Source organism: Ranitomeya imitator, chromosome 2 (genome assembly GCF_032444005.1).
Source record: "Ranitomeya imitator isolate aRanImi1 chromosome 2, aRanImi1.pri, whole genome shotgun sequence".
NCBI lineage: Eukaryota > Metazoa > Chordata > Amphibia > Anura > Dendrobatidae > Ranitomeya > Ranitomeya imitator.
In genome coordinates, this window is record NC_091283.1 from 469,690,759 (window position 1) to 469,963,338 (window position 272,580).

General features: G+C 44.8%; 3 protein-coding genes across 7 annotated transcripts; 2 read left to right on the forward strand and 1 right to left on the reverse strand.

The window, feature by feature from the left end:
* The first annotated feature begins 34,503 nt into the window (after positions 1-34,503).
* On the forward strand, positions 34,504-110,527 carry ADA (adenosine deaminase). Of its 2 annotated transcripts, none has more exons than XM_069751246.1 (11): positions 34,504-34,999; positions 75,761-75,822; positions 77,527-77,649; positions 81,385-81,528; positions 82,697-82,812; positions 92,390-92,514; positions 103,944-104,015; positions 104,310-104,411; positions 106,172-106,239; positions 109,230-109,359; positions 109,679-110,527. In XM_069751246.1, the coding sequence occupies exons 1-11, from the start codon at positions 34,964-34,966 to the stop codon at positions 109,781-109,783; spliced, it is 1,083 nt and encodes a 360-aa protein (XP_069607347.1). In that variant the 5' UTR covers positions 34,504-34,963; the 3' UTR covers positions 109,784-110,527. The 2 variants fall into 2 exon arrangements, with proteins under 2 accessions (XP_069607347.1, XP_069607348.1); XM_069751247.1 differs by lacking the exon at positions 34,504-34,999 and adding an exon at positions 48,512-48,604.
* Positions 110,528-117,954: 7,427 nt separating this feature from the next.
* Positions 117,955-208,666, reverse strand: PKIG (cAMP-dependent protein kinase inhibitor gamma). 4 transcript variants are annotated; one of them, XM_069751250.1, is made up of 5 exons: positions 208,524-208,666; positions 187,188-187,272; positions 171,526-171,573; positions 119,252-119,429; positions 117,955-118,768 (listed from the first exon to the last, which is right to left on the reverse strand). In XM_069751250.1, exons 4-5 carry the CDS (start codon positions 119,397-119,399, stop codon positions 118,689-118,691), a joined length of 228 nt encoding a protein of 75 aa, XP_069607351.1. In that variant the 5' UTR covers positions 119,400-119,429; positions 171,526-171,573; positions 187,188-187,272; positions 208,524-208,666; the 3' UTR covers positions 117,955-118,688. The 4 variants fall into 4 exon arrangements, with proteins under 4 accessions (XP_069607351.1, XP_069607353.1, XP_069607352.1 ...); XM_069751252.1 differs by lacking the exon at positions 171,526-171,573; XM_069751251.1 differs by lacking the exon at positions 187,188-187,272 and having other exon boundaries at positions 208,524-208,652.
* A 32,125-nt stretch (positions 208,667-240,791) lies between these two features.
* SERINC3 (serine incorporator 3) lies at positions 240,792-267,849 on the forward strand. The gene is made up of 10 exons (XM_069751248.1): positions 240,792-240,944; positions 243,334-243,495; positions 250,699-250,892; positions 256,622-256,701; positions 260,788-260,925; positions 261,005-261,174; positions 261,768-261,858; positions 264,815-264,998; positions 266,140-266,361; positions 266,674-267,849. Exons 1-10 carry the CDS (start codon positions 240,906-240,908, stop codon positions 266,810-266,812), a joined length of 1,419 nt encoding a protein of 472 aa, XP_069607349.1. The 5' UTR covers positions 240,792-240,905; the 3' UTR covers positions 266,813-267,849.
* The last annotated feature ends 4,731 nt before the right edge of the window (positions 267,850-272,580 follow it).

Consider the following 272,580-nt stretch of genomic DNA (forward strand, 5'->3'; position numbering starts at 1 on the left):
CAAGAAGTGGGTAAAAATGGCTCCATAATTTGTCCCATAATTTCTACTGAATATAGCAATACCCCATATGTGGCTGTACAGCATTGCTTAGCCATACGGAGAGACTAGGGAGGGATGGAACGCTATTTGTCTCCTGTAGCGCAGATTTTCCTAGAAAAAGTTTGCGGACTCCATTTACAGAGAGCCTAAGTGCCAGAAGAGCAGAATCCCTCCCTCACATTACCCCATTTTGGAAATTATACCTCTTTGTGAATTTATCTAGAGGTGTAGTTTTCCAGAAACAAGCAGAAGGATGTTGGTGAGTGAAAATTGCAAACTGTTTATGCCCAGCTCAAGCTTCTAATGCATCCGTAAATTAGACTGGCTTTTATCGCTACAGAAATGCCAAACATATGGACGCATTGTGGTTTAGGCACACTGGGGCTCAGAAGAGAGGGGGGGCATTTGGATTTGGGAGCGCAGAATTTGCTGAATTTCTTTTGGAGGGTGAGGAGCCATTTTGCTTTTCCAGAGCCTTTGTACTACCAGTTACGTGGAAGCCCCCTATATTTCTGTTAACAGATGACAGACCTGAGTCGGGGCTTGCTTTTTTGTTTTTTTACATACCATTGGGATCACATTTATCCTGCACTCTATAATGAGCACTTACATTGGGGTTTCCATCTAAATCTCTGAGTGACGTGATTCAGATGAAATCTCCGAGGGATCCATTCACTATAATGAGGCAGCAGTGTTACTCTGGACTCTCTCTGGCCTCTGTTCAGCTGTGTCTTTCTTTTCAGAAGTGCACCAGACTGTAGCCAAGCACAGTTTTATGCACACCTAAAAAGACCATCATCGCTGGATCATAGGAGGCCAGACAGTGTCCACAGTGCCTCCATCTGCCTTGTTATAGGTAATCTTCCATTGCGGGTTCTGTCTGAATCACATATTTCAGAGATTTACATGGAAACCTTGGTATAAGATCTCAGTGTAGAGCGCAGGATAAATGTGCGCCGAGCCTTACTCCGATCTTTGGGAAGCAGAATGAACAAATCAACAGCAGGTGAAGAATTGGTTTTATTTATTTTTTACGCCATTCCGTGTGCACTATAAGTGATTAGACGACTTTATTCTTTGGGTCCGTGCAATTACGGTGATACCAGATTTACATTGAGTTTTTATGTTTGGCTGGAGTCACACACTAAAAAGAAGATTTCTTTTTGCAAAAACTAGTTTTTGAATCACCATATTTAGACAGCTATATTTTTTCGATATTTCAGGCAACAGAGTCATGTGAGGGCTTGTGTTTTTTTTGCAGGACGAGTTGACGTTTTTATTGGTACCATTTTCGGGCGCATAACATTTTTTGTTCGCTTTCTATTTTGATTTTTGGGAGACAAAATGCTTTATTCTTCAGGTCAGTAGGATTACAGCTATAGCAGATTTATATAGTTTTTTTTTTGTTTTGGCGCTTTTACAGAATAAAAACTATTTTATAGAAAAAATAATTCTTTTTTAATCGCTTTATTCTGAGAGCTGTAGCTACTTTTTACTTTTTCCGCTGATGGAGTTGTATGGTGGCTAGTTTGTTGTTGGACAAGATGACGTTTTCGGCGGTACCATTTTTTAAATTTTTTTATTGTGCTTTATTCCACTTTTTTTCGGCCGTGTGATTATTAAGCATTGTTTTTGCCTTGTTTTTATTTTTTACTGTGTTCACTAAAGGGGGTTAACTAGTGGGACAGTTTTATAGGTCGGGTCGTTCCAGGCGCAGCTACACCAAATACGTGTACTTTTATTGCTTATATATTTTTTTCATAAAAATATTTATTTATGGGTACAATATATATATATTTGGTTTTTTTTTAAACTTTTTTTCACTTTTTTTTTTTACTACCACTATGTGACTTTCATTTTTTGCAGGCTGATCGCTCCTGCATCCCTATGTTATGCAAACTATCAGCACTGCACTGACAGGCAAACTTGCTCTGTGTGCATGATCTGGCAACTTTGCTAGCTCTGATGACCCAGATGTCGTTATGACAATATCAGGTCAACATGGTAATGATCAGGACCCAGCAATGATGTCACGGGGCCTCCGGACGTATCCTCTCGTTCACAGTCAGTAAGTACCTGGACGTATGGATACGTCTAAGGTCGGAAAGTGGTTAAAGCGTAGAGATGAGTGAACATCGTCGGCTCCCTCCTTATTCGGCAAGCTATACCTTATTGAATAAACTGCAGTGGGAACCTGGTTTCCTGGAGTGCTCCCGCTAATCAGCTGTTCAACTCTGTAGCTGCATGTGTCTGACAGGTTAGAATAGAATAGAGAAAATAAATGTCTACCCATAGGATAGGTATATCTATATAAATGTCAGGGAGACACACACACACACTAACTATATATATATATATATATATATATATATATATATATATATATACAGTACAGACCAAAAGTTTGGACACAACTTCTCATTTAAAGATTTTTCTGTATTTTCATGACTATGAAAATTGTACATTCACACTGAAGACATCAAAACTATGAATTAACACATGTGGAATTATATACTTAACAAAAAATTGTGAAACAACTGAAATTATGTTTTATATTCTAGGTTCCTCAAAGTGGCCACCTTTTGCTTTGATGACTGCTTTGCACACTCTTGGCATTCTCTTGATGAGCTTCAAGAGGTAGTCACCAGGAATGGTTTTCACTTCACAGGTGTGTCCTGTCAGATTTAATAAGTGGGGTTTCTTGCCTTATAAATTGTGTTGGGACCATCAGTTGTGTTGTGCAGAAGTCTGGTGGATACACAGCTGATAGTCCTACTGAATAGACTGTTAGAATTTGTATTATGGCAAGAAAAAAGCAGCTAAGGAAAGAAAAACGAGTGGCCATCATTACTTTAAGAAATGAAGGTCAGTCAATCCGAAAAATTGGGCAAACTTTGAAAGTGTTCCCAAGTGCAGTGGCAAAAACCATCAAGTGCTACAAAGAAACTGGCTCACATGAGGACCACCCCAGGAAAGGAAGACAAAGAGTCACATCTGCTTCTGAGGATAAGTTTATCCGAGTCACCAGCCTCAGAAATTACAGGTTAACAGCAGATCAGATTAGAGACCAGGTCAGTGCCACACAGAGTTCTAGCAGCAGACTCATCTCTACAACAACTGTTAAGAGGAGACTTTGTGCAGCAGGCCTTCATGATAAAATAGCTGCTGAGAAACCACTGCTAAGGACAGGTAACAAGCAGAAGAGACTTGTTTGGGCTAAAGAACACAAGGAATGGACATTAGACCAGTGGAAATCTGTGCTTTGGTCTGATGAGCCAAAATTTGAGGTCTTTGGTCCAACCACCGTGTCTTTGCGCAACGCAGAAAAGGTGAACGGATGGACTCTACATGCCTGGTTCCCACCATGAAGTATGGAGGAGGAGGTGTGATGGTGTGGGGGCAGGGCTGCCACTGGAAATTTTGGGGCCCCATACTGGCAAAATTTTCGGGGCCCCCTTGAGACTCCGCCCAGGCTCCACCCCAGCCCCGCCTCCAGGCTCCACCCCTCGAACTGCCCACAGTCCCACCGCTCTCTCTTGGAAAATCTCCACTTCTCACCTATCACACATTGACAGTTCCCATCACCAGATCACACATATAGCCGGCAGCTTTTGTTTTGGCCAAAAGATTTTTTAAGCCGCCACCATAACACAGTAGACACTTTTGACCGGGCCCTACTCTGCTGTAACCTATTAAATATTTGTTAAAATATGCAATACAATTTAGGAATATTTTTATCTATTTTTCAATTTTTTAAATGACCTATAATATCACATACAAGGAACAAATACCACAGCACCATGACCAGACACCATATCACCACAGTGACCTATAATACTATCTACAAGGAACAAATACCACCGCACTATGACCAGACCGCATATTACCACCACAGTGATCGAATAATATAAAATACAAGGAACAAATACCACCGCATCATGACCAGACCACATATTACCACCACATAGTGACTGAATACTACAATACTGATCAGTAATAAAAAAAAAAAACCACAATACTATCACCATCAGTGCCATTATACACAGGAGATCTGTAATTAGTAAGCAGTGTCTACAGGTAATACAGTGATCACCGGTGACATTACACACAGGGGCTCTGTATATAATGTATAGGTAATACAGTGATCACCGGTGACATTGTACACAGGACCTCTGTATATAGTATACAGTGTATAGTGTCAGTGTATAGGTAACACTGACTCACCAGTGACGTCTCTAGGTGAAGTCCTTCATCTTTCATCCAGCACAGACCGCCATCACTTCATCCAGCCAGGGCTCGTCTCTGCAGGAAATAACACAGTTATCTCGATTTCCGCTTGTAGAACACATTACTTAATTTTCCCAGCCTCTACATTACACCACATGAAGAAGGCGACATAGTATCACTCTACACAGTAACAGGACCGCCCCCCATTTAAAACAGTATACTCAAAAAATAAAATGAATACATCACTGCAGTAATATCCCTTAATTAGCCCCTATGGTAATAATATTCCCCATCCTGGCCCCCGTGTGTCTCATTCCAGGCTCCAGCCATATATTCTCCCATCCTGCCCTCATGAGTATCCATTCTGCCCCATATGATCTCCCCATCCTGCCCCATCTGTCTCCATCGTATCCATCCTGCCCCATCTGTCTCCAATCCTGCCCCATCTGTCTCCATTCTGCCCCATCTGTGTCCAGCACTCTGCCCCATCTGTTTCCAATCCTGCCCCATCTGTGTCCAGCACTCTGCCCCATCTGTTTCCAATCCTGCCCCATCTGTGTCCAGCACTTTGCCCCATCTGTGTCCAATCCTGCCCCATCTGTGTCCAGCACTCTGCCCCATCTGTTTCCAATCCTGCCCCATCTGTGTCCAGGACTCTGCCCCATCTGTGTCCAATCCTGCCCCATCTGTGTCCAGCACTCTGCCCCATCTGTTTCCAATCCTGCCCCATCTGTGTCCAGCACTCTGCCCCAATCTGTGTCCAGCACTCTGCCCCCATCTGTGTCTAGCACTCTGCCCCATCTGTTTCCAATCCTGCCCCATCTGTGTCCAGCACTCTGCCCCATCTCTGTCCAGCACTCTGCCCCATCTCTGTCCAGCACTCTGCCCCATCTCTGTCCAGCACTCTGCCCCATCTCTGTCCAGCACTCTGCCCCATCTCTGTCCAGCACTCTGCCCCATCTCTGTCCAGCTTTTTGCCTCTGTGTCCAGCGTTCTTCCCTGGGCCCCCCGGATTGCCGCTCTCAAGAAAAAAAAAAAAAAAAGAAGTTCTTCTTACCTGGCCGCGCTCCTGCGGCGGGCGAAGTCTCCACGCAGCTGCAGCGTGCACTCGCCGGCGACTGACAATGACGTCAGATGCCGGCGACATGCACGCACGCTGCGGCTGATGTCAGCTGCCAGCCTCAGATTGGCTGGCGGCTGTTAACTATTGACGTGCGGGCCCGCGCCCGCACGTCAATAGCTTTAAACAGCTGCAGCGTTGGCGCTAAGGGCCCGGTTAGCCTGCGGCTGCCGGTAGGGGCCCCCTCTGCCCACCGGGCCCCATACACCAGTCACGGCCGTCATGCCCTGATGGCGGCCCTGTGTGGGGGTGCTTTGCTGGTGACACTGTTGGGGATTTATTCAAAATTGAAGGCATACTGAACCAGCATGGCTACCACAGCATCTTGCAGCGGCATGCTATTCCATCCGGTTTGCGTTTAGTTGGACCATCATTTATTTTTCAACAGGACAATGACCCCAAACACATCTCCAGGCTGTATAAGAGCTATTTAACCAAGAGGGAGAGTGATGGGGTGCTACGCCAGATGACCTGGCTTCCACAGTCACCAGACCTGAACTCAATCGAGATGGTTTGGGGTGAGCTGGACCGCAGAGTGAAGGCAAAAGGGCCAACAAGTGCTAAGCATCTCTGGGAACTCCTTCAAGATTGTTGGAAGACCATTCCCGGTGATTACCTCTTGAAGCTCATCAAGAGAATGCCAAGAGTGTGCAAAGCAGTCATCAAAGCAAAAGGTGGCTACTTTGAAGAACCTAAAATACAACCCATAATTTCAGTTGTTTCACACGCTTTTGTCAAGTATATAATTCCACCTGTGTTAATTCATAGCTTTGATGCCTTCAGTGTGAATGTACAATCTTCATAGTCATGAAAATACAGAAAAATCTTTAAATGAGAAGGTGTGTCCAAACTGTTGGCCTGTACTGTGTATATATATATATATATATATATATATATATATATATATATATATATATATATATATATATATATATATATATATATATTATATATATATATACATACACAGTCATGGCCAAAAGTATTGACACCCCTGAAATTCTGTCAGATAATACTCAGTTTCTTCTTGAAAATGATTGCAAACACAAATTCTTTGTTATTATTATCTTCATTTAATTTGTCTTAAATGAAAAAAACACAAAAAGAATTGTCCTAAAGCCAAATTGGATATAATTCCACACCAAACATAAAAAAGGGGGTGGACAAAAGTATTGGCACTGTTCGAAAAATCATGTGATGCTTCTCTAATTTGTGTAATTAACAGCACCTGTAACTTACCTTTAGCACCTAACAGGTGTTGGCAATAACTAAGTCACACTTGCAGCCAGTTGACATGGATTAAAGTTGACCTGTGGAGAGATCTAAAAATGGCAGTTTGGAGAAGGCGCCCTTCAAATATCAGGGACCTGAAGCAGTTTGCCAAAGAAGAATGGTCTACAATTCCAGCAGCATTGTAAGAAACTCATTGATGGTTACCGGAAGCGGTTGGTCGCAGTTATTTTGGCTAAAGGTTGTGCAACCAAGTATTAGGCTGAGGGTGCCAATACGTTTGTCTGGACCATTTTTGGAGTTTTGTGTGAAATGATCAATGTTTTGCTTTTTGCTTCATTCTCTTTTGTGTTTTTTCATTTAAGACTGTGAAGAGCAGAACAAAAATGATTACCTCAATGAACAAAAATAAAAAAAAGAATTTGTGATAAATATTGACCTGTCCATTCAAGGACATTTTAGCTATAGTATGAAATCCTGTTTTTCTTGTCTGTGGAATTGCCTTTGTACTGTTTGTTGTGAAACTGCCGCCCACGAAACTGTTTTCTTTTCTTTTCTTTCTTTCCTGTTTTGTCTCTTTGTTTAAACATGCAAAACTTGTATAACCACTAAACAACTATATAAAGAAGGGGTAGCACCTTGAAGGCAGGCGTGCTTCAGAGACTTCCCAGTGATACACTATACAAGACGTGTCTTGTGTATTATTTCTGGTGAATCCCCACTTCCAAAGGCTGCTCCGACTGAGTGTGATCCCGACATTTCCTGGCGCCTGAACAGGGACCCGAGGTCTGTGTATTCCTTCAAGAACACCGGCAGAATACGAACGAAAAGAGAATCTGGGATAATGGACGGCAGATGAACAAAAACCTGCCAGGTAAGAGACACTGTTAGATCTCTTATATCTGCCCTGCACTGTCCGTAAGATTTTCTGTGTCGTGTTCTTTAGCGGGTAGTTCTAGTAGAGGAGGATACCTATAGCTCGGGTTCTTGAACTATTTAGGAATTGATCACCTCATGGAGTACGGCATTGAATGAGAGTGAATGTGAATAGAAGGTGTGTGGAAGTTGGGAATAGCCCTATAAGCCGCCCAGGGGGTTGAAACAGAAGAAGTGACTGTCCCACTGGGCAACGTGGTTGCGTCCTTTCGGGGAGACCTCCGCGCCTATGTTCAATCTCTGATCCTGTCTTTGACAAAAACCTGGTGACGGATAAGTGTATGATAGTATGAGCCCAGGACAGATAAATTAGCCTGGGACAAGAATACGTTGTATGTGATAGTATAAGCCCAGGACAGATAAATTAGCCTGGGACAAGATACGTTGTATGTTCTTTTTCTTTTTCTGTCTGGTTGCATTTGTGTTGTTTGCTATAGGTGTAGGAATCAGGATTTTCTTACATCAACACAGTTTAAACATCCTAGCTCCTTAGGAAGAAGGTAACGAGGTATTCTCATACCCAAACGCCACCTAGGGCAAGAAAAAAAGACATCCTAGCTCCTTAGGAAGAAGGTAACGAGGTATTCTCATACCCAAACGCCACCTAGGGCAAGAAAGCTCAGGATAAGAAAATGGGGAATAAGCAAACAAAGTCGGAACCAGAAGAATTAGATATCTATACTATCATAAAGGAGAGAAGTGGTGAAGATGCCACTAAGGGGCTGAAAAAGATTTTTAGTAAGTTTGGAGTTACTAGGGCAGAAGCTTTTAGTAGAAAACTATGGGAAGGAATTCAGGAAAGGAAAAAAGGCATAATCAGAGACAAGAAATGGATAGATCAGATCCAAGCATTGATTGATGTCTCTAGGGTAGCAGAAAATGAGGGATGGACATATAATCAACAGAGTAAAAAGTGGTGTATTAGACCCACAGGCTGTGGAGAAAAACAAAATGTGGAATCTAAAAATACCCCACCCCCATACCTTAACCCACATGCCCCATCTTTTCTCCAAACACCACCTCAAAGTTTAGCCGGACCAGGAGGATGGGTATGTCCGCACTGTGGACAACAAAATCCAGACTGGAGAAATGATTGCCTAGCCTGTGGTACACCTAGACATGGCGCTGTACTTGCCCCTGTTAGGGTAGTACCAAGACCCTTTAGGGAACCTGGTGCTGACGGAGTAATGGGAACTAGATATCACCAAACTCGACAATATTTCCCTTGGTCCCCCGCTGAAGGCATGTCTCTCTTGCATAACGCACCAGATCCCACCCAGTGTCCAGTTAGATTTGCACAATATATACAGCAAATTATGCAGACTCACGCTGGAGTTTGGGCAGATGGAGAAGAATTATGTAGAATGAAAATGACTCCTGGACTCTTTGGACTCTTCCAGGAGCTATTAGCAAATCTACAGGTACATAGGCCCCAAGCAGGAGATGGTGCCTTACAAACGATAGAATCAGGTACACAATTTGTAGATCACTTAATGGTTTTCATGAGGGAGAGACAGAGGCAGAGAGGAACAACGGGAGTGGTGGCTCAGAAATCTGGACAATCAGTAGACGAATATTATCTAAGTGTAGAAAATAATTTCAGAGATGAAGGCATGGATCTAACCGCTCCAGGAATGATGAGGTTAGTTACAAAAACCTTTATAGATGGATTGTCTCCAAAAGTGAAGGAAAAGCTTAAGGCCGCAACCCCTGATTGGAGAACCTTGGAAGACCCACACCTGGCTAGACAGAAAGCTGTAGGGATAGAAATGGACTTAAGAGAAAATTCTAAGCCAGTAAGAATTGCACAGGCTAATACTGGCTCTGCTAATCAAAAGTTTACTTGTCATTACTGTAAGAAGCCAGGACATTTCCAAAGGGAATGTAGGAAGAGAAAAGCAGATATAGATTCAGGAACCTTTGTACCCAAAAATAGGATAAATAACCCAGTGCCTGATCAAACAGACAGCTCAGAATGACTGAAAGTTATGCAGGTCTCTCTTCCTTCTAGAAGACCAATAATACAAGTTGAAGTTGAGGGTAAAAATGTACCTTTTCTGATAGATACGGGAGCAACATCCTCCATTTTAAATCAGGACTTTTTACCATATCCTGACAATATATCCTCAAAGGTTACATATGCAGAAGGGTATGATGGTAAAATTCAGGCGTTGCCCTTTACAAAACCTTTAAATGTGAGCTTTGGCCCTAAAACTTTTGTATCCAAATTTTTATTTGCTAAAGGTGCACCTACCTGCTTGTTGGGTACTGATGTCTTAAGTAAAATGCATGCAAACATCCATTTTAGAGAAGATGGCACAGTTATGCTGACCATCCCTGAAGATGCAGAAACTCTGGAACCATGTGTTAGAATACAGGCAATGGAGGATTTTCCCGAAATTTACACTCAACAAGCAAAAATTGACTTGTCTCGGGTTCCTGACAGCCTATGGGCAAAAGGAGACACTGATGTAGGATTTTTATCAGTAGCTCCTATACTGTTAGAAACTGCCCCGGGAACCATATTACCTCAGCTTAGGCAATACCCCATCAGCGCCCAGCAAGAACAGGCGATTTCTCAACAAATTCAGGATTATGTGTTACAAGGTGTTTTGGTAGAAATCAGGTCACCCGCCAATACACCCTTATATCCTGTTAAAAAGAAAGTGTCCTCCAAAGAAACTATGGTGAAATATCGCATGGTGCACGACTTACGGGAAATCAATAAGGTTTTGGCACCGGTCACCCCTGTGGTACCGAATCCTCATACCTTACTGTCTCAAATTCCCAGCACTGCTGCATATTTTACGGTAATTGACTTATCAAACGCATTTTTTTCTGTGCCACTACATAAGAACTGTTGGCATTTGTTTGCCTTTACATTCAAGGGTAAACAATTAGCATGGACAAGATTGCCACAAGGTATGGTACACTCACCAACTTTGTACTCTGAAGCAATGCAGACCGTGCTAAAAAATTTCATCCCAGAACCAGGAGTAGTCATTCTACAGTATGTAGATGACTTACTTATTTGTTGCCCTGATGAGCAGACGGCAGTTACCTCAACTGTTAATTTCTTAATTTTCCTAGCGCAAGAAGGCTGTAAAGTAAATAGACAGAAACTCCAGGCTTGTCAACAAACAGTCGTGTTTTTAGGTCACTGCATATCACAGGGCATCAGACACCTCACACCTCAACGTACGGAAGCCATACGTAACATGCTTGAACCCAGGAATCACAAACAGCTGCGTGCTTTCCTAGGTATTGTTTCACACTGTAGACAGTGGATCATACATGCAAGTCAACTCATGCAGCCTTTATATGACTGTATTGCCAACACACCATATTCACTCAGTGAAGAGGCTAAACAGTCATTTTCCTCTTTGAAAACAGCACTGGTATCAGCTCCGGCTTTGGGACTCCCAGACTACACTAAACCTTTTCAATTGATGGCAGCTGAGATATCCTCACATGCTACAGGGGTGCTCACACAAAAACACAAAAACATGGAAACAAACAGAGACCTGTGGCATACATATCAGCTCATCTGGACCCTGTAGCTAGAGCCGCACCTTCTTGTGTAAGAGTAGTAGCCGCAATTTCACTGTTATTAGATAAAGCTTCTGAGATTGTTCTTGATCACACACTTCTAGTTCAGACCACTCATGATGTACATGGCATTCTTAACCAGGTCCAACCTAAACATATTTCAATGGCCAGACACCTCCGTCTCCAATGTTCCCTACTACTGCCGCCCAACATTTCCTTTGCCAGGATTCAGACTCTTAATCTCGCGTCTTTGCTCCCTTTAGAGTCTGAGGGGGGTACCATACCTGAGGAAACTGCACTCTCCAACTCCTTTGAAACTGCACTCTCCAACTCCTTTGACCCATCAAAGTCAATGCATGATTGTGTACAATTAATGGAACAAGAGACTCAGGGCTTATGTAATGTACGTGACAGAGTGGCTCTGTAATGCTACATTTGAACTTTTCATAGATGGCAGTAGATATGCAGATATGAATGGACAATTTCATACAGGTTATGCGGTAGTAACTCAGCATGAAGTGCTGAAAGCAGAACCTCTCACTGCTAATCAGTCTGCACAAGAAGCAGAACTTACGGCATTAGTTGAAGCTCTAAAAATAGCCAAAGATCAGACAGCAAACATATACACTGATTCTAGATATGCACATGGCATTATTTTCGATTTTGGCGTAATATGGAGAGCCAGAGGTTATATGACTGCTTCAGGCCAACCTGTTAAACATGCCTCCCTCATTAGACAGATTCTGGAGGCAGCACAAGAAACTAAAGAAATAGCGGTGATAAAGGTAGCTGCACATGTGAGACTCGACACCGAGGAAGCCAGGGGTAACGATAAAGCCGATAAGGCAGCAAAACAGGCAGCACGTAAACCCTTACATCATGCCCACACACTAGATAGCTCTGAAGATGATGAGGAAAGATTGAAGGAAGCTCAGAAACAGGTAGACGACGAAGAACGAGGGCAGTGGCAGAAAAAAGGGGCAGAAGATCAGCAAGGATTATGGAAAAAAGGAACTTTGTTGTGTTTACCCAGAGCCTGGTACCCCGCAGTGGCAAGTGACCTCCACCTACCCACGCATGTGTCAGCAAATGGTATGACGCTCAAGGTAAAAGAAAGGTGGTTGGCTCCAGGCTTTGGTAATTTTGCTCGGAACATGTGTGCTGCATGCGCTATATGCCTGGCACACAATCCAGGTCAGGCCATTAAAACCCCAACCAAGCATCATGTAAGACCACTGTATCCCTTTCAAAGACTCCAGATCGACTACATCCAACTTCCTAGGTACAATGGATACGAATATGTGCTTGTGTGTGTGGACATGTTCTCAGGGTGGCCAGAGGCTTATCCAGTTCGTAAAGCCTCAGCAAAAACTACTGCCATTAAAATAGCACATGAACTGATACCCCGTTACGGCATGCCTGAGGTGATCGAGTCAGATAGGGGTACCCATTTTACTGGGGAAATATTCCAGAATGTTATGAAAATGTTGGGAGTAGAAAACCAGTTTCACACTCCATATCATCCACAGAGTTCAGGTAAAGTGGAAAGATTAAATGGGACAATAAAATTAAAAATCCAGAAGGCCATGGCAGAAACAGGAAAGCCTTGGACCGAGTGTCTACCACTTGCCCTGTATTCCATCCGAAACACCCCAAGGGGGAAGGCTAAGCTGTCACCACGAGATTCTTTTTGGTAGAGCAGCAAATTTGGGTTGTTATTTTCCACAACAACTGATGTTGAATACTGAGACTTTAACTGCTTATGTACAAGAATTACAAAAACGCTTAACTAAAATGCATTCGCAAGTTTTTGCTTCCCTTCCAGATCCAGAAAATCTCGAAGGAGGCCACAAGTTGGAACCTGGTGATCAAGTCTACGTGAAAAGACACACCAGAAAGACTCTGGAACCGAGATTTGACGGACCTTTCCAAGTCCTGTTAACAACTCCAACAGCAGTCAAGCTTGAAGGAAAGGCATCATGGATACATGCAAGCCATTGCAAAAAAGCAGTATAAGACTCATGATATTGATGTTAATAATGTTAACCTCAACGGAGGCATGGGAAAGACTGAATTCTCTAGCCCCTATGAACAATAGATTCGTACAACATCATAGAAAATTAGTGCATGACTTGTTAAATAATACGCAACCCCTGGCAGATTGTTGGATCTGTACCCATTCACCAGTATCAGCCACAAGTATACCTTTTCTAGCAGTTCCCATGTCAGCTGAAGAAATATTCGCTTGGCCTAATTGTTCAGACAACCTGGCCAACAACCAACCTGGCAATACTAGACTATGGAATACTACAATCGCCATACCAATTGTGGGATGGGTAGAATTTCCTTGGTGGCAGGGCAATCTTACAGGAAAAATAGTACTATGAGTATGAGATTTAAATTAAAAGACGTACAACGACTCAGGGATCAGTATGACAAAGACAATGACCAAAATAAGGATAGCTGGTGGTCAGATACCTTTTCTTTTCTTAACCCGGCCAATTGGTTCAGAGGGATCGGTGGGTGGGTTACCGGGATTATGCAAAGCCTAATACATACAGTTATGGTTATTGTAATTATATATGTATTATTCAAGGTTGTACTCAAGGGTATCTCGGTATGCACAAATAAATTTTGTGTAATGGATGCGAGAATATAAAGTTTTTTTTTGTAATATCACAAAAAGAATGACTAAAATGATCGACAAGGTTTTGAATGGAATATGTCAAAGGGGGGATTGTGAAGAGCAGAACAAAAATGATTACCTCAATGAACAAAAATAAAAAAAAGAATTTGTGATAAATATTGACCTGTCCATTCAAGGACATTTTAGCTATAGTATGAAATCCTGTTTTTCTTGTCTGTGGAATTGCCTTTGTACTGTTTGTTGTGAAACTGCCGCCCACGAAACTGTTTTCTTTTCTTTCTTTCCTGTTTTGTCTCTTTGTTTAAACATGCAAAACTTGTATAACCACTAAACAACTATATAAAGAAGGGGTAGCACCTTGAAGGCAGGCGTGCTTCAGAGACTTCCCAGTGATACACTATACAAGACGTGTCTTGTGTATTATTTCTGGTGAATCCCCAATTCCAAAGGCTGCTCCGACTGAGTGTGATCCCGACATAAGACAAATTAAATGAAGATAATAATACCAAATAATTTGTGTTTGCAATCATTTTAGAAAATGAGTATTATCTGACAGAATTGCAGAGGTGTCAATACTTTTGGCCATGACTGAATATATACTAGATGGTGGCCCGATTCTAACGCATCGGGTATTCTAGAATATGCATGTCCACGTAGTATATTGCCCAGCCATGCAGTATATTGCCCAGTTACGTACTATATTGCCCAGTCATGTAGTATATTGCCCAGTCACGTAGTATATTGCCCAGCCACGTAGTATATTGCCCAGCCACGTAGTATATTGCCCAGTCATGTACTATATTATATAGCACAGCCCATGTAGTATATTTCAAAGCCCATGTAGTATATTTCCCAGCCCACGTAGTATATAGTAATGTGGGCATCATATTCCTGTAAAAAAAAAAGAATTAAAATAAAAAATAGTTATATACTCACCTTCCGGAGCCCCCGGATCCAAGCGAAGTGGTTACTGACGCTCGTCGCGCGCTCAGGTCTCAAGAGTGCATTGCGGTCTCGTGAGATGATGACGTAGCGGTCTCGCGAGACTGCTACGTCATCTCGCGAGATCACAGCATGGACCGGTTACCGGAGCGTCACAAGCGGGAAAGGCCTGTTGTGGATCCGTGGGGCTGACGGACGGTGAGTATATCATGATTTTTTATTTTTTTAAATTATTTTTAACATTAGATCTTTTTACTATTGATGCCGCATAGGCAGCATCAATAGTAAAACGTTGGTCACACAGGATTAATAGCAGCGTTAACCGAGTGCGTTACACCGCGGCATAGCGCGGTCGGTTAACGCTGCCATTAACCCTGTGTGAGCGCTGACTGGAGGGGAGTACGGAGCAGGCACTGACTGCAGGGAGGAAGGAGCAGCCATGTTGCCACCGGATTGCGCCCGTCGCTGATTGGTCGTGGCAATGGTCGTGGGCGTTTTGCCACAACCAATCAGCGACTTGGATTCCATGACAGACAGAGGCCGCAACCAATGAATATCCGTGACAGACAGAAGGTCAGACAGAAAGACTGAAGTGACCCTTAGACAATTATATAGTAGATATATATACAGTGGGGCAAAAAAGTATTTAGTCAGTCAGCAATAGTGCAAGTTCCACCACTTAAAAAGATGAGAGGCGTCTGTAATTTACATCATAGGTAGACCTCAACTATGGGAGACAAACTGAGAAAAAAAAATCCAGAAATTCACATTGTCTGTTTTTTTAACATTTTATTTGCATATTATGGTGGAAAATAAGTATTTGGTCAGAAACAAAATTTAATCTCAATACTTTGTAATATATCCTTTGTTGGCAATGACAGAGGTCAAACGTTTTCTGTAAGTCTTCACAAGGTTGCCACACACTGTTGTTGGTATGTTGGCCCATTCCTCCATGCAGATCTCCTCTAGAGCAGTGACGTTTTTGGCTTTTCGCTTGGCAACACGGACTTTCAACTCCCTCCAAAGGTTTTCTATAGGGTTGAGATCTGGAGACTGGCTAGGCCACTCCAGGACCTTGAAATGCTTCTTACGAAGCCACTCCTTCGTTGCCCTGGCGGTGTGCTTTGGATCATTGTCATGTTGAAAGACCCAGCCACGTTTCATCTTCAATGCCCTTGCTGATGGAAGGAGGTTTGCACTCAAAATCTCACGATACATGGCCCCATTCATTCTTTCATGTACCCGGATCAGTCGTCCTGGCCCCTTTGCAGAGAAACAGCCCCAAAGCATGATGTTTCCACCACCATGCTTTACAGTAGGTATGGTGTTTGATGGATGCAACTCAGTATTCTTTTTCCTCCAAACACGACAAGTTGTGTTTCTACCAAACAGTTCCAATTTGGTTTCATCAGACCATAGGACATTCTCCCAAAACTCCTCTGGATCATCCAAATGCTCTCTAGCAAACTTCAGACGGGCCCGGACATGTACTGGCTTAAGCAGTGGGACACGTCTGGCACTGCAGGATCTGAGTCCATGGTGGCGTAGTGTGTTACTTATGGTAGGCCTTGTTACATTGGTCCCAGCTCTCTGCAGTTCATTCACTAGGTCCCCCCGCGTGGTTCTGGGATTTTTGCTCACCGTTCTTGTGATCATTCTGACCCCACGGGGTGGGATTTTGCGTGGAGCCCCAGATCGAGGGAGATTATCAGTGGTCTTGTATGTCTTCCATTTTCTAATTATTGCTCCCACTGTTGATTTCTTCACTCCAAGCTGGTTGGCTATTGCAGATTCAGTCTTCCCAGCCTGGTGCAGGGCTACAATTTTGTTTCTGGTGTCCTTTGACAGCTCTTTGGTCTTCACCATAGTGGAGTTTGGAGTCAGACTGTTTGAAGGTGTGCACAGGTGTCTTTTTATACTGATAACAAGTTTAAACAGGTGCCATTACTACAGGTAATGAGTGGAGGAAAGAGGAGACTCTTAAAGAAGAAGTTACAGGTCTGTGAGAGCCAGAAATCTTGATTGTTTGTTTCTGACCAAATACTTATTTTCCACCATAATATGCAAAAAAAATGATAAAAAAACAGACAATGTGATTTTCTGGATTTTTTTTTCTCAGTTTGTCTCCCATAGTTGAGGTCTACCTATGATGTAAATTACAGACGCCTCTCATCTTTTTAAGTGGTGGAACTTGCACTATTGCTGACTGACTAAATACTTTTTTGCCCCACTGTATATATATATATATATATATATATATATTTAATACATGACTAGATAGCATAAAAGCCGGTAATTCAATTGCCGGCTTTTGCCAACTCCTTACCAAACCTGACAGGATATGAGACATGGTTTACGTATAGTTAACCATTTCATATCCGTTATATGTTTACACATTCCTCTTTAATAACGTTAGTAGTTTGTGGTGTGTGCAAAATTTTGGAGCTCTAGGTGTTATCCCCTTCATCCCATTGGACGTACTATCCCCTCGAGGTGACCTGGGACTTAATTCCCAGTGACGGGATAGTACGTCCAGCGGTGCCAGGAGCGGTCATGGTTATTGCCCCCCCCCCCCCGGCTAAAAACATCTGCCCCCAGCCACCCCAGAAAGGTTGCATCTGTAACATTTGCCTACTCTGGCACTTGGCCTCTCTCTTAACCCTTTACTTTAACCTCTTAAGCCCCAAGGGTGGTTTGCACGTTAATGACATTGTTTTCTCGTGATCATTTTTTTCCGTGATTTAACCCTTTATTTTAACACCTAGAGCTCCAAAATTTTGCACACACAAACTACTAACATTATTAGTGAGGGATATGTAAAAATATAACGAATATGAAGTGGTTTACTGTATGTACACCATGTCTCATATCCTGTCGGGTTTGGTAAGGAGTTAGCAAAATCGGCAATTGAATAACCGGCTTTTGGCTTTTATGCCATCTAGGCCCTGTATCTACTATATAATTGTCTAAGGGTCACGTCCGTCTTTCTGTCTGTCTGTCTGTCTTTCTGTCACAGATATTCATTGATCGCGGCCCTGTCTGTCATGGAATCCAAGTCGCTGATTGGTCGTGGCAAAACGCCCACGACCATTGCCACGACCAATCAGCGACAGCCACAGTCCGGCAGCAATATGGCCGCTCTTTCCTCCGCGCAGTCAGTACCCGCTCCATACTCCCCTCCAGTCATCCAGTCAGCCCTCACACAGGGTTAATGCCAGCGTTACCGGAGCGCGGTGTAACGCACTCCGGTTACGCAGCTATTAACCCTGTGTGACCAACTTTTTACTATTGATGCTGCGTATGTTAAAAATAATAATAATAAAAAAATGAAACGTTATACTCACCCTCCGCCGTCGCGTCCTGTCCTGGCACTGCAAGCGACAGGTTCCGCTTCCAAGGATGCTATGGGAGAAGGACCTTCCATGATATCACGATCATATGATCGTGACATCACGGTCATGTGACCGCGACGTCATTACAGGTCCTGCGCTCATACCAATCCTGGGAACGGAAGCTGCCAGGTGCACCGCACACAAGCACCGGAACTACAACAGGCTCTTCGGAAGGTGAGTATATGTTTCTTTTTTATTTTTTAACCTGTTACATACGTGGCTGGGCAATATACTACATAGCTGGGCACTATACTACGTGTCTGTGCTGTATACTACATGACTGGGCAATATACTACGTGGCTCTGTGCTGTATACTACGTCACTGTGCAATATACTACGTGGCTGGGCAATATACTACGTCGCTGGGCAATATACTACGTGACTGGGCAATATACTACGTGGCTCTGTGCTGTATACTATGTGACTGGGCAATATACTACGTCGCTGGGCAATATACTACGTCGCTGGGCAATATACTACGTGACTGGGCAATATACTACGTGGCTCTGTGCTGTATACTACGTGACTGGGCAATATACCACGTGGCTCTGTGCTGTATACTACGTCGCTGTGCAATATACTACGTGGCTGGGCAATATACTACGTGACTGGGCAATATACTACGTGGCTCTGTGCTGTATACTACGTGACTGGGCAATATACTACGTGGCTCTGTGCTGTATACTACGTCGCTGTGCAATATACTACGTGACTGGGCAATATACTACGTGATTGGGCAATATACTACGTGACTGGCCAATATACTACGTGGCTGGGCAATATACTACGTGGCTGGGCAATATACTACGTGGCTGGGCAATATACTACGTGGCTGGGCAATATACTACGTGGCTGGCGAATATAGTACGTGGCTGGGCAATATAGTACATGGCTGGGCAATATACTACGTGGCTGGGCAATATACTACGTGGACATGCATATTCTAGAATACCCGATGCGTTAGAATCAGGCCACCATCTAGTTAAATATAAATGTGTATATATATATATATATATATATATATTATTATTATTTATATATGTGTCTCACTGACATTTATATATATATTCTATGTGTAGACATTTATTTTATCTATTCTATTCTAACCTGTTAGTGTGATTTTACTGCACACCGCACTAAATTACTGGCTTTTATGCTATCTAGCCCTGTACTAAATATATATATATATATATATATATATATATATATATAGACTGTATATATGTTTTCACGAATATTTGAGCACATGGATCCAATATATGTCCATTTTGCAAGCCGGCGGGAAAATCTCGCCATATGGATGCCATACGGATGCTATATGGGTGACACACCTATACTTTTTGGAGAGAAAAAAAAAAATCGCACCCTCGCAGTGAATACAGATCACTGTTCAAGAACTTTTCCGGAACTTTTCTGCATATCTCGGCCGTAAAAAACGAACCGTATTTTTATACGTTAGGTCTGACCCCGGCCTAATAGAAACCACTTTCCATTTTTTTTTACCCACTCCTGGTTTTGGCTTACAAATACCGATGTAAAAAACTCACCAAATACTGAACGTGTGCACGTGGCCTTAGAGGCATAGAACTTTATAAGCACCAACTGTCATCTCCTGTCTCAGTCGTGTGATAATCTGTGCTCACTGAAGACATGTTTTACCGTGATCTCAGAGTGTTGAGAAAGAATAATCAGATTAGGAGGAGAAAGAAGCAATTTTCTCTTAAAAAGGTATATTATATATATATTTTTTATTTTTACATGTACTATTAATTATGAAAAAATAAAATATATCAATGATTACTCATTTTTTAAATGCATGGGCTCTTTTCTGTAAAAGCAGGAAATATTGGATTAAACTGGGACATGCTATGGTTTTGTATCTCTGGACCGGCCCCATAGCCTAACATTGATCCATGTGAGCAGAACAGAGACATTTACCTTTAGCGGAATAGCTGTTTTTCTACGGCATTGTAGGCTTCATTTCAGAGACTAGAAATACTTGTGATTTATGGGAACTAATAAAACCTTCGCTGCAGCTGCTGAAATGTTATCTAGAAAGTTACTCATTGTAGAGAATTTATGGCGTGTTGCTATGATTAAAGGGGTATTAGTCCACCAGCTGGATGGTGTGCTTACATTCCCAAAATATTTCACATCTCTCTTTATCCTTTTCTCTAGAAAATGAAGACATATCTTGAGAAAGCTGCATCTCTGGCTTATCATTGGAATATGTTTCTTGGCATTGTGATTATGCTGGGGTAGTGCGAGGTTTTATAGGGCCAGTCCTCCTTAACCATATCGATATTAGCAAGGTCAGACTCCTGCTGAAGGGATACCTGGTGCCAAGACTTGTGATTGTATAGCACCAAGGGTGCTTGCCTCCTTAGGGTACTGTCACACTGAAACGACGCTGCAGCAATACGACAACGATGTCGATCTCTGCAGCGTTGCTGTTTGGTCGCTGGAGAGCTGTCACACAGACAGCTCTCCAGCGACCAACGATCCCGAAGTCCCCTGGTAACCAGGGTAAACATCGGGTTACTAAGCGCGGCCCTGCGCTTAGTAACCCGATGTTTACCCTGGTTACCAGTGAAGACATCGCTGAATCGGCGTCACACACACCGATCTAGCGATGACAGCGGGAGATCCAGCGACGAAAGAAAGTTTCAAACGATCTGCTACGACATACGATTCTCAGCGGGGTCCCTGATCGCAGTAGCGTGTCAGACACAGCGAGATCATAACGATATCGCTGGAACGTCACGGATCGTGCCGTCCTAGCGATCAAAGTGCCACTGTGTGACGGTACCCTTAGGCTTTGAAAATTGAGTTACTGTAGGTATTCACTGGTAGCAATTTTGCTTGCCTTCACTCACTACCACATTGTTTGCACTTTGTTTTAGTAGTATAGCCACCTACAGGCTGCATTGAGGTACTGCAGGGTATTTATTGCGTTGTGTCCTTTTCGAAGTAATTAGCAACATTCCTTTAGAAAAATACATTCAGATACGGTTTAGATAGCAAGTACAGAACTATTATGTTTCACATTGTGCGGCACCAGGCTCCAGTCAGCAGAAACAGAAGATAGAGGCTGTAACCTGCCAGTTGTTTCCTGCGTGCTGTCACTAGGCAGCCACATGATGTAGGCAGTTTATATGGGGCAGAATAGGTTTTGTGTTAGCATGTGCCCAGGACAAAGGCCTCTGAGTCGCTGCAGAGAGTCTGTGAGGGGTGACAACGGGACGTTTATCATATTCTGTCACACTGAACCCTTGCAGATACAAATGACCCCTTAAATATAGACACGTGTACATTTGACAGTATGGTGTCACATATAGGTCATACCAGGACCTGGAAAACTGACAGTGATGTACTGTATATAGGAACCCTCAGTTCTATATTAAACAGGCTGCTGATTACCCAATGAATGAGCAAAATGCACATTCATTGGGTGAAATTATTATTTATTTTTGGCAAAAAAAAAATTATCGTTCTTGGCAGCTCATCATCCTGTGTAAACAGCACCTGCGCTGCCGAGAACAATGGCCGCCTATGTGCACTGAAGGATATACAGTGGGTACGGAAAGTATTCATACTTCTTTACATTTTTTACTCTTTGTTTCATTTCAGCCATTTGGTAAATTCATTTTTTTTTCTCATTAATGTACACCCTGCACCCCATCTTGACTGAAAAAAACCCAGAAATGTAGAAATTTTTGCACATTTGTTAAAAAAGAAAAACTGAAATATCACATGGTCATAAGTGTTCAGACCCTTTGCTCAGCATTGAGTAGAAGCACCCTTTTGAGCTAGTACAGACATGAGTCTTCTTGGGAAAAATGCAACAAGTTTTTCACACCTGGATTTGGAGATCCTCTGCCATTCTTCCTTGCAGATCCTCTCCAGTTCCATCAGGTTAGATCGTGAACGTTGGTGGACAGCCATTTTCAGGTCTCTCCAGAGATGCTCAATTGGGTTTAAGTCAGGGCGCTGGCTGGGCCAGTCAAGAATGGTCACAGCGGTGTTCTGAAGCCACTCCTTTGTTATTTTAGCTGTTTGCTTAGTGTCATTGTCTTGTTGGAAGATGAACCTTCGGTTAAGTCTGAGGTCCAGAGCACTCTGGAAGAGGTTTTCATCCAGGATATCTCTGTACTTGGCCGCATTCATGTTTCCTTCAATGACAACCAGTCGTCCTGTCCCTGTAGCTGTAAAACACCCCCATAGCATGATGCTGCCACCACCATGTTTCACTGTTGGGATTGTATTGGGCAGGTGATGAGCAGTGCCTGGTTTTCTCCACACATACCACTTAGAATTAACACCAAAAAGGTCTATCTTCATCTCTTCCGACCAGAAAATCTTATTTCTCATAGTCTGGGAGTCCTTCGTGTGTTTTTTTTAGCAAACTCTATGCGGGCTTTCATATGTCTTGCACTGAGGAGAGGCTTTCGTCGGGCCACTCTGCCATAAAGGCCCAACTAGTGGAGGGCTGCAGTGATAGTTGACTTTGTGGAACTTTCTCCTATCTCATCTCCCTACTGTATCTCTGAAGCTCAGCCACAGTGATCTTGGGGTTCTTCTTTACCTCTCTTACCAAGGCTCTTCTTCTACGACTGCTCAGTTTGGCTGGACGGCGAGGTCTAGGAAGACTTCTGGTGGTCCCAAACTTCTTCCATTTAAGGAATATGGAGGACACTGTGTTCTTAGGAACCTTCAACACTGCAGAAATTATTTTGTAACCTTGGGCAGATCTGTGCCTTGCCACAATTCTGTCTCTGAGCTCCTTGGCCAGTTCCTTTGACCTTATGATTCTCATTTGGTCTGACATGCACTGTGTGCTGTGAGGTCTTATATAGACAGGTGTGTGCCTTTCCAAATCAAGTCCTATCAGTTTAATTAAACACATCTGGACTCCAATGAAGGAGTAGAACCATCTCAAGGAGGAGCACAAGGAAATGGACATGTGACTTAAATATGAGAGTCTGAGCAAAGGGTCTGAATACTTATGACCATGTGATTTTTCAGATTTTCTTTTTTATTAAATTTTCAAAAATTTCTACAGTTCTGTTTTTTTCAGTCAAGATGGGGTGCAGTGTGCATTCATGTGAAAAAATGAACTTTTTTAAATTTACCAAATGGCTGCAATGAAACAAAGAGTGAAAAATTTAAAGGGGTCTGAATACTTTCCGTACCCACTACATAAAAGATTGCAGGGTTGATCAACTTGTATTAGGGCTGCATGACAGCGACTGTCAGCAATATCACTGTCCAGATGACTGCTAAACCTGCAAGGCCAAGCACACAATATGCTTACATATCGGCTTCATATCCTCCCCCCTCCTAAAAGAAGGAAGCGAGAGGAACAAAGTCAGACTCTTATTCACATAAGGGGAAGTCTCGACTATTTATGTTAAATGTAGTAACTTCAGCTATGACAACTGTTTGAGAACAGATAATAGCAGTCTGATTGTATCTTATATCCATCTCTCTTGCTCTGTCACATCCATCGCTTTTCTTTCTCGCTCTTATATCAATCTCTTGACCTCTCACTTTCTCATATCCATCTCTCGCTCCCTCATATCCATCTCTCGCTCTCTCATATCCATCTCTTGCTCTTTCATATCCCTCTCTCGCTCCCTCATATCCATCTCACACTTTCTCATATTCATCTCTCGCTCTCATATCCATCTCACACTCCCTCATATCCATCTCTCGCTCTCTCATATCCATATCACACTTTCTCATATTCATCTCTCGCTCTCATATCCATCTCACACTCCCTCATATTCATCTCTCGCTCCCTCATATCCATCTCACGCTCCCTCATATCTGTCTCTCGCTCCCTCATATCCGTCTCCGGCTCCCTCATATCCATCTCTCGCTCTCTCATATCTATCTGTCTCTCTCATATCATCTCACACTCTCTGATATCCATCTCTCACTCTCTCATATCCATCTCTCGCTCTTTCATATCCATCTCTCACTCTCTCATCCATCTCTCACTTTCTCATATCTCTCACTCTCTCATATCCATCTCACGCTCTCACATATCCATCTCTCGCTCTCTCATATCCATCTCTCAATCTCTCATATCCATCTCTCAATCTCTCATATCCATCTCTCGCTCTCTCATATCCAACTCTCGCTCTCATATCCATCTCTCGCTTTCTCATATCCATCTCTCGCTCTCTCATGTCCATCTCTCACTCTCTCATATCGATCTCTCGCTGTCTCATATCCATCTCACACCCTCTCGTATCCATCTCTCGCTTTCTCATATCTATCTGTCGCTTTCTCATATGTCTCTCTCATATCCATCTCACGCTCTCTTATATCCATCTCACTCTCTCATATCCATCTCTCGCGCTCTCATATGCATCTCTCGCTCTCTCATGTCCATCTCTCACTCTCTCATATCCATCTCTCGCTGTCTCATATCCATCTCACACCCTCTTGTATCCATCTCTCACTCTCTCATATCCTCCATCTCTTGCTCTCTCATATCATCTCTAGCTTTCTCATATCAATCTCTCGCTCTCTCATATCCATCTCTCACTCTCTCATATCCGTCTCACACTGTCTCATATACGTCTCACACTCTCTCATATCCATCTCACACTCTCTCATATCCATCTCATGCTCGCTCATATCCGTCTCTCACTCTCTCATATCCATCTCACGCTCTCTCATATGCATCTCACGCTTTGTCATTTCCATCTCTCGATTTCTCATATCTGCTTCTCGCTCTCTCATATCCATCTCTCACATCCGTCTCTCGCTCTCTCGTATCATCTTACACTCTTCACATACCCATCTCTCACGCTCTCATATCCATCTCTCATATCCTTCTCTTCTATCCATCTCTAGCTGTCTCTTATAATTTCTCACTCTATTATATCCATCTCTCTCGCTCATATCCGTCTCTAACTCTCTCATATCCGTTTCTCGCTCCCTTGCTCCCTCATATCCATCTCTCGCTCTCTCATATCTGTCTCTTGCTCCTTCATATCTGTCTCTCGCTCTCTCATATCCGTCTCCCGCTCCCTCATATCCATCTCTCGCTCCCTCATATCCGTCTCCTGCTCCCTCATATCCATCTCTTGCTCTCTCATATCTGTCTCTCGCTCCTTCATATCTGTCTCTCGCTCTCTCATATGTCTCTCGCTCTCTCATATCCATCTCTCGCTCCCTCATATCGTCTCACGCTCTTTCATATCCATCTCACGCTCTCTCATATCCATCTCTCACGCTCTCATATCCATAACTATATGTTTGTGATATCCTTCTCTCTCAATCTCTTGTATCTATCATATTTTCTCTCGCTGTCTCATATCTATATCTGTGTATTTGTCATATCCATCTCTCTATGAAATCTTTTTTGCTCTCTCGTATTAATTTCTCTTATTGTGTCTCTGTCTCATATCCCTCTCTTGTTCTCTCATAATCCTCACTTATATCTCTTGCTCTCTAAGTCACATATCTATCTCTCTCTCTAATATTCATCTCCCTTGCTGTCTCATATCCATCTCTCACCCTTATTTAGATCTCTCTTGAACTCTCTCATTTCCTCACGTTCACACTCTCTAACATCCATCTCTCTCTCTCATATACACATATGTCCTTCCAGCGTCGGACTGGAGCACCTTGGGCCCACCAGAGAACATCATTCTTGGGGCCCACTATGTAGCTACATAGAAATAAATTCAAGACCATCAATTGTGCAGTAAAACACGCTAATATCAGGGTGTAATAATAATAAGGTCATACACATTTTAATTATGTAGCAGGGGTTGGGATAGCCCCCTCATAGAATATAAAGTAGCCCCCCTCATAGAATACAATGTAGCCTCCCTCATGGAATATAATGCAGCCCCCCTCATAGGATATAATACAGCACCACACAAAATATAATGCAACCCCCTCATAAGGTTTAATTCAGCCCCCCTATAGAATATAATGCAGCCCTCCTCATATAGTATAATGCAGCCCCTCTACAGAATATAATGTAGCCCCCTCAGAAAATAATGCAACCCCCTCATAAGGCAGCCCCCCTTAGAATATACAGTAGCCCCCTCATAGGGCATAATGCAGCTCCCCTCATATAGTATGATGTAGCCCCCTCAGAGAATAATGCATCCCCCCACATAATATAATACAGCCCCTCCACAGAATATATTGTAGCCCCCTCAGAGTATAATGCAATACCCTTATAAAGCAGTTCCCCATAGAATATACTGTAGCCCCCTCATAGGGCATAATGCAGCTCCCCTCATATAGTATGATGTAGCCCCCTGAGAGAATGAAGCCTCCCACAGAATTATAATGTAGCCTCCTCATAGGGTATAATGCAGCCCCCCTGAAAGGGTATAATGCAGCCCCCTCCACCACCATCATTATTCTCCCCCTCCACCCTCATCATTGTACTCATCACCACCTTCATCATTGCCTTTTCACCCACCACCTCTATCATTGCCTCCTCCCCCACCAGCACCATCTTTGTCCTTTACACCACAACCACCATTGCTTTTTCCCCCTCCACCCCATCATTGCCCATTCCAACACCTCCATCATTGCCTTCCCCATTACATCATCATTGTCCTTTCCACCACAGCCATCATTGCCTTCTCCTCACCATCCCATCATTGCCCATTCCACCATCACCATCATTGCCTCCCCCACCACCATCATTGCCTTCTTACCCACCACCCCATCATTGCCTCCCCACCACTATCATCATCATTGCCTTCCCCCACCACCATCATTGCCTCCCCCACCACCATCATTGCCTTCTCCCTGCCACCCTATCATTGCCTCTCCCACCACCATCATCATCATTGCCTCCCCCACCACCATCATCCTCATTGTCTCCCCCACCACCATCATTGCCTCCCCACCACCATCATCATCATCATTGCCTCCACCACCATCATCATTGCCTCCACCACCATCATCATTGTTTCCACCACCATCATCATTGCCTCCTCCACCACCATCATCGCCTCCCACACCACCCTCATCATCATTGCCTCCACCACCATCATTGCCTCCACCACCACCATCCTTGCCTCCCACACCACCCTCATCATCATTGCCTCCACCACCATCATCATTGCCTCCTCCACCACCCTCATCATCATTGCCTCCCCCACCACCATCATCATTGTCTCCTCCACCACCATCCTTGCCTCCCACACCACCCTCATCATCATTGCCTCCACCACCATCATCATTGCCTCCACCACCACCATCCTTGCCTCCCCACCCCCATCATTGCCCATTCCAACACCTCCATCATTGCATTCCCCACTAAATCATCATTGCCCTTTCCACCACAGCCATCATTGCCTTCTCCCCACCATCCCATCATTGCCCATTCCACCATAACCATCATTGCCTCCCCCACCACCATCATTGCCTTCTTACCCACCACCCCATCATTGCCTCCCCACCACTATCATTGCCTTCCCCCACCACCATCATTGCCTCCCCCACCACCATCATTGCCTCCCCCACCACCATTATTGCCTTCTCCCCGCCACCCTATCATTACCTCACCCACCAACATCATCATCATTGCCTCCCCCACCACCATCATCCTCATTGTCTCCCCCACCACCATCATTGCCTCCCCACCACCATCATCATCATCGCCTCCACCACCATCATCATTGCCTCCTCCACCACCATCATCGCCTCCCACACCACCCTTATCATCATTGCCTCCACCACCATCATCATTGCATCCACCACCACCATCCTTGCCTCCCCACCACCATCATTGCCTCCCCCACCACCATCATCATTGCCTCCTCCACCACCATCATCACCTCCCACATCACCCTCATCATCATTGCCTCCACCACCATCATCATTGCCTCCCCACCACCATCATTGCCTCCCCCACTACCATCATCATTGCCTCCCCACCACCATCATCATCATTATTGCCTCCCCCACCACCACCATTGCCTCCCCATCACCATCATCATCATCATTGCCTCCACCTTCATCATTGCCTCCACCACCATCATCATCACCTCCCACACCACCCTCATCATCATTGCCTCCACACCACTATCCTTGCCTCCACCACCATAATCATTGCCTCCCCCACCACCATCATCATCATTGCCTCCACCATCATCATTGCCTCCCCTACCACCATCATCATCGCCTCCACCACCATCATTGCCTCCACCACCATCATCATGGCCTCCATCACCATCATCATTGCCTCCCCCACCATCATCATCATCATTGCCTCCCCGCCATCATCGTCATCATTGCCTCCTCCACCACCATCATCATCGCCTCCTCCACCACAATCATCATCATTTCCTCTCCCACCACCATCATCATCATTGCCTCCACATCATCATTGCCCCCACCACCATAATCATTGCCTCTCCCACCACCATCATCATCATTGCCTCCCCCACCACCATCATTGCCTCCCCCACCACCATCATCATAATTGCCTCCACCACCATCATCATTGCCTCCACCACCCCCATCATTGCCAATCTCCAATACACACTCAACACCACTATCACACATACAGCACCACACACAGACAGCACCGCACCACTGTCTCTCACTCACACACACACACACACACACACACACAAAGCACCGCATTACATACACACACAGCTGTGCACACACACAGGCAGGCAGACACACACACAGCATCTACTCACCTCTCTGCACGTTCCCTGCAGCCGCAGCACATACCGGCAGCTTGAGCTTCCTTTCTGAAACAGCCGCGCTGAATGATGACGTCATCCAGCTGTGCTGAGTCAGACAAGAAGTGCCGGTCAGCGGGCAGGCAGGAGGCCGGCGCTGGATCACTGCAGCTCCGCTCTGGTCACAGGCTCCAGGGCCCCGATTCAGCAGCATCGAAAGGCAGTGTTAGCCTCAGCATGCGGCTAACGCTGCCCGCTAATAAAGTGAAATAGTATTCACTCCTCTCCACGCTCATGGGGGCGTGGGGATAGCGTGAATATATTCAATTCTCTTTAGCAGTGGGGACAGGCTCCTGTCTCCAGCTGCTACTCTCTGGCACCGGGAGGGCCCCCTTGACTCTGGGGCTCCATAGCAGCTGGATGTGCCTCTATTAGTGACTGGCTGGGGGCTCCTGGAGCAGTGGGGGGCTCTAGGCAGCTGCTGGTCACTATATCAGCAGGTGTCAGTGCCTGGGCCCACCGGAGAATCCTCCGGTTCTCCAGTGGGCCAGTCCAACCCGGTGTCCATCTCGCGCTCTCTCTATATCTATTTCTTGATTTTTCTTTGCTGTATCCATCCACTTTATCTACTCAGGTTAGCCACGGACAGAAGAGGGCCCTGTGCGAGAACAGATTATGGGCCCTTTGCAGCCCAATAAGTGAAACTGGCCCCTTAGCTCTTGGGACTTTGTGCGGCTGCACCAATTTCTCCAGTGGTATGGCCGCCTCTATGTGTGCTGTAACTACCTGCGTCATTTACCTCCCTGTTTTATTATATTGCCATTATACCTCTTATAACATAAATGCCCACCTGCGTTGCCGTCCAGCATGTCCGGGGATCAGTGACAGGTTGGGGACGCATCTACTTATGTGTAGTGTAACGTAATCACCATATAATGCTGCAGTGAGTCCTAGGCACAATGTTATTAATGATCAGCTCAGACAGGTCTCTGATTACCCCTATAAATACTGTGCCGCACACATTGATCTGGCAGGTTACTGCGCTGCGCCCTTTATCTCTACCCGGTGTAACAGGCCAGATTATACCCCCAGGCCAGACTATACCCGGGGTTAAAGTGGCCTAGGCTAGATTATACCCCGGGTATACTTTGGCCTAGGCCAAACTATACCCCGGGGTATAAAATAGCCTAGGCCAAAGTATACCCCTCCAGGCCAGATTATACCCCCCAGGGTAAGCTGAGGGAAAGCTGCTCATTCTTCTAGGTAACAGCTCCCCCTCCCATCGGGCACTGCTCCTTTTCAAGCTCCTCCACCTCTGGTGACGCCAGGGATCTCCCTTTCTAAGCCCCACCCCCTCCCTATAGTCACATGTGACATGAAATCTTCAGCCCTGCTCGGGCCAGCTCGTTGTCTTGGCGCCTTGGATATGCTTGGAAAAGGGCTTTGTATACCTAGGGGGCACTGACGAGCACTGAGGGGTGGGTGGGGAACCCCTTTACTGGTTGCTATGGGATATAGCATGATCACTCTATCCTAGCAACACCTTGGATACGCTTGGAAAAGGGGTTTATCTATCTTGGGGGCACCATTGCAGCACTGCGGGTGGGTGGGGAAACCTTTTACTGGTTGCTATGGGATTTTACATGACCAATTTATCCTAGCAACGCCTTGTATACGCTTGGAAAAGGGGTTAATCTACCTTGGGGGCACTCTCGCAGCACTTAAGGATAGGTGGTTAACCCCTTAGGTGGTTGCTATGGGATTTTACATGACCACTTTATCCTAGCAACGGCTTGTATACGCTTGGAAAAGGGGTTTATCTACCTTGGGGGCACCCTTGCAGCACTGCGGGTGGGTGGGGAAACCTTTTACTGGTTGCTATGGGATTTTACATGATCACTCTATCCTAGCAACGCCTTGAATACGCTTGAAAAAGGGGTTTATCTACCTTGGGGGCACTCTCGCAGCACTTAAGGATAGGTGGTTAACCCCTTAGGTGGTTGCTATGGGATTTTACATGACCACTTTATCCTAGCAACGGCTTGTATACGCTTGGAAAAGGGGTTTATCTACCTTGGGGGCACCCTTGCAGCACTGTGGGGAAGCCGGGGAACCCTTTTACTGAGGAAGGAAACAGCACAAAAATTCAAAAGCTGACTTAGGCCATAGTATACCCCCGGGGGATAAACTTTATACCAGGGGGTATAAAATAGTTTTTATAGTATTTCTCTAGGCCATAATGTTATCACTTCACTGTTTTTCTCACCCTATTGCTTATTTGTTGAAAAGTGTGCAGATCTGAACTGACAGTAGATGGCGCTGTCCTGTCAGTGCATAGTTAATGATAACTTGTTTTGTATGTTCTCTATGACACCTCTCTGCTCTCTATGACACCAAATCTTTTCCAATTTTGACAACCATGGAAGATCAATTGTATGACCAGCTTTTGAGATTCTACACTGCAACAGAACAAAGGTACCCTCAGTATACCTACGATCTACCTCCTGAGAAACGTGCAAATGCCAAGTCCCAGTTTAGACAAACAGCAAAGCCATATCGAACCCAAGGAGGAATTGTTTATCATAGGGAAAAGGAGGTTCTTACTAAAAGTCGACTGCCAAATATCCTGAAGGCCTGTCATGACAACCCAATATCTGGGGGCCATTTTGGCAGAGATAAAACTTTAGCCAAAATCTCTGACCGGTTTTACTGGAAGGGAATGAAAAATGACGTTCACCAGTATGTGAAAGCCTGTCAAAAATGTTTTGTTATAAATCCCAAAATCACAAAGGAAGCTCCACCACTCAACAGTATATCAGTGCCTGGAAAAGTATGGAGCTTAGTTGGGATTGATATGATTGGCCCTCTTCAGGAAACATCAAATGGCAACAAATATATAGTTGCTGCCACTGATCATTTCTCCAAATGGACTGAAGCAACAGCTGTCCCAGATAAGAGTGCCAAGTCAGTGGCAAATTTTTTGTACTCCGTTATCTGTCGCCTTGGCTGTATGGAGACTCTGATTAGCGACCAGGGACGAGAGTTTGTAAACTCGATCATTGACAACCTGATGGAACATTTTCAAACAGATCACCGTATTTCATCTGCATACCACCCACAAACAAATGGCCAGCGGGAACGTGATAATCGGACACTTAAAGAAGCTCTTAGTAAGCTTGTCAATGACCAAGGAAACAACTGGGATCAATTCATCCCTGGTGTTCTGTTTGCCTATCACACATCTGTGCATGCTTCAACCAAGGTTACTCCATTTGAGGTCATGTATGGACGGAAGGCCAAGCTTCCCATGGACCTTAATCCCTCAAAAGATGATACGGTGGATCCCATGCCCATTTCAGATCATGCCACCCCTGATGTGCTAAATACACTGTCAAGCATTCTTAAAAAGCTGCACTCAGACGTCAGTACCAACATCCACTCTGCTCAAGAACACCAGAAGTGTGCCTTTGATCGCCGACACAAAAGTAACAAAGAAATCACTGCTGGTACCATAGTTTATATCAAGAATCAGCGCCGTATTCAACGCATAGGTTCAAAGATGGAACCACGCTGGATTGGACCTTATTTAGTTGTGGAATCCTTGACCAAGGGACGAGTAAAACTTAAGAACAACAAAACTGGCAAGATATTAAGCAACACATACCACACCAGCAACCTAAAGATTTACCAGGATAAAGAGGCTTCTCCACCATCCGATGATGATTATTCCAGTGACTCTGCCACACAGAAAAATAAGCAAACTAAGGCTTTCAACCTACTACCAAGTTCAAGAAGGAAGTATCTTAGCACCACTCTTGGCCTTACGTTTAGTAAGGTTGTATACTGTGGATGCAGACGAGACCTTGAACAACCACGGCGTACATATAAAACCAAAGGTGATGGAAACTGCTTCTTCCGGGCCATCAGCTACATCTTGACAGGAACAGAGGACAACCATTCCCTTCTCAGAGATAAAGTCATCCACCATATGAAAACTGACTTGACAAAAAAACTACAGGACTACTTGAACCAAAATGTGAATGAATATGTGAACATCTCTGGAATCTCTCGTGATGGAGTCTGGGCAACTGATGCAGAGATCATGACCACGGCGAATCTGTTGAGTTGCGACATAATAATCTACACAAACGTCGGTGACTCCATGGATTGGTTGACATATCCTGCAAGCTTCAATCTGCAGTCAACAACTGAACATGCACTGTATCTTGAAAATAAGCACGATCATTTCAATGTTGTTATCAGTGTTTAGCTTTAAACATTAATTTGGTAGCAAGGACATGCTAGACTAAATGTCATAATACACAGAATGACTGTTGGGCGATTTGTTGCCCCAGATAATTGCATTGCATGATAAGTGACTTATAGCTAATGAGAAATTATTGCCCCCCCTCCCAAAAGTTTTGTATAGTGGGAGGTACTCTTTAAGAATTGTCAGTTTGGTTTCTCAATAAAATGTTGAAGCATTAAGTAATTCTTGTGTATATCACTCAATGCAAATGATTTCATTGGGGTATAATATGAGCTGAGAGGTATAAATTGGGCTAGGCAACTTTAACCCCAGATTAGTTACATAATCTGGCCTGGAGGGGTATAGTTTTTTTTCCAAGCGTATACAAGGCGTTGCTAGGATAAATTGGTCATGTAAAATCCCATAGCAACCAGTAAAAGGGTTCCCCGGCTTCCCCACAGTGCTGCAAGGGTGCCCCCAAGGTAGATAAACCCCTTTTCCAAGCGTATACAAGCCGTTGCTAGGATAAAGTGGTCATGTAAAATCCCATAGCAACCACCTAAGGGGTTAACCACCTATCCTTAAGTGCTGCGAGAGTGCCCCCAAGGTAGATAAACCCCTTTTTCAAGCGTATTCAAGGCGTTGCTAGGATAGAGTGATCATGTAAAATCCCATAGCAACCAGTAAAAGGTTTCCCCACCCACCCGCAGTGCTGCAAGGGTGCCCCCAAGGTAGATAAACCCCTTTTCCAAGCGTATACAAGCCGTTGCTAGGATAAAGTGGTCATGTAAAATCCCATAGCAACCACCTAAGGGGTTAACCACCTATCCTTAAGTGCTGCGAGAGTGCCCCCAAGGTAGATTAACCCCTTTTTCAAGCGTATTCAAGGCGTTGCTAGGATAGAGTGATCATGTAAAATCCCATAGCAACCAGTAAAAGGTTTCCCCACCCACCCGCAGTGCTGCAAGGGTGCCCCCAAGGTAGATAAACCCCTTTTCCAAGCGTATACAAGCCGTTGCTAGGATAAAGTGGTCATGTAAAATCCCATAGCAACCACCTAAGGGGTTAACCACCTATCCTTAAGTGCTGCGAGAGTGCCCCCAAGGTAGATTAACCCCTTTTCCAAGCGTATACAAGGCGTTGCTAGGATAAATTGGTCATGTAAAATCCCATAGCAACCAGTAAAAGGTTTCCCCACCCACCCGCAGTGCTGCAATGGTGCCCCCAAGATAGATAAACCCCTTTTCCAAGCGTATCCAAGGTGTTGCTAGGATAGAGTGATCATGCTATATCCCATAGCAACCAGTAAAGGGGTTCCCCACCCACCCCTCAGTGCTCGTCAGTGCCCCCTAGGTATACAAAGCCCTTTTCCAAGCATATCCAAGGCGCCAAGACAACGAGCTGGCCCGAGCAGGGCTGAAGATTTCATGTCACATGTGACTATAGGGAGGGGGTGGGGCTTAGAAAGGGAGATCCCTGGCGTCACCAGAGGTGGAGGAGCTTGAAAAGGAGCAGTGCCCGATGGGAGGGGGAGCTGTGACCTAGAAGAATGAGCAGCTTTCCCTCAGCTTACCCTGGGGGGTATAATCTGGCCTGGAGGGGTATACTTTGGCCTAGGCTATTTTACACCCCGGGGTATAGTTTGGCCTAGGCCATTTTATGCCCGGGTATAGTTTGGCCTAGGCCAGTTTATACCCCGGGGTATACTCTGGCCTAGGCCAAATTATACCCGGGGTTAATCTGGGACGGGGTTACTTTGGCCTGTTACACCGGGATGGACTGTGTTATATAGAGTCCATGCTCCATAGGCCCCACACTGGGGGCAGGCATGTCTAGCAAAGCCTACAAAGGGCTGGGCCAGCACTGGGGAGGGAGGGCTGGCGAAACCTGACAGTATTATCTGTCCTGCAGCAGCAGGCTGCACAAAGAGAAAACTCCACTAGCAGAATGGAAGGCAAGGCTTGCTACTTGAATAAACCCAAGGTAAATGCATGGCTACATTGTCTCTGCTTCGTGTTCTCGCTTTTACATAGGACTGCAGCCCGAGACCCTAATACTTGTACATAATGCAAACCTACTATCAGTGCAATGTGATACAGGATGCATGAATGAAACAGTCATTACCCCTGATGAGAGTGAACAGGACTGTATCACCACCACCGGTTACCCGCATGGTTGCCAAGATGGCTAGTGCTGGCCACATGGCAGATCGCACAATGATACCGAAAATATTATTAGCACCTAATATGGATTAATGTGCTGCTGAAATAATTGGGCATCGTTCATTAAATTGGTAACCTTTGCAAAGTTATAGCAACTTATAGGAGAATTGTTTAACCATTTCACTATTGGCTTGAGTTAAGGAATTTGGTATGCTGAAGTTGTACAAAGGACCGGAGGCACAACTACTTCATCATCTGGAAAGAAGTCTCCCGTCTTCTGTTTGTACCGAATTGATGGATGGAGGGGGGTCCTGATTTTGGCCCCACTCTGCTCTGAAAGATCAGTAACCATACGGGCAACATCTGCAGTGATGAGACATGCATCTGCATGTCTCATCTGCTTGCTTAGGGTATTTTTATATATTGATTGACTTTCTATGATACTGTCCCTTGCCCCTGCTGTGTCATGGATCGGGATTTTACACGGGCAGTAATTATAATTCTTGTGCGGCGCAGTGAAATCTCTCGTTAATAAGTGAAAGGAGGCAGAATGGACAGTCAGTGGTTTCAATGAATGTTGATCATGGAGCAACAGGACATCAACGAGATCAGCTTTAGGTTACATTTACTTGACATATGTATTTTTTATCTATTTTCTGTTCTAATTTCAATAACACTAAGGCTATGTGCACACGTTGTGGATTTTTTGCAGGTTTTCCGCTGCAAAAACGCTTACATTAAGTATCCTATCATTTTTAATGCATTCCGCAATTTTTGTGCACATGTTGCATTTTTTTTCCGTGATAAAAACGCATTGCGGAAAAAAACGCGGCATGGTCATTAATTTTGTGGATTTTTCGTGGATTTGCTGCTATATTATTGCATTGGGAAGCTCCAGAAAAATAAAATGACAAAAAAATCAGCAAAAAAAAAACCATGCAAAAAAACGCACAAAAAACACGAGAAAAAAAACCCGCAAAAAAAATACACTTGCGGATTTCCTGCAAAAGTAGTCCAGATTTGCTCAGGAAAATTCCGCACACTTTCCTGAATTTGGGCACATAGCCTTACATTGAAATGGAGCAATTTTGGAAAAAAAGTATCTTGTGCAAATTTACCATTACTGGAGATGACTTATATTTGTAAAAAGGATGTAACTCATCAGAGAGGTAACACAATCCTGCAAATAATGCAGCCAAGGCACTCATTTACTGATATTTCCAGTTACGAGAACAACGGACCGATTATTCTGATCAGACTTTGATTAGAGTGTGATCCGAATGTCATAATTTTTTCTTGTATGTGGAGAAACAAAAAATTTAAAAAAAAAGTACATTCTCCACCTTCTCCGTTCTGTCAGTCTATGAAAATAACACCACACTAGAATGTCATGGACCCATTAACTTATATTGCCAATTTTGATCCAACCATCAGATCAAAATCGGACATGTCTCCTCTCCGTCTGCAAAGAATCACGGACATGTGAGTGGCCCCATAGACTGTCACAGGAGCAAGTGATATTCTGTGAAAACCACTGATATCAGTCGTACGTGAAAATTAGACATTTGAATGAGCAGTAAGATTAAGTTCAGAGAAGCACTGAACTTTGTGGACCAGCAACGTCCATAGATTGCAGATGTGACTTGGTCGGTGTGCTCCTCTGTATATTGGACAGGTGCTGGACCTACATAATATTTACATGCACTTGTGGAACGTAGCTCATGTGTACTAGTACGTAGGCTAGCATAGGTTCGTTCTCTACTAGGATCGCACACGGAACAAAAATACGCTCATCTGAACTTAGCCTTAGGTCTTATACAGATGTCCGTGGATCTCATTCCAATCACGGACCACAATACACTGACTGGCCGTGGATTATTATTATTATTTATTTATATAGCACCATTAATTCCATGGCGCTGTACATGAGAAGGGGTTAAATCAAAATACAAATATCACAGTAAACAAAACTATCAATGACAGACTGGTACAGAGGGGCGAGGACCCTGCCCTTGCGGGCTTACATTCTATGGGATAATGGGGAAGAGACAGTAGGTCGAGGGTTGCGGTAGCTCCGATGGTGTTGAGGTGGTTGCGTGGTTATTACAGGTTGTAAGCTTTCTTGAAGAGGTGGGTTTTCAGGTTACGTTTGAAGGATCCAAATGTGGTGGATAACCGGACGTGTTGGGGCACAGAATTCCATGACCGCGGATCTCATGACCTAAGCATGACACCCGATGAATGAGTGTTTTGTTATTTCATCATGTGATCAGCAGCTTCCTTACTCTGGCAATTATAGGGAAAAGAAAGCTCCTTGGAACGCTCGTTCCCGATAAATGGCCAATGTAAATGCGTCCTCAGAGAGATGAAGGGTAACTGCTCTCTTCCAACCTCAGCGCCCCACCTTTCTGTGTGCTGAATCTAGTACTGCTTCTTAGTACCTTTAAAATTAATGGGGATGAGTTACTGTACCACACACAACCTGTGGAGATAGAACCAACATCCCGTGCGTACAGATTGCATCACAATTTGAAATAACTTTGTGGAGCAAATAATGTCAACTAACAAGTAAGTGTGATAAACTTAGACTAATCAGTCAAGACTCAAGATGCTTCAAATGTATCATTCAGCATTTTAACACTGCCTAATTTGCACTGTCCAAAAGTTAGATGGGTTTTGTAAATGAACTCCGCTGTATTTATGTGGCCAGGATTGCCAAGTCTAGTCGTAATGTGGCTGTAAATATGCAAATTTCATACTTGGGGACACACGACCACTCTCCCAACAGTGCACAATGCGTAATCTGTGAGGATTCAGAAGTCTGCAGTCACACTTTTTGCGGCAAAACAGCTCTGACTCATTTAGACATGAATGCCACAAGATCTCAGAACACGTACTAAGTATTTGGCACTAGGACATTAGTAGTAGATCTATTAACTCCTTCCGGTTATGTGACGTACATGTATGTCATATGACAGGTGTGGATGTAAGGAGTGAGCTCAGGAGATCAGCCCTTTCCATACAGTGCAGGTGGCAGCTGTTTTATACAGCTGCCATCTAGCTCGAACAGCCATGATTGGAGCTACAGGTGCTTCTCACAAAATTAGAATATCATCAAAAAGTTAATTTATTTCAGTTCTTCAATACAAAAAGTGAAACTCATATATTATATAGAGTCATTACAAACAGAGTGATCTATTTCAAGTGTTTGTTTCTGTTAATGTTGATTATTATGGCTTACAGACAATGGAAACCCAAAAGTTATTATAACAATAAATTAAAATACTTTATAACACCAGTTTGAAAAATGATTTCAAAATCCGAAAAGTTGGCCTACTGAAATGTATGTTCAGTAAATGTACTCAGTACTTGGTCGGGGCTCCTTTTGCATCAATTACTGCATCAATGCGGCGTGGCATGGAGGCGATCAGCCTGTGGCACTGCTGAGGTGTTATGGAAGCCCATGTTGCTTTGATAGCAGCCTTCAGCTCGTCTGCATTGTTGGGTCTGGTGTCTCTCATCTTCCTCTTGGCAATACCGCATAGATTCTCTATGGGGTTAAGGTCAGGCGAGTTAGCTGGCCAATCAAGCACAGTGATACTGTTGTTTTTAATGAAGGTACTGGTACTTTTGGCAATGTGGACAGGTGTCAAGTCCTGCTGGAGAATGAAATTTCCATCTCCAAAAAGCTTGTCAGCAGAGGGAAGCATGAAGTGCTCTAAAATTTCCTGGTAGATGGCTGCGCTGACTTTGGTCTTGATAAAACACAGTGGACCTACACCAGCAGATGACATGACTGCCCAAACCATCACTGATTGTGGAAACTTCACATTAGACCTCAAGCAGCTTGGATTGTGGTCTCTACACTCTTCCTCCAGGCCCTGGGACCTTGATTTAAAAATGAAATGCAAAATTTACTTTCCTTGGAGTGGGTCAATGACTGCCTTCTGGACAGCTGTCAAGTCAGCAGTCTTCTCCATGATTGTGGAACCTACTGAAACAGCCTAAGGGACCTTTTTAAATGCTTAAGAAGCCTTTGGAGGTGTTTTTTGTTAATTATTCTAATTTACTGAGATAATGACTTTTGGGTTTTCATGGTCTGTAAGCCATAATCATCAACATTAACATTAACAATTGAAATAGGCAGCACGGTGGCTCAGTGGTTAGCACCGCAGCCTTGCAACGCTGGAGTCCTGTGTTAAAATCCCACCAATGACAACATCTGCACGGAGTTTGTATGTTCTCCCTGTGTTTGCGTGGGTTTCCTCCCACATTCCAAAGACATACTGATAGGGAATTTAGATTGTGTGCCCCACTGGGGACAGCGATGATAATGTGTGCAAACTGTAAAGCGCTGCGGATTATGGTAGCGCTATATAAAAATAAAGATTATTATTTTATTATTATTACTTGAAATATATCACTGTTTATAATGACTCTATATAATATATGAGTTTAACTTTTTGTATTGAAGAACTGAATTAAATTAACTTTTTGATGATATTCTAATTTTGTGAGAAGCACCTGTATGTCTGATTGATGCTGTTGAACCTAGTAGATGTCGCTGTCAAACTCTTACACAGGCATTTAAGTGTCACTGGAAAGGTATTCCAGATCCAATCATCATGCCCCCCCCCCCCCACACACTCACACACAACGACATTGCAGGGTATTAATGGGTTGTGATGGCAGAAGATTCCTGTGTCCACATTTCTCGCTGTCACCACACATCTCCCAAAAATGCAATAAAAAGCGCTCAAAACATCTTCTGTACCCGAAAATGGTACCATTGAAAATAACAACTTGCCACACAAAAAACAAGACCTCACACAGGTCCGAGGATGAAAAAAATGGCTTATATGTCTCAGAAAATGATGATGCAAGCCAATTTTTTTTTTTTCAGAATATTTTTTATCCTTAATACAACTTGGCAAAGTGTGCTTCTTTGACCGTCCATGTGATGACAGGGACGGGCAAAGAATACAGCACCACACTGCTTCGCTTTGAAAAGTGTCTCCATTTCACAGGTATTTGCATACTTGGGATGCAGATATTGGTGTATACCCTGATGGAACAAGGACACCACTACCTTACGCCAACTGTGCCTCAGTACACTGCACAGACTGAAGCAGCGCTTCGGAGGAACGGGGTAAAGTGAATACGGTCACTGATTTATTTTTATTATTTATTTTTTTAGATTTTCAGAAACTGTGGGGACATCTTACTGCGTTGGAGGCTCTGTGGGGAAATCACGCTGAGTGTGAAGCTGTGTGGAGACATCATACTGCATAGGGGGCTGTTTGGGAACATGATGCAGCATGGGGGGCTGTGTGAGGACATTATATTGTATGGAGGGCTGTGTGGAAGGCTGTGTGGGGACATCATACTGCATAGGGGGCTGTTTGGGAACATGATGCTGCATGGGGGGCTGTGTGAGGACATTATATTGTATGGAGGGCTGTGTGGAAGGCTGTGTGGGGACATTATACTCTATGGGAACATCATACTGTTTGAGGGGCTATGTGGGGACATCAAACTCTGTGGGCGCATCATATTGCCTGGGGAGCTGTTGATCAAACTATAAGGACTGATAAAACAGGAGCACTATAACTTACTGATTTATATAAACTTTCTAAGGCCAGGGTCACACGAGCGATGATTCTCTCATGCGGGAGAATCTGATCAATTATTTAAACGACACACGGCTCAAACTCCGATCCAAGTTTGAGCCAAGTGCTAGTTTACGGTGATCCAATTCTCTTGGATGAGAGATTCATTTCACAGCTGCGAAGAAGACCATCATTTGTAATCACATGCTGTAATGTCTGTATTCTTCTCTCCTCTCTCCCTCTGCCCAGGAGATGTGATATGATCAGACCATGTCCCTGCACGGTCAGACACGGCCATTACACAGTACACAGCAGGGGCACATTTATAAGATTATCTCAGCACAGGAACATGTAATTTAAACACATCCAATTGTGGAAATTATTATTAGTCAAAGATCTATTGATTAAAATGAACTTTTGCTCCTGGGGAAACCCTTTATTTACTGCGGTGTTATGTTTCACAAGCGCCCATAGACTTGAATGGATGCACGTGGTCTGATTCGCTGAGCCACTTGCAGCATGCTGTGGTTTTTTCTCATGCTGGTTCAGAATGAGAAAAAAAAGATCTGCGTGGCCCCATAGTATAACATTGGGCCAAATGCTAAACGATAAAGCATCGTATAGCACTTGTCCGAGTAATATGCTCATGTGAGCGAGCCCTAAATAACAGTATATCGTTTTCATTAGTTGGTCCTAATGATAATACAAGTTACAGGAAGCTCTGTCATAACAAGTATTAGCAGTAGCAGCCAGTCACAAACTTAATTCTGCTCAGTATTGAGTCATAATAATTAATATACATCAATAATAATGAGCAGAATTAAGTTTGTACCACTGGTTCGTCCAGGTACGGACTGGGGCTGAAATTCAGCCCTGGCATTTGAAATCACACAGGCCCGTGCTCTCCCCGTCCACAAGCACCAGATGTACTAATATTTCCCTGCATGGAGGAAAGCAAGATTTACTACGAGACCAATATTTCTAATGATACCTCCGTCACAAATCTTAACAGTATGGGTGTCTTGAGAACACCGATTCTGTTAACGTAGCAGACAAGGTGGCGCACAACCAGACAGGCCCTTCTGGCATTTGCCAGAATTGCCAGATGGCCAGTCCATCCCTCCACAACATTCACCGACTCTCATGTGGCCTAATTGCCCGTCCCTGTTTGTAAAACATAAAAACTGTACAAGTTTGCTATCGCTGTAATCGTACTTATCCGTAGAATCATATTACCAGGTCATTTTTACCACAAAATTAATGACTTAAAAACAAAACCCAAAAAATCAATGGCAGATTTTCTATTTTTTTTTCCTTACCATTTCACCGCAACTACAACTCAACTTCAGCTAAAACTACAATGCATTGTGAAAATAAAAACAAGCCCCTGACTCTTTGAAGAAGGAGAGTACAAAACAAAAGTGAAAAAATGAATATTGGCCCTGGTGGGAAGGAGTTAAATGTAACCTTTTAGGATTTTTCACTAACAATCAACAAGTAATAACTGTTGCTGTGAAGGGTTGTACTTGGTCTGCTGCAGTATTCAGGTTTGTGATATGTGTCAAAGTGAGTGCCAGGACCTAAGGTTTCCTGGCAAAACATTGTCCAGAGTATCACACTGCCTCTGCCAGCTTGTCGCGTTCCCAGAGCTCATCTTGGTGCCATCACTCTCCCACGTTAGTGACGCACGCAACCATCCATCTGCATTAAAAAAAATGATCATCAGACGATTGCGGTGGTTTTGATGGTGTACAGGTGTCAACATGGGTCCTCTAAGTCCCAGGCTATCCCGGAGGTAACTTTTTCAGCAATTTGCGCTACAGTAGCTTCTCTGTGGGGTCAGTACAGATGGGCCATTACTAGATGTAAGTTAACCAGTCTCTGATTAACCAGTTGTCCTTTCTTGCATCACTTTTGGTGGGCACTACCCACTGAATGCCAGGAACAACCCACAAGGCCTGCCATTTGGAGATACCCTGACCCAGTGATCTAGCCATCACAATCTGGTGCATGCTTTTTTCCTTACACTTGCACATTTTTCTTGCTGTCTCTTCATGTGCTGGCTATTATATCCATCAATGACAGGTGCCATTGTGTGGGGATAATCTATGTGATTCACTTCACCTGTCAGTGGTTGTAATGGTGTAACTGACTGATATATAATGGCTTGTCACATTTCTGGAATACACCCAAGAATTAACTGAAGGCAGTGTTACGTAACATATGTACATTCATTCTAGATGTAAAGAAGGTTTCATCATCAGGCATGTATTCTCTACTGTACAAGCAGTGAGACTATGGAACTCTTTCCCACGCAAAGTCGTAATTGTCAATGCATTGACAAAACGCAGGGAGGGACTGGATGCCTTTCTTGAAAAATAAAATATTACAGGTTATGGTTACTAGATTGTACAATGGGATGTTCATCCAAGGAACTTGTCTGGGCGATTTATGAATCTTAAGTAATGATTGAGAGCCAATATTTATAGGGAGTCTGTCAGCCAAACTGACAGCATATACTAAGAATATAGCCCTTATAAAATTTTCACATTAGTGTGCTGATCTCTGCCTCCATTTCATATGCTTATTTTCATGCCTCCCTCACTGGTTAATGACAGTGCTAAATTACCACATGATTTACTGTTTTTTTATGAAGTTTATAACTCATATTCTCCTGTTATTCAGCCCTTGTATCTTGATCAATAGCTCCCCCATACAGCATGATGTAGAGATGTATGTGTAGACACTGGACCTTGGGCTCCTAACGTTGCCGAAATGTCCGCAAGAGATATTGGTACAGCCTCCCACTACCTCAAATGATTGGTACATGCTGGCCCTAGCAGCCCACTGCACTTGAACTTGACCTTGTCACTGTACTTCCTTATATGACAGCTACAAGGAAGTCAGTTCCTTTTGTATCCTCACTAATCCCTTTCCCACTGTGGGCTAGCCTAAAGCATTAACTAGAGTGGCATGTAAAAGTTTTCTGAACCCCTGGTCAAAATTACTGTTATTGGGAACAGTTAAGCAAGTTGAAGATGAAATGATCTCTAAAAGGCCTAAAGTTAAAAATGACACATTTCATTTGCATTATAGGCAAAAATATATATTTTCATCTTTTGTATTTTAAAAATTACAAAAAGGAAAATGGGCTGATGCAAAAGTATGGGGGTCATTTGAGATTTGTGTGTTAAGATAACTTTGACCAAGGTTTCAGACCTTAATTAGCCTGTTAGTGTTAGGGCTTGTTCACTATCATTGTTAGGAAAGGCCAGGTGATGCAAATTTCCCAGCTTTAAAATAACCCAGCCTCCTCTAACTTTGTGCCAAAAAAAAACAGCAGCAAAGGTGAAGAAAATGATGGAGACCTGCAAAGCAGGAGAAGGCTATAAGAAGGTAGCAAAGCGTTTTCAAGCTTCAAGTCCTTTCTTCAGTTCATTAAGAAATGGCCGTTAACAGTGGGGGTCAAGATAAGGTCTGGAAGACCAAGCAAAATGTCAGTGAGAGCTGCTTGTAGTACTGCTAGAGAAGCAAACAGACACTAGAGTTGTGGTACATTGTTCTACTGTTCAGAGACACCTGCTCAAATTTGGTCTTCATGGAAGAGTCATCAGAAGAAAACCTCTCCTATGTCCTCACTATAAAATTTAGCAACAGAAGTATGGAAAAGAACATCTAAACAAGCCTGATGCATTTTGGAAGCAAAGTCCTGTGGACTGATGAGGATAAAATAGAACTCTTTGGTCGCAATGTTCAAAGGTAGGTGGGAAGAAAAAAGGACACAGAATTTCAGGAAAAAAAAAACATCTCACCAATCATTAAGCATGGTGGTTGATCAATCATGCTTTAGGGTTGTGTTGCAGCCAATGGTACGGGGAACATTTAACGGGTAGAGCGAAGAATGGATTCAATAAAATTTCAACAAATTCTTGATGCAAACATAGCACCATCTGTAAAAAAACTGAAGTTTAAAAGAGGATGGCTTCTACAAATGGATAATGATCCTAAAGACACGTCAAATTTATTTAATCGTATGAACATATATTTAAACATCATATAAGAATAAATAAACGATAAACTGATTGAAAAGAACAAAGGAACAGAAATCAGAGTCAAAATCCACAATAGACAACCTCAAAAGGCGCAAGCTGAAAATCATTGAAAATATGTGGCTAGACCTCAAAATACCAGTGCATGCAAAACGACCAAGGAATCTCACAGAACTGGAAGAAGTTTACAAGGAAGAATGGATGAAAATCCCTTAAACAATTTAAAGACTCTTGGCTGGCTATAAAAAGCGTTTACAAGCTGAGATAATTTCAAAAGGGGGTGTTACTAGGTACTAATCATGCAAGATGCCCAAACCTTTGTATCAGCCCTTCTTGCAATTTTTAAATTGTATAAATATGGGAAAAAAATATTTATATATAATATATTACAAAGGAAATGTGTTGTCTTAAACTTTAGGCCTTTTAGAGATCATTTCATCTTCAACTTGCTTAACCATTCACAATAACAGTAATTTTGACCAGGCGTGCCCAATCTTTCACATGCCACTGTATATCTTATCCTATATCACCATATACTAAGCCTATTCTTAATCTATACAGTCCTATGCTTACCCTATGCACATCCTACATTACACACTACTTACAGTTAGGGCCAGAAATATTTGGACAGTGACACAATTTTCGCGAGTTGGGCTCTGCATGCCACCACATTGGATTTGAAATGAAACCTCTACAACAGAATTCAAGTGCAGATTGTAACGTTTAATTTGAAGGGTTGAACAAAAATATCTGATAGAAAATGTAGGAATTGTACACATTTCTTTACAAACACTCCACATTTTAGGAGGTCAAAAGTAATTGGACAAATAAACATAACCCAAACAAAATATTTTTATTTTCAATATTTTGTTGCAAATCCTTTGGAGGCAATCACTGCCTTAAGTCTGGAACCCATGGACATCACCAAACGCTGGGTTTCCTCCTTCTTAATGCTTTGCCAGGCCTTTACAGCCGCAGCCTTCAGGTCTTGCTTGTTTGTGGGTCTTTCCGTCTAAAGTCTGGATTTGAGCAAGTGAAATGCATGCTCAATTGGGTTTAGATCTGGAGATTGACTTGGCCATTGCAGAATGTTCCACTTTTTGGCACTCATAAACTCCTGGGTAGCTTTGGCTGTATGCTTGGGGTCATTGTCCATCTGTACTATGAAGCGCCGTCCAATCAACTTTGCAGCATTTGGCTGAATCTGGGCTGAAAGTATATCCCGGTACACTTCAGAATTCATCCGGCTACTCTTGTCTGCTCTTATGTCATCAATAAACACAAGTGACCCATTGCCATTGAAAGCCATGCATGCCCATGCCATCACGTTGCCTCCACCATGTTTTACAGAGGATGTGGTGTGCCTTGGATCATGTGCCATTCCCTTTCTTCTCCAAACTTTTTTCTTTCCATCATACTGGTACAGGTTGATCTTTGTCTCATCTGTCCATAGAATACTTTTCCAGAACTGAGCTGGCTTCTTGAGGTGTTTTTCTGCAAATTTAACTCTGGCCTGTCTATTTTTGGTATTGATGAATGGTTTGCATCTAGATGTGAACCCTTTGTATTTACTGTCATGGAGTCTTCTCTTTACTGTTGACTTAGAGACAGATACACCTACTTCACTGAGAGTGTTCTGGACTTCAGTTGATGTTGTGAACGGGTTCTTCTTCACCAAATTAAGTATGCGGCGATCATCCACCACTGTTGTCATCCGTGGACGCCCAGGCCTTTTTGAGTTCCCAAGCTCATCAGTCAATTCCTTTTTTCTCAGAATGTACCCAACTGTTGATTTTGCTACTCCAAGCATGTCTGCTATCTCTCTGATGGATTTTTTCCAGCCTCAGGATGTTCTGCTTCACCTCAATTGAGAGTTCCTTTGACCGCATGTTGTCTGCTCACAGCAACAGCTTCCAAATGCAAAACCACACACCTGGAATCCGCCCCTGACCTTTTAACTACTTCATTGATTACAGGTTAACGAGGGAGACGCCTTCAGAGTTAATTGCAGCCCTTAGAGTCCATTGTCCAATTACTTTTGGTCCCTTGAAAAAGAGGACGCTATGCATTACAGAGCTATGATTCCTAAACCCTTTCTCCGATTTGGATGTGGAAACTATCATATTGCAGCTGGGAGTGTGCACTTTCAGCCCATATTATATATATAATTGTATTTCTGAACATGTTTTTGTAAACAGCTAAAATAACAAAACTTGTGTCACTGTCCAAATATTTCTGGCCCTAACTGTATATTGTATGTTATCTCTTCACATTACTTAAGCACTGCACATTAACATAACTCAATAAATGTATGAAAACACATGACATTATACACACTACGCAATTGGCGTCTTCAGGGATAGGAACAGGGCAAGACAGTTCACACCCTTACCATTGCATGACTTGCCGAGATCTAAATCTCGCATTCGCGGCCTCCAGCATTTTCCAGAAGCTCACTGCTGGGAAATCAATGTATAGGGCAGGGACTCTGATGTGAGCAACGTATGTATTTGTGCTCAGTAGATCTCAAGGTGGCATCAGTATTACTTGATGCTAGGATATTGTTAATCATCCTCTTTAATAATAATAAGGCTTTCAGAATGGAAATACGTTTGGCTGTTGACCTTTCTGACGATTTTGTTTTATCTGTCTGTGCCACCAATATTACTGTAGATGCAAAATTTCTACAATGTAATTACTACAAAAACGATTTGTTGCTGTTGTACGAATGCCAGATTCCTCTGATGCTGTTGGGGGTCACTAAATTGTAGTATTTGCAGCTGCAAGTGTTTTCTAAAGCACATAGCTGGAATCCAGCTATAACTAGGTGGGTGGCTTACGGAGCATGTGCCCCAGCTATTTGGTGCTGAGGAGGAGCACACAACAAGCCATTGTGGCTTGTTGGCCAGGATATATAGTCACCACTGACAAACAAAGTAGGACCCCTGTGCAATAACAGTACATGGACCATTTGGAGACCCATAGCTCATTATAATGCACAACTCCACCTGCTTTGGAGGTAGAAGTGGCTCGCCTTCCACTTGGGCCCATGTGCGGTTGCATAGGTTGCACCAATGGTATGTCCACGGTGCAGCAGAGGGCTCGATGGTTCGCATGTAACATGCCTGCTAGAAACACTGGGTTGTATAGGTGAGAAAACCCCATCCAATGCAGATTGTATGGATCAGTACAGTTGATTTGGCTAGTAGAGTTTACTAACAGCAACTAATCATCGTGTGATTCTTAATGAATCTTGTGAAGTAAGGGAGGTTATATCATGGTGGATGTGTAACTAATATTGGGCAAGGTGGGGATACTCCAACTGAGGCTCACCCTATCTTTCAAATTTATCAGCCACTAAAACATGAAAACAATTGAAAAGAGGTGTATTGCTGGCACCTACTGATGTGATTATCTCAGCTGAAATTGAAATCTACCTGGGTGTAAGCTTGACACCAGACAACTGAGGGCATATGGGTGCAAACCAAAAAATTAAGGAATGACTTGTAGTCCAAAAACAGAGAAAAAAAAAGGTGGCACTCACTATCCGATAAAACATTCCTTTATTTAGTCCATGCATGGGTACAGTTAGAGAGGAGCTGATACCTTCTGTGGACAATGGCCGTTTCATGCTGACTGTTCTTCTCCTATCTATTAGGACCCGATGAAGTGCAGTCAGCGTGGAACGGCCATCGTCCACAGAAGGTGTCCGCTCCATTTCTGCTGTACCCGTGTCATGCAGTAAATAAAGGAATGTTTTATCGGATGGTGAGTGCCACCTTTTTTTTTTCTCCGTTTTTGGAAAATGTGAAAACAGTTGACCTCCCACCGTACAAGCAGAAGGCAATGGCCAAAGGTTAATGGATGGCACATTAGATACTGCATTATATATCTTGCCCCGGGTATGTGAGGTGTAATGACTTTGTCTGTAATGGCGTCTGACTTTTTGGTAATGGGTTCCCTTTACATTGTATAGTATGTGAGACGTCTCCATCTTGTGTCCATAGCTGGTGCAGGAACCTGTATGGTGAGACCTTGTGTTATTGTTCTCACCTGCCAAATGTCTCTGTATCACAAAAGCAAACAAGGGTTTATACCATGGACCTTGTTAAAGGTATATTATCACCCTGCTTTACATCACAGTACAAACCCTGTGAGAACACGGTTGCTCTTTGTACACTATACCTGTACAATCAGAGGCGTAGCTAGGGTTTTGGTTCAGTGGGGGCAAAGCTTCTGAGTGGGCCCCTAACCAGGTAACCTTCATTACAATTTGGTGACGCACCCTAATAGTGGAGGAGAACCTCAGCAGATGACCGCGCTATTACTGAAGATAATCTCTATATAAAGACCAACATGGATATTACCGCCATATGGTCAGTGGTAGATACCAGTCCCACAGGACATATAGAGATCAGCACAGTTACAGATAATGTCTTACCACTGACGTCCTTTCTGATGGAATCGTTCATTTTTCCCATCATTTCCATCTGACCCAGACCAAAAAGACAACTTCTTCCAGCCAGGACTCACCTGCAGAGAATAAAACAAAAAAAAAATGTCACTTCTCATATTCCAGCCCCATCACCATCTACCCCCAACCTGCACAAACTCCTCATCCTACTGATACCCCAATACTGAGCCGCTGCTGCCGTATGTGTCCCTATTACTGCACCTGCTGTGTGCTTCTCTGTGCCTTCTAAATTCTAAAGCACCCCTCTATAGAATAGTAATGCCGGGTGCAAGTGCCCTAGAAAACAGTGTCCACATTTTGCTACCTAGAAAGTAATATTGCCATGTGTGCCCCTTTGATAGTCACAGTAACCTGAGATCCCCTATAACAAGAAGTGCCCACTTTACATTTAATAATGTCCCGAGTCTACCCCCCTGTACAGCTCCCCTATACAGTATAATGCCCCCTCACTGTATAGTACCATCCACACAGTATACTGACCCCTTAGTAGCCCCCAAACTGTTTGGCTCCAACACTGTATGATGGCCCCTTCACTGTAATCTCCACACTAGATGGCCTCCATATAGTATAATGCACCAGATCATCCTAAATAGAGCATAATGCACTCCCCATAGGTCTCCATATAGTATAATGCACTCCCCATAGGACTCCATATAGTATAATGCACTCCCCATAGGACTCTATATAGTATAATGCACTCCCCATACGCTTACTCTATAGCACAAGGCAGCACCCATAGGCAGACTCTATAGCAGAAGACAGCACCCCATAGGTAGACCTTGTAGTATAAGGCAGCACCCCATAGGCAGATCCTGTAGTATAAGACAGCACCCCATAGGTAGACCCTGTAGTATAAGACAGCACCCCATAGGCAGACCCTGTAGTATAAGGCAGCACCCCATAGGTAGACCCTGTAGTATAAGGTAGCACCCCATAGGCAGACTCTAGTAAAAGGCAGCACACCATAGGCAGACCCTGTAGTATAAGACAGCACCCCATAGGCAGACCCTGTAGTAAAAGGCAGTACCCCCATAGGCAGATTCTGAAGTATAAGGCAGCCCCCCATAGGCAGATCCTGAAGTATAAGGCAGATCCTGAAGTATAAGGCAGCCCCCCTATATGCACATACTGAAGTATAAGACAGCCCCCCCTATAGGCAGATCCTGAAGTATAAGGCAGCCCCCTATAGGCAGATCCTGAAGTATAAAGCAGCCCCCTTATAGGCAGATCCTGAAGTATAAGGCAGCCCCCCTATAGGCAGATCCTGAAGTATAAGGCAGCCCCCCTATAGGCAGATCTTCTGACAGCAGGCGCCGGGTGGTGACGTCATCGCGCCCACTGTCATTGTCAGAGCGGGGGGCCTACTACCAGCACCCTCCCCCGGCCTGCTCAGGGGCCCCATAGTTGGCGGCAGAGCAGGGAGATCGATTCTCCCTGCTCTGCGGCAGAAGGTAACTGTGCCAATACAGTTACAGTAGCGTAGCTCTGGGTGGGCCCCCTCTGAGCACCAGCCCCAGGGCGATGGCCCCCTATGCCCCCCGGTAGCTACGCAGTGTACAATATAGCAATATATACGGTATTCTATGTTTGAGGGATTTGCTAAACTTTTAAACTTACTACATATTGGGATAGGATCTTGGAGATGGGAATAACCTTTTAATATCTGGGTCCAATTACTGTAAGGGCTTATTGTGTTACTTTTTTATACAGCAGTTTACTGTAATATATACTTAGTATAGATGCAAAATTCTGTACATAAATACCTAATAATAATTCCTAGTTGCGTGTATACACATTATTTACTGTTAGCTTTCTATACCTGAAAGTAGTGGGGAGATTTTGCTATGTGCACTGGTTTGGACAATCCCTTTTGCAGATTGTTGGGCCCCTATTTGTCAATCGCCTTTGCTAGTTTGAAGTATTGCAGGTCTCGCTGTGAAACAAATCTACTCCTGCTGTTTTCTGTAGACTCTTGCAAGTCTTCCCAGGCTGAGATCCATGCCAGATCCTCTACTTAAAGCAGTATTCTCAAATTTGAAAATTATCCTCTAGCCACTGCATAAAGGATAACTTCCTGATTGCTGGTGGTCCGACCACTGGGACCCTCACCAATCCCGAGAACTGGGACTCTCCAGTGTGAGTAAAGCTGTGGTCGATCATGCGAACTGCTGCTCCATTCATTCTAAAGAGAGCACTAAAAAGCAGGTGTGCAAAGTGTGGTCCCAATAAGAATGAATCGTGCGGCAGTGTGCATGATAGATCACTGCTCTATTCTCGGGATTGGTAGGGGCCCCAGCGGTTGGACCCCCAGCGATCGGGAAGTTATCCCCTTTAGTGGAACAATTCATTTTTATATATTCCCAGCACACTGAGAGTTGCAGTTTCTGAACAGCTGTAGAGAGCCTGCAGGTTGGAGACCACTACTTTGGAGAATTTGGATGTTTTACATCTGGAAATAGGGTCTACAGCTCTAGAAGCCTTGCCTGAATAAACACCATGCATTTCTACGTGTCTGCTGACAGCAATTGCCAAGGGATTTGTTTCATTGTGGTTGCCAGCTGTTATCCCCAGGGGAAGCAGTAGTTGGCTATATCTTTCCATTGCAGCAGCTATGATGATGGATATAGAGAATAATCCAGGCCACCAGAGCAATTGGTGTGATGTTGTGGTGGCTTATGGAGGTGGATCCTGAGTGGGAAGCGACACTCTATGACATAGGATTCAAACTCAAAGCACAGAGGCAGAATAAGCAGGCCGAATTAAACCAAACAAACCCTAATTAAACAAACCCTACTAACCAGAAACAGCTCTCTTATCCCTACTATCTAGGGACAGCTCTCCTTAGCCCTACTAAACAGGGACAGCTCTCATATCCCTACTACCCAGGAACAGCTCTCTAAGGCTAGGTTCACATTGCGTTAGTGGGTGTCAACTAACGGACTCCGTTACATGGCGCAATTGTCGCAATTAGCGCCATGTAACAGATCCGTTAGCGCACCCATTGACTGCAATGTGCTAACGGATCCCTAACGCATCGCAAACGTATGCCATTTTTGGCATGCGTCTGCGATGTGCCGTTAATTTCGGACGGACCTCGAACGCTGCTTGCAGCGCTCAGGGTCCGTTCCTCGCTAGCGCAGATCGGGCATCTGCGCTAGCGGGATTGCCGAACGCAATCCCTTTTTGGACATTGCGTTAGCGTAATCCATTAGCGTATCTGCTAAACGGATTGCACTAACGCAATGTGAACCTAGCCTTAGCCCTACTACCAAGGGACAGCTCTCTTGGCCCTACTCCCCAGGGACAGCTCTCGTATCCCTACTATCAAGGGACAGCGCTCTTATCCCTACTACCCAGGAACAGCTCTCTTTTCCCTACTAACCAGGAACAGCTCTCCTATCCCTACTACCCAGGAACAGCTCTCTTATCCCTACTACCCAGGAACAGCTATCTTATCACTACTACCCAGGAACAGCTCTCCTTTCCCTACTATCCAGGAACAGCTCTCCTATCCCTACTACCCAGGAACAGCTATCCTATCTCTACTACCCAGGAACAGCTCTCCTCTCCGTACTACCTGGGAACAGCTCTCTTATCCCTACTACCCAGGAACAGCTCTCTTATCCCTACTACCCAGAAACAACTCTCCTATCCCTACTACCCAGGAACAGCTCGCCTATCTCTACTACGCAGGAACAACTCTCCTATCCCTACTACCCGGGAACAGCTCTCTTATCCCTACTACCCAGGAACAACTATCTTATCCCTACTACCCATGAACTGCTGTCTTATCCCTACTACCCAGGAATAGCTCTCTTATCCTTGCTACCCAGGAACAGCTCTCTTATCCCTACTACCCAGGAACAGCTCTCTTATCCCTACTACCCAGGAATAGCTCTTTTATCCTTGCTACCCAGGAACAGCTCTCTCTTCCCTACTACCCAGGAACAGCTCTTCTAAGCCCTGCTAAACAGGGACAGCTCTGTTAGCACTACTAACCAGGAACAGCTCTCTTAGCCGTACTCCCCAGGAACAGTGCCCTTAGTCCTACTACTCAGGGACAGCACTTTTAGCCTCACTACCCAGGGACAGTACATATAGCCTTACTACCCAGAGACAGCTCTCTTATAGCACTACTATCCATGGACAGCTCTCTTATATCCCCTGGGCAGTCTGTGCATTGCAGTCCATTCTCGAATCATTTTTGCACGGACATCTATATGAGCCCTTAGGCTGGGTTCACACTTTGCGGTTTTTACCACGGAACCGCCGCAATTTTGATGCTGCGGGTCTGCAGCAGTTTCCATAGCGTTTCCATTTACATGTAAACCCTATGGAAACCGCAAACCGCTGTGCACATGCTGCGGTTTAAAACCCGCAGCATGTCACTTCTTTGTGCAGAATCGCTGCGATTCTGCACCCATAGGAATGCATTGAACCGCTTACGTCCCGCATGGGGCTGTGCCCACGTTGCAGGAAGTAAGCGGCTAATGTGCGGTTGCTACCCGGGGTGGAGGAGAGGAGACTCTCCTCCAGGCCCTGGGAACCATATTTGGGGTAAAAAAAAGAATAAAAACAAAAAAAATCATGTTATACTCACCTCTCAGTGCTGCACGCGGCCGTCCGGTCAGAGTTGCTGTGCGAACAGGACCTGCGGTGACGTCGCGGTCACATGACCGTGACGTCACGAAGGGTCCTTCTCGCATAGCATCTTTGGAACCGGACTGCCGGGTGCAGCGCCGAGGAGATCCGGACATCAGAGGGTGAGTATAACCAATTTTTATTATTTTTAACATTACTATTGATGCTGCATATGCAGCATCAATAGTATAGGCGGAAACCCGCAGCGGAAACCGCGGAACAAACCGCGATAAATCTGCAGGGAGAACCGCAGCGGTTTTGCCCTGCAGATTTATCAAATCCGCTGCGGGAGAACCCGCAGAGGGACGCCGCAAAGTGTGAACATGGCCTTACAATTACAAGTGGCCCTTTGAAGTCTACCATAATGCTGATGTGGCCCTCAATGAAAATGAGTTTGACACCTGTGCTCTGTGACATCTGTTTGCATATCCACCATGGTAAGCCCAATCATTAAATTGATTAAAGTATATGGACATATTTTTACTTTTTTTTGTAAAGGTACCTTCACACTCAGCGACGCTGCAGCGATACCGACAACGATGTCGATCGCTGCAGCGTCGCTGTTTGGTCGCTGGAGAGCTGTCACACAGACAGCTCTCCAGCGACCAACGATCCCGAGGTCCCCGGGTAACCAGGGTAAACATCGGGTTACTAAGCGCAGGGCCGCGCTTAGTAACCCGATGTTTACCCTGGTTACCAGTGTAAAAGTAAAAAAAAAAAACCACTACATTCTTACCTACCGCTGTCTGTCCCCGGCGCTGTGCTTCTCTGCACTCCTCCTGCACTGGCTGTGAGCACAGCGGCCGGAAAGCAGTGATGTCACCGCTCTGCTTTCCGGCTGACTGACGCTCACAGCCAGTGCAGGAGGAGTGCAGAGAAGCACAGCGCCGGGGACAGACAGCGGTAGGTAAGTATGTAGTGTTTGTTTTTTTTACTTTTACGCTGGTAACCAGGGTAAACATCGGGTTACTAAGCACGGCCCTGCGCTTAGTAACCCGATATTTACCCTGGTTACCAGTGAAGACATCGCTGGATCGGCGTCACACACGCCGATCCAGCGATGCCAGCGGGAAGTCCAGCGACGAAATAAAGTTCTGGACTTTCCTCAGCGACCAACGATCTCCCAGCAGGGGCCTGATCGTTGGTCGCTGTCACACAGAACGATTTCCTTAACGATATCGTTGCTACGTCACAAAAAGCAACGATATCGTTAACGATATCGTTATGTGTGAAGGTACCTTAAGACTTAAATATAGGTAAAGCATTTTTTCAGTTTGGTTATATTAGTAACATAACATAGTTAGTAAGGCCGAAAAAAAGACATTTGTCCATCCAGTTCAGCCTATATTCCATCATAATAAATCCCCAGATCTACGTCCTTCTACAGAACCTAATTGTATGATACAATATTGTTCTGCTCCAGGAAGACATCCAGGCCTCTCTTGAACCCCTCGACTGAGTTCGCCATCACCACCTCCTCAGGCAAGCAATTCCAGATTCTCACTGCCCTAACAGTAAAGAATCCTCTTCTATGTTGGTGGAAAAACCTTCTCTCCTCCAGACGCAAAGAATGCCCCCTTGTGCCCGTCACCTTCCTTGGTATAAACAGATCCTCAGCGAGATATTTGTATTGTCCCCTTATATACTTATACATGGTTATTAGATCGCCCCTCAGTCGTCTTTTTTCTAGACTAAATAATCCTAATTTCGCTAATCTATCTGGGTATTGTAGTTCTCCCATCCCCTTTATTAATTTTGTTGCCCTACTTTGTACTCTCTCTAGTTCCATTATATCCTTCCTGAGCATATTAAACTTCCTGCATATTAAACGTATGCAGCCACAGTGTATAGGACAAGTAATTCAGAGGCGGACATATTATTGGTGCAACCTGTGCAGTCGCCCAGGAAGGCAAAGGGGCCCTTTTCTATCTCCAAATCAAGTGGAATTGTGCATTTCCGGACTGTAAAGGGCCCATATACTGATCTTGCACAGGGACCCCTTCTGTCTGTGTCTGCCCTTGAATGAGTTAGGCTGCTGTCACACTAGCAGTATTTGGTCAGTATTTTACCTCAGTATTTGGTCAGTATTTGACCTCAGTATTTGGTCAGTATTTTACCTCAGTATTTGGTCAGTATTTTTCATCAGTATTTGTAAGCCAAAACCAGGAGTGGGTGATAAATACAGAAGTGGTGCATATGTTTCTATTATACTTTTCCTCTATTTGTTCCACTCCTGGTTTTGGCTTACAAATACTGAGGTAAAATACTGACCAAATACTGCTAGTGTGACGGCAGCTTTAACGTTGAAATCCATCAGTGAGCTAATTTTTTCTGCCTTGCTATGTAATGTGTAAATAGAGGCTGCAAAAGCCAAACGGTGCACAATGTCAAAGCTGTTGTGTACTTCTTGGGCAACCCCTTAAATGCCCAAATCTCCCAAGTAAAGTAAGAAACGCACACTCCAGCAATGTCTGCGTTGGAGCTCCCAAAGCTCATATAACATTGGTATGCCAACCAATGAACCCAGCAGCTAATTAACGGCCACTGATCGGCTGCTGCTCATCTATCTTCCGTCACAGCGGATATCCAATAAGTGGCTGTAACACAACAATGTGATGCAAACTCTGCAAATAAGCATAGGCTTTTCTTATTTTACTTGAGGGACTCCAGCATTTAATAAGGGGCTTATCCAAGTAGCGGGCAACTGCTTTAAAGAATACTCAAATGCTAACATGGTTTACAAACAAAAATACAGGCATTTAAGTAAAAATAATGATCCAAAGATGTTCATGTTGGCAGCGGATTAATCTCTGTACAGTCCAGCCCTTCAACAGTGAATATATAATTATTCAGGATCAAAGATAATACAGCTTACAACTGATATTCCTTATAGCTTAGGATCTTAGTATCTAGTATATCAGCTTGCAAAGTGAAAGTAAAAATGTGCTTCAGCTACACCCACAGTGAACAGGAACTTTCTGTTTGTGGGGATTTTTTTTAACAGTACTTCACTGGCAATATAACACTATTACTGGAGACAGAAACTCATGCACTATTAAACAGTAGTTGTTGCAATATATACAATAATAAGCATTATTCCAACAGTTCAGATGTGTTACTTTTGCAAGTTTTTCATCCATCTGTGTAGTTTGTTGAAACATAGTATCATTGTTCTCTAAACATTTTGAAAGTGATGACTAAGGTTATTTTTAAGGTTAAATATTGCAAAATATTTTCCTCTCTACTAGTTATTTCTCTGTTTAGTAAGCGGTATGTTGTGGTCTTGTGCACAAAAAGAAGAAGGTGTCCTTTTGCACAGTATGGCCGGCTGCATGCTGCAGTGATATGCTAGACGTCTCTTGACCTACACCCTTGAGCACCAGGGAATTGACATAATGCAATCAGATCAGTAGAGAATGGCCGCAGTACTACATCTGATACTGTACATAGCCCCTCTCAGAAGTGGAAGATTGACAGCACACCACTGTATCACCAGGGACTGGCATGCTACTCGGCATTGCTAGTGATGATGATCCAGGGCTGTAAACATGGCCGAAATATCTGCACTTCATTGAACTGTATCTGCAATACACAAGATATATACACTTAGTTTCTGTGGTAGAGCAGGGTGCCATAGGTTACCGTAGTGACATGGCTTACAAGATGTCAGTGTCAAGGCGCAATGGTGTCACCGCCTACTCCAGGCCCCGCTTTATACGAAAGGCGAAAGGACTGGTCGCTTTGATTAGAAGAATATAAACTTTTTTTTTGTAAGGAGTGGCACCAAGGAGGCATTATTACCTTTTGAAGAAGGCGCTCATAGAACATCATTACTATTGTAGGTGGAATTAATACTTTTTTTTTTAAAGGGGCACTCTAGGTGCAGTATTTTGTTTTGACACTCAGAGAGCATTATTACCAAGTTAGTGTTAGGCTCAGCTGGTGAAGTGGATCCTCTAAACCTCAGGTATGGGTGGGCAAGTGGACCCTGGGCGTTGATGAAGCAAGCAGGAAGGCACGTGGGCAGCAAGGACTTGACACATAAAAATCTCAGGAGCAGCAGGACGTATAAAGTGTTACCCAGCAGGGAGGAAAGCAGGTACAAACAGCACTAGAGTCTCAATCCCAAGACACACGTGTGTTTTATTGAGCATTAAATAGGTCTAGAGAGAAGATGTCATTGATCCACCCTGGGCAGCTAGAAAAAAACGACGTGGAGCTCAACAGAGGACAGCGGACTTAAAAGAAGGCAGAGGAGCCTGGCATACCCGGGACGGTTGTGTTACAGTTAGGAGGCATAACACTTGCCTTGCCCCAGGTACTGGCAACCCATGCTACGCAACAGACAGGATATATGAACAAATAATCTCTGAAAACAATACTCATAAACATATACTAATTCACTAAGGATTTAATACAATTACAACGGCAAGAATATGGGATGCCCACATATTATTATTATTATTTATATAGCACCATTAATTCCATGGTGCTGTAGATGAGAAAGGGATTATGTACAGAGTTATAGATATCATTTACAGTAAACAAATTTACAATGACAGACTGGTACAGAGGGGAGAGGACCCTGTCCTTGCGGACTTACATTCTACGGGATAATGGGGAAGAGACACATACTGCAAATACCACCTCTGGGTCACCAGGGCTTTAACAAAGGATGAGAACAGCACTACTCCATTGCAAGTGGATGGACATAGCATGTTTGGATTATAACAGTCACCAGATCATCTCCGACTACACCCACCACCAGTGAGTCAATTGGGAGAGGGCAATATGTTACCAGTGACTTTGGAGCTAGGATTCCAGAGAGTAAAGTTCATAAGTAAAAATGTATGAATGGGAATCTACTGTATGTGTAGCCGCTGTTTATAGAGGATATAGATAGAATATTAGAAGGATCTTTTGACAATTAGAAGGAAATAGACTGAAGAGATTTCTGCTTTTTCCTATCAAATGTTGTGTATGGGGCCTGCAATTCTACAATGTTACTGCAAGGAAGGCACGCTGAGAGGAACGAAGACACGTAGGTGATATTTACATAGCTGTCTCATTTCTGAAGGAGCTGACCCTGGCATTCTTGACAATTTGAGCTTTCAGTACACAAGATGGAGGTCTGGAAGAAGAATGTGCTGTTTATTGATTTTTACTTGTGAAGCTCTTGTGTGGGGGGCACGTGTGTAAAGCAGGAGACCGAATGCAATGCACAGGAGGCACGAGGCGGGAACAGTCAAGGAACTAATTATTTATTTCCGATATAACGGAAATTCACAGTGGTTAGGGAACAGTTAATAATTTGAAACAGTGTAAACGACAATAAACCATACATCAATAAACTTCCAGTGAATTTATAGTTGTGTCCTTCCTACAAAGGTTGTACACCCGTTCCTGGGAGCTACCGCATTGGCGTTTTCTGCAACAGTGGCCCTAGTGGGGGTCATCGGGTTTTCCCACTAGGCCGCAAACAAAGTCTATCAAGGAATGTTGCTCTTCCTGTGTTCCAACAGGCCACCACCCCACTTGTTGTCCTAATCCAGGCCAACCCCTGTATGTTATGGCTGGAAGTGACAGCCTGGTATAACTCGTGTTGTCCTTCTGTAACCGTAGGCATCCTCTTCTGGGCGACATCTCCTTGCAGATCTTCGGTGCTTGACCAATGGTGCGTGTCTCCTAGGCCTGGGGAAGAGAGGGCTGGGTCCCAATGTAGGGCTAATGTCCTAATCTTGACTGGCGAAGCCTGGACTCTGGGTCCTGCAGGTCTGTCTTCAACGGTTTTCATCTGGGCCTTGTCTAACAGTGTCCAGCACCCTGCAGGTGCACGTTCTCTGCTGTGGCCTGTCACACTGGCTTCAGCATCGGCACTGGCCCACGTTCACACCATTCCCCTCATTGGTGCCAAATCCCGCCACGCTTTGGCCCGCAGTACGTCTATTTCTGGGAACTCCATCATCCAAGGCACCTGACCGAGTCCTGCACATGAACTTGTTCCCCCTGCAACTTTTCTGGTGCCAGTTGGTGCCGCATGATTTTGTCCAGCCAGCAGATGGCAGTCTTTCCTCACTAATGCCACATCACCCAGGGGCTCTTCAGGGGTACCATCGCTTCCTCTTACACGTGCATGATTGGCAGGTTTAATACACCATTCCCAGTTATTAGGATAATTGTGTGATACTTGCAGATCACGTACGCATCTTGGTAGGTTCAGATGAAAACTCATCAGCATCATCTGCCTCCTGATACAGAAGTGAGTAGCCCTCAACAACTATTTCAGGTCCATATGAGCATGCTCTAAGTGGTAACTGTTACACGTGTCTCAGGTATCCCGGACTTCGCTTACTTCATCTTGGTCCGCTGCCCTTTGTTGTGCTCGACATCAGGTTTTGCAGGTTGGCCAGCGTGGCTCTATGACATCACCTCCCTAAACCTAATTGAAGGCTCATTGACACATACACCTGTGTCTTCGGATTGTGTTTCAAGACTCTTGTGTACTCCACCTCCCGTGAACACAGTGCTAACCAGCTGCTTTCCTTGCCGACTTCACTGAATCCGTCCAGTTTCTTCTTATATTCCTGAGCATACCACGTCCTCGCCGCACATGTGCTATCCTGCCAGCTGTACCAACGCCCATAGACTCTGCACCCACCCAGACCTTAGTGGTCTACATCACAAAGTGAGCCTGACAGTAACATTATTGCTCCCTGGAAGTTTTAAGGGATATATAGTGCCCACTTTCTTAGTCTAACTGGCACACTAGAGAATTTTCTTGGCATAAGGGTGTTGCAGAAATTTCTGCAACTGTACCATATATCTGAATTGGGACTACAGAAATCCATATATGTGCTGCCACATTTATACAGCTGGAAATCTATTTTACTGTATAGTGGGATGCTGGCATATTCTGCAGCATTTTACAGTTAGGCTACTTTCACACTGGCGTTTTTTGCCAGACGTCGCAATGCGTCGTTTATGGCAAAAAACGCATCCTGCAAAGTTGTTTGCAGGATGCGTTTTTGCCCCATAGATTAACATTAGCGACGCATTGCGACGCTTTGCCACACGTCGCAACCGTCGTGCGACGGTTGCGCTGGACCGCCGGGAGCAAAAAACTTTAAATGTAACGTTTTTTACTCCTGACGGACCGCTTTTTCCGACCGCACATGCGAGGCCAGAACTCCGCCCCCACCTCCCCGCACCTCACAATGGGGCAGTGGATGCGCCGGAGAAATGCATCCGCTGCACCCGTTGTGCAGTGCGTCAAACGCTAGCGTCGGAATCTCTGCCCGACGCATTGCGACGGGGAGATTCCGACGCTAGTGTGAAAGTAGCCTTACAGACAATAAAGACATTACAGAATAACAAGTCAGATTCCAAAAGGAGTGAGGGCCCTGCTCTCAAGCTTACAATCTATTAGTCTGATCTATTCCTTTGGATTTGCTTGGACTGAAGCTTGCCACGCGTTTCCACTACACGGGGTGAGCTGACAACCTTGCTTTTTCTATCTTTGGGTGCTGTATTCCAACTGTAAGGCTGCCATCACACTCGCAGTATTTGGTCAGTATTTTTACCTCAGTATTTGGCCAGTATTTTACATCAGTATTTGTAAGCCAAAACCAGGAGTGGGTGATAAATGCGGAAGTGGTGCATATGTTTCTATTATACTTTTCCTCTAATTGTTCCACTCCTGGTTTTGGCTTACAAATACTGATGTAAAATACTGACCAAATACTGCTAGTGTGACGGTAGCCTAATACTGTGAGGTTGTACTGAGCCGTAACATGGTAATTTGCATGTTGGCCTGGCGCACAGCACCCATAGGTCAAGCATATCCCTTACCTAGTATAACTTTGCAATTTGATGGAAAATCTCCAAGGACAATTTTGGTAACTGAATGTGAACTAAATATTCTCTGTGTGACTCTACGATATTACCGGTGTGACTAGTAAATGCATTTCAAGTAATTGATTAATTATCTTTTGATTCAGATGTTAAATATTATCTTCAGAATGTTAATATCGTCTTCTTGGCAGGAGATCACAGATGGAGTGTTCTAAAAATATAGGAACGTAATCTAGAAATCACCTGGTCTCCTGGCTTGTGACGCTCAAATTTAGGTTTCAATGGTAGGATGGTGTTGATTTTCTTTTCATTCCAGAAACAGCGCCGTGCTTGTCTATGGGCCGTTTTTGGTATTGCATCTTTTCCATGTGATACCAGTCATAGCCTGTGGAGAAAAGTTGGGAAAATGCAAACTCTTCCTAAGCCTGGACTACCCTTCAAGAGATTTAGACCTCTGACCTTGTACTATATTAAGAATCAATCTCTTATGTCAGTCACTTGATTCAATGTGCTTCATACGAGACCAACATGAGAGGTACAAACCTTGCCCCTACTTCAGACTCTTCAGATCTCTGAGTATTAATGGAAGAGGAACAAGAAAAAGGGGGAAAATACCTCAGGTTTAAAATGATAGAAATATTGGCCTGTGGCCGCTATCTAGTAGTAGATAGTAATTGCTTTCCCACCTATTCAATACATGACTGTAAATTCCTTACTCATTAGTGACCTTCTTATTTGTTATCATTACCCTTTGGTCTTAATCGTTAACTAATCATTTAAATGGCTTTTCTCTGTGATTCAGCAAACAATAATGTGTTTATTAAGTCAGCGAGGATCATAGTTCATGGGGGCAGGAGCCTGGCTAAGCAAAACTAGGGAGGTTTCTTACCTCACATGTTGGTGATTAGATATTGGAGACTAACGATATCTAATACCTGTTGCAGATTTCAGCTTTCAGCTGAATTATCAGCGCCCTGACATTGTTATTTGCTTTAAACACAAGTACACACTCTGTAAAGACTCTCCTGTATTGGCGGCGCGAACATGCTGCCACGTGATCACAGGTATGTGATTTGCATATTTACGTTCACGTACCGACTACACGTGCTCGACTAGAAGTGTGTTGAGAGAGGATGAGCACGTGTAGTCAGAATTTGAGCAGAAATATGCAAATTGCAGTTATATGATCACCCGCTCCCACCAGCAATTCTGCAGAATCATGACAGCGTGTGGACCACACTAATAGGATTCAGAATTATGCAGTCGCATCGAGTGACTGCAGACTTACGTATATTCCAAGCCTGGACAGCCCTTTTAACGATTAACATAGCGCCATATACTGTCTGATTAGCACAGCTCCCACATGAGCATAAGCCTGCAGCTGTTGCATAATCCGACAATACTATAAGGGTATGTGTCCACGTTCAGGATTGCATCAGGATTTGGTCAGGATTTTATGCAGGTAAAATCCTGACCAAATCTGCACCAGAGGTCACTGGCAGGTCACCTGTGCTGTCCTTGCGTTGTTTCTGCAATGTAAGGACATGCTGCGTTCCTAAAAGACGCGCCGCATGTGCGTTTTCGCAGGTATGCCACGTGAGTCTTTTAATGCATAGTGGAGACGGGATTTCATGAAATCCCCTCCACTATGCTGTAACATCTGGACGCTGCGTTTTTGAGTCAAAAACGCAGCATTTCCTGAACGTGGAAACATACGCTGAGGCTGTGTGCACACGTCGCTGTTTTTCACGTTTTTTTGGCGTTTTTCCCAATAGAAACATTATAAAACCGCAAAAAAACCCGCATACAATAAGCATCCCATCATTAGAATGAATTCCGCATGTTTTGTGCACATGATGCGTTTTTTTCCGCGAAAAAACGCATCGCGGTAAAAAACGCAGCATGTTCATTAATTTTGCAGGTTTTTTTGCGGATTTCTCACTACAAAATGCATTGGGAAATGTCCGGAAAAAAACACACCAAAAACGCGGCAAAAACGCATGCAGATTTCTTGCAGAAAATTTCAGGTTTTTCTCAGGAATTTTCTGCGAGAAATCCTGAACGTGTGCACATAGCCTTAGTGTTACTAATTGGGCTCCATAGTTGTGTATGAATTGCAATTACAGATAATCTAAAGCAACAGTATACATGAAAAAAAGGGAAACCCACGTTGGTGCCACCATACCCATCTATCCCAAGACTGGAGGGCTCACAATTCATCACTTGTGGAAGAAGAATGGCTGAATCCTTTGGCTGTTTTCCTGTTCAAAAAAATTGCTGTACCCTATGTAGGTCAATAATGTAGATGAGAACCTAAGTTTAGAACTGGTCACATCTTTGGTTCATCTGCTATCGAACCCTATTATCAAAAATTCACAGACATTTAATATTATGTACAGTGGCTTGAAAAAGTATTCATACCTTGTGAAATGAACCACATTTTTTCACATTACACCCACAAACAAATTAATTTTATTGGGATTTTTTGTGATATGCCAAAACAAAGTAGGATTTTTTGTGAAGCATAAGGAAATTATGCATGGTTTTCTGGTTATTTAACAAATATATGGTAAATCTGAAGTTGTGGCGTGCATTTGTATTAAGCCCCCCTTAGTCAATACTTTGTAGGACCACCTTTTCCTGCAATTATTGCAGTCTCTTGGGGTATGTTTCTACCAGCTTTGAACATCTACAGCAGGGATCCCCAACCGGTAGCTCGCGAGCCCCCTCCACACACCTGGGTCCCAGCACCAGCTTTCCAACGTTCCTGCGGTCCCAGGGTTGTGTCCAAATTGCTAATGTCACGTCAACGCATCAACGATCTAGTCAGCCAGTCCTTGGTAGAGGGTGACGGCACACGACACTGAGCTCAGAGACTGGCTGACTAGAGGGGTGACTTGCGCTGTTGACATGACATCACCCCTCCAGTCACAACACTAGGACTACAGCAGTGGTGGAAGCCGGCATTGCACTTTAGGGTGGACTCTTTGCACTTTACACACTTTGGGGACCATTTGAAAGTTGACAACCCCTTTAAAAATGGCCAAACTAAGAATTAGTGATTTGACGGGGGATACTATTTGTATGTCCCTTCTTAGGTGAAAAATTGTATAATTTAATTATATGTGCATCAGGCACAGGGGTGTAATTGATGCAATGTAATAATAATAATCTTTATATAGCGCTAACATATTCCGCAGCGCTTTACAGTTTTCACACATTATCATCGCTGTCCCCAATGGGGCTCACAATCTAAATTCCCTATCAGTATGTCTTTGGAATGTGGGAGGAAACCGGAGAACCCGGAGGAAACCCACGCAAACACGGGGAGAACATACAAACTCTTTGCAGATGTTGTCCTTAGTGGGGCTTGACCCCAGGACTCCAGCGCTGCAAGGCTGCTGTGCTATCCACTGCGCCACCATGCTGCCCAATGTAGTATCAGAGTTAGAGCTCCTGCACACGGCAGACTTTCTCGTATGAGTGCCATCTGTGGTTTTCACAGACAGCACTTGTACCTATGATATACTATGGGGCTGTGCACAGATCTGATTTTGATCTGAGTGTCATATCAAAATCAACAATGAAAGCCGATGGTCCATTAAGAAAAGTGGACTGCACTCGGATGACATCTGAGTGTGGTTTGATTTTCCATGTCTGACAGACTGGAGAAGGAGACATTTTTTTCCCCTTCCTGTCTGAGAAAAACTGATGCCACTCTGATCAGCCTGATCACAATAACCAAACCCAAAACAAAGAAAAAAATGGAGTGCACTCACCGGTCCAAAATGCAAACAGACCTTTAATCAAAACATGTGCAGGTACACTGGGAGAACGTAGAACAGAAGGACGACGGCCGTTTCACGCTACTGCGCTTCAACGGGTCCTAATCACAGTAGCGTGAAACGGCCGTCGTCCTTCTGTTCTACGTTCTCCCAGTGTACCTGCACATGTTTTGATTAAAGGTCTGTTTGCATTTTGGACCGGTGAGTGCACTCCATTTTTTTCTTTGTTTTGGATTATCATGGACTGACAGGCGTGCGCCCAAGTGTCCAGCAGCAGGCATATAGGCATAACAGCTTGGAATTTCTGTGGTGGTATTAGAAATATTTAGTAGCAGTGCCATGCATCACTTTTTTTCTCTCTATAGCTATAAAATACAATAACCAAACCATTTTTCTCAAATGTGGAGGAAACGGTCATTTGACCCTACCCTTCGGGTGAATTCAGATGTCCATGTATCACAGTCTGGGCACAAACGGCAAAGCACAGAGTGGACACCGTTAAGGATCCAGCTGGACTGTCCTGAATTTGGGGAGCTGTCTCACTTGAGGTTAAGGGTATGATCCAATTTCAGCTGTGTCTGTCTTCTCAGGACACAGATACTTCTGAGCCATCAGATCCTCCTCCACCATTGTCTATAGAGACTGGAGATCCTGCTAGGATTGTTGTCACCTGACATTCTCACCTGACCTAAAGGTCCTGGCAAGATATTCAGTCTCTGCACAGATTGAGCTATGGCGGAGACAGTCAGCAGAGACATGGAGCAGGGCACATGCAAGGTGTATATGTAGCAGAGCTGTGTGCATACTGTGGAGACATCACACTGTGTGGGGGGCATTGTGGAGACCATGAAAATATACTATGCTGTGAGGGAACACTCGCTGGCTTCACTAGGAGCAATATTTCAGTGTCCATACATATAGAGGAGGATGAGGTTAGGCTATGTTCACATATTGCATGTTTTTCAGCGTGTTTTTTTTTATGCTAATTTTCAGCTGCGTTTTACAGTACCAGCAAAGTCTGAGACTTCAGAGATCTCATGCACACAGCTTGGGTTATTTTGTCCTCACTATTTTGTCAGATACCTTGTTTTTTTGCCAAATGTAGGATGTCACTTCTTTCAGCGTTTTTCACCATTGGAAGCAATAGGTGGTGCAAAAATGCAGAAGAAATGCAGGTATGAGATTTTGCTGTATTTTTAATGCCAAAACCTGATGAAGTAGAGTCAGATTTTTTTTTTAATCTTTCTTACTGCCAAGAGAGCATTTTTTGCCTTAGGAAAAAAAAAAACTGCAAAAATACAACGTGTGAACAAAGTCTAAGGGTACTGATTAAGTGTAAAATAGAAATTGACACGCCATAAGCATTGGTGGATTTGTATATACCTATGAAGCTATCGAGTTTGGGAGACCCACGGTTACTCTACATCGCAGTCTGTGCTCGGAATGTGAAACACGGACAGATGAATTCAGCCTAAGGCCTTATTCACACATTCCTATATATCAAGGTCTGAAACTGCAATTTAATGACTGATCACTCGGTGCATAGTGAGCGGCGGCTGTAACAGCACCCCGACACTGACTGACAGGCGCTTTTGTACCGATGCACTGCAGAGCCGACAGTCAGTGTTGGGATGCGGATACAGCCGCCGCTCAGTGAGCGGTGACTGAAGCACCAGCCGTGTCTATAAGACTGAAAGCCTGAGGCTGCTAGGAAGAATAAAGTTAATTTCCTCCCAGTAGCTGGTTATCAGTGCAGCAGCCGCACAAAGTCAGAGCGCCATTAACCCCAGTGATAACTAGTTATCCATTATTGGTCGCAATATTGCTTTTATAATTTCTTCGCCCAAATTGTGGCTGGCAACCGTCTCTCAGAGCGCAATGTGGCTCTCAAGGTAAAAAATGTTGGGGGCCACTGATCTAGAGGCTGACATTTTTGCCCATTCTTCCTTGCACACTCGCTCTAGTACAGTGAGATTGCATGGAGACGTCCGTGAAGAGCAATTTTCAAGCGTTTCCACAGATTCTCAATTGGATTTAGGCCTGGACTGTGACTGGGCCATTCACACACATGAATATGTTTTAATCAAAACCACTCAATTGTAGCTCTGGCAGTGTGTTTAGGGTCGTTGCCCTGCTGGATGGTGAACCTACGACCCAGTGTAAAGTCCTTTGCGGTCTCTAAGGCTAGGTTCCCGCGATAAGCTTTCAGTGCGCTGCGTATTTTTGCTATATCAAAAACACAGCATCTTCCAGTTCCAGCAAAGTGGATGGGATTTATAGAAATGTCATGCCCACTGTTTTTTTTTTGTTGTTTGTTTTTAACGCAGCATAAACTGACTTGCGGTGAGTGTTTCAAATTTGCAGCATGTCAATTTCTCATACGGGTATGTGGTGAGCCAATTGTGAGGCCCAGATGTTGCAGAGGGGCCAGCTGGGAGATGTAGTTTCACTGGTAGCTGAAATGGGTCCCTGGACCTCTAAATACTTTCAACAACAATTGTGAATAGCGGGAGGTAGCACTTAAGGAGATGTATAGGACCCCCTGGGGGCCCTCCTGTAGTGGTGATGTCTGGGTGCTGGAGCGACCCTGTTGTTTGTGCAATTTCAAGCAGCCAGGCACAGGGGTGAACTTGTAAATGTAACACTTTACTAAGTGAGAAAACAGAGTACAGTCTCTCTCACTTAAAGGCAAAGTGATGATAGTTCACAGTATAGGTTACACTGCTTATTATGCGTGTGAAAGAAGGTGGCTTCTTCTTATGAAACAAGCAAATTTAGGGCCTCTCAGGGCTGCTGGAGCACGGTTCGTTTCACTTGCTATTTGAGGGAAATATTATGCACAGTGTATATATACTGCTACACTGATGGCGGGACCTTCACGAGTTGGCCCCCTGTGGTTACACAGTGATAGTATGGAGTTACTCACAGTTTTGGCCCTAGCAGGGGTTTGGTAGGACAAAATTTGTGGTGTTGAAGACATGACGGATAGAAGCACAGTAGACAGGAGGGCGCTTGCTCAGCCTTATCTCTCCTCCCTGTGTTAGGCCAGGATCTCACATACGCGAGATATGGCCGAGTCTCGCAGGTGAAAACCCAGCTCTGGCACTCTCCGGAACGAAGCGTGCGGCACCATTTATTGCTGTGCGGCTGCACGCTCCGCTCCGGAGTGCCGGCGCCAGAGCTGGGTTTTCACCTGCGAGACTCGGCCGAATCTCGCTTATGTGTGATCCCGGCTTTAGGCTTCACTTCTTTGTGGTGGTGATTATTTGGCCAATGGTGTCCCCTCACTGTGGACTGCAATGGATTCAGGGAGCAGTGGAGCTTCCTTCCTCTGTCTGCCTTGACTAGTTTGGCCTGGCTCACAGGAAGTGTGTGCACTGAGCTGGGAGGCTTCTCCCAGCCGTTTGCATGGCTGCTTGTTGTGAGATTAATCACCTAAGGCTACGTTCACATTAGCGTTGTGTGGGGCAGCGTCGGTGACACAACGCAACGCACAACGCATGCACAATGCAGTTTTTTGTGACGCATGCGTTTATTTTTGCATGATTTTTGGCGCAGAAAAAACTGCACCATGCAGCGTCCTCTGCGCCGACAGTTGCGCCAAAATGACGCATGCGTCACAAAACGCAAGACAACGCATGTCCATGCACCCCCCCATGTTAAATATAGGGGCGCATGATGCATGCGTCGCCGTGGCTGCGCCCGACGCTGCCCCGTACAACGCTAATGTGAACGTAGCCTTTATGAATCCTCAGTGTACCACATGCAATGTACTACATCTCCTAAATCACATGGACCAAAGTAGTTCTGGCACAATGGATCAAATCCACTGCCACTCAACAAATGTTTCACTGAGGAGCTGTAGATCAGGTACTGGGATAATACAGATACACTGAGTTTTCTGTATGAAATTTCCACATAGACTTGCATAAGGGGCAGAAATTCCGCACATTCCACAGTAAAAAAAAACGCACGTGTGTTTTAAGTGCGTTTCCGTGGCAGAAACACATAAAAAATGCAGGTAATCTTCATCTAAGTATATCAATAAAGTTTTGTCAAAGCTAAATGCCAGGAAGTATAAAAACAAAGCTTTATTTAAAGCATGACACATCAACAATAGACAAACTGCAGTGTTAAAAACATGCTAAAAACACACACAAAAATGCAATAACAAAATTCAAGTAACCTAATTTAAATAATTGGTGCAGAAATTCTGCTACATTAAAAGCTCAACAAAAGCACATCATGAGAATGCAGCCTAATAGGTTTCATCCTACATTTAACTCCATCTATCTTCCCATTATTCTGACCAGCTTCCCTGTCCCTGCTGAAGAAAAGCTTCCCAAAGCATGATTCTGCCACCACCATGTTTGACTTTGGGGATGATGTTTTCAGGATGATGTGCAGAATTAGTTTTCCCCACACATAAGAATTTGCATTTAGCTCAAAAAGCTCTACTTTGATTTAAATCTGACCAGAGCACTTCTTCCACATGCTAGCAATGTGCCCTACATGGCTGTTTACAAACTGCAAAAGAGACTCTTTATAGCTTGCTTTTAAAAAATGGCTTTGTTCTTGCCACTGTGCCACATAGGCCTGATTTGTGGAATATATGACTAAAGGTACCGTCACACTAAGCGACGCTGCAGCGATACCGACAACGATCCGGATCGCTGCAGCGTCGCTGTTTGGTCGCTGGAGAGCTGTCACACAGACAGCTCTCCAGCGACCAACGATCCCGAGGCCCCCGGTAACCAGGGTAAACATCGGGTTACTAAGCGCAGGGCCGCGCTTAGTAACCCGATGTTTACCCTGGTTACCATCCTAAAAGTAAAAAAACAAACGCTACATACTTACCTACCGCTGTCTGTCCTCGGCGCTGTGCTTCTCTGCTCTGGCTGTGAGCGCCGGGCAGCCGGAAAGCAGAGCGGTGACGTCACTGCTCTGCTTTCCGGCCGCTGTGCTTACAGCCAGAGCAGAGAAGCACAGCGCCGAGGACAGACAGCGGTAGGTAAGTATGTAGCGTTTGTTTTTTTTACTTTAACGATGGTAACCAGGGTAAACATCGGGTTACTAAACGCGGCCCTGCGCTTAGTAACCCGATGTTTACCCTGGTTACCAGCGAAGACATCGCTGAATCGGTGTCACACACGCCGATTCAGCGATGTCTGCGGGGAGTCCAGCAACGAAACAAAGTTCTGGACTTTCTTCCCCGACCAGCGACAGCACAGCAGGGGCCTGATCGCTGCTGCCTGTCACACTGGACGATATCGCTAGCGAGGACGCTGCAACGTCACGGATCGCTAGCGATATCGTCTAGTGTGACGGTACCTTTATACTTGTCCTGTGGACAAATTCTCCCAGCTCAGCTCTGGATCTCTTAGCCTCTTGGCTGCTTCTCTATTTAGTCCTCTACTTGCTTAGGACATCATATTATGTGGGGGACCATGTCTTAGTAGGTTTTCAGTTGAGCCATACTCCTTCCATTTTTGGATGATGGATTGAACAGTGCTCTGTGAGATATTTAGAGCTTGTTTTATTTTTTATAACCTAACCCTGCTTTACTCTTCTCCACAACTTTATCCCTGACCTGTCTGGTGTGTTCTTTGGTTTTCATGATGCTGTTTGATCCATAGTGTTTTTAAATAAACCACTGAGGCCTTCATAGAACAGCTTTCATTATACTGAGAATAAATATACAAATGCAAGTCACAATTTTCAAATTTATAGTTTTAAAATAATAAGAAAACCAAGTATCATTTCCTTTACACTTCACAAATACTTGATACTTAGTGTTGGAATATCACATAAAATCCCAATAAAATACATTTGTTTGTGGGTGTAACGTGAAAAAAATGTGCAAAAGTTCACAGGTTATGAACACTTTTTCAGGGCACTGTGTATCAAAAAATATGCCCTAATTTTGCCCCTTTACCTTTCCCCTTGACTCCAAACAGTTGTCCTCCCTCAAGAGAATGCAGGTTAGATTCTTCACATAGGACCGAACCACCAGATTCATCCTTCGTAATGTTATGTATATGAGACATTGTGAAGTTATGCCTCCTGGGATAGAGGAAGCCAGCTGTTTTTGTTAGTGGGAAAAGTAATATGACCTTAGGGTAAGCAGCAATTCTCATGATGGAAACTTTGGGCCTCCAAATGGATGGAGAAGTCAATTTCCTCTTTGGGATATAGTTATGATGGCAGAGCTGTATTCCCCAATGAGAAGGTGGAACCAGATCAAGCAATTGTAATTTGGCAGCCAGATGCTCACACAACATTTTAATATAGATCTTACAGGGAATAAATCTTAGTGAAATTCTTTTGGAGAAAATGTTATTTTGACAAAAACAGATTATTAAGGTCATACTTTATTCCTGGAGGTCATTCATCATAGTCATTACTCTATGCCCAGTTCTATCATGGAGATATTTAGGGAAATTGAGGCTAGGGACAACTGAATTATGAATTAAAGGGGCATTTTTTTTTACCTAAATGCATTTATTTTAGGCTAAAAAGCATTTTTGCAGAAAGAAAAATCTACACAAGACATGGCAGCATGTGACCAATGCTGATTCTCTGTGAGGTGTAGCAAAGCCAGGTAGGACTGGGTTAAATCCTAGCACTGCAGGTCTAGAGTAGATGCATCTAACTTGAATAAGACCCCTGGCCAGTGTTAACTCGGTTTGTGTCAGTCTGTTGGATTGAGCAGAATCGAGTGTGCTGAAGCTGGTGAGTGTCCAGCCAAAATGTAAGCTGTAGCTTGTAGAGAGACAAGCCAGAGTCTCTCTCTGATTGGAGACTACATGAAACAGCTAGGAAAGTTGAGCAGTCTGTGTGATAGAATTTGCTGGAGCTCGGGCTGAAGGGGATATCGAGGGGAATCGTACCTCTTCTGTGTATGAAGTTTGCTCTGTGAGAAAAGGGCTGTAATCTGTATATATGTGTCTGCAGCATGAACTGTTTATTTGTTGTGATACCTTTGTGACCAGAAGAAGCGGTTTTGGTTTTAAATCTCTTAGAGGTTAATGAAAGCAATAAAACTGCACCTGTTTGGACCAAACAGCATTGCCTGTATGAACGCTACCTAATGCCTACCTGAGAGAATGAATCCCTACAGAGGTAAAACATGTTTTTAAAAGGCAGGGAAATCTTTTGCCTTATAGAAAGCAGCAGCTGCGAACTCCATGGTGTCCTGTCTGTATACTCTTTTGCTTCCTTCCCTGCCCAGGAGCGGTGGCATGATGAGACCATGTCCCTGTACAGTCAAACACGGCCATTACACAGTACATAGCAGAGACACATTGACAAAATTATCTCAACGCAGTAACATGTTTTTTTTAAACAAATCTAATTGTGGAACGTATTATTATTCCAAGATCTCATGATTAAAATTTGGTCTTGGGACAACTTTAAGGTGCTCATACACATAAAATTAAAGTTAATGTAAATGGCCGACTTAGAATGTAGTGACCCATCAACAAACTCTCGTAATCTCTTGAAACATTAATTAATTGTTGGATTTTCTACTTGATCGGTACTGGCTGCATTGAATAGTGGAGCTTATCGGCCAATCTGACTTGTGTATGGGGCCATCACAGATTGAACAATTGTTCGTCAAACCATTTTAATCTAATGTGTACTGCCAGCTTTAGTGTCACTGGTCTTGATGACAATGCTTCCAAATGTCCTGTAATTTTCTTTTGTTTTCGGGCTTTTCAATGTCTGTCATTGTTTCCTTCATTAGCCTTTTTGCAGGTTATGCTTGTGTGGATATCCTCACCCGTTTTGTGGCACGTGGTGTCCAGTCATACTGTGCCAGTACAATCAGAAGAACCCTGCTTATTTAGGGATTGTGGCAGCTGTTCCTAGTGGCAGTTTGAAAATTAAAAGATATATATTTAAAAAATAAATAAATAATAATAAAAAAAATATATATATATACTATGTTACTAGATGGTGGCCCGATTCTAACGCATCGAGTATTCTAGAAAATGCATGTCTACGTAGTATATTGCACAGCCCACGTAGTATATTGCCCAGCCCATGTAGTATATTGCCCAGCCATGTAGTATATTGCCCAGCTACGTAGTATATTGCACAGCCATGTAGTATACAGCACAGAGCCACGTAGTATATTGCCCAGCTACGTAGTATATTGCCCAGCCACGTAGTATATTGCCCAGCTACGTAGTATATTGCCCAGTCACGTAGTATATTGCCCAGTCACGTAGTATACAGAACAGAGCCACGTAGTATATTGCAGTCACGTAGTATATTGCCAAGCGACGTAGTATATTGCATAGCAACGTAGTATACAGCACAGAGCCTCGTAGTATACAGCACAGCCACGTAGTATTCTGCCCAGTCACGTAGTATATTGGCCAGTCACGAAGTATATTGCCCAGCCACGTAGTATATTTCCCAGACATGTATGTAACAGGTTAAAAAAGAGTTAAAATAAAAAATAAACATACTCCCCTTCCAAGGGAGCCCTTGTAGTCCTGTCACCTGTGTGTGGTGCACGCGGCAGCTTCCGGTCCCAGGGTTGGATGAGCGCAAGACCTGTGATGACGTCGCGGTCACATGACCGTGACATCATGGAAGGTCCTTCTTGCATACCATCCTTGGCCCTGGAACCTGCTGCTTGCACTGCCGAGGAGAGCACGCGACGGCGGAGGGTGAGAATAACCTTTTTTTATTATTATTATTTGTAACATTAGATCTTTTTACTATTGATGCCGCATACGCATCATCAATAGTAAAAAGTTGGTCTCACAGGGTTAATAGCAGCGTTAATGGAGTGCGTTACACCTCGGTCCATTAACGCTGGCATTAACCCTGTGTGAGGGCTGACTGGAGAGGAGTACGGAGCGGGCACTGACTGCAGGGAGGAAGGAGCGGCCATTTTTCCGCTGGACCGTGCCGGTCGCTGATTGGTCGTGACTGTTTTGCCGCGACCAATCAGCGACTTGGATTTCCTTGACAGACAGAGGCCGCGACCAATGAATATCCGTGACAGAAAGACAGACAGACGGAAGTGACCCTTAGACAATTATATAGTAGATATATATATATAGTGAAAAGACTTGGAACAGCACCAGACAAAATACCTTTACAAAGTGCTGTGCTGTTTTCCCTTTTTTTTCTAATAAAAAAAAAAAAATATATATATATATATTCATAGTTTTGATGCCTTCAGTTTGAATTTACAATTTTCATAGACATGAAAATGCAGAGAAATCTTTATATGAGAAGGTGTGTCCAAACTTTTGGTCTGTAATAAATTATATATATATATATATATATATATATATATATATATATATATATATATATATATATATATATATATAACAAAAAGCAGCACCAAAAGAAGACAGAGGGTGCAAAAAATCCTTCCAGGTATATACCAAACCTCATGCTATTGTCCAGAAAGATGAAGGCAGCACTCCAGTAGAAAAATAAGAGTATTTTATTGGCCCATGTGCGACGTTTCAATCCAAAGTGTGGACCTTTCTCAAGCTTGAGAGAGGTCCACACTTTGGACTGAAACGTCGCCACATGGGCCAATAAAATACTCTTATTTTTCATCAAAGCAAAAGGTGGCTACTTTGAAGAACCTAGAATATGACATAATTTCAGTTGTTTCACACTTTTTTGTCAAGTATATAATTCCACACGTATTAATTCATAGTTTTGATGCCTTCAGTGTGAATGTACAATTTTCATAGTCATGGAAATGCAGAAAAATCTTTAAATGAGAAGGTGTGTCCAAACTTTTGGTCTATTCTGTATGTGTGTATATACATATATACATATATATATATATACACACACACATATATATATATATATATATATATATATATATATATATATATATATATATATATATATATTACCGTACTACAAATCTCAAAGCTCCAAAATATGTTTGTTCTAGCATCAGGTAGTCCAGGTTTCCCATTGGTCTAAATCTATAAAAGGTATCCATCGTGGGAGAAGGGTCCAATTTGAAGATTGTGATCCCATACTTATAATGCACAATGGTATTGTGTTTTCAACTATGGGAAGGGAGTCTCTGTGTGAAATTTCGAGTACAATTTGTTTTATTTATGAACTTTTTGACTTATGTTTGTTTATTTTTTTTTCTGTTTTCCTTTTCTTTAGGTTGAGCTTCATGTTCACCTGGATGGAAGCTTCAAACCAGAGACAATCATCCATTTTGCAAAGTAATAATCTAATCATGCTGTATATTGGTAATAGTTAATATTTTTATGTATTAAAGAACAACCACACACACCACCATATTAAAACATACAATCTGAAAGTAGTAATAATTTAGAAACTGAAAAGGAAAAAAAAATATAGAATTTATTTCAACTATAAAATGCTCTACACTTTATTAACCAAGTTACAGTTGTTAGTTTTTAGGTCATAGTAAAAAAAAAAGGTAGGTAGTTGCTAACAGAAGCAACTACCTACCTGTTCAACCCGGCACCAGCTCAGGGAGGTCACCGACTGCTCCTGCCGGTTATTCAGCTGCTCCATCTCAAAAGAGCCGATGTTCTTCCGGGCTACTATGTTAACGGCACGTGACTTCTGGCGTCATGCTGATTGACAGCCGAATTCCATCATTTAGGCAGTGGAGAGCCGGCTGTCAATCAGCATCACGTTGGCAGTCACGCCCCATAAACAGCAGAGTGGATGAGAAGCCGCTGCTCCAACATGATGTCAGCAGAAGCCGCAGAACCACCATGAGGAGCAGTCTGTGACCACTATTTGATGGCAGAGAATGGCGCCGGGCACAACAGGCAGGTAGTAGCAACTATCTGCCTGTTAGTTTTTTGGCCCATAGTGTAAAACATTTAATACTTCTGGATAGCCCCTTTAATGATGGGTATTGGGGAAGGAAATGCTTTTTAAATCAAGGGAACATTTACACAGGGCTGTCCTTCCTTAACTCACAGAACAGTCTTGTAATAATAAGTTGATTTTTCGCAGGTAGAAGTATGCAATAACCGGACTATCTTATTTCCTTCTCAGCTTTCCAGCTTCATTTTTACTTTTTGCTTCACAACTTATTAGAGGCTTGGTGGGTTACTATTGATAAATTGATTAAAAGCCACAGCTGTTTTATATGGTTGCCAGACAGCATGTCCCAGTCTCTCTCGGGTTGTTCTTTACCTGTAGACTAAATTGATACTGAGCTGAAGAATGGACTAGGATGTCCTGCATATGCCATAATTCTACCTGTTTTTTATTGATATTAATCCAATTTTTGTAAAGCTCCTCATGTCATACTCACAGCAGAGAGGAAGCTGAGCTAAATCATGTGTACTTTAAGTTCAGAAGCAGGCCATGCGACCACGATGGCGTCGATGGGTGAGGAGACATGTTCCTGGATTTTCCTTCTATTTTCTTATTCAACAGTGAGAACTCATCGAATCATAGAATGATAAAGTTGAAAGGGTTCTCCAGGGTGATCATGTCCGACCCCCTGCTCGATGCAGGATTCACTAAACCATCTCAGACAGATGTCTGTCCAGCCTCTGTTTGAAGACTTCCATTGAAGGAGAACTCGCCACCTCTTGTGGCAGCCTGTTCCGCTCATTGATCACCCTCACTATCAAAAAGGTTTTTTTCTAGAACTTGTGCAGGACTTCCCTCTCCACAGAAAGTATATATCTTGGCAAACAAAGGAGATAGGAATTGGCCCAGGAGTAATTTAAAAGGACATGGATTGGGAAAACGAATACCAAACTCTTTTGTACAGGGTAGCAAAACCAACATCTTAATGGAGGTCCATATTAATCTTTGGTATGGAGCTAAGATATGAGGTGCTGTCTGTGAGGATTCTCCTACTATAGAGCTGTTGTAGCTGTCCTTGTGTTTTTTATTATATTTCTAATAATGTGTAATTTACCTTCATGCAGGAGAAGGCAGATCAAAATCCCAGCGGACACGGTGGAAGGACTCCTTAAGGTCATATCATATGATGAACCTCTAAGTCTGACAGAATTTCTGGGCAAATTCAACCATTACATGCCTGCCATAGCGTGAGTCACTCGCAGGCCTCCGCCAGCTTCCTGTCATTACAATTTCTAATTTGTCTTCCCCCATGTGTAGCCATTTATATACCAGATGTTCCCAGATTGTGCAATGAACGCTGATCCCAATAGTCAGTGAAGAAAAGGCGTCCTCAGGCGAATTCTTCGTTTGTTTTTGTGTAATCTTCTGGGGTTATTGATATAAAGGAAAACACAGGAAAATTTAATAAGGTGAAGGCTCGGACAAGCTGGAGGCCCAACTGTGCTTGGGATGAGATACAGTAACAGTAGCCAATATGGCAGCCATAAGCAGGACTTTACTAGCTTTGTGGGCACATGGGAAAAAGCACTCGGATTCTTCAGATTAAAAGCTTTTAAGTTGTAAAATCCATCAGAAAGTAATGTACAGCTAACAGGTTTCCAAAAGACTGGCATTTTGTACACTGGTCTTAACGAGGGCCGCACTTGTCATTTAATGAATTTGGCGCATCTCATCAGTGGCATGTATCTTCATGCACCATGCCAGAAATATCACGTAAGTCAGGGACTGGAGTAACATTTCTGGCGATTGATTAACATGACGGGCAGGCATAGCCACGTACTGTCCCACCCCAGCTTTGTCCTGCTCTGCCCATTTTTGCAGAGCTGCTTGAAACTGGCTTGAAAACACCATAAGTTGCAAAAGTTTTCAGTGTTTTCCTCAAGCTTTCTGGAAAAAACACTTTGATGAATTTCCCATTATGAGTCCTTAGTCACGACCGGAGTACTGAACCCTTTTTCTTTTTTTTTTTTCTTTTTTTACAGGAGGTGAGGTGAGGTGACAAAAAAACAGCAATTCTGGCATTTTTATTTTTCTTCTACATGATGGTTACCGCATGACTTAAGTAATTTTATATTTTGATAGATTGGACTTTGCGCAATTGGTGATATCACATTTTTTCCCCTTTATTTTTGTATGGGGATTCAAACTTTCTTATTTAATTTACATTTTTGTCCATATTTTAAGCCTGAATTTGCATTTTTTTTTTATTGTTTGTACTATATACTACAACACCACAGTATTGCAACCTTCATATCATTTAACGATCTCGTAGGAAGGCCAACCTGTGACAGGTATGACAGCGAAAGGGGCCTTCCATATTTTTTATTTATTTTTTTTACTCGCTTATAGAGCGCCATTAATTTCCACAGCACTATACAGACACCATCATGACTGCTCTGCTAGTACCAGCACATGCTCATTATAGGACTTGCAGGGTAGAGCAATGTGTGGCTGTATAGACCTGTGCTTCAACTGCAGAGGTGTGAGATTTCTAGCTCTGTAGGAATGATGTAGGATGGATCATCCACGTGAATTGAGGCAGGAGGCACAAAAGTGGGGATAAAGGAGGCGACAGGCAAAGACAAACAATGCCCATCGGACTAGACTGGACCACGTTCAATAGCCTACTGCCTGGGAGAATGATACAAGGTGTTTTTTTTGGATATGCAGGAGGAGTTGGGGGATTAAATACACATTGCTGGACTGTGGTACAGGAGGAGTTAAGGGTGGTTGGCTTTAGTGTATATTGGGAAAACCTGCTTATAGGTTCTTTTTAGTGGTAATACAGCAGTGATTGCAGGTAGCTCTGGTGGCTGCTGAAAGAGGCAGGTGCTATCTCTATAACACAGCTAGCACCCGGTATGTATGTGCAGCGCCCCAGAGACCTGGTCATTGCAGTAGTATCACTCTGCCACTAAGGGGAGTGATGGTATGTCTGATGGCACTAAAGGAGTTCATCTGACCAGGTATCACCAGCACACATTACACTTCACACTCCGGCCACTAGGGGGAGCAAAAGGTTTTATTTATTAGGCCACTCCTCACACTGGTAAAACTAGGGGTTGGATAGGAAGTTAGTCAGAAGCTGACACTGGGTTTTGTTCAGGCAACATCCCGTGGCAGGGAGTGTTGCGGGGGGGAAGATTCAGGGGGGTCCCTGTCAGGCGTGGGAACCTGGCAGGTACCTAGCGACAAGGCAGAACGTTACGGAACCGCGCCTGCACTACCTTGCGGCGGTATCCTAAGAAAGGACACGAAGCGAAGGATATTGTGGACAGTGAGAAACGAGATCAAAGCACAAAGGAGAGCCAGTAGGAGTCGTGCCCGGAGAACGGCAACATAATACTGAGGCGCGTAGCCGGTGCCCGGAACACCAAGGAAGTAACTGACTTTATGCCTTACTTCAAATACCGCAGGACAGTTAATTATAGGTTGGCTGTCTACCTTACATCACCTAAGCAGACATAGGGGGCAACGTGTGGAGAGGGGCATCTCTAGGGTCCCGGAAGAGCTCCGAGCCTTCACGTCATACGGGTGCGTCCTAGCCATAACAAACCTGGGGGACGGAGAATAGAAAGAATGAAAACAGAAGTTGTGAGGACTATCCCGAATGCTCAGCAGGGAAGCACTACAACACACAGGCGCTAGTGGTAGGCAACGATTTCCACCTGCAAAGGGAACTCTGGATGTGCCTTCGGACCGGCCGGTCTCAGACAGCCCTGTTAACTGTGCTCTGGATTGAGGATCCCGAAGTCATCAGTAAAGAGGCTGCAACCCTGTGTCCTCGTTATTGTCTGCACCATCACTATCCACCTTACTGGGAAGCCCTGGGGACATACTTCACCTGTGGGAAGGTATACCATCTAGCTGCCATCACCTCACCCCAGTGGGCCCCAAGCAGTGTCGGTTACCCTGACCGAATACCACAGGTGGCGTCACGAAACCTTGACAGACTCGTATCACCTTTCATTGGACGCCCCTTAGCAGGGTCACGGACCGGGTCCAGCCACCGTGACAACCCCAGAACTGAGACAGAGGACCGGTACCGAGTAACCTGTGGCCCTGTGTCTGGGGGCGCTTCAACTGATGCAGGCTCAACTCCTGATTGTGCTCAATACATGCACATCCCACACCTGACATACATGTAAGGTGTACGCTATCTGTAATATCGATCATGTTATTTATAAAAAATTACATGAACCAAATGGAGGCAGCACTCCAAAGTTTTATGATGAAAAATTGGATTTTAGTTGGCTCACGCAGGAAATTAAAAATATATTTTTTAGAACATCAGGTTTGGCTCATGATTCTTCATCACAAGCCGATTATCGTTGATGACTGGGCCTCCATCATGCGATGTGAAAATAGGCTATTTCCCTTGAGAATGAGAAACCCCCAAACAATGACACAATACGATCTGACTTCTCCAGACCTCTTGATGAGCCTCATAAGGAATGTTTGTAGATGTCTCAGTAATTAGTACATTCCTCATTGGGGTGTGTTCACACTGAGCCTTTTTGCTGAGTTTTTAAAGGGGAACTGAGCAGAAACTAAGTTTTTGAGGGGGACTTCAAGAGATTCCGTTTGGTTTTCATTCTAAAAACTCAGCAAAAAGAATGAGTGTGAACAAATCCTTTGGGTATGTCCACACATAGAGCCTGATTCATGAAAGCTTTTATGCCAGTATTCTGGTGTCAAACACTTTGAAAAGTCGCATAATTTTGATGAAAATCGAGGCTTCGCTAAAATTTTGCAGCTTTTGCCATTCTCATGTTATTTTCACCCATCTGAGACAAAGAGCAAGCGGCGGCGGCAACTGAGCTGTAATGTCAGATACAACTTGTGTTTTGTCTTTCCATATATAATCCCTATAAAATATGTTTCACTGTGATGATGAATGATCGATTTGTTTCTTCTTGTAGAGGTGACAGAGATGCCATTAAGAGGGTCGCTTATGAATTTGTCGAAATGAAAGCAAAGGAAGGGGTGGTGTATGTGGAGGTCAGATACAGCCCTCATCTTATGGCCAATTCCAAAGTGGACCCAATCCCATGGGGACAGAAGGAGTAAGTGATGTTTTTTTTAGATTGCAGGGTCCATAGCTCACCTAATGGGGAAGAGAGCCATCACCGCATTATAGACATATCCTAAAGATTCATGATGATATGTTCACCATCTTCTAAAATTTCCCAGATTCCCTTTAAATTTTAGACATTATAGCTGGCGGCCTATAGTTTCCTATCACATTGCTTCTGCGTATTAGTTCTCCTTGTGATCCATCTGCGGTAGGAAATCTTTACATTGTATAGTGACAGCTGCTAGTCAGTGCTGGGCATGAGGTTGGACTAGGAGGAAAAAGGTCAGTTGTCATGTAGTGACAATCTCCTGCTGATAAAACACTGATTCTATTGAAACAGCAAAATACAGCCCAGTAAGTGATACATCACAGAATTCAGGAACTCTGCTCCTACATTATGGTGCCATCGGATTACATAGCAAAATAGGGTGACAGATTCTCTTTAAATATGAATATTAGCTCATCATAAGGAATAAAACTGTCTCTGTAGTGTCATCTATAGGTAGCTACCTGTAAGTCTAGTTCAGACCTATAAAACACCCTTGAAAGATGTTATAAAAGTATCACTTCATGCAGAGGGAAAGGGTACCTGGGTGGCATTATTCTGCTATATTCAAATTTTTTCCCTAGTTATATAACTATTGGTCTACAATACAAATCCCTGTATCTAAGGCCGGTTTCACATCAGCGTTTGCATGAGCTGCGGAGGGCTGCGGACTTCCTCCGTGAAGCCCCGCCTTCGGCCGCACCTCCGCCGCTAGCTCCGCCTAATTCTGCATGCAGCCGGCATGCAGCCTGCGTACCTATCTTTAACATTAGGTACGCAGGTCGTGCGGCTGTATGCAGATGCTTCCGCATGCGTCGTTTTGACGATGCGGCGACCAGCGTAGAACGCAGCTTGTAGCAATTTTTTTTCCCCGCATCGTCAAAACAACGCATGCGGAAGCATCCGCATACAGCCGCACGACCTGCGTACCTAATGTTAAAGATAGGTACGCAGGCCGCATGCCGGCCGCTAATGGGAAACTAGCCTAACAGAGGCAGTGAAGACCAACATCCACAGCGCCACCTAGTGTCTACCATTACCATAGACTTTCCCACTAGCCGGACTGCATTAATAACAAGTTATTGTCCTTGTACCACTCTTGTCTCCACAGAGGGAACATCACACCGGATGATGTAGTTAACCTTGTTAATCAAGGATTACGGGAAGGAGAAAAAGCCTTCAACATCAAAGCCAGGTCTATTCTATGCTGCATGCGGCACATGCCAAGTAATGTATTCCAGCCCCCGTTGCTCTCTTTTATCTTCTATACTGGCATAGATTGTATTGTAGATAACAGTGCATGAGCAGGACACTGTCTGTCCTGTATGAAGTATTGGGCACATGTTATGTAAAGCATTAGCCAGCCTGCGTTGACTCATATGTCAGTGCGCACTGCCTAGGACATACGCTATATAGGTTGACAAAATAACGATATGTGATAGGAAGATAGAGGGCCTGATTCATAAATTGCATTTTTTTTAAGTTGCCTTTTTATATATTTTGGTGTTTGCAAATTTTTTTTTTTGCTCCAAATTCATCAAAATGGTTCAAACTGTTCATATATACAGTTATGGATGAAAGTGTTACCATCTGTGACATTAAATTGTTCCATAAAATGAAAATTGTTGCTACCTTTCCAAAGTTGTGGGTAAACAACTTTGTTTCAAGCATGTGATGCTCGTTCAAACTTACCTGTGGCAAGTAACAGGTGTGGACAATATGACAATCATACCTGAAACCAGGTAAAAAGGGGAGAATTTGACTCTCAATCTTTGCATTGTGTGTCTGTGTGCGCCACACTAAGCATGGAAAATAGAGCAAGGAAAAGAAAACTTTGGACTTGAGAACCAATATTGTTGAAAAATATCAACATTCTCAAGGTTACAAGTCCATTTCCAGAGATCTTGTGGGTGTAATGTGAAAAAATGTTGAAAAGTTCACTGGGTATGAATATTTTTTTCGGTCAATTGCATAAAATATAAAACTTATTAGAACTGAGCTTAGGGACAAAGCCATTCGCACAGCCTCTATGGGGTGATATACGGAGACCCTAGCATTCTAAGTTATGGATATGTAAGGGAGGGATCTGGTCGACATCACTTTCCACATCCCTAAACATTCTGCTACGGTGCCCCTGAGTGTGCATGTGCTTTATTGGAATTTGTTACCCTTTTTAGGCCACGAGCGTTATGATGGAATGGGGACCTTACCTTCATGCGATGAATCAAGGAGACCAACAACTGTTTTAAAAAGTTTAAAAACCACTTTACTTGAGTTCTTGATAACATTCTCCAACATCTGATAATCAGCATGCATTTTTTTAGCCATTTCATCTGCATAAGGCAGAGGCTCAATTCTTGGTTTCTTTACAAACGGAACAACAATGACATTCAGTACAGTTGCAGAGTAACAGAGTTCCGTTGCCCACTGCTAATATCCCACACTACAATGCAGTACACAGTGTTCCTTCCTGATCTGACAAAGATTCACTTAGTCCTCCAGGACCAGTTTGACATGTTGTCAGTAGCCCACTCCACACTAGCCAGCTACAGGAATCACAGGATGCCCCTTATGAGATAGCAATTGCCTCCTAAAGACAATGTTGGTAGGAGAGTTGGCCTCAATATCACAGCACAATGCACTGGTGCATGGAAATTGGCACTGGGTTGAGCTTGATGTATGAGATTGGGAATTCTAGTGGTTGGCTAGTGCTAAAAACGAAGACCAGCAAAAACAAAATGCATATTCAAAGTCAAAAGGTTTCTCTCTGTGTAAAGATGTATTCAATTGATTGCCTGTGCCAGTAGGTAAGAGAATAGAATTGTCCCCTACAATTGTAGACCAGAACATTACAGTGAGCTGTACTTGTATGGGCACGAGACGGCAACTATGACTATCCCATAAGAAGATCTTGTGTAACCTGTAGATTCTCTTCCATGAAAACTGTAAATCCACATGATTGTTACATCTTGGCCAACTATGGCTAACCCTTGGGTGCCTAACCAATATTCCTACTATCCCAGCACACAGTGATGACATAAATCATACATGCATCACCATGGACATTGGGAAAACTCTATACTATATAAGAAATTGTGCAGCTTCCAGAGTAATGACCAAGTCCATATTTTGCCAGATTATCTGACAGGGTCAAAAATCAAATTAGTTCCTCTAATGTTTCTTTCAATATCAAATATGGGTCTCATTCAGATGATTCAGTTCCCTGTAGTTATCCCTCTAGTCTAGTCTGTCCGGTTCATCTACTGTTTGTTTGTGATACAACTTCAGGTAATGAGTGAATGGCTTGTGTACTCGTACTTGTACCGTACTGCAGGAAGGTGTTGACATAGGTAGCTATAGCTGCATGACTGAAGAAGGGGAAAGGCCATAAACAAGGTAGAGTTCATTGGTTTTCATTAACTTTCTTACCTTGTAAAAAAATGGCTACCGGTATTCTTTCCCTTTTTAAACTTTTACACACTTCAACTATAAGCAGAATCCTCAGACTTTGTGGGGGAATGAACTTTTTAACTTCGAACATTATTATTATTATTTATTGTTATAGCGCCATTTATTCCATGGCGCTTTACATGTAAAGAGGGGTATACATAATAAAAACAAGTACAATAATCTTAAACAATACAAGTCATAACTGGTACAGGAGGAGAGAGGACCCTGCCCGCGAAGGCTCACAATCTACAAGGGAAGGGTGAGAATACAGTAGGCGAGGGTAGAGCTGGTCATGCAGCGGTTTGGTCGATCGGTGGTTACAACATGCATTCACTACACAGAACATGTAATATGCATTCACTACACAGAGGATTACTAGAAAGTACAGTCACAGGCAGATCACTTATAAGTCATACAGTAAAGTCTAAACTGAAGACATTAACAAATGACACAGCAACATCTAATGCTTGGTCAACACAGTCCCCACTACATAAGCCTGCAGCTGTTGTATACTTCAGAAATGATGTGACTCTTCCCAATGGGCTGTACCTGGTATTGCATTCACTTAAATGCAATAAGAGACACAGCCTGTTGTGGCGTCGTTTATGGTGAAAAATAGTAATCCTTTTTATGATCTGAAACAAATTGTCATCGATGACACCAAAAACTAATACTATTACAGCTGGCTCAGCATTACATGGCAGGGGTGCCCTTGGGACCCCTCAGGCAGCAGGACCTGAGAGCAGCTACTACCTTAGCACCTGATGAGGAATTACTACCTGGACTACCACCTATCGGAATTTTTTTTAATTTCTAGTGAAGATCTCAATAACAGAAGTTGTCGAAAGTTGTATCTTCAGGAGCACACCACTCACCAGCTTCCTGATTTTGCCGCGAACGGTGCGCTCCTGAAGATTGACAGTTTAGCATAATTGCACGTCTTGTAAAAACTGTGCTTTCTCCCACTCTGCTCACAGAGGTGCCTAGCATGGAAGTAGTACAGTGGTGAAATTAGTGTTGCTTGCAAGCAGTGAAGCATAGAGCCTGCAAGCTACACACACTCCTTACCTTACCTGCAAGCTGCACATGCTCCTTACCTAGTTAACCCTGCAAGCTGCACATGCTCTTTACCTTATTAACCCTGCAAGCTGCACATGCTCCTTACCTTATTAACCCTGCAAGCTGCACATGCTCCTTACCTTATTAACCCTGCAAGCTGCACATGCTCCTTACCTTACCTGCAAGCTGCACATGCTCCTTACCTAGTTAACCCTGCAAGCTGCACATGCTCCTTACCTTATTAACCCTGCAAGCTGCACATGCTCCTTACCTTATTAACCCTGCAAGCTGCACATGCTCCTTACCTAGTTAACCCTGCAAGCTGCACATGCTCCTTACTTTGTTAACCCTGCAAGCTGCACGTTCTCCGTAGCTAGGATTAAACTGCAAGCTACAAGTGCTCCTTACCTAGGTAACCCTGCAAGATGCTCACGCTCCTTACGTAGGTAACTCTGCAAGCTGCACGCACTCTTTACCAAGTAACTCTGCAGGCTCTCCTTACTTAGGTATCCCTGCAAGCTGCACATGCTCCTTACCCAGTTAACCATGCAAGCTGCACGTGCAACGTAGCTAGGTAAATCTGCAAGCTACACATGCTCTTTACCTTGGTAACCTTGCAAGCCACTTGTGCTCCTTACTTGGGTAACCCTACAAGCTGCATGCGCTCTTCAGCTAGGTAAGCTAGATGACCTAGGTAAAGAGTGTGTGTAGCTTGCAGGCATTATGCAATACTGAAATACCGCTCTGATAACTTTACGGTAGCTACTTTCACACTGGCGTTATTTTGCCAGACGTCGCAATGCGTCTTTTATGGCAAAAAACGCATCCTACAAAGTTGTTTGCAGGATGCGTTTTTGCCCCATAGATTAACATTGGTGATGCATTGCGACGCTTTGCCACACGTCGCAACCGTCGTGCGACGGTTGCGCCATGTTGTGGCGGACCGCCGGGAGCAAAAAACGTTAAATGTAATGTTTTTTGCTCCTGACGGACCTCTTTTTCCGACCATGCATGCGCGGCCGGAACTCCGCCCCCACCTCTCCGCACCTCACAATGGGGCAGCGGATGCGCCGGAGAAATGCATCCTCTGCACCCGTTGTGCAGTGCGTCAAACGCTAGCGTCGGAATCTCTGCCCAACGCATTGCGACGGGGAGATTCCGACGCTAGTGTGAAAGTAGCCTAAGGAGCCATGCACCATCACATTATGTGGCCACATTTTCAAACACTACTTGCTTGCTGGAATTGAAACCTTTATCGTTTACTTCCAGGTGTCTCATAATTCAAAAGATAGAACATATCTCTGGTATAAGTTGCATCACCTTTTTTGTCAAACCATGAATTAATGATCTTATGAGGATAAAACAGGCCTATGATTTCATTGGTAGCGATCTTGTTTAATCCACAAATCCACCACTCATCTAGTCGCGGAAACTGATGCTTCACTGATTCATCCGCTCCACCTTGGGGTATAGAAGACAAAGATACAAAGAAATAATAAGATGATGTCATCAGTTGTTCTGTGTCATCGATACTCCTTGTCAGCAGCTATTCTTTGCTTAATACCAGTAATTCCCTAAGAAATAACAACATTAAGTCATTTATATTGTGAAGCCTGAATTCAAGAGCATCAAGTTCAGTTCTCACATTACACTGGAGAATTTTAAAGATTTTGCTATTTAAGTTGTCGATAAAAAAAAAGGTGCAGGTTGTCAGAGTTCCTCCCCAATCAGAATACCACACTAACAAAACCTGAAGCCACAAATGAGGATTGACATTGACATTCCTTGCCCCTAGTGGTTGGCTGAGCCCCTGCAATTGAAATTTTGCCTTCACCCAAATGGGAACCTGTGGGCTGCACTGAGAACAGGAGAAAGTACCACCCACATTTAAGAGAAATGTTTGCTCCATGGGAGTAAAATTATAATATTTAGCAAAAGTTCCTATTATTAGATCCTCCTTATTTTAATTGGTAATATTTCAGTGGTGACTGTGTAATCTATGGTTTCATGCATAAAATGTGCTGTATTTTGTACTTTTCAGCTACATATATATTTGGACAAAGACAACATTTTTGTAATTTTGGTTATAGACATTACCACAATGAATTTTAAACAAAACAATTCAGATACAGCTGAAGTTCAGACTTTCATCTTTCATTTGAGGGTATCCACATTAAAATTGGATGAAGGGTTTAGGAGTTTCAGCTCCTTAACATGTGCCACCTTGTTTTTAAAGGGACCAAAAGTAATTGGACAATTGACTCCAAGGCAATTTCATGGACAGGTGTGGGCAATCCCTTCGTTATGTCATTCTCAATAAGGCCAGGATCACACACAGCGAGATACGGCCGAGTCTCGCAGGTTAAAACCAAGCTCTGGCACCGGCACTCCAGAGAGGAGCATGCAGCCGCACAGCAATACATGGAGCTGCACGCTCCGCTCCAGAGTGCCGGTGCCAGAGCTTTGTTTTAACCTCCGAGACTCGCCCGTATCTCGCTGTAGTGTGACTCCAGCCTTAAGCAGATAAAGGCCTGGTGCTGATTTGAGGTGTGGTGCTTGCATTTGGAAGGTCAAAGGAGCTCTCCATACAGGTGAAACAAGCCATCCTTAGGCTATGTGCACACGTAGGAAGGGGGCTGCGGGTTCTCCCGCGGGTTTTTCCCCAGCGGATTTGATAAATCTACAGGGCAAACCCGCTGCGATTATACCTGCAGATTTATCGCGGTTTGTGTTGCGGGTTCCGCTGCGGGTTTAATCCTGCACTTGTTTTACTATTGATGCTGCATATGCAGCATCAATAGTAATGTTAAAAATAATGATATACTCACCCTCTGACGTCCCGATCTCCTCGGCGCTGCAGGCGGCGGTCCGGTTCCAAAGATGCTGTGCGAGAAGGACCTTCGTGACATCACGGTCATGTGACCGTGACGTCACAGTCATGTGACCGCGACATCACCGCAGGTCCTGCTCGCATAGCAAACCTGAGACCGGACGGCCGCGTGCAGCGCTGAGAGGTGAGTATATCATTATTTTTTATTTTAATTCTTTTTTTTTTTACACAAATATGGTTCCCGGGGCCTGGAGGAGAGTCTCCTCTCCTCCACCCCGGGTACCGCCCGCACATTATCCGCTTACTTCCCGCATGGTGGGCACAGCCCCATGCGGGAAGTAAGCGGATCAATGCATTCCTATGGATGCAGAACCGCCGCGATTCTGCACAAAGAAGTGACATGCTGCGGGTTGTAAACCGCTGCGTTCCCGCGCGGTTTTTCCCGCAGCATGTGAACAGCGGTTTCCACAGGGTTTACATGTTACTGTAAACGCAATGGAAACTGCGGCGGACCCGCAGCGGCAAAATCGCTGCGGTTCCGCGGTAAAAACCGCAATGTGTGAACATGGCCTTAAACTGCGAAAACAGAAAAAACCCATCCGAGAAATTGCTACAATATTAGGAGTGGCAAAATCTACAGTTTGATACATCCTGAGAAAGAAAGAAAGCATCGGTGAACTCATCAATGCAAAAAGACCTGGGCACCCACAGAAGACAACAGTGGTGGATGATCGCAGAATAATCTCCATGGTGAAGAGAAACCCCTTCACAACAGCCAACCAAGTGAACAACACTCTCCAGGAGGTCGGCGTATCAATATCCAAATCTACCATAAAGAGAAGACTGCATGAAAGTAAATACAGAGGGTTCACTGCACGGTACAAGCCACTCATAAGCATCAAGAATAAAAAGGCTAGACTGAACTTTGCTAAAAAAACATCTAAAAAAGCCAGCACAGTTCTGGAAGAACATTCTTTGGACAGATGAAACCATGATCAACCTCTACCAGAATGATGGAAAGAGAAAAGTATGGCGAAGGCGTGGTACAGCTCATGATCCAAAGCATAGCACCTCATCTGTAAAACACGGCGGAGGCAGTGTGATGGCTTGGGCATGCATGGCTGCCAGTGGCACTGGGTCACTAGTGTTTATTGATGACTAGATGGTGGCCCGATTCTAATGCATTGGATATTCTAGAAAATGTATGTATGTATGTATGTATGTATCTATATAGCAGCCACATAGTATATAGCACAGGCCACGTAGTATATAGGAACCACGTAGTATATAGCAGCCGCGCAGTATATAACATAGCCATATGGTATATAACACAGCCCACGTAATGAACAGCACAGGCCATGCAGTATATAACATAGGCCACGCAGTATATAACATAGGCCACGCAGTATATAACTCAGCCCACGCAGTATATAACACAGCCCAGACAGTACATATCACAGCCCACGCAGTATATAGCACAGCCCACGCAGTATATAGCACAGCCCGCACAGTATATAACACAGGACACGCAATATATAACACAGTCCACGCAGTATATAACACAGCCCACGCAGTATATAACACAGGGCATGCAGTATATAACAGTGGCCACGTAGTATATAACAGTGGCCACGTAGTATATAACAGTGGCCACGCAGTATATAACAGTGGCCACGTAGTATATAACATTGCTCACGTAGTATATAGCAGCCACGTAGTATATAGCACAGCCCACGTAATATAGCCCACGAATGAATTCTGAGGTATTCAGGGCCATACTGTGTGCTCAGATCCAGCCAAATGCAGCCAAACAGATTGGTCGTCGTTTCATACTACAGATGGACAATGACCCAAAACATAAAGCCAAAGCAACCCAGGAGTTTATTAAAGCAAAGAAGTGGAGTATTCTTGAATGGCCAAGTCAGTCATCTGATCTCAACCCAATTGAGCATGCATTTCACTTGTTAAAGACAGACAGAAAGGCCCACAAACAAACAGCAACTGAAAACCACCGTAGTGAAGGCCTGGCTGAGCATCAACAAGGAGGAAACCCAGCGTCTGGTGATGTCCATGAGTTCTAGACTTCAGGCAGTCATTGCCAACAAAGGGTTTTCAACCAAGTACTAAAAATGAATATTTAAAATTATTGAATCTGTCCAATTACTTTTGGTCCCTTTAAAAACAGGGTGGCACATGTTAAAGAGCTGAAACTCCTAAACCCTTCATCCAATTTTAATGTGGATACCTTCAAATGAAAGCTGAAACTGAAAGTCTGAACTTCAACTGCATCTGAATTGTTTTGTTTAAAATTCATTGTGGCAATGTCTATAACCAAAATTAGAAAAATGTTGTCTCTGTCCAAATATATATGGACCTAACTGTATAATATCACAAGGTTTACTTTGTCAAATTCCTGTACGGGCAAATTGTAGAGGTTATCCTCAACTTCATTCACTCTCACCACAAAAGGTTAATGGATGACCCTGTGATTGGATGCCCAGCGGGCATAACTTGAAGCTTGCATCTCCAACATGCATGTCTAACTGCCACAGGTCTTTAAACAGTAAGTAAACTTTTGGGAAATATTTTATATATTTAGGCCCTTTCATTCTGAGTAGATAGCTTGGCGCCCAAGTCCCCACCAATTGCTCAACAGTTTGAAGTGTTCAGCTCAGGAGACAAGAGTGCAGAGCAGAGAACGGATGCAGTAGAATGGCATGAGCTTACTACTAAGGCTACTTAGGCTACTAAGGCGTCGTTTTGGAAAAACAAAGCATCCTGTGCCCGCAGGATGCATTTTTTTCTCCATAAACTTGCATTAGCGACACATTGCGACGTATGGCCACACGTCGCATCCGTCATGCGACGGATGCGTCGTGTTTTGGCGGACCCTCGGCACAAAAAAGTTACATGCAACTTTTTTTTGTGCGCCAAGTCCACCATTTTGCGCGGCCAAAACTCCGCCCCCTCCTCCCCAGACATTACAATGGGGCAGCGGATGCGTTGAAAAACTGCATCCGCTGCCCCCATTGTTCATTTCTTTCACAACGTGTGTCGGTACGTCGGGCCGACACTAGTGTGAAAGTAGCCTATGCCGTACACCGATGTGTGTGCATGCTCAGACAGGAACTCTGTCCTTCTGTCTTCTGAGCTGCGCACTTCTAGTAGGATAGGATTGAATTGGGTTCTCATGACACTGATCCCCATCTATCTGCTCAGTATTAAAGGGCTTAAAAAATATTAACAATTTCCCAAAAGTTTACTTACTTTTTAATAGTATTGGTCGTCTCGTGTGGGCCAAAGGTATCTTTTGTGCGCCTTAGAGGTCTAAGGATGCCCAGGTGCTATAGTAACCCCTGCACCCACTATAGTTATGCCCCTAGTGACACAACGTTACATTAAGCCTCAGTGATAGAGGTGTGATTCATACCTATGCATTGAATGTTTTCTTCTGATCTCCTTTAGACTGGTCCTTAGAGGTGGTGGAACTTTGCAAGAAGTATCAGAATGACACCGTAGTAGCAATCGATCTGGCTGGTGACGAATCTCTGAACCTCGAGGCGGCTCCAGGGCACAGGGAGGCATATGAGGTGACCTTCATACAGTGACGTTACTATGTACAATATGTTAGTTGTAAAACATTAGCCAAGGGGGCATAAGGTGAAGGGTGAACATAGTAGGTTTCTTGTAGAAGACAACCCAAAAAATAGCCTCCCAGAGAAGTCCATAACATGCCCACCACCCCTGGGAAAAAATGCAGACCAACACCAGCATAGCAAGTATAATGGCTGATATTCATGGATTCCGGGAACACACTTTAGAGTGGAGGTCTGTAGCTGACGGCTGTCAGGGCACGCTGGGAGTTGTGTTTTCACAACCTCTGGAGAAGTATAGGTTGGATAACGCTGCTGTGAATGGCATAAATGTTTACTGGCGGTGCTGTCTATTTTAGGTACCGTATGTCAGCTCGGTGGCCGAGGTTTGTGGATAATTCTCTACCTCTCTCTTGTGGCAATTTTATGTTTGTGTAAGAAGCCAGTGGATGGAACAGTGGAGCTCTGTGCTCTCACAGCCCCGCTTCTTGTTCCTCTTCTGCCACTGACCTTGTGTAGCTTCATATTTATAATCAGTTCATTGTAGAAAGGAATATTTTTAATCTGGCACATGAATGAGTGGCTACACACTGAGTCCCGACTTATTGATGTATCTTTACTAATATCCTTCTGATGACAATCTTACATCTTACAGTTTAACATTATATACAGTGATTGTTAATTAAGGGGTTCTTCACAACCCCACTATTGTACCTATGACTTGACATTTTCAAACTAGACATGGTTAATGGGGTTGTCCTATCAATAGACTGGACTGACAGTTGATAACATTGAGGAAAGCTACAAGCGATGACATATTGGTATCTATAAATATTATATGACATATATTATTGGCAGTCATATACCCCATAGTCTTAACAGGTTGTCTAGAATGCTTTTTATGTTCAATGTAATTTTTTTATACTTCTTTTTACATTTTTCCTTTTAAATTAATTTTTCATTTTCTGTAATGAAAAAGAAATGCAATTTTCACACTGGCAACTAGGCCAAACATTGGATTCCTACTGCCTGTTGGACACATGGACATCTGCAGAAATAGATCCTATGCTGTCTGCTACATATTGAGTGACACCTGTCATCGTAATTATGTCTGTGATGATAATGAGACTTGAAAAGTCATCTGTAGAGATGGGCAAACCTGAACAGTAGAGTTCAGCGTCTGTACTGAACACCTACTGTTCGAGCACGGACACCAAACATGGACTTCACCAGGACGTACGTGTTACTGTTTGGGTTTGGCTTGATTTTTGTTCATTCTGTCTCCCAAGAATCAGAATAGAAAGCGATCAAAAAATGTAATGTGCCCAAAAATGGTACCAATAAAAATGTCAGCTCATCCCGCAAAAAGCAAGCTATCACATGACTCTGACGGACGAAATATGAAAAATGACAGCTCTCAAAATATGGTGATGCAAAAACTAGTTTTCGCAATAAAGAGTCTTTTAGTGTGTGACGGCAGCCAAACATAAAAACTCAATTTTAAATCTGGTATCGCTGTAAGCGCACCGACCAGAAGAATAAAGTCACCTAATCACTTATACCGTATGAGGAACTGCATAAAAAATAAATAAAACCAATTCTTCACATGCTGTTGGTTTTTTTTTTCATTCTGCCTCCCAAAGATCGCAGTAAGGCTTGGTGCACATTTATCCTGCGCTCTACGCTGAGCGCTTACACCGGGGTTTCCATGTAAATCTCTGAATTACGTGATTCAGATGGAACCTCTGGCAGAAGATTCCCTATAATGAAGCAGATGGAGGCACTGTGGACGCCATAGGACCTGTGATCTGGCAGTGTCCGTATTTTTAAAATTGCACAGTTTTGTGCTCTTCTGAAAAGAAGGACACTGCTGAACAGAGAGACGGAGTCCAGAGTAACTGCTGCAGCATCATTATAGTGAATGGATCCATTGGGGGTTTCAACTGATTGCGTGATTGTAGCCTTAGTTTAAACCTTTAGCAACCGTCGATACTCATTAAGCTAAGTGTACTTATTTCCTCATCGCCGTTTTAAAACAGCAGTCAGGAACAAGGCTGTAGTGCCCCCCAGAGTTGGAAAATCTCAGGGGTCTCGGCTACCAGGGGTGGCCGAGACCCCAGAGAACATGATCAGGGCCGGATTTTCCACTCTCTGATCATGTGATTGCCGTTATTGCATGCCAAGATCTGCCAGCCAGTACCCGGCAACAATAGGAACCTTTTTCCTATTGTTTCCTTTGATCACGATTAGAGAGCACCCGATGCAAACTGGAGGAGAGGTGGCATTTTTTTTTACTATTATCGTTTTCCTATAAATAACATTCTAAATATATTAATTGTTCATTGTGCATATAAAAATGCCAGGTATCTTTTTAAAAGGTGCATGTGTTTTGGCATTTTGTTGTGGCGCTTTTTAATGTCTGTCTATAACTAACAATATCACATGTACACACACATTCACATAAATGCAATGCAGACATACACACTGTACTTCTCTCTCATGTATATGTGATTTGTGTATACACCCTATACACACACACACAGAAATAAGATAGGATTTTGGGCAGCAAGTGCCACGAAGAAGATGGGGGCCCCCTGTCACCATCACAGGGGAGCAGTGGGGGAAGGTAAAGCGATATGCACAACTAGAAGGCAGAAAGTGTAGAGGGGGCAGGGAGAGTGCAGCTTTTCTTGGGATGGAGGACAGGAGAGGGTCAGGACAGAGACATAAACAGGAAGCTCCGGTACTCCCTTCAGGCCACTGTGTTCCTCTGGAGCCTCCCCTCCCCCTCCTGACCGTGCCGACAACAGAGCTAAGCCTTGGCTTGGAGCAGTGCAGGAGGACACCACTGCCAGTAGCACTTTCTTCACTGCTAGCAGTAGCTTCAGCAGTGACTGCACAGCCCTCCTGGCCACATGCTGCAGCAGTGTCGCCCATCATGCTGGTTGGCGGGGCTTACTGCTGTCGGGCTCCAGGAGCAGTATAATGAGTGCAGTGAAATGTCTGTGCTGAGCCTCCCTCCAGTAGCTAGACACTCCGGGGAGGGAAGAGATCCAGCCCGCACCTATGCTGCAGTCTGAGCCAATGATCCCCACCATTATACCAGGCAATGCAGCAGGGGCTCAGCTTTTCTCTCTTCTTCTGAAGGGCGGGGAGAGGCGGAGCTTAAATCGAGCATGCAGAGATGCTCAGAAGAGAGACTGTTTAAGTCAGGGGCCCACCGGGGGATCCACCGATTCCCCGGTGGGCCAGTCCATAATGCACCTCATCGCCTCCTCTCCCTAATAACTTTTTTAAGTCCCTGATAGCATCATAATGAATTGTGTGATGGGTAGGACGCTATCGGGGACTTAGCACCCTCCTCCACATCCCAATTCATTTTACATCTATATCTGACATCCTCCTTCCCCTACCAGTCCCCCTGTTCATAAGTCCATTATAAGTCCCCTTTCTTCCCATCCCAATCCCCCACATCCTTCATTGTCCTCTCCCTTACCCCCATTATTGTCATCTCCCCTCCTGCACCCCATCATTGTCCTCTCAGCCACCTCCATCATTGAGCTCTCCATCTCCATCATTGCCCTCTCCCCGCCTCAATCTTTGTCCTTCCCCCACCTCAATCATTGCCCTCTCCCTCACCTACATCATTGTTCTCTCCCACCACCTCCATCATTGAGCTCTCCATCTTCATCATTGCCCTCTCCCCGCCTCAATCTTTGTCCTTCCCCACCTCAATCATTGCCCTCTCCCTCACCTACATCATTGTTCTCTCCCACCACCTCCATCATTGAGCTCTCCATCTCCGTCATTGCCTTCTCCCCCACTTCCATCATTGTCTTCCTTCATTGTTCTCCCCAACCAACCTTATAATTGTCCTCTCCCCCACCGCCATCATTGTCATCTAACCTGCACCCATCATTCTCCTGGACCTCTCCCCAGTGTATTGTTAAAAAAACCAAACACAACTACTACTCACCTCTCTGCCTGTTCCCCTGCAACCTTCTCTCTGACACAGGCGCGCCGGATTCCTGTAGTTCTTCTGCCATTTTCTCTTGAAGTCAGCGCAGCTGCAGGGATCGCTCCCTGCTCGCCACACATGAGAGCTATCTGGTCATGGCTTGGAGAAACAAGCCAGATTGCCCTATTAGCTGTCCTGCAAGGGCCCTCTTCTACCTCCAGGGTTCAGTGCAGCTGCATCGGTGGTATGTCCGCCCCGTATCCCAGTGCCAGATTTTGGTCGGGGAAGCAGATTCTGATGCAATTGGCTGCATTTGTAAATATTATTTGCCTTGCTTAGGTGTTTGTTTGCTTCATAATAAAGATTTATATAGTTAAAATTCAGGAAGTGTAAATGATAACATATACATGCCTCAACAGGTGGCTCTTGCTAATGTGAGCAGCCTGTGTGGCCCAAATGTGCCACCATGGCCTGCAGTGTCTCTGGACTTTCCCTTGGAGAACATCTGGGACTTTATTCGTCGGCAATTACAAATTTCAATGCACTTAGTAGGTTATTATTCTGAGTATATGAATTGTCTGGCATTGAAAGATTCACTTGAATGGAGCTGGGTTGCAGTAGCAAACACAGCCTATGGACAAGAGTGGCGCTGTTTCTGATCATAAGCAGACCCTATTTTCCTGGTTTTGTATACTCCTTCGGAAGCAAATACTGTACTGAGACGTTATCACTGTGCCATGGTGCCAACCATGGTAGTAATCATCAATATCTCAAGACTCTATATCTGGTGACTGCACAAATTTCAGTATTTTATAAAAGGGCAGTAAATTCCTCATCCACTGCAGTTAAGTCCTGGTATTTTACAATCGGAGTAAACAACTGATGATATAATAAGGATATAATAATATAATACATAGCGAATTGTAAGTGATTCAAAGGTTATCATAGGCCGAGTGCAGGAATCACCATATTGTGCCCAAATACAATGAAATGACATGGATTTCTGGGTCACATACAATTGTATGATAGTGTTTGCCCCCTTCCTGATTTCCTATTCTTTTTCAAATTTAAATACTAGACAAAGATAACACAAGTAAACAAAATTCAGGTTTTAAATGAAAATCTTTATTACTAAGGTAAAAAGAAATCCAAACGGTGGCCCTGTGTAAAAAAGTGATTGCCCCCTAAACCTATTAACTGGTTGGTCCACCCTTAGCAGAAACAACTGCAATCAAGCATTTGCGATAACTGGCAGTGAGTCTTTTACAGCACTCTGGTGGAATTTTAGCCCACTCATCTTCGCAGAATTGTTGTAATTCAACCACATTAGAGAGTGCATGAACAGCCTTTTTAAGATCACAGCATCTCAATCAAATTAAGGTCAGCACTTTGAGTAGGCCTCTTCAAAGTCTTAATTTTGTTTTACTTAACCCCTTTCTGACATTAGACGTACTATCCCGTCGAGGTGGGGTGGGCCCCTATGACCACCGACGGGATAGTACGTCATATGCGATCGGCAGCGCTCACGGGGGGAGCGTGGCCGGGTTTCAGCTGCCTATCGCAGCTGACATCCGGCACTATGTGCCAGGAGCGGTCACGGACCACCCCCGACACATTAACCCCGGCACACCGCGATCAAACATGATCGCGGTGTGCCGGCGGTATAGGGAAGCATCGCGCAGGGAGGGGGCTCCCTGCGGGCTTCCCTGAGCCCCCCGCAGCAACGCGATGTGATCGCGTTGCTGCGAGGGTCTCCCTACCTCCCTCCCTGTAGCAGGCCCGGATCCAAAATGGCCACGGCATCCGGGTCCTGCAGGGAGGGAGGTGGCTTCACAGCGCCTGCTTAGAGCAGGCACTGTGAAGCCTGCAGCACTGTAAGTCAGATCGGTGATCTGACAGAGTGCTATGCAAACTGTCAGATCATCGATCTGTGATGTCTCCCCCTGGGACAAAGTAAAAAAGTAAAAAAAATGTTTCCAAATGTGTAAAAAAAAAAAAAAATTTTTTAAAAAATCCTAAATAATGAAAAAAACAATATTATTCCCATAAATACATTTATTTATCTAAATAAAAAAAAAATAAAATAAACGTACACATATTTAATATCGCCGCATCTGTAACGACCCGAACTATAAAACTGGCCCACTAGTTAACCCCTTCAGTAAACACCGTAAGAAAAAAAAAAACGAGGCAAAAAACAACGCTTTATTATCATACCGCCGAACAAAAAGTGGAATAACACGTGATCAAAAAGACGGATATAAATAACCATGGTACCGCTAAAAAACGTCATCTTGTCCCGCAAAAAACGAGCCGCCATACAGCATCATCAGCAAAAAAAATAAAAAAGTTATAGTCCTGAGAATAAAGCGATGCAAAAATAATTATTTTTTCTATAAAATAGTTTTTATCGTATAAAAGCGCCAAAACTTAAAAAAATGATATAAATGAGGTATTGCTGTAATCGTACTGACCCGAAGAATAAAACTGCTTTATCAAATTTACCAAACGTGGAATGGTATAAACGCCTCCCCCAAAAGAAATTCATGAATAGCTGGTTTTTGGTCATCCTGCCTCACAAAAATCAAAATAAAAAGCGATCAAAAAATGTCACATGGCCGAAAATGTTACCAATAAAAACGTCAACTCGCCCGCAAAATACAAGACCTCACATGACTCTGTGGAGCAAAATATGGAAAAATTATAGCTCTCAAAATGTGGTAACGCAAAAAATATTTTTTGCAATAAAAAGCGTCTTTCAGTGTGTGACGGCTGCCGATCATAAAAATCCGCTAAAAAAAACGCTATAAAAGTAAATCAAACCCCCCTTCATCACCCCCTTAGTTAGGGAAAAATTAAAAAAATGTATTTATTTCCATTTTCCCATTAGGGTTAGGGCTAGGGCTAGGGCTAGGGTTAGGGCTAGGGTTGAGGCTAAAGTTAGGGTTAGGGTTTAGATTACATTTATGGTTGGGAATAGGGTTGGGATTAGGGTTAGGGGTGTGTCAGGGTTAGAGGTGTGGTTAGGGTTACTTTTGGGATTAGGGTTAGGGGTGTGTTTGGATTAGGGTTTCAGTTATAATTTGGGGGTTTCCACTGTTGGGCACATCAGGGGCTCTCCAAACGCGACATGGCGTCCGATCTCAATTCCAGCCAATTCTGCGTTGAAAAAGTAAAACAGTGCTCCTTCCCTTCAGAGCTCTCCCGTGTGCCCAGATAGGGGATTACCCCAACATATGGGGTATCAGCGTACTCAGGACAAATAGGACAACAATTATTGGGGTCCAATTTCTCCTGTTACCCTTGGGAAAATACAAAACTGGGGGCTAAAAAATAATTTTTGTGGAAAAAAAAGGATTTTTTTATTTTCACGGCTCTGCGTTATAAACTGTAGTGAAACACTTGGGGGCTCAAAGTTCTCATAACACATCTAGATAAGTTCCTTGGGGGGTCTAGTTTCCAATATGGGGTCACTTGTGGCAAGTTTCTACTGTTTAGGTACATTAGGGGCTCTGCAAACGCAATGTGACGCCAGCAGACCATAACATCTAAGTCTGCATTCCAAATGGCGCTCCTTCCCTTCCGAGCCCTCCCATGCGCCCAAACGGTGGTTCCCCCCCCACATATGGGGTATCACCATACTCAGGACAAATTGGACAACAACTTTTGGGGTTGAGTTTCTCCTCTTACCCTCGGGAAAATACAAAACTGGGGGCTAAAAAATAATTTTTGTGGGAAAAAATTTTTGTTTTATTTTTACGGCTCTGCATTATAAACTTCTGTGAAGCCCTTGGTGGGTCAAAGCGCTCAACACACATCTAGATAAGTTCCTTAGGGGGTCTACTTTCCAAAATGGTGTCACTTGTGGGGGGTTTCAATGTTTAGGCATATCAGTGGCTCTCCAAACGCAACATGGCGTCCCATCTCAATTCCTGTCAATTTTGCATTGAAAAGTCAAACGGCTCTCCTTCCCTTCCGAGCTCTCCCATCTGCCCAAACAGTGTTTTACCCCCACATATGGGGTATCAGCGTACTCAGGACAAATTGTACAACAACTTTTGGGGTCCAATTTCTTCTCTTACTCTTGGGAAAATAAAAAATTGGTGATGAAAAGATAATTTTTGTGAAAAAATATGATTTTTTATTTTTACGGTTCTGCATTATAAACTTCTGTAAAGAACTTGGTGGGTCAAAGTGCTCACCACACATCTAGATAAGTTCCTTAGGGGGTCTACTTTCCAAAATGGTGTCACTTGTGGGGGGTTTCAATGTTTAGGCACATCAGGGGCTCTCCAAACGCAACATGGTGTCCCATCTCAATTCCAGTCAATTTTGCATTGAAAAGTCAAATGGCGCTCCTTCGCTTCCCAGCTCTGTCATGCGCCCAAACAGTGGTTTACCCCCACATATAGGGTATCGGTGTACTCAGGACAAATTGTACAACAACTTTTGGGGTCCATTTTCTCCTGTTACCCTTGGTAAAATAAAACAAATTGGAGCTGAAGTAAATTTTTTGTGAAAAAAAGTTAAATGTTAATTTTTTTTTTAACCATAACATTTTTTATTTTATTGAACATTGTAGAACAAAACAGGGTCTTACAAGTATCTAATTTCTGTATAGAATGCATGAACAATAAACGATATTAACGATATAGACGATATAAGGCTATCAATGACCTTAATTCTACAAAGACGTAAATGACAAAGACAAGTCAAGACAGTAAGGGGTAGAGGGAAGGGAGGAAAGAGAGAAGAAAAAAAAAGGGTAAAACCTCAGTTAAATCGATTAATCAAATCCGAACTCAGTCGCACTACAGGTTGGATCCCGCTGCATAATAATCCCACGGGGACCATATAGCCTGGAAGCGCACCACCGAGTCATAAATGTTCATTTTTATTTAAACATTCCAAAATTTCCTGTGAAGCACAAGAAGGGTTAATAAACTTCTCGAATATGGTTTTGAGCACCTTGAGAGGTGCAGTTTTTAGAATGGTGTCACACTTGGGCATTTTCTATCATATAGACCCCTCAAAATGACTTCAAATGAGATGTGGTCCCTAAAAAAAAATGGTGTTGTAAAAATGAGAAATTGCTGGTCAACTTTTAACCCTTATAACTCCCTAACAAAAAAAATTTTGGTTCCAAAATTGTGCTGATGTAAAGTAGACATGTGGGAAATGTTACTTATTAAGTATTTTGTGTGACATATCTCTGTGATTTAACCCCTTCACCCCCGGAGCTTTTTCCGCTTTTTCATTTTCGTTTTTTGCTCCCTTCCTTCCCAGAGCCATAACTTTTTTGTTTTTCCATCAATATGGCCATGTGAGGGCTTATTTTTTGCGGGACGAGATGTACTTTTGAACGATACCATTGATTTTACCATGCCATGTAACAGAAAATGGGAAAAAATTCCAAGTGTGATGAAATTGCAAAAAAAGTGCAATCTCACACTTGTTTTTTGTTTGGCTTTTTTGCTAGGTTCACTAAATGCTAAAACTAACCTGCCAATATGATTCTCCAGGTCATTGAGTTCATAGACACCAAATATGTCTAGGTTATTTTTTATCTAAGTGATGAAAAAAAATTCCAAATTTTGCTAAAAAAAAAAAAAATGCGCGATTTTCCGATACCCATAGCGTCTCCAATTTTCGGGGTCAGGTGAGGGCTTATTTTTTGCGTGCCGAGCTGGCGTTTTTAATGATACCATTTTGGTGTAGATACGTTCTTTTGATCGCCCGTTATTGCATTTTAATGCAATGTCGCGGCGACCAAAAAAACGTAATTTTGGCGTTTTGATTTTTTTTCTCGCTACGTCATTTAGCGGTCAGGTTAATCCTTTGTTTTTATTGATAGATCGGGCGATTCTGAACGCGGCGATACCAAATATGTTTATGTTTGATTTTTTTTTTATTGTTTTATTTTGATTGGGGCGAAAGGGGGGTGATTTGAACTTTTATATAATTTTATTTTTTTTATATTTTTAATCACTTTTTTTTTTTAATTTTGGCATGCTTCAATAGCCTCCGTGGGAGGCTAGAAGCATGCATAACTCGATCGGCTCTGCTACATAGAGGTGAAGTACAGATCACTTCTATGTAGCAGAAATGCAGGGTTGCTTTGAACGCCGACCACAGGGTGGCGCTCAAAGCAATCGGCCATCAACAACCATAGAGGTCTCAAGGAGACCTCTGGTTGTTATGGCGATGCACTGCTGACCCCCGATCATGTGACGGGGGTCCGCAGTGCGAGCATTTCCGGCCGCGCGGCCGGGAGCGCTAGTTAAATGCCGCTGTCAGCGCTTGACGGCGGCATTTAACTAGTTAATGGGCGCGGGCGGATCGCGATTCCGCTCGCGCTCATTGCGCGCACATGTCAGCTGTACAAAACAGCTGACATGTCGCGGCTTTGAGGTGGGCTCACCGCCGGAGCCCACCTCAAAGCAGGGGATCTGCCAGCTGACATACTATTCCGTCAGCTGGCAGAAAGGGGTTAAGGGCATAAAAATTCAAAGTTGGAAAATTGCAAAATTTTCAAAATTTTTGCCAAATTTCTGTTTTTTTCACATATAAACGCAGGTAATATCAAAGAAATTTTACCACTATCATGAAGTACAATATGTCACGAGAAAACAATGTCAGAATCACTGGGATCCGTTGAAGCGTTCCAGAGTTATAACCTCATAAAGGGACAGTGGTCAGAATTGTAAAAATTGGCCCAGTCATTAACGTGCAAACCACCCTTGGGGGTAAAGGGGTTAAGCCATTCAGAGGTGGACTTGCTGGTGTGTTTTGGATCATTGTCCTGCTGCATAACTCAACTGCGTTTCAGCTTGACGTCACGAACAGATGGCCGGATATTCTACTTCAGAATTTTTTGGTAGATAGCAGAATTCATTGCCGTGGTTCCATTTAACACGGCTAGTCTTCTATGTCCAGAAGCAGCAAAACATCCCCAGACCATCACACTACCACCACCATTTTTACTGTATGATATTCCTTTTCTGAAATGCTGTGTTACTTCTCTCTACAACCTTTTCCAGACTGATAGATTTGAATTGCTTTGTTTCTCATTTGTTCTAGAATTTGTTTGAATCTCCGCATGATGTCTAGCTTTTGAGGATCTTTTGGTCTACTTCACTTTGTCACGTCGGTCCTATTTAAGTGATTTCTTGATTGAGAACAGGTGTGGCAGTAATCAGTCCTGCGTGTGGCTAGGGAATTTGAACTCCGCTTCCCAAATTTGTGATAGACCACAGATTTATGTTGGGGGGGGGGGGGGGCAATAACTTTTTCACACAGGGCCCTGTAGGTTTGGATTTTTCCTTTCCTTAATAATAAGTACTTTAATGTAAAATCTGCTTTTTGTGTTTACTTGTGTTATCGTTGTCTAATATTTAAATTTGTTTGTTGATCTGAAACATTATGTATTTGTGTTGGAAAATGTCCCCTCTCTTTTCCTCGACTACAGGATGCTGTAAGATGTGGAATTCACAGGACGGTCCATGCAGGAGAAGTCGGGCCCCCAAGTGTTGTCAAGGAGGTAAGAAATTATAGGAAAGTGGGCCCCCAGGACAGTGTGTGGTTGGATGAGACACATTAGAGCTGCTCATGCTGGGAGGTCATTGTGATCTACTGAAGAGGTGTCAAACTGCATTCCTCGAGGGCCGCAAACAGGTCATGTTTTCAGGATTTCCTTGTATTGCACAAGGTGCTGGAATCATTCTGTGCAGGTGATTAAATTATCACCTGTGCAATACATTGAAATCCTGAAAACATGACCTGTTTGCGTCCCTCGAAGAATGCAGTTTGACACCTCTGATCTACTGTATTCCAGGCTGTGGAGGTGCTAAAAGCAGAAAGGATTGGCCATGGATACCACACCATAGAAGATCCACACTTATACAAGGAGCTCCTGAATAAGAAGATGCATTTTGAGGTTTGAACTGCCCTAAATATCACCAGTACATAATAGTAGAAGTTCATTGACAGATCAGAGATAAGCAGCATTATTAGGCGCTGCATTAGGCGCTGCTCATCTCTTCCGACAGGAGCAGATTATCACAGAAGTTCCTTCTCCTCTATCACAGAATCACTGACAAGTAGTCCTCACGTCTATATGAATCCATTCTTTAGCGACTGGATAGTGTACTATACTTGTTTGTGCCCCAGCTCCTGCAGAACCTCAAAACATGCAGCTCAGTTGCTGCAAGTCAGTTTGGAAAGGGTGAGGTCCCTATAAAAAACACTGCTAAAGAGCCTCATGTCAATTGAGAAGAGATAAGCAGTGCCATACCACAGACACTGCTTATCTCTGTGTAACAGACTGTACTTACAGACACGTCATTAGGAGATGTGCACTGACATGTATGTAGTAACACTATATATATAATTTTATTCTTTATTCATTACATAGTGGAATGCAATAAATCATACAAATGATCAATAAAAATCAAAATTAATATCACCTGGAGGTCTGGATTTGGAATGATACTCAAAATCAAATTACAGGCTGATCCAACTTCAGAGAAAATGCCTCAAGATAAGGAAATGATGCTCAGTAGTGTATGTGGCCTCCACATACCTGTATGAGCTCCCTACAATGTCTGAGCATGCTGCTGATGAGGCGGCGTATGTTCTTCTGAGGGATCACCTCCCAAACCTTGATTAAAGCAGCAGTCAACTCTTGGACAATCTGTGGTGTCTAGATAGAACGATACATGATGTCCCAGATGTGCTCGATTGGGTCAAGTCTGGGGAAGGCAGGCCAGTCTACAGCATCAATGCCTTCATCATGCAGGAACTGCTGACACACTTCAGCTACATGAGGTTTAGCATTGTCATGCATCAGACGAAACCCAGGGCCCACTGCACCTGCATATGGTCTCACAAACAATCTGAGGGTCTAATCCTGGTACCTAATGGCAGTCAGGGTACCTCTGGCTAGCACATGGAGGGCTGTGCAGCCCTCCAAAGAAATGCCTCCCTACACCATTACTGACCCACAGCCAAACAGGTCATGCTGGAGGATGTTACAGGTAGCAAAACATTTTCCAATGCATCTCCCTATTTTGTCACATGTCAGTGTGAGCCTGCTCTCATACGTGAAGAGCACAGGGTGCCAGTGTCGAATCTGCCAATTTTGGTGCTCTCTGGCAAATGCCAATTGCCCTGCATGGTGTTGGGCTGTAAGCTACCCTTCTTGCCACAGCTCGCATTGATGTGCCATCCTGGATGAGCTGTACTACCTGAGCAACTTCTGTGGATTGTAGAGCAATGACAAAATGCAAGTGACCAAAACGGATGAGATCAGAGAAATGGTCTGTGGTCACCCCCTGCATAACCACTCCTTTATAGGGGCTGTCTTGATAATTGCCTATCATTTCTACCTGTTGTCGGTTCCATTTGCACAACAGCAGGAGAAATTGATCCACAATCCGTGTTGCTTCATAACTGGCCAGGATGATGTCACAGAAGTTTGATTGACTTGGAGTTACATTGTGCTGTGTAAGTGCTCCCTTTATTTTTTGAGCAATATATATAATATAGCTAGTGCAGCATACCATACAGTAGTCACACCTTGTGCAATGACAGTATTATAATGGTGCAGTAATATTATATTGCTCTGTGATCCTCTCCACCTGTTTCTCTCTAGAAGCTTCTTGGTTCATCCATTTACCTTGTGTTTCTACTTTATAGACTTGTCCGTGGTCCAGTTACCTTACTGGCGCCTGTGATCCAGACTTTACCAAACATCCTGTGAAACAGTAAGTCATATAGGCTCATGGCCAGCGGCTGCCAAAATGTTCCCAACAATATAGCCATACTCGTCTGTCTAATGCCACATCTCCTGGTGTATTGGCACAGTTAGCGGCAGCCCTACCTGGCCACAGATGGCTGCGCTACATAGCAGGTTGTCAGAAGCATCACCTGCAGAACTAGTAAGTGCAGTCTCCATCCTCCGCCTGTCCGCACCCGTGGTCTGTAGACTTGTGTGTACAGTGCAATCCTGTCACATACCTAAGTAACGTCAGCATGGACCTCACATCACTGTGACAATCTGCTATGGTTACAACTCTCCAAGGCAAGGTGGGCTACCGCACTGTGTTTTATGCATAGATTACAGGGGTTCACTACAGCATTGGCATTTTAATGTGGTTCTCCACGTTTTTGTTTTTTTTTTACTTAAAGGGCCACTGTCACCCCCCCCCCCCCCAGGCGTTTGTAACTAAAAGAGCCACCTTGTGCAGCACTAATGCTGCATTCTAACAAGGTGGCTCTTTTAGTTCGGGTCCCTGGCACTGCTGCAATAATCGCTTTTTAAATTTGTCCCTCATACCTGTGAAATCGCCAGTGGGGCAGGTCATTCCCCCCTAATCCAGACGCCTCACAGCAGTCACTCAGGGCGCCGCCTTCTCTTCATTCAGTAGCGTCCCTAGCGCCTGCGCTGTTATTGTTTTGGGGGGGCATATGCAGTTGCTCTGCCCTTCAAACTTACAGCGCCGGGGACGCTACTGAAGGAAGAGGAGGCAGCGCCCGGCGCGCAGAGGCCATGAGTGACTGCTGTGAGGTGTCTAGATTAGGGGGGAGAGACCTGCCCCCCTGGTGATTTCACGGTACGAGGGAAAAACTTCTAAAACGATTATTACAGCAGTGCCAGCGACCCGAACTAAAAGAGCCACCTTGTCAGAATGCAGCTTTAGTGTAACACAAGGTGGCTCTTTTATTTACAAATGCCTGGGGGGGGGGGGTTTGACAGGTTCCCTTTAAATGCATGTATTTGGGGCTAAAAATTAGTTTTAAAATTGGGTTGAATTATACATGCTGCACAGTTTGGGTTTTAAAGGGGCTTTGGGTCCCTGTACATTTAACCTGATGTGGTCTAAGGTCATAAATTAGTTGAGAGCAGTTGGAAAAAAAGAAAGACAGAGCAATGTCTCATGGTCCAATGTCTAAAAGATTCTCAAGTAACTCATTCTACAGCCAGCAATAATAGACACCATCCTTGTCTATGGCTGTGTTTGTTAGCTGCAATTCCAAACACAGCCGTTGTACAGGAGGGGCGCTGTTGGATAAAGAAATTTGTTGGACACAGAGGGTGTAGAAAGCAAAATGGTAGATGTGTCCTAATGAAACCAAACATGATTTTTTTGCCCCAAATTCATACATTTAAGTAAACAAAATAAATTGTCCCCAGAAATGAACAACTCTTCTGGTGGAAGTTATATGACGCTGAACTGGGAACATTTCAATGAGCTCTGACTAGATTATCAGTGTTGGAGCTCACTTCATGTTGCCAGAAGCAAGAATGAAATGTTAGGCCACATTCACACATTCAGTATTTGGTGAGTGTTTTACCTCAGTATTTGTAATCCAAAACCAGGAGTGGGTGATAAATACAGAAGTGGTGATTAGGGATGAGCGAGTGTGCTCATTACTCAGGTTTTCCGAGCATGCTCGGGTGTTCTCCGAGTATCTTGGGCGTGCTTGTATATTATGTTTGAGTCCCCGCAGCTGCATGATTTGCTGCTGCTAGACAGCCTGAATACATGTGGGGATTCCCTAACAAACAGGCAATCCGTGGATGTGTTCAGGTTGTTTACCAGCCGCAAATCATGCAGCTGCGGGGACACAAACATAATCTACGAGCACGCCCAAAATACTCATGCATGCTCGGAAAAATTGAGTAACGAGTACACTCGCTAATCACTAGTGGTGACGTGTTTCTATTATGCTTTTCCTCTGATTGTTCCGCTCCTGATTTTGGCTTACAGATAAGGTACCGTCACACTGAACGATATCGCTAGCGATCCGTGACGTTGCAGCGTCCTGGATAGCGATATTGTTCAGTTTGACAGGCAGCAGCGATCTGGATCCTGCTGTGCCATCGTTGGTTGGAGCAGAAAGTCCAGCACTTTATTTCGTCGCTGGATCTCCCGCAGACATCGCTGAATCGGCGTCTGTGACGCCGATTCAGCGATGTCTTCACTGGTGTACTGGTGTACCAGGGTAAACATCGGGTTACTAAGCGCAGGGCCGCGCTTAGTAACCCGATGTTTATCCTGGTTACCAGCGTAAACGTAAAAAAAAAAAAAACACTACATACTTACATTCCGGGGGCTGTCCCCCGGCGCTGTGCTTTCCTGCACTGGCTGTGAGCGCCGGCCAGCCGTAAAGCACAGCGGTGATGTCACCGCTCTGCTCTACGGCTGGCCGGCGCTGACAGTGCAGGAAAGCAGAGCGCCGGAGGACAGACACCGGAATGTAAGTATGTAGTGTTTGTTTTTTTAACGTTTACGCTGGTAACCAGGGTAAACATCGGGTTACTAAATGCGGCCCTGCGCTTAGTAACCTGATGTTTACCCTGGTTACCAGGGGACCGGCATCGTTGGTCGCTGGAGAGCTGTCTGTGTGACAGCTCTCCAGCGACCACACAGCGACGCTGCAGCGATCTGGATCATTGTCTAGATCGCTGCAGCGTCGCTTAATGTGACGGTACCTATACTGAGGTAAAATACTGAACGTGTGAACACGGCCTGCCATAAAGTACCCAAATAACAAAACAATACAAACCCTAAATAGTACCTTAAAAGGCCTGACTCCTGAGCACATGACCCAGACAATGGCCGGTGGGAGACAGAGACTATTCACCACAGCATGTTAGACGAGTATTTTAGAGGATTATGTATCATTTAGTGGCGCACGTATGAGCCTTTATTACTGCTCATGTGACCAGCTTCTACCTTTTCTTCGGCAGATTTATGAAAGACAAAGCAAACTACTCCCTGAACACGGACGACCCGCTGATCTTCAGATCGACATTGGATGTGGATTATAACATCGCCGCTAAACACATGGAGTTTACAGACGATGAATTTAAGCGAGTGGTAAGGGGGATCCTAAAAATAACGCCCTCCCCCAACCCCCATATAGAAATCTTTGTCGCCATCATCTGTCATTTTGTAAAAAAAAATCCAATTCCCGCTTTGTCTCAGCTATACCTGGGGACAGCCATTACATTCCTAGTCCCCCTCTATCAATCAGTAGTTGTCGCAGGCTGGAAGAAATGCCAGGTAAAGATATAAGTTGCCAGTAGGGAGCGACTCAAGGTCTGAATTTACTGACCATTTTTAGTATTTCGTGACAAAAAAAGCTCTCTACTTACGAGACCGCCATTGTAACGCTCACTGTTCTCTCTAATTTCAGAACATTAACGCAGCAATGTCCAGCTTCCTACCCGAGAAGGAAAAGAACGAACTTGTCTATAAATTATATGAAGCGTATGACATGGTGCTGACCACAGGCTTTTGAGCATAACGCGCTGCAGGACTGTGGAAGTTGTCATCTTTCCCGATTGCTCTGCCTCCCAACAGAACACACTTTACAGGAGGGGATATCTGTATAACAGGCCGCTTTGTATTAATTAGTAAAAAGGGTATACTTTTCCATAGGAAACAGCGCCACTCCTGTCCGAAAGCAGTGTCTGGTATTGCAGCTAACTTAAAACAAAGCCATAGACGAGAGGGGCAGTGTTTCCGATCTCTAAAAAAAATAGACAGACCCTTTATTCTAATGGTCTAACCCTATACAATGTGAAGTTGCAAGTGGGCAGGGATGGATAGTGCCTGACTGAGGATATAGGACTCTTGTCAGAGCAGTTACTATGCCAGTATTTAGAGTTATCTTCACTTCTCACCCGTGGCCACTAAATATTCTTGCCAAAAATCTATACTGGATTATAATCCCCCACCCCGCTAGGGGTCTATATAATCATGTGAAAGATATAGGAAGTTTCTGCTGCCACCTGCTGGAGGGGAGGAGTTCTCACCATTTGTAAAGCTATAGGACCAGCAACGTATACTCAGGATAGTGTGCAGAGCAGGTAATGGAGCTGACGGTCAACCAATACCTGACGAACAGCAGCGCTCATACCGGAGACGAGCATCAGTCTGGAGAAATATCCAAATGGGAACATCACCTCTGTAATTATATGCATGGCAATATTCGTTACGCAAAAAACTTATAATACATGATTTTCTGACAATTTTCCAACCAGTGTTCTTGTATTTCTTGACGTAGTAATTAATTTTTGTTTAAAAGTAGAATCTTGCATACACAGATACTTTTTTTTTTTTTACTCCAACAAAAGGTATACTTTAAGGAGGGCCTCTCACCAGGTCAAAAGTGGCGAGTTTTTGCTCTTATTGTATTGCCGCTGCTCACTTGATTATTCTGTGTTTTTGTTTTTTTTTTAATCCACTTTACGGTTCCAGAGATTGGGCATTTTTTTATTTGGGGATAATTTTTTTGATCTTTACAAGGGAGCGTGGCTCGGAGGGTAATAAGAGGAGACTAAGAACACGCCCCCAGGAAATCCTGTGAGCCACGTCCCCTTCGCAAGGACTATAGATGTGCACTAAGGAGGCACATATCTCTGGAACCGTAAGGCAGATTTATGAAAAATAAACAATGGATTATTCAGGGGAGCAACAGGAAGAAAATATAACAAAAAATAGAATTAGACTTACTGGTAATTCAGTTTCTAGGAACCTTCCATGACGGCATACGGAGGTAGCCTCTTTGCCCTGATGGGGAACAGGAAACACAGAGGTTAAAAGGCCCTCCCACTCGCAGTGACTTATGACTGAAAACCATAGCACTGGTTTACCTTCTGAATCCCAGATTTTTATCCAGGAATATAGGGAGGGAATTAGCGCCATCGTGGAAGGTTCCTAGAAACCGAATTACCGGTAAGTCTAATTCTATTTTCTCTAGTCACCTTCCACGACGGCATACAGAGGAATACCAACTAATTTGGCGCTAGGGTGGGACAACGGCCTGGAGTACTTTCCGGCCAAAGACTAGATCTTTATTGGACAATATGTCCAATCTATAATGCTTGGAGAAAGTATGAAGTGAAGACCATGTTCGCAGCCATGCAGATCTGGTCTGCGGATGCGCCTGCTCTTTCTGCCCAGGAGACTGATGTGGATCTGGTTGAGTGGGCCTTGATTTATTTTGAGCGAGATATGATTCTGCTATAGCTCTTTTTATACAATCAGAGATAGTGCTTTTTGCCACCTTTTTCCCCTTATGTTGACCAGACAGATGGACAAACAGATTCTGATCAATTCTGCCAGAGCTGGTTTGCTCTAAGTATTGTAGAACAATACGTCGGACATCGAGAGTGTGGAATTTTTCCTCTTTCCAGTTTGCTGGATTTTGGCAAAAGGATGGTAGGACGATTTTCTAGGAATGGTGAAATTCAGTGACTACCTTTGGAAGAAAAGAAGGTTTGAGACGAAGGACTATGGAGTCATCTCTAATTGACAAATAGGGCTCCCTCGTTGATAGGGCTTGTAGGGTTTTGAGGAGAACAGAAAGACAAAGGCTCAAACAGTGGACCTGTGAGCCCTTGTAGCACTAAGTTAAGATCCCATGAGGGAACCACCAACTGTCTTTTAGGGTTCATTCTGAGGGCCGATGTCATGAACCTCTTGATCCAGCGATGACCTGCTAGATCCTGGTCAAAAACAGAACTGACAGCGGAGGCCTGGACCTTCAGGGTGCTAGGTCTAATCCGATCTCTAAGCCCTTTTGTAGAAAATCTAAGATTTTTGACATATTTGGGCTAAGAGGATCTGGTAGATTAGGGAGGCAGAAGGATGAAAACTTCTTCCAGACCTTATTGTAGATAGCGTTGGTTACTGTCTTTCTGGACCTTTGTGTAGTAGTAATTACTGAGTCCGATAACCTTTGGCTCTGAGCACCTGGGCCTCTAACTAGGTTCCACTTCTGAGGATCCAAGTGATGAATGGGCCCCTGTAGGAGGAGGTAGTTTTCTACTGGAAACTAGACCGGGCCGTCTACTTGCAGATCGATAATCAGGTTGAACCAACTTCTTTTGGGCCATAACGGGGCTACCAAGATAGTTGGGGTTCGTTCTTCTCGGATTTTCCGTAAAACCTTTGCCAAAATCGGAATTGGTGGGAACGCATAGGCCAAGTGAAAGTCCCACTTCTGGACTAGAGCATCTACTCCCCTGGAATTGTGGAAACAGGAACCAAATACCCTGTTTTTTACATCTTTTACCAGCACTTGCGGAGCACTGCGATTTTTTTCAAACTGAGTGTTTTTGGTTTTACTATTCTCTTTTATGTCTTCAGGTTTCTTGGTGGTGTGTGAACGTGTTCCTACAGACTTGTTCACTGTGCAAGTAGCCCATGTGTTCCTGTTTCCATAATTGTTCTCTTGTGTCTACAAGACTGGGGAGTTATCCACCACTCCTCTTGGGCTATCTGCACAAAAGCTGTTCTACTCTGTATGCACACATGGATTTTTCCTCTCTGAACCCTGTTCACACAGGTAATATACAGATGATCAGGTTTTTAAATACATCAGATAGGGATTGCATACATTAGTTAGGACTGCTCTGATATGGGTATACCGTGAAGTTTGGTAGAGCAGCTTAGTATACATTTTTTGCAAAAAACGTATCAACCAAATACCCTGTTTTTTACATCTTTTACTAGCACTTGCGGATTACTGCAATTTTTTTCAAACTGAGTGTTTACTATTCTCTTTTGTGTCTTCAGGTCCCCTGGAATTGTCCCTGGGGTTTAGGGAGAAGAAGGCTTCGACCTGTGTTTTTTGGCGAGATGCAAAAAGATCGATTTCTGGTAGACCCCACCTGTCTAACAGTATTTTGAAGCTCCGACTGTTCAAGCTCCATTCCCCCAGCTGCATGTCTTGGCGACTCAGTCTGCCTGAGTGTTGGAAGAGCCTTTCAAATGGACTGCTGTCAGCGACAGTAGGTGTTTCTCAGCCCAGGAGAATATTCGAGCGGAGATACTTTTTAGGTTGTTGAACCTTGTACTGCCTTGATGCTTGATATAAGCAACTGCAGTCATGTTGTCCGAATACATTCGGATGTGTTGTCCAGTGATCTTGTGACTTGCTGCCAGAAGGGCTTCCTTTACAGCTTTTAACTCTTTGAAATTGAACGACTTCCCGCTCATTGTCTGGTCTCAGAGTCCTTGGAACAGGATATTGTTTATTATGGCTCCCCAGCGCCTCTGTGTGTAGCCTTCTGTTTAGAGCATGGAGATGGCCGTTCCAGTTCCCTAAAATATGAGCTTGGAGGACTCTGGAGTTGGCCTGAGCCCACGGTACCGATTGGATTCAGGCTGTCATGGAGCCCAAGACTGACATGCCTTCTAGGAGTGTAGGGGACCTCATGTCTCCCAACCTCTTGACCTTTGTTATTAAGGTTAGACGGTGGTCTTCTGGAAGGAAATACATTTGTTTCGCAGAGTTCATGAGTACTCCCAGGAATTTCCTGGTTTTGGAGGGCCGTAGCTGAGACTTTTTCAGGTTTGGGATCCACCCCAGAGATGTTAAAATATCAAGAGTCTTTGATACATGAGATTCTAGGACCGTCTTGGTGGAGGCAACTATCAGCAAGTCGTCCAGGTAAGGCAGGATACAGATACCTTGACTCCAGATAAAGGACACTACTTCTACCATTATCTTGGAGAAGACTCTTAGCGCTGAGTAAATGCCAAATGGAAGAACGTTGAACTCAGTGTTCCACCTGCCGAACTCCCTGTACCACAAACCTGAGATATTTTCTGTGCCTCGGGTGGATTGGAATATAGAAGTAGGCGTGTTAAGATGATGGTCGACATAAAGAAGTGAGGCCCGATCAAAAGAATGGCTGATCTTACAGATTCCATCTTGAATCTGTGGTATCTTACATGTTGGTTCAATCCTCTCAGATTTATAATGATACGGGCCTCGTCTGAGGGTTTGGCTACCAGAAACAGTCGAGAGTAATGGCCCAGACCACATTCCAACTCTGGAACTTGGGAGATCACGTTTGATCTTGCCAGGTCTCTGAGACCTACTAACAGCGCTGTTTGATCTCTTGAGGTTGGAAGGGAGGTGACTTTCAGACCCCGTGGAGGGGAGGAAATGAACTCTATTAGGCCCTCATTGATGACATTGAGGACCCAGTGACAATTGGTGATATTCTGCCACTGATGTACATATTTTGAGTCTACGAAGTCGCCATTTCTCTGGTTGGGACTGCTCTTATTGGGGGGATGAGAATATTCCTCCCTCCACCTTTTGCATAGCTTCACCTCCCGGTCTTGGCCTTGCCCCTATGGGAGGTTTGAGGCTTTGAGGCACGAACAAAAACGTTTTTTAGAGGGTTTTTGTTACGGGAGGGCTTTTTTCTTATCTGTGGCCTTTTCTAGGATCTCGTCTAGGAAAGGCCCAAAGACATATTCTTCTTTAAAGGGTATGGCATATAACTTGGCTTTGGAGGTGATGTCACCAGACCACAACTTGAGCCAGAGAGCTCTCCTAGCAGAGTTGGATTGCACAAGTGACCTGGCGGCAACTCTGATGGATTCCATGGAGGTGTACTCTAAAAACCCAGTAGCCCTGAGAAGGCTAGGCAGTGTGTCTAGCAGTTCACCCCTGGGATATGAGTTTCTATTTCCTCTAACCAGCGGGAGAGGGCTCGAGCTACAGACGTAGGGCATGGATTGCCTTCCATACAAAAAGATACTCTTACCTCTGTGGCAACTTCAGGCAGGTTTTACGGCGGTCAGTAGCCAGCCCCTGCTCCCCAGCGTAGATAGTTTTCCCCCTCCCCGTGCTGGGTCCATATGTAGGTGGTGCGGCGTCCACGAGCACCAGGGGCTGCCAGCGGAAGTTCAGATGCGTTCCACTGGAACGCAAAGTCCCGGAAGTGACACACGCTGACACCACCCCAACGCTGGCCGCGAGCATGGAGGGGAAGAAAGACCGGGGAGCTCCGGGAGGCCCCCGGTCGGGACCACTGGCCTTCTTTGCCCTTTAGGGGGCGCAGGAAGGCCAGGAAGGGGTCCCGAGGTCACCATAGCGGGGGACAACGGGAGCAGCCAGGAGGAGGCAAAGAGCATACACATGCTGCCCGGCAATACAGGCTCTGCCTGTCATAAGGCAACTGCAGCCGCCGGCCACCACAGCACACGGAACCTCTCCCTGCCCCATGGGGAACAGGAAAGACACTGGAGAGCGGGAGGGCCTTTTAACCTCTCTGTTTCCTGTTCCTCATTAGGGCAAAGAGGCTACCTCCATATGCCGTCGTGGAAGGTGACTAGAGAAATAGTCCCTTTTGACTATGGAGACAGGTTCTCTTTAAGACCTTCTCCCTCCTTACACGTCTGTAATAATTGGTTTTGCCCATAAGATAATATTTGAGGGGTTTTTTTTTTTGCTCCCCCCTAAAACTCTGCAATGGGCTGTTCCTCAGTAATCCCCTTGGAAAGTTATTAGTGAGTTTCTAATTTATTTAGTTATCACTGCATATTTAAATCAGTATTGATAATATGGTGTGAAGACGCACCCCATTGACAAGCGCAATGGTACTGTCCACATTATCAATTTATTTATACATTTCCAGGAGGAACAACAGAGGAAAAGCATAATGCAGAGTTCTAAAATAAGATGATCCAGTATTAACTTTTTTCCCGAATGAAGAACGCAGGCATTTACTAAAACCAATGCATCAGAAATGTGGAGGGGGCATCTTTTAGGTACTGCACAAAAGGAGGTCCTCATAGGATGTATTACTGATGGGCTAGCAATAGTATTGGCCATTAATGTTGGAGAGTTTTAGGAGACAGGCTGGACCTCTGACTCCCCTTCCAATCATTACATTACAAGAGCCACATCCTGCACTGTCCCTGCTTTTAGGGGGGTCTTGGACATCAGACCCCAACCTCTTCAATGATTGTACATGATCAAATGCCATACAGAATATGGTGTTGGCGTACATAATACTCTCCTCCCTCCAATATATTTTATTTAGTGTAATGCATCATTTTCCCCAGAGGGGGCACTGCAGGAAAACTAAACAGACGATCATTGGAGATTTCAGCAGCAAAATAAAAAGATTTATCAGGGATCCATCTGCCGAAAAGGTTATCTAAACTGGACAACCCCTTTAACTTTTGCTCGTGACAAAGAAAGCATTATTGTCTCGTTACTCTGCATAAACCTGAACCAGTTCCTTATTATGGATATGGCACCTGACCCAAGCAGTCACCACAATATGGCTGCCGAGGTGTTAGGTGTTGGTCAGTGAGTAAAACAATAAACTAATGACTCAGCGTTGAGTCAGCAGCATCGGCACTGCCGTCCATTAGGAATTTGGGAGACACAGTGCTATTACGGCTCCACTTACCACCTGATTGTTACAGGCAATCCACTTACAATAATTGTGTTCTGATGACAGAAAATCAATAGCCCATTATGAGCTGCAGTCTCAGCTCCACATCCGGCTGCCAAGTCTCCTTCCCCCTCTCCAATAAGTGTCTGCACTGTGAATTACACATAAGCGGCCAAAAGAGCCAGAAATGGAGTCCACTTTCTAATAAGCAAGACTCCATTTATTGACAGACTCTGCTTATTACTACTTGTCACACTACAACGTGTTTTCTGCGGGTTTTCGCTAGGACTGCAGGAAAACCTCATACATTTGGCCATACAAGTATGAGCACACGTCTTTTCAAGGGAACCTGTCATGTCCCCCAAATGCTATGAACCTGCAGCACTGGGGTTAATAGTCTACTAAAGTCCTGCGGCTGCCACAGTGGAAGGCTGGCCACCGGGAGGGAGATTACCTTTATTCTTCCCGGCAGCCGCCAGCTTTCAGTTATAGAGGCGTGTCCAGCGCAGCTTCAGTTACTGCATACTGCAAAGTGAGTGGTGGTTGTAACCACACACCGGCACTGACTGACAGCCAGCTCTACTGAGGCGCTGCTGAGCTGTCAGTCAGTGCTAAGTCCTGATAACAGCATCGGCGGCATTTCTTTGACAGGTAGCCAGAGGTTGCTGGGAGGACTAAAGATACTTTCCTCCCGGTAGTCAGGCTTTCAGTCCGACGGTTGCACAACTTTAAAACGTCCAGACCATATGAACAGCAATTTGCTTTTACATAAAATGCTTGGGTCCATTCTTTTCAGCGTCTTCTGATAAGTTTATTAAGCAATTTCCATGATAGAACCTGCCTGAAAAACCCTAAAGGTTTCCGTTTACTGATGGTCATGTGGAGAGATTTCCCCGCAAAGAAATGTGGCAGAACAGAAAGTACAGGAAAATATATATATCTTTGTTCTGTGTTAGGCGGTATAGAGAAAAATATGACAATCTGAGAGTCCTCAGTGGTTGATACTTTTTAATGGCCAACTGGGTAGGAGAAAAAAATGGTCACATGGGTAAAAGACTGATCAAGGGCATAGAAGAAAAAAAATGGACGTCTGAATGAGGCCTTAGAGTTGACAAGAATCGGATTGAGCACTATGGGCAGTCACTGCTGAGACTAGTAGTCCAAGAACAGAGGATGGCCGGGCTCAGCTGCTCTGGGACATGTGGTTCCACCATACATAAATGTACTCAACTCTATAAGAGCAATGAGAAGACTCTGGTGTCTTAATGGTGTTTATTAGATTATTCAGTCACACTAAATCATATTTTGGGGGAGGGGGGAACAAATATTTTTGTTTTTCTAAAGGAAGAAAAAAAGTTTATAAAAAAAACAACAACAAAAAAAAAACCACACCATTAATTTCCTGTGCAAACTAAATATCCAATCTTTTCAGAATTTCATGTCAATCTGAAATATAGCACTTAAAAATATGGACTAAATAAAAGAAAAAAAAAAAGTTGGCAGTCTGGATTATACACGAGCCATGGGCGCCTGGCTTCAGTATGGAGATAGGTTTGGTCCACTTAGTTATAAGGCAGTGCTTTGTCATTACGTTGGTCTCCGGTCCCGTGTGACCCAGGTCTCCTAGGGCAAAAAGATTCTCTATGGACAATAAATAAACCTTTACATTTACAGAAGGGGGAGTGGGCAGTACCATCCGCAAAATGTCACCCCCAAAGGAATATTGCATATGATTCTTCTATAAACGAAAAAAAGAAAAAAATATGCTAAGGCAAGTTTAGGTCACGTGGAGTTTGAGAAGATGCTATGACCATACTGTGCCACCAGGTGGCGTGTGGAGTCCTGCATTGCGAGTCCAAGCATGTCACCATCACTGGATTTTTGGATTCCACTTCACTCCGAAGCTCCGTGTGAACAGTCTCATAGATCTGCTGTCTCTTTTTGTACAAAAAAAAAGTCAATCAGCATTGATGTCTGCAAGACATACGAAAATTACGACGGCGAGCTGCCATCTTGTGCTTCGGGGGTCTGTTCTTGTCCGCTATTGGACGCTGTGGCTTCTGCTTGTCCTTCTAGAAAAAAAAAAGAATAAAAAAAAAAAATGATCAATCCAAATGTTGAAGGTTTTATCAGACATTACATGTCTCACACTTATAACACCCCCTTTTAATTCGATCTCCCTGAGAATCTGCCTCCAGAGATTTTATGTCCAGCCCATAGATCTTAACAGCTCATTTACAGATTGAGAAAAATGTGAATTTCTCAGGAATAAGACATTGGATTGAAGATATCGAGGAAGCATTCTATTCAGCTTCCTATGGCCTGCATGCCCATATAGAGGGACCATGAATAGAGATTAAGAATTAGGAGAGAGTTAATCAGTGTGGTAGGATGTGTCAGCACATCGTTCCATATAGGCGCATCGGATCATTGGGGGACAAGTGTTATACAGCCATACGACTACTTCCATAGGTAATAACTGGCTGACAGGTTCTGTTCAGTAGCAATGTTCTCAGGAAGACTATAGAGAATCCAGTCCGCCAGCGAGTGACTACCTGCTCCTTGGATAGACAGGTCTCCCATGTTTTCGGACAGTTCCCTCACGCCCGTAGAGCTTCCTTCTCCTTTGATGTCCGGGACTGCATTCCGCCTGCCGGTTCTGTCGCAGGTTATAAATTCAGTGTATGCAGACTCCACGTCCATAACGTCGCTCTCATATCAAATGCATGAGCTCTGGAAGGAAAAAGAAAGCATGAAACAGGGCCTGTGACCACCATAAAATAGCCATTACCCGAGACCCCCACCGAGTCCACAACCAATATACATTCTATGCGCAGACGGGATCATCCAGCTTTCCTAAGAGCAGGACGAACCCAAGCAGAATAACACTAGATCACAATGTGGCTGAGTTGCAGTACCAGTCTAATATCGAGTCAGGTGTGGCAGTATACACAGAAAAAACATTCATCCACTGTCCTACATTAGCGCTATAGTCCGCCACTATTAGTAAGTTATAACAGATAACATATCGTACACCACAGTGAGAGAAATTCTATGCTCAGCTCTGCTACAAGATAAATGGACCAAGATGCATGGCGGGTCTCACAGCTGACACTGTAGAACATTATTGGTCTTTTCATTCAGGCCATTGTCCAGCAGGTGGCAGCAGTGTAGCAGTCCTGTCCTCCCTGTCTTATCATTCAGATATCCAGCGGATGGCAGCAGTGTAGCAGTCCTGTCTTTTCATTCATTCAGATATCCAGCGGATGGCAGCAGTGTAGCAGTCCAGTCTTTTCATTCATTCATTTATCCAGCAGATGGCAGCAGTGTAGCAGTCCTGTCTTTTCATTCATTCATTCATTTATCCAACAGATGGCAGCAGTGTAGCAGTCCTGTCTTTTCATTCATTCATTCATTTATCCAGCAGATGGCAGCAGTGTAGCAGTCCTGTCTTTTCATTCATTCATTCATTTATCCAGCAGATGGCAGCAGTGTAGCAGTCCTGTCTTTTCATTCATTCAGTTATCCAGCAGATGGCAGCAGTGTAGCAGTCCAGTCTTTTCATTCATTCAGTTATCCAGCAGATGGCAGCAGTGTAGCAGTCCTGTCTTTTCATTCATTCAGTTATCCAGCAGATGGCAGCAGTGTAGCAGTCCTGTCTTTTCATTCATTCAGTTATCCAGCAGATGGCAGCAGTGTAGCAGTCCAGTCTTTTCATTCATTCAGTTATCCAGCAGATGGCAGCAGTGTAGCAGTCCAGTCTTTTCATTCATTCAGTTATCCAGCGGATGGCAGCAGTGTAGCAATCCTGTCCATATATTGTGCTGATGGATTGGATGAATATGTGCATAAACTAATGGGTAATATATCTTTAAATGTGCTGATACTATTTACAGGGCAAAATGGATTTACCGCACAAATCAGCCGCCCCTAATGCTTTCAGCAGATACATTATGTATCACCAGTGACTAGAAGGAGATGGCTCATGTGATGTGCAGTATGAGTACATGTTCTGTCTATAGGGCGCTGTGCACACTGTGCTCTCAGAGTTTCCACTGCACTCAGCCGCCTGTCCACATTTGTCTGCACCAATAACATAACGATGGCGCTTCCAGGTACTATGGCATCTGTAATGTAGTTGTGCTAAAAAGCTAGTCATGTTCACACAGCGACAGGCTTGTATCAGGCAAGTGCTATTACCTGAATTCCCAGAGAGGAGGGAGAGATGTGCAGCTGCCGTGTGCAAATCAGCGCTGTGAAAACCGTTATTGGTATCAATCACTACCTACACCCAAGGTTGGGAGAAGGTGTTTTGGCTCTTGGGGCTGTACAACATTTGCAATGGTTATTCTAAATCCCCACAACATAAAGGAGACACATTGGACAGCCGCTTAAAGGGGCTGCCTGCCTTTGAGAACCTTTATTTGGGTAGACAGAAAAGGGCCCCTGTGCAATAACAGTACATGGGCCCCCTGCAGTCCAATAGTTCTGGTGTGTCAGAAGCTCCTTGCTGCTTTCGAGGGTGGTAATGGGCCCCCTTATCTCTTGGGACCTTGAGCGGCTGCACTAATGACATGTCCGCCCCTGTATTTGGGATTAAAAAAAACAGTTTTGCAATTTAATATGGTCTAGAAGGTTTGAAGTAAAAAAAAAAAAAAGATGAAAAACTGTGAAACTTTCCGATTGGACTATCAGAAGGACCTTGTTGATGGGTCATAATTTTTTTTTCATGAAATTCAATTACTAAAATACTTTTCAGCCAAAAATACCAGAATTGAAGTAAGAAAAAATAATGCCCAAAACGTGGCAACCCCTTTAACAACTGCCATATAATGTATATAGTGCTACTGACGTTACGAGAGCACTTCAGCAGCCACATGTCGTCAGAGCCATGGCTGCACACATTAACCGTGCACAGCACAGGAGAGGCTACAATCTGTGCCCGCTGCAGCAGCATGGTGACACAGGCAGTGTGCAAACGCCGCCCTACTGCAGGAAGGGGCAGATCTGATTGGTAGAGACAGCCTCCCGTCACCTGCAGGGATCAGTAACAGCTGGCGGTGACATCGGACGTCAGGTCCAATGATTAGAACAGACAGTCTCAATCGCCTCTTCCCTTTAACTCTTGTGCAGTGTTAGATTGTAAGCTCTTCTTGCTGCGGGAGTCATGTGACCACATCAATCCTCCAGATTTTACCACCCGGCACACATATAAAAGGCCAATACTAATATTTGAGTCAGTCGATATAAACAAGTCCAGAAATAAAACTTCCTCCAGCTGAAGCGGCAGACGATGGAACGAGTCTTGGCGCTGGCTTCAAAGTCCAGCCATGTCCTTCTATTACTGGGAAATGGAGCTTTGAAGCTGGCTGACGAGAGGCCGCCGTGGGGCCGGTGCCACTGACTATTACTACAGGGAGTTTTACAGTTATATGAAAAAGTTTGGGCACCCCTATTAATCTTAAGCTTAATGTTTTATAAAAATTGTTTTTTTTTTGCAACAGCTATTTCCATTTCATATATCGAATATCTGTTGGACACAGTACTGTTTCTGCCTTGAAATGAGGTTTATTGTTCTAATAGAAAATGTGCAATCTGCATTCAAACTAAATTTGACAGGTGCATAAGTATGGGCACCCCACCAGAAAAGTGACATTAATATTTAGTAGATCCTCCTTTTGCAAAAATAACAGCCTCTAGTCGCTTCCTGTAGCTTTTAATGAGTTCCTGGATCCTGGATGAAGGTATTTTTGACCATTCCTCTTTACAAAACAATTCCAGTTTAGTTAAGTTTGATGGTTGCCGAGCATGGACAGCCCTCTTCAAATGATCCCACAGATGTTCAATGATATTCAGGTCTGGGGACTGGGATGGCCATTCCAGAACAGTGTAATTGTTCCTCTGCATGAATGCCTGAGTAGATTTGGAGCGGTGTTTTGGATCATTGTCTTGCTGAAAGATCCATCCCCTGCGTAACTTCAACTTTGTCACTGATTCATGAACATTATTGTCAAGAATCTGCTGATACTGAGAGGAATCCATGCGTCCCTCAACTTTAACAAGATTCCCGGTGCCGGCATTGGCCACACAGCCCCAAAGCATGATGGAACCTCCACCAAATTTTACTGTAGGTAGTAAGTGTTTTTCTTGGAATGCTGTGCTTTTTGGCAGCCATGCATAACGCCTTTTTGTATGACCAAACAACTCAATCTTGGTTTCATCAGTCCACAGGACCTTCTTCCAAAAAGAAATTGACTTCTCCAAATGTGCTTTTGCATACCTCAGCCGACTCTGTTTGTGGCGTGCTTGCAGAAACGGCTTCTTTCGCATCACTCTCCCATACAGCTTCTCCTTGTGCAAAGTGCGTTGTATAGTTGACCGATGCACAGTGACACCATCTGCAGCAAGTTGATGCTGCAGCTCTCTGGAGGTGGTCTGACGATTGTCCTTGACTGATCTCACCATTCTTCTTCTCTGCCTTTCTGATGTTTTTCTTGGCCTGCCACTTCTGGCCTTAACAAGAACTGTACCTGTGTTCTTCCATTTCCTTACTATGTTCCTCACAGTGGAAATTGACAGGTTAAATCTCTGAGACAGCTTTTTGTATCCTTCCCCTGAACAACTATGTTAAATAATCTTTGTTTTCAGATCATTAGACAGTTGTTTTGAGGAGCCCATGATGCCACTCTTCAGAGGAGATTCAAACAGGAGAACAACTTGCAAGTGGCCACTTTAAGTAGCTTTTCTCATGATTGCTTACACCTGGCTATGAAGTTCAAAGCTCAATGTGGCTAGAAAACCAAAAAAAGTGCTTTAGTAAGTCAGTAAAAAGTAGGTAGGAGTATTTAAAACAAGAAAATGATAAGGGTGCCCATACTTGTGCACCTGTCAAATTTTGTTTGAATGCAGATTGCACATTTTCTGTTAGTACAATAAACCTCATTTCAAGGCAGAAACATTACTGTGTCCAACAGTTATTAGATATATGAAACTGAAATAGCTGTTGCAAAAAAAACAATTTTTATAAAACATTAAGCTTAAGATTAATAGGGGTGCCCAAACTTTTTCATGTAACTGTATCTATAGGTCTGTTCGGATCAAAACCTGGGACCTGCCCACCCGACACATCTGTGTGACCGAAGAATCACAGAATTGTACTTCCAGATCTTTATGGAGTCTATTGTGCACGGTGGTCTGACATGTCCACTCAGACACAACACTCTGCTTCTTCTTATATACCATTACAGGCAAAGGCTCCTCATCAACTTTCCAGATCCTAAATTACATTTTGTATTATCCTTCAGAGCTGCAATCAAAATTCTGCGCCAAAGTTCATGCCCACCTCTCTTACAGAACAGCTGAGCCTGGTGCACGGTGATGGGGTTAGTTCTTCCTACTTCTAGTACTTACTTTATGCAAAGAACACACATCCGGCAATAAACAGATATAAAAAGGGAGCAGCAAGTTTATGAATCCTGAGAAGGTAAAGCAGAATTGTGAATGCAGCTGCAGAATAAGAAGAAACGTTCACGCTTTTGCATGTGGTACATTGTGCACAGGATCATCATCCGCACTACCTGCCACTACACGTGACAGCCATGGGCAGCGGTACAGTAAACTGTCATCAACCATCATGGAAACCAAACAGCAGAAAACAATGAGGCCGCTGAGGGACTGATCCTCGGCCCTTTGTATGCGGGTCCTTGTGGCAGGATCAGGTGCCCGCGCTGGGCATACACACAGAACAATTGGGCCATTAGACGTCTGTAGTCAGGAGCGAATTAAGGGGCAATGTGGAGCCCGGCACTGTCCACAGTCACATAAGTGCTCACACAGGCACAACAGAACGGTCCGATTTTTCTGATCAGAGTGGCATCAGTTTTTCTCAGAGGCGAAGAGAAAAAAAAAACGAACACCAAAAGTTTCTTTAGTCCATCAGTCCGTAAAAATCAGACTGCATTCAGATGTCATCCGAGTGCGGTCTGATGTTTTCACAAACCCATAGGCTTGCATTGCCGATTTTGATCCTGAACGGTCACAAAAAAAAAAAAAAAAAAAATGGGACACGTGCACAGCCCCATAAAATATCATGGGTACGAGTGCGGTCTGTAACAACCAAGGAGAGCGCTTGTCTAATATAATTGGTTGTGTGCATGAGCCCCAAAAAGAATTTCTGCCTCTGTATACCTGGACATAGCTGACCCCCATACGCATGCATGCCCGGCTGAGCATACGCGTGTCCTCAGAAGAAGAGGGAAGTAAGCCACTGCCAGGCATCTCTGGTCGTGACTTTTCTTCCCCAACAATAGAAGGATCTGGAGTTAAGATTCAACATGTCCGACACATCATTCCCCCCAATATCATCCATCGGGGACGGGTTGCAGGACCCCCATACAAATGAAAGGGATGGTCGTTCCCGCTCACTCAGCATAAGGGTCAGAACTTGTCAGCTGACGTTTCTCCAGCCCCGTGTGGGGCACCATGGGAGCGGAGGGTGTAGTAATCCACAAGTGGATTTGGCATGCAGATAACCATTGTCGGAGCTAGAATGGTCAGCCCAAATCGGGGGTCTCCCAGATCTTACAGAACAAAGAATTGAGAGATTGTCTGTTACAACTTCTCTTCTAGTTGGGGCAACACCAAGGTAGCTTAGTCATACATTGTCAGGAGGAACAACAGAGGAACCGATTACTGCAGTGCCAAAAGAAAATATTCCCCAGAATTGTTCTAGAAGAGAAGGGAGCGGAGAGATATTTTGACCGGGGAATGGACACACCGTGAATGTTGATTTTCTGCGGAATTAAAGATTTTTCCTCCGCACAGTCCTCTGGATAGATAAATGAAGCCGTACTGGAAATGTGGAGATTAATAGAGGCGCAGCGGAGCAGTGAGGAGGGGAATGGCAATTGTCCTCGTACATCACTCGGTTGGCACGCATGGCTGCCCCCTTTGTTCGGATTGGGCCACTATGAGGCGCCTTGCTGTGGGCAGCCTATCCATGGTGCCTGCACGGCTGAGGTGATCAATACCAAAGAATTAGCATTCTGATAACCGTCTCCTGCTCCCCTGGACTATGAGCTGCGGTCAGCAGGAGCCAGGGACATCACCAAGGTGTGGGCAGACGTCCCCACCCTGCACCACACCGCACTTCCTTCTGGATCACGGATTTTATTTTAGCAATGTCTTCCAATCATCCGGTGACCACGATTATAATACGCAGTGATAGATGATATATCGCAGGCGACAAGCTGCCAGCCTAGCATTCCCCTCGGGATGCAAGACAACGTCCCATAGAAAAAAGACTCCCTGAAGGGTACGTCCACGTTTGATATTATTTGGGGCAACAAAACATAATTAACCTGTGCTACAAAAATCTCACACTGTTTTGTTTCTACAGCCCCCAATGCAGTGCTATGCGTTTCCATGGTTACAAGCTGCAAACAAACCCTGCAGCCTGACCCTTCAATCACATTATTCCCCCTCCTCTATATTCGCAAAATACAGATTATATATTCGCCATATAAAAAACCCTGCATACAAATGTGAAGAGTAAGCCAGTGTTTTTGGCAGTTTGTGATCCTGGAGACTCAAAAATGGTTATGGATCAGATGAATAAATATCAGAAATCTCTGCACCCCCATAAGTATCATTGAGAAGGCGATGAGCACGTTAGCTAGGCGTGGACCTTCTACAGGAAGACCAAACATTTATCTAAAAGTAATAGCGGCCTGAACGTCTCCACCCCACGCCGGGGACAGCTACAATCACCATGCAATATTTTATTGCCGGCTCTAGAATAATCACATTTCAAAACAATCTACAGATATTTCCGTGACCGGGGAACATTATTGCTCCGGTGGTTTCAAGTACCAGGATTGTTGGCCTTGGAAATCCACAGATATGTTATACGAACCTAAATTATAGATATGTCATGGCCACATTAGGTGTGTCCAGGAAGGTAAAGATATGCTCGGAAACACTGCGGTCATATTATTCCACTAAGTTTCTCATGGGAAAATATGACAAATTAGAATGATATCCGGCAGCCATCTTTACTTGCATATAGCTAGCCATCCTCATCTCACCCGACTACTCTCATACAGAAACACCATGCGTCAGACCCAAGAGACACAACCAGCATTGTTGATCTGTCCTTTCCAGGGCTGTGGAGTCGGAGTCGTGGAGCCGGAGCCCATTTTGGTGGAGTCGGAGTCATGGAAATTGATGAGTCGGAGGTTTGGCTTACCGACTCCATAGCCCTGGTCCTAACTGCAGCAGTTCTCTATAGAACCTTTCACCAATCCAATTAGTCAATCCTTTTGTTTTATATGGTTTTTGTGTTTGTTCTCTTTATTCTTTGTGCATTTTGTGAGAATTGTACCTTTCGTATATAAGACTTGCTGCCCTATATTTGCCCACAATCTCAAAGAGCTAAAGCATAGCCTGGTTGTGTTACTAGTTTGTACCAGTGTGCTATAAGTGTACCCATGCGGTGCTGAAAAGCTGGGTATGCACTCGTGTGTTACCCAATGGCCTAGCAAACGGCTAGCAGTGGCAGCAAGAAGCATGTGGTGCATATGTGGACCAGCTGGGGGTATGCCTATCTCCCCTTTAGCCTACTGTGATAGGCGGGTGGACGGGTGAGTGTGAGAAGTGGAGTACCCAGTTATACCCCCACCTGCAGCGAGAGGGTGATTTTGGTGACAAGTATGCATAGGAGCAGTATACACAAAAGTGTAGCTTTTTAGTTTTTTTTTTTTTTTTTTACCAAGGTTATTTAGCGAAATACTTGAAGCAACTTTTCACTTTTTTTTTTTTTAATCAATGGCCCATCAATATCAGATTATGGGGGTGCAAAACCAAGTACCGCTGCTGATCATCTGTTAAAGGCGCAGGCTGGAAGTTCTCAAATGCTGCTGGGACACTGCAACTTTGTCAAAATTATAGTAACCGTGGCAGAGTACTGCAGATGCCCCCCATTTTAAATAGGGGGTGGACTTGCAGTATCCGGCCGTGACCACTAGAAAAATAACTGCTGCTGTATTCCGCCAGCATCTGAGAACTTCTGGCTGCAGCCGCCAGTAACAGCTGATTGGCGGGGATGCCGGGTGTCGCACCCACACTGAAGAGGTATTGATTGTCTATAGTAAGGGTGGGCTATCACTGAAAAAAAAGTAGTGGCCAAATCCTCCAATTCCTTTTTTTATGTAGATGCATTGTGGCAATAAAAATGGCTGCAACATTCAATGGATGCTGAGAGTTTCATATTTTTCAACAGTTAGGGAACCACGGGGTGGAGATCACACAAAGCTTACCGACGTCTTAAAGCTGGGGCGGGGAACCTTATTTCTGCCAAGGGCCATTTGGATATTTATACCACCCTTCGGGGGCCGCACAAACTCCGCCCACAAAGTATGTCCTGGCGCTGGCACTATAAGAGAGATGCCTTAACGTGGCTACGAGGTACACATAAAATTGGCCATTTTTGTGCGCTAAAAGCTCTCATTTTTCATATTTCTAGTGCAGTAATGCAGTTCAAATTTCGTTTTTTCAAGTTTGCATGTTTTGGCGCTGCAGTGTGCTGCCCTATTTATTTAACTATATACGAGTTGGCGACTCTGGGTTCAGCACCTGTTCACACTCAGTCTATGTTTGGATGTGCAGGTCAGGTTTTTGAAAAAAAGGCACTGGGGTCAGGACATAATCATTCATTGCAGGTGCCTCAATGTTCAGTAATGAACACTGGCTGCACATGATCACAGAGCAATAAAAAAAAAGTAACGGGTCAGCAGCCGTCATCATACGGCTGCCAGCCATAGCACTGCGGTCCCTGCCCTGGGGCCAGATAATAGGTCATCGAGGGCAGGGGCCTGATGTCCCCACCCCTGGCTTAAAAGGTCCAAAACTAGATTAATACAATAAATGGTTGAGGGCAGGGCCCAGTAACAGATTTCGCATCAGTCAGGGGTCACATCACTAAGCTCTACCTCTGTTTCTCTCCATTCCAGTTCAATCCCAGTAAGAAGAAAGAAAATCAAAATAATGTGAGGCGTTCTCCCTGGACGTACATCTTCATTACTACGCTTACTTCTCTTTGCTGCAGTTCAGAATTTAATAATCTGTTTCCGGATTTCATCTGCACTTTTATAATAAGAGACTTCCTTGTATCCACCAAGTTTAATCCTCCGAGGACATTATAAGCCGGTAAAGGTTTCCTACTAGGACCATCCTCCCTGCATGGAGCAGTGCTGTCCAACCTGAGGCCCTCGTAAGGAGTAGACAGCAGGGGAGCCACATATTGTATGAAGAATCAGGACACTAATTGTAGATTGCAACCAATACTATTTGCGGGTTTACTTTATAGGTTGCATGTCCTTAAGGCTGTGTGCCCACGTTGTGGTTTTTTATTTTTTGCTGCAGCGGAAACGCTTAAAAGACGCATTCCCATGCAATCCTATGGGATTCCGCAGTTGCTGCGGATATTCATGCTGCGGATATTCCCGCTGCGGAATCGTATAGTGGTAAAATGTGCAGCATGTTCATTATATCTGCGGAATCGCTGCGATTCCGCAGCCATAGGATTGCATGGACACGCTCACTTTATGCATGTGGCTATGCCCACTATGTGTAAAGTGAGCGCTTCATGTGTGGATGGTACCCAGGGTTTGGAGGAGAGAAGACTCTCCTTCCCTGGGTACAATATTCCTGTAAAAAAAAACAAAAAAACAAAAGATTTAAAATAAAAAAATAGGGATATACTTACCTTCTGATGGCCCCGCAGTCCTCCCGCCTCTCAGCGGTGCACGCGGCGGCTTCCGTTCCCAGGGATGAATTGCGCGAATCACCTGGGATGACGTCGCGGTCACGCGACCGTGACGTCACAAAAGTCCTTCGCGCAAAGCATCCCTGGAAACGGAACATATCGGGAGCGCTGCTAAGGAGATCAGGTGCTGTCGGAAGGTGAGAATAACCATTTTTTTTTTTTTCATTATTTTTAACATTCTATCTTTTACTATTAATGCTGCATAGGCAGCATGAATAGTAAAAAGTTGGTCACACTTGTCAAGCACTATGCGTGACAAGTGTGACCAACCTGTCAATCACTTTTCCAAGCGATGCTTCAAATCGCTTGGAAAATGCAAGGATTCTGCAAGCTAAAAACGCTTGCAAAACGCTTGTGTTTTGCGGGAAAACGCATGCAAATTCCGCATGCGTTTTACACGCACCAGGGAGTTGCAGAATTGCTGCGGACATTTCCGCAGCATTTTTGCAACGTGGGCACATAGCCTAAAGGGAATCTGCCACCAGATTTTTGCTACCTCATCTGAGAGTAGCGTATTATAGGAAAAGAAACCCTGAATCAAACAATGTATCACTTAGTTTACCTGGTTTAGAAGTGGTGATTGTAAGTTTTTAGATGCAGCATGCAGCAGAGCTCAGAAAGCTGCCCCTGCCCACAACACAGCTTTCTGTGTACACTGTGTACTGACAGTGAGCTGCTGGTCAGTGCTGGGGGAGTGGTCGGACCAGTGCTCACATGGCCACCAGTCCAGGCAGTGATAAAACTCTTGCTGATGAAAGCTTCATTATATGAAAACAACAGCACACAGCCTAATAAGTGACATATCCCTGGAATCTGTCTCAATCCCTACCTCATGCTACCCTCAGATTACATAGCAAAAACCTACTGACAGATTCCCTTTAACCTTCCACATAGCTGCATGGCCATGGTTGGTATTCCCAGATGCTTAGACTTCCTAAGAACAAATTGCTGTGATATAAATCAAAGGATCAGACAGGGTGAAATACAAAACAGGGCTATGTGAAGATGCTGTCTTTTTGCTGAATGTTTGGAGCAGAAACACAAAAGATTTTGATGAGGATTTGGAGAGTTTCTTTTCTGACCTGTTGGTGTCTCTCAAGGACCGGAGTTGGGGAACACTGATATAGATCTAGCATAAAGGGAAATTTTTAATTAACAGTATAACCCTTTAACTGTATTGCCCTAAGCATATGCCTATTTTATTGTAGTACCACATTTGTCCTCTAGGGGAACCAAAGAGTTAAATCGCAGCCGATTAATTAAAATATCCCTTTAAATGTCTACAGTTAGGTCCATATATATTTGGACAGAGACAACATTTTTCTAATTTTGGTTATAGACATTACCACTATGAATTTTAAACAAAACAATTCAGATGCAGTTGAAGTTCAGACTTTCAGCTTTCATTTGAGAGTATCCACATTAAAATTGGATGAAGGGTTTAGGAGTTTCAGCTCCTTAACATGTGCCACCCTGTTTTTAAAGGGACCAAAAGTAATTGGACAATTGACTCCACGGCTATTTCATGGACAGGTGTGGGCAATCCCTTCGTTATATCATTCTCAATTAAGCAGATAAAAGGCCTGGAGTTGATTTGAGGTGTGGTGCTTGCATTTGGAAGGTTTTGCTGTGAAGTAAACATGTGGTCAAAGGAGCTCTCCATGCAAGTGAAACAAGCCACCCTTAAGCTGCGAAAACAGAAAAAACCATCCGAGAAATTGCTACAATATTAGGAGTGGCAAAATCTACAGTTTGGTACATCCTGAGAAAGAAAGAAAGCACTGGTGAACTAATCAATGCAAAAAGACCTGGGCGCCCACGGAGGACAACAGTGGTGGATGATCGCAGAATAATCTCCATGGTGAAGAGAAACCCCTTCACAACAGCCAACCAAGTGAACAACACTCTCCAGGAGGTCGGCGTATCAATATCCAAATCTACCATAAAGAGAAAACTGCATGAAAGTAAATACAGAGGGTTCACTGCACGGTGCAAGCCACTCATAAGCATCAAGAATAAAAAGGCTAGACTGGACTTTGCTAAAAAACCATCTAAAAAAGCCAACACAGTTCTGGAAGAACATTCTTTGGACAGATGAAACCAAGATCAACCTCTACCAGAATGATGGAAAGAGAAAAGTATGGTGAAGGCGTGGTACAGCTCATGGTCCAAAGCATACCACATCATCTGTAATACACGGCGGAGGCAGTGTGATGGCCTGGGCATGCATGGCTGCCAGTGGCACTGGGTCACTCGTGTTTATTGATGATGTGACACAGGACAGAAACAGCCGAATGAATTCTGAGGTATTCAGAGACATACTGTGTGCTCATATTCAGCCTAATGCAGCAAAACTGATTGGTCGTCGTTTCATACTACAGATGGACAATGACCCAAAACATAAAGACAAAGCAACCCAGGAGTTTATTAAAGCAAAGAAGTGGAATATTCTTGAATGGCCAAGTCAGTCACCTGATCTCAACCCAATTGAGCATGCATTTCACTTGTTAAAGTCTAAACTTCAGACAGAAAGGCCCAAAAACAAACAGCAACTGAAAACCACCGAGTGAAGGCCTGGCAGAGCATCAAAAAGGAGGAAACACAGCGTCTGGTGATGTCCATGAGTTCAAGACTTCAGGCAGTCATTGCCAACAAAGGGTTTTCAACCCAAGTACTAAAAATGAACGATTTAAAATTATTGAATCTGTCCAATTACTTTTGGTCCCTTTAAAAACAGGATGGCACATGTTAAGGAGCTGAAACTCCTAAACCCAATTTTAATGTGGAGACACTCAAATGAAAGCTGAAAGTCTGAACTTCAACTGCATCTGAATTGTTTTGTTTAGAATTCATTGTGGTAATGTCTATAAATAAAATTAGAAAAATGTTGTCTCTGTCCAAATATATATGGACCTAACTGTATTTGGCTATTCATAATCTAGTTTATTATTAACTGTCCAACTATTCTACAGGGCAATATAAAAGCTGGCATGAAGTGGTTAATAGGGACTGTAATAACCCGAGGTCTCTGCCACCAGTCTGGAGTGGGAATTAGATTTGTTTTGTGCAGAGAAATCCTCCTCCTCTCCCCGAAAACGCTTCTCATTACCATCCGGCTCCCGCCTATAAGAAATGACCGCTATCTCAGGAGCGCAGCGTCTTCGCAGCCATTCTAAATTTAGGATTTCCCTAATGGGTCAATATCCATAACAACAGGCAAATTAACCCAACCGTGACCTCCCCAGCTTCGCAAATATTCGAATTATGTGCCGCGTTTACTTTATACGGCCTCGGCAGCGCACAGACTGCAGAGCGGGGATTTAGGAAATATTTTAGCACAACACCACCCTTGTGCTACAAAAACAGATGGCTCCATTTTCCATCAGATGCCATTATCCATCTTCCTGCAGGACTGCGTGTACTTTGCCTACAAAGATTATTTTCGCAAACCTTACACTGAAACCCCTATAGCAGTGATTATATTCCTTATTGCCAGATATACTATGGTTTTATTCTAGCGGGGGCAGAAGGTAGCCATTTTATCCATCAGTGAGGTCACCACTGGGAACACCACTGAGAACACCTCCTGAGGACCCCACTGAGGACACCCTCTGAGGACAACACTGTGGACACCCCTGAGGACACCACTGTGGACAGCCCTGTGGACACCCACTGTGGACACCACTGTGGACACCCCCTGAGGACACCACTGTGTACAGCCCTGTGGACACCCACTGTGGACACCCCCTGAGGACACCACTGTGGACAGCCCTGTGGACACCGACTGTGGACACCACTGTGGACACCCCCTGAGGACACCACTGTGTACAGCCCTGTGGACACCCACTGTGGACACCCCCTGAGGACACCACTGTGGACACCCCCTGAGGACACCACTGTGGACACCCCCTGAGGACACCACTGTGGACACCCCCTGAGGACACCACTGTGGACACCCCCTGAGGACACCACTGTGGACACCCCCTGAGGACACCACTGTGGACACCCCCTGAGGACACCACTGTGGACACCCCCTGAGGACACCACTGTGGACACCACTGTGGACACCCCCTGTGGACACCCCCTGAGGACACCACTGTGGACACCCACTGAGGACACCCACTGAGGACACCCACTGAGGACACGCTTCCCAGCATTTCCTAACTTCAAACCAACACAATACATCCCATAGCTTCTAATCGAAGGCTATGTGGTGTAAAGGGGGCCATACACAGAGAGGGTAAAGGACCACTCTTATCTAATGATCCAGCCATATTTAATGCTGATGCTCCATCATGGGAACAGTGCAGAATTAATAGCAGTGCCAGACCCCTTACATGCCAGACACTATGGAGGGCCAAAAGTGCCTATTAGGAGGCATCAGTTCCCGTCATGGAGCCATACATTTTAACAAAAGGAGCACAGAATGCAGTGCTGTTCTGTATAATATTTTAGGCTAGATCTGAGACTAAGGTGTGAACAAAGACTTATAGGTATCCAACCGGACAAATCTGTTATGGATCAGTCATGTTGAATTTCAATGCACGAACATTTTGTTCTCAGGCAGGAAAAGCAGTCGCCAGAAACGTCCTCCCCTCCTCCCATTACAAACACATGCACACTCAGTTAAACCGAGCGTACAGGTCTATTGGAGGTCAGGGGGAATAACTCAGATATCGCTCTGCCGACAGTTATATTAGGTGTATGGGCTGCTTAATACACTACTGATGTACAGATGGACGGTGACCAGAAAAATGCCCAAAAGAACAATGCCCACAGCCATGAATTGTTATAGAAAAGTTGCCGGCACAGAAAATTGCCCACATAGATAAAATAACACAAGTTATCACCACCCCTGACCTGCAATATGTTATATAGGTATGGAGCCTGTGTACAATGTGACCCCGGCTGTACCGATATAATGTTATTATCATCTCCTGGATCTGTAATAAGTTATATCCCACCAGTGCCTGCGTATAGTGAGACGCCAGCTGTACCAATATAATGTTATTATCACCTCCCCTGACCTGTAATATGTTATATCGCTCCAGAGCCTGTGTATAATGTGACACCAGCTGTACCGATATAACATTATCACCTCCCCTGACCTGTAATACGTTATATCGCTCCAGAGCCTGTGTATAATGTGACACCAGCTGTACCGATATAACATTATCACCTCCCCTGACCTGTAATATGGTATATCACTCCAGAGCCTGTGTATAATGTGACACCAGCTGTACCGATATAACATTATCACCTCCCCTGACCTGTAATATGGTATATCACTCCAGAGCCTGTGTATAATGTGACACCAGCTGTACCGATATAACATTATCACCTCCCCTGACCTGTAATATGGTATATCACTCCAGAGCCTGTGTATAATGTGACACCAGCTGTACCGATATAACATTATCACCTCCCCTGACCTGTAATATGTTATATCGCTCCAGAGCCTGTGTATAATGTGACACCAGCTGTACCGATATAACATTATCACCTCCCCTGACCTGTAATACGTTATATCGCTCCAGAGCCTGTGTATAATGTGACACCAGCTGTACCGATATAATGTTATTATCATCTCCCCTGACCTGTAATATGTTATATCGCTCCAGAGCCTGTGTATAATGTGACACCAGCTGTACCGATATAATGTTATTATCATCTCCCCTGACCTGTAATATGTTATATCGCTCCAGAGCCTGTGTATAATGTGACACCAGCTGTACCGATATAACATTATCACCTCCCTTGACCTGTAATATGTTATATCGCTCCAGAGCCTGTGTATAATGTGACACCAGCTGTACCAATATAATGTTATTATCATCTCCCCTGACCTGTAATATGTTATATCGCTCCAGAGCCTGTGTACAGTGCGACATAATGATATCACCTATCCCAACCTATAATATATCATATAGCTCCGGAGTCTGTGCACAGTGTGACCCCGGCTGTACCGGCATGTGCCCAGTTTTCCGTGTGTGACTACAGCCTTTTATCTCTTGAATAAATGGTTTGAATAGAAGGCTATTTTGTCCATGTGGGCAATTTTCTGTGCAGGCAATTTACCTGGGGGCATTTTTCATGGAACAGTCTTGTTGCAGTGTACATTTGGGGGGTGGCAATTTCCTCCATATTGGCTGCATGCTTCTCCCTTTTTAAAGATTGTTTTAAATTTAGATTATTCACCCCCTGCTCTTTCATTTTGTAGTCCTAGGCCCAAGAGAGGCAAGTCCATTAGTATAGGTTCCCATCCGGTTGCTTTGTGGCTGGGTGATGGGCTCACACGACTTGATCAAAATGTGAGCCAGATACCTCCAATGTACAAAGTTGTATAGTCTACAGTAATATATTATATATATATATATATATATATACATATATATCTCCTTACACCCAATGCCCACATACACCTTTATCAGGGGGTTACTGTATATGTTGCTAACCAGGGATAGTGGAAACAGGTTGGAGGATCTTTGGTAATCAAGTGAAAAATGCAACGACTGCTAATGTAAATGCAGGAGAAAAGGTGTTGTCTGGTAACACGGCATCACCTATCCACAGGGTAGGCGGTAACATAGCATCCCTGTTATAATGGAGCAGTAGTGAGCATGCCCGTCTGCCCATCCATTCATTCATTCCCTACGGGGCTACCAAGCACTCTGCTTGGATAAGTGAAAACTTCATTTCCTCACCAACCCCTATAACAGCGGAGAGTACATGGGAAATACTAGATGTGCTACAGAGTTAAGTTTTCATGGTTTTTCATGGCACCCAATAAGTTTCATTGGCCACTAAAAAAACAAAAAAAACGAAATAAATAAATGATAACTTTGCACCCATCATTGTCTAAAGTTAATGAGGGCTGCAAACCGCAATTAATTCAACACTGTAATGTCAAGTAATCGATTGATACTAAAATCACTACGAACCACTAAGTACAGAAAGTGATTCTGGAGCACCGCCACTTCACGTTCCACCGAGGCCCAAATGTTAACCATTTGGCCTCCATCTGGGAGGTGTTAATACCACAAAAACATATGGAATACTATAGTATTCAGTTTATGGGAATCTGTCAGGATGTCCCTACAATGTAATCTGAGAGCAGCAGGATATAAGGGCAGAAACCCTGATTCTAGTGATGTACCACTTACCAGGCTGCTTAGTGTGGTATTGATAAAAATTACCGTTTTAAACAGCAGGAGATGAGATGACTAGTAAATCTACTGCCAGGTAGTCCTAAATATTCATGGGCTCTTTATAACCCCTCCCAAAGATTGGCAGCTTTCTGTGTACATTGTGCATAGGCAGAAAGCAGCCAATCAGTGGTGTGGGTGGGGTTACACAGAGCTCAGTGTTCGCAGAACTGGGAGATCTGTGGCAGAAAATACGGTGCTTGTATAAAAAATTAGAGCAAGCAGCTCAGTAAGTAATACATAGGAGACATCAGGGTTTCTGCCCCTACATCATGCTGCTGTCAGATTATATTGCCAAACCTACTGACATATCCTTAAAAAAAGAATTATATATATATATATATATATATATATATATATATATATATATATATATATATATATATATATATATATATACTGTATATATATTACTGTATATACGCGAGTATAAGCCAACCTGAGTATAAGCCAGGGCACCTAATTTTGCCACGGAAAACTGGCTAAGCTTATTGACTCGGGTATGCATTGTCCCTGGTATGTGTGGCTTCCCCTGTTGCGTGCATGGCTCCTACGTCCTTCCCCCTGTTGCATGTATGGCTCCTCTGTCCTTCCCCTGTTGTGTGCATGGCTCCTCCGTCCTCCCCCGGTTGTGTGCATGGCTCCTCCGTCCTCCCCCCTGTTGCATGCATGGCTCCTCCGTCCTCCCCCTGCTGAGTGCATGGCCCCTCCGTCCTCCCCCTGCTGAGTGCATGGCCCCTCTGTCCTCCCCCTGTTGCGTGCATGGCTCCTCCGTCCTCCCCCCTGTTGCATGCATGGCTCCTCTGTCCTCCCCCTGCTGAGTGCATGGCCCCTCCGTCCTCCCCCTGCTGAGTGCATGGCCCCTCTGTCCTCCCCCTGTTGCGTGCATGGCTCCTCCGTCCTCCCCCTGCTGAGTGCATGGCCCCTCTGTCCTCCCCCTGTTGTGTGCATGGCTCCACTCAGCTCCCCCCATCCTCCTCCATCCTCCTCATGCATGTCCCTGCATCTCTCTGTTGTCCCGGGACCGGCAGCTTGTTCCTGTGTTCAGCAGTCACGTGGTAGTGCTCATTAAAGTAATGAATATGCGCTCCATGCCTATGGGAGTGGAGACGCGTCCATATTCATTACTTTAATGAGCGGTACCACGTGACCGCTGAACACAGGAAGAAGCTGCCTTGCCGGGACAGAGTGATGCAGGGAGGTGCAGCGATGGCGCGAGGAGCAGGTGAGAATGATGTGACAGCCGCCACTCCCCCTCCCCCACTGACCCTATGGGACAATGACTCGTGTATAAGCCGAGGGGGGCATTTTCAGCACAAAAAAAAATGTGCTGAAAATCTCTGCTTATACACGAGTATATATGGTATTTATTTTTACACTGGAACACTATAGGTGATGGACTACGTTGTAGGTATTTAATGTATGGGGGCCATAAGCATGATGTGAACCAGACTAACCCTATTAATTGATAAAGCCTACCGTTTTCCTGAAACAGTGCCACTATTGCCCATGGGCTGTTCTTGGTATTGCAGCTCAGCACAATTAAAAAAAAGCGCAATACTAGACACAGCCTATGAGCAAACGTGGCAGGGTTTCAGGGAGAAAATAAAAACAAAACAAAAAAAAACCCAAACAGACCTTTCCTAATCTCGTACAACCCAATAGGACACGGTCTACGTTGCAGCAGCATGGCGTCAGATGTCACCATGTAGTCCTGGTAGCCAAAAGCACATCTTCACTTATTAGCTATGAATCAGGGATGCTCCTCTGCGGTTCATACAGACTGACTCAACGAAAGAGGAGAACAATAAGGAACAGCCTAATTACACATGGAATCCATAATTAGCGCATCCTTACAAGGAGATGGCAAATCCTGCAGACACCAAAATGAGACAAAGGAGTCTTCACGTGTCACAGGCACCCATACTAGTTTCTGTATCACCCCCAGCTGTCTACATTAGTGGAACAGTTTTGCTTCAACGCAGAATCAAACATTTCTCCTATTAATGGTGGGAGTACAACTGTAACTTAACTCTTGCAAATCTTTCAATCACTACAATCACTGACCTTTTTGTCATGGCAGTTGTCAATCGACTAGTAATACTGAGTAAGAACAGTGACTTTACAGCAGGCTGTACAGCAAGAGGTTTCCGATTTCAGGAGTGATCTTTAGTGCTGACATCTAGTGGAGAGTCAGAAAACTGCAACTTTTTCCCTGTAACTATTAATTCAGCTAAGAAAAATTGGAACTATTGTGGTTGGGATTTAGCTTCAGTGCAAAGTCCAGATTAGCAGAGAATCTCTGTAGAAGGCGCAGTGCTCTGTATCTGTGATATTGTGCTATGCCAAGTATTTGTTGTCTAGGGACTTGGGAGGAATGTGTACTATGTGCTGTACAAACACTCAGTATACAGTATATCACAGAGAAAAAGTATGTGACAAAGGCTGAAGGTTCTGCAAACACAAAAGCTGCTAATCTGGAAATAGAAATAATCTCAATGCTAGAAGAAGGCAAACACTAATTAAACTCTTAAAGTGTGATCTTGGCACAGGAGGAAACTTTTTTAAATGGTTGGTCTGGAGTTACCCTTTAAGGCCCAACGCAGAAAATATAGAAGGAAAAAAAATAAGCCTATGTATAAAAACCATCTAAACAACTCACCAGTCCTTCGGCTTGTCCACGTCTACAATGGCGGAGCGGAGGACTCCTATATAAGCATCTTCAAGAATGAATGAGACCAGAAAGAATGAGGCAGTGCTGTCACACGCATGTCATATACATACCTCACACAAATACCTGTGATTTTTGGGGGACTGAACTTGTGTCAATTTCCTTAAGATCGGACTTTCCATCAATCACGTAACCAGGAAGCGAAAATTGAAAATCATTTGCTTTTCCTGGTGAGTGGCCGCAGAAACCTGTATAGCCTGTAGTCAATGCACGGTGTGAGTCATAGGAGCAAGGATGAAACAATGTCTCGTCCTCAGTCACCGGCACATGTTCAGGAAAAGCGGCTTATAAAAAATACATCTAATATCCCGATGTGCGAGCAGAAGACCGGTCCTAGGAAAGCACACAGGATAGTGTCCTTAACAGACTGAACGAGTCAATCCCATCACATCCGCAAAAACCCTCGCTCATTTAATAAGCCCCAATAGGTTAATCATGATGCTGGGATCTTCGGCGATCAAAAGGAAAGGTTAGGCTAAATACTTTGGCTAAAAAGGTAAGATATATTCAAAAGTCCCTTCCCCCAATTCTGAAGCCCATAGGAAACCCTTTATTTTTGTAGGATCACAGGAAGTCTTCCCAATAGGCGCCCCCAGATAAAACCATGACGAGCTCATACAGATCAGTCATGACTTTACTAATGAGATTTCAGGGCTAGAAATACAATCTCCTGTAAACCATAACACTAATTAAGTAGCGAAGATCTTTGAGACTGACAGACGTTACATGTGCCCGCCTCTTACCCTCTGCTCAGCCGGTTGCCAGCGGTACTGGCAGTTCCACGTATCTTTGCTGCCAAAACAGTTACTAAAGTCTCTTTGGAACAGCAGGATAATCTTCTTTTATACACTTCTGGGCAACAGAGCGCTGGAAAACCCAAAGAATGGAAAAAATGTTCTTAAAAAAATTAATATCGCTGCTTGGAAACAATTTAGAATGTGCGTGCTCTTATATAAGGCTCATATAGTGAGGGATGTGTGCGCTGTCCAGGAGGGAAACTCAGGGTTGTGTTACGGCTGCAGCTCATTGGGAAGAAGTAATCCTGCACTGCCTAAGGCCTCATTCACACGTCCAGATTTAAGCACGTACGTGAAAAGAGCGCACTGGTGTCATCAGTGTGTCATCCGTGTGTCCGTTGTTACCATCAGTGTGTCCATTGTTACCATCAGTGTGTCATCCGTGTCCGTTGTTACCATCAGTGTCATCCGTGTGTCCATTGTTACTAGTGTGTCATCCATGTGTCTGTGTTTACCATCCGTGTGTCCATTGTTACCATCTGTGCTTCATCTGTGTGTCCATTGTTACCATCCGTGTGTCTGTGTTTACCATCTGTGTGTCCATTGTTACCATCAGTGTGTCCATTGTTACCATCCGTGTGTCATCCGTGTGTCTGTGTTTACCATCAGTGTGTCCATTGTTACCATCAGTGTGTCCATTGTTACCATCAGTGTGTCATCTGTGTGTCCATTGTTACCATCCGTGTGTCCGTTGTTACCATCCGTGTGTCCGTTTTTACCATCAGTCTTTTTCACAGCTAGATAAATAAATGACAAAGCTTCTCTTATACTTTGCAATGTTAATTACGTACAGCCCATGGTTGGTATACTGATGCCATCCGTGTTCTGTACGTGTTTTTCACAGACCCATAGACTTTTGTTGGCACTTTTAATCTGCGAGACCGATAAAAAACGGACATGTATATAAATAAGACCATAAATTATAATGGGTGCGTATTGTATCTGTGAAAAAAAAAAAACGGATGCAAAACTGACGTCTGAATGATGTCCATACATTGGATGAAACAGGCAGCAGAGTGCTCCTGTGCTCTTTATGAGAGAGGCCCACAAGAACAGAAGACTGTCGGCTGAGCACGCCAATATTGAAGGCTTTGGCCAAGGTTACAATATTGTGAATGGCAACCTTAAAGGAAATTTGTCAGAAATTTTTTGCTATGTTACCTGAGTACAGCATGATGTAGGGGCAGACAGCCGATTCCAGCGATATGTCACTTATTCGGCTGCTTGATGCAGTTTTGATAGAATTCCTATTTTCTCTGCTACAGATCGACCAGTTCTCTGAATGCTGAGCTCTGTATAGCCCCGCCCATACCACTGACTGGCAGCTTTCTGTATACACTGTGCATAGGCAGAAAGCTGCTATTCTGTGGTGGGGAAGTGGTTACACAGATTAACCTGACTGGTCTGTACCTGACACCTAGTCCTGCAGTGAATGTCCTGATGATAAAACAATGATTGTATTGAAACTAAAACACACAACTTAATAAAAGTGACATCCCTGGAATCAGAGTCTCGTTGTATATTATGCTACTCTCGGATTACATAGCAAAAACCTGCTAACAGGTTCAAGAGCCAAACCTTCAAGAACCAAATTGGTGCCAATAAAATAGATTTTTGGAATTTTTGTATGAGGGGCCATCATATAGTAGGCCTAGCTGTTTCTACTCCAGAGACAGCGCCACTCTTGTGCAAGGGCTGCAATTGGTATTACAGCTCAACTGAACACTTCATTACACCTTAAGAAAAATTAAAAAAAGAAAAAAAACAGGTGATGCAGTTGATTTTCCGTGTCCTTATTTCCACTGTACTTTGACAAGTTTGTGGGTCGCAGGCTGCGATCATATATCATTTTACTTATAGCATCTGGAAACCATGCAAACCAGGTGCAACCCTTTCACAGCCAGAAATCCCATGATAAAAGCAGTCCCCTAAGGGTTAACCTGTTTTCCTGGGCAGACAATGAAGGTTGTCGCAGTTATTGATGGTGACTCAAAAACCGCCATCATCTGCACAGGGAGGAAACCCCATAATCCTCCATATACGTCAGCTCCAAAACGATACATTATAGCTTCGTGGAGCGTCAGCCGTGGGTAGCGGTGCCAGCTCACATCACCTACAAGCGCCAGTCCACTCTATTACGCTGTGCGGCTGCAGCCAAAGGAAGCGCCGCATAGCCAAAAAGGATCAAAGTCTAGTTCTGTTAACCCCACCTGTCCTGAAGGGTCACCGATTTTTTTTTTTTTAAATTTATAGCTCATTCATATGAGAAGAACATAAAAGGGCAACGAACCAACCAGACACTGTGGACCGGTATGTCTGCTATAAAACAAGGGCCAAAATAGGTATGGAATATCAATTTTATTAGTATGTACTGTATGCTTTTCTTTTGCTCCTCGAGCCTTTTAATATGAAATATTACCAGCGCAGGTTATTAGGACTATGTGGATACCAAATATTTAGATTTTATTATTTTGCGTGATTTAATTGTGCCTTTTTGCTTTATTTTATACATTACATAGTACCGTACTTCTATTATTATTATTATTATTATTTCTATCCATAACTCGGACAACCCCTTTAAATCTTCAGCGCTGGGAATACACAAATCTACTTGTTCTTTAGATTGCCAGGTAGACTGTCATGAGAAAAGCGTTATCTGAGTGGATGATCAGACCACAAGGATGTGCCGGCTGATGTCTGGGGAACCGACAGGTGCCAAGAAGGAGCAGAGTCTCCTGAGACGGAGCGATCAGCATTCTGCACACATGCTCAATGTCAAATGGTGACAGGTTACCTAACCGGGAAAGGCTCCCACTATCTGCTGCCTGTTCTGCTGGATATAGAGGCCAAAATAGTCACTTTCACACTGCGTTAAAAGATAACCTATCACACTGATCCACGTTACAGAGGCGCTTTAAAAGCTCATTTCGACAGGCTGGTGATTGGGAAAGAGTCAGCAATTGCTGAGCACAAATAAAAACACACGTTCGTCGGGTGAAAGGATTTTCAAGCAAGCTTATAAAATATTGTTCACATCCCTTTGTGTAAACAGGAGGTGCTGACGATGATGTTCTATGTGCACAGAACGCATTAAGATAAGGCTACTTTCACACTAGCGTTGTTTGACGTACGTCGCAATGCGTCGTTTTGGAGAAAAAACACATCCTGCAAATGTGTCCGCAGGATGTGTTTTTTTCTCCATAGACTTGCATTAGCGACGTATGGCCACACGTCGCATCCGTCGTGCGACGGCTGTGTCGTGTTTTGGCGGACCCTCGGCACAAAAAAAGTTACATGTAACTTTTTTGTGTGTCGAGTCCGCCATTTTTGACCGCGCATGCGCGGCCGAAACTCCGCCCCCTCCTCCCCGGACATGACAATGGGGCAGCGGATGCGATGAAAAACTGCATCCGCTGCCCCCGTTGTTCATTTCTTTCACAACGTGCGTCGGTACATTGGGCCGCCGCATGGCGAAGGCCCCGTACCGACGCTAGTGTGAAAGTAGCCCAACAGTTGTTCTGTGCGTACAGATGAGCTGTTAGGCAACCGCCAAATAACTTTCATGTAGCCGATCAGCGATTGTTTAACATCCACGGTCAGCCTGTCGAAAATCATGGTGAGAACATATAAACTCCTTGCAGATGTTGTCCTGATGGTTGGATTTCACCCCAGGAACCCAGGGCTGCAAAGCTGCAGTGCTAACCACTAAGCCACCGTGATGGCCTAGCGTTTTTTTTGTCAGCTCTATGTGCAATCCACCTGAAGAAGACTGTGTGCAAATATACCCTTAAAGAGACACAGATATGTAGTAAACCTGCATGACTGTAGCTCTGTACAGAAATATCTGTAACACATCTGTCATGTGTGAATATACCCTTGAAGGGTTATTCCCATCTCAGGTTTTCTTGGCCACTAGAGGTAAAGCTGCAGGAATAGATGAGAGTGCCTGATCTACACTGTGACTTGGGAGCAAAGACAATTTTCTAACTTTCATCAGTGTAACCCAGAGTGGCGCAGAAGTGACCGTCTCCTTCTTGACAGTCTTTTCCTGTAAGAGCAGGAGACCGGAATAAAATGGGGACCATCTTGAAACTATTACTTTGCAATTATCATGACGTTGTTGCACATGATTAACAGCTCACTTTTTCAAAGATATTCCCCTCCCACAAATCCGCCGAGGACATTAACCTCAATAATATTTTGCCATCTGATTTTGATCATGGGAGACCTCAACAAAATATTTCGTGAAGAGCTGAAGAAGGTTTTGAGACCACCCAAATATAAACATGCTTTGGAAAATATTACGTAAGTAACCTTAAAAATAATTCTTAAAATTGCTCAAGACTCATATCCTGTTGTTGTATAGCCCATTATATAATGAAATAAAACCATATAAAATTACTGCTTTAAAGCCACCTTACAGGATGATGTGAAGAAGGTCATCCAGCATCAAAAAGACCAGCAAAGTTTTCAGTGTTGCAATAGTGAAACCTAAAGATGGGTAGTGTGGAGTAATGAAGGGAGTTCAGTACTGGCCAAAAAGCAAAAACAGAATACGCACCTCTATATAAGGAATCTTTCAGGAACAGTGCGCTATTGTATAGAACTGAGAAGTATTGTATACAATCTATTATATGATTGGTCATATCAAGCTAAACAGCGGGTTACTGTGCAGAGTATAATAATTTTGCACCTGTATAGTTGGAACTGCCATGGGTCCAACATTCACCCCTAATAATGCAAAAATTTATTTTAATCTTATAAAACTCAGCAGCCAGGGTATCAATGATCTAAACTAGAAGTTAACATAGTGGATGTTGGGTGAAAGGGATAAAATAGGAAATATTTGACCCACAGCAGTATATCCACCATACTGGATAGTATGGTGTGGTAGCAGAAAAGGATTGTGAACTGCATTTGAGCTATTTGTACATAATATGCTATACAAAAATAAATGGGTAATAAATAACTCAAATGTATGGCACTTGCCATAAGAAATGTCATTGATTTTTCTGTTTAGGAGTAGTCTCCATCCACCCATTAGTGTTATGGGATGTAACTTATTGATTGATGAGGCACAAGCTCATAACCAGGAACATATAAAACACTTTTATTAGCATTTCTATGAACCTTAAGAGACGTAGGCCGGGATGACCATAAAAAACATATATAAACGATTCACAGGAAATGAACAGGGCAATAAGCCTGTCAAGATCCCTTATAAACAACTAGGCAAAACGTGATATTATTTGTGGAAGCAACGTATCGACGCAGATCATTAAAGGGACACTGTCACCTGAATTTGGAGGGAACAATTTTCAGCCATAGGGGCGGGGTTTTCGGGTGTTTGATTCACCCTTTCCTTACCCGCTGGCTGCATGCTGGCTGCAATATTGGATTGAAGTTCATTCTCTGTCCTCCATAGTACACGCCTGCGCAAGGCAAGATTGCCGAAAACCCTGCCCCTATGGCTGAAAATTGTTCCCTCCAAATTCAGGCGACAGAGGCCCTTTAAAGGCCCTATGCAAATGGTCTCCAACTTGTGGGTCTATAGCTGTTATAGTATATCAGGGCATGCTAGACATAATTGGTTTGCAGGGGAAGAAACTTAAAAAAACGCTGCTAAATAAGCCATATTAAAAAAAATGAGGTAAGTAACTGGAGTATACGATGATTTTAAAATTAAATTTGTCCATATAAAATCACTTAAAATGGGACTGAGTGTCAATGACAGAGAAAGACACACATACAATTCTTGATGGGGCACTGTGGCCCCCCTAATAAGCAAAGATCCAGAGGGTGAGGCCCCCCCAATGCTCAAACACGGATAACACATACTAAGGAAAGCCCCTTTAAGAGTACAAGATAATCTGTTAGCAATATGGGACTTGTATCGCTATAGTACATTTGCCATTGAGGGGCCTTAGGCAGTTGTCAACTGTTTGTCCAAAGAGGACGAACGACCAGGGCCGAGACAGTACATTTAAAAAGGTATAAAAGGCTCCCACACTGCAATGAAGGCGCTGCGGCCATTTTGTACACCAACAATAAGCTAAAAACCAGGGTGCTATTGACCATAACTACCAATCAGTTTGTAGCTTTCATTTTCCTAAAGAAAGTAGTCCCCAGACTGGTTGTAATGTACATTTCCCCCTGTTTTGTTGGGACTAGATTTTATCATTCTGACCCAGTGTCAATTTTTGGACAGTGACCTTTTGGTTAAAAAAAAATGGCTGCCCCCAGTGTGACGGACATAACACACAGCCTATAACACAACCATTAAATTCTGATAGATCAGTGGAAGTAACTTTCAGCTGTTCACCTCCTGGTTAATGCTGTAAGCGCCTGTGACAATTGTGGTGAAAACATCTGCTGGCGGGAGTTATGGTAATTTGATAAAATGTAACCTCCCATCATGCTTTGCTACAGCAGCTGTTCATCTTCAGAGCAGCTGGTCTACGGTTAACCCCTTCATAACCAAGCTGCAAACTACGCTGCCGCTATAAAAACAGGAGAGAAATTACCGTATGATAATTTGCTTTGCAAAACTTAATTTTTCTATTTTTATTTTCTGCTATTTCTATGTGTTTTTTTATGCATTATTAATTAATTTTAATACAGAATGTATGAACATAGGGTAGAGAAAGATAAACCCACTCACACCAGGCTCTGTATGTACATGGTCTATACACAAAACCACAGGCAGAAAATTAATGGTTAAATACCCTGCTTTAAATAAACAGCATAGTGCATGAAAATGATACTCAGTTATCAGGGTTTTTCTTTTTCCTTTTATCGGAATTATTATTTGCAGCACACGTGTGTGGCGATGGGTGCCAAGTTTTCACCATCTTTAGCCAATTTGGTCATTTGGGAATGTCATTTTTTGTACACTATTTCCAATAAATTTATGCCCTTTATTTCATGGTACGGGAGATATATTGACGACACGCTTATCATCTGGAAGGGTGATGTGTCAGTCACACAGGAGTTTGTCAATTACATTAACAATAATGAATATAATATTACATTTACTTTTGTACATGAAGTTTCAAAAATCGCCTTCTTAGATTTAGAACTTATGGAAGTAGCTAATCAATTAAATTGCTACCCGGACCTTTTCCAAACCATTGGCAGGGAATACCATTCTTCACGCAAATAGCAGTCACCCAAAACACACCGTACAGTCAATTCCGGCAGGAAAATTCATAAGATTGAAGCATAACTGCAATGATGAGACTGCGCTTCAACAAGATTTGGCCAAATCATGCACCAAATTTAAACAACGCGGTTACCCTAATTGGATGCTGAATCGGGCTCTGAATATTGTGTCCAAGAAAAAAACATAAAGATTTAATTAAACCATCTCCTAGTAACAAGGTTCCAGCTAAAACTAACAATAGGCAGTATGGAGAAAAACCTTTTGTATGTTTACAATACAGCCCGCAATTTAACACCATTAAAAATAGAATTCAAAAATCCTTACCGATTTTATATGAGGATCCGATTCTTGCTAGAATCCTACATAATGGCTGTAACATTGTTGCACCTACCCTAGGGAATATCCTTTCACCCAGTATTTTCATTTCAGATAAACCGCAATCTACATGGTTAAAGTGCAAAGGCAGCTTCAAATGCAATACAACAAATTGTTCCACATGCAAACATTTGGTCACTACTACACTGTGTTCCAAATTATTATGCACAAAGAGTTTCAGAGTGGTAAGGTTAGAATTTGTTTGCTTGTCATTTAAACTCATTGATGGTGATGTGTGTCAGGGCTCTTTATATCGCTGAAAGCAATTGCAGATACCTGTGCAAATTAGTTTGGCAGGTGTGTCCAAATAAAGGCAAGACTACTTAAGAAGGCTGTTCCACATTATTATGCAGTCTACATTTTTGGCTAAAATGGGAAAGAAAAAGGATGTTTCGTAGGCGGAGAAGCAACAAATAGTGGAGTATTTAGGTCAAGGCATGCCTACAAATCAACATTGCCAAGACACTTCATTGTGATCATCGCACAATCAAGAAGTATGTAGCTGATTCCCAGCACACACGTGTGCGTGCTGATAAGGAAAAATTGAGGACTCTTTCCAACAGGCAATTGCGTAAGGTTAAAAGAGCAGCTGCAAAAATGCCTGGTCATAGCAGCAGACAAGTTTTTGAAGCTGCTGGTGCCTCCAAAGTCCCCAGAACAACAAGATGCAGGGTCCTTCAGAGGTTTGCAGCTGTGCGTAAGCATCCTGTCGACCTCCTCTATCCACTGCACACAAGCAGAAACTGCTCCAGTGGGCCAAACGATACATGAAGACTGACTTCCAAACTGTTTTGTTCACCGAAGAGTGCAGTGCAATGCTCGATGGTCCAGATGGATGGAGTGGAGGATGGCTGGTTGATGGACACCCCATGAAAACACGGCTAAGGCGCCAACAAGGAGGAGGTGGAGTAATGTTTTGGGCTGGAATCATGGGGAGAGAGTTTGTCGGCCCCTTTATGATCCCTGAAGGGGTAAAGATGAACTCCATAATCTATGTGGAGTTTCTAAAACAACACTTCCTGCCATGGTTCAAGAGGAAGAACCGTGCTTTCCGCAGCAAGATCATTTTCATGCATGATAATGCACCATCTCATGCTGCAAAAAACACATCTGCATCTCTGGCTGCTATGGGCATAAAAGAGGACAAACTTATGGTATGGCCACCATCTTCCCCTGACCTGAACCCCATTGAGAACCTCTGGAGCGTCATCAAAAGGAGTGTCTATGATGGCGGGAGGCAGTTCACATCTAAGCAACAGCTCTGGGAGGGTATTCTGTCCACATGCAAAACAATTGAAGCAGAAACCATCCAAAAACTGACAAATTCAATGGACGAGAGAGTTCAGAAGCTTCATTCAAACAAGGGGTCCCATGTGCAAATGTAACATCACCTAGAATAAAGTTTTCACTAGAAAACTGTTTAATTTCATTTTGTAATAAGCCGATAATGCTTATAACTTCACAATTGACCATTTTTTTGTTCAAAATTAAATAAAAAAGGTTGAAAACTCTGCTGTGCATAATAATTTGGAACATGCATTTCGAGTGTTTTTTTTAAATTTTTTTAAAGATACTGTTTTCATAGGCAGTTTGTTCCAAAACATTGCAATTATACTAGAATAGTAGGTGACTGGAAAATAACAATGACTGCAATTCACATAGGTAATTTAGAGAAAATATGAGGAAATATTATTTGCATAATAATTTGGAACACAGTGTAAGTCCTTTCACAATTATAACCATACTAATCATTTTCATATACAGGACTTTATTAATTGCAACAATCAGAGTGTTGTATACAAAATCTTACATAGGTTGCACTGTTCGTAAATTAAAAAACCGCATTACGGAACATTTATATGACATCTCTAATGTAAAAAATACAAATCGTAATATTTCATCTGCTGCCAAGCACTTTATTGATTATCATGCACGGGACACTTCATCTTTCCGTGTAATGGGTCTGGAAAAAGTAAAAAAACCTCATCGGGGTGGAGATATCCATAGACTCTTACTAACACGGGAAGCTTATTGGATTTTTGTTCTGGGCACACGTTTTCCTGACGGCCTAAACCGAAAAAATGAGATAATGTTCCATTATTAACGTCTGTCTAATAACAGCAAGTAACATAATTATGTTTAGTATATTCAGTTTTTCTTTTTAGTTTATATTATTTCCATTTTATATGTTCTTTTGTATGTGATTGCCTTTACTTTTTTAGGACCTTTGGATCATGTGATTTGTTCACTTTCCTTGATTGGTGTATGGCACCTTATATGCTGGTGTGCGCTTTAGGATAGATTAGCTTGGATAAAGACTGTGCCAGCAGTCGAAACGCATCGCTCTCCTCCCAGGGCTGTTGTGAGATCCGTGGAGTATGCACCTTTTAATATTTTTTCAATAAAAATTTGCATTTTATTCGTTTGAAGCTGGAACATTTGCTTTTTTCCTATGGATCTGTAGCATCAGCGGATCAATGCATTCCTATGTGTGCGGAATTCCTGCGATTCCGCGCAAAGAATGAACATGCTGCGTTTTTTTTCCGGAATGCGATTCCGCCGCAGAAAAAAACGCAGCATGTGCACAAAAAAATGTGGAATGCATTAAAAATGATGGGATGCTTATGCGTTTTTTTGGCGGAAAAAAAACGCTAAAAATCCTGAACGTGTGCACATAGCCTAAATATTAAAAATTTTACCGTTTGTCAAATGAGACCACATCAATATAATTCCCAGCTCAAAGGAAAAGTAGGTCACACCTTTATATGAACATGATGCAAACAGAGTGAAAAAAAACGATAAGGTTTTTAATATTAGAGTTAGGACTGTCCCAGGTACGGTCACCGTGGAGTGGTTGGATGGCTTTCCCAGTTTTTATTTTTTTTTAAATAAAAAAATATGTTAACTAAAGTACCGTATATTATTTTCATGCACTATGCTGTTTATATATTTACTGCAGGATTTTTAATAATTATTTTTCCATCCAGTTGCCACGCTGCATGCACACCAATTTATATCCCAGTTCATGGTCTATAGACAGCAAGCTGCCTATCACAGGAGGGGGCATTGCCGGACTAATGTAGTCAGGCAATGTTAATCTCTTGATGATAAATCCCTCACAGTTAGTAAACCACGCATTTTGACAATTGACACATCCCTGAATTCTGTTTCAGCCTCTATCTCTTGCGGTCTCCAAATTACATCGCAAACACTGACACAATTCGCTGTAATAGATACCTGTAGGAAAGAAATCCGCATCCTGTTTCTCCTTTAATGCACCTTACAAGTTTTGACGCATCATGCTATGCTCTTCATGCATTAGGCGGGACTGTGGGTAGGGTTTTCGCCTCTGCGTTTGTACAAGACCCTTGCTGCTGGCAGCACTTGCACACATTCATCTCCCATTGGTCTTCAGCAAAATGGCGCCGGTGACGGCGCATGTTCAGATTGACATCTGGATGTCTTCAGCAAAATGGTGCATGCGCAGATTGAGATCTCACAAAGTCATTGAGCCAAGGTCAGAATCTGCCCATGCGCCGCCACGCCACCTGTGCCATTTTTGCTGAAGACCACTGGGAGACCAGCAGAAAGGGTGGAGCTAGTGCGAAATTTAAAAACGGAGGCTTGTACAAATGCAGAAGGTTACGGCAGAGCCCAAAACCCTACCTACAGTCCCGCCCCGATGCACGAAGATGATATTAAATAGTCATTACATCCAGATATAAAAGTGATGCCACACTGGCACAGCTGATGGCAGACAGCTTTACTCCTGCCAAAGACAAGATGGGTTTCACTGCCGTGTTGTTGTCCCCATCTGCGGCACGTTATACATTTCCTCTTCTATAGGGTTGTATAACTGACCAATGATTGTATGGTTTACTTAGTTATCACAGATGTGTTATAAATCAGCACTAGTTACAAGCGCACGGTGTCGTACTGGGCATCAGTCAGGGCATACTTCTATTTAACGGCATTATTATCCTTAGGGACATTATAACCGGTTTTAATTAATAACAGTGCACTTTTACTGCAGTTATTATAATAGTATATTGTTCTGTTAGAATTTTGCAATGCTTCAAGATGCAAGTCCAACATTGAAGAGAGAATTAAAATCACATGTCTGTCTTCAGTCCAAAAGCGCGCCATCACTGTCTCCAGCTGGGGTTTGGTATAGCAGCTCAGCCCCATTGAAGTGTTTACATTGTTTACTTTCACACATTGGTAGGGCATGAAGTTCGTTAGGCATGGTTTACTTCCACACACTGATAGGGAATTGAGTTGGTCAGGCATTGTTTACTTTCACACATTGGTAGGGCATGAAGTTGGTCAGGCATTGTTTACTTCCACACACTGGTAGGGAATTGAGTTGGTCAGGCATTGTTTACTTTCACACATTGGTAGGGCATGAAGTTGGTCAGGCATTGTTTACTTCCACACACTGGTAGGGAATTGAGTTGGTCAGGCATTGTTTACTTTCACACATTGGTAGGGCATGAAGTTGGTCAGGCATTGTTTACTTCCACACACTGGTAGGGAATTGAGTTGGTCAGGCATTGTTTACTTTCACACACTGGTAGGGAATTGAGTTGGTCAGGCATTGTTTACTTTCACACACTGGTAGGGCATGAAGTTGGTCAGGCATTGTTTACTTCCACACATTGGTAGGGCATGGAAGTTGGTCAGGCATGGTTTACTTTTACACATATGGGGCAGCACGGTGGCTCAGTGGTTAGCACTCCAGCCTTGTGGCTGGAGTCCTGGACTATAATCCCACCAAGAACAACATCTGCAAGGAGTCTGTATGTTCTCTCCGTGTTTGTGTGGGTTTCCTCTGGGTTCTCCGGTTTCCTCCCACATTCCATAGACATACAGATTGGGGCTCACAATCAAAATCCCCTATGAGGACAGCGATAATAATGTGTGCAACCTGTAAAGTGCTGTGGAATATGTTAGCACTATATAAAAATAAAAGATTATTATTATATGGCTAATTTTATTAAACTGTACTAATACAGTTAATAATAATAGTACATCTAAAACTCAATGTGTGAACATAGCCTAAGACTGCCAGAGTGGAGCCAAGAAAATTACCTCGTACCTGAGGGAGTATCTGTGGGGGTGAATAGACGACATGGTGCGACGTCATCGTTGCGGTGTGATGCACATGTGACTTTGCACCGCCCTGGCAAAATCAAAGAAAAGCTGCTGGCAGGTACAGTAGGTGGCGCTTCGCTGCCACAGTTTACTGATACCGCTGCTGGATTAGTCCATCTATTACTGTATATCTTTTGTGATCACATTTTTGGGCCCGGTGGGAGGTTTGCTGGTGATCGTTATCCTCTGCGTATAGACTTGTTACATGGTTTACATTGTGATACATTTGATCATTCGCAGGGCGGTGGACACTATTTTAGGCCTGTTATCAGGGTTGACATTATTATGTACAAGCATTTTTATGCTTTTTAGATGCTTTTTTTTTTATTGCGACGGAATAAAGATTAGTACTTTTTTATCTACATAACAGGGGAACCTTAATTTTACTCCAACAAGTGAAAGGCCTCAATCGGGTCACTACCAGAATACTGATAGACCCTGGGTCACGTGCCATCAAAACGGGCATATTACCTACTGCTGGGTACTAAGGATATCACTGATATAATGCATGTTAATGGGGTCATCAGCTGACATGATTGTAAAATATTATTTGTATAATCCCTGGCGACGAGTGGTGCAACAGAGGCGCCGCTCAGATCTCTGAGAGACAAATCTATCACTGGTCACTTGTGTGGGATCTTCCTTGGCACGTGTCACCTGCTGAGTGACATCTAGTAATGACATCATATGGCCGACATACAATAATTCAAGTCATAGCTATGCCACAAGCATACACCCCTGATGTAAGCTAGATCACTGCCCTCTGCCACACCGCCTGTCATCATCCCGTGTGCCATACATCAATCCGCCAATCCGTATGACCACACACCTGAAGAGACTTCATTAGGAGTAGAAACGAAGCCATTCCCTCAATTTTTTAATGGTTTTGTTCTAATATCCATACATCCGCTAAAAATTCAGGTATTTAATCATATCATTATGTCAAGAAATAAATTGCACGTGTCCTCTTGGAAACAACTGTACGGTGGAGTCCAAGAGTCTCCTTGGCAAGAGCTAGAAACCGTTTGTAAGGTTGAATTATATAAATATGATGGATGATAATTATGTATTAGAATGTACATCAATCAGGGCAAAAAAAAAAATGGCACAAGACCGATAATACAGCGGATCTAAACTATGGGGGCACTTATACTATAGTGCGGGGGTGCACAATTAAATTTTCCCGATGGGTCACATGACAACCCCTAACTTTTGCGGAGGCCGGAACCAATAAGCAGAAATGAATTCTGCTGAACACTAACATATTAGTTCTAATACGGTAATTATTTTATATTCATATTAATTGTATCACTTAATATTGATCTGCAGTATGATGACACCCTGTTATATACTGTAATATATACCCCCACACAGCCTTCTACATATAGTATTAGAACCCACATAGCCCTCTATGTACATTATGAACCCCCAGTCTCCCTAAATACAGTATAAGCCTCCCATATAGCCTCCTCTATACAGTGTAAGCCCCCACATAGCCTCCTATAGCCAGTATAAGCCCTCAAATAGCCTCCCTATATACAGTATGAGCCCTCACACAGTACCCCTATATACAGTACAAGCCCTCGATATAGTGAGACCCCACATAATCCACCTACATACAGTATGAGATATCTATAGCAGTGATATCTGGATGCAGGCGAGGGAGGGCATGGTGCAGCCCACGGGCCACTGTTTTCATCAGTGGTCTCTGTCTGTGGGCCAGATTGGAACAGCCAGTGGGCCAGATGTGGCCCGTGGGCAGAATTTGTCCTATACTCTATAGCAGACCTGAGCACAGTGTATCCGAACTAAGCATTATATAAAAAGCTCCTACTTACACATAGCTGAATGAAGCTCAACCATAGAGCCCAAGTGCAAACACCCTCCTTCAATATTGTACATTCATTTAAACTGACCGCTGTGGAGGTCTGGTCTGACCCAAAATTAATAACCTCTTCCTACTTTCTATAGCTGATCATGAATGGTGAGGGCCCATCGGGAAAACATTTATGGCGAAGAAAGGGTTTGGAAAGGGTAAGCAGTTCCAATTTTTGGATAGGGAAAAAAAAAACATTAAAGTATTACTCCTATTTACATAGATGGATATTCTTTGCAAAAACAAACTTTTGATATTTACTGCTTATTAAAATTTGCAACCATTCTGGATATATTAACACTTTACTTTTCCCTTTTGTTAATAGTTTGCTGCTTAGGAGACCGACCACTGCTGCTCTCAAACTTGCACGCTGCATGTTTTGCTTTATAGCAGCAGTGGTCGGTCTCTAAGGCAAAAAACTAAAAGAAAGAAATAAGTTTTAAAATACCTAAAGAAGGGCTAAAAATGTTAATATGCAGTAAACTGCAACATTGCTTGTATGCACAAGCAGTATCCAACAATACCCATTCATGAAGATTGGAGGGACCCCCTGTAAGGGTAATATTCCCCAATTTATTATACTTTATTCTGTTTAATTATAATGACCTCAGTGTGTACAACTCAAAGTGCAGCTACAGTGCCAACATAATTATGCCTAAAGTGAATAATGGTGCCACATAGTACCCAGATAATACCACCGTTGACACCTTGATGAGCTGCAGAAGGAGTTTAGTAGTAGACTAAATAAGATCATGGAGGTCCCTGGGTAATTGCCCCTTTTGCCCATGCAATAACCTGGCCTTGTTGGTCGCAGTTCACTTTAAAAATGTTTTAAAATTGCAGCCTTAAAGTGAAAAAGTCTATTTCCGCCCCTTGCCAAGGTCAGGGTAAATATTATGAGACGTAGCTACATAATTAATGTGGCAGAAGTTAATATACAAACTCAATTTAATGTGACAATAGTTATAAAACTGAATCATATAATTACTGTCTCGTCATCACATAACGTCCAAAGACATAATTAAAAAAAACAATACTAGCTAGTCACATGTGTCCAGCGAGCAAAAAAAAACAGCAAACACGCCAATGGCAACAGCGGAATAATAAAATGTCTGCCAAAAGAGAAATCCAGACCATATGCCAACTGGAAATGACCCTGGGATAGCAGGGAACCAGTCATGTTGTGGCTGTAATCACCCCACAAAAAAGACGTTGGGGTGATGTTACCCAAAGCCACCTGGCATCTAAGTAATAGTCCTGGGTGATGGCACCAGAGTTGCCCATACAGTCAGTATATGGCTATTAGCACTTAAAGCTCATACCTAGCGGTGACTCCAGAAATGCCCACGTCATGCGAAACCTTGTGACTCTGCCCAACCGGCAGATCTCTGCTGACAGCAGCTTATGTGAAGAAGAAAATACTCGCATGTTGGTTGCCCTCCAGACTTTGTGACTTGAAGAAAAAAAAGAAAAGTTAATCTCCCAGTTATCCACAAAACCAAAAATGAATTAATTCATGAACCCAGAGAGCCAATGCACCAATCCAAGGGCCCAGAGAGCCAATGCACCAATCCAAGGGCCCAGAGAGGCAATGCACCAATCCAAGGGCCCAGAGAGGCAATGCACCAATCCAAGGGCCCAGAGAGCCAATGCACCATTCCAAGGGCCCAGAGAGGCAATGCACCAATCCAAGAACCCAGAGAGCCAATGCACCAATCCAAGAACCCAGCGAGCCAATGCACCAATCCAAGGGCCCAGAGAGCCAATGCACCAATCCAAGGGCCCAGAGAGCCAATGCACCAATCCAAGAACCCAGAGAGCCAATGCACCAATCCAAGGGCCCAGAGAGCCAATGCACCAATCCAAGAACCCAGAGAGCCAATGCACCAATCCAAGAACCCAGAGAGGCAATGCACCAATCCAAGAACCCAGAGAGCCAATGCACCAATCCAAGGGCCCAGAGAGCCAATGCACCAATCCAAGAACCCAGAGAGCCAATGCACCAATCCAAGGGCCCAGAGAGCCAATGCACCAATCCAAGGGCCCAGAGAGGCAATGCACCAATCCAAGAACCCAGAGAGCCAATGTACCAATCCAAGGGCCCAGAGAGCCAATGCACCAATCCAAGGGCCCAGAGAGGCAATGCACCAATCCAAGGGCCCAGAGAGCCAATGCACCATTCCAAGGGCCCAGAGAGCCAATGCACCAATCCAAGAACCCAGAGAGCCAAATGTACCAATCCAAGGGCCCAGAGAGCCAAATGTACCAATCCAAGAACCCAGAGAGCCAATGCACCAATCCAAGAACCCAGAGAGGCAATGCACCAATCCAAGAACCCAGAGAGCCAATGCACCAATCCAAGGGCCCAGAGAGCCAATGCACCAATCCAAGGGCCCAGAGAGCCAATGCGCCAATCCAAGGGCCCAGAGAGCCAATGCACCAATCCAAGGGCCCAGAGAGCCAATGCACCAATCCAAGAACCCAGAGAGCCAATGCACCAATCCAAGGGCCCAGAGAGCCAATGCACCAATCCAAGGGCCCAGAGAGGCAATGCACCAATCCAAGAACCCAGAGAGCCAATGTACCAATCCAAGGGCCCAGAGAGCCAATGCACCAATCCAAGAACCCAGAGAGGCAATGCACCAATCCAAGAACCCAGAGAGCCAATGCACCAATCCAAGGGCCCAGAGAGCCAATGCACCAATCCAAGGGCCCAGAGAGCCAATGCGCCAATCCAAGGGCCCAGAGAGCCAATGCACCAATCCAAGGGCCCAGAGAGCCAATGCACCAATCCAAGAACCCAGAGAGCCAATGCACCAATCCAAGGGCCCAGAGAGCCAATGCACCAATCCAAGGGCCCAGAGAGGCAATGCACCAATCCAAGAACCCAGAGAGCCAATGTACCAATCCAAGGGCCCAGAGAGCCAATGCACCAATCCAAGGGCCCAGAGAGGCAATGCACCAATCCAAGGGCCCAGAGAGCCAATGCACCATTCCAAGGGCCCAGAGAGCCAATGCACCAATCCAAGAACCCAGAGAGCCAAATGTACCAATCCAAGGGCCCAGAGAGCCAAATGTACCAATCCAAGAACCCAGAGAGCCAATGCACCAATCCAAGAACCCAGAGAGGCAATGCACCAATCCAAGAACCCAGAGAGCCAATGCACCAATCCAAGGGCCCAGAGAGCCAATGCACCAATCCAAGGGCCCAGAGAGCCAATGCGCCAATCCAAGGGCCCAGAGAGCCAATGCACCAATCCAAGGGCCCAGAGAGCCAATGCACCAATCCAAGAACCCAGAGAGCCAATGCACCAATCCAAGGGCCCAGAGAGCCAATGCACCAATCCAAGAACCCAGAAAGCCAATGCACCAAGAACAGGCACCGAAGCACAAGCCGAAAAGTGAAACAAGAGAAACACCATACCCCAGAGAGGTTTGGTGGAAGCCCAAAGAAGACACGGTGGATGTATCTTGTACTCTTGTGAAGGGAGGATGACTGATAAATAATGCCCAGAAGATGTCACTTTCTGCAACCAATCAAATGTATTCTTCTTCAAGGGAAAAGTGAAAAATAAAAATAGAACAAAAGACTAGACTAATAAACAACCACACCATATCTGGCTAGCAACAGGAGAGAACAGAATTTTCCCATTAAATAATTTTAAGGATTTCCTATTATTTATGCCACACACTTTTCTAGACAGGTTGTAGGGCACCGTTTATCTGGACACAATAAACAGGGTTTATCAGGATGGCATGTGAAATTATTTCTGGGCCCTACAGCCAGTAATGGAATTAGTGAGGAAAAAAGTGAAGAGTGAATATAGCCGAATACTAATGGAACTTTGGCTCTCACTATTGCATGGGAGCCGATACCGTATGGCAACTTTAGATGGGTACTATGGGAGCGGGCGGCACTTTTTGGGCATTTAAATGTGCCAAGTACCATTTTTATAAGAGATGGAAATAATAATAATGGGTTGTCAGTAACACCCAGAACTTGAGAAAATGCCTTGTTTGCCCCCTTCAGCTACCCCCTTGCCCTACATAATAATTCCAAACAGTAAGCAAATAATGGCGCCACATAGTACCCAAATAATACCACCGATAACACCGATGAGCTCCAGGTGTTTGAAAGTGGACTGAATAAGGCAATGGGAGTGCAGTTACATCAGGTTGAGATTCTTTGCGATCCAGAAATGATCTTTGTATGGCCACATTCACACATTCAGTTTTTGGTCAGTATTTTACCTCAGTATGTGGAAGCCAAAATCAGGAGCGGAACAAATCAGAGGAAAAGTATAATAGAAGCACATCACTACTTCTCCTGGTTTTGGCTTACAAATACTGAGGTAAAATACTGACCAATTACTGAGGTAAAATACTGACCCAATACTGCGGTAAAATACTGAGCAAATACTGAGGTAAAATACTGACCTAATAGGAGCATGTGAACATGGACTAATAGTAACTCATGTGTGACATGGCAAGCCCCAAGCCGCAGCTCTCCAACAGGTGGCCTCCTGTGAACCATAAAATTAGAGGGGGGTTCTAGTATGTGTCCTATAATCCGGTAGTATATGTTTAGCCAAAGGGGGGGTGCTCCAACAATGGCAACTTTCCTCAGTAAGTAAAAGTGACACTCATCTAATAAAAGACTACAACTTCAGCCACTGTTCGAAGAGCCACACAGATCATCTCATTCATGTGGCATCGCCCAGGGCATTTGCATATTTGATAAATGTGACATTTTTACCACTGTCCGCGCCAGTCCCAGCACTGGCATACTCAGCATAAACTTAACAGATGCCCCTGGCTGCCAAAAGGTCACAAAGCAGAATTAAATGTAGACTTGAAATGTGACATTTAGTCCTGGGAGACGCTGCCAAAAACTGCGGAAACCACAAGAGCCATAATACTTCCCTACATACACATGTAGCAGAGCTGAATTTGTCAGGGTTGCATCCACATCGCTTCCTAAGGTCATGTAGGTACAGTCCCAGACTGCGCGTTCTGATATGACCAGAAGTTGCGCTACTACAAGACAAACTCGCCTCAGCTGCATCTGAATAAAACATGGAGGTTGCTTCATGAACACTTGTAACGTTAATAATAAATGACGCGTCTCGAACTCCTTCTGGATCCACGGAGATGCCACATGCAGTCACGTACGTGGACACAGGGACAATCTGTGGCTCCATAATGCCAGGGGGCTCTGACAACCAAAACCAAGATACAGGTCACTTGCGAGGGTTGAGCCCTAGAATATATTAAGAATGCAATTAACACCTTAGCTGTCAGCTAAATAAGATGGCCAGTGAAGAACTGGAACAGATGATGCGTAAGAAGCGTACAATATGATGGATGCAGTGGAACTAGAAGTTTCAGCAGGCCCTGCCAAACGGTTCCAGAATGGCCTCGACTATATAAAGCAGCGGCATAAAGGATCGATCAATTATTAACCTCTTAGTTACCAGCTGGGTATAAAATAAATGCACAAGTGATTGCAAAGCGTATCAAGTATTTAAAGGGAAACAGGGCTCCATGCCCCCCGGCTGGGGCACTTAGCTCCCCCTGGCTCCTATGTACTATGGCATGGTACTTACAGAGAGCTGGATCTCCCCCAGGCAGAGTGAACTTGGATGGATCAGTAGGGAAGAGCCCAGGGTGCCAGCGTCCAGGCAGTCCGCCTCATACTGCTGGATACTAGGGCTGCAGTGGGTGGTTCCCGTGTCTGCTGTAATCCAATACTAGACTCAGTGATGTCACCCATCCACTTACTCAGCCATCCATCCACACAAAAGATCCCTCCTGCGTGTACAAACTGCTTTGTATTGTCACTGCACTTCATCGCTGCATTTCCAGGAACCTCTCCATTGTGCCTTTTATGATTGGGATTTGGGGATTAAATGGATCCTGTGCAGTTTGTATAGGGAGGGGTGGACTCTGCTGTGTGTGACTGTCACTAGTGGGTAGAATAGTCGCTAGTCTGAATTCTGCCACACACCATCAGCCACGAAGAGCATTAATCAATTGTGTCCCTTCCATAAGAGGTCATGTTCACTGCTGCTCGTATAGCGCCACCATATCCTTCAGCTCAGTATAAAGACATGTCTGCCTTGGGCAATCCATAATGGCTAGAAGGCAGGCTCGGACTGGCCCATAAGACAACCGGGGAATCTCACGGTGGGCCCCTGTGCATACTCGGGGCCCCCAATCCCACTATATGGGCAGTACTTGGCATAATTCACTCTGTATAGAAGAATGCAGCATCTCATCATTCATTTACCATACTACCCAGTTTATTACTATATAGAGATATAGGTAAATTTGTGAAAGAAGCTAGTGTGATATTTTCATGCAGGTGAAAAGTTGGCCCCTAAAGTCAATGTTACGGTTGGGCCTTTGGCAACCCAGTCCAACACTACTAGAAGGGTCCCATCATAGGACGCTGATCACAAAGTGTATGAAGCCACAGAAATCAGTTAGGAGGCCTGGCAGTAAGCATTTAATTTCCCTGCAGCGCCTCCGCAGGAGAAATGAGGAATTACACAGTACTCATTGAAATCAACAGGCTGTCTGTATAATGCAGGACATGACGGACGGGTCCTCCAGGGCGGGAGACACTCTTTGTAGCTCTCCATTCACAAGACGGGTAAATCAAAATGGGTTTACGAAACTGGAGAGCTACTTAAAGAGACGTCCACAGAGAACGTATCTGGTGTGAAAATTGTTTCGTGCACACACATTTGCACCATTTTCATAGGCAACCTATTAATGTGGTAAGGGAGAGGAAAGGAGTGGGCACACAAGGGTCAAACATGCAGCAGATTTTCTGTATTACATAATGGGTAAAATGTAACAAAAATCATCAACACGTTACGGAAAAAAAATCCACAGCAGAAATTCATCGTGGCTGCAGATTTTAAATCCCCAGTTTCTCAATGCATGCTGTGTATTTCACCCTTTCCATTGCAATGGTTGACGTGTGACAAATTCGCAGTATTTCCTCTACAGGTCTTTTGTGGATATACAGTTGTGACCAGAAGTTTACATACACTATATGAAAAGACACCTATGCATGCTTATCTCAATATCTGACATGAAATCAGTATACATCTTTCCCGTTTTAGAGAGAGAGAGAGAGAGAGAGAGAGAGAGAGAGAGAGAGAGAGAGAGAAATGTTTTAAGGCATTTTTATTACTTACTGCAAAGTCAAAAGTTTACATACACACAAGATTACTATTCCTTTAAACAATTCTGGACTGCCCATATGATGATGTCATGTGTTTGGAAGCTTCTTGGCAACATTTGAGTGAATTAGAGACACACCTGTGGATGTATTTTAATGCACACCTGAAACACACTGCTTCTTTGTGTAGTATCATGCGAAAGTCAAGAATCAGCCAAGGTATCTGGAATAGAATTGTGTACTTGCACAAGTCTGGCTCATCCTTGGGTACAATTTCAAAATATCTGAAGGTGCTTCGTTCATCAGTACAAACAATTATACGCAAGTACAAACAAGATGGAAATATCCAGTTCTCATACTGCTCAGGAAGGAGACTGGTTCTGTGTCCCAGAGATGAACATGCTTTGGTCTGTCATGGCATATTAACCTAAGGACAAAAACAAAAAACCTTATGAAGATGATGGTGGAAGCTGGTAAGATTGTGTCAATATTCACAGTGAGACAAGTACTGTGTCAACATGGGCTGTGTCAACTCTGCCAGGAAGAAGCCATTAGTCCAAAAGAAACATAAAAAAGCCAGATTAATGTTTGCAAATGCACACAGGAACAAAGACCTGAATTTTTGGAGACATATCCTGTGGTCTGATGAAACTAACATTGAGTTTTTTGGGCATAATGACCATCGTTTGAAGGAAAAAGGGAGACGTTTGGAAGCCTAAGAACACCACCCCAACTGTGAAACACGGGGGTGGCAGCATCATAGTGTGGGGTTTTACTGCAGGAGGGACTGGTGCACTTCACAAAATAGATGACATCATGAGAAAAGAAGATTATGTGGTAATACTGAAGCAACATCTCAAGACATCAGCCTGGAAGTTAAAGCCTGGGCAGAAATGGGTCTTCCAAATGGACAATGACCCGAAGCATACTGCCAAAACAGTAATGAAGGATAACAAAGTCAATGTTTTGGAGAGGCCATCACAAAGCCCTGATCTCAATCCTATTGAAAATTTTTGGGCAAAGCTGAAAAGGCAGTTGCGAGCAAGGCGACCTACAAACTTGGACCAGTTACACCAGTTCTGTCAGGAGGAATGGGCCCAAATTCCCATCAACTATTGTGAGACGCTTGGGAAGGATATCCCAAATGTTTAACCCACCAAAGTCATTCAGTTTAAGGACAATGGTATCAAACACTAACGAAATATATGTAAATCTTTGACTTAGCAGTCAGTAATAAAAATTCCTTAAACCATTCACTCTCTCATTATTCTGGCATTTGGCAAATAATAATTATGGTAATCCTAATTGACCTAAAATGGGAATGGTTTATTCTGATTTCATGTCACATACTGAGAAAAACATGCATATGTGTCTTTTTATATAGTGTATGTAAACTTCTGGTTTCAACTGTAATTGTAAAGGTTATGGAGCCCAAAAATACAAAAAAAAAGCAGCAATGAGCAAGTGAAGCCATGCACCCTGTGTATACCAGGCACAGTGCGAGGGGCTTGCATACCTTCCCATTTCCAAACACTGGATAATATCCAATAGGGGTCTAATAAATATATTGAAGCAGCAGTGCCCAGATTGCCATACTTGGCAGAGCCAAGCCAGTCTCACCTAGCTGACCAGTCTGTCAACAAAATGATTTGCTTTGATTTCCACAATCCGGATAGTTCTTGTAGGGGTTAGTACATTTGCAAGCTGAAATTAGTGAACCCTTTGGGGTCCGTATAATGCCTCCTACTTGTCATTTTAAGCATTAGCAGTGCGGATTCACAGGGGGATGAATGTTACATAATGCGGGATGATAGGACAATGCCCTATTGAAAAAGGAAGGATATTCATTTCATGCCCCTTTAAATAACTAGCGCTAACCTCTATCCTGTGTATGGGTTGCAGTAAAATGAGTCAGTGTTAATCCACCTGCTTCCCACACCCGCGCCTAAGAGGAAGCAAGTGAGCAGCATACGACAGCTGGGAGATTTCCCCAGGGAGGGACAAACGACCTATCAGTAGCCTCAGCTACGTAAGAAAAGAGATCAAGTTCAACGAAGCAAAGGGTTAAACACAACAGCGTGCCATACTGAGAGGTTTCCGGAACAGAAACTTCAGCGACATGTTCTATCCCAAATATTACTTTGGCTAGGTTTTTAAAAAAACAAAATGGGGCAGATTTCTTCCAAAAACAGTGCCACTCCTGTACACAGGTTGTGTGTGGTACTGCAGCACAGTGACCGTTCAATAGAATTGAGCTCCAATACCAAACACAACCTATGGATAGACACGGTCTTTGGAAGAAGGCAGCCATATGATCTACTCTGAAACATCTTCATATCTTAGATTTATGGAACATTTTATCTATATACACTTTTCTCAATATACAATAGAATATTTTCAAGATCACCGATTGAGGTCACGCCCATATAGAAGCAATCCGTCTCACCGCTGTCAGTTTGCTACAATTGTAGTGTCTAGACAATGCTCTGCGAGCTAAATATATGAGAGCAACAAATCTCTCCCTTGTCCTTGTAGTTGCTACAGTGATTGATCACAGGTGAAAAGTATCAGGAGCGGAGTCCACAGAGGATTGTCTAGACTGCATGCAATACTAGCAGTGTTCCCAGAGAAGAGGAGTCTGATGCTTTTTGGAGTAATAGCAACAGCTGCAGACTTATACTGTGAGCGGGGCTGTGTAGACAACTACACTTTGTTAGGTATTGTATACAGTTCATACACTGTACTGTATGACGTCTCTCCATTTTGATTGTCAGTTTCCAGGTGTAATCCTCCACATTATCAATGATGTAGATCAAGGCTCTCCAACATGCAACCCCCTAAGCAATTCTTGCAGCTCACAGCCATGGATGGGCTGGGTCCTGGTGGCAGAGAGGCAGCTGGCACCTTGTCTTTTAATGTGCCAAGTGCCATTGAAGCGATGGCCGGGGGACCACCACGGTGCAGGAAGACTACCGTACACAAGATGAGGTGCAAACAACAAAGGGTAGATTTATTGGAAGACAAGGAATGAAGTGGACGAGGAAGATGCAGACAGGGGTATGCAATGGCAAAAGATAATTTACAAGAGTTATATTCTTTAGCTTGTCCGTAAAATAGCATGGTGCTCCAACTGTTTCAGACTCAATATGTCGCACAAGTAAATGCAAACAATAAAAAAAAAGAATGATGCTACTCTATGTATAACCTCCCTGGCCTTTACTAAGCAGGCTTCACGGCTCCCGTGCACTGACTATTGAAGCCTACACTAGGCCCTAACAGGTGCACCAAACAGGAACAAACTTACGGTGATGTTGGGGACTCAGATCCAGTCCCGGGGGCCCCCTACAGTCTAGTATGGTGGTGCGCATGGCTTTCCGTGAAAAGTGGTCTTTTCCTTTCTTCGGGGTCCTGGAGGTGCTCCTGGAAACTTTAAATCCCTTTCTCGGTATCTTCGTGGCTCCTCGAACTAACACAGGACAGCCACCCTCGCTGCACCCGGAAAAGTCTGTGAAATCTCACAAGTCCACTCCGTTACAAGCTGGGGGTCCTCTCTTGCAGCTATATCAGGACACAGTTCTCCTCTCTTGCAGCTATAAGCACAAAGTTCTCTCTGCAGCAGCCTCAGGTCACACAGGCTGTTCAGGCTCCACCTCTGCCATCTGCACAGTCCAGTTCATTGACACAGTATATCCCAGGGGAGAAGTAGAACATTCCATCCTGCCAGACAAGGGGGTGCAGTCTCTTAAAGTAACAGCGTGTTCCTTACTGTCCATAACAGCACCACCCTCTACACCATCCCAGCTGTATCACAAAGTAACAGGTACTTCTGCAGCAGAGTCTGCTGAATGACGTCATGATGAGAGACTGACACACTGAACCCACCAGAGCGGACCTAGAAGCAACAGGGCTGGATGGGAGATGCAAAGCAAGATGCGAGCACCAGTAGGGGCATCATACTGTAATACAGGAGCTGTGGGGCTGTCATGCTGTGCATGGGGGGGCTAGGTTATGATGTACATAAAGGGGTCTGTGGCCATTATAAGGCTGGGTTCACACTGCGTTCCCCCAGTCCGTTAGATGGACTACGTTACACTGCGGAATAACGCAGTGTAACGTAGTCCGCTAGCGCCGCCATTGACTCCAATGTCGGACGCATCGCTAGCGCACGCCCACAATGGGCGTGCGCTAGCCATGTGCCGTCATTGAGTGACGGACCCCGAGACGCGGGCTGCAGCGTTTCCGGGTCCGTCACTGCTAGCGCAGATAGAGCTAGCAGATGCTTCATCTGCGCTAGCGATGTGCCAAAGTCGGCACGTGCGTTACAGCAGCCCGTTTAACGTATGTGTTGAACGGGCTGCTGTAACGCAGTGTGAACCTAGCCTAAGGTACATGGGGGTTATAGGGCCATTATTCTGTATATGGTGGCAATGGGGTTGCCACACGCTAGGCATCGCAATGGAACAATTTATTTTTATGATATTGCGAAGTAGCAGCTACACAGCAGTGTGAACTTTGGCCATGCGACCACTGTCGGTCTGTGTAGCCCCAGTTGAAATTTCACAATGCGCACTGACCTTACTCATTTTTGTATTTGGTGAGTGTTTTACCTTAGTAAGTGTAAGTCAAAACCAGGAGTGGGTGATAAATACAGAAGTGGTGACGTGTTTCTATTATACTTTTTGGCTTACAAATAGTAAGGTAAAAAAACTCACAAAATACTCAACATGTGCACGTGACCCAAATATTCTCAGACCCAATTTTGGTTTGAGAAACCTGATGTAGATACTGGACACTGAGTGTGGAAGGATTCTGCTGAAAGCAGAAATCTGCAACAATCATACAACTAAAATCAAGGCTAACAATGATAGTAATCAATATGATACTAGGAAAATATTATGGATGCTCAGGGTTAGCGTCTTTTTACACAAACAGATAAATTGCCTCCAAGTCCAAGATCTAGGAAGCCGGTTGGTGCTTGATTAAATAAGATTTTCATGTCGGAAGGGGTTCAAAACCAGTTTATAATATTAATAGAAAATGCATTGCTTGTTTGCACTGATGACTTGATCTGTCAACTATCGATAATTTTTATCTCAGCCTTAAAGATGCTATCAATAATAATTGCGAGAACACTGCTGCTCATTCTAAGCTTGTCTACGTAGAGCAATGTTCGGGAGTGCCCACTTAGGTGACCATAGCGGGAATCTACGTGTCTTATCCAATGGAAAACCGACACATGTGACTAAAACTTTCTGTGGGACATAATTACGATGACCATCTGCAGGAGGGAAATTAAACGCATAGGTTATATCTCGGAGACACTTGGCAGTCATCAAGCATAGTCGCTCTTCCCTGGGATATTGTGCAGGTCAGCAGCGCCTCTATTTATATCCCCTTGTGCGCACTCGGGCTCATTTGTCAGCGTGTCACTTGTAATAACAGAGCTTGTTCTGGACTGGATCTTCAGAGGCCACGTCCATTTTCAGCACCAGACCCCATCAGAAGTAAAGCGGCTTCGTGCACAAGGGATTGCCAAACCTACAATGTAAAATGGCCTCCACTCTGAAAGGTGTTTGCAGGAACTGAAAAAGGATGTGGGGGTGGAAGTTACTCAAAAAAAAAAAAAAAAAAAAAAAAAAAAAAACACTGTCCAGAATGCAGCATAGGCATAAGGATAACCAGGCTGGAAATGCCCTCAATTCATACCACCTTCCATTTTCAATGTGGCCATCGTGCATGTGCTGTTGCTTAGGCTGGATTTTCATGGCACCATCCCAGTGCCATGTGGTTGTCAAGCCCACATCAGCAAGTCAAAACAGCTGAGGTGGCATCATGGGCATTACCTGACGGCCAAACAGACTTAGATCAGTGATACCTTATCAGTGTCATCTAGTACTGTGCAATAGATTATGTATCTTAAGGATAGGTCATCAATAAAAAAAAAAATAAAATCGGTGGTGGGCCGACAACCGGCTGCTGTAATCTGCACTGGCACTTCTTTTGGAGATGAAGTGCAATTTATGGCGTTGCTGTATTCTATAGCATACATTGATTACGGTATATACAGCCTCTGCCAGCACAAATTCAGTAGGTCCACCAAGTATCAGGCCTTCACCAATTTCATATTGATCACTAAGTCTATTGACAAGTAATCAATTACCGTATTCAGATTTGGATAACCCCTTTAATATGTAAGGCTGGATTAAAAACAGGTTGTCCACTTTGGACAATATACTTATTCAGAGGTCACAATGATGTCACCTTTCTGGAAACCCCAGTGATTGGCTGTGATCTGTAGAGGAACCTGGAAATAACTGTGGAGTCTCCCTGCAGAACCACCTCAGGTGCAAGATAGCATGGCACAGAAGCCATTCAAATCGACAGGCTCTCTAGGCGATGCCCGATAGGATGGGTTCTCCAAAGCGAGAGACATTCTGTCACCAGTCTCCATCAATAGATGAGGATCCTTGGCTTTAAACCAAAACTAGGATGGTAACACCTGAAATAACCCAGCTGTCAAAACGGAGAACAAAAAAAATCCATAAAGAACCATTAAGGCCATCACTGGTCTTCTGATTGTAGGAAAAGTCCAATTCTCCTTGTTGTTGTGATGAAAGTTGTCTTTTTTATTCCTCCATGTTGCATCTGGAAGTCAACATTTGACCAGTCCTTTGGCTTCCCCTTGTCTACGATGGGTGGTGGATCACTCTCGATGTTTCAGTTCTCTTACTATTATTATATGGAGGGTCAGTCATCATTTACATCAGATTTGCTTGTAGAAAGACAGACACCATAACAGAAGGCACTGAAGGCCAGTTAGGTGCATCGGATGCCCTCGGCGCGAGAACGGTGTAAACTTGGCTCCTGCTAGCAGTGAGAAAACAAGTCTATAGTGCCGAGCTCCTCTCGCAATATCATGGATCATTTCTGTAATTCCCATTAAAAGCTCTGCTGCATCCGAAGCCTATGCCAATACAGAGAGGACCATTGATCCCACTATCTCTCAGGCCGGGGAAGCAGAAAAATGGTTTGATAATTGTATTGACTTTCTCTAGCTGAGATGTTGAATCATGTGGTGCTGAGCGGCAGAAAGTCCCACGTCTAACTTATGTGCATTAAGCTATATTACTTTCTATTCACAAATTCCAAGTTTACAAAGCAGTGATTACGTTAATAAATATTCTAGCCTGACTAGAGTTAATGGGCTTGTCCAGTTTTAGAAAAACAAAGCCGCTTCCTTAATTAAAGGGAATCTGTCTCCACGTTTTTGCTACCTAATCTGAGAACAGCATGATGTAGGGACCGAGATTCCGATTCCAGAGATGTGTCACTTACTGGGCTACTTGCTGTCACTTTGATACAATCAACACTTTCTCTGCTGCAGATCTAGCAGTGCTCATAATTCTGAGCTTTGTAAAACCCCGTTCACACCACTGATTGGCTGCATCCTGTGTACACTGTGCATAGGCAGCAAGCTGTCAATCAGTGGCGACTGTGGTGTTACACAGAGTAGGTGTAAGTAACTAGGAGGCACAAGACAACTATTCCTGTAGTAATAATCTCCTGCTGATAAAACTGATTTTATTGAAATAACAGCACACAGCCTAATAAGTGAATTATCGCTAGAATCAGGGTCTCAGTCCCTAAATTATGCTTCACTCCATTTACATAACCTGCTGACAGATTACCTTTAAGCAGAACCACACCTGCTTATTAGATTGTGTCTGATATTGCATAAAAGAAAGAAAAAAAAACAAACTGACCGAGCTGCAATTCCATATACAACATTTGAAGAAGTGTGGCACTGTTTTTTAGAATAAAGCAGTCACATTTTTTCAAATCAAAGTCCTTTAGGAAAGATATAATCCACCTTCCTCCAATAACAATGGGAGTCTACTGCGTAGCCCTCCCCATGGAGGATTGTCTTAGATGTCCACATCTTCCTTAAAAATGCTTATCGATGTGGTCCATAAACGTGAAGTTGTTTGCCGCTTCATCATTCATCAGGTCCAAACTGGTCAGGAGAAAAGAGGATCCCTGGTGATCACTTCAGGTCTACAGCACAAGGTCATGTCTTAAAAGAAGGGGTCTCCAAAAAAAAAAAAAAAAAACCTTCCGGCTATCTGACCCCCAGTGAAAATGTGGCTATCTTGAGATGCAATCGCCCATGATACATAGTGCTTAGTGTTCGAGTTCCTCGGCTTACAACAAGGCCAAATGCAAAGTATGAGGACAACGTACACTAATGCAAGCTCTCTCTAAAAGAAGAAAAGGTTTTTACCATGAAAGTCATTTTAGACAAAAGCTTCCAGTCCGGTATCTGGGGATCCATGCGGATTTTAATTAGGACTTAAACTCTTCTATTTATAGTAAGAGGAATGAAGCTTTTTAGATCAGCTGAACATTAGTGGTCACTGCCTGGAACATTGTGCTGGTCCTGTTTGACTTCAGGTTGGGTTGCCATACAGGTCTATATACACTTCATGGACAATAGTATTTGGACACATATCTTAATAGCCCAATTCAGGTTTTCCATTAGTCCCATTGTAATAGGTGTATAATCCGGCCCATCGCCATGAAGTCCTTCTTTACTAACATTTGTGATAGAAGAGCTCCTCACTGATGCGGTCCTGTAATAGGACGTCACCGGTAGTCAGGTCATGACATTTCTTCCCTCCCATATATTCTACCATCACCTGTGAGTGGTATTATTGAAAAGGTGGAAGGAACCACAGCAACTCAAGCATGAAGTGGAGACCACGTAAAGTTACAGAGTGGGGTCACCGAGTGCTGAGGAGCAGAAGGCAGAAAAGTCACCAACACTCTGCTGACTCCATAACTGCAAAGTCCAAATCTCCTCTGGTATTAACATCAGCACAAAAAACAGTGCGTAGAAGCTTGACGGCTCAGGTTTCCAAGGCCAAGCAGCTGCATTCATGCCTTACATCACCAAGCACGATGCCAAGTGTCAGATGGAGTGGTGTAAAGCAGCCGCCATTGGACTCTGGAACATCTGGTGAATGGAGTCTGGGTTTGGTGAATACTAGGGGAACATTACCTGACTGACATTGCCAACTACTGTATAAAGTTTGGTATAGAGAGGAATAATGCTATGGGATTGGTTTTCAGAGGTCGGTCTAGTCCCCTTAGTTTCAGTGAAGGGGACTCTTAATGATTCAGTATATCAAGAAATTTCAGACAATTCCAACTTTGTGGGAACAGCTTGGGGAAGGCCCTTTTTCTGTTTTCTAAGACTGCGCCTCGGTGCACAAAGCAAGGTCCATAAAGACATTGTTACTTGAGTTTTATGTGGTAGACCACGACCGGCCACACAGAACCCAGACCTAACCTCACCATCTCCTTATGTTATATGACACTACCATGATGTAGCTTGGGTGTTCCACATTAACTACCGTACATTAGCATATAGCTTCTGCAAAACTGGTGGCTCCATAATCATTTTGCGTTTCCTTCTCTGTGTAATCTCTCCATATACAAATATGTCCTTCCTTACCTTTCCCCTTGCTTGAGATATCCTGAATAAGTGGTCCAAGATGTCAACCTTTGAAGATAAAAATGAGTGTTATTCTGTCAGGAGCGGTTTATGGTACATGTATCATATTATGACTCTCTACAGCATTAATAGGTACTTTATGGCTTACGCCAATTGTGCTCAATTTATTTCAGGTGTAACCCACCGGTAGAGGAGTGTAAAAGCTCTGTCACTGGATACAGTCATCCTGAAGTAAGACTTAATAAGGAGCCTCAAATTAGAGTCTGACCGTCACAAAAGCTCAAAGCAGACTGTCCAAACTGCACCAGATAATTTAATGGCTCTGAATAAGTCCATTAGATGCGGTGACCATGGTGGTGACATTATGCTATTGCTAGGATGGCAGGGAGAGGCCCCACTTCTGGCTGGTCAATGAATGAGGTGAAAAGGAGATCGGAAGAGGAAAGAACAAGGATTGGAGGTTCTTGTACCGCTGGGGGAGGATTTAGTGGCAGGAGGTGTGCCCCATATTGAGAGCGATATCATCTTCTGTGTATGTTCTGGTTGAGGAGGCCCTTACATGGAGGAGGCCTTGTACTGACTGTTCTTAGGGTACTGTCCATTTAGGAGAGCCTCACCTAATATTGCAAACTCCTCATGATCACAGGGGGCCCAGCGCCATCATCTCTCATTTGCTGTTAGCCATAAGACTGCAATCTAATCTCTTCTTGGAGCACCAGGGATGAGGCGCAACAGGCCATTTTCTTCCGAACAGTACAACAGATGATCTAAAGAACGCCGACTGTTTAAGAAATCCACAAAGCACACACTCAAAGACAAGTAGCTGAATGCACAGATGAGGCCACCTCCGCTATCTGAGCCAAACGGAGGGGACTGCACTCATAATAGCATTATTATACAACGGCAGCTTGTGGTGGAACCTGCTCAGGAGTAAAACATTGCTGATCCCAGCACAGCGCAGAACAGTGCCACAAAAATACATCTGACACATATTGAATCCTGCCCCCAAAAAATCTTTAGCAGCTATCACACTGATCTGGTTGTCTACCCAGTGTAAGAAAACATGCAAGAAGCCTCCTCTTGTCACATACATCACCCAATGCTTAATTATCTCTGTGCAGGATCTCCAGAGACCATGGAAGGACCCATACACGTCAGTACAATGGGTGGCACAGACAGAAGCGGAGTTGACCCAGTATCAGAGGTCAGGACCCAGAACATCTACAATCTTACTGTATTTACCATGGCATCATTTTTAGTGATGAGCGAATATACTCGTTACTCGAGATTTCACGAGCACGCTCGGGGGTCCTCCGAGTACTTTTTAGTGCTTGGAGATTTAGCTTTTATTGCTGCAGCTCAATGATTTACATCTGTTAGCCAGCATAAGTACATGTGGGGGTCGCCTGGTTGCTAGGGAATCCACACATGTAATCAAGTTGGCTAACAGATGTAAATCATTCAGCTGCGGCAAGAAAAACTAAATCTCCAAGCACTAAAAAGTACTCGGAGGACCCCCGAGCGTGCTCGAGAAATCTCGAGTAACAAGTATATTCGCTCATCACTAATCATTTTCTATAGGACTGATTCTTCTATAAAACTACAACCCCTAACCATGCCTGCTTTATTAAACCAGATTTATTTTAGTAGATTTTAAGTGGCCCTATAACATGACTAAAATGTACCTATTAAAGTGTGGCCTGAAATGCATGTCCAATGCCACGCCATCAACTAAAGGGTGGTCTAAACTGCATGTCCAATATCATGCCATCCACTAGGGTGGTCTAAGATGCATGCCCAAGGTCACGTCATCCACTAAAGGATGGCCTAAGCTGTATGTCCAATGACATGCCATCATACTTTATAGCAGGGGTGGGGAACCTCAGGCCCCAGGGCCATTTACGGCCCTCGATGACCTTTTATCAGGCCCCCGGCAGATTCTCAGGGACCGCATTCTTGGGCAGGGAGGTGTATTTTGATTACAACCAGCTCATTAATTTCTTCTTGCTCTGTTAGCACACACACGCAGTGTTCACTGCTGAACACTGAAGGGCATGCAATGAAAGATTACGTCCTGACACCAGTGCCAGAGTCAGGATGTACTTTGTGGGTGGAGTTTGTACGGCCCCCGAAGGATGGTATAAATATCCAAATGGCCCCTGGCAGAAAAAAAAAAAAAAAAAAAAAAAAAAGATTCCCCACCCCTGCACTAAAGGGTGGCTTAAATTGTATCACCAATGCCTAGACATCCACTAAAGGGTGGCCTAAGCTGCATGTCTAATAGCCTACTATTCGGGCTACAAGACAGTCCATCCAAATCAGTGTTTCCCAACCTGTGAGTTTGCGGTATTTGCACAACTATAAGCCTGATCATACTTTGACAGCTCTAGTCAGTCGCTGCATGATGAGAGTTGTAGTATTAGTGTTGGAGGACCACAAGATTGGGAACTGATCTACATCAAAATCATGAAGTGTCTAATGCTTTTACCTAGAACTACTGCCAGTGTTCGAGCCAAATGACATTTTTTGCCCAGGAGAGCTGACAAATCCGGACAGGGACCCAACTTTTGAAGACGCCTTGATATGGCAGTTGGGCTCACATATATCGGCCAACCTATGCACCAAGTAACTTATTTTTTTACTTTATGTTTCATAGCAATTTTTGCAGATGAATATTTCATATATACTGTACACTATATAGCATTTTTTTCATTTTCTCCTATTTTCTATGGCAGTAATCACATTTTCAATGTTCTTGGGTAATTCTTAGTTAATCATGGTGCAACATTTATCGATTTGTAACTTATTTTTGGGGGGTTGGCGCCTGTTCACACTAGATTGGATGTGCTGGTCTTTTTTTCTCTAGGTAAATTACTGAGCTCTTGACAGTAGGTTCAAGTTGCAGGTATGAGATTACTGGGAATCCATGTGTGGGGCCCACAGCTCGCCAGCGGGAGTGTAATAGCCTAAATACTAATTTTTTTGGTGCTTTTTTGCTCATTGATCAATGGAGGACAGCAAAATAGTAATCACTACACACAGGGGGCTGTGAATGCATAGGACTGGGTCACGGCACACTGGTTCTAACATGTATCCGTTTATGTGATATGCCGCATTTCTGACATTTGTCCCCCTACACGTCCTGGTTCTCCCCCATTGATCCTCCCATATACAGGCAGGTTCTGGAACATTTGGAAGCACGCAGCATACAAATATTTCCATCCTCTGACAGGACCAGGGTATGTACAATGTAATGTGACAAGCCGCCTCTCTCTCCCGGGGGAGTGGAGTGATATAATGAGGGTCTCTGCTAGTACACAACATGTCAGTGACAACTCACATGAAAGCCCCAGAGCAGCGCAGATAACAGAGCCAGAGAGAGATATTTCAGTAAAAAAAAACATGGCGATACAGCTTAAAGGGGCAGGATTAAAATCAGTGGGTAGCAGGAGGACATTGCAATGATATTCTGTATTCAGGAGATTAAGATACATGGGTGTTCTCTGTACCGAACAGCGCCACATCGGTCCATGGGTGGTGAGTGGTATTGCAGTTCTATCATTTTCCAATATTTATATTCCCCATTAACCAACATTGCTGAAGCATCTTTTCTTACAACTCTGCATACTCCTATAATTCCTGTGTTAAACCTCCTGGAAATGTCGGCATAAACAGACATTTATACACAATTTACCACTGTCAGCAGGAGCTGAGCTGTTTCAGAGTAAATGGACAAGAGAAATAATAATCCAGTTTTAATGTATTCATACATTCTCCAAGAGGAACAATAAAGTAATGTGGGGTCCTCTACTTCTTTGTTCACAACATATGCTTGCTCATCTCTATAGTTTACATAAAGAACAGAATGGCGGGTCTCGTGTAAGCCCCCCAGCCTTCCCATTGCAGGTTAGGAACCCCTGCTCTAGACCTTTGTTGCCAGTTAGACCACTCAGGAATCACTTTTTTGTTTTGCTCATGGGCTCCTGTCCAGCTAAAGAGGAGATACATACAGCAGGTGAAATAGAAAATTGGTGACGTGTTCAATAAAATAAATCTATTTCTAAAAGGGGCCTATTGACAGGAAATTCTCACCAGATGTCGGTAACAACCCATCCAATTAACACAGGCAAAGAAATCAATACATAGCGGTCCATAAATTAAGTTATGCGTAATAATGAGAAATGACACGGAAAAAGTATTATACACATGAAGAAAGAGGTGCAAAAAGCCATGGAAAGTCATGACACGAGATGAAATCTATCAGTAATTAAAAAGCAATCCTGCCACTTAGTGAAAAATAATATCAGCTGGTTCAACTGATGGCCTCTAAAATGGTGGCTCATTACCAAGGTGCCACACAAGAAACATCTCATGATGGATAAAATCAGTGAGCTGACTCAAGACCATCAGAACCTTATTGTTGCAAAACATACTGATGGCATTGGTTACAGAAGAATTTCTAAACTGCTAAAGGTTCCAGTGAGCACTGTTGGGGCCATAATCGGGAAGTGGAAAGATCATCATTTAATGATAAACCGGCCACGACAAGGTGCTCTCTGCATGATTTCAGACAGAGAAGTGAAAACAATTATCAGAAGAGTTGTCCAAGAGCCAAGCACCACCTGAGGAGAGCTACAGAAAGACGTGGAATCGGCAGGTACAACTGTTTCAAAGAAAACAATAAGCAATACACTCAACCTCCATGGGCTGTATGCACGCTCACCACACAAGACTCCATGGGGGGACAAAACGCTTGTTCAAGAGCGTTTACTCATCAACGTTTAAACAAGCCTGTGAAATACTGGGGGAATATAGTCTGGTCAGATGAGACCAAAATTGAACAGTTTGGATGTCATAATACACACCATGTTTGGAGGCCAAAAGGCACTGCATATCACCCCAAAAGCACCATACAACAGTGAAGTTTGGAGGTGGGACGTGTTCAATACTTATTTCACCATCTATATAAAAAACATCAAAAAGTCTTGTGTGAAAGTCATGGCCCCTCGGAAAGAAGTGCAACAGCATCTGTATTAGCAAATGTTATAGTAAAATCTTGCACGGCACCTTTAAGTTACTGCGTTATAACCAAACCACATAAAAGAAAGGCATGTCCTGGCGCCTTTAAGAAGCGCGTTTCGCAGTTTATTTATCAGAGCAGATAATAAGCCGCACTTGGCTATATTTAGATCTGTTTGGAAGAATTCACCCACAGGCTGAACTCCTTTTCAAGACATGGGCCCCAGTCACGGGCAAAGAAGCTTCAGATTAATACTGGCCATGCAGAACTAGGAAAAAGGGTACTGAGGGTATTTGGCACCTAAGGCACAGCAGTCACCCCGCCTGTCTGACATGTAGAAGTGTGTGTATATATCAATCATACACATGCATGCATAGAGTACAGTGCAAACGTTTTAGGCAGGTGTGGAAAAAATGCTGAAAACTAATAATGTTCTCAAAAGTAAAAGTGTTAATTGTTAACAATTAACAAAATGCAATGTGAATTAACAAAAGATAAATCAATTCAATATTTGGAGTGACCACCCTTTGCCTTCAAAACCGCATCCATTCTTCTTGGTACACTTGCAGAAAGTCAGGGACTTTGGAGGATTATAGGTCAGGTGTATGAGTAACCAATTATACCCAACAGGTAATAAGGATTATTTTCATATGTAGACTGAAGAACAGTCATTGTGAACTGAAACAGAAACAACTGTGTAGGAGGATTAAAGCTGGGTGAGGAACAGTCAAAAGGTGAGGTTGAGGAAGACCGTTTTATACACCATGGCAAGACAGAGGATTCCAAGATTTCAAAGCAGACTGGAGTTTCTTGAAGAAGCTCCTAGAAACGGGCAACGTTTAGGACTATAAACGCAGCGGATGGCCAAAGAAACTTAGTGCAACAGATGAAAGACATCAAGCTTTCCTACAGAATAGGAAGATGTCCAGCAGTGCCATCAGCTCAGATGTGACAGCAACCAGAGAAACCAGCTACACCCATCTTCTTCTGGCAAGAAGTGATCTTCATGGAAGAATTATGGCCAAAAAGTCATAACTTCAACATAGAAATGAGGCCAAGCGAGTCAACTATGCAGGAAAGCCTGCTGGGGCACAGAAACATCAGCAGGTGCTCTGGATTGAGGAGTCAAAATGTGAAGCATTCGGCTGTAAGAGAAGATCAGTACAATAATGAGAGTCTGCAGGCAACAGTGAAACATGAGGGAAGGTCCTGGAAAGTTTGGGGCTGCATTTCAGCAACAGGAGCTGGGAAATTGGCCAGGACTAAAAGGTGTCCTCAATGCTGAGAAATACAGGCAGATACATTTGCATCATGTAATACCATTAGGGCTGGCTCCAGGTTTTCGAGGGCCCCGGGCGAAAGAGTCTCAGTGGGCCCCCCCTTTAACACATACCCCGATTTATGATGCACAGATACGGCAGAGAAATGTATAGTACAATGCCAGATTTCACTTCTTACATGAGTGACAGCTATTGTAAATTCTGCAGTGTATATATACAGGAGGAAAGGTGCTGTGCAGTGTATATATACAGGAGAGGTGCTGTGCAGTGTATATATACAGGAGGAAAGGTGCTGTGCAGTGTATATATACAGGAGAGGTGCTTTTCTGTTTTGAGTTTTTCTATGAAACAAAGACTTTTCTACATAAACAACGTTGTTTGGTTTTGCGGCCCCAACAGATCTGTGCTACAAAGTAACAGGCGGCTCGGGCATTAATGAGGGACCTGATGCTGAATCCTTTCCACAAACCCTAATAACCCAATTAGTGCCCTGTCATTAGAAGCTCATTAAACACCTCCCTGTCCCGGGCAGTCATGTACAGTATGGGGGGATCCTGCAGCCCACCCCCTGACTGCTCCATACCATACACTGCCCTCTGTCGCGCTCACTATTACCCTGTGCATTTCTCCGTCATCGTTACCCCATGTTACACTTGTCACCCCCCACTACAGAGTAGCAGGGCAGTCAATGTCACCCCCTCCCGGACCCTAATGGCAGCAGGAAATGTCTGCTCCTCTATTGGGTTGGAACCTGATTTAATCGAGGAATAATGTGGATTTGTTGCCGGTGGCTGCAGGGGAAGGGTTAAGTGATGCCATGTCCTTGGTGGGAGCAGTGGCAGCTGCTGGGACCTGGACAGAGACAACCAATGTTGCTGTGACTGCACAGTGTGATGTGGAGGAGAGAAGCTGAGACTCCGGAGCAGAAATCACCCACATGCCAGCACTGGGCAGAGTCCCTCCAGTCACCAGCCTGGGGCCACAGGGCCCCAACATACAGCCCACAGCTCAGTTTTATCCATGGCAGCAGCTCCCCTTCCTACTGGCATCTGGTTAACCCCATTTATGCGGGTCGGATTGTTATCTTTAAGGTTTAGCAATAACCTTCATACAGATGGGAAGGGGTTAAGCTTCTTCCTATCCCACTGGTGCAGGTTTGGTGCAGCATGCATGTATTCTGGGAGAGCTGGGTGGCTACAGGCTGCACCCCACCAGCTGCTCCTCCAGACATCACCCACATTTTTAGGCAGCGGAGACAGACAGCAGCAGACTGAGCCACAACTTCAACCACTGCTGGATACCATAACACTCACTCAGTCACTGGTAGGACGGAGCTCCTCGGAATCTGCCTGATAAGTTCAGCTCAGCACTGCAGCCACCCAGGGGGGAGAGCAGAGAACGTGCTCTCTCCGCCCACAATGTCACACTGGCTGCCTTCTCTTAATCCCTATGTGTGCCTGCCTGGCTGCACTGCCTGAGTGAGAAGATGCTTGTGTCAGAGCTGGCACATAGGGGTTAAGAGAACGCAGCCAGCAGTGACATTGTGGGCGGAGAGAGCATGTTATCTCCTGCTCTGCTCTCCCAGCTGTAAGTGGGCCCCCCTCTCTCCCCAGGGCCCCGGCATTTGCCCGGAGTGCCGGGTGCTGACGCCGGCCCTGAATACCATCATGGCTCCAAATTTATTGTGCAGCAGAACAAAGATCCCAAACCTACAGGCAATGTCATTGAGAAATAGCTTCAACTTAAAGAAGAACAAAGAGCCCTGGAAGTGAAGATATGGCCCTACAGAGCCCGGCACTGAACAGAAACTACTCTGTCTAGGATTACATGAAGAGACATTGCAGAAGTCTCATTCACAGAAGATCTGTAGTTAGTTCTCCAAGATGTTTGGAACAACCTCCTTTTAATTCCCTTAAATAAAAAAAAAATGTGTGAAAAGTACCTAGAAGAATTAATGTGTGGAGTCAAAGGTCTGTCACACCAAATATCAATCTGATCATTTCTCTTGTTCATTCACTTTGCTAATTGAAAAATGTAAAATAAGCTATCATGCTTCTGAAAGCACTCTTAACTTGGAGCATTTTTTCATACCAGTCTTAAACCTTTGTAACGTGGGGTCTTTGCATGGCACGTTGCACAAGCAAACAATCAGAATCTTATTATGACCCCACTCGGACACCGATCACAGGTAAGAATTTTTTTTACATTTTTTATTCCCCAAATTAGTTTTCCATTTTTAAACTTGAACCAATGCTTCTTGGTGTATGGTGGTCATCATCACCCTGTTATTTCAGGCTTTCACAGGAAATGGCTATATCAATAATAACAGTAAAAGAAACCCCTTAAATTACACTCATCTACGCCATCACAATTCCGGCTTTGCCTATGTTATCACAGCTCAGCCACATTGAAATGATAACTCATAGTAGTGATTGTGGGGTGTTGGGGGCGGTTATGATCCCGATATGCTGTTATAGCAAGACTACCTCCATTTACTTTGAGGATGACCCTTTATTCAATACTATGTCCTTCTTGTATTCATCTACGTATCACTATCACGACCCCAGTTCTTTTTTGGGTTAGGACTTTCCCTTATGTAACTATTACGGTAATTTATAACCCTAATATGTAATAAATCATTGTAAAAGAAGGACTACAATCCTCATTAGTTCAGGATCTGAATCCTGCTATTGGAATTACAACCTCCATTCTCTCAGGATTATCACTCTCATCATCATATTATCAGGACATCCTTTATAATCAGGATAACAATTCTGCTATTTCAGAATTTTCTAGAGATTGATCCCTTAGTATAAGGGTATGTGCACACGATGCGGAGAACGCTGCGGATCCGCAGCAGTTTCCTATGAGTTTACATTGTAATGTAAACCTATGGGAAACAAAAAACGCTGTGCACATGCTGCGGAGAAAAACGCGCGGAAACGCAGCGGTTTACATTCCGCAGCATGTCACTTCTTTCTGCGGATTCCGCAGCGGTTTTACACCTGCTCCAATAGAAAACCGCAATTGTAAAACCGCAGTGAAATCCGCAGAAAAACTGCAGTAAATCCGCGATAAATCTGCAGCAAAAACGGCGCGTTTTTGCCCTGCAGATTTATCAAATCCACTGCAGGAATATCCGCAGTGGACCATTCTACGTGTGCACATACCCTTAATGTATGTGGTGGATCTCTGCCTTCCGACATCACGCTCTTCACCTTGGATCATTTTTCCATCCGCTGTCCTGAAATGATTTGTCACAATTTGCATTTTCGTCAAAACGCCTTAACCAGTTTGCATAACAAAATACAGGGATTGGTTTGGTGTCCGAGACGTGAGGACATTCTGTAACAGACAGAGATGATTGGTTTTAATTACAGCCGTATCCGGCCAAAGACACGAACGATGGTATCCATTACTTGTTCTACTTAGTACAGAAAAATGCTGCCATAAAGTCTCCACTTACCAACTAAATCAGAAGCAGAAAGAGGTGGTCATAATTAAAGTCCTGACGTAGGCGCTATTGCTTCCCTTCTTTTCTATGAGCTTACCCTTGCCAACCCCATCATTGCCAGTCACAATGCCAGTCTCTTCCCGAAAGTCACATCTTCTAAGCAATCAACTGCAAAACTGGGACATCACTGTGTGAAATGTCCTGGAAGGGCAGTAGTGAGTCTTCTCCTTTTACCCTCTGGCATAAATCCCTGAATTTTAGTCATTTGCATAATAGCTATTCATATGAATTCCAACAGCATCAAGTTGGCCTCAAGTGACCAGCAAAATGGACCATGTCTTCAAAACAGAGGAAGGACAAAATCACCCCATGTGGTTCACTTTTTATTTTTCTACATATTGATACAGATAGGATTACATATTTAGTTACACATTATGGCTTCAATTTATCAAAAATGGCTTTTAGCACATCAGTCTTGTTGAAAAATGAGCTGGATTAAGATACTAGGTTGTCCACCACTTTTGGTTTGGTTGGGGTCCTACACTCGGAACCCCGCTGATTAGCTGTTGTCAGTATTGGAGGCCGCCAGCTGGAATTGCTCAATTGCAGAGCTGCGCTGTCTTCTGATAGTGGCCACAGTCAGGTATTACACATCTATTCAAATCAATAGGAGGCGGATGTGCGGGACCTTGCCGAGGTCACTATCAGAAGATGGAGCAGCTCCACAAATGAGCATTTCCGACCAACGGCCACCAACACCAGCTGATCGACGGGGTGCCAGGTATCGGACCCAGACCGATCAGATATAGATGACCTATCCTAAGAATAGGTCATCAATGATAAAGCAGTGGACAACCTTTTTAATTGAAGGGAACCCGACAGCTGAAACATGCTGCCCGATCCACCGGCAGCACATAGGCACTGGCTGTATGATTTATACCATATATGTCTAATGCTGAAATGCAGTGGCGTTTCAGAGACAAACACACTTTAGAAGCTGCAGCGGACCGAGCCGCACAGGAGATTTGTCAGACCGGTAGGTCCCTGGCAACTTCTCCCCGCCCACTTCCCTGGAGTGACAGGTCTCTACCTATACACGCATTCACTCAAGGAGATCTGCCTGTCCAACTAGACTCCCATGAGGCTTGATCCCTGGATGGATTTTAAAGTATTTGTTTCTCTGAGTGTTAAAAATACATAGCTGAAATCATAAAGCCAACGTCTGATGCATGCTGCCAGTGGATCAGTGGATTAGGCAGCATGTATCAGCTGTCACATATGATTTTTAAATAGGGTTATCCAGTTGTCCACAGGATAGGGGATCACTTGCTGATCGGTGGTGGTCTGTCTGATTGCTGGGACCCACACCAATTGGTAGATTGGGGAAATACAGTGTGTCCGTAAAGTCATGGTGCACTTTTGGTGTCCTTTCTCTGGCCCAATAGTATCAAACCTGTTCATGAGGAGAGATAACAAGAACCAATCAAACAACACAAACTCATTTAAGCTGTTGAGGAGCCCCCAGATAGATTAACCCCTGATAAACTGAACTCTGATTAATACACTGCCATGTCTGTAACATCATGCAACCACAAGCTTAGCCAGCAGTGCGGTTTTCCATGCCAGTCGAGATGTGCACGGTACAGAGGAAAGTTCAGTGTGTTCTGTGAGATGATGATGCAAGATTTTTGCAGAAGATTGTGTTTAGTGATGAGGCGACCGTCTGTATCTGTGGACATGTTCAGCAGCCCATATTCGGACGTTATGGCGATGAACATCCTCATGCCTACGTTGAGTACAAACGTAACACCCCTAAAGTGAACATGTGGTGTGGCCTGATGCATGATAAGGTGATAGACTGCTCTGCGAAAAAAAAAGGGCCTGTGTCGGAAAACACGTATCCTGTCATGCTGGAATTGTATGCAGTGCCACAATTTCCAGAAGGTGTCATCTTTCAACAGGACGGTGCTCCTCCACACTACGCTACCATTGTTCGTGAGTCTCTGGATAGGACATTCCCCTGGCGGTGGATAGGCAGGGGTTCTGTCAAGCCATGGCCACCACGATCCCTGGATCTGATGCCCTTAGACTTTTACTTTTGAGGTTATGTGTAGCAAGATGTGTACATTGAACACATCAACGACATTAAACAGAGAATCACAGACATTATTCACTCTGTTAGGCCGGGTTCACATTAGCGCATGTGTGCGCAGCGTACATATATTTAACATTGTGTACGCAGGGACATGTGTTTGCATCAGTTAGCGTAGTTTCGCGGTGTGCGGTAAATGCAACATGTTGCATTTTTTGAGGCGTCAAATATGCGCAGGCATACGGATGCGGATGAGTGCTTATAAATAATGCATTACTGTCTATGGGAACGCATTGATACGCAAGGACATGTGTACGCATGCGTTCAATGCGCATACGTACTTCGGACTGCGCATGTCCAAGAACTGATTTAGACACGTCCATTGAGACACGCTCTCCTGGAAATATCGAACCCATGCGCATAAACGCAGGCAAAAATCACATGCAGCGATGTTTTTGGCGTCATGCGGATAAAAGACACAGCATAACCATGCATTTGAATGCATTTGCGCATGCAGATGATACACTGCGCACAGATACGCTAATGTCAACTTAGGCTATGTGCACACGTTGCGGATTGGGGTGCAGAATTTTCCACACAAAATCTGCATCTCCTGGCAGAAAACGCAGGTGCAGATTTGCCGCGGATTTTCTGCATTTTTGTTGCGGAATTGATGAGGATTTTCTGCGGTTTTTACCCCTGCGGATTTCTATAATGGAAGGGGTCAGTTCCGCACAAAAGAAGTAGCATGCTACTTCTTTTGATCCGCAGTGGTTTTCATGCGGATTTTTCCGCACTATTAGCACAGCATTTTTTTTCTATTGATTTGCATTGTACTGTAAATCACTTTGCGGAACTGCAGCGTTTCTGCACGGAAAAATCCGCTGCGGCTCTGCACTAATTCCGCATCGTGTGCACACAGCCTAAAGGTACCATTACACTAAACGACTTACCAATGATCACGACCAGCGATACGGCCTGGCCGTGATCGTTGGCAAGTCGTTGTGTGGTCGCTGGGGAGCTGTCACACAGACAGCTCTCTCCAGCGACCAACGATCAGGGGAACGACTTCGGCAACGTTGAAACGGTCTTCAACGATGCCGAAGTCCCCCCTGCGACCCCCTACATACTCACTACATACTCACATTCTGATGTCTGTCACGTCCCCCGCCGTCAGCTTCCCGCACTGACTGTGTCAGCACCGGCCGTAAAGCAGAGCACAGCGGTGACGTAACCGTTATGCTCTGCTTTACGGCCGGCGCTGACAGTCAGTGCAGGGAAGCTGACGGCGGGGGACGTGACAGACATCTGAATGGGAGTATGTACTGTTTTTTTTTTTTTTTACAATGGTAACCAGGGTAAATATCGGGTTACTAAGCGCGGCCCTGCACTTAGTAACCCGATGTTTACCCTGGTTACAAGTGAACACATCGCTGGATCGGCGTCACACACGCCGATCCAGCAATGACAGCGGGTGATCAGCGACCAAAAAAAAAAGTCCTCATCATTCCCCACGACCAACGATCTCCCAGCAGGGTCCTGATTGTTGGTCGCTGTCACACAGAACGAGATCGTTAGCGGGATCGTTGCTACGTCACAAAGCGTGACGTTGCAACGATATCGTTAACAAAATCGTTATGTGTGAAGGTACCTTTAGCCTTACACCAGACGCCCTTACCCGTGTGTGGCAAGAACTTCATTATCATTTGGATGTGTGTAGGGCAACAAATGGAGCCCACATCGAACTGCACTGAATATGTATGAAACTGGGAGAGTTTATTTTATTTGGAGCAGATTTCACATTTCTATCGCCTTATGTCGCTTTCCAGTGACTGGTCAAAAGTGCACCATGACTTTACGGACACACTGCATTATCCCTATTTCGAGATGGAGCAGCAAATCGCTACTCCATTCATTACCTATTGGGCTTGATAGCAAGATAGGAAATGCATGGAGCGCAGGTCGTACATGTACACTGCAGATTGATTTTTATGGGGATAAAAGTTCCTAGTTCTGCCGATCGGAGTGGGTCCTGGCGGTCCATGTGAATAGTTACTAACTTGGCTTATCTGGACATCCACCAAGTGGCATGAGGTCATTCCCTTCAATGCTCTGGGTGCGGTCTTTGAGCCGGTGTTCACAAGACTGGTCCTATTTTACAGAGCAGTGGTGGTCTGACTGCTGGCACCAATCACCACTTAGCAGAATGGGGCACATTTACCCTCATTACAAGAGTGGGGCAGTGCGCACAGGCGATTGCCACTTCATTCATTCACTTTGTTGCTTCAGAGTACAAAGTCCTGGAATCCCAAGGAAAAGCAATCAAGCTGCGGTTGCGTGTGCGCACTGGAGCTCCACGCTAAGGAAGATAAAAGTGCCCCATTCTGACAGTCGGTAGGGGTCTCATGGTGATTGCTTCTTCCTACTGGAATACATAATTACCGTAGGTCCCTATAATCCACTGAGTGGAGCGACATAATCTATTGCACCATGTCCCAAAGAGTTTCCCCATTTCCGTGCGGTGATCATTTAGGCATAGACAGTGGGTGATATTTTTCTTATTAACAGGTAAGGGGGCTGCTGTGACCACCATTTATGAAGGGCTTTATTTAGATTACTAAGACCCAATACTAGAGCAGAATCTTAGTTTTCTTTTTTAAATTTTTACTCAAGATTCTTAAATAAACCCGACCAGAAAAACGACATTGCTTTAGAATCCATGACTTGGAGCTTTTCCTTCTTTTTCCCTTTTATCTAGGAGATACAAACCCTTCTGTCCTGTGACGGCGTGGAGCCCAAATTTACAGTCCGGGTGTAGCAACGCTGCAGCGTATGAGATCACAATGTGCGGTAGACCGCGCTCCTTTATGGAAAGCACATCAGGAAACCACAATTATTTTGCATGCAATTATGCAAATACCTGAATAGCTCTGTGGGTACAGTAAGAAAAACAGCAGGTGCTATATATAGGCCTCCAACTACAGGGTGCCATGAGGGAGAGAAACGACGGGAAGCAGAGCTATACTGGCCAAGAAATCACTTCTGAACAATGGTCTCGTGGCAAATCAGCTAGACTTTCATGACATACGGCTATAAATGCGGTGGCCAACAAGCCCAGGTGACCACTGTCTGAGGTTTTCTTAGAACAGCATTGGGTCAGGCTACCAATACCCTCGGTTATCAGCTAAAGCCAACGCTAGCCAGGAATTACTGCAATATTACATGGTGGCCAATCAGCTAAATGGCCAACTACATAACAAGGACAACTCTGGTCTTCCAGGATAGGAGTTGCTCACCAGTTGCCTTCTTCTGCCGTTTCCAGTGCCGCTCCGGCATCACATGTAAATCTATGAGGCTCACCAGTTGCCATCTTATGCCGTTTCCAGTGCCACTCCGACATTACATGTAAAACTAAGAGGCTCACCAGTTGCCATCTTCTGCCGTTTCCAGTGCCGCTCCGACATCACATGTAAATCTATGAGGCTCACAACGATGCTAAACAGTCTCTCATAGGCTACGTTCACATTGGCGTTCCGCCAATGTGCGTCGCTGTTGCGCCGGCGACGCAGCGGCGACGCGCCCCTATGTTTAACATAGGGGACGCGTGCGTTGTTTTGGTGGCGTTTTTCGCCACGTGCGTCGTTTCCGACGCTAGCGTCGGACGCAAGAAAACGCTACATTGTAGCATTTTCTGTGCGTCCGATTTTCGTCAAAAACGGCGCACGCGTCGCAAAACGCGCGCGTTTTTACGTGCGTCGCGCGTTGCGTCGCCGACGCAGGGCGGCGCAACGCTAGTGTGAACCTAGCCATACTTACATTGAGAAAGTGACGTCCGCTCCATACAGAAGACACTGTGCGATTCGGCAGGTCACAAATGGCGCCACGTGACACCGGAGTGCTGCTGGAAATGGCAGAAGACAGAACAGTGAGTGCTGCAATACAGGTTGGATTTGTGTGATTCTTTAAATTTCCTCATCCATTATTAAGGATTAAAAGGGCTATTCCGATCTTGGACGTTATTGGCATATTTACAGGCCTTGCCATTAATGTCAGACAAATGCGAGTCTCGCGTCTCAATCATACCCACCTCCATAATAACAGGGGTCTCCGCGAGCCAACGAGCAGGATAGATGGAAGGGTGGCTGTGCACGTGCAGGGCTCTCCTTATTCACTTCTATAGGGGTTAGGCTATATGGATATGCCAGAAACAGCCAACATCAGAATACCGTTTTAAATAATCCTATTAAAAGTTTGAATGGATGCTTAAAGGGGCTGTCACAGTTTAGGAAAAAAAATGCTTGGATTTTTTTTTTTCCCCATAAAGAGCGGTGCTGTGTTTGGTGTTCCAGGTAATAAATGAATGGGGCTGTCCTGTAATACCAGACACGGCCTAAAGACGGGAGTGGCGCCATCTCTGCAAAGACTCAATGGTATCAGCTCCGAACACCTCCAGAAGCTGGAACAAATGACAAGCTGCGGCCAAATTATCGTGAGGCTTTCTTTCTTATCTCATTGTTTCAGATGCACCAAGACCTGAACCTGTGCTCCGTGTTCATCAGCTAAAACTTTCCTAATTGGGGGTGCTGTAAATTGGCATTTACTGGATGCCCTAAAATTCGCCATGGCAGCAACCCGACACCTTTTTTTGTAAGCTACGTTACGTGTCGACCACTATATTGAGGTGAGAACGTCTATGTACTAGAGACTAATGTTATATCCATATACTGGAGATGAATTAATCGGCTACTCCTATTCTGCATCTTTAAGATTACCGTAGCTTTGGATTTAGACCAAAGAACCAGTGAAGACGAGGAATACTTCCCTTGTACCGGCCCTCTAAGGCGCAATGTTATATGATACATTTATCCTTAGCTGAACTCCTACGTAAATTAATATATCCATCTTGGTCATTTTTATCTCACCAGTCTGAAAAAGGAACTCGTCCAAGAAACTACAACTGCTGCTACAAAAATGAACTGCCTGTCCTAGCGCGGGCCGGCAATGTCTGCTCCTTCATATCCTTGCCCAGTATAGCGATTACCATTTATCACATGTGACATGTTTGGGCAGGATGCACAATAAAGCCATCTACCAGGAGTCACACTGAGTACCTCCACAAGATGATGGTACTATTGTGCTCCTCATAAAATATGACAGAAGCAATCGTTCCTACTGAATTTGGGATGTCACACGGCACGCCACTCTGTATTAACTGTACGGCACCTCACCAGAAAAACCCACCTCATGGTTTGATGAGTGCTGCTTTTGACAAAAACAATGACAACCGAATGATTTTGGCTTCTGTATATAATAATGTCCATATCATTGGGAAGCCTTGACCGTGGAGTCAGTCCACAATGATAAAAGGGCCTTACTATGAAATGTACCTGCTGGTGCATGGTAAATAAAGTCTCTTATGGAGTGTCTAAACTTATTTTCCGGCTAGGTTTTTGCTATAATTTACTCTCGCGGAAACCATCCACCACCAGATGTAAGAGGTCTTACAGACTAAAGTTAAATCTTAGAACTACAGGTCTTGATTAGAAGCGCCTGCCTAGCTTTGACTAAGAACCAGGACAGGTGTTCACCTTGGTCTCTCAATCAAGCAGGGAAAACCAAGCAGATTGGGTTATATTGTAGCTGGGGAGAGACAAACCAGAGTCACTCTGAAAAAGAGGCTGCACACGGAGTGTGCACCAAACTGCAAGTATCAGTGGCTTCTATGGACAATAGTCGTTTTGTGTTTGACCGAGCTGGGACTAGCTCAGCCGTGTATGTGTTGTGTAGCCAGGGTCTATATTGTTTAGTTAGCATCTGGGCAGGGCTAGAAACGTTTGGTTTATAGTTTGCTTTTGGTGCTGTGCAACATATGGAATTAAACGACACAAGAATCCAGTGTCTGTATGAACGGTGCCTACTGCTGAGCGTGAATCCCTACAGTATCTGCAAGGCAGGTCAATCATTGGGATTTTGCCAAAGCAGAATCTCCATCAAAGTGAAGAAATAATCATCTATAAAGAATTGTTTTAGGGTCTTGCCTACATTAGTACAGAGGGAGGACCATACTTAAAAAATCTCTGACCATTCTTGACTGGCCCAGCCAGAGCCCTGACCAAAACCCAATTGAGCATCTCTGGAGAGACCTGAAAATGGCTGTCCACCAACGTTCACCATCCAACCTGACGGAACTGGAGAGGATCTGCAAGGAAGAATGGCAGAGGATCCCCAAATCCAGGTGTGAAAAACTTGTTGCATCATTCTCAAGAAGACTCATGGCTGCACTACCTCAAAAGGGTGCTTCTACTCAATACTGAGCAAAGGGTCTGAATACTTATGACTATGTGATATTTCAGTTTTCTTTTTTAATAAACTTGCAAAAATTACTACATTTCTGTTTTTTTTCAGTCAAGATGGCGTGCAGAGTGTGCATTAATGAGAAAAAAATGAACTTTTTTGAATTTACGAAATGGCTGCAATGAAACAAATACTTTCCATACCCACTGTAATACACTCAGATGAGGCTCACTGCCTGAATATTCCAATAGTTGCCGTTTGCTGCCACTCTAGGCTGCTAGAAGTTCTGCTATTGTCCTTATGACAAACCTGGCATTGCTACAACGCCAGGTAACTGAGCTGTACCACTGTCATCTCCGCATTGGAATCTGTGACAAACGTTACTCTGTTCTTGCTGAGTCAACTCTGTTATACTGCTGCCAGCTTTGCATAGGACTCTGTGGCAAAGTCAGCTCTGCTTTATCCCTATTAACCTTACATTAGACTGTGACAAACTCCGCTCTGTTATCGTTTTGTCAACTCTGCTATACTGCTCAAGTAGTTATTTACAAGAGAGTATACTGTGGGAAGAGTCAGGATAAGCATTTGGCTCCATGGAAGCGGCATAAAAGATTATTATGTGATAAATAAGAAAACAACAGCTGCTTCCAGTCACATCAGCTAATAGGCTGTACACAAACATCTCATCTTCCCAGAGAGGAGCGCTCATACTACTCACTACTGATCTAAGGGATGGGCAGTGGGAGCCCGGAGTGGGCAAAGTAATGGCAACAGCTGGTGAGCTGAAGCACAGCGATAAAATAGGCAGGATGATCGGGCACAACTGTAAAAATAGAACATTACAAAAGAGACTGCAGACAATCAGGCACCAACAGTTCAGTACTAGAGGTAAAAGGAAAAACATGACTGCTCCCAAACAGCGCCACACTTGCCCATGGGTAATGTCTGGTACTGCAGCTCGGCTCTAGTGAAGTGAGTAGAGCAGAGTTGCAATACCCCACACTAACTGTGGACAGATGAGGCGCTGTTTCTAGAGGAAGCAGTCACGCTTTTAGAATCCTCTAGATCCCCTTTAAAAGATAAATTGCACATTCATAGAAACAGATACACTTCATCGTCTCCTGGGCTTTTGCAAATCTTGTTGGGAAGTATGACTGTGTCAACCATGCTGGAAGCCCCATAGTGAAGCTCCCAAGTGGGGTGGATAAAGACTGCTGTCACACCGCATGCCCAGCCGCAACTACATTCATTCTCTCTGGGTCGGCTGGAAAGCCGAGTGCAGCGCTCAGCATGTGCACTACCGCGCCATTCTAACGGGGATAAAGTGCCCTGTTCTGCAGATCGGCGAGGGTCCCAGCAGTCTGACCCCGACCAATCGCTAAGTTTTCACTTAAACTGTGGATAGGTGATCCTTTCCATCACCGCACAACCCCTTTAAGGCTAAGTTCACATCGCATTAGTGCCATCCATTAAACGAATTGCGCTAACGCATGGTAGCATTACATTGGCATGTGTTAGCAATAGAGGTCTATGCACAGAGAACGCATCCGTTCGCTGTGTGTTAGACCTAACGTACCCGAAAACGCGGTACACCGCATTTGAGGGTGCGGCACAAAGTAACGCATCATCGCTAACGCATGCCAATTTTGACAAGCGTTAAGATGCGTTATGATAATGGAAGTCTATGGTCGCATTAACGGATCCGTTACACTGCGTTAGTGCCGCTAAGTAATGGATCCGTTAAACGGATCACCCTAACACAATGTGAACCTAGCCTAAGGCAAACAATATTTTTGCTTCACAAGTATGAGAAGCACAAAACATTGACCTTAAAGAGGTTGTGCAGCGGATGTACTGCAGAGCAACTCCTATTCTTTTGAACAGCGCTATACATTGAATGAAGCTGTGCAGCGCAGCTCCGTTCAATGTGTTTAGAGTCGGCTGCGGCCACAGCTTAGAACAGCTGCTCGGTGGTGTGCCAGGTATCAGACCTCCACCGAAATCACATCTTCTGATCAGAAAGCCAGATGGGACACCCAGAGATCACATGGAATTTTGCAGTAAGTGTTCAAAACTCCTAGAGCGCCCCCAAATGGAAAACGAGGCATTCCACAGCTCTCATATAAATCACTGGGCCGTTGTAATGCAATGATGTGTCGGGTCCTCCAAAGCAGGAGACACCGTTTTGTAGCTAGCATCAAACAGGGACCTCTCTGAACATCCGTGTGTCATCACAGTGACACGTACCGGAGCCTGGGAACAAGCAGTACAGTTCGTGCTGTTCCCAGGTGCCAGCGGCTGAAGGCAGCTCTCATCATTGTCTCCTGGTCACGTAATTTTCAGAACCAGCAGAGAGAAAACCCACAGCTGGGGCCTGATGTTAATAATCTGGGACAAGGGTCAATACCCCATAAGGTCCCCATGCTATTAATAACAGCTCTCAAATGTTTGCTTAGCCTTTACTGATAAATTTATGGAGGGCTCAATAAATATATATATATATAAAATGACGTAAAGTCCACCAAAAATTCAACCCAGAAAATGCTAAACAGATAGCTGTGGGTTGATATTAATAGATTAGGAAGGGGCCAGAGATATTGCCCCCTCTCAGGCTATCAACATCGGCCCTTAGCCGCCCCAGAAATGGCACATCCATAAGGTGTGCCAAATCCGGCGGTTAGCCTCGCTCTTCCCACTTACCCTATGGTGCTGGCAAGTGGGGTAACAGGGTTGGCGTTGATGTCAACTTTGTATTGTCAGCTCATATCAAGCCCAGGGGTTGGTAATGGAGAGGCGTCTATAAGATGCACATTTTAGTAACCCCATAGTAAGTTTGGAAATAAACACAGCATTAATAAAATCCTTTATTTGAAATAAAAATCAACACCCTTTTTTACCTCACTGTGTCCTGGTTTTCAGCCTGGATGGTCGCATCATGTCAGGTTGTAAACCAGATATCGCATACATAGATTATGGGGTGGGACAGTATTGCCAATCTTCACTTTGGACTGGTGAGGGATATGGTTGTTTAATTTTTTTTCATTATTTATTTATTATTATTTTTTTTACAAGTGAGAAGGGCTTTAATGGATTAGGCGTAAGGTGAGTATTACGGTTGTTTATTATTTTGTCCTTTACAGGAGACAAGGGCTTCAATGGAATAGGCATAAGGGGAGTATAACTTTTACACATTTAATAATAAAAAGCAAACAGGGTGTTGATTTTTATTTCAAATAAATAAAAAAACAAAACATGGGTAGCCTCCCGCTTTCTATTTTGCTGCATCCCCATTATGAAACTTTACTCTGCAGCCAATAAATCCTCCCAGTACTTTCTGCACTTGACCTTGCTTAATGCTGTTGCCAACACCAGTTCAGCCCCTCTGCTCGGACAGTGTTACATAGTCCCCAGCAGAACCAGTAGGGAACAGTTTCTCACTAATATATGTGCAGTATTATTTTTTTCTGAAATTGGGTTACATATAGACAATGAAGGTGACATTAAGGGGGTGTTCCCAAGTTTAAATGTTATAACTTTACAATAGCTAGGGATTCGACCGCCGTGGTACCCACTGATCCAGAGAACTGGAATGAGAGGAACAGAGGTAGATCATACGTACTGCCACTCCATTCATTCTTAATGCGAGTACCGAAGTTTGCCGATTGCAGCCGCTGGCCGATCTTTGGCGTTCCTATTAGAATGAATGGAGCTGCAGTGCACATGATTAACCTCCGCTCCATTCAGCCAGGGCATTTCAGAACCCAGCTATCGGGATAGGTGAGGACCATGGTAGTCGAACCCTTTAGTCGAGATACTACATTGATTGTAGAAGAAATTAAGCCGGCAGAGAATATGCAGAAAAGCATCAAGGTCTCAAATCCTGGGACTATGAAATTGGCAATTTGTGTTTATACGATATTGGATGGGATGGGTAAACTCGGGCATTTTTACCTTCTTTTCCATAAGCTTGTCCTGTTACTGTTCATCAGAGCAGAGGAGTCATCTACACCGATCACGGTCTCTGCTGACGGTGAGTAAATGTACTGTGGGGCTGTGTGCTACCACCCTAACAAACCCCGGCTTACGGGGATGAGTAACGGTGGCTAATAATATCACTTTGTTCTAAGCTTCCAGTATACTGTATATAATGGCACACTATCTGTGGAATTACCGCTTCCTAATTACAGACATGTCAGGAATCCATGGATATTTGCGGGGGCTACTGGAGGAATTAGGCATTTCTGGTTACAATTGTCTTCAAAATATCTCTATACGGAAAGTACAAACTTTAAGAACACTGAACAGAAAGTGCTCAAAAAATAAAAGTATGTAATAAGATGAAAATTTATATAAAAAAAAAAAAGACGTCACCACTGACTGAGTCTCACAGGAGATCAGTCACACTCCATCCCACTGTCCTGTGTCTGGCTGTAAGACAACTTGCTGCAGCAGGAGCCTCCCCCCAACAAACTGCATGCAGGACATTAAATTACCAAGCACACACTCTGGGACAGGGCTTAATTTGGCCAATAGGTGATGATGGAATGGATTGATGGGAGTTTAACCCCTGAGGTTTCTGCAAGATTTCTACAAGACCGCCTGTTTTAGGGTTTGACACCTGTTTACACCAAAGAACTGTAACAGAATCAGAGCATTGAGATCAGACAAACTGGGAAGCCAGGCTGGAATTCGATGTGTGGCCCTCAAAGGCCTGAGAAAATTGCCAGAGGATGGTACTTCTTCAGCTCTGGTAAGACATCTAATTTGAGCAACAAGCTGAGGGTAGTCAAGGATGACCATACCCTTTAATTTAAGACATTGGTAATAGCATCATCTCCGATGCCCTGATAGGTCACAAAATAAAAAAAAATCAGAGAGCCTCATCCATCCTGACATGTCAATTTGGCATAGTTATAATAGATCTTCTACCATTGTTATTTTTTACTGTTCCTCCTGGAAATCTAGGACTAAATTGATAAAAAAGGTGTCTGCAGCCAATAAAGTGTCTTCCCGCACGGTTACAGATGTGGTTGGCACTGAATGGACGTGGTTAGAATATGAAGCTCTACTTCTCCCTGACAAGGTGAGTGGCAATCTTAGTCTTCTATATTTCCAGGAGGAATAAGAATGGTTTAATGCAGAGTTTTCAAAGAGTACAAAAGAGGGTTTGCTTTTATTCCTAAAAGCAGGCCACTGTCATCTTTGAGATTGTTCAGGTACGGCTGCTCAGCCCCATCACTCCAGGGCGGTCCTGACACCAGAGTGCAGACCCAAGTCTCCAGAATGGCTGCTACCATTGTTTAAGGATAAGCATGCACTGTAAGATATCCATTCAACCCTCCAGGCACTTAAGACACAGACCGTGGTATTAACTCAGCAGAAAAGAGCAGATGTAACGTTGCCAAGCTTAATACACGCTGGTCTAAGTGATCACTACACGGTAGATTGGATCTGAAGCAGCCCAAAAGGCTATCACAGAGGAATACAACTGCTGCATGTAAATATTTCATTGCAATCCAAGCACTATAGTGTAATTGCCTTGTAACATAATATTCCTTCAGCTGATGACAAGCTTTTTTTTTATTCTTCTAAGAGTAATTGCAGCCTTGAAGATAAGGCTTGCAGAACAGCTTTCCAGGGAACCCTATGGGGTTAATTTAACAACTACTGCGTGGGAGCGACTTAAAGTAGTTGGGGGGATATGAATTAGCTCCATCATGTAACCTTGAGCTGAAGTATCAGGACGTCTGCAGAATTCTGTGTATGAGACCAGTGTTCCTAGTGACAAGGACCATAGAACTAGAGCGGAGATGAGACATGCCAGTACTCAGGTTCACATTGTACGGTTCTGGTAAGCAGTGGCGGGGACACACGGCACAGGTATACCAAGCAGGGGCGGTGACACACGGTCCAAGTATACCGAGCAGAGGCAGAGACACACAACCCAGGTATACCAAGCAGGGGCAGAGACACACGGCCCAGGTATACCAAGCAGGGGCGGAGACACACGGCCCAGGTATACCAAGCAGGGGCGGGATAACACGCCCCAGGTACACCAAGCAGGGGCGGAGACACACGGCCCAGGTATACCAAGCAGGGGCAGAGACACACGGTCCAAGTATACCGAGCAGAGGCAGAGACACAAAACCCAGGCATACCAAGCAGGGGCAGAGACACACGGCCCAGGTATACCAAGCAGGGGCGGGATAACACGGCCCAGGTATACCAAGCAGGCGCGGGATAACACGCCCCAGGTACACCAAGCAGGGGCGGAGACACACGGCCCAGGTATACCAAGCAGGGGCGGGGACACTCGGCCCAGGTATACCAAGCAGGGGCAGAGACACACGGTCCAAGTATACCGAGCAGAGGCAGAGACACACAACCCAGGCATACCAAGCAGGGGCAGAGACACACGGCCCAGGTATACCAAGCAGGGGCGGGGACACACGGCACAGGTATACCAAGCAGGGGCGGTGACACACGGTCCAAGTATACCGAGCAGAGGCAGAGACACACAACCCAGGTATACCAAGCAGGGGCGGAGACACACGGCCCAGGTATACCAAGCAGGGGCGGGATAACACGCCCCAGGTACACCAAGCAGGCGCGGGATAACACGCCCCAGGTACACCAAGCAGGGGCGGAGACACACGGCCCAGGTATACCAAGCAGGGGCAGAGACACACGGTCCAAGTATACCGAGCAGAGGCAGAGACACAAAACCCAGGCATACCAAGCAGGGGCAGAGACACACGGCCCAGGTATACCAAGCAGGGGCGGGATAACACGGCCCAGGTATACCAAGCAGGGGCGGGATAACACGCCCCAGGTACACCAAGCAGGGGCGGAGACACACGGCCCAGGTATACCAAGCAGGGGCGGGGACACTCGGCCCAGGTATACCAAGCAGGGGCAGAGACACACGGTCCAAGTATACCGAGCAGAGGCAGAGACACACAACCCAGGCATACCAAGCAGGGGCAGAGACACACGGCCCAGGTATACCAAGCAGGGGCGGGATAACACGGCCCAGGTATACCAAGCAGGGACTGGGACACATGGCCCAGGTATATCAAGCAGGGGCAGGGACACATGGCCCAGGTATAAGTAGCAAAAAGGTAGGGACACACACACACACACACACCTCCTCCAGGTACACCAAGCAGGCATGGGGGACACAAGCTATACATGTAAAATAAGCAGGGGCGGGGACACAAACTACTTAGGAAGAATAAGGAGGGGCAGGGATACACGCCCCAGATATAATAGGGAGGATTGGGAAACCCCACTGGTATACTAAACAGTGAAGGGGACACAAACTACAAGTCTAGTAAACAAGGGTAGAGTGAGATGACAGTTATAGTAAAATTTGCCCAGGTCCAGCGGCCAAGTATGTAGTCTTTGGCAGATGGACCAGTACCATGCAAAATGCCAGAACTGTAGAAAAAGAAGACCTGGACGACACATCCAAAAACTATACATTCATCCAATGCTGCTAGGCAGAAATTTACAAAATTGAATTAGAGGTTCTTAGTTTAACAAAAGGCTAGGGACCCACCAAGAAGTTCGCCTTGACATGGCAGTGGGCTTCATACAGTCTGATCAGAATGTTGAACTAAGAACCTCGAATTTAGTTTTGTACATTTTTTGCATAGCAGCATTAGAACAGTAGAATAATTTTTGGATGCGTGGTCAATGTCTTCTGTTCTCTACAGTTCTGGCAGATACCTGGAAACCTCTTCTTACCTGCAGCCATACCCGAGACCTTTTCTGATTAATTTCATGGACTCTAGGGGCACATAATGGCAGGAACCCCAAGAGAATAAAGGGCATGATGGAGATTGCTATGATTGACCTGTAACTGTGCATGTTTAGTGATGTTAAGAGAGAAGTCTGTCATAATGTGTCCCAGCCTTACACCATACTGTATTCCAGCCTTACACAGGAGCAAAGGACTAGACATTCCCTGCGGAAAGAAGAACATGAAGTGGGGCTATCATGTGCCAATCGCCGGCTACTTATGTCATGGCCATTATTGTTTGAGGGTCGCTATAAAACACCAACATCCCGGTTGGTAAACGCTGGTTTAAAGAATAACACATCAATAATTTAACGCAGGGAGGGTTTCTCGCCCCATTTCCGAGTAACCCACTCTATTCCTATATATGGCTAACATATTGTGAATTATTACTCGGCGTAATTGCGGTGTCATAACATCCCCTTCCAGTACTCAGAAGAGAATGCCTCTTTTGTTCTGTATTATGCCATCGAGCATGGCACTGCGGGGGGTTCTCTCCAGTCTCCATAATTAGCCCCACTTCCTCGTTCCTTCGCCCTGCTTAATAGAAGCTATTGTGGTGCGGGATGGAAATAGACTCGCTCTGCGCCTCCAGAAAAGAAACGAGAACGCACTAAGCGATATTAACGCAATATGTGGCCCCGGGCATCAAAACCACCATCTACTGGTGCTGGAATATAAAGGGTTAAACATACAGGGGTCTTGGGAAAGTATTCAACCCCTTGGCATTTTTCGTGTTTTGAAACCTCACAACCTGGAATTTCACTAATTTTTTGAGGGTTTACATTAGTTTGTGTATAGAACATGCCTACAACTGTGAACATTTGGTTTTCTTTTTTCCGTGAAGCAAACATTAAATAGAACAAAAAAACGGGAAACTTCAGTGTGCATAACTATTCACCACCCTAAAGTCAGTACTTTGCAGAGCCTCTTTTTGCGGCAATTACCGCTGCAAGTAGCTTTGGATAAGTCTCTATGAGCTTTCCACATCTTGCCACTGGGATTTTTGCCCATTCCTCAAGGCAAAACTGATCCAGCTCCTTCAAGTTAGATGGTTTCCTCTGGTGAATAGCAATCTTCAAATCTGACCACAGATTCTCAATTGGGTTAATGTCTGGGCTTTGACTAGGCTTCTCCAAAACATTTACACGTTTCCTCTTAAACCACTCGAGTGTTGCTTAAGGCTACGTTCACATTTGCGTTGTGCGGTGCTGCGTCGGCGACGCAACGCACAACGCAAACAAAAACGCATGCAAAATGCATTGTTTTGTGACACATGCGTCCTTTTTTGGCATGATTTTGGACGCAAAAAAAATGCAACTTGCTGTGTCCTCTGCGCCCAGACGCTTGCGCCAAAAAAGACGCATGCGTCACAAAACGCAAGACAACGCATGTCCATGCGCCCCCATGTTAAATATAGGGGCGCATGACGCATGCGTCGCCGCGGCTGCGCCCGACGCAGCCCCGCAAAACGCTAATGTGAACGTAGCCTTAGCAGTATGCTTTGGGGCATAGTCTTGTTGGAAGATGAACTGTCCCAGTCTCAAATCACTGACAAACAGGTTTTGCTAAAAAATATCCCTGTATTTTGCACCATTTCCCCAGTCACTGCTGCTGAAAAACATCCCTACAGTATGATGCTGCCACCACCATGTTGCACTGAGGGATAGTGTTCTTTGGATAATGAGCTGCGTTGGTTTGGCCCCAGACATAGGTGGCCTAAAAGTTACATTTTGGTCTTATCTGACCATAGCACCTTCCTCCATACATTTGGGGAGTCTCCCAAGTCTTTTGTAAAACTCAAAAACGAGCCTTACAATTTTTGTGTGTAAAGGCTTTTTTTCTGCCCACTCTTCCATAAAAGCCACCTCTATGGTGGTTATATGTTATATATAATATAATATAATATATATATATATATATATATATATATATATATATATATATATATATATATATATATATATGTTATATATAGGTGGTTGTATGGACAGATACTACAGTATCTGCTTTGGAACTCTACATCTCCTTCAGAGTCACCTTTTTTCTCTGTGCTGCCTCTCTGATTAATGCCCTTCTTGCCTGGGCATAAGTTTTGGCGGGCAGCCCTCTCTTGGCAGGTTGGTTGTGGTACCAGGTTCTTTCCATTTGATGATAATGGATTTGATGGTGCTCCAGGGAATCATCAGAGATCAGAATATAATTATATATACACCGGACTAGAAGACGCACCCCAAATTTTCAGAAGGAAAATAGGGAAAAAAATTAATGTGTCAAATGGGGGTCTGTCTTACAATCCAAAGTCAGCTTATGGGGGGGGGGGGGAAATCAGCAGCGCTGGTGGAGGATGGTCACAGATGGTGTTCGGTGGTCCAGCGATATGACTCCCATCCCAGGCTGGTGCGGCAGGTTCAGCAGTGGTGTTCTATGATGTGGGGGGCTCCAAGGCATTTTGTGAAAGCCTGGAAGCCCCCACACATTCATTGCTGCAATGCGGTGGCCTCCAGGAAAATGGCCACTGACAGGCTCACTTTAAATTTATGCCTATATTTTTCTCACTTCACTAACGTAGATTATTTTGTGCTGATGCATCACATACAATTCGGATTACAAAAAAAAAATAAAATACAGGTTGCAATGTAACAAAGTAACTAAAATGCCAAGGGGGTGGATACTCTCGCAAGCCACTGTACTTAATCTCAATCTGTGGCATGGCCTAAAAAGATCAGGTATATGCCAGATGCAGGGGAAATCATTGGGCTCAAAGCTGCCATGGTAGCTCATCGGTACCCCAAGACTGCATTGCAGGGTTGCTGATGAGGTGACAGATGGAGCTCTTGTCCTCTACCTCCTAACCGCTTTGATGCTGTGATCAGTATTGACAACAGCATCTAAAGGGGTTAATCAACCAAATTATCATTAAAACCAACCCTGGCCTTTAAAGCAGGCGAGTGATGGCACAGTCACATCTGTAGAGCCTGGGCCATGACTGAAGTATTGTTGTGCCTATGAACAAAATAATGTATGTCGTAGGGCAGGAATGGGTTAATTGAGCACGCTATGTGTGGGATTCGCCACTCTTTGTTAAGGTTCATTCAAAATAATGTGGTAATTGGTCTGAGCAGGGACTGCTAAAGCACAGTCTGGCCTAGTCTCTCCCGACCACGGAGTTACAGCTGTGACATTCGGGTCATGGAGACCCACGGCCAGTCAGTGCATGGTGGTCCGATCTGGGGCTGATTTGCACTGACATATGAACGCGCTCTTAGAATGGCTGAGTTAATCACAGAGTCCTATGAGGCTGGGAGCCCCATTGAGGAGAGTAATCTCTAAGTGTTCAGCCCCCCTGTAGCGCCACCATAGGATAAAATGAAGCATTACAATGTGCCCATTGAAATGAATGAGCTGTCAGTGCAATGCACATGTGTGCCAGGTCCTCCAGAGTAAGAGATGGTCTTGGCAGCGCTGTCATACAGGGTGTGTTCCCATTATTTCAGAATGCCCCAACTGGCAACATTTCCACCCAAAATATACAAGATACAGAGTAACAGCAGTTCACCCAAACTCATCTTTTTGTCTCCGACTCTAGGATGCTGTGATATGGGGAGCTATATGTAAGGATCCCATCATGGCTGCCTTCTTTCAACAACAGTGCCATACCTGTCCACAGGTTGTGTGAGGAGAAATTACTCCTTAGTCACATTCACTTTAATATTGCTGAGTTGCAATACCAGACCCAAACCATGAAAGGGGTGGCGCTGTTTCTACAACAAAAGCAGTCATGATTTTCTAAAATTGGAAACTACTTTAAAGGGACACTGTCACCTGGATTTGGAGGGAACAATCTTCAGCCATGGAGGCGGGGTTTTTGGGTGTTTGATTCACCCTTTCCTTACCCGCTGGCTGCAATATTGGATTGAAGTTCATTCTCTGTCCTTCGTAGTACACGCCTGCACAAGGTAATCTTGCCTTGCGCAGGCGTGTACTATGGAGGACAGAGAATGAACTTCAATCCAATATTGCAGCCAGCATGCAGTCAGCGGGTAAGGAAAGGGTGAATCAAAAACCCCAAAACCCCGCCTCCATGGCTGAAGATTGTTCCCTCCAAATTCAGGTGACAGTGTCCCTTTAAACCTTGGATCCAGAACAATTTGACACTATAATCTGTGCCCAGCGAGGGCAGCACGGCCAGACAAAGAAGATGGCAGCACCGCCAGACAGAGGAGATGGCACACACTGGGATCTCCCTGGGAGAGCAGCTCCTTGTCAGTCAGACATTTATGATGTTTATGATATGGCGGTTCTTGATCTGGACCTTACACTCCCGGGAGATGTCATCGGTTTTACACACTGCAATTATTCAATATCATTGTTATGACAGTCATATGATTAAAGCTGTAAAGAAAGTGCCCTCAGCGCAGATGGAGGAAGGATGGCAGCCATTACCATGACCTACAATCACATCACAGCACTGAGATTTTACTGCTCCCATCGTCAGACTAGTGTGTATGACAAGTTTAAAGGGAGAGGTCTCATCTTGACTACCCCTTTATATATTCACGATCACAGCCTAGGGACATCATAGGAGAAGGGACAGCTGTAATCAGAAGAACTTCTATCCGTCACATAATCAGCTCCTTACTGGGGGTCCAAGTCTATGATGAGATGACCCCCTTAAAGGGGCTTTTCACATTTAGGCCATGTTCACACGATCCTTTTTTTCTTGTGGAATTGCCGCGATTTTCCCGCTGCGGGTCCGCAGCTGTTTTCCATGCAGGGTACATTACATTGTACCCTATGGAAAACAGGAACTGCTGTGCCCACAATGCGGAAAATCAAAAAAAAAAAAACCGCGCTGAATAGCTGCGGGAAAAAAGAAGTACCATGTCACTTCTTTTTTCGGAGCCGCAGCGGTTCTGCACCCATTGACCTCCATTGTGAGGTCAAACCCGCAGTAAAACCCGCAGATGAAAAAAATATCTGCGGGTTTTACTGTGGTTTGTGGTGCAGAACCGCTGCAGCAGGAAGTGCGGGGAAGCGGGCGGAAGTGCGTGGGCGGAGTGTGGCTGCCCCCCGTGCTCCGATCCCGCCCCCCCGTGCTCCAATCCCACCGCCCCGTGCTCCGATGCCCCCCCCGTGCCCTAATCTCCCCCCCTTATACTTACCCAGCGTCCGTCCGGCCATCTTCTCCCTGGGCGCCGCCATCTTGCAAAATGGCGGGCGCATGCGCAGTGCGCCCGCCGAATCTGCCGGCCGGCAGATTCATTCCAAAGTGCATTTTGATCACTGAGATATAACCTATCTCAGTGATCAAAATAAAAAAAAAAATAGTAAATGACACCCCCCCCCCCTTTGTCACCCCCATAGGTAGGGACAATAAAAAAAAATTAAGAATTTTTTTTTTTTTCTTTCCACTAAGGTTGGGGTAGGGTTAGGGGTAGGGTTAGGGGTAGGGTTAGGGGTAGGGTTAGGGTATTTTCAGCCATTTTAACTGCATAGAAAACTGCATAAAAAAAGGATCAAAAAAAAGGATCAAAAAACGCATCAAAAAAGGACCAAAAAAGGACCAAAAAAAGGACCTGCGTTTTCTGCCAAGAGCTGCAGTTTTTAAAAAAACAGTCCTGAAAAAAAAAGGATGGAAATCAGGAACGTGTGAACATACCCTTATGCTGTAAACCATTTGCAATCTTAAAATATGTAATGAGGAAGTATTAACTAGTATATGGAGACGTAAAGATCACAATATTGTGCAGAGTTATATTTCCCGTCTATTAATGGTGCCATGGTGTCCGGTGTCACATCCAGGCTTTGGTGCCAACAGTGATTGCTACTCTACAATGCAAAACTTAATATCCGGGCCTCCTTCTGATTATGTCCCGTTACTTTAAAAGTCCAAGGATCCGAAATACAGACTTGTTACTTGGTTGTCAAAGAGGGGTGTGGCTACAATGAGAACATCACATGTCTACAACTTAGTGGGAACTTCTGGCAGGAGGATGCTGGGAAATATTCCAGATTCCATTAGCCATGTATGTAGTCAGCTGCCCGTCATCAGGAGCGCTACAGGGCCGATCACCCAGCACAAGATGATGGGAAATACTGTCTGTATGGAAAAGGATTTCACAAGGAAAAAAGTCATTGACTGCAGTATGTGGCAGCTAAATCCATGGCACCAGTGGGGAAAGATGCACATCACATGCAAGAGTGGCATATTCTGGCCACAAGAGACGTGCCCGCATTTACCTCTACATTGGTCACAGGAACATCTCGTCCCCCTATCCTACATAGGGGTCCCAGCAGTGAGCTGTCCCCCTATCCTACATAGGGGTCACAGCAGCGCCTTACCAACCCCTTTCCCCCCATAGTGGTCACAGCAGCACCTTACCAACCCCTTTCCCCCCACAGTGGTCACAGCAGCACCTTACTCACCCCTTTCCCCCCCACAGTGGTCACAGCAGCACCTTACTCACCCCATTCCCCCCAATAGTGGTCACAGCAGCACCTCACTCACCCCATTCCCCCCCATAGTGGTCACAGCAGCACCTCACTCACCCCATTCCCCCCCATAGTGGTCACAGCGGGACCTCACTCACCCCTTTCCCCCCATAGTGGTCACAGCAGCACCTTACTCACCCCTTTCCCCCCATAGTGGTCACAGCAGCACCTTACCCACCCCTTCCCCCCAATAGTGGTCACAGCAGCACCTTTCTCACCCCATTCCCCCCACAGTGGTCACAGCAGCACCTTACCCACCCCTTTCCCCCCCATAGTGGTCACAGCAGCACCTTACTCACCCCTTTCCCCCCATAGTGGTCACAGCAGCACCTTACTCACCCCTTTCCCCCCATAGTGGACACAGCAGCACCTTACTCACCCCTTTCCCCCCCATAGTGGTCACAGCAGCACCTTACTCACCCCTTTCCCCCCATAGTGGACACAGCAGCACCTTACTCACCCCTTTCCCCCCCATAGTGGTCACAGCAGCACCTTACTCACCCCTTTCCCCCCATAATGGTCACAGCAGCACCTTACTCACCCCTTTCCCCCTACAGTGGTCCCAGCAGCACCTTAATCACCCCTTTTCCCCTCATAGTGGTCACAGCAGCACCTTACTCACCCCTTTTCCCCCATAGCAGTCACAGCAGTGCCTAACCAACCCTTTGCCCATCCCTTTCCCCCCATAGCGGTCACAGCAGTGCCTTACCCATCCCTTTCCCCCCATAGTGGTCACAGCAGTGCCTTACCCATCCCATTCCCCCCATAGCGGTCACAGCAGTGCCTTACCCATCCCATTCCCCCCATAGCGGTTACAGCAGTGCCTTACCCATCCCATTCCCTCCATAGCGGTCACAGCAGTGCCTTACCCATCCCTTTCCCCAATAGTGGTCACAGCAGTGCCTTACCCATTCCCTTCCCCCCCATAGCGGTCACAGCAGTGCCTTACCCATCTCTTTCCCCCCATAGCGGTCACAGCAGTGCCTTACCCATTCCTTCCCCCCCATAGCAGTCACAGCAGTGCCTTACCCATCTCTTTCCCCCCATAGCGGTCACAGCAGTGCCTTACCCATCTCTTTCCCCCCATAGCGGTCACAGCAGTGCCTTACCCATTCCTTCCCCCCCATAGCAGTCACAGCAGTGCCTTACCCATCTCTTTCCACCCATAGCGGTCACAGCAGTGCCTTACCAACCACTGGTCAGATGTGAACACTCGGCGACACAACATCTAACAATGTCCTCCCCAGATCTGTAACACTCAGAGACCCAGATAGCAGGATCACCAATTGTACAAGACATGATATGCTGCCTTAGAGGGGATATCCACCTGAATCTCTGCACCTTTCAGAAATAAAAGAAGAATCACAAATTGCATCGACCACAAAAGCTTCATACAATTTAGAAAATCCACAACCAAAACCTAGAGTAGAATTACGGGCTGTGGCGACCTGTGTGGATCAGGGCAGGAGGGGGTTGGTGCCATAGATAATGGTGTTGCAGTCATACTGGAAAACAAATGGTTAAGTCCATGTCTATATTACTAATGGCATCCATAGTGACTGTAATGAGAGAAAACCGAGAAGACAAAGCACAAATCAATGAGTGACAGCAGCCGAGGAGATCCCCGACAATCAATAGGAGTGACAGCAGGCGAGGAGATCACCGACAATCAATAGGAGTCACAGCAGGCGAGGAGATCCCCGACAATCAATAGGAGTGACAGCAGCCGAGGAGATCCCTGACATTAAATAGGAGTGACAGCAGCCGAGGAGATCCCTGACATTAAATAGGAGTGACAGCAGCCGAGGAGATCCCTGACATTAAATAGGATTGACAGCAGCCGAGGAGATCCCTGACCATCAATAGGAGTGACAGCAGCCGAGGAGATCCCTGACATTAAATAGGAGTGACAGCAGCCGAGGAGATCCCTGACAATCAATAGGAGTGACAGCAGCCGAGGAGATCCCTGACATTAAATAGGATTGACAGCAGCCGAGGAGATCCCTGACCATCAATAGGAGTGACAGCAGCCGAGGAGATCCCTGACCATCAATAGGAGTGACAGCAGCCGAGGAGATCCCTGACATTAAATAGGATTGACAGCAGCCGAGGAGATCCCTGACAATCAATAGGAATGACAGCAGCCGAGGAGATCCCTGACATTAAATAGGAGTGACAGCAGCCGAGGAGATCCCAGACAATCAATAGGAGTGACAGCAGCCGAGGAGATCCCCGACCATCAATAGGAGTGACAGCAGCCGAGGAGATCCCCGACAATCAATAGGAGTGACAGCAGCCGAGGAGATCCCCGACAATCAATAGGAGTGACAGCAGCCGAGGAGATCCCCGACAATCAATAGGAGTGACAGCAGCCGAGGAGATCCCTGACATTAAAGAGGATTGACAGCAGCCGAGGAGATCCCTGACATTAAATAGGAGTGACAGCAGCCGAGGAGATCCCTGACAATCAATAGGAGTGACAGCAGGCAAGGAGATCCCTGACCATCAATAGGAGTGACAGCAGCCGAGGAGATCCCTGACATTAAATAGGAGTGACAGCAGCCGAGGAGATCCCTGACATTAAAGAGGAGTGACAGCAGCCGAGGAGATCCCTGACCATCAATAGGAGTGACAGCAGCCGAGGAGATACCTGACAATCAATAGGAGTGACAGCAGCCGAGGAGATCCCTGACAATCAATAGGAGTGACAGCAGCCGAGGAGATCCCTGACATTAAATAGGAGTGACAGCAGCCGAGGAGATCCCTGACATTAAAGAGGATTGACAGCAGCCGAGGAGATCCCTGACATTAAATAGGAGTGACAGCAGCCGAGGAGATCCCTGACAATCAATAGGAGTGACAGCAGGCAAGGAGATCCCTGACCATCAATAGGAGTGACAGCAGCCGAGGAGATACCTGACAATCAATAGGAGTGACAGCAGCCGAGGAGATCCCTGACATTAAATAGGAGTGACAGCAGCCGAGGAGATCCCTGACATTAAAGAGGAGTGACAGCAGCCGAGGAGATCCCTGACATTAAATAGGAGTGACAGCAGCCGAGGAGATCCCTGACATTAAAGAGGAGTGACAGCAGCCGAGGAGATCCCTGACAATCAATAGGAGTGACAGCAGCCGAGGAGATCCCTGACATTAAATAGGAGTGACAGCAGCCGAGGAGATCCCTGACAATCAATAGGAGTGACAGCAGCCGAGGAGATCCCTGACATTAAATAGGAGTGACAGCAGCCGAGGAGATCCCTGACAATCATTAGGAGTGACAGCAGCCGAGGAGATCCCTGACAATCAATAGGAGTGACAGCAGCCGAGGAGATACCTGACAATCAATAGGAGTGACAGCAGCCGAGGAGATCCCTGACAATCAATAGGAGTGACAGCAGCCGAGGAGATCCCTGACAATCAATAGGAGTGACAGCAGCCGAGGAGATACCTGACAATCAATAGGAGTGACAGCAGCCGAGGAGATCCCTGACATTAAATAGGAGTGACAGCAGCCGAGGAGATCCCTGACATTAAATAGGAGTGACAGCAGCCGAGGAGATCCCTGACATTAAATAGGAGTGACAGCAGCCGAGGAGATCCCTGACATTAAATAGGAGTGACAGCAGCCGAGGAGATCCCTGACATTAAATAGGAGTGACAGCAGCCGAGGAGATCCCTGACATTAAATAGGAGTGACAGCAGCCGAGGAGATCCCTGACATTAAATAGGAGTGACAGCAGCCGAGGAGATCCCTGACATTAAATAGGAGTGACAGCAGCCGAGGAGATCCCTGACATTAAAGAGGAGTGACAGCAGCCGAGGAGATCCCTGACAATCAATAGGAGTGACAGCAGCCGAGGAGATCCCTGACATTAAATAGGAGTGACAGCAGCCGAGGAGATCCCTGACAATCAATAGGAGTGACAGCAGCCGAGGAGATCCCTGACATTAAATAGGAGTGACAGCAGCCGAGGAGATCCCTGACAATCATTAGGAGTGACAGCAGCCGAGGAGATCCCTGACAATCAATAGGAGTGACAGCAGCCGAGGAGATACCTGACAATCAATAGGAGTGACAGCAGCCGAGGAGATCCCTGACAATCAATAGGAGTGACAGCAGCCGAGGAGATCCCTGACAATCAATAGGAGTGACAGCAGCCGAGGAGATCCCTGACAATCAATAGGAGTGACAGCAGCCGAGGAGATCCCTGACAATCAATAGGAGTGACAGCAGCCGAGGAGATCCCTGACAATCAATAGGAGTGACAGCAGCCGAGGAGATCCCTGACATTAAATAGGAGTGACAGCAGCCGAGGAGATCCCTGACATTAAATAGGAGTGACAGCAGCCGAGGAGATCCCTGACATTAAAGAGGAGTGACAGCAGCCGAGGAGATCCCTGACATTAAATAGGAGTGACAGCAGCCGAGGAGATCCCTGACAATCAATAGGAGTGACCGGTACATAGGAGATGACTGGCGCCTCCATCACTCTGATCAGCAGGGACATACAGCATGATGGCAATGTCAGCGCTATACACAGCCCCGCAGCGCAGCCTCCTACCTCTCCCCGCAGAGCCCCGGCTCCTCACTGATGGCGGTCCGGGCGCAGACTGAGGCTGAGCCGCTTCTCACCTTAACGTGTTACCATAGTAGCGGCGAGACAGCTACAGGACGCAGTCAGGGACAAACTTCTCCCTCCGCGGAGGAGTTTATCCACCAGCTCCTGGCGAGGCAGCCAAACCGGTGCTCAGGACCTGCACAGGTATGGTCACATGACTACGCCAGGGGGCGGTGCTAAAGAGCCCATGAGTTAGGAGACTGAGCTGCTGGGGGTCTGCATCTGTCCACCCCACTATTAGACATGCAAAAAATAAACAATGCACATCTGCTGGCATCAACATCTGATGTACCGCTGCAGCCAATCAGTGATATTTGAGTACAGAGGAGCGGCACCGTTTTGTTAGTTTTTTTTCTACCCCCTTGGGTCCATCAATAGCGGGTGGTCCAGTAGTGGACTATCCGTTTACCTCCTTCACTCCGTTTTATTGATACCAAATGATTTGGGGTACGCGTGACGTTTTTATTTTATTAGGGAGGAGACCGAAAAAACGCCATTTCGGTGTTTCAATAATTTTTTTCCTCTCTACAACATTTATCATACGGGTTAATTTCCACAGATCAGACTCTCACAGATAGGTTTTTAATGGAGGAGAAGAAAATGATCCAAATTTCAATATCTTTTTCTTTATATATTTTTTTTCAACGTTTGTTTTTAATATTACGCTTTATTTTTCAGCCTGTGATTCTTTGATCACTTGTTCCATATACTTCAGTATATAGTGTAAGTCATGGGCTCCTATGCTGCACAGCCTGCTGACGGGGAGATGGCAGTCGTGAAGGCCTTCAGCAGCCCCCTGGCTGGTAGCGGTAACCCATCGGTACCATGCAGTCATGCCACGGGGGACAAATGGGGACTGGCGGCCACGCCATTTAAATGCCTCTATGAAGACATTACCAGTGGGGTCTAAATGGTTAAACAGCAGCGGATAGGAGCAAATTCCTCTGGTTGCTGTTGCTGGGCAGCGTAGCACATCCGGCATCGGCTGCTTGTAGAGTGGGCTAGGATCCTGCGCTAGCTGCACACTGCTGAGTTTGTTAATTGGGGTATTTCTAGAACTTGGGGCCCACTTTCCTAAAAGTGGCCAACCCTAGGAGAACTCCAGAGCGCCAGGGCCCAGAACGCCTGCCTGCCGGGAGCTCGGGGCTGCTCTCAGGGACTTGGCTCTACATCAGCACAGGAAGCTTTTGTTTGGAATGTCCCCGATGTGTTAATGGAAGCCGACCGGATGGCGAAAAATAAACTCTTAGATTTTGGCTTTTGTGTTGTCCCACTGTATTTAAATGTAACCTCATGTGATCCTCTGTACCAGGCCGTGGCATAATAATAGTTAACGCATTCTGCTTAGAGGGTACATCCATTGTCAATAACACCCACCAATCATTACAGTAAAGGGGCCTTTATTCCTCTAGAAAATCCCCAGATCTCAAACCTCCTGAAAAACATGGCGTTTCCACTCAGGAAAACAAATGCACGTATCCTACTCCCCCCACCCTAATCTAAATGCCTTAAAGGGGTTGTGTCTCTAAGAAGAGCAGTTTTTTAAATGAAGTCAAAGCAGTAATCATCTGATTGTCATCGATCCTGGTTCTCTCCACCAGCCATCTATCCGGCCATTACACTATGACTGTTGGAATTGGTTTTCCCCAAGTCATAAGTTATCCCTTATCCACAGGTTTTAGGATAATTGCTGATGACTGGGGGTCCGATCATTGGGATCCCTAACGATTCCAAAACCAAGGCTCTGAAACGGTGAGAATGAGGCTCTGCTCCTTGAATTGAGTGGAGGTACGCATGCTCGACCTCCCAACCCCTGCCACCCCGTCCATTCACTGTCTACGGGACTGCAGGAGAAAGCCGGGTACAGCGCTCTGCTGTTTCCAGCAGTCCAATTTCTAATAAATGTATTAGAGGCCTACCATGTCCCCTCAGCTTCATACAAATCAGGGAGACTGATAGGGGAGAACGTGCCATTTTGGAAAACCCCTGTAATGCATAGAGGTGCTGGATCAGCCCCCTCTATGATGCAGAATATGCCCCTTTCACCAACTGGTGATCAGATGATCCCTACAGGTCCGGATACTGCAGCTGCTATACAGCTATTACTTGGAAGGTGTCCCTTTTGGGGTAACCATCACTACATGGAGGGCACACTTACACAATAGGTGGAAGCTATAGGGGTACAATCCGTTCCTACGAGCAGGGGACACATTGTGGCTAATTGTAAGTGGGCCCATAAAGATGACTTTGAGAACTGGCTGATCCTCGGAGCAGATTTTAGTAGGGGACATAGCCGCTGGAATTCCTCTGGGCACAGACCCGCTATTGTCTACTGACAAGGCCTCTTTCTTAGTTGAGTCATTTTTCACTTTCTTTGGCAGAGATAATACACATGTAATATTATTACTCACTCCTGCACAGATTGGAGAATTGGAAGCAGAACACTCCGGCTGATGCATGTTGTGGAATAGGGAGAGGTTTTATATAGGACCTCTGATCCCAGATGGACCACTAGTGGGGCAGGGATCTAATGTAAGTTCCATACTTGTTATTGAGGATCCTATACATGAAACCATGGGGCTGTGATGCATACTGCCACTTTAGATAAAAAAAAAAAACAAGTCGCGTTCTAGAATAATGCTACATTGACACTTAAAGGGGTCTTCCACTTTCAAGCATACGCCATTGACGTGTCCTGTGTAAAGCTGCAGTAGCATCGTACGCAGTGAAGAAGCAGTGACCCACAAATTCAAACACAAAAGGCTCTTTTAATGTGTTTCTTCACAGCATTAAAGTCCACTTCACATAAATGCAGATAACTTCAGTGATATTAATAGTGACCAGTTTACACCTGGTTCAAAGCAATACATATCACATGGCTTTAGATTTGCGGTCCCTAAACAGGCCAGACTTCCCTTGTCCAGTTTCCCTGGGCGACTGCACGCCATCTCACAGTCTCTATACGTCTCCATACACACAGTCTCATATGTTGCAGACACTACACACACCAGCCCTCCTCTGACTACTTCTCGTGAGTGTCCTGCATCGCTGTATCACAGTCTCTTACAGACTCATTACTCACACAGTCGTACACAGTTCAGGATATCCTCCGGATAGCAGCCGGGCACCATATCTACCTGTTTGCAATCGTTACACATGCTAGTCCTCTTTCGGGTACAGGACATCCACCTCCGGGCATAGGACTATCCACATCCGACTCCTATGAGCACAGGATATCCACCTCCGGGCACAGGACTGTCCACATCCGACTCCTACGGGCTCAGGACATCCACCTCCAGGCACAGGACTATCCACATCCGACTCCTACGGGCACAGGATATCCACCTCCGGGCACAGGACTGTCCACATCCGAGACCAGTACCATGGACGACTTGCATCTCTGTGTAGGCTGCGGATGCCAGGCTATTCAGCTGCCCTGGGTGCTGGCTCTGCTGGCCTCCATGCACTCTGCAGACCAGCACACACCAGACTGACACTGATGTACACCTGGCCAGACACCTGACACGGCCTGCACGGCCTGACACACCCATACCCCTTACTGCAGGGCTTTTAAACACACACAAACCTGTGGCCTTCAGCCACATGGAAAACCCGGACCGGAAATCCATGACTCTCATGCACACCTATGGACTTCATCCGTCTGCATGCACATTCTGGGGAGAACAAACAGCGCCCCCTAGCTGTATCAGAGGCCACAGCCTCACATATCCTCCCCCTTGTTCATACCTGTGGGGTTGAACATTTGTTACCCCGTATGGGCACGAGATAATAAGGCATCCGTATGACCCTGTGACATCCCCGCCCACAACAACGTTTTCAGTTTCTCCTGCCAATAACTCTAGGGGAAGCCTATCGGGATTACACTCTGTCCCTAATTTGGCGACCCCTATGGCAGTTATCTCAATATTTTCAGGTTCTACGCCCAAAACAGTACATAAACACATTCTCTGCTGCAACTGCAGCGCCTCTGCCAGAACTGCAGCTCCTGCTGCGCAGACTTCGTGGACCCGCCGATCCACAGCAAATCTTCGTAACCCCACCGAGTTACCGCCAGAAGCCTTCAATCTTCATTGCCCCGCCGAGCCAAAGCAAGACAGTCTTGAGAAGAGAAAAAAAAATTTCCAGCCGACTTTGCACAATGCTATGCAGCACGCTTTGGGGTATGCCTCAGTTCACACTGCTGCCCGCATTCTCCACCATATGTAAAGCTGCAGTAGCATCGTACGCAGTGAAGAAGCAGTGACCCACAAATTCAAACACAAAAGGCTCTTTTAATGTGTTTCTTCACAGCATTAAAGTCCACTTCACATAAATGCATATAACTTCAGTGATATTAACAGTGACCAGTTTACACCTGGTTCAAAGCAATACATATCACATGGCTTTAGATTTGCGGTCCCTAAACAGGCCAGACTTCCCTTGTCCAGTTTCCCTGGGCGACCGCACGCCATCTCACAGTCTCTATACGTCTCCATACACACAGTCTCATATGTTGCAGACACTACACACGCCAGCCCTCCTCTGACTAGTTCTCGTGGGTGTCCTGCATCGCTGTATCACAATCTCTTACAGACTCATTACTCACACAGTCGTACACAGTTCAGGATATCCTCCAGATAGCAGCCGGGCACCATATCCACCTGTTTGCAATCGTTACACATGCTAGTCCTCTTTCGGGTACAGGAGATCCACCTCCGGGCATAGGACTATCCACATCCGACTCCTACGAGCACAGGATATCCACCTCCGGGCACAGGACTGTCCACAGCCGACTCCTACAGGCTCAGGACATCCACCTCCGGGCACAGGACTATCCACATCCGACTCCTACGGGCACAGGATATCCACCTCCGGGCACAGGACTGTCCACATCCGAGTCCAGTACCATGGACAACTTGCATCTCCGTGTACACTGCGGGTGCCAGGCTATTCAGCTGCCTTGGGTGCTGGCTCTGCTGGCCTCCATGCACTCTGCAGACCAGCACACACCAGACTGACACTGATGTGCAACTCGCACACCTGGCCTGACCTGGCCAGACACCTGACACGGCCTGCACGGTCTGACACACCCATACCCCTTACTGCAGGGCTTCTAAACACACACAAACCTGTGGCCTTCAGCCACATGGAAAACCTGGACCGGAAATCCATGACTCTCATGCACACCTATGGACTTCATCCGTCTGCATGCACATTCTGGGGAGAACAAACAGCGCCCCCTAGCTGTATCAGAGGCCACAGCCTCACACCTGTTAAAAATGAAAGAACTAGATGGTAGTCACCTTCCTCGGGTCTCGGCCACTGCTTCATTGGAGATATCACATCAACAGCGTTGCAGTCAGTCACTGAGCTTAGTGGTCTCATACTGACTACCTTGGCATTCAAGCTGAGCACAATGATTGGCTGCAGCGGTCATGATTTTAATGCAGCAGCCTGTCAACAAAGACAGGAACAGCGGCAGCGAGGTAGTGGTAGTGTGAGTATAGCTGAGTTTGATATTTTTACCTTAGGCAATAAAAATGTAATTCTTGGAAAATCCTTATAGGTCTCCAGGACTTCAGTGGACTTCTTAGACATCAAACTATCTATTGTGGACTCTAGGATTGTCTGCAGTCTTTTTCGTAAAGCAACGGCCACAAACAGCCTACTTCATTATGCAAGTTTCCATCCACAGCACTTGAAACACAGGATCCCTAAGGGACAATTTCTCCGACTCAGGAGAAATTGTAGCTCTAATTCGGACTTCCTGGGACAAGCAAAAGATCTAACCATCCGTTTTAGACAGAGGTGCTATCCACGAGGGGTGATCTCCAAAGCTTATCAACATGCTCGCAGTCAAGATAGATCCAACATACTCAACAAAAAGGTGTGTGAACCATTTCGTTCTCTCCCTCTGATCACAACGTTCAACAATCAGTGGTCTGACATTAGGGGAATTCTAACAAAGAATTGGGATATTTTGTTGAGTGATTAGAAAATCATCCCCTTTGTTTCTGATGTTCCCAATCTGGTGGCCAGGACAGTGGCGTAGGAAGGGGGGTGCGGGGGGGGCGGTCCGCCCCGGGCGGCACAATGCGGGGGGCGGCCGGCGCTGCAGGAGAAGAAAAAAAAAAAAAGACGCCCCTTTAAATCTTCGGGCGGCGCCGTCCGCCGCCACGACCAGGGCCAGCTCCCCCCACCACCGGACCCCGCCCCCCGCTCTATACTCACCTCTCCTGGTTCCTGCGGCGCCGGCAGCTGCAGCGTCCTCTGACTCTGCGACGTCTCAGAGCAGAGGGCGCGATGACGTCACTACTGTGCGCGCCGCTCTGCCTCTCTGTCCTGAGCGTCGCAGAGCCGGAGAGACGCTGACTGCACCGGACCTGCGCTAGGAACGGGAGAGGTGAGGATTTTACTTTTTTTTTTTTTTCTTTATGTCTGACTGTCTGGGGCTGGGGCAATGCTGGACACACTGGGGCAATACTGGAGACCATGGGGCAGATTGCTGGACACACTGGGGCAATACATGAGACCATGGGGCAGATTGCTGGACATACTGGGGCAATACATGAGACCATGGGGCAGATTGCTGGACACACTGGGGCAATACAGGAGACTATGGGGCAGATTGCTGGACACACTGGGGCAATACTGGAGACCATGGGGCAGATTGCTGGACACACTGGGGCAATACAGGAGACCATGTGGCAGAATGCTGGACACACTGGGGCAATACAGGAGACCATGGGGCAGATTGCTGGACACACTGGGGAAATACTGGAGACCATGGGGCAGAATGCTGGACACACTGGGGCAATACAGGAGACTATGGGGCAGATTGCTGGACACACTGAATACTGGAGACCATGGGGCAGATTTCAGGACACATTGAGGCAATGCTGGAGACCCTGGGCAGACTTCTGGACATACTGGGGCAATACTGGAGACCATGGGGCAGATTGCTGGACACACCGGGGCAATACAGGAGACCATGTGGCAGAATGCTGGACACACTGGGGCAGATTGCTGGACAACATGGGGGTAATATGCTGGACACACTGGGGCAGATTGCTGGACAACATGGGGGTAATATGCTGGACACACTGGGGGCAGGACTTGAGGCATGGGCAGAATGTAGACACGGGGCAGGATTGGATCATGGGGCAGGACGGATACGATGGAGGCTGGTGGGGCAGGATGTGGAGATCATATGGGGTAGAATGGATACTCATGAGGGCAGGATGCGAGAACATATGGCTGGAGCCAGGAATGAGAAACGGGGCCAGGGTGGGGAATATTATTACCATAGGGGCTAATTAAGGGATATTATTACTGCAGTGATGTATTTATTTTATTTTTTGAGTGTACTGTTTTAAATGGGGGGGCGGTCCTGTTACTGTGCAGAGTGACACTATATCACCTTTTTTTCTTCATGTGATGTAATGTAGAAGTTGTGAAAAATTAAGTAATGTGTTCTGCAAGCGGAGCTCGAGATAACTGTGTTATTTCCTGCAGAAACGAGTCCTGGCTGGAAGGAATGATGGCGGTCTGTGCTGGATGAAAGATGAAGGACTTCACCTAGAGACGTCACTGGTGAGTCAGTGTTACCTATACACTGACACTATACACTGTATACTATATAGAGGTCCTGTGTATAATGTCACCAGTGATCTCTGTATTACCTCTACACAGACACTGCATACTAAGTACAGATCTCCTGTGAATACTGGCACTTATGGTGATAGTATTGTGGTTTTTTTTTTTTATTACTGATCAGTATTGTAGTATTCAGTCACTATGTGGTGGTAATATGTGGTCTGGAAATGGTGTTGTGGTATTTGTCCCTTGTATGTAGTATTATTCGGTCACTATGTGGCCTGGTCATGGTGTGGTGGTATTAAGTCACAGGTGTGGCATGTGGGGGTGACACCATTAGGCCCAGTTTAAGTTCTACAAAACAGGAAAACCGTTTTTGGTAACCTTTGTGTGTATTGAGCCGGGGGGGGGGGGGGGGCGCCAAACTCGGGAACAGCCCCGGGCGGCAAAAGCTCTAGCTACGCCTCTGGGCCAGGAGGGCTAAAAATTTGAAAGATGACTGATGTCATAGCCATTACCAGAGACCTACCAAAAGATTGAATCGGGGTACGAAGACCTTTGGTTCCTACCCATGTGGGAATTGCAAGGTCTGCCAGTTCATGATAGCAAGTGATGGTCACTCTATCTCCACTCTTCCATTTCAGATTCGCCCCAAGGAATACTTTAATTGTCGGTCTCGGAATCTCGTGTATGCCATTTTTTGTGGATGTCCAAAGATATATGTTGGCCAGACGTCACAAGAGCTAAGGAGAAGGATGCAACAACACCTCTCTAACATCTCTACTGCTCTAAAGGATTGCATTCTGTGTTTTTGTTTTTTTCATGTCATGATTATGCCCTATGACCTTTTTTGCACTAATGACACCTGTGTCGTATTTTTGGTACGGGGTCGGCGCTTGGTTCTGGTGTGTCTATTATATATTATTTGACCCAAACCCTGCATATTTGAAAAAAGGTGTGTTTTGGCAATTGATAGACAAGCAGCCCATACTTTTTATGGGTTTTGCGCCGTTTGATAAGATGAGGGTTGGTGCCTTTTGAATGTCTATTTAATGCATCAACTCTAGCATTGTGGAGATAGTTGTATAGTTTTGTGGGGGCTTTCGTGTGATATTGGTTGGTAGGGTTAATCTATATTCATTCATTTATTTATTTATTTATTTAAAAGGGGTGTATATGTTTGCTTCCTCCCTCGCCCCGTCAAGTGGTCTAGTGCTGGTATTTGCGAATCTCGCATAAATTGTCTATGGCAGCTATTCTTCATTAGTAAGTGTATGTCTTCCGGCGCTTGCGCGCCAGCAATACTGGCGTCACATTTGATCATGTGGCCTATTTTCTTTGTATGTGTCATCTTGCGCGTCAGGGCTCTAAATAATGTTGATCCTAGATCCGGTCATGTGGCCGGCATTTTGCACATTGTTATCCCGCGCGTCACGGCTTTGACTCATGCTGATGTCATTTCAGGTCAGATGGCCGGTACTCTGTGTTCACATCTTCTGGTGCTGTAGCGCCTGCGCACCAAAACCCCAGAACAACGCCAATGTCATTTCCGGTTTCGCGGCCGGTGCTACCCGCAGCTGTTTTTGATCCGTCTATTTGGTATGTATATTTAAGATAGGAGTATCTGCGAGCAGGCACACTTGCCCCTGACGAAGCCACCGTGTGTGGCGATACGCGTTGGGCTGCACAGCGCCACGGACTTATGGCACCTTGACTGATAGGTTTATGGACTGGAGAGACCTCTGCTGCATATATGGACTTCCTCACCTGATTGCACTAAATAAGTATAACGCCTTCGCTGCGGAAAACTTTGATTCTCACTGTTGTCTATTATGACATGCTTTTAGGCATCGCATAGCCTGTTAGGAAAGAAGTGATTTAGGGTGGATAGGACCATATTGTCTTCTTATCCTATATGGTCTGTCCCTTACATTTACCAGATGCTATTACATGGGGATTTTTTCTGTGGGTTGATGGACCCCCCTTTATCTTCAGGTTCTTGCAGTGACTGCGCTATCATTCGTACCAAATGCTCCCTATTATCCACATATAGCTTGGTGATATAACACTCTTTTGTATATTTTGAAAGTTATTTTCTTGGGTCCTTAGAGCAATATGGCAGCTGATTATAAGCTTATATAACCTATTGATGTGACTCCCTCATATATATATAAAAAACTGTATAGCTTGTCAAAAATTGTTGTTTGATTAATTGTTTTTGGAGGGTTTTTTCCCTATCAGGTGCCAAAAGGTCATTATTGTCTGTGGGGTTGGCTTTCTCCTTGGTCATTGTGGGCATTTTCTACTTTTTAATTGTTTTTAATGTTTAAGCTTGCTCGGTTTACTTCAATAAAATTTGTATTCTATATTTAATTATTTTCCTGTTGATCTCCACTAAAACATGTCTTTTTCTATGTATTTGGGTTTGTGGTTTTCCATGTTTTGGTAGATCCGGGATCTAATTTTATGGATGTATTTATGGTGGTGCCCTCCATCTTGTGATAGTAGGTCTCCAGCACCAATGAAACCCTCCAATCTAGGGTTCTAGATCAGTACCACAATGCCATTTAAGGTTCCAGAACAGTTCCATATAGAATACAGGATTACAATGTCACACGGACAATGGGGTTTCCTGAACATGGACAGACTGACGCTTAATAAAGGGTTCCCACAACTGAAAGCTATCCCCCATCCATAAAATAAGGGATCCCTTACCGAATGTTTGCCCCCCCCCCCCAGACCTGGATGCCTAAAAACAAAGCAGAACTTTGAATGGGTTTCTCCAGCAGTCTCATAGACAATGACTGGATCAAGGGTCGAGCATGGGTACCTCCACTCCATGCAGAGCGGAGTGTGGCAGAGCCACCGTCTCAGGATCGTAGAGGGTCCCAGCATCCAGAAAATTATAGGGATAAATTTGATTGCGGGAATAACCCTTTAAATGGTTAGCCACAAAATCCACAAAATAAAAAACATTATCTCCCTATAGGATAGATGATGAATACGTGACTTGCTCAGGCTCCTACCACTGGTTGAATAGGTGATAAATATTTTGAGCAGGCCATCACCTTTAGGACACATGAACATGGTGCAGATATGCTGCGGATTGTGCAGATTTTGGGTATGTGCGCACGCTGCGGATTTTGCTGCGGATTGGCAGCTGTTTTCCATGCGGTGTACAGTACCATGCAAACCTATGGAAAACAAAATCCGCAGTGCACATGCTGCCGAAAAAAACCTGCGGAAACACTGCGTTGTTTATTCTGCAGCATGTCAATTCTTTGCGCGGATTCCGCAGCGGTTTACACCTGTTCTTGTATAGGAATCCGGAGGTGTAAAACCGCAGGTGGAATCCGCACAAAAACTGTGAAAAAAAACGCAGTAAATCCGCAGGTAATTCGCAGTGCAGATTTCCTGCGGATTTACCAAAATTAGTGCGGAAAAATCCGCACACCTTTCCGCAACGTGTGCACACACCCTTAGTTGCAGATATCTGCAGATTTAGGCCGGCGTCACACTAGCGAGTTTTACGGACGTATGAGAGGCGCAGAAAATACGCATTGCACACGGACCAATGATTTTCTATGGGGCAGCTCCTATCTGCCGTATTTTACGCATCCGTATTATACGGTCTTCTACGGCCATAGAAAATCGCAGCATGCTGCGTTTGTCAGCATATTGCGCAAAAAATCCACAAATGAAAGTCAATGGGGGCGAGAAAAATACGGATTATACACGGACCAACAGTGACTTGTGAGAAATACGCAGCGGTGTTCTATAGAAAAGCCGGCAATTCAGTGCGGTGTACAGTAAAATCACACTGACAGGTTAGAATAGAATAGATAGAATAAATGTCTACACATAGTATAGGGATATATATACCGTATGTCAGTGAGACATACAGTACAGACCAAAAGTTTGGACACACCTTCTCATTTAAAGATTTTTCTGTATTTTCATGACTATGAAAACTGTCCATTCACACTGAAGGCATCAAAACTATGGATTAACACATGTGGAATTATATACCATATATACTCGAGTATAAGCTGAGATTTTCAGCCCAAATTTTTGGGCTGAAAGTGCCCCTCTCGGCTTATACTCGAGTCACGGTCTGTGGCAGGGTCGGCGGGTGAGGGGGAGAGGGCGCTGAGGTATACTTACCTAGTCCCGGCGATCCTGACGCTCCCCCTGCCCGTCACACGGTCTTCGGGTGCCGCAGCTCTTCCCCTGTACAGCGGTCACGTAGGACCGCTCATTAAACTTATGAATATGGACTCCACTCCCATAGGGGTGGAGCCGCATATTCATTTCTCTAATCAGCGGTAACGGTGACCGTTGATAGAGGAAGAGGCTGCGGCACCCGGAGAACAGCTGTCCAGGAGAAGGAGCCAGGGACCGCGCCGGGAGCAGGTAAGTATGTCATATTTACTTGTCCACGATCCACACGCCGGGCGTCGCTCCATCTTCCCGGCGTCTCTATGCTCTGACTGTGCAGGTCAGAGGGCGCGATGACGCATATAGTGTGCGCGCCGCCCTCTGCCTGAACAGTCAGTGCGGAGAGACGCCGGGACAGGACGCTGAGGAAGTGCAAGCAAGAGAGGTGAGTATGTGTTTTTTTTTTTTTATTGCAGCAGCAGCGTTATATATGGCACAGCTTTATGTGGAGCATCTATGGGGCCAAACTGAACGGTGCAGAGCATATAGGGCACAGCTTTATAATGAGCATCTATGGGGCCAAACTGAACGGTGCAGAGCATATAGGGCACAGCCTGATAATGAGCATCTATGGGGCCAAACTGAACGGTGCAGAGCATATAGGGCACAGCTTTATAAGGAGCATCTATGGGGCCATAATGAACGGTGCAGAGCATATAGGGCACAGCTTTATAAGGAGCATCTATGGGGCCATAATGAACGGTGCAGAGCATATATGGCACAGCTTTATATGGAGCATCTATGGGGCCATAATGAACGGTGCAGAGCATTCTATATGGCACAGCTATATATGGATATAATCTATGGGGCAATAATCAATGGTATGGAGCATTATATATGGCACAGCTTTATATGGAGCATCTATGGGGCAATAATGAATGGTATGGAGCATCTATTTTTATTTTTGAAATTCACTGGTAGCTGCTGCATTTTCCACCCTAGGCTTATACTCGAGTCAATAAGTTTTCCCAGTTTTTTGTGGCAAAATTAGAGGGGTCGGCTGATACTCGGGTCGGCTTATACTCGAGTATATACGGTACTTAACAAAAAAGTGTGAAACAACTGAAATTATGTCTTATATTCCAGGTTCTTTAAACTAGCCACCTTTTGCTTTGATGACTGCTATGCACACTCTTGGCATTCTCTTGATGAGCTTCAAGAGGTAGTCACCGGGAATGGTCTTCCAACAATCTTGAGGGAGTTCCCAGAGATGCTTAGCACTTGTTGGCTCTTTTGCCTTCACTCTGCGGTCCAGCTCACCCCAAACCATCTCGATTGGGTTCAGGTCTGGTGACTGTGGAGGCCAGGTCATCTGGCGTAGCACCCCATCACTCTCCTTCTTGGTCAAATAGCCCTTACACAGCCTGGAGGTGTGTTTGGGGTCATTGTCCTGTTGAAAAATAAATGATGGTCCAACTAAACGCAAACCGGATGAAATAGCATGCTGCTGCAAGATGCTGTGGTAGATGTTGTGAATTCTGCTCTTGGGTTCCCTCCAGTGGTTGTAGGTGGGAATGAAGTTGTCTCTGACTCGCAGTCCTGGCCAGGTGTATCGGATGATTACAATTCTGACTGGGATATTTAGGTGTGCAGGATCCTTTAGCCCTTTCCAGTTGTCAATATTCCTTGTGAAGTGTTGGATCACTTTCTGGCTTCTCCTGCTTGCTGCCAAATTCAGCAAAGATAAGTGTTTGGTTTTTTTGTATCTGTGGCACACTGCTGTGTGCTTGTTTCAGTTTTATTCCTGCTCTGTTTGTAGGATTCACTGGAGTTGCAGATATACGCTCCTACATCTTTAGTTAGATGTAGAAAGTTTTTTGTATATTCTGCTGTGGATTTTTTTAAGGGTTTTAATACTGACCGCACAGAACTCTGTCCCATCCTGTCCTATCTAGCTAGAGTGGCCTCCTGTACTAAATCCTGTTTTTCGGCCTGTGTATGTTTTTTCCTCTCCTACTCACCGCCAATATTTGTGGGGGGCTGTCTATCCTTTCGGGATCTTCTCTGAGGCAAGATAGTATTCCGATTTCCATCTTTAGGGGTATTTAGTCCTCCGGCTGTGACGAGGTGTCTAGGTGTGTTAGGTACACTCCACGGCTACTTCTAGTTGCGGTGTTAAGTTCAGGATTGCGGTCAGTATAGTGGCCACTTTCTCCAGTGAAAGTTCTCATGCAGCTCCAAGGTCACCGGATCATAACAGTACAACTGGCCAACAATGAGTTAAATGCATCTCAGAAGAAGGGAAGGAAGCTCTTGAGCCATTTTTTTTCTCCAGTCTGTTTTGTGTTTTCTTCCCTCTTAATATCTGGGTGGCTGAGGAGCCTGGTGCAAGCATGAATGTTCAGGAATTAGCTTCTCGTGTAGACCAGCTTGCTGCTAGGGTGCAAGGTATTTCTGATTATATTGTTCAGACTCCTGCTTTAGAACCGAAGATTCCTACTCCTGATTTGTTTTCTGGTGACAGGTCTAAATTTTTGAGTTTTAAAAACAACTGTAAACTGTTTTTTGACCTGAGACCTCGATCCTCTGGTGATTCCATTCAGCAGGTAAAAATCGTAATCTCCCTGCTGCGTGGCGACCCGCAGGATTGGGCGTTTTCCCTGGAATCTGGGAATCCGGCTTTGCTTAATATTGATTCCATTTTTCAGGCTTTAGGACTATTATATGATGAACCTAATTCTGTGGATCAAGCTGAGAAGACCTTGTTGGCCCTGTCTCAGGGTCAAGAGGCGGCAGAATTGTATTGTCAGAAATTCAGAAAATGGTCTGTGTTGACTAAATGGAATAATGATGCTTTGGTGGCAATTTTCAGAAGGGGGCTTTCTGAATCCGTTAAACATGTTATGGTGGGGTTTCCCACGCCTTCCGGTCTGAGTGTTTCTTTGTCTCTGGCCATTCAGATTGACCGACGCCTGCGGGAGCGCAGAACTGTGCGGGCTGTAGCGTTATCCTCAGAGCAAATTTCTGAGCCTATGCAATTTGATAGAATTCTGTCTAGAACGGAACGACAAGGTTTCAGACGTCAAAATAGGTTGTGTTATTATTGTGGCGATGTTTCTCATATCATTTCTGTCTGCCCTAAGCGGACCAAGAGGATCGCCAGTTCAATTACCATCAGTACTGTACAACCTAAATTTCTGTTATCTGTGTCCTTTATCTGCTCATTGTCATCATTTTCTGTCATGGCGTTTGTGGATACAGGCGCCGCCTTGAATTTAATGGATTTTGAGTTTGCCAAGCGTTGTGGTTTTCCCTTGCAGCCTTTGCAGAACCCTATTCCTTTAAGGGGCATTGACAGTGGCGTAGGAAGGGGGGTGCGGGGGGGGCGGTCCGCCCCGGGAGGCACAATGCGGGGGGCGGCCGGCGCTGCAGGAGAAGAAAAAAAAAAAAAGACGCCCCTTTAAATCTTCGGGCGGCGCCATCCGCCGCCACGACCAGGGCAAGCTCCCCCCACCACCGGACCCCGCCCCCCGCTCTATACTCACCTCTCCTGATTCCTGCGGCGCCGGCACCTGCAGCGTCCTCTGACTCTGCGACGTCTCAGAGCAGAGGGCGCGATGACGTCACTACTGTGCGCGCCGCTCTGCCTCTCTGTCCTGAGCGTCGCAGAGCCGGAGAGACGCTGACTGCACCGGACCTGCGCTAGGAACGGGAGAGGTGAGGATTTTACTTTTTTTTTTTTTTCTTTATGTCTGACTGTCTGGGGCTGGGGCAATGCTGGACACACTGGGGCAATACTGGAGACCATGGGGCAGATTGCTGGACACACTGGGGCAATACATGAGACCATGGGGCAGATTGCTGGACACACTGGGGCAATACATGAGACCATGGGGCAGATTGCTGGACACACTGGGGCAATACAGGAGACTATGGGGCAGATTGCTGGACACACTGGGGCAATACTGGAGACCATGGGGCAGATTGCTGGACACACTGGGGCAATACAGGAGACCATGTGGCAGAATGCTGGACACACTGGGGCAATACAGGAGACCATGGGGCAGATTGCTGGACACACTGGGGCAATACAGGAGACCATGGGGCAGATTGCTGGACACACTGGGGCAATACTGGAGACCATGGGGCAGAATGCTGGACACACTGGGGCAATACAGGAGACCATGTGGCAGAATGCTGGACACACTGGGGCAATACAGGAGACCAATGGGGCAGATTGCTGGACACACTGGGGCAATACAGGAGACCATGTGGCAGAATGCTGGACACACTGGGGCAATACAGGAGACAATGGGGCAGATTGCTGGACACACTGGGGCAATACAGGAGACCATGGGGCAGATTGCTGGACACACTGGGGCAATACAGGAGACCATGGGGCAGATTGCTGGACACACTGGGGCAATACTGGAGACCATGGGGCAGAATGCTGGACACACTGGGGCAATACAGGAGACCATGGGGCAGATTGCTGGACACACTGGGGCAATACTGGAGACCCTGGGGCAGATTTCTGGACACATTGAGGCAATGCTGGAGACCCTGGGGCAGACTTCTGGACACACTGGGGCAATGCTGGACACTGGGGCAGATTGCTGGACACACTGGGGGTAATATGCTGGACACACTGGGGCAATGCTGGACACTGGGGGTAATATGCTGGACACACTGGGGCAGACTGCTGGACACACTGGGGAAAGGCTGGACACTGGGGCAGATTGCTGGACACACTGGGGGCAGTGCTGGACATACTGGGGCAGATTGCTGGACACACTGGGGGTAATATGCTGGACACACTGGGGCAGATTGCTGGACAACATGGGGGTAATATGCTGGACACACTGGGGCAGATTGCTGGACAACATGGGGGTAATATGCTGGACACACTGGGGGCAGGACTTGAGGCATGGGCAGAATGTAGATACGGGGCATGATTGGAGACACGGGGCAGGATTGGATCATGGGGCAGGACGGATACGATGGAGGCTGGTGGGGCAGGATGTGGAGATCATATGGGGTAGAATGGATACTCATGAGGGCAGGATGCGAGAACATATGGCTGGAGCCAGGAATGAGAAACGGGGCCAGGGTGGGGAATATTATTACCATAGGGGCTAATTAAGGGATATTATTACTGCAGTGATGTATTTATTTTATTTTTTGAGTATACTGTTTTAAATGGGGGGGCGGTCCTGTTACTGTGCAGAGTGACACTATATCACCTTTTTTTCTTCATGTGATGTAATGTAGAAGTTGTGAAAAATTAAGTAATGTGTTCTGCAAGCGGAGCTCGAGATAACTGTGTTATTTCCTGCAGAAACGAGTCCTGGCTGGAAGGAATGATGGCGGTCTGTGCTGGATGAAAGATGAAGGACTTCACCTAGAGACGTCACTGGTGAGTCAGTGTTACCTATACACTGACACTATACACTGAATACTATATAGAGGTCCTGTGTATAATGTCACCAGTGATCTCTGTATTACCTCTACACAGACACTGCATACTAAGTACAGATCTCCTGTGAATACTGGCACTTATGGTGATAGTATTGTGGGTTTTTTTTTATTACTGATCAGTATTGTAGTATTCAGTCACTATGTGGTGGTAATATGTGGTCTGGAAATGGTGTTGTGGTATTTGTCCCTTGTATGTAGTATTATTCGGTCACTATGTGGCCTGGTCATGGTGTGGTGGTATTAAGTCACAGGTGTGGCATGTGGGGGTGACACCATTAGGCCCAGTTTAAGTTCTACAAAACAGGAAAACCGTTTTTGGTAACCTTTGTGTGTATTGAGCCGGGGGGGGGAGGGGGGTCGCCAAACTCGGGAACAGCCCCGGGCGGCAAAAGCTCTAGCTACGCCTCTGGGCATTGATGCTACACCCTTGGCTAGAAATGAACCCCAGTTTTGGACACAGGTAACCATGCGCATGGTGCCAGCCCATCAGGAAGATTGTCGATTTCTTGTGTTGCATAACTTGTATGATGTTATCGTGCTGGGTTTTCCATGGTTGCAGGTACATAATCCTGTGTTGGACTGGAAGTCCATGTCTGTGACTAGTTGGGGTTGTCAGGGGGTTCATAATGATGTTCCTTTGATGTGAATATCCTCTTCTTCACCTTCTGAAATTCCAGAGTTTTTGTCTGATTTTCAGGATGTATTCGATGAGCCCAAGTCCAGTTTTCTTCCACCGCACAGGGCCTGTGATTGTGCTATTGACTTGATTCCAGGCTGTAAGTTTCCTAAGGGTCGACTTTTTAATCTATCTGTGCCTGAACATACCGCCATGCGGAGCTATATTAAGGAGTCTTTGGAGAAAGGGCATATTCGGCCATCTTCTTCACCGTTGGGAGCGGGTTCTTTTTTGTTGCTAAAAAAGATGGTTCCTTGAGACCCTGTATAGATTATCGCCTCTTGAATAAAATCACGGTAAAGTTTCAATACCCTTTACCTTTGCTTTCCGATTTGTTTGCTAGGATTAAGGGAGCTAGTTGGTTTACCAAGATTGACCTTCGAGGGGCATATAATCTTGTTCGTATTAAGCAGGGTGATGAATGGAAAACTGCGTTTAACACGCCCGAAGGCCATTTTGAATACCTTGTGATGCCATTCGGACTCTCTAATGCTCCATCTGTTTTTCAGTCCTTCATGCATGATATCTTCCGGACTTATCTTGATAAATTCTTGATTGTATATTTGGACGATATTTTGATTTTTTCCGATGATTGGGAGTCTCATGCAACAGGTCAGGATGGTATTTCAGATCCTTTGTGTCAATGCCCTGTTTGTGAAAGGGTCTACGTGTCTCTTTGGGGTGCAGAAAGTCTCTTTTTTGGGCTTCATTTTTTCTCCTTCGTCTATACAGATGGATCCGGTTAAGGTTCAGGCCATTCATGATTGGATTCAGCCCACATCCGTGAAGAGCCTTCAGAAATTTTTAGGTTTTGCAAATTTTGATCGCCGTTTCATTGCTAATTTTTCCAGCGTGGTTAAACCCTTGACCGATTTGACGAAGAAAGGCGCTGATGTGGCGAATTGGTCCTCTGCGGCTGTCTCTGCCTTTCAGGAGCTTAAACGTCGATTTACTTCTGCTCCAGTGTTGCGCCAACTGTTATGAACTGGTGATTTAGAACCACAATGGACCTGGTGATTAAGAGCACTGAAAATGACCTGATAGTTACTAATAACATAGGACGAGCTCTGAGACGTGGGAACTCTGCTGACCGCAATCCCTAATCCTATCACACCACACTAGAGGTAGCCGTGGAGCGCTCCTGACCAGACCTAGGCGCCTCGGGCACAGCCTGAGAAACTAGCTAGCCCTGAAGATAGAAAAATAAGCCTGCCTTGCCTCAGAGAAATTGCCCAAAGGAAAAGGCAGCCCCCCACATATAATGACTGTGAGTAAAGATGAAAATACAAACACAGAGATGAAATAGATTTTAGCAAAGTGAGGCCCGACTTACTGAATAAACCAAGGATAGGAAAGATAGCTTTGCGGTCAGCACAAAAACCTACAAACAACCACGCAGAGGGCGCAAAAAGACCCTCCGTACCGACTAACGGCACGGAGGTGCTCCCTCTGCGTCCCAGAGCTTCCAGCAAGCAAGACAAACCAATATAGCAAGCTGGACAGAAAAAGTAGCAAACAAAAGTAACACAAGCAGAACTTAGCTTATGCAGGGTAGACAGGTCACAAGAACGATCCAGGAGATAGCAAGACCAATACTGTAACATTGACTGGAGGCCAGGAACAAAGAACTAGGTGGAGTTAAATAGAGCAGCACCTAATGACTTAACCTCGTCACCTGAGGAAGGAAACTCAGAAGCCGCAGCCCCACTCACATCCACCAGAGGAAGCTCATAGACAGAACCAGCCGAAGTACCACTCATGACCACAGGAGGGAGCTTGACCACAGAATTCACAACAGCCAACCGGATGTTTCTCTTCCGTTTCAGGTTGAGGTTGACGCTTCTGAGATTGGGGCAGGGGCCGTTTTGTCTCAGAGGGATCCTGTTGGTTCCTTAATGAAACTGAGTGCCTTCTTTTCCCGTAAGTTTTCGCCTGCTGAACGCAATTATGATGTCGGCAATCGGGAGTTGTTGGCTATGAAGTGGGCGTTTGAGGAGTGGCGACATTGGCTTGAGGGAGCTAAGCACCGTATTGTGGTCTTGACCGATCATAAGAATTTGATTTACCTTGAGTCTGCTAAACGATTGAATCCTAGACAGGCTCGATGGTCCTTGTTTTTTTCCCGTTTTGATTTTGTGGTCTCGTACCTTCCGAGTTCTAAGAATATTAAGGCTGATGCCCTCTCTAGGAGTTTTTTGCCTGATTCTCCTGAGGTCTTAGAGCCGGTCGGTATTCTGAAAGAGGGGGTGGTCCTTTCTGCCATTTCCCCTGATTTACGACGGGTTCTTCAGGAATTTCAGGTTGACAAACCTGACGCTGTCCTGTGGGGAAATTGTTTATTCCTGACAGATGGACTAGTAGAGTGATTTCTGAGGTTCACTGTTCCGTGTTGGCCGGTCATCCTGGCATTTTTGGTACCAGAGATTTGGTTGGTAGGTCCTTTTGGTGGCCTTCATTGTCACGTGATGTGCGTTCTTTTGTGCAGTCCTGTGGGACTTGTGCCCGGGTCAAGCCTTGTTGTTCCCGTGCTAGTGGGTTGCTTTTGCCATTGCCAGTCCCTGAGAGGCCCTGGACGCATATTTCGATGGATTTTATTTCTGATCTTCCGGTCTCCCAGAAGATGTCTGTTATCTGGGTTGTTTGTGACCGGTTCTCTAAGATGGTTCATTTGGTGCCCTTACCTAAATTACCTTCCTCTTTAGATTTAGTTCCGTTGTTTTTTCAGCATGTGGTTCGTCTGCATGGTATTCTGGAGAATATTGTTTCCGACAGAGGTTCCCAGTTTGTTTCTAGGTTTTGGCGGGCCTTTTCTGCTAGGCTGGGCATTGATTTGTCTTTTTCTTCTGCATTTCATCCTCAGACAAATGGCCAGACCGAGCGTACTAATCAGACCTTGGAGACTTATTTGAGATGCTTTGTGTCTGCTGATCAGGATGATTGGGTGGCCTTCTTGCTGTTGGCCGAGTTTGCCCTTAATAATCGGGCTAGTTCTGCTACCTTGGTTTCGCCTTTCTTTTGTAATTTTGGTTTTCATCCTCGTTTTTCTTCTGGGCAGGTTGAGCCTTCTGACTGTCCTGGTGTGGATTCTGTGGTGGACAGGTTGCAGCAGATTTGGGCTCATGTGGTGGACAAGTTGGTGTTGTCTCAAGAAGAGGCTCAACGTTTTGCTAATCGTCGTCGGTGTGTTGGTTCCCGGCTTCGGGTTAGGGATCTGGTCTGGTTGTCTTCCCGTCATGTTCCTATGAAGGTTTCTTCTCCTAAGTTTAAGCCTCGGTTTATTGGTCCTTATAGGATTTCTGAGATTATTAATCCGGTGTCTTTTCGACTGGTGCTTCCGGCCTCTTTTGCTATCCATAATGTCTTCCATAGATCTTTGTTGCGGAAATACAGTGGGGCAAAAAAGTATTTAGTCAGTCAGCAATAGTGCAAGTTCCACCACTTAAAAAGATGAGAGGCGTCTGTAATTTACATAATAGGTAGACCTCAACTATGGGAGACAAACTGAGAAAAAAAAATCCAGAAAATCACATTGTCTGTTTTTTTATCATTTTATTTGCATATTATGGTGGAAAATAAGTATTTGGTCAGAAACAAAATTTCATCTCAATACTTTGTAATATATCCTTTGTTGGCAATGACAGAGGTCAAACGTTTTCTGTAAGTCTTCACAAGGTTGCCACACACTGTTGTTGGTATGTTGGCCCATTCCTCCATGCAGATCTCCTCTAGAGCAGTGATGTTTTTGGCTTTTCGCTTGGCAACACGGACTTTCAACTCCCTCCAAAGGTTTTCTATAGGGTTGAGATCTGGAGACTGGCTAGGCCACTCCAGGACCTTGAAATGCTTCTTACGAAGCCACTCCTTCGTTGCCCTGGCGGTGTGCTTTGGATCATTGTCATGTTGAAAGACCCAATCACGTTTCATCTTCAATGCCCTTGCTGATGGAAGGAGGTATGCACTCAAAATCTCACGATACATGGCCCCATTCATTCTTTCATGTACCCGGATCAGTCGTCCTGGCCCCTTTGCAGAGAAACAGCCCCAAAGCATGATGTTTCCACCACCATGGTTTACAGTAGGTATCGTGTTTGATGGATGCAACTCAGTATTCTTTTTCCTCCAAACACGACAAGTTGTGTTTCTACCAAACAGTTCCAGTTTGGTTTCATCAGACCATAGGACATTCTCCCAAAACTCCTCTGGATCATCCAAATGCTCTCTAGCAAACTTCAGATGGGCCCGGACATGTACTGGCTTAAGCAGAGGGACACGTCTGGCACTGCAGGATCTGAGTCCATGGTGGCGTAGTGTGTTACTTATGGTAGGCCTTGTTACATTGGTCCCAGCTCTCTGCAGTTCATTCACTAGGTCCCCCCGCGTGGTTCTGGGATTTTTGCTCACCGTTCTTGTGATCATTCTGACCCCACGGGGTGGGATTTTGCGTGGAGCCCCAGATCGAGGGAGATTATCAGTGGTCTTGTATGTCTTCCATTTTCTAATTATTGCTCCCACTGTTGATTTCTTCACTCCAAGCTGGTTGGCTATTGCAGATTCAGTCTTCCCAGCCTGGTGCAGGGCTACAATTTTGTTTCTGGCGTCCTTTGACAGCTCTTTGGTCTTCACCATAGTGGAGTTTGGAGTCAGACTGTTTGAGGGTGTGCACAGGTGTCTTTTTATACTGATAACAAGTTTAAACAGGTGCCATTACTACAGGTAATGAGTGGAGGAAAGAGGAGACTCTTAAAGAAGAAGTTACAGGTCTGTGAGAGCCAGAAATCTTGATTGTTTGTTTCTGACCAAATACTTATTTTCCACCATAATATGCAAAAAAATGATAAAAAAAACAGACAATGTGATTTTCTGGATTTTTTTTTCTCAGTTTGTCTCCCATAGTTGAGGTCTACCTATGATGTAAATTACAGACGCCTCTCATATTTTTAAGTGGTGGAACTTGCACTATTGCTGACTGACTAAATACTTTTTTGCCCCACTGTATGTGGAGCCCGTTGTTCCCTCTGTTGATCCTCCGGCCCCTGTGTTGGTTGATGGGGAGTTGGAATATGTTGTTGAGAAGATTTTGGATTCCCGTTTTTCGAGGCGGAAGCTTCAGTACCTGGTCAAATGAAAGGGTTTTGGCCAGGAGGATAATTCTTGGGTTTTTGCCTCTGATGTCCATGCTGCTGATTTGGTCCGTGCCTTTCATGTGGCTCGTCCTGATCGTCCTGGGGGCCCTGGTGAGGGTTCGGTGACCCCTCCTCAAGGGGGGGGTACTGTTGTGAATTCTGCTCTTGGGTTCCCTCCAGTGGTTGTAGGTGGGAATGCAGTTGTCTCTGACTCGCAGTCCTGGCCAGGTGTATCGGATGATTACAATTCTGACTGGGATATTTAGGTGTGCAGGATCCTTTCGCCCTTGCCAGTTGTCAATGTTCCTTGTGAAGTGTTGGATCACTTTCTGGCTTCTCCTGCTTGCTGCCAAATTCAGCAAAGATAAGTGTTTGTTTTTTTTGTATCTGTGGCACACTGCTGTGTGCTTGTTTCAGTTTTATTCCTGCTCTGTTTGTAGGATTCACTGGAGTTGCAGATATACGCTCCTACATCTTTAGTTAGATGTAGGAAGTTTTTTGTATATTCAGCTGTGGATTTTTTTGAAGGGTTTTAATACTGACCGCACAGAACTCTGTCCTATCCTGTCCTATCTAGCTAGAGTGGCCTCCTGTACTAAATCCTGTTTTTCGGCCTGTGTATGTTTTTTCCTCTCTGACTCACCGCCAATATTTGTGTGGGGCTGTCTATCCTTTGGGGATTTTCTCTGAGGCAAGATAGTATTCCGATTTCCATCTTTGGGGGTATTTAGTCCTCCGGCTGTGACGAGGTGTCTAGGTGTGTTAGGTACACTCCACGGCTACTTCTAGTTGCGGTGTTAAGTTCAGGATTGCGGTCAGTATAGTGGCCACTTTCTCCAGTGAAAGTACTCATGCAGCTCCAAGGTCACTGGATCATAACAGGTAGCCATGCTGGTTCAGTATGCCTTCAATTTTGAATAAATCCCCAACAGTGTCACCAGCAAAGCACCCCCACACCATCACACCTCCTCCTCCATGCTTCACGGTGGGAACCAGGCATGTAAGGTCCATCCGTTCACCTTTTCTGCATCGCACAAAGACACGGTGGTTGGAACCAAAGATCTCAAATTTGGACTCATCAGAACAAAGCACAGATTTCCACTGGTCTAGTGTCCATTCCTTGTGTTCTTTAGCCCAAACAAGTCTCTTCTGCTTTTTGCCTGTCCTTAGCAGTGGTTTCCTAGCAGCTATTTTACCATGAAGGCCTGCTGCACAAAGTCTCCTCTTAACAGTTGTTGTAGAGATGTGTCTGCTGCTAGTACTCTGTGTGGCATTGACCTGGTCTCTAATCTGAGCTGCTGTTAACCTGCGATTTCTGAGGCTGGTGACATAAACTTATCCTCAGAAGCAGAGGTGACTCTTGGGCTTCCTTTCCTGGAGCGGTCCTCATGTGAGCCAGTTTCTTTGTAGCGCTTGATGTTTTTTGCCACTGCACTTGGGGACACTTTCAAAGTTTTGAAAAGTTCTAAAAGACGAATGGCACCAGGACTCAAAATGCAGTATTGGGAGCGCTGAATCAAATACACCTCTTTAGACCCACAACGTGCGGTATCCATGCAGTACTGGAGCGTGGTGCTCAGCATAAAAAGCCATAACAGCACAGTAAAACTTTGCACAAGAAAGTGGAAGAATGCGGCACCCAGGTTGCGAAGTGAATATCTTTAATCTGTCTTCAATCCATGTACAGACTTTTCATAAAAGACAAGCGGACACAACAAGGGTGCGGGGAGAGTGAGCTGGACGACGTCCGTTTCGCACAATTAGTGCTTCCACGGGTCCAATTCATCTGAAGAGGTTAAATAATTTTACAAGCAGGAGCCTGCTAATGCAGCCGCCCCTGCCTGTAAAAACTGGGTAATGAATGGAAAGCAGGGGAACGTAGCTACCTAGACTCGCGGTGCTGCGCCCCCTGCTGGAATAATCTCAGATAAACTCGAGTGTGAGAAAATATTCAGAAAAATTCCCACGCTCAAGTTCATCTGAGGTTATGCCAGCAGGGGGCGCAGCACCGCGAGTCTAGGTAGCTACGTTCCCCTGCTTTCCATTCATTCCCCAGTTTTTACAGGCAGGGGCAGCTGCATTAGCAGGCTCCTGCTTGTAAAATTATTTAACCCCTTCAGATGGATTTACAGCGTGGGACAAGACTGAACGACGGAAGGTATGGGATTGTTGTTTTTTAATTTTAACTTTGTTTCAGGTGACAAGGGTCTTCAATTGGATTGAGAGTATAATAAACTATTACAACACCCTGTGCCTTTATTTCATTAAAATACTTTTTTCCTAATGTGTGTGTGTTTTATTAACCATTTACTACTATTGGATTAATAATGGATAGGTGTCTTATTGACGCCTCTCCTTTATTAACCAGGCTTAATGTCACCTTACAATAGCAAGGTGACATTAACCCTTTATTACCCCATATCCCACCGCTACACGGGAGTGGGAAGAGAGAGGCTAAGTGCCAGAATAGGCGCATCTTACAGATGCGCCTTTTCTGGGGTGGCTTGGGGCAGATGTTTGTAGCCAGGGGGGGGGGGGGGGGGGGGTTCTATAACCATGGTCCCTCTCTAGGCTATTAATATCTGCCCTCAGTCACTGGCTTTCCCACTCTGGCGGAGAAAATTGTGCGGGAGCCCACGCCAATTTTTTCCGTGATTTAACCCTTTATTTTAACAGCTAGATCCCCCAAATTTTACACACATACACTTGTAACATTAGTAGTGAGGAATATGTACAAAAATAAGGGATATGAAAAGGTTTACTGTATGTAAACCATGTCTCATATCCTGTCGGGTTTGTGAAGGAGATTGCAAAAGCTGACAATTGAATTTTCTGCTATCTAGCGCTGTATGAAATATACATATATATATGTGTCCCACTGATATATATATATATATATATATATATATATATAGACAGTATATATGTTTTAACGAATATTTGAGCCCATGGATCCATTGTATGTCCGTTTTGCAAGCCGGCGAGAAAATCTCGCTGTACGCATGCCATACGGATTACATACGGAGGATTACATGCGCAAAATAAACTGCCACACCCTGCCTACGGGCTCCTTTCCACTTGCAAGATAAACGTCCGTGTCTCGCATGTGAAAACCAAGCTCTGGCGCCGGCACTTGGGAGCGGAGCGTGCAGCTCCATGTATTGCTATGCAGCCACACTCTCCGCTCTGGAGTGCCGGCATCAGAGCTAGGTTTTCACATGCGAGACACGGACGTTTATCTCACAAGTGGAAAGGAGCCCTACGGATGACATACAGATCACTATTTTGGGAACATTTCTGCGTATTACGGCTTTAAAAATGGACCGTATTTTCATACGCCTAGTGTGACGCCGGCCTAAGGCTACGTTCCCACGATGAGGTTTTGATGTTGCAGATTTTCTCCACCATTTCTAAATCCATTATGTAAAGTAGGTTACTTGCATTTTAAAAAAAAATACACAGTGTAAAAAACTGGCCCAAAACTCATTGTGGAATCATAGACTTAGTGATTTCACCCTCTGAATCTACAGCATAAATTGACACCCACGTTAGTATTCTGTGGAAATCCATTCAGTTATCTTGGGTGTCACTTTGTTGCAGAATCCACACCGAACATCTGCCGCATTGTATTGTATCATACACCACAGATGGGGGTCTGATTACTAGATCTATGATTCTTCGTATTTGTGCACAATGCGGTAAGTGCTGCATGTGTATCTACAAGTGTTTGACCTTGCAATATGGTATTGTATCTGTAGCTTTACATAGGACTGCATGTAATCTCTCATCCAAAGGCTGCCATCTAGTGACGATTTAGCATAAATGCATCTGGACAAATGGGTGAAAGAAGAAATGGGAGAATATTTGAATACAAGCAGAAATCCTGAGATGTCCAGTAAAATATTGGTTCTAACATGGATGTCTCTATGTGGTGTAAATGGGAGGTATATATCGGAATATCCTTGCAATGTATACCTCTGGCAGACCGCACAAAACGATGTGTGAAAGCAAAAAGTGACTTTTGACATAAGAATGAATGATCCTGATTAAGGGTCTGTTCACATTTTGTTTATTTTTTCATTACTCCCATTATAAAAAAAAGCTGCACTGTGCACCTCGGTGTGGGATAGAGTAGCAGACTATGCTGCTATGCAGTGAAAAGGTATGCCGACACATACTGGCCCAGTGTATGCCAAAGGGGCACCTTTGTCAAACACAAAAGGCACGGCAGGTTGCTGCGTATTTTGGGGCAGACACCTGCGCAAGACATGCAGAAAAACTGCAGCAGAAAGAACACAGCGCTTTTGGTAAATGTGAATGTACCCATAGAGTCCTCTGTGACCGGTCCTTATGGGGGAGGCTGTGCTATGTATGAAGTCACAACAGGAGCTGAGCCACAGGGGATCATACCAGTCTGAAGAGCCTATGGGGGCAAGGGTCCAGGGCAAACATATCATTGGTGCAACCTGTGTAGCTGTAACAAAGTGGCAAGGGGTGGTAGTTGTGGGCGAGTTCACTAGGTTACAGTCAGTGAGCACCACGGCCCCTTGCACACAAACAGACAAGTGAAGTCCCAGTCATAGAATGGTAGAGTTGGAAGGGACCTCCTGGGTCATCTGGTCCAACCCCCTGCTCAAAGCAGGATTCACTAAATCATCCCAGACAGGTGTCAGATGTGGTACAGTCAGTTACCTCCATCATACACCATCTCCAGCTGCTGGGGATGAGTACGCAGGAAAATACCACAGTCCACGGTTCTGCTCCAATGGAAATCTTTACTATAACAATGTAATACTTCCTGCTCTGTCCCTGCAACTCCATGAGCCGGTCCAGCATCACCAGCTCCCATCCGGGTTTGGGAGCCACAAAGGTCCTTCTGGGGACGGTCCCACAACACTAGGGCCATCAACACTGCCTGGCAGTCCTTGGCAGCTTGTATCCCCCAGGCTGGAGGACTTTCTGTTCTGGGCTGTGTTAGGCGTCCTGCCTCGGGCAAGCCTGCCCAAAATCCTTCTGTAAGCCTGCCGGACCGGACCCCTTTTCAACTCCTTCTGTCCCTAAGCAAAGTATGTAAAAATACAGTTACATAGCGTATACAGCACATTACATATTATACATTACATATTAATACACAGCATAACAGTGTAAAACATGAGGGAACCATGGGGGTGCGCCATGGGCTTGGTGTGTAGGAGAGAGGAGGCAACTGAGGTTCTCCGCCACCTCCTTACACAGCTGCAGGGCCCAAGAGGTTAGGGGGCCCATTTCAAGGGTTAACAGGAGGAATTGTGCATTATGAGGAGCTGGAAAAGGCTCCATATATTGTTCTTGCACAAGGACCCTTGTTTGTTTGTGTCTGCCAAGGCGGGGGCCAAATCCATTGTTGACAACCTTAATATTTATATTTTCATGAACAACTAATCAAAAAAAAAAATCAGTTACAGCTAATATTCTCCACAGACTGCACACATTCACGCATTATAGTCTATCGGACTTGTTCCCATGGCCGACTTTTTGCAGAGTGTCAGAAAAAAAGAGAATCTGTTTTTGATCCAGGTCCTGGATCAATTGTGCCAATTCTAAGCAATGGGTCTATGAAAAAAGGACAGCAGTCAGGTGCAACCTATATGCCTTTGACAGCACTCAGATGCCACCTATGTGCCTTCGACAGCACTCAGATGCCACCTATGTACCTTCGACAGCACTCAGATTATTATTATTTATTTATATAGCACCATTGATTCCATGGTGCTGTACATGAGAAGGAGTTACATACAAATTACAGATATCACTTACAGTAAGCAAACTAACAATGACAGACTGATACAGAGGGGCGAGGACCCTGCCCTTGTGGGCTTATATTCTACAGGATGGTGGGGAAGGAGACAATAGGTTGAGGGTTGCAGTAGCTCCGATGGTGTTGGGGAGGCGGTAGCTTCAGTAGTGGTGAGGAGGCAGCGGGGCCAGTGCAGGCTGTAGGCTTTCCTGAAGAAATGAGTTTTCAGGTTCCGTCTGAAGGATCCGAATGTGGTTGATAGTCGGACGTGTTGGGGCAAAGAATTCTAGAGGATGGGGGATATTCGGGAGAAGTCTAAGGCTGGGTTCACATTGCGTTAATGGCGTCCGTTAGACGGACTACATTACACCGCGGCATAACACAGTGGTAACGTAGTCCCTAATGCCGCCATTAACTCCAATGTCGGACGCATCGCTAGCGCGCGCCCACAATGGGCGTGCACTAGCGATGTGCCGTCATTGAGTGATGGACCCTGAGACGCGGGCTGCAGCGTTTCCGGGTCCGTCAGTGCTAGCGCAGATAGAGCTAGCAGATGCTCTATCTACGCTAGCGCGGTGCCAATACCGGCACTTGCGTTAACAGCAGCCCGTTCACGTATGTGTTGAACGGGCTGCTATTAAGGCAATGTGAACCCAGCCTTAGAGGCAGTTGGATGAGGATCGAATAAGTGTAGAGGAGAGAAGGAGGTCTTGGGAGGACCGGAGATTATGTGAGGGAAGATATCGGGAGATTAGTTCAGAGATATATGGAGGAGAAAGGTTATGGATGGCTTTGTAGGTCAGTATTAGTAGTTTAAACTGGATACGCTGAGGGAATGGGAGCCAGTGAAGAGATTTGCAGAGGGGGGGAAGCAGAGGAGTAGCGAGGAGAGAGATGAATTAGTCGGGCAGCAGAGTTGAGGATGGACTAGAGAGGTGCAAGGCTGCTAGCAGGGAGGCCACAGAAAAGGATGTTGCAGTAGTCAAGGCGGGAGACGATGAGGGCATGCACAAGCATTTTAGTAGATTGACGGTTGAGGAAAGGACAGATTCTGGAGATATTTTTGAGCTGGAGGTGACAGGAGGTGGAAAGAGCTTGGATGTGTCGTTTGAAGGACAGGGCAGAGTCAAGGGTTACTCCGATGCAGTGGACTTCCGGTACGGGGGAAAGCGTGATGTCATTAATTGCGATAGATAGGTCAGGTATGGAAGATCTATGAGATGGAGGAAAGATGATGAGTTCAGATTTGTTCACATTGAGTTTGAAGAAGCGAGAGGAGAAGAAGGAGGATATGGCTGATAGACACTCGGGGATTCTGGACAGTAGAGTGGTGATGTCTGGGCCAGAAAGGAAGATCTGAGTGCCATCAGCATAAAGGTGGTACTAGAATCCATGAGACTTTATGAGTTCTCCCAGGCCAAGTGTATAGATTGAGAAGAGTAGGGGTCCTAGAAAAGAGCCACCTATGTGCCTTTGACAGCACTCAGATGCCACCTATGTGCCTTTGACAGCACTCAGATGCCACGTATGTGCCTTTGACAGCACTCAGATGCGACGTATGTGCCTTTGACAGCACTCAGATGCCAACTATATGCCTTCGACAGCACTCAGATGCCACCTATGTGCCATTGACAGCACTCAGATGCCACCTATGTGCCTCTGACAGCACTCAGATGCCACCTATGTGCCTTTGACAGCACTCAGATGCCACGTATGTGCCTCTGACAGCACTCAGATGCCATGTATGTGCCTTTGACAGCACTCAGATGCCACCTGTGTGCCTTTAACAGCACTCAGATGCCACGTATGTGCCTCTGACAGCACTCAGATGCCACGTATGTGCCTCTGACAGCACTCAGATGCCATGTATGTGCCTTTGACAGCACTCAGATGCCACGCATGTGCCTTTGACAGCACTCAGATGCCACGTATGTGCCTCTGACAGCACTCAGATGCCACGTATGTGCCTCTGACAGCACTCAGATGCCATGTATGTGCCTTTGACAGCACTCAGATGCCACGCATGTGCCTTTGACAGCACTCAGATGCCACGTATGTGCCTCTGACAGCACTCAGATGCCACGTATGTGCCTCTGACAGCACTCAGATGCCACGTATGTGCCTCTGACAGCACTCAGATGCCACGTATGTGCCTTTGACAGCACTCAGATGCCATGTATGTGCCTTTGACAGCACTCAGATGCCACGTATGTGCCTCTGACAGCACTCAGATGCCAAGTATGTGCCTCTGACAGCACTCAGATGCCACGTATGTGCCTCTGACAGTACTCAGATGCCACGTATGTGCCTTTGACAGCACTCAGATGCCATCTTTGTGCCTTCTGAGTGCTGTCTTTTTTTACTGTTTAACGTTTCAGAGAAACTTGAAGTTTTTATTACCTTTTTGTTTTTGAAAAAAAAAAAAAAAAAACTGAAAAGACACATGGGGCAAAACTGGATGAAAATATGATCCAGCACACAGAGTCTGTTTTTTGTCCTAGCGACATTAGAATGGGGCCTAATTAGGAAACCACAATAAATGATAAAGATCATAAGTGGTCCATGTCTCAGCGATGGGACACATTAGCAGTATTCATTGAGCTGGAAAATGATTATGATCACAATGATCTGCATACTCTTCTTCAGAGACATCATGGACCCTGGCGGACGGACCCTGTGATTACGGACTGTCCCGGAATTTACGGATGGTGGATCACAGGGAGTTGTATCTTGGTGTCGGGGGACATCCATATGATGCCGGGGCACAAGAAATCGCTAGATTTTGGGAGTTTTTTTAGTGGGGCCCAGTAGATTTGCAGACTCTTCCGGGGGTCATGAATGTCTCCCCTTTTCCCGGGAGCCTCCTGCACTTTGTATTGGAGTGGGCAGTAATATAGGAATAATGTTGGGCACTATTAGGCCAGGTAAAGACAGACGTGTGTCTGTGTACGGTCCCCAATGACCAGACTGACTGACAGACACATAGAAGGTTGTATTTCAGGTTGGGAGACCCCCGGTCAGTCCGGGCCGTACACTGACCGTGACATACGCCCGTCTGAACATGCGCTTAAACCCAGTACGTTAGATCGCGTCAGTTTTTTACATCTATTTTATAACATGGCTCTCTCTAATTATGGTTGAAAGCAGTGAACAATAGCTTGCATTCTAATTCCACACCAAAAACAGGAAAGTATTTAGGTGTAGGTTTACAGAGTATAGTAACAAGATCTCAGCGTCTCCGTCACAATAGATCCCAAATCATAACCTAAACCTAAAACGCCGCAAATAAATGCGCATGCGTGCTACAGAGAGGTCACCGCCTTAAAAATTCCCCGTGTCGCGTCTCACAGACTGCACTGCAGTACGCATGCGCACACCCTGCAAGCTTGTAGGAGGAGTTCTGCGGATGAGGTGACGTCATTACGCAGAGAGGCGCAGTGTCTGGGAAGGAAGAGGTGACGGGTGGTGCTGTGCTCGTGTAAACAAAGGATTTGTGGTCGCCGGAGCCGCTGATTATCATGGGGGGCGTCCTCGGCATCTGCTCTATCGCCAGTTGGGTAAGAGACGGTTGTCAGTGACTTGTTCCATAGTGGGCTGTTGCTTCACTTCAGCACCCAGCTGGGGGGTGTTTAGTTCTGTAACAGCTGGTGAGTTACATGTCTGTGTCCACTGCTGGGGCTCAGCAGGTGGGCGGCCTCCCTGTATAGGGGGGTGACGTGTGGTCTCTTGTATTTGGGCCCCCTCTTTACACTCCCAGGGGCCACACTGACTAAATCTGTCATCCACACTCCCTGGGGGATCCCTGGTGTCTCTGCTCTTACAGTAAAGAATCGCTTCTACTCTAAAACCATTTTCCATGTAGATGTAAGGTTTGACAGTGCATGCTGGGAGTTGTAGTTGTTACAGCTGTAGACCACTTTAAAGGGAACCTGTTAAACCCCCTTCCCCAGACGTTTGTAACTAAAAGACCCACCTTGTGCAGCACTAATGCTGAATTCTGACAAGGTGGCACTTTTAGTTCTGGGTGCTGTAACCGCAGAAATAATCTTTTTTGAAATGTGTCCCTCATACCTTGAAATAGTCCTGGGGCAGGTCTTTCCCCCCCCCCTAACCAGGCGCACCACAGCCGTCACTCATGGCCTCTTGGCGCCATCTCCTCAGCGTTATTTAATTTTCCCGGTGCCTCCGCAGTCATCTTATGCCTTGGGCATGTGCAGTTAGCGCTGCCCGTCCACTGACCACTTGATGTCTTGATTACTGCGCCTGTGTGGCCGCGCTGCCCGAGATCCCGCCCCGCAGTCTCTTCTGATTTATTCACACTGCGGGGCGGGGATTCTTGGGCATGTGCAGTATTTATCTGCGGCTCTCCCTCATCCTTCCTCATACTGTGCAGCGTCAGAGGAATCTGAAGATATCTGATGATTCCTCTGATGCTGCACAGTATGAGGAAGGCGGAGGGAGATGAGGGAGAGCCGCAGATAAATACTGCGCATGCCCAAGAATCCCAGCCCCGCAGTGTGAATAAATCCGAAGAGACTGCGGGGCGGGATCTTGGGCCACAGAGGCACAGTAATCAAGACATCAAGTGATGTCAGTGGACGGGCAGCGCTAACTGCGCAGGCGCCGGGACGATTGAATAATGCTGAGGAGATGGCGCCAAGAGACCATGAGTGACGGCTGTGGTGCATCTGGATTAGGGGAGGAAAGACCTGCCCCCAGGACTATTTCAAGGTATGAGGGACACAATTCAAAAAAGATTATTTCTGCGCTTACAGCACCCAGAACTAAAAGTGCCACCTTGTCAGAATTCAGCATTAGTGCTGCACAAGGTGGCTCTTTTAGTTACAAATGCTTGGGGGGGGGGGGGAGTTGACAGGTTCCCTTTAATATTCTGTGCAGTAGAATACTTGCCCTCCCCCTATCCAGAACTGTTGCTGTGTTTCCATTACAACTATAGCCCACTGAGTGATTGGCTGCAGCGGTGGTGTGCTTTGTAGTTGTGATGTCGCCGCTAGAGGATGAAGAAACTGCGAAAGTTTAGTACCATCTGATTCTACTACTTTAACCCAGTGGTGGCCGTTAGAAAGCCCCTTTAAATCTCACTCTGCCACCACTTGTGGTCATTCTAGCTGTTAGTTAAGAGTTGGTGAACTGATTGGAAGAACCCGGTCCGGCAGCCCCTCTGTGACCGCAGGCAGGAGCCCTGAGAGCTGATTCCTTCCTCCCAGCATCTCCCACACTTCTTTTGATTAACCGGTCTGACAGGCACGTGATGTCGCACCAGGCTGTCTAATCAAAGGAAGGGCTGTGGATGACAGATGACTGCCGTGGATGATGGCCCTGGGTCCTGCAAGACAATTTGCACCAATTCTATTAATCACTCAATTATAGCACATCGTAACTTATAAAAGGGACCTAGAAGACCTCCAGATGCTTATGTAAATGAAGACTCCAATGTCTGCTCCTTGTGTCCAGACCCCCAAAGTGCCCTGCGCAATAGTTGCTCACCTCCAGTCCTTTTCCAGCAGCATCTTTAGGGAAATGTGCTATCGAGTGACTTTAATCTTTGCAGCTGATCGCTGCCCCCTTTTAAATAGGCTACAATACACTAATGGGGAAACTTCATGGTAAATAGTTTTGCAAGTGGTGATGCCTCTCATCTGATGACGTGGTGTCACTCCGTAATCACATTGGTCTTCTGCTTCATGTGCACCAAAGAGGGTTGGAGTGTTACACTAGATGCAAGGTGACAAATCCCTTTAATAAATGACAGTGGGTAGGTGGGCTCCTCGCAGATTTTGACTGGTGGTCAGGAGCCTTTCGATGGGTGTTGTGGGGGCGAGGGCATCTGTTCTGTATCGTGCATTCTCGTGTGACTTGTCTCCTGTGCTCTCATGTGAGCCTCAGCTGATCGCTCTGACCCCATTAATCCTTATTTCTTTTCAGATTCCGTGTCTGTGCAGCGGTGCCACGTGTGTCCTATGTCGCTGCTGCCCCAGCTCCGGAAACTCCACCGTGACCCGTCTCCTGTATGCATTCCTCATGTTTCTGGGGACGCTGCTTTGCATTGTAATGCTAAGTCCAGGAATATCGGACAAGCTGAGTGGAGTAAGTGTTTTGTGCCCTTACCATTACCTTCCTGCAATGATGTATGAATGGGCTCTACCACTAATAACAGGGATGGTATGTGTAATGACGGGGAAGTGCAAGCACATTGGCTTGGGAGAAGGGGCCTGTGCATGGTACTTGTTGCCCTCTATGGCATCCAGTTGCCTGTATCAGTAAAGTGCACCTGCCATATGATGATACTTGCCATATGAATCTAATACAGTCACAGTCATCTGATAATGGAGTGGACAATCTCCTACTAGAAAATATAAACTAGTGTCTATGCCTGCAAAAGGAGAGCATACACTCAGTTTTAAAGATGCCCTTCCATGAACTTTTTTTCCCTTCTTAAACCTATGCATGTAGTGTACTGTACTGTATATTCATCTTAGAATGTTAGACTCGGAAGGGACCTCCAGGGTGATCATGTCCGACCCCCTGCTCAATGCAGGATTCCCTAAATCATCTCGGACAGATGTCTGTCCAGCCTCAGTTTGAAGACTTCCATTGCAGGAGAACTCACCACCTCTTGTGGCTGCCTGTTCCACTCCTTAATTACCCTCATGGTCCCCAAACTTTTTTGCTGATGTCTAATCTGTTTCTTCTCCCTTTTAGTTTCATTCCATTGCTTTTTGTGTTTCCATGCGCAAATGAGAATAATGATGATCCCTCAACACTGTGATATCCGTTCAGATATTTGTAGACAGCTATTAAGTCTCCTCTTGGCCTTCTATTTTTGCAAGCTTAAAGGGCATCTGTCACCTCATTTTTCGCATATAAGCTGCGGCCACCGCCATTAGGGGTTTATCTACAGCATTCTGTAATGTTGTAGATAAGTTGGGTTATACTCACCTGGGAGGGCGGTCCAGTCCAATGGGTATCGTGGGTCCAGCGCCTCCCATCTTCATGCGATCACGTCCTCTTCCATGCTTCTGCCGCGGCTCCTGCGCAGGCGTACTGATTTGCCCTGTTGAGGGCAGCATAAAGTACTGCAGTGCGCAGGCGCCGGGCCTCTCTGAGCTTTCCCGGCGCCTGCACACTGCAGTACTTTTATCTGCCCTCAACAGGGCAAATCAGTACGCCTGCGCAGGATCCACGACAGAATCACGGAAGAGGATGTCATCGCATGAAGATGGGAGGCGCCGGGCAGCATCGGAACTGCCCCTGGGTGAGTATAATCTAACTTGTTTTTCTTATCTTTCAGTTTACATCAGGGGCTTATCTACAGCATTATAGAATGCTGTAGATAAGCCCCTAATGGCGGTGGCCAAAGCTTATATGTGAAAAATGAGGTGACAGGTTCCCTTTAACATTCCCAGATCCTTTAACCGTTTGTTGAAGGACATAGTTTGCCGCCCGCTCACCATCTTGGTAGCTATATCGCTTTGTGAGCTCAACTACCCACTTCTGGGGAGGACTGTTTTTATTTCCTTGGACTATGTTTATGGTTTTTATTTATTTTTTTTAATCTTGTGATGAATTTAGTCACACCTGCATCCATATCACCTAGAGCTATATTACAGAGATATAATTTGCAGGTGTGACTTCCCTAATCTGCTCTACTTATTGGGTAAAACCTGCCTAATTTACAGCTGGTTCAGTTTACATATATTAGCGCCATATTTATTAATTAAACATCCTAAAACTGTTTGCCTTTTTTTGCTGCTGCATCACACTGTTGACTCACGTGCTGTCTGTATGTGATCTATTAGTATACCCAAGTCTTTTTCACACGTACTGTTGCTTAGTTCTATTCCTTCCATTCTGTACATGTAATTTTCGTTTTTCTTGCCATGATGTAGAATCTTGCCATGATGTAGAATCTTGCATTTCTCCCATGTTAAATACCATTCTATTAGTCTCTGCCAATTGTTGAAGCTTGTCTAGATCCTTCTGAATCCTTTCTGTCTTCTCTAGTGTTAACTATGCCTCCTACCTTTGCATTGTCTGCAAATCTGATTAGTTTACCTTCAGTTCCATAATCTAGATCATTTGTATAAATGTTGAACATCACTGAGGCCAGGACAGAGCCTTGTGGTACCCCACTTGAAATACTCTTCCAATTGGATGTGCATCCATTTATTGCCACTCTTTGAGTATCACTGAGCCAGTTATGAATCCACCTAACTATAGCCTTGTCATTCCCGTACTCGGTCATTTTTTCAATAAGGATAGTATGAGATACTTTATCAAATACTTTGCTGAAGTCGAGATATACTATACCTACCGCATTTCCCTGATCCACCCAGTCAGTGATTCCATCATAGAAGGAAATTAGATTAGTCTGGCATGACTTGTTTGCTACAAACCCATGCTAGCTCTGGTTAATTACTGTATTCTTATCCAAGTACTTACATACGTGTTTAATAATTTGTTCAAAGATCTTCTCTGGGATCCAGTGCCTTTCTGCTCCTCTTCTCAGTGACATCACCGCTCTTCAGACTCTCGGAGTCACATAAAGCTCTATGTAACCAGAAGTGGCTTTTACATTGTAAGCCTATGGAACTTCAGCATGAGTCCAGAAAAGAGACTTCCGGAGAGCAGTCACGTTATTTATTGACAAGAGGAGGAGGATCTTGGAGAAGTCTGCAGTAGGTGAGTATTAACACAACAACAGTACTCTACATTCACATTACACAGGTTTAGAGAAAAAAGTTAATGGGAGGGCATCTTTAATATACTTATTGCAGGGATTCTCCTAGGTTCTAGCACTACTGAACCGTTCTGGCTTTTTATTTCCACACTTGGTGATATATTGTCTATATTAATGGATCGTCGTCTGGCAGCTGCTGCCTATTGTGATGTCAGTGGCTCAGGCTGGTAGCTGTACAGGGCGGCCATGGCTGCTCTGTTACATTGCTGGATCAGTCTGTGTATAGAGGTAAGATTTTCCTACTCTCATTTTCTTATACCATATGCAGTGTTTTTTAAGAATCTGGATTATAGGGTGTATGCTGGAAAGGATTGTTATGAGAACTGACCCCTGAGGGGGCAATGTTTGTTGGCATTTCCCTTGGGAATTGGTTTGAAGTGTCACTTTGGTGCTTGTTTACGGTCTCCAAAATCAGAACAGAATAAAAGTGTTAGGAAAAAGCACGTGTAACAGTTCCCTAAGGTTGGGTTCAAACCACCATATATCATGGACTAACTGCGGGTTTCCTGACCAAAACTTAGAACCTCATATATGACTTATAGATCGGGTAAGGACACTCGCAGTCTGTATATAAAGCATGTAATATTGCCTTTGAATCCAGTGTGTTATGTCAGCGTTCAGCTTGTAACTCTAGTGCTATTGGAGAACTACAACTGCTAGCATACCCTGACAGCTCATGCACTCAGGACATGCTGGGAATTGTAGTTTTGAAACAGCTATTGAGCCACAGGTAGAGGGATACTGACCTTATGTCTTTGTTTGTGAGGCTCCATCGGGCATCGTCTAGAACCTGGGTATAGAGGAGTAGAAGAATGTGATGAGCTCATTGTGCCACCGTTGTCACCTTCTATAATCTACAGTGATGCCACCTGATTACAGGGTAGTACCCAGCACTCTACATATCTGTGCCATGAGCAACCTCTTGCTGTGATGTGTACGAGCTACCAGGGTTTTATGATGTCAGCCATTACAAACATAATAGATATGTTGTGCTAGGTGCTGTCACTGACATATCTGAAGGCTTTCGTTCACTCTCCTGAATTTCGCTGCTTGCTGATAGTTAATATTGTGGACTAGAGCTTTGAACAGACTCCGTTCTTCTCAAATGTTGGAATTGTGAGAACTTGTCGGCACAATTTTGTAAAGTAATAGCGCTGTAAAACAGATTAAATTGATATCTTTTGATGAAGAAATCTGTTTTGTGCTATGCTAATTAGATTTTGATGCACCGGGGCCGGTCTGTGCACTGGGTCTTCTCCTCACTGAGTGTGTCCCTGCCCCTCCGCCTACCTCCGGTCTGTGACTGACCGGTCACTGCTCTTTCTATAACCTGCATCCTTTATTGGAAATCTCGCACCGTCATTCTTGGGTGACAGATGCTTAGATTGAGTTCTCAGCCAGGCTGCATTAGGATGGCGGAGCTAGATGTTAGAGGATGCTGATCACTGAAAAAGCAGTGACCTGTCATTCATGGACGGGAGGAGAAGACCCAGCGGAAAGTCCGGCCCTGGCGCACTAGGAACTAATTAGTGCAACACATTCAATGCAGATTATAGAAGAACGATCTCTCTCTCCTGTACTGGTAGTTTGCTACAATGTATCAGAGCCGGTAAGGTGGATTGTGCAGCTTGCTTCCAATTGTTGGGTTATTGTAGGGCGCCGCGGTATCAACACTAGATTACATGAAAGCACAGTGCAATCCTGGGATTTTCTGGCGTGCACATCTTTATGAATTTGGCTCACTTACCCCACCGTTCCCGCATACAACACCAGCCTTAGGCTACTTTCACACTAGCGTCGGATTAAGCTCGTCGCAGTGCGTCGGGCCGAGATTCCGACGCTAGCGTTTGATGCGCCGCACAACGGGTGCAGCGGATGCATTTCTCCGGCGCATCCGCTGCACCATTGTGAGGTGGGGGCGGAGTTCCGGCCGCGCATGCGCGGTCGGAAAATGCGGTCCTTCGGCAACAAAAAACGTTACATTAAACGTTTTTTGCTCCCGGCGGTCCGTCGCACGATGCATTGCGACGTATTAAAAAAAAAAAAAAAAACGCCAGTGTGAAAGTAGCCTAAATGAACCAACTCCAAAATCATCATTCCGATGTCTGTTAATATCATACGTCTTTTAGCTGTGTCTTTTTTTTCTTTTTTTTTTATGCAGATTTGACTTTCATTTTTTATACATTTTTATTCAGTACAAAAACACTGATTCTGTTCCTAAGGCCATGTTCACACAATCCTTTTTTTAATGCGGAACCGCCGCGATTTTGCCGCGGCGGGTCCGCAGCTGTTTTCCATGCAGGGTACATTACAATGTACCCTATGGAAAACAGGAACTGCTGTGCCCACATTGCGGAAAATCGCGAAAAAAGCCGCGCTGAATAGCTCCGGTAAAAAGAAGTACCATGTCACTTCTTTTTGCGGAACTGCAGCGGTTCTGCACCCATTGACCTCCATTGTGAGGTCAAACCCGCAGTAAAACCCGCAGACGAAAAAAATATCTGCGGGTTTTCTGCGGTTTGTGGTGCAGAACCGCTGCAGCAGGAAGTGCGTGGGCGGAGTGTGGCTGCCCCCCCATGCTCCGATGCCACCCCCCCCCCCCCCCCGTGCTCCGACGCCACCCCGCCCCCCCCCCCCCCCCGTGCCCTAATCCCCCCCCCTTATACTTACCGGGCCTCCCGGTGTCCGTCCGGCCGTCTTCTCCCTGGGCACCGCCATCTTCCAAAATGGTGGGCGCATGCGCAGTGCGCCCGCCGAATCTGCCGGCCGGCAGATTCGTTCCAGGCACATTTTGATCACTGTGATAACCTCACAGTGATCAAAATAATAAAAAAAAAAAAGGTAAATGCCCCCCCCCTTTATCACCCCCCATAGGTAGTAACAATAATAAAATAAAGAATTTTAGTTTGTTTTTTTTCCCCACTACAGTTAGAACTAGGGTTAGGGTTAGGGGTAGGGTTAGGGTATTTTCAGCCATTTTATCCCTAAAAAAACTTCCTAGAAAACACACAGAAACTGCACTAAAAACCGCATCAAAAAACGCACCAAAAAATGCACCTGCGTTTTCTGCCAAGAGCTGCGGTTTTTAGTGCAGAAAAAACAGCAGGGAAATCAGGAACGTGTGAACATGGCCTTTAAGCACAATTGCTTTTTTTTTCAGACACATTTATATGGGAACAAGTGCATGAAAAACGCAGTTGAACAATGTCTTTAATCGAACATTTGCACAAGTTTTCATGAAATTGCATCCACTTTGCTTGATCTTCATATTTTCCACAGGGAAAAAAAAAATACAGCGCAAATGCTGTGCGGGAACACCCCCTCAAGGGGCTCCAAGGGTTTCTGGCTACTATGTTCTACAAAAGGCTCCACTTCTGTCCAGTGGTTGAGTTGGGAAGTTGCTGGTAAAATCAATAGCAGTAATTTGTGCTGAGCCGCACGTGACGCACAACCCAGACAACATTAATGGAGCTCGGCCCATATTGTGCATGTATTAATAAGTCATCCTGCACGATGGAAGGAAGCTCCCACTTCCTGCATCCTCTGGTATAAGTCTCCGGGTACTTTCTCTCTAATGCTGGACTGCCATAAAGTCACAACCTACTAGCTGAACCCCCTGCCGTTGTCCTGTCCCATCCTGCATTTCTGTTCCCAGAGGGTTTGTGACCGTATCGCCTTACTCTACTATAGCAAATGGTCCATCGGACAGTAATAGCCAATTCACCATCCCAAAAATGTTCATAAAGCCACTGTTTGTTTATCAGGAGACTGTCATTGGAGGACTAGTAAACCTGATTCCATTCCTTATTCATGAGCTCTGTATAACTCCTCCCCCACCACTGATTGGCAGCTTTCTGTGGACACTGCATAGGCAGAAAGCTGCCAACCAGTGGTGGGGGCGGAGTTATATAGAGCTCTGCATTCAGAGAAGTGATACATCTGCAGCAGAGAAAACAGTGATTGTATCAAAATGACAGCAAGCATCTCAATATATGACACATCGCAGGAATCGGGGTCTCTGTCTCTACATCATGCTGCTCTCAGATGGGGGAGCGAATACCTGTTGACAGATTCCCATTGATGGCATCAAATATGCACACTAGGAGATGAATTTATAGAGATATCATCACAAAGTGAAAAGTGGAGCTAACTCTTACTATATACACTGCGGTCGTCATGTCAGAGGGGGGTTAATATTTAACCCAGTGTATTTAGCTCTATAAAGACTTTATTGGTGTTTTAGGAAATGATTTGATTGTTTCCTAGTCATATCTATGGGGGAAAAACTTTTCTGTAGCAGTCGGACTGGTTTCTATCTGTGAAAATTTTCCGCTTCTCATACCTTTAAAATACAATACTTGCAAATCAGGAAAGCCCAGGTAAGTCTGCAATGCTGGCATATTTATCTCCCAGAAACAGAACCAAAAAAATGTGCTAAATGAAATTCTCATTGCTAGGATTGTGACTGTAGGATGTTGGCGTACACGGCCTGCTATATGTGCATCTGTAGTCACAGCCTGCCATACCTGCTAATATTCTGTGCTCCGCAGATCCCAGGGTTTTGTGAAGGAGGATTTGACACTGCGCTCCCCCACCTGAAAGGAATCGTGAACTGCAATGTACTGGTTGGATACAAGGCCGTCTACCGGGTCAGCTTTGCCATGTCCATGTTCTTCCTGGTCTTCTCCTTGCTGATGATCGGAGTAAAGACGAGCAAAGACCCCCGAGCTGCTATACACAATGGGTAACATGGAATTGGTTGGGGGTATAGTTCAGCCGATATAACATAGTAACTTCTGCCCCGACGTGGAATTGTGATAGCATAGGTGTTGTCCTACCCTTAAAGGGAACCTGTCACCCCGAAAATGGAAGTTGAGCTAAGCCCACCGGCATCAGGGGCTTATCTACAGCATTCTGTTATGCTGTAGATAAGCCCCAGATGTATCCTGAAAGATTATTATTATACATTTTTATAGCGCCATTTATTCCATGGCGCTTTACATGTGAATACGAGGCAAATATAGACAAATACATTAAACATGAGCAGATAACAGGCACACGGGTACATAAGGAGGGAGGACCCTGCCCGCGAGGGCTCACAGTCTGCAGGGGATGGGTGATGAAACACTAGGAGAGGGTAGGGGAGGTTGCGCGGCGGTTCAGTAACTTCAGGATCACTGCAGGTTGTAGGCTTGTCGGAAGAGGTCTGTCTTTCAGGTTCTTTTTGAAGGTTTCTATGGTAGGCGAGAGTCTGATGTGTTGGGGTAGAGAGTTCCAGAGTATGGGGCAAGCACGGGAGAAGTCTTGGATGCGGTTGTGGGAAGAAGAGATGAGAGGGGAGTAGAGAAGGAGATCTTGAGAGGATCGGAGGTTGCGTGTAGGTAGGTACCGTGAGACCATGTCACAGATGTATGGAGGAGACAGGTTGTGGATGGCTTTGTATGTCATTGTGAGGGTTTTGAACTGGAGTCTCTGGGCGATAGGAAGCCAGTGAAGGGCTTGACATAGGGGAGAGGCTGGGGAATAGCGGGGAGACAGGTAGATTAGTCGGGCAGCAGAGTGTAGGATGGATTGGAGCGGTGCCAGAGTGCTAGAGGGGAGTCCAGAGAGTAGGAGGTTGCAGTAGTCGAGGCGGGAGATAAGGGCATGCACTAGCGTTTTTGCGGTCAAGGAAAGCACGGATCTGGGAAATATTTTTGAGTTTGAGACGGCAGGAGGAGGCAAGGGCTTGGATATGTGGCTTGAAAGAGAGGGCAGAGTCGAGGATCACCCCGAGGCACAGGGCGTGTGGGACTGGGGAAAGTGAGCAGCCATTGATGGATAGGTCTGGTGGAGGGGTAGAGTGAGATGGGGGAAAGATGATGAATTCTGTTTTGTCCATGTTCAGTTGTAGAAAGCGAGCAGAAAAGAAGGCTGAAATAGCAGACAGACAGTGCGGGATTTTGGTAAGTAAGGAGGTGAGGTCAGGTCCGGATAGGTAGATCTGCGTGTCATCAGCGTAGAGATGGTACTGCATACCGTACTGCATACCGTGGGATTCTATGAGCTGTCCCAGGCCGAAAGTGTAGATGTAGAAGAGTAGGGGTCCTAGAACAGAGCCTTGAGGAACACCGACTGACAAGGGGCGAAGTGAGGAGGTGGTGTGGGGGAGGGAGACACTGAATGTTCGGTCTGTCAGATATGACGAGATCCAGGAAAGGGCTAAGTCTGTGATGCCAAGAGATGAGAGAATTTGTAGCAAAAGGGAGTGGTCCACAGTGTCAAAGGCAGAAGACAGGTCCAGGAGAAGGAGGACAGAGTAGTGTCGCTTGCTCCTGGCAGTTAGTAGGTCATTGGTGACTTTAGTTAGGGCAGTTTCAGTTGAGTGATGGGAACAGAAGCCTGATTGTAACCGATCAAAGAGGGAGGAGAGGTGGGAGGACAGTTCAAGATGGACGTGTTGCTCCAGCAATTTGGAGGCATAAGGGAGAAGAGATATCAGGCGATAGCTAGACACAGAGGATGGGTCGAGGGAGGGCTTTTTGAGGATGGGTGTGATCTTGGCATGCTTGAAGGATGAGGGGAAGACACCTGTTGTGAGTGAGAGGTTGAAGAGGTGCGATAGGGTTGGGATGAAGACCATGGAAAGGTTAGGGATGAGGTGGGATGGGAGCGGGTCAAGCGTGCAGGTGGTGAGGTGTGATCTTGACAGGAGGATGGAGAGCTGATCTTCTGTCATGGTGGAGAAGCTGGTTTTGGAGGAGCAGGGTTGAGCAGCTAAGAGGGGCAGAGGGCGCTGTGGGCCAAAGCTTTCTCTGATCGTATCGATCTTTTCTTTAAAGAAAGAGGCAAAGTCTTCAGCAGAAATGAGGGGGGAGGTGTTGGGGGACGGAGTAGAGAATTGAAAGTGTTGAAAAGCTGTTTAGGGTTGTGAGACAGGGAGGATATGAGAGATGAGAAGTAAGTTTGTTTTCCAGCAGTGAGCGCAGACTTGAAGCTGGCGAGGGACTGCTTGTATGTAGTGAAGTGGTCGGCAGAGCGGGATTGCTTCCATCTCCACTCAGCAATCCTGGAAGCCCGTCTCAATTCTTTGGTCAGGTTGGTCAGCCAGGGCTGCCTGTTAATTGTACGAGTTTTACTATGCATGAGCGGGGCGGCCGAATTGAGTGTTGCTGTTATTGTGGTGTTATAAAAAGTGGCAGCAGCATCTGTGTCATGAAGGGAGGCTATGTCTGTGAGAGGGAGAAGGGACTCCGAGAGTGATTGTAAGTTGAGATGTTTGAGATTTCTGCGAGGGAGTTTGTGGAGTGGGGGTTGCACACTAGGAGAGGAGAGGGAAGAGAATGTCAGTAGGTTGTGGTCAGACAGGGGGAGGGGTGTGTTAATGAGAGAGATTAGTAAGGGAGCAGAGGCGGGTGAAGATGAGGTCCAGCGTGTGGCCATCTTTGTGAGTGGCCTCAGAGGACCATTGAGTGAGGCCAAAGGAGACAGTCAGTGATAAAAGTTTAGAGGCAGCTGAGGTGGAAGTGTCAATGGGGATATTGAAATCACCCATGATGATAGTGGGGATGTCGACAGAGAGGAAATTAAGTAGCCAGGTGGTGAAGTGGTCGAGAAAGGTGGAGATGGCTAGTTCTGGGGGGGGGTAGATGACAGCCAGCTGGAGGTTGGAGGGGGAGTAGATGCGGACAGAGTGCACCTCAAACGAGGGAAGATTAGCGGAGGGTGGTAGCGGGATTGGAGTAAAGGAGCAGGTGTCGGACAGGAGCAATCCAACTCCTCCACCACGTTTGTTGCTGGGGCGAGGGGTGTGAGAGAGGTGGAATCCGCCATAGGAGAGCGCAGCTGGAGAGGCCGAGTCAGAGGGGGTGAGCCAGGTTTCAGTGAGGCCGAGGAAGGAGAGAGTTTGTTGGTGATGAAGAGGTCGTGGATAAATTTCAGTTTGTTGCAGATGGAGCGTGCGTTCCATAGTGCCCCAAGTAGGGGGAGTGGGGGCTGGATGAATGGGTATGAGGTTGTCATGGTTGGGAAAACGTGCGGAGGATCGTGGCAGGGGGTTAGAAATGAGTGTGGGGATGAGTTGGGGAGGGCCGGGATTTTGGGATATGTCACCAGCGATGAGGAGTAGCAGACAGAATATTAGAAGGTGGGAGCAGGATAGGACATGATGTGGCCGTGTGTGTCTGGAGAAAAAGGATTGTATGTGGAGGAACAGTTCTGAGGAGAAGGTGAGATGGCTGGCGAGGATGGAGGAAGAAATGACTAGTTCCTTACTAGGTGGAGGGATTGCAGGAGATTGTAAGAAGGAAAGTAGTATGGGGGTGAAAGAGAAAAGAAATCGAAACATTGTAGTGGTTGGTATTGTGTTACCTTCCAGTCAATTCCAGTCCAATTCAGTCTAATTCAAATTCATAATTAAAAAGATGTAATTTAAAAGATGGAAGTTAAAAGAAGAATTGCAGCAGACTGAGTCTGTAGCAGACTCCTGCATGTGATTATATCCCCAGTTAAGGGCAATCAGGTGTGAATGAGGAGGTGGCTGGGTATGGGAGACCAGATGTACGGAGTTAAGCAAAGGTCATAAAGTGAGGGAGGGGGAGGACTGACCACTCAAAGAGATGCCAGGATCACACAATGAGATACATGAAAACAGGTCATGGAAAACAAGCTGATAGGTAAGAAAGCATACTAAAAGGATTATATGTGCTGCACCAAGACACTCAGATCCAGGGGAAGCATAGAAAAGTCAGTGCAATATGAGAAAGATGAGAAAGAGGTTAGATTATGCTCACCCAGTGGCGGTCCCACTGCGGTGCGGTCCGATGGGTGTCGCGGTCCGGTCCACGGCCTCCCATCTTTATAGGATGATGTCCTCTTCTTGTCTTCACGCTGAGGCTCTGGCGCAGGCGTCCTTTGTCTGCCCTGTTGAGGGCAGAGCAAAGTACTGCAGTGCACAGGCACTGGGAAAGATCAGAGAGGCCCAGCGCCTGCGCACTGCAGTACTTTGCTCTGCCCTCAACAGGGCAGGCAAAGTACGCCTGCGCCGGAGCCGTGACGTGAAGACAAGAAGAAGACGTCATCGTAAGAAGATTTGTGGCCGCCCGCCCAGGTGAGTATAATCTAACCTCTTTTTCAGGATACATCGGGGGCTTATCTACAGCATTACAGAATACTGTAGATAAGCCCATGATGCCGATGGGCTTAGCTCATTTTCCATTTTGGGGGGTGACAGGTTCCCTTCACCCCCAAAAACCTTTCTTCTAAGCAACAGCTCAACTCCTGCCTTTGAGCCAGTATTGCAGCTCAGCTTCATTCACTTGAATACTGTACTGTGGCGCAGTTTATTAGAGAGAGGGAAAGGGGTGGAACAAGTAGCTGTTTTCCCATACTTGTATGTTAACCCCTTTTAAACTGATGTCAAAGCAATGTAAATGCACGGCTCCTTGTTCGGGGCTTTAATTTAGCACCATTGATAAGTTATGACATGAGTAAGGGTACGTTCACATTTGCGGTTTGCGCCGCAGCGTCGCCGCCGCAACAAAACGCATGCGTCGTGCGGCCCTATCTTTAACATTGGGGCCGCATGTGCATGCGTTGTGTTGCGTTTTGTTGCGTTTTACGCCGCATGCGGCGTCTGGGCGCGTCAAACGCAACATGTTGCATTTTTCGGGCGGCACCGACCTTTTCAAAAACGCATGCGTCGTGCGGCCCTATCTTTTAACATTGGCGCCGCATGGGCCGCATGTGCATGCTTTTTGCTGCGTTTTTGTTTGCGTTGTGCGTTGCGACGACGCTGCGGCGCACAACGCAAATGTGAACTTAGACTTAAAGCTAATGCTTTCCTAAAATCGAGCAGGTCAGATTTGTGACACACAACTGTGGCACTTTGAAGAAGCGGTTAATTGCCACTTCTGTCTTATCCTTCACTATCTACATAGAACACAATGAGCACCATGAACTGAATAGAAGCGTCTGTATTGCCAATGGTCATATACAGGACTTGGCAATGACTTTATCGTCGGGCCCTAACAAATCATGATTAGCTCTATCAGTAATGTTGCTCTTATGGGTGCTCCAGTTACAGTGGAAAAATGCACATTAAAGGAACGGGTGAGAGAGGATAATGTATGTAAAAAAAAAAAAATCAGTATTAGACTCGTACATAATATAATCGTACCATTCAAGGGGGGATAATAAAATAAGACCTCCACTGGAAAATTGTTTTGTTTTGTTTTTTTGTTTGTTTTTTTTTCATATAAAATATGCTTTAATAAAGTGTATGTATAAAAAATTAAACCTCCAAAAATATGTCACTTAAAACAAAGCCTGAGTCATATGAGTGGAGTAATGTTTGCATCCATACATAGATATTCTGCACATACACGGTGGACATGCGACTATATTACTGATTATCAGGACAGATGTGCACATGCTAGAAGGACACTCTTTAGCTTCTACTATACACAGCTTACTTTTTTCTTTTCTGTCCTATAGGTTCTGGTTCTTTAAGATATTGGCCATTGTGGGGATTATGGTGGGCGCTTTCTACATTCCAGAAGGAGCTTTCACCAGAGGTAAATGTGACCGACGTCCTCATCCGTATCCATTATGAATCAGGAGAGTGCACTCTGTTTTCTTGATTAGCATTTTAAATGTCTATAGTTATTGACGTCTTTCCAGCCAGGAATTCAGTACATTACTAAGGTTGTGCTGACTTACAGCCTGCAATATACTTAAGAAATGTATTCAAAATTCAATACAATTTTTAAAGCTGAAATTTCAAAGCATTTCCTTCTTTTCCAATTTTTGCATGGATTTTGCACTAGTAATTTGCAAGTGTCCCTGTAACATTAGACAAGGAAAGTGTGAAGACTGTGGGGAGTATAATTTCATGCAAATTGAATGTATCATATCCAGTCTGATATTATAGCCCAAGCTGCTTAAATGCGTCAAAGATTCCCTTCCCCCCCTTCCACCAGATGAAAATGAGCTGTAATTTGCAGCTCTGGAGTATAATACAGGATGTAACTCAGGATCAGTACAGGATCAGTAATGTAATGTATGTACCCAGTGACTCCACCAGCAGAATAGTGAGTGCAGCTCTGGGGTATAATACAGGATGTAACTCAGGATCAGTACAGGATATGTAATGTATGTACACAGTGACTCCACCAGCAGAATAGTGAGTGCAGCTCTGGGGTATAATACAGGATGTAACTCAGGATCAGTACAGGATATGTAATGTATGTACACAGTGACTCCACCAGCAGAATAGTGAGTGCAGCTCTGGGGTATAATACAGGATGTAACTCAGGATCAGTACAGGATATGTAATGTATGTACACGGTGACTCCACCAGCAGAATAGTGAGTGCAGCTCTGGGGTATAATACAGGATGTAACTCAGGATCAGTACAGGATATGTAATGTATGTACACAATGATTCCACCAGCAGAATAGTGAGTGCAGCTCTGGGGTATAATACAGGATGTAACTCAGGATCAGTACAGGATATGTAATGTATGTACACGGTGACTCCACCAGCAGAATAGTGAGTGCAGCTCTGGAGTATAATACAGGATGTAACTCAGGATCAGTACAGGATAAGTAATGTAATGTATGTACACAGTGACTCCACCAGCAGAATAGTGAGTGCAGCTCTGGGGTATAATACAGGATGTAACGCAGGATCAGTACAGGATATGTAATGTATGTACACGGTGACTCCACCAGCAGAATAGTGAGTGCAGCTCTGGGGTATAATACAGGATGTAACGCAGGATCAGTACAGGATATGTAATGTATGTACACGGTGACTCCACCAGCAGAATAGTGAGTGCAGCTCTGGGGTATAATACAGGATGTAACGCAGGATCAGTACAGGATATGTAATGTATGTACACGGTGACTCCACCAGCAGAATAGTGAGTGCAGCTCTGGGGTATAATACAGGATGTAACTCAGGATCAGTACAGGATATGTAATGTATGTACACAGTGATTCCACCAGCAGAATAGTGAGTGCAGCTCTGGGGTATAATACAGGATGTAACTCAGGATCAGTACAGGATATGTAATGTATGTACACAGTGACTCCACCAGCAGAATAGTGAGTGCAGCTCTGGAGTATAATACAGGATGTAACTCAGGATCAGTACAGGATAAGTAATGTAATGTATGTACACAGTGACTCCACCAGCAGAATAGTGAGTGCAGCTCTGGGGTATAATACAGGATGTAACTCAGGATCAGTACAGGATATGTAATGTATGTACACAGTGACTCCACCAGCAGAATAGTGAGTGCAGCTCTGGGGTATAATACAGGATGTAACTCAGGATCAGTACAGGATATGTAATGTATGTACACAGTGACTCCACCAGCAGAATAGTGAGTGCAGCTCTGGAGTATAATACAGGATGTAACTCAGGATCAGTACAGGATATGTAATGTATGTACACAGTGACTCCACCAGCAGAATAGTGAGTGCAGCTCTGGGGTATAATACAGGATGTAACTCGGGATCAGTACAGGATAAGTAATGTAATGTATGTACACAGTGACTCCACCAGCAGAATAGTGAGTGCAGCTCTGGGGTATAATACAGGATGTAACTCAGGATCAGTACAGGATATGTAATGTATGTACACAGTGACTCCACCAGCAGAATAGTGAGTGCAGCTCTGGGGTATAATACAGGATGTAACTCAGGATCAGTACAGGATATGTAATGTATGTACACGGTGACTCCACCAGCAGAATAGTGAGTGCAGCTCTGGGGTATAATACAGGATGTAACTCAGGATCAGTACAGGATATGTAATGTATGTACACAGTGATTCCACCAGCAGAATAGTGAGTGCAGCTCTGGGGTATAATACAGGATGTAACTCAGGATCAGTACAGGATATGTAATGTATGTACACGGTGACTCCACCAGCAGAATAGTGAGTGCAGCTCTGGAGTATAATACAGGATGTAACTCAGGATCAGTACAGGATAAGTAATGTAATGTATGTACACAGTGACTCCACCAGCAGAATAGTGAGTGCAGCTCTGGGGTATAATACAGGATGTAACGCAGGATCAGTACAGGATATGTAATGTATGTACACGGTGACTCCACCAGCAGAATAGTGAGTGCAGCTCTGGGGTATAATACAGGATGTAACGCAGGATCAGTACAGGATATGTAATGTATGTACACGGTGACTCCACCAGCAGAATAGTGAGTGCAGCTCTGGGGTATAATACAGGATGTAACGCAGGATCAGTACAGGATATGTAATGTATGTACACGGTGACTCCACCAGCAGAATAGTGAGTGCAGCTCTGGGGTATAATACAGGATGTAACTCAGGATCAGTACAGGATATGTAATGTATGTACACAGTGATTCCACCAGCAGAATAGTGAGTGCAGCTCTGGGGTATAATACAGGATGTAACTCAGGATCAGTACAGGATATGTAATGTATGTACACAGTGACTCCACCAGCAGAATAGTGAGTGCAGCTCTGGAGTATAATACAGGATGTAACTCAGGATCAGTACAGGATAAGTAATGTAATGTATGTACACAGTGACTCCACCAGCAGAATAGTGAGTGCAGCTCTGGGGTATAATACAGGATGTAACTCAGGATCAGTACAGGATATGTAATGTATGTACACAGTGACTCCACCAGCAGAATAGTGAGTGCAGCTCTGGGGTATAATACAGGATGTAACTCAGGATCAGTACAGGATATGTAATGTATGTACACAGTGACTCCACCAGCAGAATAGTGAGTGCAGCTCTGGAGTATAATACAGGATGTAACTCAGGATCAGTACAGGATATGTAATGTATGTACACAGTGACTCCACCAGCAGAATAGTGAGTGCAGCTCTGGGGTATAATACAGGATGTAACTCGGGATCAGTACAGGATAAGTAATGTAATGTATGTACACAGTGACTCCACCAGCAGAATAGTGAGTGCATCTCTGGGGTATAATACAGGATGTAACTCGGGATCAGTACAGGATCAGTAATGTAATGTATGTACACAGTGACTGCACCAGCAGAATAGTGAGTGCAGCTCTGGAGTATAATACAGGATGTAACTCAGAATCAGTACAGGATCAGTAATGTAATGTATGTACACAGTGATTCCACCAGCAGAATAGTGAGTGCAGCTCTGGAGTATAATGCAGGATGTAACTCTGGATCCAAACAAATGTGAAATTTTGCTCAAAGGTGAACAAATCCATTAAAGCTAGGTAAACTGAGCCTACATATTCCATTGCGCTAAACTTTTTTTTTTTTTTAAACTGCTGACGACTATTGGGAGTCCTTATTTGTTTTTGTTTTTTTTCTTTCCCGATTCATGGCCTGCGGACAAGTACTGCGGTTTCTGGAGAAAAAGCTATGTAGTCTTATGACCTGGCAATTTTTTTTTTTGGTGTGTATCAGTGGACAAACTGATCCATACATGTCATGACATTGGTGCCATGTGACCTGTGTTTGGCGTCACGCAGTAGTGCAGTCACTCCTGTATGACTCGGTACATTCCTGGAAATGTCATTTCTCACTTTTGGCCCATGGAGCTGTACAGCTGCAGCTAAGCTCATAGTATTTCATATAGAGGGATCATCATAGTGTTCCTTCCTGTCATTTCAGCATGGTTCTGGATCGGCGCTTTGGGGGCCGCCAGCTTCATCGTCATCCAGTTAGTTCTGCTTGTTGACTTTGCCCATTCTGTGAATGAGTCGTGGGTGGAGCGCATGGAGGAAGGCAATTCCAAATGCTGGTATGCAGGTAAGGTGACCCTTCTAAAGCTTGGACTGTGTCATTAGTATGGCTGATCTAATGATTGCCATTGTTTTGTCTCCTCCAGTGCTGCTGACAGTGACCAGCCTGCTCTACATCTTGTCCCTCACCGCCGTCGTCCTCTTCTATGTCTTCTACACCATACCCAGCGGCTGCACTGAAAACAAGTTCTTTATAAGTTTCAACATGATCTTGTGTCTCATAGTATCCGTCATCTCCATTCTTCCTAGAGTACAGGTACAGGATATGTCTTGAGATCTTCTAGCAGATAATGGCGCTTGATGAGAAGCACGAGGTGGTACAGGAGATGGGCTGGGTTTGTTTTTGTGTAGGAAGCACTTCCGCTTTGTGCCTTTTTGGCTGTATAGAACTATAGTTGAGTGAAATCTGTTTACTGTGATTTTTCACCCCAAAAAAAGACAAATTTTAAGAATCTAAGTGATTGTGACAAATGGACCAATTATAATGTATAGAAAACTGAGTCAAAGTGCCCACAGTGGGCCGATGAGCATTAGACTCGGACCATGGAGCAATGGAAGGAGGTGGTTTGATCTGATGAATTACATTATGTGGATGGACAGATGTGTCTGCTTCACTTAAACTGGTGAAAGGATGGTTCTGGGATGTCCTATGGGAAAAACATAAGGCGTCGGAGACATTGTGATGCTCTGGGCTACATGTTATTAGGCTTTCTTGTATGGCTGATGGGTGTACAGGATGTATATCATTCCAGCACATAGTTGCTTTGATACCCAACCTTGATGACGTCCCTGCCTTTCTAATCATGTGGACATGTTCCTAAGCACATATATTCTTTCTTCATATTGCAGGAATATCAGCCACGATCAGGCCTCCTTCAGTCCTCCATGATTACATTGTATACCTTGTATCTGACCTGGTCGGCAATGTCCAACGAGCCAGGTGAGTGCAATTCTTTGCATTGTCCAGCAGTTTATAGGATTATCTTGGACAATGTTTCTCTCGTGGTAGGAGCTTTTCCTATTTTTGATTTCGCATAGATTTAAATCTACACAATGGCCTGTAAGATTGGACTTACCAAGTGTATTGGGGGACACTCGCTTGGCACGGGATTCAGGCACACGGGCACGGTTTTTCACTTAAAGCAGTCTGTTTGGTTTATTCTCTCCATAGACCATAGAATGATCAACAAACGAAAAACAGTCTTTACATCATAGAATATGGCTTTGAAACACGGTCACTAAACACGCCGAACCACTGTGTCCAGTTATCATAGGTGACCGCACGCCATACAGTTCAATAATGCCCATGGAGCACAACAGGCACCATCATACGACATTACGGTTGCAGCAACTAAACACGCTGGTCCTCCTTTCACCAGTTGCCGTGGGTTACCACACAGTTCATAGAAACAATAAGGACCAACAGTCTATAGAGGTACCTTACGGGAGCTCCTGCTCCACCTGCTGACTCTTTGTCAGTCCACTCTTCCGGGAAAGCTGCCCACGGGGATCACCAACTTGCCTGGGCGGCACACATTAGTTAGTCCAGACCCACCGAAGGTCGGTAGCTTCCCCAACCCAGATTATCCAGGTCCACAGTTTCACAGAGTGCTGCTCAGGGATCCGGTCCTACTCCCAGGACCTCCCAACACCAGCATTTGCTTTTCAGGAAGCCTACTCCCAGGTCTTCCAACACAGGAACCACACAGGACATACACAGGGCCATGTGACCAACACCCTGGTCACATTATATATCCTTAACCACTCCCCTGGGTGGGTGTGTGGCTAGTTTGTCCCGCCCATCTCACATAACTATCCCTGCCAACCTCCCATGATAAACATACAGCATGCACTTGTGGGACTATAGGTCCCAGAACACCACATCGCTTCAGGCTGGCAGCGCAGAGTCCCCTCCTCTGCGACACGTATATCTGCCATTCACCACAACGCCGGACTTTGTCACATAATCACATCCATGCATGCAATTGCCATGCATTCCAATGGCCTCAATACGCCTCCGCGCGTATACTGGGGAGACCATGCAGTGCCCCCTACCTGTTATAGGGGTCACTGCATCACAGGTCCTAGGACAACACTGGAAAAACTGGAAATGGGACTGTCGTGGGGACATAGTTCCTGAAACTCAGGCACAAGGTTTGGTAATTAAAAAGTTTTAAATTTTTTTTTTTTCTAATTTTTTTTTTTTCATGTAATCCCTTCTTGATCTTTTAAAACTGTCCTCTTTTTGGGGACTTGTTTTATTAAATGCTTGTAATTAGGGATAAAAATGTTTACATAAAAAAAAAAAAAAAAAAAATGTAAAAACCATCCCACCATGTCAGTGACCCTATTTGGGACGGTCCTAACCTCTAATATTAAGGCTACGGTAACACTATCAGTATTTGGTCAGTATTTCACATCAGTATTTGTTAGCCAAAACCTGGAGTGGGTCAAAAATACAGACTTGGTGACATGTTTGTGTTATAGCTTTCCCTACTGTTTGTGCTACTCCTGGTTTTGGCTTACAAATACTGATGTAAAATACTGACCAAATACTGCTAGTGTGACGGCAGCCTAAAACCTTATCACATGTCAAATGACATACATGTAAATAAGGGCCGAACAGGACAGAGGCCCCGACAATTGGACACCCGGTCATGGGGAGCTATATAAACGACATATGGTAAGGTTATAGTACCTTACGACCGTCCTGAGTAGGGTCACCTTGATGAGGTGGGATGGCTTTTAATTAGTAGTGTTTTTTTTTTTTTTTTTTATCAAAACAGTGGCAAGTACCCTTTGTTATTTTCATGCACTATTGCTATTTATTTACTTACTGATGGTTATTTGCTTATTTTGTTTTTCTTAGATTCTGTTTAGTAGCAAGTGAGAACATGCACCTACACCTTGCATCATACCAACTTATATTACAGTTCTTTTACTTTTGTTTTTGCTGCAGAAGGAGTTAAAGGGAACCTGTCACCCTCCATTTCCCCCCAGGAGTTTGTAACTAAAAGAGCCACCTTGTGCAGCACTAATGCTGCATTCTGACAAGGTGGCTCTTTTAGTTCGGGTCCCTGGCGCTGCTGCAATAATCGCTTTTGAAGTTTGTCCCTCATACCTGTGAAATCGCCAGTGGGGCACGTCATTCCCCCTAATCTAGGTGCCTCCCAGCCGTCCATCATGGCCTCTGTGCGCCGGGCGCCACCTCCTCTTCATTAGCATCCCCGGCGACTGCGCTGTTGTTGTGTTTCTTTTTTTGTTTGTTTTTTTTCGGGCATGAGCAGTTGCGATGCCCTTCGAACTTACAGCGCAGGCGTCGGGGACGCTACAGAAGGAAGAGGAGGCGGCACCCGGCGCGCAGAGGCCATGATTGAAGGCTGGATTAGGGGGGAAAACCTGCCTCCAGGACGATTTCACAGGTATGAGGGACAAACTTCAAAACCGATTATTGCAGCAGTGCCAGGGACCCATTATGACGGTCTGACAGGAAGATGTACCATTTCTATTTGTCATTTCTCTCTGCTGATTTATGATCACATACCACATTAAAGTTGAATGTGCAAAGAGGCAAAGCCTGTACAATCCAAACGATGCAACATTTTTAATGAGACTACAAATATGATTTTTAGTCCCAAGTACATGCTTTTAAGTACGGTAATAAAAAATAAATGTCCATGAAGATGACCAACCCCTTTAATGGTCATGAAGTGATTTTCTAAAAGTGATGATCTTTCCTCTGATCAAGACAGCCAGTTATCAGACAGATTAACTTTTGGGGTAAAACATCATGGTATTGCTGTTGTTTCTCTGGTTTCTTATCGTTTATATTTGTATGTGAGGAGTGATTGTTCAGCCATGTAATTGAACTTTATTCTAATGTTTTCTTCCCCTAGATCGTACTTGTAACCCAAGCCTGATAAGCCTCCTGAACAAAATCGCTTCTCCAACATTGAGCCCCGTCAATGTATCGTCCTTGCCACTGACTCCCACCCCTGAGACACCCAGGTCCCTACAATGGTGGGACACGCAGAGCATCATCGGACTCATCATGTTTGTGCTGTGTCTCCTTTATTCCAGGTGGGAACAAGCCGTAGTGTACATGTCACATATTCAGGCTCATTGCACCAATGTTTTATTCATAACATAAGATAACTTTTGCCTGTGTTCATATTTGCACTGGAGCTGCAGCTTGGAGAAGGCAGTATTATAGTAGTTAGTTATATTCTTGTATATAGGGGCAGTATTATAGTAGTTATATTCTTGTACATAGGAGGCAGTATTATAGTAGTTATATTCTTGTGTATAGGGGCAGTATTATAGTAGTTATATTGTATATAGTGGGGAGTATTATAGTAGTTATATTCTTGTACATAGGGGCAGTATTATAGTAGTTATATTCTTGTATATAGGGGCAGTATTATAGTAGTTATATTCTTGTACATAGGGGCAATATTATGGTAGTTATATTCTTGTATATAGTGGGGAGTATTATAGTAGTTATATTTTACATAGGGAGCAGTATTATAGTAGCTATATTCTTGTGTATATAGTGGGCAGTAATATAGTAGTTATATTCCTGCTCATAGGGGGTCAGGAGCAGTTCTATAGTAGTTGTATTCCTGTACATGTGGGGCAGTATTATAGTAGTTATGTTCTTGTACATAGAATCTAACTACTATAATTCTGCCCCCTATGTGCAGGAATAGAACTACTCTAATACTGACCCCTATATAATAGACTATAACCACTATAATACTGCCCCTATATAATAGAATCTAACTACTATAATCCTGCCCCCTAATATATGGGGACAGTATTATAGTAGTTATATTCTTGTGTATATGGGCAGTATTATAGTGGTTATATTCTTGTACATAGATGGCAGTTTTATAATACAACTACTATAATACTGTTCCCTATGTAGAAGGATAAACTACTATAATTGTTATATTCTTGTACATTGAGGGTAGTATTATAGTAGTTATATTCTTCTATACGGTGAGCAGTATTACAGCAGTTGTATTTCACATGGGGACAGTATTATAATGTTTTTGTTTTGTTTTTTTGGTTGTTTGTTTTTAGAGTTGGCTAGTATTGGACATGCACCAGGGATAAGCACAGAGCAGTCACTTCCCTACCCCCACTCTGTATTTCATAAGTGTAATTTAGAGTATTTTTATGTAACCGCATTTTCTCTGCCCGGTCATGTACTCTGCAGTATTCGCAACTCCACCAGCAGCCAAGTAAGGAAGCTGACCCTTTCTGGCCAGGACACTTCTATACTGGATGATGGCACAGGGAACGGTGATGTTGAGGACGGCGCGGTTCGGCGTGTTGTGGATAATGAGAAGGACGGTGTCCAGTACAGTTATTCCTTCTTCCACTTGATGTTGTGCCTTGCTTCCCTCTATGTAATGATGACCCTTACCAACTGGTTCAGGTGAGACCTTGGATATTTGTCACAAATTCTGAATCTAGGCATCACTGTAATTTTCTAGGATACAGCCCATTGATGGTTGCAGTGACGCCTTCACCATGTGCTTGTCGCAGAATGGCTTTGTAGATTGTACCATGTATATGTTGTAGCTTTTTTTCTTTAAGGGGTTAATTTATAATCTTCATGCAAACCCATATCACAACTCTTCTACTAAAGAGCACTCTAGACTTTACATATAATCTGTCGTGCACAAGTTTTATTTCTTTTGCTATGATAAAAGCAGGTGAAATCTATAAATGTTTCCTTGAATTACAGCCCGGATGCCAACTTGAACACCATAACAAGCAAGTGGCCTGCCGTCTGGGTGAAGATGGGATCCAGCTGGCTCTGTCTGCTCCTCTATACCTGGACACTCATCGGTCCCTGTGTCCTTCCTAACAGAGACTTCAGTTAGATCCCTCGGATCGCCGCCTTTTTTTGGTAAAATCTCCAAAGTTCTGCTTAGACAATTCCATAAGCCATTTTCTTTTTAATGCTTTTCCTCACGGATCCTTTTAATTTGAAGCTTTATAATGTGTATTTTGCTGCTTTTATCTGCTTCATCAGCGTTGATTGATTTTTTTTTTTTTAAATTGAACGGTTAAATTAACGTTCATGTCAGTAATATATCTGAAATTTTCTATATAAAGATAAATATATGTATTCTGATTTTTATGTTCAGATTTTCTTTATATTCAGTATTTGATAGATTTGATGTGATGCAGAGCATCACAGCCCCTTCTGTCACTGTACATGTCCATCTGCCATGTCTTATGCCAGGCACACGTTCAGGATTGTTCGCGTTTTTTTTTTTTTTTTGGGCCGCTTTCTGCGGAAAAAAAACGCTTAAACGCATACATAAGCAACCCATCATCATTTTTAATGCATTCTGCAATTTTTGTACACATGATGTTTTTTCTGCGAAAAAAAAAAACGCATCGCGGTAAACGCAGCATGTTCATCAATTTTGCGGATTTTTCTCTGCTATTTAATGCATTGGGAAGCTCCGGGGGAAAAAAAAGCGAAAAATACGCATCTAATTTTTTTTTTTTTTTTTACATTTTTCACCATCCTACCATTATGCAAATAGTTCAGTCCTTAGTCCCAGAAGAAACATCCACCTTTCCAGAAGGCACATGGTCTGACGCAGTGATTAGCAGTTGAAGGGGGAACTTCTTTTGCCAGTTTATATAAGTTTACTATTAATGCTGCCTAATTTCAGATATGGGTTTAAAGTGTACCTATCGTCTATACACAGCGGAGAAAGCTTGGCCGACCTGAGAATCAAGCCTGATAACAAAGAATAGGTGACATTGCTGACCTATGTATGGGGCTGAATTATAGGGTGGGCGGCCGCCTCCGTTGTGTCTAGATTATCTCCTGCACTTACATTTGCACTGTAATGTATACACTGTTTAATAAAGGATTTAATAAAATTACCCTTTTACTCAACTTGTGTCAATTTTATAAGACTATAACGGGAAGGTCACAAAATACACTACTGTTCAAAAGTTTAGGGTCACCCAGACAATTCTGTGTGTTCCATGAAAACTCATACTTTTATTAATCAAGTGAATTGAAAATCTAGTGCAGGCATTGACAAGGTTCGGGAAAAAAAAAAAAAAAATTTATTTGAGGAAAGCAAAGTTTGAAGGACAAAATTTCAAAGAATGCTCCCTTTGCAGAAATTACAGCATTGCAGACCTTTTGGCATTCTATCAGTTAATTTGCTGAGGTAATCTGGAGAAATTTCACCCCATGCTTCCAGAAGCCCCTCCCACAAGTTGGTTTTGGCTTGATGGGACTTTTAGGGTACCATACGGTCAAGCTGCTCCCACAACAGCTCAATGGGGTTGAGATCTGGTGACTGCGCTGGCCACTCCATTACAGATAGAATACCAGCTGCTTGCTTTTTCCCTAAATAGTTCTTGCATAATTTGGAGGTGTGCTATGGGTCATTGTTCTGTTGTAGGATGAAATTGGCTCCAATCAAGCGCTGTCCACAGGGTATGGCATGGCATTGCAAAATGGAGTGATAGCCTTCCTTATTCAAAATCCCTTTTACCTTGTACAAATCTCCCACTTTACCAGCACCAAAGCAACCCCAGAGCATCACATTACCTCCACCATGCTTGACAGATGGCGTCAGGCACTCTTCCAGCATCTTTTCAGTGGATCACACAGAAGAACATTTGTGAGACTCAGAACTAAACACCTCACACTTGGATTGTCTGTCCATAACACTTTTTTTTCCAATCTTCCTCTGTCCAATGTCTGTGTTCTTTTGCCCATATTAATCTTTTCCTTTTATTAGCCAGTCTCAGATATGGCTTTTTCTTTGCCACTCTGCCCTGAAGGCCAGCATCCCAGAGTCGCCTCTTCACTGTAGACGTACTATTTAATGAAGCAAACTGCCAGTTGAGGACCTGTGAGGCGTCGATTTCTCAAACTACAGACTCTGTCTTGTTGTGCAGCGGGGCCTCCCAGTTCTTTCTACTCTGGTTAGAGCTTGTTTGTGCTCTCCTCTGAAGGGAGTAGCACACACCGTTGTACTTCAGTTTCTTGGCAATTTCTTGCATGGAATAGCCTTCATTTCTAAGGACAAGAATAGACTATCGAGTTTCACATGAAAGTTCTTTTTTTCCTGGCCATTTTGAGAGTTTAAGGGAATCAACAAATGTAATGCTCCAGACTCTCAACTAGCTCAAAGGAAGGTCAGGTTTATAGGTTCTCTAATCAGCCAAACTATTTGCAGCTGTGCTAACATACATGCACAAGGGTATTCTGACCATCCATTAGCCTTCTTAGGCCAGTCTCACACGTCCAGATAATTCCGGTACCGGAAAAATCAGTACCGGAATTATCTGTGTCCGTCTGCTTACGTTGAACATCAGTGTGGCACACGTGCGGCAGCCGTGTGCCGACTGAGGACCACACGGACCGTGCAGGAGACAGCGCTAGTGTTAAGCGCTGTCCCCTGCGTGCGGTGCTGAAGCCGGTATTCATCCCTTCTCTCCAGCAGCGTTCGCTGGAAGGAAGGAATGAATAATCTTTTTTTTTTTTTTTTTTTGTTTGTTTTTTGAAGGGAACCTGTCGCCCCTTTTTTCAGATTGAGATAAAAAAACAATTAAATAGGGCCTGAGCTGTGCGTTACAATAGTGTATTTTGTGTACCCTGATTCCCCACCTATGCTGCCGAAATACCTTACCAAAGTCGCCGTTTTCGCCTGTCAATCAGGCTGGTCTGGTCGAATGGGCGTGGTGACATCGCTGTTTCTTCCCCCAGATCTTGCTCATCTTTCCGTTGGTGGCGTAGTGGTTTGCGCATGCCCAACTGCCGAATCCACTGCGCAGGTAAAGAAAAAGAGCGCGATCTGCGCTATTCCCCTGGTTATCGGTGGGGGCGGCCATCTTCCTGAGGCCGTGCGTGCGCAGATGGAGTGCTCTGCTGCCCGGGGCTTCAGGAAAATGGCCGCGGGATGCCGCGCGTGCGCAGATGGAGATCGCGGCGGCCATTTTTCTGAAGCAGAGTTCGCATCTCGGCTTCAGAAAAATGGCCACCGCTATCTCCATCTGCGCATGCGCGGCATTCCGCTGCCATTTTCCTGAAGCCCCGGGCAGCAGAGCACTCCATCTGCACACGCGCGGCCTCAGGAAGATCTCCGCCCCCACGATAACCAGGGGAATAGCGCAGAGCGTGCTCTTTTTCTTCACCTGCACAGTGGATTTGGCAGTGGGGCATGCGCAAACCACTACGCCACCAACGGAAAGATGAGCAAGATCTGGGGGAAGAAACAGCAATGTCACCACACCCATTTGACCAGACTAGCCTGATTGACAGGCGAAAACGGCAACTTTGGTAAGGTATTTCGGCAGCATAGGTGGGGAATCAGGGTACACAAAATACACTATTGTAACGCACAGCTCAGGCCCTATTTAACGGTATGTTTATCTCAATCTGAAAAAACGGGGTGACAGGTTCCCTTTAAAATAAAGTTGCCGGTAATCTGCCCCCTCCCACCCCCTGTGCGCCCCCCCGCTGGCATTAAAATACTTACCCAGCTCCCTCCGCGCTTTCATCCTCTCAGCGTCGCAGCTGCTCCTGTATGAGCGGTCATGTGGTGCCGCTTATTACAGTAATAAATATGCGGCTCCACCCCTATGGGAGGTGGAGCCGCATATTCATCACTGTAATGTGCGGCACCACGTGACCGCTCATACAGGACAAGCAGCGACACTGAGAGGATGTAAGTGCCGAGGGAGCAACTTTATTTTAAAATAAATAAATAAAATTATTCATTCCTTCTTTCCAGCAAACGCTGCTGGAGAGAAGAAATGAATGGGGCTTCAGCACCACATGCGAGGGGGGACAGCGCTGTCTCCTGCACGGCACACGGACAACATCCGTGTGCAGTACGTGTTTTACACGGACCCATTGACTCTAATGGGTCTGTGTGATCCGTGCGTTCCCACGAACACTGACATGTCTCCGTGTTTTTCAAATGGACACACGGTCCGTGAAAACACGCTGACGTGCAGAGACACATTGATTTTAATGTGTCTACGTGAGTCAGTGTCTCCGGTACGTGAGGAAACAAACCTCACGTACCGGAGCCACTGACGTGTGAAACCGGCCTTACACAGTTAGCAAACACAAAGTACCATAAGAACACTGGAGTGATGGTTGTTGGAAATGGGTCTCTATACACCTATGAAGATATTGTATTATAAACCAGACGATTGCAACTAGAATAGTCATTTACGACATTAACAATGTATAGAGTGTATTTCTTTATTTTAATGTTGGCTTCATTGGATAAAACTGCTTTTCTATAAAAAATAAGGAAATTACGAAGTGACCCTAAACTTTTGAACGGTAGTGTACATCTCATGATGTCTTTCCAGAGCAACATTGCCAGTTTATGAAAGGGGACATGGAAAACTTGTATAAGTGAAATCTATAGATGATGTAGTTTTATCTCCATAGATCCTTTCTCAGGATCTACGGTGGTACTGGTGTTTGGACCTTGAAGAATCAAATAGATTTTCTCTAAATGTCTTTAATTGGAAAAATGAGTTGGAGCAATTTACATACAGATAGCGTATTTTTCAGATAAGACTCACTTTTTGTTCCCCCAAATTTTGGGGGAAAGTGGGGGGTGCGTCTCATAATCCAAATCTGTGTGCTGTAAGGGGGGGGGGGCGGCGGCTCTGGAGTGATGTCAGGGAGCTGGAGCAGGCTGCAGAGACAGGAGGTCACATGCTCCAGCCTCATGTAATATTCACTGCACCCGCTGTCCATCACCTTGGTGCTGAAGAAGTGCTCAGTTGGTTAACGGGGGAATGGCGCGTATTGCATGTGCCGGCACTCTCTGCCCCTGTCACGCTATATGCCCCACTGCTGGCACGCACATGATAAAATAACAAACACTTAACTCACCTTCGATGATGGCTCTGTGCTCCCAGTTCCCCCATAGCTTTTCCTGTGTTGACATCTGATCATGTGATTGGCAGAGCACAGTGACGTCATCACTGTGTGCCCAGGTCACATGATCCAATGCCCGGGAAACAGGAAGTGCAACCGAGGTGCTGGGAGCACTGAGCCATCATCAGAAGGTGAGTTAAAATTATAAACACTTATGTGCGTGCTAGCAGGGGGGCATATAGTGACCGGGGGGGACCATGTGCATGTGATCAGGGGGCAAAAGGTGACCGGGGGGGGGGCAGTGTGCCAGCATGGGGGTTATATAGATACAAGGATGAAGGACATACACTGCTCAAAAAATAAAGGGAACATTTATATTTTGTTTAACTCCAAGTAAATCAATCTTCTGTGAAATCAAACTGTCCACTTAAGAAGCAACGCTGTTTGGTAGTGATGAGCGAATATACTCGGTACTCGAGCACGCTCGGGTGTCCTCCAAGTATTTTTTAGTGCTCGGAGATTTAGTTTTCAGCGCTGCAGCTGAATGATTTACATCTGTTAGCCAGCTTGATACATGTGGGGATTCCCAGGCAACCCCCACATGTACTTATGCTGGCTAACAAATGTAAATCATTCAGCTGCGGCGCTGAAAACTAAGTCTCCGAGCACTTACAAATACTTGGAGGACACCCGAGCGTGCTCGGGAAATCTCGAGTACCGAGTATATTCGCTCATCACTACTGTTAGACAATCAATTTC

Bases quoted from the DNA above. Each gene is read 5' to 3' on its own strand.
- ADA (XM_069751246.1), top strand. From the start codon at position 34,964: ATGGAAGGCAAGGCTTGCTACTTGAATAAACCCAAG. The intron at 75,823-77,526 runs GTAATAATCTAA...ACCTTCATGCAG, and splicing joins ACAATCATCCATTTTGCAAA to GAGAAGGCAGATCAAAATCC. The intron at 104,016-104,309 runs GTAAGAAATTAT...ACTGTATTCCAG, and splicing joins CCCCAAGTGTTGTCAAGGAG to GCTGTGGAGGTGCTAAAAGC.
- PKIG (XM_069751252.1), bottom strand. From the start codon at position 119,399: ATGGACGTGGAGTCTGCATACACTGAATTTATAACCTGCGACAGAACC. The intron at 118,769-119,251 runs GTAGTCACTCGC...TTTTTTTTCTAG, and splicing joins CCTGTCTATCCAAGGAGCAG to AAGGACAAGCAGAAGCCACA.
- SERINC3 (XM_069751248.1), top strand. From the start codon at position 240,906: ATGGGGGGCGTCCTCGGCATCTGCTCTATCGCCAGTTGG. The intron at 243,496-250,698 runs GTAAGTGTTTTG...TGTGCTCCGCAG, and splicing joins TATCGGACAAGCTGAGTGGA to ATCCCAGGGTTTTGTGAAGG. The intron at 261,175-261,767 runs GTACAGGATATG...TTCATATTGCAG, and splicing joins CCATTCTTCCTAGAGTACAG to GAATATCAGCCACGATCAGG.